Below are 288,358 nucleotides of genomic sequence, written 5' to 3'. Positions count from 1 at the left end.
CCATTGGTACGTCTTCTTTGGAAAAATGTCTCTTCATGTCTGGATCATTTATTTTTGGGGTGTTGATTTTGATGAGTTCTTTGTAGATGCTGGATACTAGCCCTTTATCTGATATGTCATTTGCAAGTATAAGAAGAAAAATCTTAATTATAGAGAACAAATTAATGATTATTAGAGGGGAGGGGTATGAGGGGATGGGTGAAATAGGTGATGGGGATTAAAGAGTGCACTTGTCGTGATGAGTACCGGGTGATGTACGAAATTGGTGAATCATTCACACATGTGAAACTAATATTACACTGTATGTTAACTAACTGGAATTAAAATAAAAACTTTTTAAAAAAAGAAACAGAACAAAGGGAAAGAAGAGACAAAGCAAAAACAAATTCTTAAGTGTAGAGAACAAACAGATGGTTACCAGAGGGGAGTTGGGTGGGAGGAGGGGTGAAGTAGGTGAAGGGGATTAAGAGTACACTTACCATGATAATCACTGAGTAATATATGGAATTGTTGAATCACTATATTGTACACCTGAAACTAATATAACACTGTATGTTAACTATGCTGGAATTAAAATAAAATAAAAAATAATAATACAAAAGTAAACTATTGGAACTATGTAAAAATAAAGAGCTTTTGTACAGCAAAGGAAACCATCAACAAAACAAAAAGTCAGCCTACTGATTGGGAGAAGATATTTGTAAATGATATATCCAATAAAGGATTAATATCCAAAGTAAAGAAAGAACTTACAGAACTCAACACCAGAAATAATCTGATTAATAAACGGGCAGAGGACCTGAATTGACATTTTTCTAAAGAAGACATGCAGATGGCCAACAGCTATATGAAAAGATGTTCAACATCACTACTCATCAGGGAAATGCAGATCAAAACCACAAGGAGATATCACATTTCACCTGTAAGAATGGTTAAATCAAAAAGATGAGAAATAAGCAGTGTTGGCAATGATGTACAGAAAAAGGAACTTTCACGTGCTATTGGTAGAAATGCAAGCTGGTATAGCCACTATGGAAAACAGTATGGAGATTCCTCCAAAAATTAAATAGAACAGCCATATGATCCAATAATTCTACTACTGGGTATTTACCCAAAGGAAACAAAAACGCTAATTCAAAAAGATACATGCATCCTTACGTTTATTGCAGCATTATTTATAATATGCAGACATGGAAGCAACCTAAGTGTCCACTGATAAATGAATAGATAAGGAATACATGGTGTATATATGTATATACAATGGGATAGTATGCAGCCATTAATAAGGTTGAGATCTTGACATTTGTGACAACTTGAATGGACCTAGAGGGTATTATGCTAAGTAAGGTAAGTCAGACTGAGAAAGACAAACACCATATGATTTCACTCATATGTGAAATCTAAAAAAAAATCAAATGAATAAACAAAAAGCAGAATCAGACCTATAAATAGAGAACAAACTGATGGTTGCCAGAAGGAAGGGGGTGGGGGAGTTAGGCAAATTGGGTGAAGGGGAGTGGGAGATACAAGCTTCCAATTATGGAATCAATAAGTCACAAGGATGACAGATACAGCATAGGGAATATTTGCAATGAAATTATAATAGCATTGTGTGGTGACTGATGATAGCTACACTTGTGAGCATAACATAACATATGGACAAGTTGAATCACTGTTTTGAACACCTGAAACTAATGTAAAATTGTGTGTCAACTATATTCAAAATTTTTTAAAGAAAAAATGTAGTGGGTTTCCAGAGTTGAATCAGTGAATGGCTTCTACACCTGACCTGTTTTCAGCAGCAAGCATGTGTAAGAATTTCTCTTCTCTAGGTTTTCCCAGAACTGGTGGACCTAGCATTTATGTTATTATGACTGAATTAAAATGAAGGTCTCTATTGTCTCTGTGGAGAAATTAAGAAAGTGCCAGAAATGAACAAAATGTCAGCACAAAAAGACTATAAAGGAAGGGGAAGTTACATGAAGATAAGAGAAAAATATTGAAACAGCAATTTGTTTTTTTTTAATTGAAGTATGGTTACACACGGTATTAGTTTTGTGTGTACAATGTAGTGACTCAACAGTTCTATACATTACTCAATGCTCACCATGGTAAGTGTAGTTACCATCTGTCACCATACATAGTTATTACAATAATATTGACTATATTCCCTATGCTGTAGTTACTCATGAAACTACTGTTCACTTTTACGTGTGCACACACACACACGACTCTTCTATTAAAATTTCTGCATGTAACCTGAACATATTGGCCTAGAATGATGGTAATATGGCTGTGTGACTTTTAGCAAGTTGCTTAAACTCTCTGAGATTTCATTTTCTCATTTATAAAATAGCACTGTTAATTCCTACCTACTTTACACAGCTTTTTAAAGGGTTTAAACACAAATCAATATAAAGCTTCTAGTGTATAGTAAGTGATGTATAAATGTTAATACCCTTATCATTAGACATCATGAGGTGATAGGTTAGCTTAGTGTTGGAACTTACTTACATTCATCTGATGGTAGCAAAAGTTTTCCCCAGCTTGCTGTTTAAGTAGTTGCTAACGTTCAGAATTTAACCCAGTTGCATCAGCAGCTGCTTAAATAGCAGTCTGGCTTTCAGTTCATATATCTGCCTACAATTCAATTAAGGTTATGTTGGAGGAATGGTCAGCAGCTAGTAAATCCAATATATAGCTTGTTCCAGGGAAATACTTTATTTTTACCCTTAAAAATTGATTTATTTATTGTAATACAAGGTAATCCTACTCTCTAGGAATAAAGTGAGCCCATGTCTAGGGATGATGTGATCCAGTTTAATTGGTTCGAAATCTACATCCCTGTATTTCTTCATGAACCTTGACTATGTTGTGACTTCACTTGGCAGACCTCAGAAAAGAATGAAAGATTTCATATGAGAGGTGTTGACAGTGAGAGCTGTTTATTGCCATTCACCTGCGAGAGCTGTCTATGCCACCTGTTCATGCATATCAGACACATGAACACTCTCCTTTTATTTGCAGTACATGGAGCAATGATGGCATGCTCATATTTTGAGAGAAATTCCCCTTCTGGTCGGATGAGTTTCCTTCTCTGTTCAACAGGGCCAGGATTTTATCTAAGGGAGTACAAAGGCCACCAGGCCTTTTCAAGGTAAAGTACTCTACACATCTTGCCCCCTTGCCCTTGGTCACTTTTATGGTTAAATAAATAAATGTGATTTTCAGTATAAATAAATCGTACAGAAAATACCAAAGAAATCACTTAGCTGAAATTAAGTGTTTAGAAATCATTAGCTCTAGAGTACCACCTAATTCTCCTTAGTAATTTAAGTAGATAATACAATGCTGAGCCTACTGTGGCCACTTGATCAAGATGGAATCAAATCACAATATTGCCGTAAGACGCTCCAAAGCATCTGGGTGACAACTGGGTGATGGTAGAAATTTTAAATAGTGCCAGCAGCTAGAGCGGCAACCCTGAGGTGACAGGATTTAATACAACCCTAGTGTGTTCAAGTTGGAGGCAGAGGTAAGAAATAGCAACAGATTTTGTCATGTTAATGCACCTGAAAATTTTTCAAGTTTCCATATTCACTGATTGGAAAACTCCAGTTCCTTACTCACAGTTCTTCATACCAAGAATTCAAGAATGCTTCTTTGGCAGAGCAAACTCAGTAATGAGCAAGGCATTAGCAAAATGACAGGCTCTAAACTGATTCTATGATATGTTTGCAAATGGCAACTTTTATTAGGTAGTCTCAGTAGGGGCTCTGAATTGTTAATTACTTGATTACATTTTGGACCCTGTCTTTATAATGGGGCTTTCACCTTTTCAACTCCAGGCATCCTGGCAAAAACAAAACTAAAACACCAATTCAGACAAGCTGTAGAGTAGGGCAGAGGTGGGAATACCCTATCCGAATATGGTACAATTATTTCAGAACTGTTGTAAATATGTTGGAACATTTTGTGAGCAAAAGAGGTGGATGATAGTGCAAAACTGGTTGAGACAAGAAAATTGGAAAAATAGGTGGAGCAAAAATGGAAAGGCAGGAAGAAGGGAATATAAAACATGGGTTAAGGTAACAATCTCCTTTTTCTCCCAAAAAACTTTGTCGTAGGTGTCAAGATGATCCTGCTTGCCCACAGTCCATAGGAAGACTAATAGTTAACTCATTTGATCTAAGTATATACTAATATTTTTATCAAAGTATATATTGATAGCTAATTAAATTATCTCTGGTACAGTGAAAATATCAAAATGTGAGCATGCAGATTTTCTTTTTCTTCATCCCTCAACCTCATGATGACAGATGATAGGAGGCATTTTGTTGTACCTCTCTCTCCTGTGAATCATAAGCTCGTTGTTCCTGCTTTCTTGCTTGTATCTTGGCCTTTAAATGAGGCTGCTTCCTTAGGACCCTAGTAGTCCTTAGAGGTCAGAGGAAACTTGGGTTGAGTAAAGAGGTAGCCAGATAAGGGAAGAGTCAGCAATTCTATCACATCCATCTTATTTTTAACTAGTTCAAGAAAAGTACCTAAAGTACCCAAAAACTATGGAGCATATTTTCAGGTGAGTTATTGTCTTATTTCTTCACTAAAAATGTTTTAGGCTGGCACAACAATGTACTTATGTACCATAAGTGACAACAGAATAGACGATCCTGAGAATATTTATTACACGACAAAACAACAAGCATTGGTGAGGATGTGGAGAAAGGGGAACCCTCTCAGACTGTTGGTGGAATGCAAACTGGTACAGCCACTCTGGAAAACAGTATGGAGGTTCCTCAAAAAGTTAAAAATAGAGCTGCCCTATGACCCAGCAATTGCACTATTAGGTATTTACTCCAAAGATACAGATGTAGTGAAAAGAAGAGGCACATGCACCCCAATGTTCATAGCAGCATTGTCTACAGTAGCCGAACTGTGGAAGGAGCTGAGAGGACCTTCAACAGATGAATGGATAAAGAAGATGTGGTCCATATATACAGTGGAATATTACTCAGCCATCAGACAGGATGAATACCTACCATTTGCATCGACATGGATGGAACTGGAGGGGATTATGCTAAGTGAAAAAAGTGAAGCAGAGAAAGACAATTATCGTATGGTTTCACTCATATGTGGAACATAAGGAATAACACAGAGGACCACAGGGGAAGGGATGGAAAACTGAATGGGAAGAAATCAGAGAAGGAGACAAACCATGAGAGACTCTGGACTCCGGGAAACAAACTGAGGGTTACAGAAGGGAGGGGGGTGAGGGGATGGGGTAACCAGTGATGCGTATTAGGGAGGGCATGTGTGGTGATGAGCACTGGGTGTTATACGCAACTAATGAATTGTTGAACACTACATCAAAAACTGATGTACTGCATGTTGGCTAACTGAACATAAAAATAAAAAAAAAATTTTAAAGATTAAAAAAAAACTAACTTTAACTCCTCTAGTCACCAAGGGTCTAATTTATTTCAAGGTATCTAATGACCTATTAAACACTCATATATCCATTATTTCTCTCATTTGAGTCCCCAGCATCTCTGTTAAGTAGAAATGACAGGGATATTCATCTTTATTTTACAGGATCACACATTAATAAAGGTGATAAAGCCATAACTCGAACCCAGAACCTACTGATTCCTAGCCTAGCATTACTCTAGTCTGCAGTTCTGACTCTCATGATTCATTGTGAGTCGACTAGTATTAAGGTATTACTTTGATCATGTTACCCCCTACTTAAAAATGTATTAAAGAAAGGATGCCATTCATGACTTCAGGACCCACCCAGCCCCATCTCAACAACTTTATATTATTACTTCCCTAGTCCTAAATTTTCTTATCCATAATTAGAGATGATGACACTTATTTTCTTGACTTGCAGTGTGGTAATTTTCAGGTGTCAGGATAGGTGTTATAATTTTACAAAATCATAAAAGCTCTCTGTAGTCCCCTACTCATTTAATCCCTTAACTTTATTTTTTTTAATGATTTTTTATTATATTATGTTAGTCACCATACAGTACATCCCCGGTTTCTGATGTAAGGCTCAATGATTCATTAGTTGTGTATAACACCCAGTGCACCATGCAATACGTGCCCTCCTTACTACCCATCACCGGTCTATCCCATTCCCCCACCCCCCTCCCCTCTGAGGTCCTCAGTTTGTTTCTCATAGTCCATAGTCTCTCATGTTTCATTCCCCCTTCTGATTACCCCCCCTTTCTTTATCCCTTTCTTCCCCTACTGATCATTCTAGTTCTTATGTTCCATAGATGAGAGAAATCATATGATAGTTGTCTTTCTCTGCTTGACTTATTTCACTAAGCATTATCTCCTCCAGTGCCGTCCATGTTGTAGCAAATGTTGAGAACTTGTTCTTTCTGATAGCTGAGTAATATTCCATTGTATATATGGACCACAACTTCTTAATCCAGTCATCTGTTGAAGGGCATCTCGGCTCCTTCCACGATTTAGCTATTGTGGACATTGCTGCTATGAACATTGGGGTGCATATGGCCCTTCTCTTCACTACATCTGTATCTTTGGGGTAAACACCCAGTAGTGCAATGGCTGGATCATAGGGTAGCTCAATTTTTAACTTTTTAAGGGACCTCTACACTGTTTTCCAGAGTGGCTGTACCAACTTGCACTCCCACCAACAATGTAGGAGGGATCCCCTTTCTCCACATCCTCTCCAACAATTGTTGTTTCTTGCCTTGTCTATTTTTGCCATTCTAACTGGCATAACGTGGTATCTCAGTGTGGTTTTGATTTGAATTTCCTTGATGGCTAATGATTTTGAACATTTTTTCATGTGTCTGTTAGCCATTTGTATGTCTTCATTGGAAAAGTGTCTGTTCATATCTTCTGCCCATTTTTTGATTTGTTTATTTGTTTCTCGTGTATTGAGTTTGAGAAGTTCTTTGTAGATCTTGGATACCAGTCCTTTATCTGTAGTGTCATTTGCAAATATATTCTCCCATTCCGTGGGCTGCCTCTTAGTTTTTCTGACTGTTTCCTTGGCTGTGCAGAAACTTTTAATCTTGATGAAGTCCCATAAATTCATTTTATCTTTTGTTTCTCTTGCCTTTGGGGATGTGTCATGAAAAAGGTTGCTTTGGCCGATGTCGTAGAGGTTGCTGCCTATGTTCTCCTCTAGAATTTTGATGGATTCCTGTCTCACATCGAGGTCTTTCATCCATTTGGAGTTTATTTTTGTGTATGGTGTGAGATAGTGGTCAAGTTTCATTCTTTTGCATGTAGCTGTCCAATTTTCCCAGCACCATTTATTGAAGAGACTGTCTTTTTCCCACCAGATGTTTTTTCCTGCTTTATCAAATATTAGTTGCCCAAAGAGCCGAGGGTCCATTTCTGGGCTCTCTATTCTGTTCCATTGGTCGATGTGTCTGTTTTTGTGCCAGTACCATGCTGTCTTTGTGATCACAGCTTTGTAGTACAGCTCGAAATCCGGCATTGTGATGCCCCCAGCTTTGTTTTTCCTTTTCAACAGTTCCTTGGAGATTCGGGGCCTTTTCTGTTTCCATACAAATTTAAGGACTATTTGTTCCAGTTCTTTGAAAAATGTCATTGGTATTTTGATCGGGATAGCATTGAAAGTGTAGATTGCTCTGGGTAGCATGGACATTTTAACTATGTTTATTCTTCTGATCCATGAGCATGGAATATCTTTCCATCTTTTTGTGTCTTCCTCAATGTCTTTCAAGAGTGATTTATAGTTTCTAGAATATAGGTGCTTAACGTCTCTGGTTAAGTTAATTCCAAGGTAACGTATGGTTTTTGGTGCTATTGTAAATGGGATGGATTCCCTAATTTCTCTTTCTTCGGTCTCGTTATTCATGTATAGAAATGCAACTGATTTCTGAATATTGATTTTGTATCCCGCCACCTTACTGAATTGCTCTATAACATCTAATAGTTTGGGAGTGGCTTCTTTTGGGTTTTCCATATAGAGTATCATGTCATCTGCGAAGAGAGACATTTTGACTTCTTCTTTGCCGATTTGAATACCTTTGATCCCTTCCAGTACTATGTTGAATAATAGTGGCGAGAGTGGGCATCCTTGTCGAGTTCCTGATCTTAAGGGAAAGGCTTCCAGCTTTTCCCCATTGAGAATAATATTTGCAGTAGGCTTTTCATAGATGGCTTTTATGAGATTGAGAAATGTACCTTCTATTCCTACACTCTGAAGGGTTTTAATCAGGAAAGGATGCTGTATTTTGTCAAATGCTTTTTCAGCATTGATTGAGAGGATCATATGGTTCCTGAGTCTTTTCTTGTTGATATGATGTATCACGCTGATTCATTTGCGAATATTGAACCATGCTTGCATCCCAGGTATGAATCCCACTTGATCGTGATGGATAATCCTTTTAATGTACTGTTGGATTCTATTAGCAAGTATCTTGTCGAGGGTTTTGGCGTCCATATTCATTAGGGAAATCGGTCTGTAATTCTCCTTTTTGAGGGGGTCTTTGCCTGGTTTGGGGATCAAGGTAATATTGGCCTCATAGAATGAGTTTGGTAGCTTTCCTTCTGTTTCTATTTTTTGAAATAGCTTTAGAAGAATAGGTATTATTTCTTCTTTGAATGTTTGGTAGAATTCCCCAGGAAAACTGTCCGGGCCTGGAGTTTTGTTTTTTGGAAGGTTGTTTATCACTGACTCCATTTCTTCATAATTAATTGGCCTGTTTAAGGAACCAATTTCTTCCGGTTTCAATCTTGGTAGTTTATAGGTTTCCAGGAAGGATTCCATCTCTTCCAGATTGCTTAGTTTATTGGCATATAGCTGTTGATAAAAATTTCTAATAATCCTTCCAATTTCAATGGTGTTCGTCATGACCTCTCCTTTTTCATTCATAATTTTAATAATCTGGGTCCTTTCTCTTTTCTTTTGGATAAGTCTTGCCAGTGGTCTGTCAATTTTATTGATTCTCTCAAAGAACCAGCTTCTAGTCCTGTTGATCTGCTCTACTGTACTTCTGGTTTCTGCTTGATTGATTTCAGCTCTAATTTTGGTCAACTGCTTCCTTGTGCGTGGATTAGGCCTGTCCCTCTGTTGCTGTTCCAGCTTTTTGAGGTGAGAATATAAAAACTGCATTTTAGATTTTTCTATTCTTTTGAGTGAGGCTTGGATGGCTATGTATTTCCCCCTTAGGACTGCCTTTGCAGTATCCCATAGGTTTTGGACTGTTGTATTTTCATTCTCATTGGTGTCCATAAATTGTTTAATTTGATTTTTGATTTCCTGGTTTGTCGAGTCATTCCTGAGCAGGATGGTTCTTAGTCTCCAAGTGTTTGAGTTTCTTCCAAATTTTTCCTTGTGGTTGAGTTCCAATTTCAGAGCATTGTGGTCTGAGAATATGCAGGGGATAATTTCAATCTTTTGGTATCGGTTGAGACCTGTTTTGTGTCCCAGAACATGGTCTATTCTTGAGAATGTTCCATGGGCATTAGAATAGAATGAGTAGTCTTTGGTTCTGGGGTGTAGTGTTCTATATATATCTATGAGGTCCAACTCGTCGAGTATGGCATTCAAAGCCTTTGATTCTTTGCTTAGTTTTTGCCAGGGTGTTCTGTCTATTTCTGATAGTGGAGTGTTGAGGTCCCCTACTATTAATGTATTTTTATTTATATGTCTCTTTATTCTGGTTAAGAGTTGGCTTGTGTATCTTGCTGCTCCCCTGTTGGGGGCATATATATTTATAATTGTCATATCCACTTGTTGAATACTTCCTTTAAGAATAATATAGTGCCCTTCTGCGTCTCTAACTATAGTCTGTAGTTTAAAATCCAGTTTATCTGATATGAGAATTGCTACCCCAGCTTTCTTTTGAGGTCCATTTGCGTGAAAGATGGTACTCCATCCCCTTACTCTCAGTCTGAATGCATCTTTGGGTTCGAAATGAGTCTCTTGTAGACAGCAAATGGATGGGTCATTTCTTTTTATCCAGTCTGCAGCCCTGTGGCGTTATGGGAGAATTTAAGCCATTAACATTAAGACTGAGTACTGAGAGATATGATTTTAATGATGCCATGTTGCCAGTAAAGTCTTTGTTTGTATTGGCTGTGACTTTCTGTTCTGTATCACTCTTGGGGCCTTTTTACTTTTATAGAACCCCCCGTAATATCTCCTGTAGGGCTGGTTTCATGGTTACGAAATTGGTTAGTGACTGGCGATTTTGAAATGTCTTTATTTCTCCATCAATTCCGAATGACAGCTTTGCTGGATAAAGGATCCTTGGCTGCATGTTTTTCTCTGAAAGATAATCCCTTAACTTTAATTAGAACTAGCGGTGGAAAAATAATATGCATGACATTCTTAGCAGTGCAAAAATTTATTCCTGGGTAAGACACTATTGTATTGGTTTTGTTTTGTTTTTTCAGTTTGACCTGATAGAAGTACCTCAAATGCTAACTCTTGATTTCAGATTGTCTTCAGATTGGCAGTGTACTGCAACCTCTTCTCTCCTTTCCGTCTTACTTTTCTTTCAAGGGATGTTTTATACGTAAAGAATTCAACTTAAATGTTTAGAGAAGCATGTTACACAATTGGAGCTGCCCTATCAGTTTTGGGGTAAGTCAGTCCACTTTAATGGTCCCACCGAAGACTGAAGACTGTGAGCTTTGGAATAACGCGGTGCTAGGTTTGAATCCTGATACCCCTCCAGCTAGTTAGGTGGGCCTGAAAGAGCTGCTTAACTTTTTCTGAGTCTCAGTTTCCTTGCCTGTTGATGAAGATAATAATACATATCTCATTACAACTGTTGTCTAAATTAAAGTAATAAATATACTTAAAGGACTTAGGATATCGTTCAATAAATGTTAGTCTCCTTCCCCTCCCATACTGTGGACATAAAGAGTAACCAGCTGAACTTGTGGATGGATCAGTAAAGAATCCCCCACTCCTAGAGAAAGTCCTTCTGAATATGTATCTTAGGAATGGGAAGGGTTACCAGTGTCATATCTGAATACTAACGACATCATTATTATAGGTATACATGCACAGCAAAGACATCATCTTTAACAGCTGTGTTTAGTTAAGTAACATATTTAGAGAGTATAGACTTTATGGTTTCTCCTGGGATTTCATCACCATTTGATTTATTTTTTTTCTGGCTAAAAAGTATAATTGTATTTTGGTTCCCTGTATCTTCCTGCAACCTTCCCCCAACACACACACACACACACACACACACACACACACATCCCAGCCATCCTCCCAAGAACTAGGTGCCTTCTTAAAATGTGAATAAGAATCTGGATAAGTATTTCAGGAACATGAGGACAGTGGATACCTGAGGAGATAAGGAGCTCAGGACTTCAGAATGAAAGCTAATGACTTTTTTTTCCCCCTAGAAGTTCCTATTTCCTTCATATCTGCAGGGAACAAATTATGCTAAAGATACTACATCAAAGCTTGATTCTTCCTTGTTATGTTGCTGAGTGAGGCAATAAGCAAGACAGAACTGCCATTGAGTAAAGGAGGCTAAGTGGAGCAGATAGTGGAAATAGAGAGTTTTCTCTTTCTCCCAGGAGGGGCTGGAGAGGAAAGACAGCAGAGTTTGTCAACTTCTTGGGTGCAGAAACCACTGGTTCCTCTCCCCTCTGTCCTTTATCTCCACCTAAAAACCCAGATGAATTCTGGATTCTACCCCTGCCTCTTTTAATATTTGACAAAATAAACCTGTCAAGATGTGGGGTAAAGGCAAGATACAGTCACCAGGATAGCCCCAGTGGGGAGGGGCTAGAAGGCAGGGGGAAAAAAGTATGATTATATTAGGGTCATGTAAAACCATCCAGTGTGCAGTGGTGGTGCAGTTCGGTTATGTGGCAAATGACAAAGTTTTTCGATTTAGCAGCCCCCTGCACTCAGCAATACTTTGAAGGCACCAAATAGACTGTAGAAACTTTACTACTCTCATTTCTTTTGGTACCACAAAATGTCTTAGAGGTCAAGAGGAAGGATAAGAGAAGGACCAGACTGCCCCATTCAGGTAGTTCTCCTCTATCAAGTTGTTGAGTTACTTTGAACACTGGTTTCTGTGCATCTTGACTTGAACCATTTCAAGATCCTGGAGATTCCACCTCCCAATTTAAAAGTATACTATCAAGAATTGTTTAAGTGGCATTCTGGGGTGGGGAAGGAGAAGAATATTAGAACTATCACTATTGATGACCCACTATGAACCAAGTGCTGTACTACTTTATATATATAAACCAGTTAACTCTCACAGTAACACTATGAGGTAACTTTACTTTTGACATGAGGAAACTGGAGCTCAGATGGTTTAAATGATGTCCCAGCATCACAGACTTAAGTGGCAGAGCTGGGACTAGAAGTCAGCTTACTTACTTCATTTAATACTAATTAATTTACTTTCCCCACTCCTACTTCTACCCATCCCTAAAGGAAGACAGCACTATTTAAGTATTAGTTATTACTGTCATTATCACTGTTATTATTATATCATGTACCGCTACCCTCTGGAACTGAAGTAGGTGTAGAGAGAAAAAGGCAGATAAAGAAATGAAACATATTTACTAAACTGTACTAGGGACTGAGGGGACATATAACAAACAGTAACACATAGCTATTTTTGAATTATAGCCCTAAGGTTGGTTTATGAAACCCAGGATTCCAAACCAACCAATTCTAATGCTAGTCACTACCACCATCATGCTGGAGCCATTCCCTAGACCATAAAGTGCCTCTTGTCTTGTCAACACATAGGTGAGAACTAAAGATTGTGGACAGTCATGATTTATTGGGTGGCTGGGGCAAAGTACATTTGTTGTCTTGGAAACCTAGAGCAGATGTATGCCACTAAATAAGATTTATGAAATCAACATTAGGATATATTTGTTATAAATGCGTTAAAACATAGACAGTTTGATAGAGTATGCAGATGAGGGAGATCATGGGATATTATATAACAGGACTGGGGCTGCATTGCTAGGCTAAGAGCAGGGTTTTTTTTTTTCTTTTTTTCTCTTTGCCTTTATTTCTTCATCGTTTCTGAGGAAGCTGTTAATGTCATAGCATTGGCATTTGATTTTCATTTTAATTTTCAGGGTATGTTTTCACTTAATTGGAACTACGGCAGGTTCACAGCATGTCGTTTTCCCTTTGCAAACCTTGATTATAACCGAGTGTGGGCTAAAAAAGGAAATAGAAGAGTACAGTAGGCAATAAAATTCAGCCAAGTGAAGTGTCATGTCACGGGGCTTTCAGTCTCTGGGCAGAGCCCTGGAGGAATGTGGCAGAGCCTTCCTGGAGAAATCACTTTTCTTTTTCAGTTTGGGAGGGGAGGTAGTGCCAAGATGTTAAAGGCAAGAACCCTCATTTACCTCGGCCAATTTACATAAGTCTTAGTGCCTTGAAAAACTGTCATGACTGTGGCTGAGAAAACACAAACTGAGGGCTTCAGAGGGGAGGGGGGTGGGGGACTGGGATAGGCCGGTGATGGGTATTAAGGAGGGCACATATTGCATGGTGCACTGGGTGTTATACGCAAATAATGAATCATGGAACATTGCATCAAAAACTGGGGATGTATTGTATGGTGACTAATATAACAAAATAAAAATTATTTTAAAATTTTTAAAAATTATATATAAGATATTTAAGCTTTTTTTAACTGCAGCATTCCTTCAGTGGCCAAATCTCCTTGCTCCTGAGATCATCTCCCTGTCCTTTAAAAAAACGTGCCTCAACATGGTTTGAGTTCATGGGCAGGCCATGCTCCTTGTTGCTATGGCACTTGGTGTCATGGTGTGGGAATGTCTTCTGTTATTCTCTTTCTCATACACATGACTGGGTAGCTTGAGCAGGACTTAATTTTATTAGCTTTGCTGAATGTTCTTTTACATATCTCTAAAAGCTCCTTGAATTTGTTTCGTTTTTGTACAACTGATTTTCTTGTTACATTGAATCATCAAGTATCAGGATTTGAGTTGTTTAGTCCACCTTCTCCATCCAGTGCTTAAATTTGTTCTTTATCGTTACCTGTTGCCCAGCCTTTGCTTGAATATTGCTAGTGGTAGGGAGATTGCTTTTTTCCCCTTATGCCCTCCCCCATGATCCATTTCATCTTTGGGCATCTCTGTGTATTCATATGTTGAGCTATAGTCTCCCTATCTCAGGTAACCTCCCGTTGTGGTCTAACTAAATAAGTTTAGTTTCACTTTTGTAATAGCTCTTCAAGTATCTGAAGACAGGAAACACATTTCTTGAATTTTCTTCCCTGAGTTTAACATCAGTTTTGGGTCCCCTTCTGGACATTTTTCTCTAAATGAGCTCCAATTTGTCTATATACTCTATTAAAGTTGATTAGAACATACATTTGTTCTCTTTCTTCTGCCTTAAAGACATCAAGTGTCCCCTGTTCAATTTTTTCTTTGTATGTCTGTGGATTAATATATTTTTTTAACGTTAGATCATTAGCACTGACACATGATTTTAACTAAAACACTTACTCTCAACGTCTCCTTCTGACCAACCCTCCTCTCTCTCCAGGAGACAAACATTATAATTTGGCATGACATTATCTGGCCTAACAGTACCTAGTATATGAAGTGCCTTAAAGGTCATCTTCTGTTGTTTCAGCTTTCTGGAGTAGTTGAATTAAGTTCAAACGCAGGATGTTTTTGAAATCTTAAATCTCTCTGGGAATGTTTTTCATAACATCTTCAAAATGGATAACACTGTAATAAATGAAGTATGCTGCACTGGATTAAAAGGTTATTTCCCTTGTGGGTCAAGCCAAAGAGAATGTGAAACCTCCCATTAGGTCCTGGATGTCTCTGGCTGTCAGTGCAGCAATCCTGTGTCCATTTAGGTTCCTAAACTTCCACTACTCAGTGAAAATTTTAGCCAGAAAACTACCCATCAAACTGAATCTTGAGTGGCACCAAGGCAAATAAAAGGAGCTACAGGAAGAATCAGAAATAAACAGAAGAAATACGGGACTTTATAAAGTAATAACCTGAATCCAGGTAATCAGAGCCAAAGACCAATGGAAAACCATGATTTGAAATTAAAAATAAGGATGAAACCTCATGTAAGACCAGAGCCAAACAAAAAATGGGCAATGATCAATAACAGGCAGAGTGATACCAGTAAGTTAGAATATTGAAGGATAGCACAAGGATGTATATTCTAGGGGGTTAAGATAACCTCAGTTAAAAGTGAGGTCACATGCTACGATTACAAGTACTTTTGGTTTTTTTTTTTCTTTGAAGATTTTTTATAAAGCAAGAAATTTCTGCTAAGAGTTCTATAAAGTGCTAATACAGGCATCCTGGGTGTCTATAGTAATGAAAACAAATAGATAAAATGTGGTGTGTACATGCCACAGAGAATTATGCACCAGATAGAAGCAACAAATTAGATATATGCATAGACGTATAAATGGGTCTTTAAAAACATGATTTATAGTAAAAATTAAAAGAATGAGATCTGTAGCATGATACCATTTACATAAATTTAAAAAATATACACATAAAACAATACACCTTTTAAAAGAATACATACAAAAAAGATACACATTCACTACATTAGAATAGTTGTGTATGAAAGAATGTAGGAATAAATGGGAATAAGTGAATAATGGCAAGAAAGGAGATTTGCTTGAATTACTGATGAATTGAGGAATATGATAACATCAATCCTGTGTGCCTGAGACCAATAAGATAAATAAGATGTTAGGCCATCCTATACAAATAAAGACAGTGACTAGATCATTCGGAAGTAAGAATAATAGTACTATCTAGTAGAATTTTCTTCGATAATGAAAATGTTCTGTGTCTGTGCTATCCAATATGATAACCACTAGCCACATGTGATTAGCACTTGAAATATGACTAATGTGATGGACAAGCTGAAATTTTAATTTATTTATATTTAAATTTAAACAGCTATGTGTTACTAGTGGCTACTGTATTGGACAGTGCAGGTTAGAGGTTGCAAGTGAACCCAGATATTGGCACAGAAAAGGTAAATAGATGCTGTAGTTGCAGACAGCATTCCTTCTAAGAAACCCTCAACCCTACCAATAAATGAGAAGATAGCAAAGGAATCTGAGAAAACCAAGATCATTAGGAAAGAACAGCACTCATTCTTGCCTTCTGCAGGACTTGTTTTTCCCATCAGTAGTTGAAACTCCAGAAACCTGGGAAGTCTTCCCTACTTGGCTGCTGGAATTGGGAAGAGTCCTGCTGCTGTTTAGCAAATGTGGACTTTGGAATTGCACATGCAATCCACATCTATTTAGGTGTTTCCTAAATAGGCTTTAATGAGCACAGGGCCCCAGAAAGCCATCTGCATGGCTTTGGGCATCAGTCAGGTTGGCATGAGCTGGGTGTTACAGAATATACCCCAGGGGGCTATTTCAGAGACTCTGGTACTATGAAAGGTTTTTTTTTTTTTTTTTCTGAATTGGCTGTAATAGATTGCCAGGGGTCAGAGGAGAGAGATAATAGTGATAGATGATTCCTGTTATTGGAGAACTCTAACTAGAATGACACCTTACCTATTCTTAGGCCCAAACTCTCTTCTTTTCTGATGTTTCCCCACCTTGTACCCCTATCCTTTCCCTTGCGTTTGGATAGTCATTCCCGGTCCCAAATTAAAGGAGTATAAGGAAAATTTTTCTGATGGGAAGGGGTGCATGACCTTGTAAATATATGGCATTAGGTTCCTGAGTGATTTTGTGGGGTTATTGGATTTTCCTTTCCTGTGTTGAATAAGACTTCTATAGCAGTCAAAACTATGTATTTTTATAAACAGTCAAACTCATCTTAAAGTATCTCTCTTTACATATAAGTAGCTACACAAAGAGATATCTTAGTGGAGTCCACTTACTTGTGGAGAATGTCTAGGTCCTCTGACCTTTGGTAATGACAAATCTTCTGGTTGTGAAAAGGTCCAAACATCTACCAGCTTATCAGTTTGACGGTAACTGCCAAACTCTGCTACAAACATGTCTGCAAAAGGAGTGTGATGAAGGTGAGGTGAGATCTGAAACAGTAGTGTTACCACTTGTTAGGGGTTTCTTAGCAGCTATGCATTTAATAGGAACAAACCCAGACTTGAGTGAGAAGTTGCACGTGTCTTCATGGCGTGATCAAAGATGGATTCATTTTTACTAAGCCTTGGGCATATGGATTAGAGGGATTTTTTTCTTTGATAAAAGAAATCCCAGTCTCACCAATATCTGGAAGACCTATCCTGGAGGTTGACAAAGCTAGGAGAATAATTTGAAAATAAAATCAAAATACAGAAATAAATATTTGAACCAATCTAAGACTTATGACACTGACAGATATCTGCTATGCCAAGTATATACTCTTGCCTCTCCTAAACTCTAAGTGCCTTGGCTGTAGAGCTTGTGTTTCTCATTTTGGTTTTCCTCATGGCATAGTCTAACATATAAAACAGGTATTTAATAATTGCAGAAGTAGTTAACATACGTTCACACTCACTCTTGTAACAGTTCCAGCCTTCCAACCAGCTGTTTATACTGATCTCCATATAGCCAGGAGGGGTAAGGAAGTAGGGTATTCAACTAAGCCCCAGATCCTCAGATTTTCATCAATGTTGAACTTTGCTGTTCTTCATTGCTTAGAATAGAGGACAGGTGCCCCTCTTCAAGTACACATGTTGAGAAGCCTTGGAACTATCTCTGAAAGTAGAAAAGAAGGCCAGAGATTTTATGAATGATGAAACTGAGGCCCCCTATTATCTGTAACAGCTAGCTCAGCATCCCATGGGAAGATTCTAGTATGACCAAAACTGATTCAAAATTCCTGGGCCAGGCTAACAGTATCACTTTTGCTCATGGGATGGTTTATAATTGTTTATGTGTTGTTTTCAATTTACTTTATAGATGATTCTTGTCTACTTACTTAAAAATAGCTGATATGAAAATGAGTAAATATGCCTATAATTCTGAAAGGGTTCAAAATAAATATATTAATTATTTTGATATTTATTTCTTTATATTCTTATTTTCCACTTTGGGGGGGTAATATGAAGTAAGAGATAAGTACAAGACTATAGAAGAAAATTACTATGATCACTTGGGACTTTTTCAAAATGTTTTTACTGGTCATGGTACCCCTGGTCCCTCAACCTCCCATTCAAAATTTCAAGTGGTATTTTAACTAGGCACTATTAAATAGTTGAGTTTATTTAGTATTTCCAGATCAAATGAAATCCCAGCTCCTCTTGTCTTCTAGCTGGTCCAGTACGCAACATCCTGCTTCCACAATAGAAGAAGGCACTATGATTTTTGAGTGTACATGAACATTATGTAAGTGTGTGATTGGGAGAAAGATGGTGTTTGGACTAGTACACCTCAGAGGGACAACACAGAGCTCTAGAATCCAGAGGCTAGAAGAGCAGTGCCTCCTTCCCAGGTGGATTTGGAGTTTGGCCTTTCTCCAACCCCCTTTTACTCCCCCTTTGGGATAAGCAAGGGCATTTCTCTTATCTGTGACAACATTTCCTCCAATAAAGACAAACAAAAAGTTAATAGTGCTCTACTTAGTGGTTATTTTTATTTATAAATTATATTTCTCTTGATATGTAACATGGTGCCATGAGGGATATTACCAAGGGTGTGTATGTGTTACTAACTCAACTGCGTGAAATTGGGCAAGTAGCTTCCCCTTTCTGGGACTTGGAGTTTGGGATTAGACTATCTTCTAAGATCTTTCTAACCCTGTGATTCAGTAATTATATTTCTTTTTTTTAATAATAATTTTTATTATATTTATTTTTTTAAATTATGTTCAGTTAGCCAACATATAGTACATTCATTTTTGATGTAGTGTTCAACAATTCATTAGTTGCGTATAACACCCAGTGCTCATCACCACATGTGCCCTCCTGAATGCCCATCACCCTGTTACCCCATCCCCCCAACCCCTCCCTTCTGTTTGTTTCCCAGAGTCCAGAGTCTCTCATGGTTTGTCTCCCTCTCTGATTTCTTCCCATTCAGTTTTCCTTCCCTTCCCCTGCGGTCCTCTGTGCTATTTCTTATGCTCCACATATGAGTGAAACCATATGATAATTGTCCTTCTCTGTTTGACTTATTTCACTTAGCATAATCCCCTCCAGTCCCATCCATGTGGATACAAATGGTGGGTACTCATCCTTTCTGATGGCTGAGTAATATTCCATTGTATATATGAAACTCGGTGATTATATTTCTGAAAAGAATTTAATAGCATTTTTAAAATTCAATTAACAGGATAGATTAGTAGTAAGAAAATAGATTAGAAACCATATGGAGAAAGTCAAAGGATAACTCAGCCTACAGTTATTGTGCTCAAGAATTAAATTTAACTCAGTGCTGCCTGTCAGTGAAGGCACTCGGTGATTAGGACACAGTCCTTGTATAAACCCATTCTAACAAAGTGCCAGGCTACAGTGGCATGCTCCTTCTAAGGACTCAGCAACTTGTACACACCAGTGGGTGTCCCAGGTTGGTGTCTCTGTGCTTACTATGCCATTATAATGCCCATTTGGGTCTGGCAACAAGAAGAAAGACACTCTTTTTGAGGATACCCATTCTTTACCTGACAAACAGTGATTGGACTTATCTACCACTTGTTCTTTGGACTTAAGAGAGAAAGTAAGCAAGAGAAGGCCTAAAAATAAAATTAATTTACAAAGGCAAAGGGACTCAGATGTGCCCATAAAGTGGAGTTACCTTTGGTCTAAAAGTTTATAAGTTAAGAATAGTAGGGAGGTTTGGCTATTCCTGACTTGAGTGCATGATTACCCTGTTGTTTCTTTCTAGCCCTACTTCAAGTCTTATTGAATATTAGGTTTTATGGCATTGGCATAGAGCTTTAACATAGACAATGCATTGTCACATACTTTCTCAATCTCTTTAGAGTGATGTCACAAAGGATGGTGCAAATAAGAACAGTAGGTGAAGGGAGAAAAGAAAAGTGGGGGAAGGGACACTCAAATGTTGAGCCTCTGATCTAGGACAAAAATGCATTCACTGTAGCTGCTGCCCAGGAACCTGACAGCAAAGAAACCCTCCCCCCAGACTGGTGGCTGCCAAAAATGAAGGCATGTGGAATATACAGAGCCCTGTCACCAACAGCAGCACCCTATTTGCTACCTCTGATTGGGGTAGGAATGTACAAAAATCAGAGGAATAAAGGAAGGGACATGAGATGGAAGACAGTAAAGAGTTGCCTCAAGTATACATCATAGGCTCATCTCAGAATCATACAAAACTTAAATCAGAACTCTTCCTATATGTGAATTTTTTCTTGCACATGTAATTTCAATCTTAAAAAATAAAATTAAATAAATTACAATTTTTAAAAAAGCTAGACAAGCCCTTAGATATAATCTAATTCAATTCCTTTATTGTGTAGCTAATAATACCTAGGACCAGAAAGGGGAAGGAGCTTGTCTGAGGACACCCAACTAGTAAGTGGTTGTACTCCATCCATTAGATGATATCACCTCTTCTATAAGAATTTTTTATGCATATCTTTTGAGTTTTGGAATCTTTATAATGAGAGATGAAATAGATTTATACCGTACTTTTGAGATATATAGAATTCTTTAGTTTAACTGTGATCATCCCTTTTTCATACCTCTCTCACCCTTAATATTTTTAAACTTACATGGCTCCTCATTTAATTATGTTTTCTGTACTTAAAAGCATCATACCTCCATATTTCTAACCTAGTATTTTGAAATCCTGGCAAGTTTAGAAAATGGAATTAGCTAAGCAGCCTTATGGATAAAAAATGTGCTCTCTGAACTATTGCTGATTATTTCATCCATCATAACTAAAGTTGACTAAAGTTGACTGGAAAGTTGAACTGGGAAGAGTCAGACTAGACAGAGCTTGGCTAGGCTAGCCTGGAAACTTTCTCTGGACCTGTTCCCTACAGCAATCCCATCTCCTTGTTCCATTTCAGTCCCTAACTAAACTTGTAGATTCCCCATCTATAACAATATAACAATTTGCTGGTCAGTTGCCTCCCTTCCAGTATGACAACTAAGACCCTTGCTAGCTTCATTATCTATGTTGGACCTGATGATTGGACTTATTACTTACCTTGTTTTATTCTCATGAAGATCTTGGCACCTGTATTTCTGAGGCTTCTCTGACCTAGAATCCAACAATCTCTAATGCTCCTTTCATAACCATCTATTAACTCCTTGACCTCTTCCTTCTCTGTATATGCTGACTCCTGCCCCCCTCACCTGCCACATTTAAATTATTCTCCAAGCACACCTCTACAGCTCTACTCAAATCTAGCACCTTTCCATTCTTATTTCCTCCTCCCTAATTCTAATCTTCTTGATTTCTTATACCTGAACATTATCTCCTAACCTATTTCCTTACCCTTCTGATTCTCCCACCCTCACTGGTCTTAATGTCCTACTCAAAACCATTCAGTGTCTTCCTGAATTAAAATTTAGGTGACCTCCACAGTATAGCTCTTTTCAGTCATATCTTCTTGTGTATACCTAATATTTTAGCCGAATGCTTACTGTTCGAATTCTCCCCCATCTTTTCCTATGATTCAACATAATTGTCTAATCAGCTTTTACGAGTACATACCATGTGCTAAGCACTATGTGTGAGCTACGTCCTACAGAGGTGAAGGGAGCTTAGTCTATTGAAGAAATCAGATATAAAGAGGTCATGTTTATATAGGGTGATCAGGACAAAGATCAATGTTCTTTGGGAATTCAAAGAAGATACTAAGTTTGTTTGGGTGGGGAGAATCAAGGAAGGTGTCAAGAAAAAATTGAGTAGGGAATAGAAGAGGGAGGTGAAAGGGAAGCTGGAAGGGGAAGGAATGGAAGGAGTAGGGGAAGGGAAGAGGGTGGGGGAGGCATTCCAGGTAGAGAGAATATCAAGTACAAGATACCTGGAAGCAAAAAAAAAAAATGATCTAGCATATTAAGGGGGACAGAGATGGCTAGAATATTTGGAAGTATAGGGAGAGGTAAACAGAATGAAAGGAGAACATAACTTGAGAAGTTGAGAATTGATTGAGAGGGGTGTTATATGCAAGTCAAAACAGAAATATTTAAGGCAAGTTGTCAGACCTATTAATTCTACAGCAGTTGTTTAGAGGATAGACTAGAGTGGGGACAGACTCATGGCATCTCATGAAGTTCCTTTAGTTGGGGATGTCTTTCCTCTATACTTCCTCATCTTCACCTCCTGAAAGACCATCCATGAAGGTCCATCTGAAATACTGCTGCTACTGGTAAAGCTTTCCCTGATCTCCCTCCTCTCTAGAAGTTGAATAGTTCTTTCCACTTGGAGCTCCCATAAAAAAGCTTTGCCTTTCATTGTATTATACATTTATTAGAATTTGTTTATGGCTTGTTTCTCCCAATATACTCTGAGAGCCTTGAGAACATGGATCTAGTTTCATTTTCATCTTTTCCACTGCAGTGCCTGGTACGCTACCATTACCACAGGTGGTACCTAGTCAATTTGTTGAACTGATTTAAACTGGTATCCTCGGGGCTCCTGGGTGGCACAGTGGTTGGGCGTCTGCCTTCGGCTCAGGGCGTGATCCTGGCGTTATGGGATCGAGCCCCACATCAGGCTCCTCTGCTATGAGCCTGCTTCTTCCTCTCCCACTCCCCCTGCTTGTGTTCCCTCTCTCGCTGGCTGTCTCTATCTCTGTCAAATAAATAAATTAAATCTTTAAATAAATAAATAAATAAATAAATAAATAAACTGGTATCCTTGAAGATCAGCACTATTCAAACCCCAAAGGTTATGTTGTCTCAGGTCCATAGGCAGGAACGTGATTTACTTTCTTGCCTTGCTTTTTTTTCTTAAGTTGGAAAAGGTCAAGGACAGCACAAATGCTAGGGTAAGTCACTTAGACTCTGAGACCTGAGGCTTAAAGACCTTTGGGGAAGAACATAGCAGCCTACTGGGATAAGATATGTGAGTTCCCTTTCAGGCCCAACTGAGGGGAAGGGCAGGTAGGCAGGTTTGCTTTTCCAGTTTATTTGAACATTTCCTTGCTTCAAAATATCTGTCTCCATGCTAATGTTAATTCAATGCCATTACACTGCATGATTTACCATGATCAGCAAAGCAATTTGTTGTACATAATTCTAAAAACACTAATCAATTTTAGCTCACAATAGATTTTTAAAACCCCATGAAATTTGTTGTCCCAAAATGCTGATCAGTGGAGAAAGGCTAAAGCAAGCCAAAACCTGTTTCTATTACAACTATGTAAAATTATAATCCCTCTCCCACATCATTTTCATAAGCAGCCAAGATATAAATAAATAAAGATATAGGAAAATATATGACTTTAGGTTGTCTCACAGCTGAGCTTTGAAAAGATATAGGAAAGGACCATGGGATTATCTTTTCAGGGTTTAGCCTTCTAATTCTGTAGAACAAAGGCCCAAATAATTGATAATCATAAGTTTAATATCTATAATACTTAGTTTTCCCTTTTGACGAAAATGTGAACCTAATAGAACTAATCTTACAAGATAATTATAAGTACAAAATGAGATAACATCTGTAACCATATCCAGCCTAGCACCTGGTCGGTATTCATTCATTCTCTTACTCTCCTCTTTCCAACTCATTAAGCTCCCATACCCTTCTCCACCTTTTATTTCTTGCCAAAGTGCATTTCTTCTTTTCTCAACCCTTTACAATTCCCTTTAACTTAGAACCATAAATCCTGGGTACTTGATCAGATTTTCTATTAGAGGAAAATGATGTCTTAGAAAAATAATATCCCAGAATACAGTTACAATGGCACTAATATGTCCCCTGACATACTGTTCTTGTCCTGTGTGACAACACTGGATAATTCTTGATAGTTAAGTATATTGCTCCTGCATATATTTTATGGTACATGAATTTTTACTAATAATTAATACTTGTCTGAAGCAGCTGTTCTTTATTTTATTACCTGAAAGTGGGTGAAAGTATAAATCAATAACATGTGGAAACTTATATTTCTCCATCTTTGTTTTGGCCAGGGGTTGGAAGTGGTAAGAATTATAGAGAAAGCATTTTGTGTTTTAAGAAAAAAACACTTGGTCTCTTGATCAGGAGACTTGAATTTCTTTTATAGATTGCTATTATGTTATTTTGTGACCTTATTTTATTTTTTGTTTTTCTGTGCCTTGGTCTTCCTGGTGATAAAAATGGACTTCCTTGTAATTAGCCTTTGGCATAAGGGACGAAAAAGCACTAAATTGATGAAATCTACAAATAATTTGACCTTTGTCAAGTCCCTGCCAAGATGAAATTAGTGAAGGGGGTTGTTAAAGAAGAGTAAAATGATACCTGAAGTTCAATTGAGTTTCTTTTTGTTTTGTTTTGTTTTGTTTTGTTTTGTTTTGTTTTAGAGAGAGACAGAGCACACATGAGCAGGGTGGCACAGAGGGAGAGGGAGAGAATCATAAGCAGGTCCCACGCCAAGCATGGAACTGGACATGGGGCTTGATCTCATGACCCTGAGATCATGACCTGAGCTGAAATCAAGAGTTAGACACTTAACTGACTGAGACACCCAGGCACTCTCCAACTGAGTTTCTTAAAAAGAAAGTTGCACAGAGAAATCCGTGACTGTAGTATGATTCCATCTGACCCATATGATTATATCTGAAGCAAAGGACCAACCATCTGATCTGTTTATTCAGTTCCACCACAGATGAGCCCTTCTTGCCAAGGGATGGGGCTTTGAAATTGCTAGCCACTCCTTTCCATTTTTTAGAATGTTCCAGCCCTTCTTTTTGTGTAAATACAACAAGTAAGCATATCTTTCTCTTTTCCCTAGTACCTGTGGTTTATTGGCTACTCTCAAATGAGTCTTGTATAAAATGAGAAGAAAGTTCGGCAATTCTGATATATAAATGTTTGGGGAAACTCAGGACCATCTGACATTTTTAAAACTGGGTGGTTACCTAATTTACCTAACTTCTTATTTTACAGATAAAGAAATAGGTAAAATATCATAGAGACTGAATCATGTAAAATTCTGCTTACTGCTTCTTGTTCCATCAATGCTGTACCTACCTTTTATGGTTTATTCATGTAGTAGGATAAGTGAATATATATTTGAGATTTTTGTAATATCTGCTTGGCCATCAGCAGTCTGTGCTTTTTTTTTTGCACACTAACTTACATAAATCTCTATTTTTCTACTTAATGCTATTTTTATTTTATTTTTTAAATTTTTTTATTACATTATGTTAGTCACCATACAGTACTAATTAATGCTATTTTTAAAGATTTATTTATTTATTTGAGGGAGAGAGAGAATCCTCAAGCAAATTCCCTGCTGAGCACAGAGGCCAACGTAGGGCTTGATCCCAGGACTCTGAGATTACGACCTGAGCCAAAATCAAGAGTTGAACACTTAACCAACTGAGCCACCCAAGCACCCTGAAGTCTGTGTTTTTTAATAAAGGGGTGGATACTTGGCTGAGAAGAAGGTTTTGGAAAGGGAGAGGTTGTAATAAATAAGGATTTATAGATGTTTTGATGGCATGTGGTAGACAACTGCATCTCAGGTGTCCTTGTTTCCTATTACTTTGCATATACCTACCACCCAGGTAGGTGGGCAGGAGATAAGGGGCCATAGACATGTATTACAATCCCTAAAAATACCAGATGATGTAGGGACATTTTCAGAAATTTCAGTTTTTCTTTGTAGCAACATTTTAAAATCCTGTTGGGCTGGGAGGAATATTTGTCAATAACAGGGTTAAGATCGTGAAAGTTGAGAAGCCAAGAAAGGAATTCTCTGCCTGTTTTCATCCTTAGCAGTCAAATTTTAAGGCACAGAGAGAGAAAAGCAGAGTGTGATGTATATGTGTGTGTATGTATGAATTGACTTGTTTTTGAAGAGCTTTAGATCATCTGAAGTGGAAATGAGGCAAAGAGAAATAAAGCCAATCACTACATGCAGACCTTCCTTATCTCAGGAATCACTTTGGACTTCACTTTGCATCCTTTCTAACTGGATGCCATGATTAAGTTAAATATATTCCTATCTGGAAGAAAGTGTAAGTTTGCCTGCTTCTTCAGATTTCCATTATGAATAGTATGGTAGCGTAGAGGGGATAGAAGTATCTAGGATGTATGAATGAAGTATAAGTTTAAAATTGAAATAAGATAAAAACAGAGAGGGAGGCAAACCATAAGAGACTGTATAGTTAAGAGAACAAACAGGGTTAATGGAGGGATGTGGGTGGGGGATGGGCTAGATGGGTGATGGGTATTAAGGAGGGCACTTGTTGGAATGAGCACTGGGTGTTATATGTAAGTGATGAAACACTAAATTCTACTCCTGAAACCAATACTACACTATATGTTAACCAACTTGAATTTAAATAAAATTTTAAAAACTGATTTATATAGTGGGTATAAACTATGAAACAAACAAAAAAAAAAGTAACAAAGAAGCCAGTCTGGGAAATGTAAATTCCAGGGAGCCTGGAGGTCTTAAAGACCTCTCCAACTGAAATAACCTTAAAACAGAAAAAAATACATTTAATGACTAACATTATATATTTGAAATGTGCAGGTTGAGCAGCATTTGGACTTGGAATGAAACAATAAGAGGTTACATTCATGGATAACCAACAAGATAAGGCTGTTGTTGCCTCAGCCAATGGAGAAAACACTCTGATTAATGGGGTCAAAGAAAATGGTAAGAGAATTTAATTATAGTATTTACTATCTCTGCTAGTAGTCCTTTGTTATTACTATAGATTTTTAGTGTCCACAAAATGGAAACTTGGAGCAGGTTAAGTCTAGGGTGCCTCTGAGATTGATATTAATCCTAAATTTTATTCCACCAAATTTCTAACTGGGCTAGAAGGGTCTCTAAGAGCTATCTAATCCAAACACTTTGTTCTTGCAAATCATCTCTGTCCGATGAATACTTAAGTTCCTCAAAATTCATAGCGAATTAGAAATATGCTCTGATGTGTGGTTTGAAAAGTCTAGAAGCAGAGGAGTTTCCAGAACAGAGGTCTGAATGATAGGACTAAGCTTTATAGCTTAAAACCATAACTATCCCACCTGAGCATTTTCCCACCCTGAAAGCCTTGACTTTCCAATTGATCAAGCAGTCCAAATATTTCCTTATTTCTGAGGAGAGCTCTGTCTGTGTCTAAAGAAAAAGCTAAATCTAAAGAAATACTATTTTTCACTTGCGTGAATGCTCAATATAAAGTCAGGGTTTGTTCTTTAACTTTGTAGTTTCTAGTTCTAAAGCCAGAGAAGTGGAGCCTTAGCTTATATAAGATCAAGTACCAGAAACTGATCAAGGGAAAGAGAGTTAATGAGTGTGGTCTAAGACCTTTAACTTTATTTCTGTCATTTCTTTCCCTTTTCTCCAGATTCAGAGAACCAGGATGTGGCAATAAAGTCATTGGCAGCTCTAGAAGCTGCTGCACCAATCCAGCCTATACCGGTGGTTCAAAAAGAGACCCTGATGTATCCCAGGGGTCTCCTGCCTCTGCCTTCTAAGAAACCTTGTATGCAGAGCCCCCCATCTCCTTTGGGGCTAATTGAAGCACCTGAGCATGCTGCTAATAGTGCTTCTGTGAATGCCATCTCCCTTACATCTGGTGTTGCAAAAAGCCTGCATACATGGTCACTGCCCAATGAGTGTGAGAAAGCTCCATTCGCCATAATGGAGCCTGCAGGCATGTCAGCTCTGAATGGGGACTGCCTCATGCAGCCAAGCCGGACTTGTCTGGGCTGTTTCATGGAATCCAAGGATGCAGTAGATCCTGAGCCAGGGATCAGTCTGAAAGTTGGTGATCTAAATAAGGATTATGAAACCTGTGCAGTTTCTGATATAGGGATCCAGTGTATTAATGCTGGAGAAAACATGAAATACGGAGAGCAGCTGCTCTCAGACCAGCTGCTAGGTTTTCCTCTGCACAAATCAAGGGCAGGAGAAAAACGGGAAGCTGAGAAATCTGACATCGACTTGGAGGATCCAGCTCAGAAAAGTTATTATGAGGCATTACTGTTAGACAAGTGTAATACAGAAGAGGCTTTGCTGGCAAATTCCAATCAGGATTGGGGTTACTTTGAGACTTTTATTAGTGAGAGTAAGATTGAACTACTTGACCTCTGTTCCAAAAATGAGCTGTCTGTCAACTTATTCTCTGAAGAAGATGTGGATAACTACATGTTCGATGATGATGAGTCAACACTGGGCAGTGATGTCTGTTCCTTGAAAATTCGATATGAGTCCTTCCAAGACAATGTTCGAGACAAGACCACCCTTCTAATGCAGGAGGATGCCCAATTCAACTTTTTCCCCAGTGTCTTTACTACCTGCCCCAAGCGGGAGTCTAAGAGTGGGGTCCTGAAGCAGAACAGTGATCTTTCCCAATTCAAGGTTCCTGATGTGAATATCATCTGGGGAGAGGAGGATAAAAACTTGGACAAGAAAAAAGGCAAAGAAGAGGGACAGGAAGACAAGGGTGTAGAGAAAAAGGATGAAAAGGATAATGGAGAAAAATCTGCCTTAAATAAACCGTGCAATGGGACTGAAGTAGGGCAATTTAAGAATCCAAAGCAGGACCATCTTGCCAATTCCTTGGAGGCATCAGGGAATTTCAGTGATGACAGTTCCTTCATTGAGGTCTCTTATGATGCCATGGGGGAGATCAAGGACTGTAGCCGCTATATGGCTCGGGACACTAATTCTGGCAGCTCCTCCTCCCAGCAGAACTATGGGCTGCGAGCCAAGAGAAAAGTCAGGTACAGTGAAGATTATCTATATGATGTTGACTCATTAGAGGGTGAAAAAGTAAATGAGAGGAAGGAATGGCTGCCAGGTGGTTCCAAAGAGGAAGATGATGATGAATGGTGTCCCAAAAAGAGAAGAAAAGTAACCCGTAAGGAGCCTCCTGTTATTATCAAATATATCATCATCAATCGCTTTAAAGGTGAGAAGAACATGCTGGTGAAGTTGGGTAGGGTAGATTCTAGTGAGACAACAGTGAATTTAAGTGAGAATCAGCTCAACAAATATGCAAAGCTGGCCCCCTTGAAGGGCTTTTGGCAGAAGAAGAAAAAACAGAGAAACAGCAACACTGATTCCAACAAGATACCCTTATGCCAAAAACCAAACTTTGAACCAGGTAGCTTTGAGGTGTCATTCCTGCCACCTGCTCGCAAACGAAAATCTAAACTAGGCAATAGGCACAGGATTCAAAGAATCCCATCTGTGGAAACTTCAACAAGTGGCAAGCAGATTTCATTCTGCAGTGATCAGAGGCAAGGTAGTACTCGTAAAGAAGATGGAGGCCAGAAAGGTACACTGAAGTCAGCCCCTCTGGCTGTCCCTGGCTGTGCAAATGCATCACATTTAAATGACGTTACAGGCCCTGACTCAGTGAAAGTCAAAGCCCAAGAGGCAGGATTTAAGGGGCCAGAGAGGAAAGTGCTCAACAAAATTAAATTTAAAAGTGAAGCCAGGTTAAAATCCAAGAAAATCAAAGCTGGGCAAGAAAACAAGCCAATTGTTCAAATGAGCCCTCTTTTGGAAGATCAATCCTCTACAGCTAATTTAAAGAATGAAGCTGTTCCTGGGACCTCAAACAGTTCTCATCTATCTGAATTTCATGAGGCAAAGGTTGCTAAGAATTCTACTTTCTTACCAACCACCTGCTCTTCTGAAATGCCTCTATCATCTGCTAATGTTGCCACCAATATACCTGTTATCCCTGGAGGGTATCTGCAGACATTGTTAGATGCTTCTGATTTGTCAAATAATACTGGTATATCATACTTCACTCACCATTCTCCAGAGCAAAATGAAGGCAGCCTCACTCAAACAGAAAAATCTTTTGTGCCTCTCCAGCCTACCCAGGACTGTGTGCTTTCCTCACCCTCTGAGTCTGAGCTGCAGCAGTCATCCCAAAACTTCAAAATAGAATCAAGCAACTATGGAAATGTGTGGCCCAACAAGCCTACTTCTGGCCCCCAGGAATTCATAGCTGAAGTCTCAAGGGAGATAGCTCCAACCCAATCTAATGAATTTGGAGTCTCCCAAGTAGTCTCCATGGAAAATAACCTCACAGCTACAACATACAATCGAATCTGCCTCAATAGTGAAGGCAGTAATTGCAACAAGGTCCTATATGCCTCTGTGCAAGACACCCAACTCCCAGCTGATGACTCTTATCAATTATGTCACTTTAATAATGGAGAGATATGCTTTCCTTTCCAGCAGGGCCCAGCCAATATGGATGATGATCGGCTCTTTAGCTTTGAGTCAATGGCCCCACTCTCCGTCAACTCAAGCAATTATTGCTCCTTAAGCTTGAAATCCTGTGAAAAAGATGGTGATGATGACATTACTGATGACTTCCTGGCTCATTGCAGTCCCAAGCTGGTGATCCAGCAGAGCATTGATGAGATAACACCATTAAAGGAGTCCACTGACCTCCTGGATATCTCCAACTTCACTCCTGACAAATTCCGCCACTCATCTCTCTCAGAGATGTCCCCACCTGACACCCCTAGTCTTTCCCCTCAAATTACCAGCTGTGAGAGTATCAAGACACTAGGAACACTAAAGGGGTTCCAAGAGGGTGTTCCAGGACCATTGGGCAATATGGAGAAAATCAAGTGGGACTGCAGTACCCATTCAAGGCAGGTCCAAGTGGATGATGGATTTACTTTAAATAACCATCAGTTTCAGTTCCACATGTTCAATGATGAGGATTCTGTCAGCCTGCTCCAAAAAACTCCTTGCCTATCAGCATTCAATGATCCATCTGGTCAAATGAGTACTAACAACAAAGTGTCAAAATCAAGAAAGAAAACTTCACCCAGCAAGAGTGGGGCTATGAACCAAAGCTCTTCTCAGAAAAACACCAGGAAAAAATCTCTCAAACCCAACAGCAAAGGAATTGAAAAGCCACCTGGCAAAACCTCCCGCCAGGCCCCTAAGTCAACAAAGAAAGGGAAATATATGGCTGCAATCAATGGAGAGAAGATGCAAATTGGCATTGGCCGTGGGGGAGGCCAAATCAACAGCATATCTTCCACAGGGAAGACATTGGCTGAATGTATCCAACATGGTAGCCAGGTGACCTCCATGAAGATGCCGAGTCAAAAGGGACTTTCTGGAGACTGGACTTTGGGGAAGGAGAGTAACCCAGCCTGGAGCGACCTGAGCATGGGCACCAACACGAATAACCTCCTTGATGATGACCAACGGGAATTTCAGGAGCCTTCCTATATCTTATCCAACATTGCCTCTGGTATGGCAGATGTGCAGAGATTCATGATGGCCTCCATAGAGCCCCTTTGGGAACCCATGGAGCACCATGGGGACCCCAACATATTCTACTCCCCAGAGTCTAATAGCCTAAAATTAAAAACCCTCAAAATATTGGCTGGGACACCACAGGAATCTAAGAAAAAGGTCAACAGTGGGTCCCCAGGAGCTACTAAGAATCACAGGTCCATCAAGGGTGTGAGTAAAACCAATGGGAAAGCAGCGATAGGTGATCCTGGTCATGCAAACATGCATGGTTATGAGGACTCTCGCTCCGCCTTCTTTGATAAAAAGTATAATAACCTGAGCACTTTAGGCAATAATGGACCAACACACAAAAAGTTATATCGTCACAAATCCAGCTCCAAGGCCCTGAGAGATGAGAAGTGTAAGGGAAAGTGCGTGGAGCGAGAACAGGTCCACAAGGATGAGGCTGGGACAGCTTCTTTTGAAAAACTGAGGTAATACTGCACCAAAATGGCTGAGATGATGTACCCTTAGCTTTCCTACTACCTGCTAAGCCCACAGTCCCTCATTTTTTCCTTCTTGAAAGCAAAAGTTTGCATGAAAGAAACTGTCCCATTCCCTTCTTTTTCAAATTAAAAAGAAAAAAGTGCATGACAATTCCTATGCCTTTAAGCCACCCAAAAGATTGGGCAATTTTGTTGTGGCTTAGCTGGGGATAAACTCTAACAAGGCTACTTTTTCTGCTATTCAGCATTAGTTTCTACTAATTGAGAAAATAGAACTAAAATATGCTCTTGAATGATTTTGGGAAGGGAAGGGCTTTGCAGTAAAAAACATTCTGAACAACAGAATCAAAAAGTTATATAGACTAAAGGGCAAGATCATTTAAGCGAAAAGAGCATAATTTGGAAAACAAAATCTCATCGTGTGGCAATTAGGAGTGCTTTCTAGTGCCCCCTGTATCTGTAGCTCTTTCTGCATCATACAGCATTCAGTATGATGTAAATAAATTTAGATTGTATGATCCCTTTGTGGGACATACACTAAAGCTAACTAAAGTGGCATAAATTGTTTGGTTTTTCTGCAGGGATTCCAACTACAATCTCCTAAAAGCAGAAACAGCATTTTGGGTTTTACCTGTGTTTGAAGAAGAAACTCACATTTTCCAGAAAGACATTTGATGTTTGTATTTTATTTCTTTCAAAATATGCCTTGTGGTATGTATGTTGACATATAAGTGCTTAAAGAAAAGAATTTTGAAGTGTGGGAATAAGTCTTTGGAAGCAAACTTTAATCTGATGTTCTATGTAAAAGACTTCAAAAGTCATACAGTTGCACAAGTAGTTTATGCACTATTTACCCAAGGAAAAAAGGAAAATATTGTGCCAAACTACAAACAAGTGACTGTATTGTATATATTTTTACTTCTATATCAACATTTGGTTGTGAGTATTTGGGGAGCTTGTCCCTGTTGATTTACTAGAAACATTCCAGTGATTCTTGCTATTAACCACCCCCACTTATGTGGATAGCACCTATAGATCACAGTGGGAAAATATGTTGTGTTACACAATTTACCAAAACTTAAAGGATACTGTTTGAAATGTGCCAGATTTCCTTACCTCATCTCACAGATTCACCCCACAGTTTAAAGCTCATTAATAAATTTTTAAATATATATATATGCATACATACATTATTTTGAAATTTTAAACTCTGCTGTCCTGTGTGGAAACATAAACAATTAAATAAGGCACAATAAAGTTTTGTTTGTTCCATTGTCTAACAGTTCAGTTGTGGAAAAAGTCTGGAAGTCACAACAGCTAAGTCCATCAGGGACTTAATATATGCATTTACAGAACCTTTTACAAGGAAACAAAACAGCTGCTTTAAAGTTTGTTTTCTAAAAGCAGAATCCGTAGCTGAAAATTATTTAAAGTGCAAAGTTATATTGCTGATACTTTATATCTCAGTTTTATATATTTTATAATAGTCTGGGATAAATTATAAAATAGCTATAAAATCAACACTAATGATAAATGAAGTACATAGATTGCTTTTATTTAAGTAGTTTCACAAATGTTTTGTCAAAAGTGCACTCACATCATGGCTTTAGTGTTCTTTAAGTGTTTAATCTTGCAATGCCAATGTCATTTAAAGAAAATGTTAAGGCATCTCAGTTCAACTCCTGTGAGTTACGTACATATATTAGATAAGCTGAACAGTTTGTGGTAACAACTAATCGGGGCCGTATATACTTAGTCTGAGGATGACTAGTATTTGATGCCAAACACTAAACTTAAATTTCAATTTTTATATACATTTTTAAAATCACATTTTTATTCTGCCCTTCCCCTTTTGTCTTTAAAGTTCACAGCTTCAACACTACTAGTGTGGCTTTTTCTTCCCCTTTATTTACCACTTGACTTCTAACATTTGATCTATTTTCCTTGCACAGTTGAAGACCTGTGTGTCTGACGACTGATGCATTATGGCACAGATGAGATAATGGATGTAAAAGCGCTTTGTAGATCGTAAAGTGCTATACAGATATAGGGGATTAATATTATTAATGTTGTTGGTTGTTGTCGTTGTTACTCTTACTATTCTTACTAATACTGTTACTAACCTATTAACTTGTGAATATATAGGCTGTGGGTGGGAGGGTGGAGAATAAGTGGGTGGGGGAAAGGGAGATTAAAAAAAAAGATGTTTCAAAAGGACAAATTTAAGCAAAATATAAACCTACCTAGTCATTGCCACCTAAATATATTCACAACCAGAGATGAAACATTTGAAAGTAGAGAGAAATGGAAGGAAGCCTGTCCCATATATAAGTACATACACTTCCCAGTCCATGATTCTTTTCACCAGCCTGCTCTACTACTTATAACTAGGTAGTAAAATGAACAAGCCTGTGTTCTTGATGGTGTGATTGTGTGTGTCTCTGGGAATGAGTGCGTGAGGAGCATTTTGTGAGGCTGCTTCAGGCCTGTTACTAGGCTTTGATGCTCTGTGTGTGGTGAGTCTTAGACAATTACTTAATGGAAAGGCACCAGATGAAACATGTCTCCTACTCTACAGCTGCCATCCAGAAGGGAAAATAATCAAACTGGAACACTTTCTTCTATTTCTCCACTCTGACAGCTAACTGTTTATGCTTAATGCTATGGCTGGTTCTTAAGAACTAGATTTTGTTCTGTTTTTGTTTTTGTTTGTTCTGTTTTGCAGCTAAATTCTAGTTTGCAATCACCAACTCTACCTGTATTATGATCCCCAAGACTCCAGATCTCAAAGTCACTTACGAGAATGGAGTGCTCTCTATGTAATCAAAAGGTGGCAATTAAAGAAGAAATAAAGAAAATGTTCCATGGGTACAGTGTGTTTTATAAAAAAAAAACAACATGGGAGGAGTTGTCCCAGTTTTTCTCAGTTCAGCTTTGAAAAATGGGGTGGGGGTGGGGTAGGACAGCCTGAAACTTTCAGAAACAGTTTCCTTGTCAGAACTTGCTATCACAAGTCCTTTGGAATGGATACTCTTTCAGTTGCTCCTATGGAGCCCATTAGGGGCCAATTCTAGGGCATGGTTCATCCCTTTCTCCAAAGAGAATTGACATTTTAAAGTACCGTTTTTAATGGCCTACAGTGCATTATATGTTTTTTAACATATGTATCAGTGACTTGTAATCAATCGTTTTGTACTGAAACATAACAAGAACCTAATTTTGGTTAATGAGCAATAGGACAAGGCAGAAGATGCTTATTCTCTTAATTTCACTTAATATCCTCTCAGTACATTATGTTCTGAGCTCTTCAGTTTTTATGGCTTTTTTGGTCCTGCCACTGCTCACAATTTTTTTTCTTCCTGTCACAACATAGTAGGCCTGACTTTTTGGAGACCCTTATTCAACCATCTGCCTTAGTGGAGTGAGGGCCCACAGATATAAAAATAGTGTTTTGCCCTATCACTGATGTTTCAAGTCAGATATATGGAATTTTCCTTGGTCTGAAATTCCTGATTGCCACTCCCTTCTAACATCTCTTTGAGACGCTGCTTCCTATTAATGCCTTCTCAACAGAATCCCATTTAATCTTTGTTTTCCTGGAAATGGTATTCTCCATTATTCTTCTTATTTAATTTCAGTCCTTGGTCTTGGAATTTTTCTTCTTTTATAATCTTATATTCCACCTCCTCGAAGTGTCAGGGTTTAAGAACCTTAGCCAGGCTACTTCTGGAATTTCAGAGGACAACCTTCACACTCTTAATTACCTTTAATTGTCTTGGCCATTTTCACATCTAATTTTAAATACACACACACACACACACACACACACACACAGAATTATATCTCATGGCTAAAGAAAGTTGGAAACTCCTTTTCCTTGAAGGTCTGTAAAAACATCTCATCCCCTTCCTGCCCTAGTTAGGTGCTAGACTATGTGGAGAGGGCACTGAAATAGTAGCCTTGACCAAGGTTCTTCAAGACTTTGGGGGTTATGTTTGGGCTGTGATAACTGGCTTAAACCAGTGGCTTCTCCAGCATCTCATAGGCCAGCTTCCTCACATATGCTGCTTCCTCTCAGCTTTGTCTTCTGACTTCTTGTTATTCTGTGCAGTTATGTGTTAAGGCCTTACCTTCTAAATCTTTTCAAACCTCCTGCACTACCTTGACCATCACTTCTTTAGCTGTCACCCTGAAGTCTTTGGTGCTAGGTGGGCTTCGGTGATAACTTTCACCTTCTCTGACCTTTTTCCTTGCTGAGAAGCATCTGTATGTGTGCAGGGCGGGGGGGGGGGTGTACAGGAAGGGGGTTAAGCATGTATGTAAGAGAGAAGCATAAAGGATGCTTCAAAAGCTGTAAACAACTCTGGCTAGCATCCTATGTCCTGTTATGTGAGGTTCTGCAGTTCTAGTGAATTTCTGTTTTAGTGCGTCCTAATGAGCATTTACTGCCTAAAGGAGAAAAACCATATCCAAGGACCTCTTAACCAAGCTTGCTCTTACCAAGCTGAACCAGTCTGACATAGATCTGCCACATCTTCAATTTACAGATGCTCTCAGAACAGTTCCAAGAATTGAAGAGAGCTGAGTTCCTGCCCTGAAGAGGAGAATGGAGCACTAGCTAGTCCTAACTAGTGCTAGAACTATAAGTGTTTGTTTTCTCCTGGATTATTAAGAAATTATCTAATTTCTGGAGTTTTATTTTTATTTAGGATTTTTTAAATGATAGCTTATTATAGGGATATGTCCTTTTATGAAAAAAATTAATATGGGATTTATTTTCTAATCATAAAATTCACTAAGCCCACCATTATGTTTAGAAGATTTCATACCAAAACCAAACACTTTAGTAACTAGGGATAAATAGGAATCTTGTCAACACAATATAGGCCAGGGATTTTTGTAAAGGCTTCTCAAGGACCCGAATAAGGGGGGAAAAATTAGCTGTGCTGTTTAACTTGGGAAACACTGTCATCAGCTTGAAGATCCTTAGCCAGCATGGGATTATTTTGATGGCAGTACACAGGCTACCCTTTAAGGCACATTTTTTACTCAGAGCATTAAACAGTAGCTACAGTCATGAAGCAGAGCTCCCGTTGCAGCTACATGATACTTGAGATATACTCTTCATTTCAGAATCATAACTAAGAGATGAAACATTGGAGAAGGACAATGCAAAGGAAAGAGGCTTAGTACAAAGTGAAAGGTATGAATGAGGCTTTAAAAATCAGTATCTGGGTAAGTAGAAAAGAAACACTTGACATGAAATAGAAAGGATGTCTGTCCATCTATCAGGCTCAGTGGTTTCTGAGTCTTAGACATCCCCTTCAGAAAGAAGAAAGAAGATGTTTAACTCACTCTGCTTCTTTCAGAGATCCCTGGTTTTACAGCACAAAAGAAAAGGCTTAGAATGAAAACTAGAAGAGGCCTTTTGTTTTTGACTCCCAGTGAGGAGAGTAGAAAGTTTAAAATGCTCTACTGGGATACCTGTACCACTGACTAGAGTTTGCTGCCTACAGTTTTGAATGTACTAGTCCTTAATTTAATTTCCATAAAACTGAATGCACCTCTTTAGTAAAGTACTGATTTATGGTGCTAAAGAAACTATTATCTCCATTGTTCTCCTCTCCCAAGCCCTTTAAACATTTAAGAAAATTTAAAACAAACATGTTAGAGGCCCTTTTTATGAATGTAACCTAAGTTTCTGTTTGACATATGACACTGCAACTTTAAAATGTTAGGAAATTGTTTGCCTTTTTTCTTTCAGAGTTAAGCTTTATAAATAATCTGTAGAGTCAATTGAAGTATAAAGCTTAAGGATCACTCTTAAGACGCCTACAAAATCTTGTATATTTTTAAGTGTGCCAATTTGTAACATATTTTGTAAGTGTATATTTTTCTTAGAAAAGTGCTGTGAAGTGTCTGTATGTGAGAGTTTTCCTTTTTCTGCACCACTGGGTGCTAATAAAAGGATATTTACTTCAAAGTTTCTGGTTTTAGAAACCATAATACAAAGAAAAAATACACTTTTGTTGGGAATTTTGTAACACAAAACATGTTGTGAAAGAGTGTAGTGATCTTGTGCAAATGAAAATGAACATTTGTGAGCTTCTTGCTGTTTTATAGATTTTCTTGTAAATTATTCTTGTAACACCTCTGGTTTTGTTGTTCTTGTTGCAAAGGTTTTAAATATTTGTGACTGAGTGTATGGTGAAACTGTCATAATGTACCTAGCTGAGTTTTGTTATTGTTTATGGAATAAATAAAAAGAAAAGTTTAAAAATATTGCTTTGGAATCATATGTAACAATTCAAACCATTTCTAAATAAATTCTATGTCCCATATAAAAAGTTCTTCATTGTCTAGAAATTGATGGAGCTAGACAGTATTACACTATGTGAAGTCAGTCAAAGACAAATACCATATGATATCACTTGTATGTGGAATTTAAGAAATAAGGCAAATGAGCAAATGGGGAAGAAAAGAGAGAGAGAGGCAAACTAAGAAACAGACTCTTAACTATAGAGAACAAACTGATGTTTACCAGAGGTTAGGTGGGGGGGAATGGGTTAAATAGGTGATGGGGATTAAGGAAGGCACTTGTTGTGATGAGCACTGGGTGATGTATGGAAGTGTTGAATCACTATATTGTACACCTGAAACTAATATTACACTGTATGTTAACTAACTGGAATTTAAATAAAAACTTTAAAAAACGTTCTTTGTTGTCTAGAGCAGTGTTTCTCAAACTATGTAGTGAGGGACCGATTTTTTTCCTCTGCCCATCACAAACTGATACTATTATAAAACAAAATAGGAATAAATTTCTTTAAAATTGAAATGGAAAAAGAGATATACAAAATAAAAGCCCTAATGTATTTGATTCAACATGTAAAATTACATTTCAAAACAAATGTAACAGGGAATAAGGAAAGAATTGCAAAGACTTGGTACACTATTTGAGACAATTCCACCAATCAATGTTAAATTGCCACAGAAAGTTCTAGCCGTGCTTTCAGTAACGCTTTGAGTAGGAGCAACAGCATTATTATCATCCGGAAACTCATTAGGAATGCTGTATGCCCGGCCCTACACCAATTCTACTGGATCAGAATCTGAATTTTAACAAGTCCTAGATGATTTGTGTGCGTGCTAAAGTTTGAGAAACACTGGGCTAGAGTTTTTTGCAGGGGATTCTTCTGCCCTTCAAATTGGGGAATCATTTTCTAGTGTGTCCCATCTTCAAAGATCTTAGAAAAAATGGTGTCCTTGTTTTGTGGTCCAAACAGATTTTGCAGAGATGCAGTCCTCTCAAAGTGTTGACTTTGTTTATTGAAATTAATAAATGCTAATTTGCTTGGTACCCCAAAAATGTCAGATTTTCCATAATTCCCTACAATTCCTACATCATTTTACTTACCACCCACCCAAAGACCCTGTCTCCTTTAATCAGGACTTCCCCAAGCTCTATCCCCACTGTGCTCAGTATTTTAAAATTGGGTATGTATAGAAAAGCTGGGCTTTGCTCCTAAGTGCCCAGATCATGTGAGACACCCATCAGAGCCTGGAGCCCTGGTCATTGTGGCATACACAAGCCAACAGCCACTTCTTTGGTTTTAAATACCATTACTCAAAGAAATAGAAAAATGTGTGTGAGAGAGTAGCCCTCTATTCTCACTGAATTATCTCATTCACTTCCACCACTTCAACTACCACCGAGTTTTTTGCAAATCTCTCCTTAGTCCCTAGCCTATATTTCCAGTTATAGGCTGGCTATCTCCCCTTGGACATTCTGCAAGTTCCTCAGACTTACCTATACAAGATCATTTCACAATCTTTTACCCTCTGAGTGTGCTTTAACTCAGTGAATGATGCTGCCATTCATCCAACCAGTGACCCAAGCCAGAGAGCAAGGTTCACCAGCAACTCCCTTCTCTCCCAACTTCTCATTCAATTGGTGCCTCTCAGTTCTCCTGCCTTCCTACCCCCATTGGCACTGCGTTAATTTAATGGTTCATGGTATTTCACCTGGACTATTGCAACATTGTCCTAATTCAGCAATTTCCAGACTTGGCTTTCATACCCTGGAAATTTTCAATAAGGAGAAAGAAATGAAGAGGGCAGTCTTTATAGAATTGTCAACTTTTTATTTTGTTCAATAAAGTCATTTTTAAAAAACTATGAAAAAACTATTTATTATTAATTCACAGATCATTTTAACACCAAAATACAATGAGACAGTGCTTTATTAAATATGCACTATGTTGTCTTTTTTAAAGATTTTTAAAATTTATTCATTTGATATAGAGAGGGAGCATGAGCAGGGGGAGAAGCAGAGGGAGAGGGAGAGGGAGAGGGAGAAGCAGACTCCCCACTGAGTCAGGAGCCCAACGTGGGGCTCCACAAGGGGCTGGATCCCAGGACCCAGAGATCATGACCTGAGCCAAAGGCAGATGCTTAACCATCTGAGCCACCCAGGTGCCCCTGTCCTATGTTGTCTTTTTCTCTTCATCATGGACCATAAGAGACTGAAACCAAGCTTCCAAACCCTTACTTTAAACAGTAAAAGGATTGGACCCCTCTGATGTTCTGAAGCTTTCTCCCACTTTCCATGTGTTCCCTATGTGATAGAGATTACAAATGTATATTCTTCACTCTGTGCATGATTCAGAAGTGTATTTTGGTGAAGATGGCTCTAGAAAAAGATTTTTCTTGAACTAAAGTAATGGCAGGGTTGGAGTAGATGAGAGGTTCCATTCTTTTCCCAGTGGTCTTACATCTCTTTTTTTCTTTCTTGGCCAAAGTTGAGAAAGTACCAGGGTTTAGGGGGAAGATGGCAAGTCCTTTGTCTAAAGACATTTGATCTGTCTTGGAGCTGAACTTTTGATCGGCTTAGTTTAGGGGAGGAGTGATTATGACACTGTTTTAATATGGTATTCTATGCAAAGTAATTAAAGTTGTGGTTATTAAACCTTTCAGTCTATATACCACTTTGATAATATAATGAAATCAATGGACCTTTGCTCCAGGAAAATGAACATACTCAAATTTTTTCATAGAATTTCAGGAGATTCACAGATTAGGAATTTCTATATGAAGAGAATCAATTTCCCAAAACATCTTTCCCACATCATAATGGAGTTTCTGTAGTCTATCTCCTCTTCTCCATTGACCCAAGATAATGCTATCATTTTATTTATTGTCTGCTATGTGCAAGGCACATTACATGAATTATCATTTCTCACAACAATCTGCAAGGGAACTATCTACTCCATTTTACATTGAAGTAAATTGGGACACAGATAAAATAAACTTCTTAAGAGCACACAACTAATAGTTTTCAAAGACTTTCGCCAGAGCTGAACTTCATGCTTGCCCCATCAAAAGCCCATGTCTCAAATGCAAGACATTTATTTCTAACATAAACCATATTGTCTATACCACTTTGAAAATAGGATGATAAATATTAATACTGACATTAACCATTATTTAATAAATATTTGATTCTGTATCAGGTATTGTACTAGATGCTAAGAAAATAAAAAATAAATAAAGCACATAACTTGCCCTTTAGGAGCCCAGAGATAAAACATAGAGGTACAATTTAATAACTGAAATAGAAAAACACTCACTGATCAATTTAAGTTGAATAATCACATGTAAAGCAACTAAAGATTTGCTATTCTTAAACACTTGAGAAGAAAAAAAAACTTCCATCCATTGTTATGGAGGAACTAATGTCACAAAATACCACTCCCAATAACCAATATCCCACCTTCTACCCTTCCCCTATTTTGGAATCCGAGTTGAGTGTGAGCCTCACTCCACCTTACTACCTACATGATTTGGGACAAATTAATATATCTATATCCCAGAGTTTCTGCCCACAAAACCCTAATATAACAAGACTATTGCTCCCATAGTCTTATTTTGAAGATTACACGTGTGAATTCAGCACCGAGGGGGGCAGATGAGTAATACTTAGCACTTGCTACTGTTTAACAGATGTGAACAGCATTTTCCTAATAGCTCTTATTTTGATTCCTTAGAAATCATTCCAGCTCCCTACCCTCAAGTATTTGGTTTTTTCATTAGGCTACAAATTAAGAAAATGAGTAAACTTATAGCTCAAAGAGTCTTTGATCTTTATTTGGAGAAAGATGTCATTTTAAAGATAAAATTAAGGGTGTCTGGGTGGCTCAGTCTGTTAAGCATCTGCCTTCGGCTCAGGTCATGATCCCAGGGTCCTGGGATCAAGCCCCACATCAGTATCCCTGCTTCTCTCTCTCCCTCGGCCTGCAGCTCCCCCTGCTTGTGCTCTCTCTCTCTCTTAATAAAATCTTAAAAGAAATAAATATAAAATTAAGAGTCATCATATTTAACATAGTAATATGTTTAATAGTGCATATAATACATATAATGATATGCATAATAGTTTCATTAATAGGCTTAATTTATTATCAGTGGCATAGTGAGGTTGTTGAAGGTTACAAATTATTTCTCAAGATACCTGGGTTCTCTTCCTGGCTTTGCCACTAAATTGATTATAAAAACTTGGACATGTTATTTCCTTCTGGGCCTCAATTTCCCCATCTGGAAAATAGCTTAACATTTAAGAGCATGGAGTGTGAAGTAGACTGCCTTGGATTAAATCCAAGCTTCTCTCCTCCTGCTAACAATAAGACCTACCTCAATTTCTCCATCAATAAAATGAGAATAATTATGGTACCATTCTCATAGGACTTAAAGAAGAATTAAAAGAGATAATGCATATAAAACATTTAAAATAGTGGTTGATAGGTATATAATTATATATATTATTTATTATATATATTATTTATTATTATTATATATTATTATATTGGAAGGCTGTGCCTTTTAATTTAAAACCCATGATTCAATGTATCATCTGAGTTGCTGTGGCAAGAGTAGAAAGTACTGAATTAACTATGGACATTTGTTCATAAATCAATTAATTAATTCAACAAACTATTGTTCAGCACATACTATGTGCTAGGAATTGTGCTAGGTACTGAGAATCTCATAGTGAGCAAAATGGGTCTTTGACTCTCTCCTCATGAAGCATAGTACTCAACAAAACACTTTGACTATGAACATATATTTTAAAACTGAAATAAGAACTCCAAAGTAAAGGAATGTACTTTTTTGTGAGAATCACCAACAAAGAAACTTTACTCAATACTGGGACTGGCACCCTAAGGATGAGTAGGATTTACCTAGTTAAAAAGGAAGATGGAGGTGAGAGGAAAACATTCCAGAAGTTCCTTTGGCAGGAAGAAGCATGGAACTAGAAGACTGCCAGTGTGGCTAAAAAAAGTACAGAGATGAGGTCAGAAGGCAATGCTCCATGTGCTCCAATTTGGCCACATTTTGTAGAAATTCCAACAAGGCAAACTTCACATTGTACAATACAAAAACTTGAGAGTTTTTGACTATGTGCAACTCTTTAAATCAAATAAAAAATTCATTAAACCATAAGTTAATTTCAAAATAGACAGGTTTTGAAGAATAAGCTGTTATGTTATTGCCACATTTCAAAACCATTTTGGTCATTAAATGGAAATGCCTTCCATCTTTATCAGTATTATACCAACTTTGAATTATGGTAAGCTCCTCATAAACACACTCACATAAAATGCAGACAGACCTCACTTGTCTTTGGCTTTGAGTTAACCTCACTGGGTCTAATTTACATCCTCTCAAAGTTGGCCCTCCAAGTGCCCACCTAGTTCAGGCATTGTTTCTAACTTTAAAATGCATAAAGGTTTATATACAATAACATATCAGTCTAACTTAGTATATCGAACTATCCTGAACCTTATAATATTTAAAATATGATTTTGTTTCTGTATATTTTCTCAGAGACTTATGACCAAAAAAATGAAACTATCACTTTGCATTTTACAAGAGAGTTACTCAACTAACAACTTAATGTCCATTTGTCTTTTGATATCCATTTGAATGATAAATGTTTCTCCATCCCCTCACTTTCAATCTGTAGGTGTCTCTAGATCTAAAATGAGTCTCTTGTAGGCAACATATAGATGGATCTTGTTTTTTTTATCCATTCTGACACTCTATGTTTTTGATTGTAGCACTTAGTCCAGTTACATTCAGAGTAACTATTGATAGATATGTATTTAGTGCCATATTATGACTTGTTTGGTCATCGTTTCTGGAGATTTTCTCTGTTCCTTTCTAGTCTTTGTCACTTTTAGTCTTTCCTTCCCACTCAAGAAGTCCCCTTTAATAATTCTTGCAGGGCTAGTTTAGTGTTCACAGACTCCTTTAGTTTTTGTTTGTCTGGGCAACTCTATCTTTCATTCTATTCTCCCTTGCCGGATAGAGTATTGTTGGCTGTAGATTTTTCCCATTCAGCCTATTGCATATACCATGCCACTCTCTTCTGGCTTCTCAAGTTTCTGTTGAGAGATCTGCAGCTAGTCTTATGGGTCTTTCCTTGTAAGAAGACTTCATTTTGTCTTGCTGCTGTTAAGATATTTTCTTTGTCACTATATTTTGCAAATTTAATTATAATATGTCTTTGTGTGAGTCTGCTTTTGTTGATATTTTTATAATAATTTTTATTATGTTAGTCACCATACAGTATATCCTTAGTTTTTGATGTAATGTTCCATGATCCATTATTTGTGTATAACACCCAGGGCACCATGCAATATGTGCCCTCATTAATACCCATCAAAGGCCTATCCCAATCCCCACACGCCCCTCCCCTCTGAAGCCCTCAGTTTGTTTCCCAGAGTCCACAGTCTTTCATGGTTCATTCCCCCTTCCGTTTACTCCCCCTTCATTCTTCCCTTCCTTCTCCTACCAATCTTCCTGATATTTCTTATGCTCCATAAATGAGTGAAACCATATGATAATTTTCTTTCTCTGCTTGACTTATTTCGCTTAGCATAATCTTCTCCAGTGCCGTCCATGTTGCAGCAAATGTTGGGTAATCGTTCCTTCTGATGGCTGAGTCATATTCCATTGTATATATGGACCACATCTTCTTAATCCAGTCATCTGTTGAAGGGCATCTCAGCTCCTTCCACAATGCTGCTATGAACATTGGGGTGCATATGGCCCCTCTCTTCACTACATCTGTATCTTTGGGATAAATACCCAGTAGTGCAATTGCTGGATCATAGGGTAGCTCAATTTTTAACTTTTTAAGGGACCTCCACACTGTTTCCCAAAGTGGCTGTACCAACATTCATTCCCACCAACAGTGTAAAAGGGATCCCCTTTCTCCACACCCTCTCCAACATTTGTTGTTTCTTGTCTTGTCCATTTTTGCCATTCTAACTGGCGTAAGGTGGTATCTCAAGGTGGTTTTGATTTGAATTTCCCTGATGGCTAATGATTTTGAACATTTTTTCATGTGTCTGTTAGCCATTTGTATGTCTTCACTGGAAAAGTGTCTGTTCATATCTTTTGCCCATTTTTTGATTTGTTTATTTGTTTCCTGTGTATTGAGTTTGAGAAGTTCTTTGTAGATCTTGGATACCAGTCTTTTATCTGTAGTGTCATTTGCAAATATCTTCTCCCATTCCTTGGGCTGCCTCTTAGTTTTTTCTACTCTTTCCTTGGCTGTGCAGAAGCTTTTGATCTTGATGAAGTCCCACAGGTTCATTTTTTCTTTTGTTTCTCTTGCCTTTGGAGATGTGTCATTAAAAAAAATTGCTGTGGCTGATGTCAAAGAGGTTGCAGCCTATGTTCTCCTCTAGGATTTTAATGGATTCCTGTCGCACATCGAGGTCTCTCATCCATTTGGAGTTTATTTGTGTATGGTGTGAGAGAGTGGTCAAGTTTCATTCTTTTGCATATAGCTGTCCAATTTTTCCAGCACCATTTATTGAAGAGACTGTCTTTTTTCCACTGGATGTTTTTTCCTGCTTTATCAAAGATTAGTTGCCCAAAGAGCCAAGGGTCCATTTCTGGGTTCTCTATTCTGTTCCATTGGTCTATGTGTCTGTTTTTGTGCCAGTACCATGCTGTCTTCGTGATGACAGCTTTGTAGTATAGCTTGAAATCAGGCAAAGTGATGCCCCCAGCTTTGTTTTTCCTTTTCAACACTTCCTTGGTGATTGGGGCCTTTTTCTGGTTCCACACAAATTTAAGGGCTGTTTGTTCCAGTTCTTTGAAAAATGTCATTGGTATTTTGATCGGGATGGCATTGAAAGTGTAGATTGCTCTGGGTAGCATAGACATTTTAACTATGTTTATTCTTCCGATCCATGAGCATGGAATATTTTTCCGTCTTTTTGTGTCTTTTTCAATGTCTTTCAAGAGTGATCTGTAGTTTCTAGAATACAGATCCTTTACGTCTCTGTTTAAGTTAATTCCAAAATAATGTATGATTTTTGGTGCTATTGTAAATGGAATGGATTCCCTAATTTCTCTTTCTTCAGTCTCATTGTTCATGTATAGAAATGCAACTGATTTCTGAGCATTGATTTTGTATCCCGCCACATTACTGAATTGCTCTACAACTTCTGGTAGTTTGGGGGTGGATTCTTTTGGGTTTTCCATATAGAGTATCATGTCATCTGTGAAGAGAGACAGTTTGACTTCTTTGACGGTTTGGATACCTTTTATCCTGCAGCAGTGGCAGCGACGGCATTCCCCAAAAAAGGGTTTTAGTGTAGTAGAAAACTGCAAAGAAAATCTAAAAGAACAAATCCATGTGCTTCTGTCTCTGGTGAGGAGGACTTTTTAGATTCTGGAGATTTTCTGAAGAAGGGAAACATTGCTGCTGTCTGAGGCTCACACGCCATAGTCCCTCACCGCTACCACACAGGAGCCCAGCACCCTGCTTCCGGGATCAAGCCCTGCTTTTGTTGATTTTGATGGGAGTTCTCTGTGCCTCCTGAACGTGGATGCCTGTGTCCTTCCCCAGATTAGGGAAGTTTCCAGCTATTATTTTCTCAAATAGACCTTCTGCCCCCTTTTCTCTCTCTTCTTCTTCTGGGATTCCAATGATATGAATTTTATTATATTTGATGGAGTCACTGAGTTTCTTAAGTCTGTTCTTGTGATCCATAAATCTTCTTTCTCTCTTTTGTTCTGCTTCATTACTTTCCATTATTCTATCTTCTATATCACTTATTCATTCCTCTGCATCTTCCATCTTTGTGGTCATGATATCCAGTCTGTTTTGAACCTAAATTATTGCATTTGTCTTTTCTGATTGTGTTTTAACACTTTTACCTCTGTGGTAAGGGGCTCCCTTGTGTCTTTTATACTTTTCTCAAGTCTAGCAATTACCCTTATGATTGTTGCTGTAAGTTGTCCATCAGGGACATTACTTATATCTGATTCAATAAGATCTCTGGCTGTGACCTTTTCTTGTTCTTGCTTTTGGGGTGAATTCTTCTGTCTTGGCATTTGGTCTAAGTCTCTGTCTTCTTCTTTGTGTTAGAAAATCCTTTCATGTTTCCTTTTCCTAGAGTAATGGCTTTATGAAGAAGAGGTCATGTAGTGTCCAGGGCCTGGCACTTCAGGAAGTGTCTCTGTGGTGTATGCTGCAAGCAGTCTGCTGCTGTGTTTCAGTTGCTCTATACTTCAGGCCAGTGGTCTACAGAGGCTCTCCTTACCTGCAGGGGCAGTGTATTTACCTTAGCTAGAGTGTGATGAGTTTTAACTTTGCGTGGTCTGATGTGCTTGTTAAATGAGACCTGATGCTACTTCCACTAGAACTGAAGCCTTGCAGAACCTTCTGTCTGTAAACATGGTGTGTGAGGGGGTTTCTGCTGGTCTTCTGGGGAAGGGGCCCACTGTGCTGGGATTGAAGCACACATACCCTACAAAAGTAGTACCACCAGAGCACAGCAGGGGAGGGCAGGAGAAGGGCTTGGTGTAAGCAGGTTAAGGAGACAGTGTAGGTGCTGTGCTATTTACTGCAGGTGGTTTTGTGCTTATGCTGAGAGGTGGGGGGAGGGAAATGGCACCAGCCAACTCCTTTGTCCCTGGAGAGGGGGTCACTGTGCTTGCTGCTCTCAGGGAAGCACTCCCAGAAGAGCAAATAATTTCCCCTGTACATCCCAGGCATTTCTCAGATTGCTGTTTTCATGCTGTCTGTCTCTGGGTTGCTTGCCTGCCTGGAGCAGTGCATTGTACTTTGGGTTCTACCCCAACCAAACCTTCCGACTTTTAAAACTCTAAATTTTAGGGATGTACTCTGGTGGGGACATGCACTGGTTTTATGGGGTACAGTCTAACCATGCTAGGACAAATGCAGCTTTGACTGAGAAGAGCAGTCGCACCAGAGCTCAGGGGCATGTGATTTGGAGCAAAGCAGACTAAACAGCCAGTGCCCAGGTTACCCACCCTCCGAAGGTGTCAGCACCTATGCTGAGGGGTGGGGGAGAAAAATGGTGCCTGACAGCCCTTTTGTCCCCAGAGAGGCATCTCTATGAACACCACCTCTTACAGATGCACCTCAAGAAGAGTGAACAATCTCTCCCCATGCACATTAGGTGACCATCAGATCACACCATTTGCCCTGGGATTGTTTACCTGCCTTCTCTCCAGGAGTAGGACAGTGCCCTCAAGGCTCTATCTCAGCGAAGCCTTCCCCTTCAAAACTCCAGTCTTTGAGCCCTGCTGGTTATAAAATTCAAGAATGTCAGCCCCTCTCATTTTCCCAGCCAATGGCTTTGGGGAAGTGTTCTCCTTGTGCATATACCTGTGTGCTCCACTCTCTCTCATTTTTCTCCATGACCATGGTTCCCTCCCCTCCACAGCACCTGCAATCTGTTTCTCCTCCAAACCACAACTCCAAACTTCCTACGTTACTCAGTGTGGTCTCTTCTCTCCCTTTAGTTTTGCAATTTATTCTGCCAGTTCTCAGGTCAATTTCTTGGGTATACTGAGTGATTTAATAGTTATCTAGTTGTGTTCAAGGGATGAAATGAGCCTAGAGTCCTCCTGCTACACTGCCATCTTAGTTCCCCTCTCAGAATATACATTCTTTTCAAGTGCACATGGAACATTCCCCAGCATAGTTCACATGCTAGGTCACATAACAAGTCTCAACAAATACAAAAAGATTGACTCCTCACCATGCACCTATGCTGACCACAATGCAATGAAACTAGAAGTCAACTACAAGAAAAAATGTGGAAATGCCACAAATATATGGAGGCTAAACGACATGCTACTAAATAATGAATGGGTCAACTGGGAAATCAAAGAATTTTTTTAAAACATGGAAACAAATGAAAATGAAAACACAATGGTCAAAAACCTTTGGGATGCAGCAAAAATGGTCATAAGAGGGAAGTATATAGCAATACAGGCCCACCTCGAGAACCAAGAAAAATCTCCAATAAAAAACCTAACCTTATACCTAAAGGAACTAGAAAAAGAATAATAAACAAAGCCTACAGACAGCAGAAGGAGAATAATAAATATTAGAACAGAAATAATTGAGATACCACCTTACGCCAGTTAGAACAGCAAAAATTGACAAGGTAAGAAACAACAAATGTTGGAGAGGATGTGGAGAAAGGGGATCCCTCTTACACTGTTGGTGGAAATGCAAGTTTGTACAGCCACTTTGGAAAACAGTGTGGAGGTCCCACGAAAAGTTAAAAATAGAGCTACCCTATGATCCAGCAATTGCACTACTGGGTATTTACCCCAAAGATACAGACGTAGTGAAGAGAAGGGGCATATGCACCCCAATGTTCATAGCAGCATTGTCCACAATAGCTAAATTGTGGAAGGAGCCGAGATGCCCTTCAACAGATGACTGGATTAAGAAGATGTAGTCCATATATACAATGGAATATAACTCAGCCATCAGGAAAAAACAATTACCCAACATTTGCACCAACATGGATGGGACTGGAGGAGATTATGCTAAGTGAAATAAGTCAAGCAGAGAAAGACAATCATTCGCTCATTTATGGAACATAAGAAATAGCAGGGAGATAAGTAGGAGAAGAAAGGGAAGAAGGAAGGGGGGTAAACAGAAGGGGGAATGAACCATGAGAGACTATGAACTCTGGGAAACAAACTAAGGGCTTCAGAGGGGAGGGAAGTGTGGGACTGGGATAGCCCTGTGATGGGTATTAAGGAGGGCACATATTGCATGGAGCACTGGGTGTTATACACAAATAATGAGTCATGGAACACTACATCAAAAACTAATGATGTACTATATGGTGACTGACATAACATAAAAAAATTAAAAATAAATAAATAAATGAACTAATCTCTGCAAAACCAAAAAAAAAAAAAAAAGAAGGAAAGAAATGATAAAGAAACTAAAAAAAAAAAGTAGGACAGATCAATGATATCAGGAGCTGGTTCCTTAAAAACATTAATAAAATCGATAACCCCCTAGCCAGACTTATCAAAAAGAAAAGAAAAAGGACACAAATAAACAAAATCACAAGTGAGGTAGGAGAAATAACAACCAACACCACAGAAATACAAACAATTGTATGAGAATATTATGAAAAACTAGATGCCAACAAATTGGACAACCTGAAAGAAATGGAAAAATTCCTTGAAATATGTAAACTACTAGCACTGAAAAAGGAAGAAATAAAAAACTTGAACAAACCAATAACCAGCAAAGAAATTGAATCAATACTCAAGAATCTCCCAACAAACAAAAGTCCAGGACCACATGGATTCACAGGTGAATTCTACCAAATATTTAAAGAAGAGTTAGTACCTATCTTTTCAAACTATTCCACAACATAAAAATGGAAGGAAAACTTCCAAATTTATTCTATAAGGCCAGCTTACCCTGATTCCAAAACCAGACAATGACTCCACTGAAAGAGTACTATAAGACAATATCCCTGATAAACATGAATGCAAGATTCTCAACAAAATACTAACAAATTGAATCCAACAACATTAAGAGAATCTCTCACCATGGTCAACTGGGTTTTATTCCTGGGCTGCAAGGGTGATTCAATATTTGCAAATAAATCAACATGATACACCACATTAATAGAAGAAAGGGTAAGAACCATCTGAAAGGGGGTGCCTGGGTGGCTCAGTCATTAAGCGTCTGCCTTTGGCTCAGGGCTTGATCCCGGCATTCTGGGATCGAGCCCCACATCAGGCTCCTCCACTGGGAGCCTACTTCTTCTGCTCCCACTCCCCCTGCCTGTGTTCCCTCTCTCGCTGGCTGTCTCTCTCTCTGTCCAATAAATAAATAAAATCTTTAAAAAAAAAGAACCATCTGAAAGATCCTTTCAATAGATGCAGAAAAAGCAATTGAAAAAGTAAAACATATATTCATGATAAAAAAAAACCTCATCAAAGTAGAGACAGAGTGAACATACATCAACATAATAAAGGCCACATATGAAAAACCCACAGCTAATGTTATTGTCAATGGGGAAAATCTAAGAGCCTTTCCTCTACGATCCTCTATGAGAGGGATGTGCACTCTCACCACTGTTATTTAACAAAGTACTGGAAGTCCTAATCTCAGCAATCAGAGAAGAAAAAGAAACCAAAGGCATCCAAGTAATCAACAAGGAAGAAGTCAAACTCTCACTATTTACAGATGACATGATACTCTATATAGAAAACCCAAAGATTACACCAAAAAACTGCTAGAACTGATACACGAATTCAGTAAAGTTGCAGGATACAAAAATCAATGTACAGAAAGCTGTTGCATTTCTATAACCAATAATGAAACAACAGAAAGAGAAATCAAGGAATCAGCCCCATTTACAATTGCACCAAAAAACAGAAGATATCTAAGATAAACCTAACCAAATAGTTTAAAAACCTGTATTCTGCAAACTATAAAACACTGATGAAACAAATTGAAGATGACATAAAGAAATGGAAAAACATTGCATGCACATGGATTGGAAGAACAAATACTGTTAAAATGTCTATACTACCCAAAGCAATCTACACATTTAATGCAATCCTTATCAAAATACCACCAGCATTTTTCACAGAGCTGGAACAAGCAATCCTAAAATTTGTGTGGAAACACAAGAGACCACAAATAGCCAAAGCAATTCTGAAAAAGAAAACCAAAGCTGGAGCCATCACAATTCCAGACTTCAAATTATATTACAAAGCTGTAGTGATCAAAACAGTATGATACTGGCACAGAACCAGACACATAGATCAATGGAACAGAATAGAGAACCCATAAATGGACCCAGAACGATATGGTCAACTAATCTTTGACAAAGCAGGAAAGAATATCCAATGGAAAAAAATCTCTTCAACAAATGGTGTTGGGAAAACTGGACAGTAACATGCAAAAGAATGAAATTGGGCCACTCTCTGACACCATGCACAAGAATAAATCCAAAATGGATGAAAGACCTAAAAGTGAGACAGGAAAGCAGCAACCTCTTTGACCTTGGCCATAGCAACTTCTTGCTAGATATGTCTCAGGAGGCATGGGAAGTAAAAGCAAAAATGAACTATTGAGGATTCATCAAAACAAAAAGCTTCTGCACAGCAAAGGAAACATTCAACAAAACTAAAAGGCAGCCTTCAGAATGGGAGAAGATAGTTGCAAATGACATATGTGATAAAGGGTTGGTATCTAAAATCTATAAAGAACTTATCAAACTCCACAGCCAGGAAAGAGTTAATACAGTTATGAAACGGGTAGAAGACATGAATAGACATATTTCCAAAGAAGACATACAGATTGCTAACAGACACATGAAAAAGTGCTCAACATCACTCATCATCAGGGACTCATCATCAGGGGAATGCAAATCATAACTATAATGAGATTTACCTCACACCTTTCAGAATGGCTAAAATTAAGAACACAGTAAACAACAGGTGTTGGCAAGGATGAAGAGAAAGGGAAACACCCGTACCCTGTTGGTGAGAATGCAAACTGGTTCAGCCACTCTGGGACACAGTATGGAGGTTCCTCAAAAAGTTAAAAATAGAACTACCCTATGAGCCAGAAATTGTACTACAAGGTATTTACACTAAGGATACAAAAATACTGACTTGAAGGGATACATGCACCCTGATGTCTATAGCAACATTAACAACAATAGCCAAATTATGAAAAGAGCTCAAATGTCCATTGACTGATGAATGGATAAAAAGAAGTTGTGGTGTATTTATACAATGGAATATTGCTCAGCCTTAAAAAAAAAGAATGAAATTTTGCCATTTGCAATGATGTGGGTGGAGCTAAAGGGCATTACACTAAGCAAAATAAGTTAGTCAGAGAAAGACAAAGACAATATTATTTCACTCATAAGTGGGATTTAAGAAACAAAACAGATGAACATTTGGGGGGAGGGGGATAGAGGCAAATCAGGAAACAGACTCTTACCCATGGAGAACAAAGTGAGCATTACCAGAGGGGAGGTGAATGGGTGGATGGGTTAAATATGTGATGGGTATCAAGGAAGACACTTGTGATGAGCACTGGGTGTTGTTTGTAAGTGATGAATGAGTAAATTCTACACCTGAAACTAATATCACACTGTTAATAACTGGAATTTAAATAAGAAGTTTTAAAAAGTAAAAATAATTTTAAAAAATCAACTTGCTGAACAATCCAAATTTATCTGTGTTTATTTTGACAACAGCTAATAAAGTTTTTTGAAAATTTTAAAAAATAAAGTATTAAAATTACTAAAAGGAAAAAAATACAATGGATCAAAGTAATCATTAAGCAATACCTGTTCTGCAAATCTGTAACTTTACTTACCAACTCTTTCCAGGTGTGTCCTATTGACCAGTTAAAGACCTGACCATCTTAGCCTTTTCTATTGATAGTTTAAAAAATAATAAATTTCAAATGGTTTCTTCTTCTTAAAATGAAATATTTTCCATTGATTATTTGGAAAGAATTATATGAGAGGTGAGTGATTTTCCTTTGATTCTACAATGGGTAACATAAAAACTTTTGGGAATCAGTAGTTCTTAATCTCATAGCCATGCCTTATTTGTCCTGTTGACTGGGTGGTTGAAAAATGCAGATCTGAATGATACATTCTTTAAAACATATATTGAAATTAATTTACATACCATAAACTTTACCAAGTGAGTCTAAAATTTAATGATTTTAGTAAATTTACTAAATTAGTCAACTCTCACTAGGATCCAGTTTTAGAACATTTTCATGATCCTAGTAAGATATCTTATTTATGTTTATATTGATTCTCTATTCCCACCTCCATCCCGAGGCAACCACTAATGCTTCTTCTGTCTCTATAGATTTGCCTTTACTGGACATGTCATATAAATTAGATCATACAATATGTGGTCATTATATCTGGCTTCTTTAATTAGCACCTTGTTTTTGAAGTTTATCCATGTTATAGCAAGTGTTAGTACTTTATTCCTTTTTATGGCTGAATAATATTCCGTTTTATAGATATATCACTTTTTGGTTATCCAATCATTAATTTATGGATATTTGGGTTATTTCTACCTTTTGGCTATTGTGAATAGGGCTGCTATGAATGTTTGCATTCAAGTTTTTGTTTAAACACTAACTTTCAATTACTTGGAGTATACTCTAGGAGTGAAATTATAGGGTTGTATTGTAGTTCTATGTTTAATTTTTGAGAAACCACTATTATATAGAAATTCAATCGAATTTTGTATTTTGATGTTGTTTCCTGCAACCCTGCTGAACGTATTTATTGTTCTAAAAGATTTTCTGTGGATTCCTTGGGATTTTCAATAAATGACATCAGGTCATCTGTAAATGGAGAAAATTGTACTTTTTCCTTTGTGACCAGATGCTATTTCTTTCTTTTTCTTGCTTTATTTCCTTGGCTAGAATCTCCAGTAAAATGTTGAAATGGAGGTGATGAGAACATAAATATTTGCCTTGTTCCTGATCTTAAGGCAAAATCATTCAGTCTTGCATCACCAAGTATAATGTCAGCTGTAGGCTTTACATAAATGCCTTGCCAGGTTGACAGGTTGAGGAAGCACACTTCCACTTGCAGTTTGTTCATTCTTTCTATCATAAATGGATATTGGATTTTTCAAATGCTTTTTCTTTATCTATTTAGATGATCATGATTTTTTATCCTTTATTCTATTAACATGATACATTAAATTAATTGATTTTCAGATGTTAAGCCAACCTTGAACTCCTGGAATAAATCCCACTTACTTATTTTGTTTGATTCTGTTTACATGCTGTTGCATTGGGTTTGCTAATAAGGATTTCTGTACCTATATTCATGAAGTATATTGGTCTGTAGTTTTTTCTCTTGTGATGTCTTGTCAGGCTTTAGTATCAAGCTAATGCTGCCTTCATAGAATGAGATGGGAAGTGTTCTTTCTCATTTTTTTTTGGTCAAGGGGGAGGGAGTTTGTGGTTTATTGATATTATTTCTTCTTTAAATGTTTGATTAAATTTTCCAGGGAAGCCATTTAAGTCTGGGCTTTTCATTTTGGGAAAATTTTAATTACAAATACAATTTCCTTAGTCATTATAAATCTATTCAGATGTTCCATTTCTTCTTGGGTGGGTTTGGTAATTTGCATCTTTCTAAGAATTTGTCCATTTCATCTGAATTTCTAATTTGTTGGAATAAATTGATTTATAATATTCTTTATAATCTTCCTAATTTATATGTTCATTACCAAAAAGAATTTTGGTAATGTTTTTCTTCTCTCTGCCTTGGTCAGTATAGCTAAAAGCTTGTCATTTTCATTGATCTTTTCAAAGAGCCAACTTTTGTTTTTGTTTTTGTCAACTGTTTCTCTGTTTAACATTTTACTTATGTCTGCTCTAATCTTCATTGTTTTTTCCTTCTTTCTTTGAGTTCAGTTCACACTTCTTTTTCTAGGTTCTGAAGGTAAAATCTTAGATTACTGATTTGAGAACTTCTTTTGTAATGTATGTTGCTCTAAGTACTACTTCAGCTACATCCCATAAATTTGTATACATTGTGTTTTCATTTTTAGCCCATTCAAAATACTTTCTAATCTCCTGTGTGATTTCTTCTTTCATCTATGGACTATCTTGACTTACGTTGTTTAGTTTCCAAGTATTTTTGTTTTTTCCCATGTCCTTCTGCTGTTGATTTCTAATTTAATTTCACTGTGATCAGAAACCATACTTTCCATAATGTCAGTTTTTTGAAATTGTAGAGATTTGTTTTATTGCCTTGCATATGGTCTATCTTGAAGAATAGTCATGTGCAGTCAAAAAGGATGCAAATTGTACTGTGGTTGGGGGGAATATTCTGTAGATATCAGATCATCAAGGTGATTGATAGTGTTTTTCAAGTTTTTAAAAATCTGCTAATTAACTGTAGCTATTCTATCAATTAATTGGAATATTGCCATTTCTAGTTTTTATTGTTGAATTTTCTATTTCACCCATTCCGTCAGTTTTGTTTTATGTATTTTAGGGCTCTGTTGTTAGGTACAAAAATGATTATTATAATAATTATGTCTTCCTGATGAATTGACAATGTTATCATTATAAAATATTCCTCTTTATTTGTAGTAACCATTTTTGTCTTAAGGTCTATTTTGTTTGATATTAGTATAGCCATTTCAACTCTCTGGTGGTTACTGTCTGCATGGTGTATCTTTTCCCACCCTTTTACTTTCAATATCTTTATGTCTTTGAATTTAAAGTATGTCTCTTGCTTTAAATATATACAATTTTGTCAAGTATACCTCGAAAAGCTGGAAAAAATAAAGTGTATCTCTTGTACACAGCATATAGTTGGATCTTGTGTTTATTCTATCCAGTGTGACAATCTCTGCTGTTTGATTGGGTTTAATTTATTTACTGCAATATTTATGTAGTCAGATTAATGTGTGCTATCTTGGTATTTTTTTCATATGTGTCTCATGTCTTCTTTGGCCCTCCATTCCTCCTTCACTGCTGGCTTTTGTGTTAATTAGATGTTTTTCTGTACCATTTCTATTACTTTGTAATATATATATATGATTTTATTCATTTATTTGTTGGGGGGAGAGAAAGAGAGAGAGCACAAGCAGGGGGAGAAGCAGGCAGAGGGAGAAGCAGGCTCCCCACTGAGCAAGGAGCCTGATGCAGGACTCGATCCCAGGACCAATCATGACCTGAGCAGAAGGCAGATGCTTAAGCGACTGAGCCACCCAGGCGTCCCAAATATATTTTTAAAAGTTTTCTTAGTGATTGTTCTGAGGATTACAATTTGCATCCTAACTTAAAATATTCTACTTTGAATTGATACTAATTTAATTGCAATAATACATAGAAACGTTGTTCCACTATAGTTCCTTTCCATCTCCTGTCCTTCATATTATGATTTTCTTACAAATTGCATCTTTATATGTTATAAGCCCAAAATACAGTTGTAAAATTACTGCCTTAAGCAGGGTTTTAGAAATAAGTTAAGAGAAAATAGGAATAAAAAATATATTTATTCTCTCTAGTAAATTTACCTTTGTAATTACCTTACCTATACGTTTTGTACATGTTTCATACAGATTTAAGTTACCATCTGATATCATGACTTTCAGCCTGAGGACTTCTTTTATAATTTCTTGTAAGGCAAATCTACTAGCAATTAATTCTTTCAGTTTTTGAGTAGAAATGCCTTTTTTTTAATTTTTGAAAGATAGAATTCTTGGTTGACAGGTTTTTTTTTCTTTTTGGAACTTTAAATATGTCATCTCACTGACTTCTGGCTTCCACTGTTTCTGATGAGAGGTCAACTGCTATTCTTATTGAGGTTCCTTTGTGAGCCATTTTCTCTTGTTGCTTTCCAGATTTTCTCTTTCTCTTTGTCTTTCAACTGTTTTTTTTTTTTTTTTATGGTATGGCTAGGTCTGGGTCTCTTTGGGTTTATCCTGGTTAAAGTTTGTTCAGCTTCTTGAAAGTGTAGATTAGTGGGTTTTTTTTTCATATTTGGGTAGTTTTCAGCCATTATTTCCTTGACTATTTTTTCTGTCCCTTTCTCTATTCCTCTGTTACTCCTATGATGCATGTTAGTGTGTTTAATGGTGTGCCACACTTCTTTGAGTCACTGTTCATTTTTCTTTATTCCTTTCTGTGTTCTTAAAATTGCGTACCTCTACTGATCTCTCTTTCAGTTCACTGATTCTTTCTTCTTTCAGACTAAATTTGCTGCTGTGCCAGTCTAGTGAATTTCTTCATTCAGTTATAGTACTTTTCAACTATAGAATTTCCATTTGGTTTTTTAAATTTTTATTTTTATTTTCGTATTTATTTATTTTTATTTTTTTAATAATAATTTTTTATTATGTTATGTTAGTCACCAGACAGTACATCCCTAGTTTTTGATATAAAGTTCCATGATTCATTACTTGTGTATAACACCCAGTGCACCATGCAATACGTGCCCTCCTTACTACCCATCACTTGCCTATCCCAATTCCCCACCCCCCCCCTCTGATGCCCTCAGTTTGTTTCCCAGAGTCCATAGTCTCTCATGGTTCATTCCCCCTTCTGTTTACCCCCCCTTTCTTTATCCCTTTCTTCCCCTACTGATCATCCTAGTTCTTATGATCCATAGATGAGAGAAATCATATGATAGTTGTCTTTCTCTGCTTGACTTATTTCACTTAGCATTATCTCCTCCAGTGCCATCCATGTTGCAGCAAATGTTGAGAAATCGTTCTTTTTGATAACTGAGTAATATTCCATTGTATATATGGAACACATCTTCTTTTTTTAAAAAAATAATTTCCTTCCATCTCTTTATTCATATTCTCTATTTGGTGAATGAGTGTTGCCATACTTTCCCTTATTTTAAATGTGGCTTCCTCTACTTCTCTGAATGTATTTGTTGTAGAAGCTTCCTAAGAGTCATCCCTGGGTCAACAGTGCTTATTGGTCAACCAATGTTTAGTCACAACCTTTGCTTAAAGAACTTGATCCTTGGGGTGCCTGGGTGGCTCAGTCATTAAGCATCTGCCTTTGGCTCAGGGCATGATCCTGGAGTTCTGGGATCGAGCCCCATGTCGGGCTCTTTTGCTGGTAGCCTGCTTCTTCCTCTCCCACTCCCCTGCTTGTGTTCCCTCTCTCACTGGCTGTCTCTCTCTCTGTCAAATAAATAAAATCTTTTTTAAAAAAGAACTTGATCCTTGAACCTGGCAAAGTTTTTTTTTAATTTTTTAAAGATTTTATTTATTTATTTGACAGAGAGAGACAGCCAGTGAGAGAGGGAACACAAGCAGAGGGAGTGGGAGAGGAAGAAGCAGGCTCCTAGCAGAGGATTCTGATGTGGAGCTCGATCCCAGAATGCTGGGATCACACCCTGAGCCAAAGGCAGATGCTTAATGACTGCACCACTCAGGCACCCCGAGCTCTTTTTTTTTAAATAATAATTTTTTATTATGGTATGTTAGTCACCATACAGTACATCCCTAGTTTTTGATGTAAAGTTCCATGATTCATTATTTGCGTATAACACCCAGTGCACCATGCAATACGTGCCCTCCTTAATACCCATCACCAGCCTATCCCAATCCCCCACCCCCCTCCCCTCTGAAGCCCTCAGCTTGTTTCCCAGAGTCCACAGTCTCTCATGGTTCATTCCCCCTTCTGTTTACCCCCCCTCATTCTTCCCTTCCTTCTCCTACCGATCTTCCTATTTCTTATGTTCCATAAATGAGAACAATTGCTTCTACACTTTGCTGAGGTGATTTTCGGGTTAAGCCATGCATTCAAAGTTCTGACAGTTAATTATTGTGCTTTAGCTTTGAATTTCTGTTTATGCAGAGCCTCACCATCAGCTGGAAATAAATGGATAATTGGGGTCCTTTCTGGTCTTGATCTTAGTATGCTCTTCGTTCTATCCATGTACATCAACTTCCAGATCCCCAAGAATATGTCAGTCTTTTCAAAACCTTCTACAGCTGTCTTATTCCCCTGATCTTTGTTTTAAAATTTTAGCTAGTCTCTTGCTTGTTCAACGAGTATTGAAGCCTCAGGCAGCTATAATATTAGCCTTTGATTTTTCGACACTGCTCACTATTTTTTTCAACGTCATATGGGCATGTGGGTTTCAACAGAGCTCTAAATCAGCAGCAACCAGCAACTAAGCTGATGGTCTTTGGAGGACCACCATAATCACAGAGTTAGGCATATTGTGGAAGAGGGCATGAGAGCAGCCTGAAGTTAAAAGATAATACCGTTTTATTGATGTTCAGTAGTTTTTCTTGAATATATGCTTTTCAGTTTGTTATGTGCTTCTGGTTTATGTCAGAGTTCTGAAATTGTTGTTTAAAACACTTTACCCACTTATTTTAGGAGAATAAGCTTTGCCAACATTCTTACTGTGCCTGAATTATAGTGGTTTTTAAAAGAATCCTTTATGCCGTGAGTAGTTCCCTAAACTTATTTAATATTTCTCACATTGCCTGGTACAGTGCTGAACAGATCAGACATGCTTGAAAGGCTTTTGATTCTTTGAAAACCATCATATATTACTCTGTTCAGTGAGGAACTGATACATGTCACTGCCCAAATAACTGCACAAGAGTGGAAAAATAGTGTTTGAGTACTTTTGCTGCATATTATTCTCAACACTTTACATTATACATTTGAAAAAGGCTTACAGACCATTTGATCCACAGCCTTTTCATTGCACAGGTTTATATGTTATGTTATGTCCTACTTTAGAGTTGCCAAAACACTTTCTTATCCATGGTCCCACTGATCCTTAACTCAGATATTCAGGCATATGTGGTTGTTTTATACTTGAGGAAATTTTAGACAGTTCAGTCACACAAAGTTAGTGCTGGAATCAGGAATTGAAATCAGATTTTCTGTCTTCTTGACCCTACACAGTGCAATCTCACATGTTCCAATGTAAATATGAAAATGATAAGAATAAGAACAAATAGTAATAATTTAACAGAATGCAAAATGTTAGTCTTTCTATCTTCTTGAATTTCACAAAGAGGGCATAAGACCTAGGAAAATAAATGTCAAATATATTCCTGTCAGACTGGACTAGGTTCTGCTGTAAAAACAACCAAACCCAAAATATGTGTGGTTTGACACACAAAAGTATATTTCTCATTCACACAAGATGTCTAGTGCATATCATCAAGGGAGCTTTGCTCATCCTGGTCATATAAGGTTTTAGCTTGATGGAGGCTCAATCTCAACACTAACTTTTGTGACTACTGCAGTAGTGGCTCTTTAAACTACTATCTGGAAGTTTTCTGCTCAATTTATTGGGCAAAGCAAGTCACATGGCCCTATCTTGCCTCATGGCAGTCAGAGATGTGCATTCGTATTATGTGTCAAAAGGGAGGAAAGCTGTAAATATTTGATGAACAACACAAATGACTATCACTATCACAACCAATATCCTTAAGTGAGGTGCCAGACCACCCACAAATACATGGTAAGGTACTGAAACAGAATTATGTCATAAATCCAACTCTCATCTACATAGAAGGGGTTGAGGTCAGAGAGTCTCAGTGGGAAGATTTCATTGGACAACTAGTGTTCTGAGTGTTTCCTTCTTCTGATTCACATGGGTAATGAAACTGGATATTTTTCTTCACCTCAAGCCAAGTGAGAGAAAGCTCAAGGTGGGGCCTTTTGCAAGACAAGTGTTCCCCTGGAGTTTGAGAAACACAAGGACTAGTATTTAATTCGCAGTTGGGAAGACTAGAGGTACAGAGCCATGGTTGTACTGCCTGTTCCACAGCAGAGTCAAAAGGGGCTTCACAGAGAGAAAACAGCACCTCCTCCAGACAGTAAGCCAACAGTGTGTACTTTTCTGGGGAAGAGATGTTTTTCAAGAGTTAGGGAGCTTAGAAAGTGGGAAGCCTGAGAAGTGTCATTGCCATGTGGGAGTTACAGTCGAAGATCCTCGGTAGGAGTCTTTTCAAGGAATGCACAAAAGTGGCCCATGAGAGAGAAAAATGACCACTGAGCTGATTGACAATTCTGATTTTTTTAAAGATTTTATTTATTTATTCAGTCAACAGAGATAGAGACAGCCAGCGAGAGAGGGAACACAAGCAGGCGGAGTGGGAGAGGAAGAAGCAGGCACACAGTGGAAGAGCCTGATGTGGGGCTCGATCCCATAACGCCGGGATCACACCCTGAGCTGAAGGCAGACGCTTAACTGCTGTGCCACCCAGGCGCCCTGACAATTCTGATTCTTCCTAAATTTTTTACATACATTACTTAATTTGTCACAGTATCTTATAAGGCCAGTTTTGTTATTACCCTCATTTTACAGATCTTGAAAGCTGAGCCACAAAGAGGTTAAGTAACTTGCCCAGAGTCACAGATAGTAAGTGATAGAGCCAGAATTTGAACCAAAACTATCCAATTCCATAGTACAATATTTAACTCTCTAGCTGTCCTGCCTGCCTTCTGTAATGATGGCCCATGTGTGTCACTAGTGGAAAATTAAGAGCTTTGTATAGACTCATTTTAAATAGGTGATCTGATTTTTTAACTAAAATTTTTAAAATTTGGACTAAAAATTAAATTTTGTGAGGCAAAAGCAAAAGTCCAGTCTAAGTAATCAAGAAACACACAGTTTTTGAGGCTCTGGTGTCTTTTTATAGTATGATATTTTTTTAAAAATATTTTTATTATCTTTCTTACTTGGAGAATTGAATAAAATGGCTTTGCAAGAAACAGTACAAATCTTTATAGATTATGGTTGACTTTAATTGAAATGAGTTATTTAAAAAGAAAATAATATAGATAAATACTAAAGTATTTAGTTATATATGAGCCTGAACAGTTACACACATGTGAATATGTGTAACACCATACATGGCAAAATGAATAAGATATACTGTAGGGTTTTTCATTAAATTCATGACCATGAATATAAAATGCATAGTCAGTACTTCTTTTATCCATTCCTAGAAATCCAAACTAGCGCCCTAATAATTCTTTCTCCCATTCTTCAAAATAATCATTTCACTTCATTTTCTCTTCTCAGACTTTCCTCTCCCTTCCCTTTACCACTCTTATTACATAACAGAATCTCAGATACCTGTAAGACAATAATAAAATATCCAAAATGCATGTCATCAGAGCCCCAGAAGAGAGGAGGGAAAAAAAGAGTGGGACTGGAAAGTATTTGAATGGCTGAAATTCCCAAATCTGGAGAAACAAACTTACAGATTCAAGAATCTAAATGAATCACAAATAGGATAAACCTGAAGAAAGCCATGTCAAACTTCTGAAAACTGAAGACAAAGGAAAAATCTTTAAAGAAGCTGAAGGGAAATGACACACAAAGAAGCTGAAGAGAAATGACACATCCCCTATATGAGGAAAACAATTGAATGACAGCCAATTCTCATCAGAAATAATGGAATCCAGAGGAAAGTGGCACAAAATTTTTAATTTCTCAAAGTAAAGAACTGTCAGCCTGAAATTTGGTATTTGCAGCAAAATTACCCTTCAGGAATGAAAGGGAACCAAAAACATTCTCAGATGAAAGAAAACTAAAAGAATTTGTTTCTGGCACACCCCCATTACAGAATGTCTAAAGGATGTTCTTCAAATAGAAAGTAAATTATAAAAGAAAAAAAATGTTGGAGAATCAGGGAGTAAGAAAGGTCAAAGGAAAGGGCAAAAATATGGGTAATACAATAGACTATGCTTCTTTTTGTGAGTTTTCTAAATCATATGCTTTATTAGTTTCCTAGGGTTCTGTAACAAAGTACCATGAACTTGGTGGCTTAAAACAACAGGAATTTATTCCCTCACAGTTCTGGAGGCTAGAAGTCTGAAATCAAGATGTTGACAGGGTCATGCTCCTTCCAAAGCCTGCAAGGTTGTTGGTTGCCTCAAGCTTTCCTATGGGAGCATAACTCCATGTTCTACCTCTGTCATCACATGGCATTATCCGTGTGTGTGTGTGTGCGTGTGTGTGTGTGTGTGTGTGTGTACATGTGTGTGTCTTTGTCTGTGCTTTCTTTGTTTCTCTCTGCTTCTCTTCTCTTCTTACAGGGAAACCATCCATATTGGATTAGACCCCACCTCAATCCAGTATGAACTCATCTTAATTTATCTAATTATATCTGCAACAACTTTATTTCCGAATAAGGTCATATTCTGAAGTACTGAAGGTTAGGACTTAAACATATCCTTTCAGAGGAACACAAATCAACCCATAAAACTTATGCCTTCTGGACGCCAAAGTTCATGTCCTTCTCACATCCAAAGTACATTAACCTTATCACAACATCCCCCAAAGTCTTAACTAGCATCAACTCTAAAATTAAAATCTCATATCTAAATGCCATCTAAATCATGTGTAGGTGAGATTCTTAAGTATAGTATATTCTAGGGTAAAATTTTAAGTGTCTAACTCAAGAAACTAGAAAAAGCAAAGCAAAATAAAACAAAAGTAAGCAGAAGGAAAGAAATAATGAAGATAAGGGTATAAATCAACAAAATTGCAGCATCTAGGTTAGTATTTTAATTAAATAACTGCATAACGTAGCCTAGCCAAGTTGACAATTAAAATTAACTATCACAACACTGTTTTTTCTCTTTCTCTATTATTTTTCTCTGACTTAGTTGCATATAATATACTCTGTATTTTATTTAGGCATTTTAGATTTTGTCTGTTTCCTCCAACTTCAACATAATCTCCAGAAGGCAGGAAATTTTGTCTATTTTGTTCCCTGTTGTATACAACTCCTAGAATGGTGTCTAGTACATATTATGGAGTAAGTAAATATTTGTGAACTAAATGAATTACTATTCAGAAACTAACTCAACAATGTCCCATATATTTCGGGATATGTACAAGGATATAGTTTAGAACACCAAAAAATTGGAAATCAATCAAATGTCCATTAATAGTGGAATGAAATTCAAAAATTATATTCATACAACCAAATTCTCTTGTTCATTTAAAATTAATTTAATAAAATTGCACATAGAAATATAGATAAATCCCAAAAACAAAATGTTAAACAGAAAAAATCAAGTTGCAAAATGACATATACACTCTGATAACTACAAAATTTAACAATGCACAAAACAATTTTAAATAATGTTTATGGATATACATGAATGTAGAGACAGATACTCACCTATATCAGGTTACCTGTAGGGAGGAAAGGAAATCAATGAGATGGGTGGGGGACTTTAATTTTATACATAATTTTCAGTGTTAAAAAACAACAATCTTTTCAACAATTCCTTGGCAATTCAGGGCCTTTCTGGTTCCACACAAATTTAAGAGCTGTTTGTTCCACTTCGTTGAAAAATGTCATTGGTATTTTGATTGGGATGGCATTGAAAGTGTAGATTGCTCTGGGTAGCAGAGACATTTTAACTGTGTTTATTCTTCTGATCCATGAGCATGGAATATTTTTCCATCTTTTTGTGTCTTCTTCAATGTCTTTCAAGAGTGATTTGTAGTTTCTAGAATATAGATCCTTTATGTCTCTGGTTAAATTAATTCCAAGATAACATATGATTTTTGGTGCTATTTAAAATAGAATGAATTCCCTAATTTCTCTTTCCTCAGTCTCATTGTTCATGTATAGAAATGCAACTGATTACTGAGCATTGATTTTGTATCCCGCCACATTACTGAATTGCTCTATAACTTCTAGTAGTTTGGGGGCGGATTCTTTTGGGTTTTCCATATAGAGTATCATGTCACCTGCGAAGAGAGACAGAATGACTTCTTCTTTGCCGATTTGGATACCTTTTATCCCTTTTTGTTGTCTGATTGCTGTTGCAAGGACTTCTAGTACTATGTTGAATAACAATGGAACACAATAAAGAACCCAGAAATGGACCCTCGGCTCTTTGGGCAACTAATCTTTGACAAAGAAGGAAAAAACAACCAGTGGAAAAAAACAGTCTCTTCAATAAATGGTGCTGGGAAAATTGGACAGCTACATGCAAAAGAATGAAACTTGACCACTCTCTCACACCATACACAAAGATAAACTCCAAATGGATGAAAGACCTCGATGTGAGACAGGAATCAATCAAAATCATAGAGGAGAACATAGGCAGCAACCTCTACGACATTGGCCACAGCAACTTTTCTCATGACACATCTCCAAAGGCAAGAGAAACAAAAGAAAAAATGAACCTGTGGGACTTCATCAAGATCAAAAGCTTCTGCACAGCCAAGGAAACAGTCAAAAAAACTAAGAGGCAGCCCATGGAATGGGATAAGATATTTGCAAATGACACTACAGATAAAAGACTGGTATCTAATATCTACAAAGAAATTCTCAAACTCAATATACAAGAAAAAAATAATCAAATCAAAAAATGGGCAGAAGATATGAACAGACACTTATCCAATGAAGACACAAAAATGGCTAACAGACACATGAAAAATGTTCAAAATCATTAGTCATCAGGGAAATTCAAATCAAAACCACCTTGAGATACCACCTTAAGTCAGTTAGAATGGCAAAAATTGACAAGGCAGGAAACAACAAATGTTGGAGAGGATGTGGAGAAAGGAGATCCCTCCTACATTGTTGGTGGGAATGAATGTTGGTACAGCCACTTTGGGAAACAGTGTGGAGGTCCCTTAAAAAGTTAAAAATTGAGCTGCCCTATGATCCAGCCATTGCACTACTGGGTATTTACCCCAAAGATACAGACATAGTGAAGAGAAGGGCCATATGCACCCCAATGTTCATAGCAGCATTGTCCACAATAGCTAAATTGTGGAAGGAGCTGAGATGCCCTTCAACAGATGACTGGATTAAGAAGATGTGGTCCATATATACAATGGATTATGACTCAGCCATCAGAAAGAACGATTACCAACCTTTGCAGCAACATGGAAGGGACTGGAGGGGATTGTGCTAAGTGAAATAAGTCAAGCAGAGAAAGACAATTATCATATGGTTTCACTCATTTATGGAACATAAGAAATAGGAGGAAGATCGGTAGGAGAAGGAAGGGAAGAATGAAGGGGGTAAACAGAAGTGGTAATGAACTATGAGAGACTGTGGACTCTGGGTAACAAATTGAGGGATTCAGAGGGGAGGGGGTGGGAGATTGGGATAGGCCAGTGATGGGTAGTAAGGAGGGCACATATTGCTTGGTGCACTGGGTGTTATATGCAAGTAATGAATCATGGAACATTGCATCAAGAACTGGGGATGTACTGTATGGTGACTAATATAACAAAATAAATATTTTAAAAAAAGAAAAATTATAATAATTAAGGTAATTTTTATTGGCACACACATAGACAAAGTAACCAGTGGAACATAATAAAGACAATCTGAAACACCGCCCCCCCAAAAAAAAGAAAAAAGAAAAAAAACCAGAAATGCCAGTGATTTCTGAGCATTGATTTTGTATTCCGCCACATTACTGATTTGTCTATAACTTCAGTAGTTTGGGATGGATTCTTTTGGATTTTCCATATAGAGTATCATGTCATCTGTGAAGAGAGACAGTTTGACCTCTTCTTTGCCGATTTGGATACCTTTTATCCCTTTTTGTGGTCTGATTGCTGTTGCAAGGACTTCTAGTCCTATGTTGAATAATAGTGGCGAGAGTGGGCATCCTTGTCCAGTTCCTGATCTTAAGGGAAAGGCTTCCAGCTTTTCCCCATTGAGAATGATACTTGCTGTAAGCTTTTCATGGATGGTTTTTTTGAGATTGAGGAATGTACCCTCTATCCCTACACTCTGAAGGGTTTTAATCAGGAAAGGATGCTGTACTTTGTCAAATGCTTTTTCTGCATCTATTGAGAGGATCATATGATTCTTGGCTTTTTTCTTGTTGATATAATCTATCACACTGATAGATTTGTGAATGTTGAACCACCCTTGCATCCCAGGGATGAATCCCACTTGGTCATGATGGATAATCCTTTTAATGTACTGTTGGATCCTATTAGCTAGGATCTTGTTGAGAATTTTGGCGTCCATATTCATCAGGGTTATCGGTCTGTAATTCTCCTTTTTGATGGGGGTCTTTGCCTGGTTTGGGGATCAAGGTAATATTGGCCTCATAGAATGAGTTTGGTAGTTTTCCTTCTGTTTCTATTTTTTTGAAATAGCTTTAGAAGAATAAGTATTATTTCTTCTTTGAATGTTTGGTAGAATTCCCGGGGAAATCCATCAGGCCCTGGCGTTTTGTTTTTTGGAAGGTTTTTGATCACTGCTTCAATCTCTTCATAATTAATTGTTCTGTTTAAATAATCAATTTCTTCCTGTTTCAGTCTTGGTAGTTTATAGGTTTCCAGGAAGGCATCCATTTCCTCCAGCTTGTTTAATTTATTGGCATAAAGCTGTTGATAAAAGGTTCTATGATCTTTCCTATTTCATTGGTGTTGGTTGTGACCTCTCCCTTTTCATTCCTAATTTTATTAATTTGGGTCCTTTCTCTATTCTTTTGGATAAGTCTTGCGAGTGGCTTATCTATTTTATTTATTCTTTCAAAGAACCAGCTTCTAGTCTGTTGATCTGCTCTACTGTGCTCCTGGTTACTAATTCGTTGATCTCTGCTCTAATCATGATCAACTGCTTTCTTGTGCATGGATTAAGCCTGTTCTTCTGTTACTGTTCCAGCTTCTTGAGGTGAGAATATAAAAACTGCATTTTAGATTTTTCTATTCTTTTCAGTGAGGCTTGGATGGCTATGTATTTTCCCTTTAGGACTGCCTTTGCAGTGTCCCATAGGTTTTGGACCGTTGTGTTTTCATTCTCGTTGGTCTCCATAAATTGTTTAAGTTGAATTTTGATTTCCTGGTTTATCAAATCATTCTTGAGCAGGATGGTTCTTAGTCTCCAATTGTTGGAGTTTCTTCCAAATTTTTCCTTGTGGTTGAGTTCCAATTTCAAAGCATTGTGGTCTGAGAATATGCAGGGAATAATTTCAGCCTTTGGTATCGGTTGAGTCCTGTTTTGTGACCCAGAGCATGGTCTATTCTGGAATGTTCCATGGGCATTAGAATAGAATGAGTATTCTTTTGTTCTGGGGTGTAGTGTTCTATATATATCTATGAGGTCCAACTCGTCTAGTATGGTATTCAAAGCTCTTGTTTCTTTGTTGATTTTCTGCTTGGATGATCTATCTATTGCTGATAGTGCAGTGTTGAGGTCCCCTACTACTAATGTATTTTTATCTATATGTCTCTTTATTCCGGTTAAGATTTGGCTTGTGTATCTAGATGCTCCCCTGTTGGGGGCATATATATTTATAATTGTCATATCCACTTGTTGGATACATCCTTTAAGAATAATATAGTGCCCTTCTGTATCTCTAACTATAGTCTTCAGTTTAAAATCCAATCTATCTGATATAAGAATTGCTACCCCAGCTTTCTTTTGAGGTCCATTGGCATGAAAGATGGTATTCCATCCCTTTACTTTCAGTCTGGATGTATCTTTAGGTTCAAAATGAGTCTCTTGTAGACAGCAAATGGATGGGTCATGTCTTTTTATCCAATCTGCAACCCTGTGGCTTTTATGGGAGCATTTAGGCTATTTACATTGAGACTGATTATTGAGAGATATGATTTTAATAATGCCATGCTGCCTGTAAAGTCTTTGTTTCTATAGATTGTGACTTTCAGTTCTGTATCACTCTTGGGGCCTTTTTACTTTTATAGAACCCCCCTTAACATCCCCTGTAGGGCTGGTTTCGTGGATAGGAAATTGGTCATTGACTGGCAGTTCTGGAAGGTCTTTATTTCTCCATGAATTCTGAATGACAACCTTGCTGGATAAAGGATCCTTGGCTGCATCTTTTTCTCTGAAAGAGCTTTAAAAATGCCCCCCCAACCCTTTCTCTCATTCCAGGTCTGTGTAGACAGGTCTGTCGTAATTCTGATGCCTTTGCCTTGGTACGTGGGAAATTTCTTTGCCATGGCCGCTTTCAATACTCTATCCTTGGATCTAATATTTGTGTATTGCACTATGACGTGACGTGGTGTAGGTTTGTCATGGTTGAGCTTGGGAGGGGTCCTCTCTGCCTCTTGGACACGAATGCTTGTTTCCTTTGCTAGATTAGGAAAGTTTTCAGCTACAATTTGTCAAATATCTCTTCTAGACCTCTCTCTTTCTCCACCCCCTCGGGGATGCCGATGATTCTGACATTGGGACGTTTCATTGAGTCAGTAATCTCCCGTAACCTACATTCTTGAGATTGGATTTTTTTTGGAGCCAAGTTTCTGTTTTAGCTTTCTCTTCTACTAACCCATCCTCCAATTCACTGATTTATTCTTCTGCTTCATTTACCCTGGCTGTCAGAGCATCTAGTTTTGACTGCATTTGATTCATAGCATTTTTAATTTCTGCCAGATTCACTCTCATTTCTGCCGTTAGAGATTCTATATTCTCCTTAATATTTTTGTTAATATTTTTTTAAGTCTACACATCATGTTGACCATTGTTACTCTGAATTCCATTTCTGATAATTTGGTTATATCCATATCCATGAGTTCTGTGGCAGAGGCCACAGACTCATTGTCTTTTCTTTGTTGGGGGGGATTTCTCCTTCTCGTCATTCTGATGAAGAGAGGTTGCAGGGTTGTCCAGAGCCCAAATTATTGACCGGGACCCATGCAGTGTGCACTTGTTTTATAGGGACCTTAGGGATGTAGATTTCTTGATTTTTCAGCCTGCCTTCTGGGGGAGGGGCCTGCCACGCTGATACTCAGGCAACCCTGTTTGCGTAGAGTCTCCATGTCCCCTGCAAGGGGGGATGGGGATGGGTACACTGAGAGCTGGTATTTCCAGGCTTTTGTTCTCTGGTGGCTTTCCCTGGCAGTTTGCTCTGCCTCTTCTGAGAGTCAGAGTAGCAGTGGCCAAATCCCAGCCTCTGTCTCAGAACAGAGGGATCGCAGTCTGCTCTCCACTTAGCTCTTCTGGCCTCTTTAACTCTGTTTCTGTTGGTGTTGCTAAACCCTACAGCATCCCGGGATGTGCACCCCACAGCCGGTATCCCAGCCCTCAATTCCAGGGCCGGCACGTCTCTGTCCTTTGTGTTTCTAACACCACCAGCTGCCAGCCACCCCTGCGCACTCCAGAGCTCCATTTCAGTGTGGTATGCGTGCACTCTGGAGCTCTGGTTTTCAGACTGGTCCCGCGCGTTCCCGGTTCACAGTCTCAGTCTGCTCTCTTGAGGGTGCCATCAGCGAGTCAGCCCGCTCCCCAGTGCAGGTGGCTACCGCTTCCCGGTGCCCCAATGCAGTGGCTCCCTCCCCCTTCCGTTTATCTTCCGATATCTGCGTGGCTCCCCGCTTCGTACCTCAATACTCAGTGCTGGAGATGTTCATTTGTAGAGATCCAGATGTATCTTTCTGTGTCTCAGGCTGATTCCGTGGGTGTTCAGGATTGTCTGGTAGTATCCAGCTCGACTCAGGGGACCAGCTGAAAAAGGGGACCCCTACTCCTCCGCCATCTTAACTCCTCCAAGCTGAAGGACAGAGTCTTAAATAAATGTCCTTCTATTGGATGGGACAAGTCATAATATAAAAATGTCATTTATTTTGTTATATTAATTTATAAGTTTAATTTGATCCTATAGTGACAGTAAGATTTTTGAACCCGAACAAACTGATTCTAAATGTCATATGAAAAAAATATTCATATCAAGAAAAGCCAGAAAAACTATAAAAAAGAAGAGCTATGAGGAGGGATTTGTCTTATGAGATAAAAAAGTGTATTATAAAAATACATAAATTAAAATAATTGTGTGGTACTGGTATATAAATTGTGTCCAAACCGTACTTTATTTCTGACCACTTCTCTCTATTCTGCTGTGCCTTCCTAATCTAAGTCACAGTTGTCTCTCTTCAATTACTACAACATTCTTGTAAATGGTCTCCCTATATGCATTCTGTCCACTTCCTCACCACACAGTACATTCTCCACATAAAAGATCCACAGAGGGATCTTTTAAAAACTTAGACCATGTCATTCCCCTGCTAGAAATTATAAATAGATAGGCACACCAATAGAACAAAGCAGAGTTCAAAAATAGCTCCAAATACACAAAAAAGATTGGTATGTGATGATGGCATAATTTCATACCAATGAAGAAAACATAAATTATTTTAAAATGGTGTTGGTACAACTAGCTAGTCATTGGAAAAAATAATTGGATCCTGGACTCATTCTTTACCCCAAAATGGATTTTTTATATTATATAAAAAGAATAAAGCCTTTCAAAACTAATTTAATTCCTTGTGTGGAAAGGAACAGATAGCGACCACATGGGAGCATCAACAGGTTTTCAGGCTATTGGTCATGTTCTATTTATTGACCTGGGTGCTGGTTACATGGAAGTGTAGAGTTTATGAAAATTCATTGAACCACACTTACAATATATGTGAAAATGTGCACTTTTCTTTACATCATATGTCAATTAAAATTTAAATAATCAAAATAATGAAGCTACAAAAGGAAAGAGAAAACATTGATGAATTTCACTATATAAAAATCATGATTTTTCTGCATGGGAAATATACTGTAAATAAAATCAAATGCAAACTGGGGAAAAGTTTGTAAAACATATAGCAAAGAACAAATTTCCTTAATAAATAGTTTGTAAGGGAAATGACCAAAATAACTTAATAAAAATTGGCAAAATACACAAGTTAACACTCACAGCAAAGTACATACAAATGGTTTTCATACAGATGAAAAAAAATACATGGTCTTGTAATAAAACAAATGCAATTAGAAATTCCTAAAAGAAAGATTTTCTGTCCTTCAGATTTGGAAAAATGTTTTAAAATAACATACTGTATTGTAAAAGTATAAAGAAACTGTCAGTCCTGTGCATTGCTATCAAAAGCATAATCTTTGTAGTGTTCATTTGTTAATATCTAACAAAATTTTAAATGACATAATCAGGAACCCTGCAATACTTATATGTTAACTCCAATGTATTTACAAGATATGTATCATCATTTAAAATCGTAAAAGTTTTGAAACAATCTACATTTCCATTTATTAAAAATCTAGTTATATAGAGAGGGAGCTGGCAATGGAGGAGGAGGATATTAGGCTCCCCTCATCCTAATAAACACAACTAGATAACTATCAAATAATCCTAAAAACCCCAGAAATAGACCTGAAGACTGACAGAACAAACTCCACAACTAAAGGGAGAAAAGAGGCCACACTGAAGAAGGTAGCAAGTGCAGACACATGGTTTACGGTAGAAGAAGATCCCGGGTGCTGCAAAGTGGAGGACGCTGTGGTTGCAGAGAAGGGTGAGAGAGAGGGGAGCACATAGAGGAACACACAGGGAGAACCTGTCCCCAAAAGAGGGCTGAGAAGAGCTGAATTTTGTGAGTTCTTGCAACCGCCGGGGCTTAAAGCCTGGAGTTTTAAAGGTCATTGGGCTTTACTGGGATAGATCTTAGAGGGCATTTGAATTTGGATGTTTTCCTTCCTTTTCTATTTTCTCAGCCTGGGGCCTGCTGTTTCAGGTAGTGTCTCTGGTGTGTGCTATGTGTGCTCTGCTATTGTGTTTTGGCTGCTCTATCCTTCAGGCCAGTTTTCTGCAGAGGCTCAACATGCTTGTGGGCAGTGTTTGATCCCTGGTGTGAATGTGATGAGATTAAACTAAATGTGCTCTGGTCTGCTTGTGAGAGACCTGACCTCACCTCCACCAGAAGTGAGGCCCTGCAGAACTCTGTGGTCTGGAGATGAGGTGTGGGCTGGGATTTGTGTTGCTCTTCTGGGGGAAGGGCCCACCATGCTGGGACTGAGGCAAGCTTGACTGAGAAGGGCAGTCCCACCAGACTGCAGGGAGGTAGCACTTGGTGTAAGCAAATTAGGCAGCCAGTGTCAATCAGAAAATCAAAGAAGAAATTTAAAAATATGTGAAAACATGAAAATGAAACTGAAAACACAACAGTCCAAAACCTTTAGGATGCACTAAAAGCAATGATAAGAGGGAAGTATATACCAATACAGGCCTACCTCAAGAAAAATCTCATATAAACAACCTAACTTTACACCTAAAGGAGCTAGAAAAAGAAAAACAAATGAAACCTTAAAACAACAGAGAGAAGGAAATAATAAGGATTAGAGTAGAAATCAATGATGTAGAAACTAAAAAAACAATTGAACAAATCAATGAAACTAGGGCTGGTTCTTTGAAAAAAATTAATAAAATTGATAAGCCTCTAGCCAGACTTGTCAAAAAGGAAAGAAAAAGGACCCAAATAAATAAAATCACAAATGAGAGAGAAGAAATAATAACAAACAGCACAGAAATACAAACAATCATAAGAGAATATTATGAAAAACTGTATGTTAATAAATTGGACAACCTGGAAGAAATGAATAAATTCCTAGAAACATATAAACTACCAAAGTAGTTGACTACCAAAGTAGTCTTCCCTGAGAGAGGAAGAAATAAAAAACTTGAACAAACTGGGGCGCCTGGGTAGCGCAGTCGTTAAGCGTCTGCCTTTGGCTCAGGGCGTGATCCCGGCATTCTGGGATAGAGTCCCACATCAGGCTCCTCGGCTGGGAGCCTGCTTCTTCCTCTCCCACTCCCCCTGCTTGTGTTCCCTCTCTTGCTGGCTGTCTCTCTGTCACATAAATAAAATAAAATCTTAAAAAAAAAAAAAACTTGAACAGACTGATAGCCAGAGAAGAAATTGAATCAGTTATCAAAAAACTGTCAACTCCCAACAAAGTCCAGAAGCAGATGACTTCACAGGTAAATTTTACTAAACATCTAAAAAGAGTCAATACATATTCATTTTATGAGACCAGCATTACCCTGATACCATAACCACATGGAGACACCACTAAAAAAAGAGAACTACAGGCCAATATCCCTGATGAACATCCGTATGAATAAATTCTCAAGGAAATACCAGCAAACTTATCCAACAATACATTCTAAAAAATTCACTATGATCAAGTTGGATTTATTCCTGGGCTTCATCAGCGATTCAATACTCGCAAATCAATCAATGTAATACACACATTAATAAAAGAAAGGATAAGAACCACATGATTGTTTCAATAGATTCAGAAAATGCATTTGACAAAGTACAACATCCATTCATGATAAAAGCCCTCAACAAAGTAGGTTTAGAGGGAACATACTTCAGCATAATAAAGGCCATCTAGGAAAAATATCATCCAACTAATATCATCCTTAATGTAGAAAAACTAAAAGCTTTTACTCTAGAGTCAGGAACAAGGCAGGGATGTCCACTCTCGCCACTGTCATTTAACATAGTACTGGAAGTCCTAGCCACAGCAATCAGATGATGAAAAGAAAAAAAAGACATCTAAATTAGTAAGGAAGAAGTCAAATTTTCACTAGTTACAGAACTGCTAAGACAGATACACGAATTCAGTCAAGGCACAGGATACAAAATCAATATATAGAAATCTGTTGCATTTCTTTCTCTTTTTTAAGATTTTATTTATGTATTTGACAGAAAGAGAGACAGCCAGCGAGAGAGGGAACACAAGCAGGGGGAGTGGGAGGGGAAGAAGCAGGCTCCCAGCAGAGCAGAGTGCCCGAGGTGGGGCTCAATCCCAGAACTCTGGGATCATGCCCCGAGCCAAAGGCAGATGCTTAACGACTGAGCCACCCAGGCACCGCTCTGCTGCATTTCTATACACAAATAATGAAGCAGCAGAAATAGAAACTAAGGAATCAATGCCATTTACAATTGCACCAAAACTCATAAGATGCTGAGGAATAAACCTAACCAAAGAGGTGAAAGACCTGTACCCTGAAAACTATGAAATACTGGTGAAAGAAATGGAAAAGGGCACAAAGAAATGGAAAGACATACCATTCTTATGGATTGGAAGATCAACTACTGTTAAAATGTCTATACTACCTAAAGCAATCTACACATTTAATGCAATCCCTAACAAAATATCAATGACATTTTTCACAGAGCTAGAACAAACAATCCTAAAATTTGTATGGAACCACAAAAGACCCCAAATAGCCAAAGGAACCTTGAAAAAGAAAAGCAAAGCTAGAGGCATCACAGTTCCAGAGTTCAAGTTATATTACAAAGCTGTAGTGATCCAAACAGTATGGTACTGGCACAAAAATAGACACATAGATCAATGGAACAGAATAGAAAACCCAGGAAAAAAAAGGAAAACCCAGAAATGAATCCACAACTATATGGTCAATTAATCTTCAACACAACAGGAAGGACTATGCAATGGGAAGAAGATAATCCCTTCAGCCAATGGTCTTGAGAAAACTGGACAGTAACATGCAAAAGAAGGAAATTAGACCACTTTTTTACACCAAACACAAAAATAAATTCAAAATGGATGAAAGACCTAAATGTGAGAGTTGAAATCATAAAAATCCTAGAGGAGAACACAGGCAGTAACCTCTCTGACATTGACCATAGCAACTTCTTTCTAGATATGTCTCTGGAGGCAAGGGAAATAAAAGCAAAAATAAACCATAGGGACTTCAACAAAATAAAAAGCTTCTGCACAATGAAGGAAACAATCAACAAAACTAAAAGACAACCAACAGAATGGGAGTAGATATTTGCAAATGACATATCTGATAAAGAGTTAGTCTTCGAAATATATAAAGAACTTATAAAACTCAACATCCCAAAAATGAATAATCCAATTTAAAAACTGGCAGAAGACATGAAGAGACATTTTTCCAAAGAAGACATCCAGATGACTAACAGACACATGAAAAGATGTCCAGCATCACTCATCGTCAGGAAAATACAAATGAAAACTATAATGAAATATCACCTCACACATATCAGAATGGCTAAAATCAACAACACAAGAAGCAACAGGCATTGGTGAGGATGCGGAAAAAGGGGAACATTCCTGCACCATTGGTGGAAATGCAAACTGGTGCAGCCACTCTGGAAAACAGTGTGGAGGTTCCTCAAAAAGTTAAAAATAGAACTACCCTATGATCCAGGAATTGCACTACTAGATATTAATCCAAAGAATACAAAAATACTAATTCAAATGGATACATGCACCCCAATGTTTATACTAGCATTATATACAATAGCCAAATTATGGAACTAGCCAGTGTCCATCAACAGATGAATGCATAAAGAAGAGGTGGTATATATGTACAATGGAATATTACACAGCCATAAAAGGAATAAAATCTTGCCGTTTGCTGCAACATGGATGGAGCTAGAATATTATGCTAAGCAAAATAAGCCTGTCAGAGACAAAAAAATACCATATGATTTCATTCATATGTGGAATTTAAGAAACAAAACAAATTAGCAAAGGGACCAAAAAAAGAGGGAGAGAAGCAAACCAAGAAACAGAGTCTCAACTATGGAGAACAAATTGTTGGTTACCAAAGGGGAGGTGGGTGGGGGGATAGGTTGAATAGGTGATGGGGATTAAAGAGTGCACTTGTGATGAGTAATCAGTGTTGTATCAAAGTGTTGAATCGCTATATTGTACACCTTGAAATTAATATTACACTGTATGTTAACTGACTGGAATTCAAATAAAAATTTTAAAAACAACAGAAACAAAAAGAATCTAATAAAATAAATTTTTGTATGCTCATAATATAGAATACTACATAGTAATTAAAAATAACCAAAAAGTTCTGCTGTCAGTACCTATGTGAAAGGATATTTATAGAAACAAGATTTACTTTTAAATGATTTAATATACTGTGAATAGTATGGTGCTAATATTACATTAGCCCCCATTATCCACAGGAGATACCTTCCAAGACCCCCACTGGATGCATGAAACCTTGAATAGTACCAAAACTTACACACATTGTTTTTCCCTATAGTAAAGTTTAGTTTATAAATTAGCACAATAAGATATTAACAACAATAATGATAAAAGAAAACAATTATAACAATGTACTGCAATAAAAGTTATGTGAGTGTAGTTTTTCTCTCTCTCAAAATATCTCATTGTACTGTATCCTTCTTGTGATGACATGAGATGATAAAATGCCTATGCCTACATGATGCGATGAAGTGAGGTGAATGACAGGCATTGTGACATAGCACAGTCTACAACTGACCTTTTCGCTATATGTCAGGAGTATCATTGGCTTTCAGATTGTGGTTGACCTCAGGGTAACTGAAACTATGGAAAGCAAAACTGCAGATAAAGGGACTACTGTATACTTCCTTAGTCCTTGATAGTGATACCATTAAAATACTCCATTAAGAAAGAATTGGGGGGGGAGGGGCAGAGGGAGAAGGAGAGAGAGAATCCCAAGCAGGCTCCATGCTGGGATTTGATCTCATGCCAGGGCTCGATCTCACCACCCTGAGATCATGACCTGAGCCAAAATCAAATATTCAACTGACTGAGTCACCCAAGAACCCCAAGAAATTTTATAAAGGAAATTTTTTCTTTTATTGAAAAATATTTGATATAAAATATTTTAGTGTTTTCAGATGTACATAGTGACTTGATATTTATAAGCATTATTATATGGTCACCAAATTGAGTCTGGTTACTATCTGTCAGAATTCAGTTTGTGCAATATTATTGACTATCTTCCCTATGCTGTACATTAAATCCCCCTGTCTTAATTATTTTATAACTGGAAAAATGTACTTGTTAATTCCTCTCACCTATATCATCTTCCTCCTACCACGCCCTCCCCTCTGGCAACCATCACTCTGTTCTTGGTGTTTGTGAGTCTGTTTCTGTTTGGTTTGTTTGTTCATTTGTTTTGATTTTTAGATTCCGCATATAAGTGAAACCATATGGTATTTGTCTTTCTCTAACTTATTTCACTTTTTGTACCCTCTAGGTCCATTCATATTGCAAATGGCAAAATTTTAGTCTTTTTTATGACAATAAAACTCCATTCTATGTATATGTGTGTGTGTGTATATATATATGATATGTATATATATATGGTATGTATATATGTGTATATTTATATAAATGATATGTATATATACGATATATATATCGTATATATACACACATATATATATATGATATATATATATATCATATCTTCCTTATTCATTCATTTATCAATGAACACTTGGGTTGCTTACATATATATTGGATATTGCAAATTATGCTGCATATGCATATATCTTTTTGAATTAGTGTTTTTGTTTTCTTCAGGTAAATACCCAGTATTCAAATTATTGGATAACCTAGTATTTCCATTTTTAATTTTTTGAGGAACCTCCATGCTGTTTTCCACAATGGATGTGCCAGTTGACATTCCCACTAACAATGCATGGTTCCTTTTTCTCCACAACTACTCCTCAACCACTTACTATTTCTGTTTTTTTTTTTTTTTAATTTTAGCCATTCTAACAAGTGTAAGGTGATATCTCATTGTGGCTTTGATTTTCATTTCAATGTGATTTTAAAATTTCTTTTTCTGAAAGATCATTATTAGTGTATAGAAACATGACTGATTTCTTCATATTGATTTTGTATCTGGAAACTTATTAGCATTTCCCTTACGGCTTTCATTTCCTTTCTGAATTTGCTTATCAGGTTTTTTTTAAGATTTTATTTATTTATTTTGACAGAGGGAGATAGCCAGCGAGAGAGGGAACACAAGCAGGGGGAGTGGGAGAGGAAGAAGCAGGCTCCCAGCGGAGGAGCCGGATGTGGGACTCGATCCTAAAACGCCAGGATCACGCCCTGAGCCGAAGGCAGCCGCCTAACGACTGCGCTACCCAGGCGCCCCTGCTTATCAGTTCTAATAGCTTTTATGGAGGAGGCTTTAGGGTATTCTACATAGAGTATCATGTCATATACAAATAATAAGTTTTACTTCTTCCTTTTTAGTTTAGATGCCTTTTGGTTATTTTTGTTGCTTAATCGCTGTTGTTAAAACTTTCCATACTATGTGGAGTAAAAGTGGCAAAAGTGGGCAAACTTGTCTTATTCCCAATCTTGGAAGAAAGACCTCAGATCTTCATTATTGAGTTAAGTTATCTGTGTGGGTTTGTCATATATAGCCTTTATCATGTTGAGGTATGTTCCCTCTGTACATACTTATAGAGAGATTTTTTAAAAATTATCAATGGATGTTGAATTTTGTCAAATGCTCTTTTTGTATTTATTGAGATGATCACATGATTTTTACCCTTTGCTTTGTTAATGTGGTGTATCACATTGATTGAGTTGTGGATATTGAACCATCTTTGCAAACCTGAAATAAATTTCACTTGATCGTGTTGTATGGTTCTTTCAACATATTGTTGAATTCAGCCTGCTGATATTTTGTTGAGGGGTTTTATATCTATGTTCACTAGGGATATTAGTGTGTAATTTTCTTTATTTTTTAGGGTTTTTGTTTAAGTATCAGAGTAACACTAGCCTTGTGGAATGTGTTCGGAAGCATTCCCTTCTCTTCCTTTTTTTTGGAATAGTTTAAGTAGTAACCCTTCTTTAAAGGTTTGGTAGGATTTGGGGTGCCTGAGTGGTACAGTTCATTGAGCATTGGACTCTTGGTTTCGGCCCAGGTCATGATCTCAGGGTCCTGGAGTCATGTCTGGCTCCATGCTCAGGGCAGAGTCTGCTTAGGATTCTCTCTCCCTCATCTTCTGCCCCTCTCCCCTCAAATAAATAAGTAAACCTTTAAGAAAAATAGATATTTGGTAGAATTCTCCAGTGAAGCTGTCTAATTCTGGGCCTTTGTTTGATGGTGTTTTTATTAATGATTTAATTACATTATTAAGTAATTTGTCTATTCAGATTTTCTATTACTTACTGATTTAGTCTTGGAAGTTTATGTTTCTAGGAATTTACCCATGTCTTCTAGGTTGACCAGTTTGTTGGTGTGTCATTGTTCTAGGGTTGTCTTATGATCCTTTGTATTTCTGTGATATTGGTTGTAACTTCCCCACTTTCATTTCTGATTTCATTTATTTAGGTACTCTCTTTTTTTAAAAAAAAAAAGATATTAATTAATTATTTATTTATTTGAGAGAGAGAAAACAAGAGAACACAAGCAGGGTGAGGAACCATATGATCCTCTCAATGGATAAGAAAAAGCATTTGACAAAATACAACATCCTTCCTGGATTAAAACTCTCCACAGTGTAGGGATAGAGGGAACATACCTCAACATCATAAAAGCCATCTAAGAAAAGCCCACAGCAAATACTATTCTCAATGGGGAAAAACTGAGAGCTTTTCCTGTAAGGTCAGGAACACGACAGGGATGCCCACTATCACCACTTTTGTTCAACATAGTACTAGAAGTCCTAGCCTCAGCCATCAGACAACAAAAAGAAATAAAGGCATTCAAATTGTCAAAGAAGTCAAATTCTCTTCACAGATGACATAATACTTTATGTGGGAAACCCAAAAGACTCCATCCCCAAATTACTAGAACTCGTACAGCAATTCAGCTGTATGTGGCAGGATACAAAATCAATGCACAGAAATCAGTTGCATTTCTATACACTAACAATGTGACAGAAGAAAGAGAAATTAAGGAATTGATCCTATTTACAATTGCACCAAAAAACATAAGATATCTAACAATAATCCTAACCAAAGAGGTGAAGGATCTATACTCTAGAAACTACAGAACACTTATGAAAGAAATTGAGAAAGACACAAAGAGATGGAAAAACATTCCATGTTCATGGACTGGAAGAATAAATATTGTTAAAATGTCCATGCTGCCCAGAGCAATCTACACATTCAATGCAATCCTTATCAAAATAACATCGACATTTTTCACAGAGCTGGAACAAGCAATCCTAAAAGTTGTACGGAACCAGAAAAGACTCTGAATAGCCAGAGGAATGTTGACAAAGAAAACCAAAGCTGGGGACATCACAATGCCTGATTTCAAGCTATTCCTTATGTTCCACAAATGAGTGAACCCATATGATAATTGTCTTTCTCTGCTTGACTGATTCCATTTAGCATAATCCCCTCCAGTTCCACCCATGTCAATGCAAATGGGGTGGGTATTCATCCTTTCTGATAGCTGAGTAATATTCCATTGTATATATGAACCACTCCTTTATCCATTCATTTGTTGAAGGGCATCTCAGCTCCTTCCACAGTTTGGCTATTGTGGACATTGCTGCTATGAGCTTTCGTGTGCAGGTGCCCATTCTTTTTCACTAAATCTCTATCTTTGGTGTAAATAGCCAGCAGTGCAATTGCTGGGTCATAGGGTAATTCCATTTTTAATGTCCCAAGGAACCTCCATACTGTTTTCCAGAGTGGCTGCACCAGCTTGCATTCCCACCAACAGTGGAACAGAGTTCCCCTTTCTCCACAATCTCACCAACATTTGTGGTTCCCTGTCTTGTTAATTTTAGCCATTCTGACTGGTGTAAGGTGGTATCTCATTGTGGTTTTGACTTATATTTCACTGATGGCTAGTCATGTTGAACATTTTTTCATGTGTCTGTAAGCCATTTGTATGCCTTCTTTGGAGAAGTGTCTGTTCATGTCTTCTGCCCATTTCTTGACTGGATTATTTGTTTTTAGGGTGTCAAGTTTGAGAAGTTCTTTATAGATCTTGGATACCAGCCCTTTATCTGTAATGTCATTTGCACATATCTTCTCCCATTCCATGGGTTGCCTTTTAGTTTTGTTGACTGTTTCCTTTGCTGTGCTTTCTATCTTGATGAAGTCCCAATAGTTCATTTTTACTTTTGTTTCCTTTCTTTTTAGAGACTTGAAAGAAGTCACTGTGGCCAATGTCAAAGAGGTTACTGCCTATTTTTTGCCCTAGAATTTTGATGGATTCCTATCTCACATTTAGGTCTTTCATCCGTTTTGAGTTTATCATTGTGTATGGTGTAAGAGAATGGTCCAGTTTCATTCTTTGCATGTGGCTGTCCAATTTTCCCAGCACCATCTATTGAAGAGACTATCTTTTTCAATTGGATATTCTTTACTGCTTTGTCAAAGATTAGTTGACCACAGTGTTGAGGGTCCATTTTTTGTGCTCTCTATTCTGTTCCATTGATCTATGTGTCTGTTTTTGTGTCAATACCGTGCTGTCTTGATGATCATAGCTTTGTAATATAGCTCAAAGTCAGGCATTGTGATGTCCCCAGCTTTGGTTTTCTTTGTCAACATTTCCCTGGCTATTCAGAGTCTTTTCTGGTTCCATACAAATTTTGGAATTGCTTGTTTCAGCTCTGTAGAAAAATGTCGATGGTATTTTGATAAGAATGCTTTGAACGTGTAGATTGCTCTGGGCAGCATGGACATTTTAACAATGTTTATTCTTCCAGTCCATGAACATGGAATGTTTTTCCATCTCTTTGTGTCTTTCTCAATTTCTTTCATAAGTGTTCTGTAGTTTGTTGGTCTACAGATCTTTTACCTCTTTAGTTAGGTTTATTCCTGGGTATCTTATGGGTTTCGGTACAATTGTAAATAGGATCGATTCCTTAACTTTTCTTTCTTCTGTCTTGTTGTTAGCATATAGAAATACAACTGATTTTTGTGCATTGATTTTGTATCCTGTCATGTTGCTGAGTTTCTGTCCCCTACAACAAGGTCTTGAATTTGTTCTGGTAATCCCTTAGATCCTAATCCTGGTTGTAGATTTCAGAGACCCGAAGTGTGATAGACTTTACTGGAAACCATATCAAAAAGTGTGACAGCTATAAACATGGAGACTATGGCCGCTTGTAGGTTTGGGGTAGCAGAAAAAAAATAATGAAATAAATTACCACAAAACCAAAAGAAAAATATATAACAAAAATCCAGTGTACTAAAAAAGGAATGTGGCAATAATGCTTTGGCCTTGAGAATCCACTTGGCACAGCAACAGCTTAAGGACCTTGGCAACAGGCAAAGCAAGTATAGCATGTTTTAAATGAACAGGGAACCATAGCCCAGGAGACTAGTTTAGCTTTAGAAACTTCAGAAGGCAAACCAAAGGATTATCAAGAAATAAAGGGAAAGAACTCTTAATATCTTAGAGCTCAAATTTAGCTTACATTAGAAGGAAAAGAAGGATGTACTCCTAAAGATGTCCTTAGGCCTGGAGAATTTTGATTTGAGACTAGGAAAGGGGAGAGTATATTTTCTGTTGTTAAGTCAAGGAAGATAACTCAAATCTAAGAGATTTCACAGAAAAGGAAAAATATGAGAGGAAACTGGAATGACCTCCCTTACCGCACCCCTCTTGCAAGGAAACCCACATCCAGAAAACTATTTAGGTGCCTTCACAAAACTGCAGAGTCATTAATAAGAGCAAGCTATAATCCTTTTGATGACTGATTATAAAATATTCAGAAAAAAATCAAGAGTGAAAGATTATGATGAATAGTGTAGGATACTTCAAGCATTATTTAGTGAGTTTCACAGTGCTTGTCATTAGAGAATCAGGTGTAGCCTGGACCAGGAGGGAACATGCTCATGCACTTAAGGAGTTAGGGCTCCAAGGGAAGGGGAGAAATGATTAAATCACTAAAGTTGGATTTCAATATATATAGGTCTGGTCTGCATTAGATAATTGAATGATGCAAAGATACCTCCTGGAAGAAACGTCCCTATTCTTTACAGGGATGTAAAGGTGGGTAGGGAGGTTTTATTTGACCAGCAGATGTTATCTGAAGACCTGGAAAATTTTTTTCTTTACAACTTTCACTATGGGAGGGATTCCATAAGGTTAAACCTGAAGAAAGATGTTTGGAAAACAAATGTCAAGATCACAAAACAAAGAGAAAGGAAAAGAGACAAAAGACACTGATACAGCAAATAGTGTGATCCTATATATGGTAGAGAAGACACAGGACCTTAAGAAATAAATAAGGGGAAAACAGAAGGAAGTAGAAGAATTGGAGACATATGCCAGTGCTGCTAGGGGAAAAAAGAAAGACAGCCGAAAGAATGTTGTACTACACGTTACACAAGACCTACAAAATTAAAAACCCTAGAGAAAGCAAGGTTTCAGGAAAGAAGACATAACTGAAAACATACTGGTTCTTACTGAGTGGCACAACTTTTGGAAGCATCAATAACATCAGCTTAAGTTCAGGGATTTGTTGAAGGTGATTTACTTGTTATTTGTGAGGACAAGAGGTGAACCTTTCTTAAAAGCAGGTTTTGTAGTCCTAAGGAATGTGGAGCAGACAGCAACAACAGCAGCCACTGTAGCACAGAACTAAACCCTTGAGTGTGGTTGTTAAGCAAAGAGAGAGTGAAAAGGAAAGGATTACAACTTCCTCACCTCCACTCCCTCCCTCAAGGAGGACCTAGTAATATGATTGGCTCAGATCCCTTGAGCCACATTTGCTACTGTGTTTGGGTTGGTCACTATGGGTTAAAAGGTTATATACCGCCCAATGTCTTTCTCTTTAGCGCTTTTCTGTCATTTAGAGAAATTAAAACACTAAGCCAGAGTCTCCTGCATGCCCAGCCATTTTGATTTCTTGCCTCCTTAACTTGGAATTTCAGGTACTTAATAGTTCTAATCAATTCAGTGGTCAATTGCTAATAAGATTGGGACTTGGTAGGAAAAAATGAAGCCATTTTTGGACCTTCAGCCTAAGGTATGTACTAAAATCCAGCTTTCCAGATAGCCCTGTACCACAGTACTGGGCACTAATTCCAGTAATCACAAAGTAGTGTTTTAATTCTTATCTATCCTTGTCTCTTGTGTGTATAGACCCTTTATGGCTCTAATTACAAGAGACATAATGAGGTTAAGTCAAAACATGAGTATTCCTGAATCCCTGTCTGTAACACCAAATTACTATGGTCAAAAACCTTATCCTAGCCTTTAGCAGTGAGGACTTTTGGCATCAGGGCTTACAGGGCCGGCCACATCCATTAGGATATGAACAAGAAACGGACTAGAAATTAGGCAAAAATTGGCCAGTCCCTGGAACCACTGTCACTAATAAATTACTTTCTGATCTCTAGCTAAAACTTGCTGTAGAAACCTTATCATCCCTAGTGCATTCCTTTTATGACCATTTAGTATCTCCCTCTAAAAGCCCCACATCAATGAAATCCCTCTGGAAATGAAGTTAGCTTCTTATTGCTAAGCTGATCAATCAATATGGGGTGGAGGAACAAAAAGTTGATTTCTCAGTAACTGGAAATAGCTTTTCATTGCCATTCTACTGTTTCATGTGGCTTCTTGCTGGGGAAATAATGGATGATTTGTTTCTTTATATAGGCTTTCTGTACTTCCCAAATTTTCTATAATGTATATTCACCACCTTGATAATCAGGAAACTAAAAAAAAAAATCAGGTAAATTGAAGGGATTGAATTAGGAGAGAAAGAGAGAGATCTTTGCTCATAATTGCAGTCTGATCTTGGAAATCAAAGCCATAGTCCTCAACGGAGAACTGTCAATATTGAAATTCTGTTATGAGGAATGATGTGTATCATAACAAATGATAAATAATATACTATTTGCATGTTTCACATTTGTAGGCCAACATATTACTAAATTTTTTCCCAAAACAATTAACTGCTATCTCAAAGGGTAAACATTCTCTGAAAGACAAAACTGATTTTTAGATTTTATCTTAGTATCCCTCAGTCTTAATTGTCCTTTCTACAGGGGATGGGGTTATAAAATGGTTATTTTCAATTATCCTGTATGTTCTTAGGGAAAAACATGGTACTTAAAATGTTGGTGAGATCCCAGATACTGGTATGGTACAAGGCCCTGGTAACCTTAGGATGTAAAACAGGAATAATAACATCTTCCCGTAATAGAGGAAGAATGAGTCATATTCCATAAAGAGTTTTTGACATCCGGGAGTGAAAAGTTGAGTTTGTTCTTAGGAACATGGAACAGACTACATCTTTAGCTGTTATCAGAAAGAACAATGCCCAATCTAAGTTTGGAAGTCCTTGTTAGTGTCGATAAAGAATCGATTAGGCTACATTGCATTCCTAGAAGACAGAGTCTCTGGCGTGGCCTCAGAATTCTTCAACTTGTCTTTCACCAAGTAAAGATGAAACAGCCCTCATTCTCACCATTGAAGGTAAGATGGGCTCTCTGGTTTTTATGAGGGCCTGTGATATGGTCTTCCTTGACTGTTTTTTAAATCAGCTTACCAATTTTTTATGTCTATGGTTCAATGAACATTGAGAAATATATACACCATGTAACTGCCACATCAATCAAGAGATAGAATATTACTATCACTCCAAAATATTGCTTCATGCTCCTTATCCAACTCCCAGCCTCAGGAAGCCACTGATCTGTTTTTGGTCATAATTGGTTAGTTTTATCTTTTCTAGAATTCTGGTAGGTGAAGTCATGCAGTATATACTATCTTATGTCTGGCTTTTTAAACTCAGCATACTTTTTTGAAATTCATCCATATTATTTTTTTTCATCCATATTGTTATATGTACCAGTATTCATGCTTTGTAAAAACAGGTTTGTTGGAATATTATTTATGTACCATGAAATAGATAAACTGTGATACATTCATTTGATGGAATACAGTACAGCAACAAAAAGGATTTGCCAAGTTCCTCACTCCACCATTTTGAAAGTCTAACTCCTTTCATTTCATTACTTTATATTGTTGTATATTTCATTTATGTATGTGTATGGTGTGAAGTAGTGGTCATGGTTTGCTTTTTTCCCCATACAAATATCCAGCTATTCCCGTACTATTTATTAAAAACACTGTCAGTTCTCTGTTGAATTTCCTTTGTACTTTTTTAAAAAAAGATTTAATTATTTATTTATTTATTTATTTATTTATTTATTTATTTGAGAGAGTGAGCGAGCACAAGTGGGAGGGGCAGAAAGAGAGAGACTCTCAAGTACACTACATGCTGAGGGTGGGGCCGAACACAGGGCTTGATCTCACATCCCTGAGATCACAACCTGAGCTGAAACCAAAAGTCAGGGGTTTAACTAACTATGCCAACCCAGGTGCCCCTCCTTTGTACTTTTGTCAAAGATCAAGTGAAATAAAATATTTGCAAATCACATATTCAACAAAGAATATATAGATAACTTTCTAAACTCAACAGTGAGAAAACAAAGAACCCTATTTTTTAATGGACAAGAGACTTGAACAGATGTTTCACCAAAGAAGATATCCAATTGGCAAACAAACACAAGAAAAGATGTTCAACATTAATAGCCATTAGTAAAATCTAAACTAAGAACACAGATGGGGGTGCCTGGGTGGCTCAGTCAGTTAAGCATCTGACTTTGGCTCAGGTCGTGATCTCAGGGTCCTGGGTTCAAGTCCCATTTCTGATTTCACACTCAGTAGGGAGCCTGCTTCCCCCCTCCCTCTGCCTCTTTCCCTCCCTCCCCCCACTTATGCTCTCTCTCTCTCTCTTTCTTTCTCTCTCTCAAACAAATAAATAAAATATTTAAAAAACAAGAACAAAAAAGAGCAAGAAAATGTACAGATGACTAAAGAGTACATGCAAACATTCATCACGTATCAGAGAAGTGCAAATAAAGACCATTACATATCTGTCAGCTGGCTAAAATAAAAAATATTTATAATGTCAAATGCTGGTGAGAATGCAGAGAAAATTGATAAATGTTAAATGCTGGTGAGGATGCATCAACTTAAGGACTCCTTTATATTGATGATCGGATTGTAAAATGGTACAGCCACTCTAGAAAATATTGTGAAAGTTTTATAAAACATTAAACAGAGGATTTCTTCCAGAATGGAGACATGAAATGCTCCATGAACCCTCTTCCCACCAAACCAACTATAACTGGTGAAGATTATTTTTAAAAAACAACCATTTAAAATCTCTGGAAATGTTCCTAAGGGTATAGAGCAAATGAAGAGATATTTACTGAAGAAAATGTACTAAATCTTGGTAAAAGCAGTGAGAATCTAAACTCAGTGACATAAGCTCCACAGTGGGCAAGTAAATCAAAGATGATGGGGTTTCTTTCCAGAAGGGGTAGGCAACCAGCATTTCTCATTTTGCCCAGGTTCATGTTGCAGCTCTATTCCAACCAAGCATGATTGAGAGGATGGGGCTTCTTTCTCCCAACCAGACTTAACTAATAGTATGGAAGTCTAACCTAGGCATGGCAGGCCAAAAAGACTTGTCCCCTATCACCCTCACCCCAGCTGACTTATAGGATATTTTCCACATCAAGAAATGCAAGATGCACTACTTATAAAGCAGGTGACCTCTGATACAGGTCACTGTTCCCAACTCCAGCTGGGGAGCAGTGACACAGAGATTTTGTTCCAGGGCAGCCATAAGAATAGAGAACTCTGAAACTCTCCCGAAGGGAACTGACTTTATTTGGAGCACAGTGTGGGGAAGTTCAAGCCAAAGGATGCTCTTGAAACACTGGAGATTTTTGTGGTCAGTAACCAAGAGGCTAGTAGCTTCATGAGAACACACTAAACTAACTATAGGCCAATTTACTAGAGAGACTGAGGGGAAAAGACAACTAAGAAAAGCCCTCCTGGAGTCAGAGCAAAACTCAAAGGCTGGCCTCAAAAACTACCTCTGCAAAGGGGTCCAAGTTTAATTGGATCAGGCTGAGGAGCAGTGTATGCCACAGGGCATTGTTTGAAAACAGTAGAGCAATTAGCCGGCAATTAGTGGTGCCTAACAGCTCTCTGTATTACCAACAAAGGCAGACAGCTTAACAGAGAGATCAGAGAAAGAGACAACAAGGAGCTCTGCAAAACCACTGTCATTTCAGAGTGACTGCATGCATGCCTAAAACTGTGCCTTCTGAGGAATGACATTAGGGTTTGTACATGATAGAAGAAATGGGCTACACTATAAAATAGTACATCCATGTCACAAAGCAAAAACAAAAGCAAGCAAATAATGATAACAATAAACCCTGAGAAAGGGAGGGTCAGTATAGAGTTGCTACAATATATTATCTAAAATATCCAGTTTAAAACAAAAATATATATTGGAAATGAAAAAAACAGGAAAGTGTAACTTGTACACAAGAAAGGAGGCAGAAACTGAAACTGCCAGTGAGAGGGCCTTGATGTTAGATTTGGGAAACAAAGATTGCAGATTTGCTATTTTAATAAATATGCTCAAAGGACTAGAGGGAATTAGTATCCAAAATCTATAAAGAACTTACAAAACTCAACACCCAAAAAAATGAATAATCCAATTTAAAAATGGACAGAAGAGATAAATAGATATTTTTCCAAAGAAGACATGGAGGTGGCCAACTGATGTATGAAAAGATGCTCAACCTCACTCAAGAAATGTATCGAGAAAATACAAATCAAAACTATAATGAGATACCACCTCACACATCAGAATGGCTAAAATCAACAACACAAGAAACAACAGGTGTTGATGAAGATGCAGAGAAAGGGGAACCTTCCTGCACCATTCGTGGAAATGTAAACTGATGCAGCCACTTCAGAAAGCAGTATGAAGGGTCCTCAAAAAGTTAAAAATAGAACTACCCTATGACCCAGAAATTTCACTACTAGGTATTTACCCAAAGGATACAAAAATACTGATTCAAAGGAGTACATGAACCCTGATGTTTATAGCAGCATTATCAACAATAGCCAAATTATAGGAAGAGCCCAAATGTCCATTGACTGATGAATGGATAAAAAAAGATGTGGTATATATATCCACAACGGAATTTACTCAGCCATTAAAAAGAATGAAGTCCTGCCATTTGCAATGACATGGAAGGAACTAGAAAGCATTATGCCAAGTGAGATAAGTCAGTCAGTGAAAAACAAATACCATACAATTTCACTCATATATGGAATTTAAGAAACAAAACAGATAAACATGTGGGGGGGGGGGAAGAGAGGCAAACCAGGAAACAGACTCTTAACCATAGATAACAAACTGAGGGTTACTGGAGGGAAGGTGTGGGGGGGAATGGGTAAAATAGGTGATGGGGATTAAGGAGTGCATTTGTGATGAGCACCAAGTATTGAATCACCATATTATACACCTGAAACTAATATTACACTGTTAACTAACTGGAATTTAAACAAAAACTAAAAAAAGAACAAAAGGAAACCTTGCTTTATGAAATAAAGGGAAGTATGAAGAAAATGTCTCAATACAAAGATAAATTATTTTTAAAAATAAAAGTTCTGGAGTTTAAAAGTACAATAACAAAAGTGAAAAATTCACTAGAGAGGCTCTAGTAGATTTGAAAGACTTTAAACTAGTAGAAGGAAGAATTAGTGAACTTGAAGACAGATTAATAGAGATTATGTAACCTTAAGAATAAAGAGAAAAAAGAATACAGAAATGTGAATACGGCCTCAGAGATGTGTACAACATTAAGTGCACCAACATATAAGGAAGAGAGAAAAGGAGCGCAAAAAATATTCAAATAAATAATGGAGAGCAGAATGATGATATATTCAAAATGTTGAAAGGGAAAAAAATCCTGTAAATCAATAATTGTATACCCAACAAAGCTATCTTATAAGAATGAAGGCAAAATGAAGACATTACCAAATAAGCAAAAACTGAAAGAATTGATTGCTAGCAGGTCTGCTGTACGAGAAATATTAAAGGAAGATCCTCAGGTTGGCAGGAAGTGACCCCAGGCAAAATTAACTGGTCTAAATATCTCCTGTGAATATAGATACAGAAATCCTCAACAACAACAACAACAACAACAACAACAACAACAACAACAACAAAACTAGCAACCTGAATCCAGCAATATATAGAAAGGTTTACATACCACAACCAAATAGGATTTAGCCCAAGAATGCAAGTTTGTTTTAAATATAAAAATTAGTCCTCATCATGATAAACATACTCCTAATCCCCTTCACCTATTTCACTCGTCTACCCACCCACCTCCCCTCTGGTAACCACCAGTTCTATTTTATTTTTTTATTTTTTATTTTTTTTAAGGCCAGGTAGATTTACTTTATTTTATTTTATATTTTATTTTATTTTATTCTATTCTTTTTTATAATCATATTTTTTATTATATTATGTTAGTCACCATACAGTACATCCCTGGTTTTTGGTGTAAAGTTTGATGATTCATTAGTTGCATATAACACCCAGTGCACCATGCAATACGTGCCCTCCTTACTACCCATTACATTGTATACCTGAAACTAATATGACTGTAGTTAATTATACTTGAATTAAAAAAGTTATTTGCAAAAAAATTTTTTTAAATTACCTATCAAGAGAAAAACAGGGGCGCCTGGGTGGCTCAGGTGGTTGAGCACCCAATTCTTGATTTCAGCTCAGGTCACAACTTCAGGGTCATGAGATCGAGCCCCGCCATCATGCTCTGAGTTCAGCGTGGAGTCTGCTTAAGACTCTCCCTCCCTCTCCCTCTGCCTCTCCCCACCATGCTCTCTCTAAATCAATCAATCTTAAAAAAAAAAAAAAACAGGAAAACAACATCTTTAGCACATTTATGTAACATGTACTTTACTCAAAATTTCATTCATAATTGGTACATACACATACCTTTGATGAAAAATGTCACATTCTCTTGTGTACATGAGGTACCTTTAAAGTTACATCTCAGCAACTTTTGGGCAGCGGTTTTTGAACTTGGAGCTTATGATAAAGCTAACCATACAAAAAGGGGTCTTTAGCGCTATGTAGCCATCTTATGTTCCCACAGTCCATTGTCTTTCCTAAACTCCCAGATGACCATTCAACAAATAGTCATTCAACAAGTATTTACAGAGCACATACTGTGCTCCAGGCAGTGTTCTAAGTGTCACAGATATATCAGGGAACAAAAGAGGCAACAATGCCTACTCTCCTTACACACTAGTGAGAAGAGGCAAACAAATAAATTATACATCAAGGAAGGAGACACAGGGTAGTCGGGGAAAACCTCATTGAGAAAGTGGCATAAGTACAGGTACAGGACATGAGGGAGTGAGTCAAGCAGATATCCAAGGAAAGATCCTTGCTATAGAGGGAACAGCTAGTGCAAAGCCCTAGAGCAAGGTATGCATATGGGATCCACGTACAAGAGGGTACAGAGGAGCTGTGTGATAACTCTATGCTGGCCAAGCATGGGCTGACCCCACCTATAGGACAACTTCTACCCAAAGAGTGGGCTAATGGTGGCCCTGAATTCTCATTTCCAAGTTCCGTGCATATGTATTTACAGTAACACATAATTTTCTACTTCTTTCTCTCACTGCTTTATGCAAATATCAAGTCAAACTACAGCTTTGAAAAATATATATAGTATATACTTTATCCCAAACGTACTCTGATAACATCATCTTTCATTTTCACAATTTTTTTAAAGATCTTCTATTATAATTGTGGCATAATTTCTTCTTTGACCTAATTATTATTGAGAAGAGTATTTAAGAGGCTGGAAACTGGTGTTTTATTTATTTTATTGCTTCCAAGTATCATTATACTTTGGCCTGAGAATTTGTCCTTTAAAACTGGTGTTGGGGCGCCTGGGTGGCACAGCGGTTGGGCGTCTGCCTTCGGCTCAGGGCGTGATCCTGGCATTATGGGATCGAGCCCCACGTCAGGCTCCTCCACTATGGGCCTGCTTCTTCCTCTCCCAGTCCCCCTTCTTGTGTTCCCTCTCTCGCTGGCTGTCTCTATCTCTGTTGAATAAATAAATAAAATCTTTAAAAAAAAAACTGGTGTTTTCTTTGTATTAGTTGATTTGCTTTGTGATTTAATATATGGTCAATTTTTAAAAAATAAATAAATAAATAAGTCAATGTAATACACCATATTAACAGAGTGAGGGACAAAAACTACATGATCCATTCAAGAGATGTTGAAAAGCATTTGACAAAATCCAATACCCTTTCATGATAAAAACACTCAACTCATTAGAAATGTAAGGGAGATTTCTCAGTATGACAGAGAGTTTCTACAAAAAACCCCACAGGTATCATCATATGCAATAGTGAAAAAATGAAAGTTGTCCTCCGAATGTCAAGAACAAGACAAAGATATCCCTCTCATCACTTCTATACAGCACTGTGCTGGAAGTTCTAGCCAGGGCAATTAGGCAAGAAAATGAAGTAAAAGACATGTAGATTTAAAAAGAAGTAAACTAAATCTGTTTGCAGATGACACCATCTTGTACATAATAAATGCTAAAGAATTTCCAAAAAACTACTAGAGCTAATAAGTGAATCTATCAATGTACCAAAACAATTGCACTTCTCTACACATAAAACAAACAATCTGAAAATGAAATTAAGAAAATTCCTATTATAATAGCATCAAAACGAATAAAATAGGAATAAATTTAACAAGGAAGTTCAAGATTTGTATAATGAAAACTACAAAATGTTTTGGAAAGAAATCAAAGAAGACCAAAATATAGAAAGATATCCAATGTTCTTGGATGAAAAGACTTAAATATTAAGATGTCCATGCTCCCCAAGTTGAGCTACATATTCAACACAATCTCCATCAAAATCCCAGCTTGCTTCTTTGCAGAAATTGACAGATTCATCCTAAAATGCATGTAGATAGTCTAGAGATTCAGAATAGCCAAATTAATCTTGAAAAAAGAACAAAATTGAAAGACTCACACTTCCTAATTTCAAAACTTGCTACAAAGCTACAGTAATCAAGATAGTGTGGTCCTAGCATACAGGTAAACATACATCAATGGCGTAGAATTGAATGTTCACATATTAACCTTCAAATTTATTGTCAGTTGATTTTTGATAAGAGGAAGAGGACAATTCCATGGGGAAAAATATGTCTTTTCAACAAATACACTGGGACCATTAGAAGTCCACATGCAAAAGAATAAAGTGGGATCCTTTGCTCAGATCATACATAAAATAAACTCAAAATGTATAAAGTACCTAGACATAAGAACTAAAATCATAAAGCCTTCAGAAGAAAATATAGGAGTAAAACTTTGTGACCTTGAGTTCAACAAAAGTTTCTTAGTTATAAACCAAAAGCACAAACAACAAAAGACAAAATAGGTAAGTTGGACCCCAAAATTAAAAACTTTTGTGCTTCAAAGGACGCCATTTAGAACATGAAAAAACAACCCAAATGACGGGATAAAATATTTGCTAATCATATATCTGATAAGAAACTGTACCCAGAATATATAAAGGAACTCACAACTCAACAATAACAAGATAAATAACTCAGTTAAACAACAGGCAAATAATCTGAATAGGTATTTCTCCAAAGAAGATAAACAGCCAAGAAGCACATGACAAGATGTTCAACATCTTAGTTTTCAGGGAACCACTAATGAAAACTACAATGACAAACCACTTCCCTCCTACTAGGATGGCTTTAATAATAAAAAAAAAAAGGACAATTAAAAATATTGGTGAGAATGTATAGATATGTGAATCTTCATAATATTGCTGGTGGGAATGTAAAATGAGGCCACTTGGGAAAACAATTTGGCAGTTCCTCAAAAAGTAAAACATAGAAGTACCATATGACCCAGCAATTCCAAGAGAAACTAAAACATATGCCCACACAAAAATTTGTAGACAATGTACCTGGCAGCATTATTCATAATTGTGAAAAAAGTTAAAACAAGTAAATTGTCCATCAATTGATGAATGGATATACAATATGTGGTATATCCATACAATAGAATATTGTTCAGCCATAAAAATGCATAAATTGCTGATACACGCTACAAATGGATGGACCTCCAAAACATTATGCTAAGTGAAAGAATCCAGTCACAAAAGACCACATTTGATTCCATTTATATTAAATGAATAAGCAAATACATGAAGACAGAAAGCAGATTAATGGTTGCCTATGGCTGGAAAAAGGGAATGGGGAAACAAGTAGGAGAGACCACGCTAACTAGTATGAGGTTTCTTATTGGGGTGAGGAAATGTACTAAAATTAGTGGCGATGGCTACACGACATTGTGGATATACTAAAAACTACTGAACATTTTAAAAGGTTGAATTTTGTGGTATGTGAGTTATATCTTAAGCTGTTAAAAACACCCATATACAGAGTGGGCGCCTGGGTGGCTCAGTTGGTGAAGCGTCTGCCTTCAGCTCAGGTCACGATCCCAGGTTCCTGGGAGTGAGCCCCATATTGGGCTCCTTGCTCAGCAGGGAGCCTACTTCTCCCTCTCCCTGACACTCCCCCTGCTTCTGCTTGCTCTCTTTCTCTCTGTCAAATAAATAAATAAAATCTTTTTTTAAAAAGGCACATACGATGAGGTATCAATAATCATTAGTTAAATAATGCTTCCTCTCCCCCAAGATGCCTACATCCTAAACCTTGAAACCTGAGAATATGTTACATTATAACATTGTAAAATGCTTTTCAGATGTGATCAAGTTAAGGACCTTGAGCTCAGGAGATTATCCTGGATTATTGGTATGGGCCCAACATAATCATCAGGGTCCTTGAAGGAGAGATGCTGATGCATCAGATTTGAAAGAAAGAGATGTGACAACAGAAGCCAAAGTTGAAGTGATGTGCTTTGGATGGAGGAAGAGACCATGGATGACCCAAGGAATGTATGTGACCTCTAGAAGATGGAAAAGACAAGGGAATGGAGTTTCCTTGCAGACTCCAGAAGGAATAGTTTTGCTTACACCTTGATTTTAGTCCCATAAGGCTCATTTGACTCTTTCTGACTTCCATAACTGTAAGATAATAAATTTGTGTTGTTTTAATCTGTTAAATTCATGGTTAATTTATACAGCAGCAGTGGAAAACTAACACACCATTTCATATCCAATAGATAAGTAAATGGCTAAACAAAACTTGTTAACCATACTAAATGTTGATGAGAATGTGGAACAACTAGAGATTTCATGTTTCTGATGGGGATATTAACTGGCATAATCACTTTGGAAAAGAGCAGTTATTTCTTATAAAGGTAAAACACATCTATCACGTGACCCGACCATTTCACTTCTAGTATTTACCTGACAGAACTGAAAACATAAGTCCATACAAAGATATATACATGAATATTCATAGCAGTGTTATTGATAACTGCCAAAAAGTAAAGATAACCCAAATGTCCATTAACAGTTATGCAGATAAACAAAATGTGCTATATCTATATAATGGAATACTATTTAGGAATGAAAAGGAACAAACTATCTATAAACACTACAACATGAATAAATCTCAAAATGATTCTGCTGAGTGAAAAAAGCCAGGAAAAAAATAGCACTTTGTGGTTTGATTCCACAAAACTCTCAGAGAAAGAGAAATGCCACATGATTTCACTCATATGTGGAATTCAAGAAATAAAACAAATGAATAAAGAAAAAAAGACAAAAAAACAGACTCTTAAACACAGAGAACCAACTGGTGGTTTCCAGAGGGGAGTAGTGGTTGGAGGGGTAAAATAAAGGGGATCAAGAGTACACTTATCTTGAAGAGTACTGGATAATGTATAGAATTGTTAAATCATTATACTGTACACCTGAATTTAATAGAACACTGTATGTTAATTATACTTCAATATAAAAAGTACTCTAAAGAAAGTCTCAAAAATACAAAATAATATAAAATTGTGACAGTGGTTGCCTTAGACAGGGAATGGGAGTAGGGGTTGGAAAGTGATGAGGGTTGGGAGGGAGGAAATAAAATGTGGAATGAGGAAACTTTTTTCTTTTTCAAATTTTTATTTAAATTCTAGTTAGAAAAAAATTTTAAAAAATAAATTCTAGTTAGCTAACATATAGTGTAATATTGGTTTCAAGAGTAGAATTTAGTAATTCATCACTTACGTACAACACCCAATGCTCATCTTAACAAGTGCCCTCCTTAATGCCCATCACCCATTTAGCCCATCCCATCCCCCACCCACCTCCCTCCATCAACCCCCAGTTTGTTCTCTATCATTAAGAGTCTCTTATGGTTTGCTTCCCTCTCTCTCCTTTTTTTTTTTTTTTTTTTTTACTGGAATGAGGACATTTTGAGGGGATGGATATATTCATGATCTTGATTTTGGGCTTCATGGTGATACACATATGTCAAAACTTACAAAAATTTCTATAGGTGTACTAATTATTATGTTAATCATTTCTCAACAAAGCATTTTTTCAAAAAACTACGTAAATTAAAATGACAAATATAGCTCTATCTCTTAACCGTTCTGGGGATAGTGAGAATAAACTGATTGCTTTTTATCCTGTGCCCAATGAGCAGTTAGATATATCAAGGTAAATGCCTTTGTGTGCATTACCTCTTCCTCCTCCTCCTAATCTTTAGTTCTATTTTAAGTTCAGCCCTATGTTTCTAATGTTGGACTCCAGGTTCGCTATGAAGAATTATTCGTTTTTCTGAATTTAGTGTGGAAATAAGTCTTGTGAAAAGCTTCTCAGTAATCTTCTATTGACTTAGTAAGTCATTCTTTTAATGCCCCCCTTTAAATTTACTTCTTTGTTTTAAACTTTTAATTGTGGCAAAATACACATAGCATAAAATTTGCCATCCTAACCATTTTAAAATGTACAGGTCAATGACATTAACTACATTTACATTGTTGTGCAACCATCACCACCATCCATCTCCAGAACTTCTTCAACTTGCAAAACTAAAACACTATACCCATTGAACAGCAACCCCCCATTTTCCTTCCCCATAGCCCATTCTACCTTAGATATATCATATAAGTGGAATTATACAGGATTTGTCTTTTTGTGAATGGCTTATTTCACTTAGCAGAATGTTCTCAAAGTTCTTCTATGTTGTGATGAATGTCAGAATGTCCTCCTTTTTTAAGGCTGAATAACATTCCATTGTACGTATATACCATGGTTTGTAATGGCACTTTTAAAATTCTAATCATTGCAAATAGTAGAGCTATGAATTTTTGGATCTCTTGACCCTGGACTCCAATACAATGTCAAAAAATAAAGTAGTTCTGGGGTGCCTGGGTGGCTCAGTCAGTGAAGCGTCTGCCTTTGGCTCGGGTGGTGATCCCAGGGTCCTGGGATCGTGCCCAGTATAGGGCTCCCTGTTCAGTGGGGCGCCTGCTTCTCCCTCTGCCTGCAGCTCCCCCTGCTTGTGTGCTCTCTCTCTCTGTCAAATAAATAAATAAAATCTTAAAAAAATAAAATAAAATAGAGTAGTTATATCTCACTTACAGATGGTTGAATTTGAGCCCTGAGTTAGAGAAGATGACCAAAACATTGTCCTATATTTCCAAGTAGAGAAGGAGAAGATGGGGTTTCCAAATTGTTCTAGGAGTCTTCCATTTTTCTAAAAATTGGTGGAGAATACTATTGGATGAAACTAACTTGCTACTTGAACAGAAAGTACACAGTTAATCAGGCTTCTTGGTTAGGAATGATATCAATAGCTGACTGGAAAGTATGTCCTCCTTGACAGTGCACACAACTCAAGAAGGGATGCACAAGGATGAAATACCTACTAAGTCAGCTAGATCAGCCAACTCCATCCTGGTGACAAATGGAGTGACTGATCATGGAGCAAGATCATCCTCAAAGCTTTTTGGGTTTCAGTCATAGTTGCACCTGTACCATTCCAAAGCTCATGTCCATTGCCACTGGCATCTTTAACTCCAGGTCTATTTAGCAGTTTCAGCCAGGAAACCATGGTAGGAGCCACAGTGGTAGAGTTTAGAGTATGTAGAGAACATGGGTGCTAGAATTGAATGCAAGAGAAGCTGTGGTCTTTTTTGTTCACACAGAGTCTTGCCTCTTCTACTTCTGCTTAGAAAAATTACTTTTAGGAGAAGCTTAGAATTTTGAATTCCATTAGTACCTAGGTTGACAGGGTCTAGTCCTGTCATAACTTAGGATTCACTGAACAAATGTTTTCCCTTTTTCATTTTCTCATAATTGTCATTGTCCCCAGGACATGCGTTTCATGTGTATACAGCCCCTTAATGAATGCTTCTAAAATTGTTTTGCATCATGAGAATAAAAGTAAAACTAATTCCCTAAATAACATTATATAAAAAGCTGGACAACAGATGAATTAGGGAACTAAAAGTAAAAAGTAGCACTATAATTTTAAGAGAAGAAAATATTTTAAAAATACATTTGTGTCCTGGAGATAGAGGATGGATTGGGGAAAAACCTATTATTTATTTATTTATTTATTTATTTATTTATTTATTTATTTATAAGTAGGCTCCATGCCCAGCATGGAGCCCAGTGCAGGCCAGGCACAGCTCCTGAACTCACAACTGTGATATCAAGACCTGAACTGAAATCAAGAGTTAGACACTTAACTGACTGAGCCACCCAGGCACCCCAGGGAAAGAACTTTTTTTTAAAGGTTTTACTTATTTATTTGACACGTTGCAGGGAATGGGGAGCAAGCACAAGCAGGGGGAGCATCAGGCAGGGAAGAAGCAGGTTCCCTGCCTAGCAAGGAGCCCAATGTGGGGCTCCATCCCAGGACCCTGAGATCATGACCTGAGCTGAAGGCAGACACTTCATGGACTGAACCACCCAGGTGCCGCTGGAAAGAGCTTTTTTAAAAAATATCTATTTATTTATTTGAGAGAGTGGGGAGAAAGGGGGAGAGGGAGAGGGAGAGAGAGAATCTCAAGTAGACTCCCCACTGAGCACGGAGCCCAACGCGAGGTCTGATCTCACAACCTCGAGATCATGACCTTAGCCAAAATCAAAAGTCAAGCACTTAAGCAACTAAGTCACCCAGGTGCCCCAGAAAGAATTTTTTAAACAAAATTCTAGAAGTCAGATCATAAAGCAAATCTTTGATAAATTCAAGTATGTTAGGATTACATATTTGTAAGGATTACATATGCATATGTAATTACAAATTACATGTTTGTTAGGATTACATATTTCTATTTGACATAAAACACCATGGATAAAACTAACAGGAAGAGGATAAAATTAGAGAAAATACTTTCAATGTCTAAAACCAACAAAGAATACCTAAAGTATATGAGAACTCTGGCAAGTAAACAACAAAAAAATCAGCAAGTCCAGTAGAAAAATGAGCAAATGATATTCACAAGCAATGTACATACAAGCAAACCCAAAAGGTTAATAAGCATATGTAGAGATGCTCAAACTGATCCATAATCAGAAAAATATAAACTTAAAAGAACAATGAGATGTCACTTTGCACCTATTAAACTGATAAAAATTAGAAAGCAGGGCCATGCCAAGTGCTGGTAGAACATCAATTTGTGCATGCAGGTAGAATGTAGATTTGTGCCATCATTCTGAAGAACTGGAAGCAATTAATTAAATTTAATGCATGTCTCATACCCCAGCAATTTTGTTCCTGAGTCAGTATCCCCCAAAAAATTCTTACATGGATTCAGGCAGTGCTATTCATTGCAGCACAGTTTGTGGTGGTGGGGAATTGGAGATGTTAGTTGAGTAATGCAGCGGGAAAAAAAGCAATGGGCTAGATCTGCACATAGCAACATGGTTGGAGTTTTAAATACAGTGCTAGGGGAGAAATGAGTATACAACATAATTCCATTTACATACAAGTGAAAACATAAGATAATAGGCGTTTTGCAAGAATACTTATAATTTTTGTCTTTTGAGTGGGCTCCACACCCAGCATGGAGCCCAATGAGGGACTGGAACTCACGACTGTGTGATCAAGACCTGAGCCGAGATCAAGAATCAGACACTTAACTGACTGAGCCACCCAGGCGCCCCAAGAATACCTATAAATTAAAAGATACTCACTAAACACGTTAGAATAGTTACATGTAGAGAATGGAGAAGTGAAATGGGAGTCCTATACAGGAATGAAAAAAAATAAAACAAGAAATGGGCATTGCCCAGGCCAATGATATTGTGAAAACAAAACACCAGAATATAAAATTATTCAGTCAGAGGGCAGTAAAAGGAGCCAGTGTGCACATTTCAAGAACTATAGAGGCCATATTTCTGACTCTTCAAAAATCTGTAGGTTAAGGAACAACAACAACAACAACAACAAAAAAAAAAAACAAAAAGGGGAAATGAGTGGCTCAGCCTAGAGGAATTCTAAAGTGGTAGACCAAACCCAACTACACTAAATGTAAATTCACTAAATATGTCAAATTTTTAAAAATATCTAGAACTGATGCTTTGTGGTCACTTTTAGACAACCTTTCTTTTTCAAGGGTCCACTCTCCAGAGTTCACCACATATTTTAAGATGGACTATATTTCGAAAGCTTACTTATACTCAATTTAACACTAGCAGGCACTGAACAATACCATCTCCCTAGATTCATTTATTCATTTATCTACCAGATACGTATTTAATGCCTAGCATACAAGGGTGAGACTGAGAGTACAGTCACTAGTTTAGAGGTTGTGAGTATATTCTATTAGGTATGGATTTTGCTGGTGGTATGGAAGTCTCACAGTAAAAGGGTGTAAGTGGAGCCATAGGCTTTTCTGGACAAGGCAAATTATTTTTGTAAATGTATTGCTCAGAAACCCTGTAATTCTCATGGACTCCAGTGTCACTTTTTTACATTTTCTTTATCACAGGGGTACCCCCTGCATCTCCCACAAAATGCAAAGTATAAGATTTTTAGCAGATATCACTCCCAGTGTAAATAAAATCTGATGTGGTTGACAGGACCCAAACTGGATTAGAGTTTTTAATTATTTACTAGTAACACTTCCCAGTTAATTTGAAAAAGGAGTAAAGCTGGGTCACATGAGACCTTACCAGTGCTTTCTTCTATTAAATCTTTGCTGAGAGTAGGGATCCTGCCGTCAGGATTTTGGCATGGGAAACTTACAGGGCTTGCTGATGAGCAGAGGAAATAGTAACCCAAAGTCTGCTACATAGTACTTTGGATTTTAATAGTGACATTTTATACCTTGACAGCCCAATAAATATGTAAGAAGATAGTAGCATTAGTGTGTCCCCCAGATGCAGCCTCTAATGGCTTAGCATAATGAAGCAGTATAAATTCACGATTGGTCAATCTGCCTAGATTTCTGAACTCCCACTTCTTTAGTTCCTACCTCATTGTGTAAAAGCATCCTACAGGAGATTTTAGAATCAGTAATTCTCTATCAGAGGCTTTGAGGAAGCAGGAGCCCTACCCAATTATCTGAGATGTCTCTGAGGGAAAACCTGAGTCACGATTAAGCCCTAACCCATGTTCTCAGCTCAACTAAAGCTATAATTAAGTATAAACCATGATCTGCCTTTAAAACATCCTCCACTTTCCATGCCTTCCTTGCACAGCCATAACTATTGTTAAAAAATCAAATCAGCAAGTGCTCAAATTGGGTCTTTATCCTGTCTTCCCATTTCTGATATCAAATGTATAAATTCTTAAGCTCTGCTGTCTGATTCTGAAGAGCTTGTTAGAAGCTTTTTAAATAATTTAGCGGTTTGAGAGATTTTAAAACTCGTTCCCTCTTGGGCACCTGCTGATATCCTGAAGTACAAACTTTATACTCTTATCTCAGTTTTGATGTGGAGTATGGAGTTTTGGAGATGAGAAATAAAATGTGACTGAAGACCTGCAAACCTGTCCTGCTTGCCAGCTTCCCGACAGAACGAGGGCCACTTCAGCTGATTTAACAGGGGCTTGTAAGAAGGAACTGATATTGGGTACACTTAGCCCATTTACCGGTTGCAGTGGTATGTGGCTTTTTATTTTACTTATTTGTTTATTTTTAAAGATTTTATTTATTTATTTGACAGAGAGAGAAAGAAAGGGCACATAAGCAGGGGGAGCAGCAGAGGGAGAGGGAGAAGCAGGCTCCCCACTGAGCAGGGAGCCCAATGCAGGGCTCAAGGCGGGGCTCAATCCCAGGACCCTGGGATCATGACCTGAGCTGAAAGCAGACGCTTAACCGACTGAGCCACCTAGGTGCCCTGGTATGTGGCTTTTTAGTTAAAATTTTCCAGTAAAGTGCCCAGACAGGCTAATTAGTAGAACCACAGAAGATTTGGCTGAGACTCAAGATTACCCAGACAAGGACAGTATAAGAAAACAAATGCTTGGGCTAAGGTTGACAAACTTGACTGGTATGATCCACACATCTTTACTGGTCACTCTGTACTCTTAGCCTTGACAAGTACTTTCCTCTCCAGTATGTGATAAAAGTCCTATAGACCTATAGCACTTTTCAAAAAAACTCCCTTTCATTTTTTTCTCATTACTGATGAGAAAGAGGTTGGCATATTTAAATATGCATGCCCACATAGATACATAGGCTTATATGTATGCACATGCACAAATTCAGTTAGTCAACATTTACTGAATGCAGAATGCTATGTGGCAGGGAGTACCAGGGGAAATTTGTTTAAAAACCTAATCTCTGCCCACATGATAGTTACAGTCTAATGGACAATTTGCAATGCACAAGAAGATGAGTAAAAACTGATTACTCTAGAGATAAAAATCTCCTTTTCTTCTATAACATTTATTTTTCTTCTGAGGACAAAAGTTATGCATGTTTCTTGCAAACACTTTGGGAAATAATTGCCTGTAATGACAGTACCCAGAAATATATATTAACATTTAAATATATATCCTTCCAGATTCATCTTTCCTATACTTATAAAACATGTCTTTAAAACAAAATTAGAATCATGCTATGCATATGTGATAAACTGATTTTTCTCATTTGACAATATGTCACAAATATTTTCCATGTCATTAAGCTAAAATAAACCATTTAATGGCACTATAATGCTCCATCATAAGGTGTGCCATAATTTATTAACAAACACCCTAGTTCACTACCAAACTATACACTTAAAAATGGTTAAGACGGTTTAAAAAATACTTTAAAAAAACACCCTAATTATTGAAAAGAGGACATTTTAATATTTTGCAATTATAAACAATTTAATAATGAACAATCTTTGAGTGTTATTTTTGTGCACGTGTGTATATCTGATTCTTTCTTTAGGAAAAATTCTTAGAATTAGAAATGCTAAGCTAAAGGGTATGAACAAAAATAGAAACATCTTTGTTGCTTTTCATTATTTTAAAAATAATTCATGCTTATAAATTTTTTTAGAAAATGTGCAGAGATACAAACAAGAAAATAAGAGTTACCTTTAAGCCCACCATCCACTAGATAAACACTGTTAATATTTTAGTTACTATCCTGACTTTTTTTCTTTGTATATATTAGTATCTATATTTTAAAAGGAGGACACTATATTTGGTAACCTGAATTTTCATATTATAACATATAAATATATTTTGATACCAATAAATACAGGCAGACATAATCATATTTCATTCCTGAAATACATTTCACTGTACAAGTATACCATACATTATGTAACAAATACTGTATTTCTGAATATTTTGACTATTTCTAGCTTTGCATTATTATTAACAGCATTTTTTAAAGATTTTTATTTATTTATTTATTTATTTGAGAGAGAGAGAGAGAGAGTGTGTGTGTATGTGTGTAAGCATGGGGAGGAGCAGATGGGGAGGGAGAGAATCACAAGTAGACCTCACGCTGAGCATGGGGCTCAATGGGGCTCAGCTGGGCTCCATGTCGGGCTTGATGTGGGGCTTTGACATGGGGCTCCATGTGGAGCTGGATCTCACACCCCTGAGATTATGACCAGAGCTGAAACCAAGAGTTGGATGCTTAACAAACTAAGCCATCCAGGTGCCCCAACAGCAATATTTTGATGAGCAGTCTTATATATACAGCTTTTTTGTGCACTTATGTGATTATTTCCTCAAGATAAAGTCCTAAATGCAGAATTGCTAAGGAAAAGGGCATGCATGTTTTTAAGGCTTTTGGTGTATAATGCCAAATTTTACTTCAAAAAGAGTGGACCAATATACACTTTTACAAATTGCAGGAGTTTCATTTTTTATATATATAAAGTGGTTTTATTCACATGGATGTTATTATTTGTACTTCTGTATTAGTTTCAGAGGTAGAATTTAGTGATTCATCAGTTGCATATAATACCCAGTGCTCATTACATCAAGTGCCCTCCTTAATGCCCATCATCCAATTATCCCTTCTCCCTGCCACCTACTTCCCCTCCAGCAACCCTCAGTTTGTTTCCTAGAGTTCAGCATCTCTTATGGTTTGCCTTCCTCTCAATTTTCATCTTATTTTATTTTTCCTTGCCTTCTCTTATGTTCATCTGTTTTGTTTCTTAAATTCCACAAATGAGTGAAATCATATAATATTTGTCTTTCTCTGACTGACTTATTTTGCTTAGCATAATACCCTCTAGTTCCATCCAACTTGTTGCAAATGGCAAGATTTCATTCTTTTTGATGGCTGAATAATATTCCATTCGACCCAGCAATTGCAGTACTAGGTATTTATCCCAAGGATATAAACATAGTGATTCGAAGGGGCACATGCACCCCAATGTTTATAGCAGCAATGTCCACAATAGTCAAAATATGGAAAGAGCCCAGATGTCCATCAACAGATGAATAGGTAAAGAAGATATGCTATATTTTTTGTACCTTTTTGTTTGAAGTTAGTGAATTGTCTCAACATCACTGATTAAAAAGTAATCTATCATTCAGTTGATTTGAAATGCCATCTTTATCAGATATTTATTTGGAATATTTGCATATGATTTGAGCTTTCTTCCCCCCACCCCCACACATGTAAGCTAAACTTGCATCTGGCTCAACTTCTTTGAAATTTTCTTAAAATAATAATACACCTTATTTACTCCCAATTAAATTCTTCTTTAGGTAATCAAGTCTACAGACTTAACCTTGCTGGTAGTAACTGACTACAGTGTGATTTGACAAGTGTCAACAAGCAATCTCACCTGAAAATATGTTCCCCACCAATTTGCTATGGCTCCCCCAAAAAACCTCCCTTTTGGTTATATTAAAGTTCCCAAACAGGTTCCACATTCGAATTACTTGGGGAGGTTTATTTGTTTGCTTGTTTTAATTTTTTAATTTCTTTTTATTTTAATTCCAGTATATTTAGCATACAGTGTTATACTAGTTTCAGGTGTACAATATAGTGATTAACAATTCCATACATCACCCAGTGCTCAACATGACAAGTGCATGCCTTAAACACAGATATCTGGACCCCACCTCAGTCTTACTGAATCATAGTTGCCAGGGTGAGCTCTGGTACCCGTGATTAGGAGGTTTGGAGGTCATTCCTCTAAGGTTTCAAGAAAAAAAGGCAACAATTACTGCAAGGAGGCAAAAGTTAAAACCCATATTTATTATCTGGAAAGAATCTCTTCCAATCTTTTTTCCTAAGCTGGAAACTGGTTATTCAATTTGAGCTAATTATCACTTTGGAATAGGCCACCATGCAGGCTTGAGCCCTAAGAGAAAAACTATAGAACTGGCTTAATTGGGAGGAGAAGGAAGGAATATAATGCAATACTCTGGACAGTGTTGGGTTTCAGGCCAGGAAGACCAATCCACAAACAAGATTTCCTTTGTTAATGTTAATCAGCATGTTAAATGTAATCAGCTTGATCTTAAGTGATACTCAAATGAACATCCTGTATTTTACTAATTATGTATTGATTTTTCTGGCTATCTTCCATTTATGGCAAATGATACTGGTTTTCCATTTATAATATTGATGCAGAATATCCTATTAAGTAAATGATTTACATTTTAAAAGATGAGTCAATTTAAAGGAAAAAATACTGACAGCAAGCAATATAGTAAAACTTTTGAATACAGTTAGAAATAACTAAAGTTGGCTAAGCACTGACAACTAGATGTTTGGAAGTCTAGTTGGGGGAGCAATGCTGAAGGGACAACCAAAATAAGCTTTGTCTACCTGGCAGTTTTGCTCAGGATCAGAGATAATACCAACTATTATTGTGGCTTTTAGGTTCCTCACCTCATCTTGTGTTAGCTTTTACTGCATTTATTCAACTGGCAGCATGAGTCAAACTGTACAATTTCGACTTTACACTAATGGAAAGTGACCAGTCCAGCTATGCTGTTATCAAAGTCTGATGTTCTATTTGTGATTTTAGGTTTCTTGTTGAATCAAGTTTTCAGCCAAAAAAGAGAGTAGGAAATCTAGTTATGTGTCTTAGTATGATGATATTTGTGTTACTGTATAGGTAGAAATCTTTTGAAAAATAGAATCTTTTATAAAAGATTTTCTTTAAAAATGGAACCATAACTTAAGACCCTGGCATCCAGGATCAGAGAAATGAAGATTCCTTACTCTTTGCTCTTTAAGGAACAGGCTCACTGGGGCGCCTGGGTGGCACAGTCGTTAGGCATCTGCCTTCGGCTCAGGGCGTGATCCCGGCGTTATGGGATCGAGCCCCACATCAGGCTCCTCTCCTATGAGCCTGCTTCTTCCTCTCCCACTCCCCCTGCTTGTGTTCCCTCTCTCGCTGGCTGTCTCTCTGTCAAATAAATAAATTTTAAAAATCTAAAAAAAAAAAAAAACCACAAAAGAAACAGGCTCACCTCTGTCAAGAAGGAGAGATTATAGGCTTTCATAATCAGGCAGATTTAAGCAATAATCCTTCCTTTGAAAGTGAATGTGTGCTTTCCAATGTGGGAATAACTGAGAGACCACTATGGAGAAGATAGTACACTGAGCGAAAAGAAACAGGCAGTATTTCCTCTTCTCTGCTCAGTGCTCAAACCAGTGCAAATCAGCTACCACTCAACATGAAGTGGCTGTGAGGGGGATGGGCACTTCACATGTGAGAAATGGATGCATCTGCTGGCCCTGTGTTCATGCAGAAAACAAAAGCAACCAAAATAAAAATACTCCCTTAGACTCCTTATTCAGGATCATGTGAATGTGTCTTTAATAACTCACTTGCAGTTCTTTTTCTGTCTAAAGGTGTTGTTTTTCTGAAAGGTTGGTTCGTGGAGGTTTGATAGAGGGATTAAGCACCTGACCAAGACTTTAAAGTCATGCAGACTTGGTTTGTATCCCTGGCTCCTCCACTTACTAGCTGTACTGCTTGATAGAGTTACTTTAATTTTCCCAGCTTTAATGTGGGTACAATACATATATCACAGGTTTATTGTGAACATTAAATAAGAGGACTGCTTAGCGTTCGTATAGAGCCTGACACATTTTAAGGGCATAATAAATACTTTATTATTTATTATATATGTAGGTAGTAAGGCATATTTTTAAACATCATTCTTTTTCTCCTTGAAATACAGAGTTATGGAAGATTGATAACAATTTTCTCACAGCTGGATTATCTTAAGTGTTTAGAAGCAGATGAACACTGACCAGGCTTTCCTGAAGTCAGAGTTTTCATCCTTTTTCTAGGTATTTCCAAGTGCTTTTTGTCCTGCCAAAAAGAAAAAAAAAAGGAATTAACCTAACCAAAGAAATAAGTGACTTTAGCAGATTTCTACAATATATATATATATAGAGAAGGAGGTGGGTAAAAAGGGAGAAGGAGAGAACTTTTATTTGGAAAAAAATGCTCATTCAAGATCTTAGTATTATAAGATACATAGAACTTTTAAGAATAACATGTCTAGCAGAGCAGGGTTTTCTATCTTTTCAATCACCTTTAAGGAAGTATTTTTTAAAATGTATTATTCACTTGAGCCCTGGTTTAGGAGATAGGAGATCTGGGTTGTTAGAAGCAGCATGCACTTAGAGTACAAACTTATCTCCATTATTTGCAGTTGTATGATCTTATGCAAATTTTGTTTTTGCTGCTTTGAGCGTCATTTTCCTCAACTATAAAATGCTCATTACATCTTTCAGGGGCATTTTGTGTGTGAAAGAGTTAAATGAGATAATGTGCATAATGTTCTTGGCACATAGTAGGGAAACCCTGGAAGATAACTAATATTGTTTTAACTAAGTCCATCTTTTTCAAAAATTTTTTCTGTTATGTTCAATTAGCCAACATATAGTACATCATTAGTTTTTGATGTAGTGTTCAATGATTCAGTAGTTGCGTGTAACACCCAGTGCTCATCACAACACGTGCCCTCCTTAATACCCATCACCCCCCTCCCTTCTGTAACCCTCAGTTTGTTTCCCAGAGTCCAGAGTCTTGGACTAAGTCCATCTTCTTTTTTTTTTATAATGATTTTTTATTATATTATGTTAGTCACCATACAGTACATCCCCGGTTTTCGATGTAAGGCTCGATGATTCATTACTTGTGTATAACACCCAGTGCACCATGCAATATGTGCCCTCCTTACTACCCATCACCGGCCTATCCCATTCCCCCACCCCCCTCCCCTCTGTGGCCCTCAGTTTGTTTCTCATAGTCCATAGTCTCTCATGTTTCATTCCCCCTTCTGATTACCACCCCTTTCTTTATCCCTTTCTTCCCCTACTGATCATCCTAGTTCTTATGTTCCACCAATGTTCATAGCAGCAATGTCCACAATAGCTAAATCGTGGAAGGAGCCGAGATGCCCTTCAACAGATGACTGGATTAAGAAGTTGTGGTCCATATATACAATGGAATATTACTCAGCTATCAGAAAGAACAAGTTCTCAACATTTGCTACAACATGGACGGCACTGGAGGAGATAATGCTAAGTGAAATAAGTCAAGCAGAGAAAGACAACTATCATATGATTTCTCTCATCTATGGAACTAAGTCCATCTTCTAAGTACTTCTCTGAAGATAACCTGCATCTGAATCTTTTAGAGAGTTTATTTGAAATGAAGATTCCTGAATTGTACCCTAAAACGTCTGAATCAGAATCCTAGGGTGAGGCCTAGGAATCTGTATTTTAATTAAGTGTCCCTTCCACCTTTCCTTCTGGGTTTGAGATATGAAGATTTTTCTAGAAAAAAACAGTCTGCACTTGGGTTTTTTTCTCAGTGAATCTTGGGGGAGGGGAGGTCTTTTGGAAGCTGGCACTTCTCAGACAAAGTGCTGAGAAGGATAGACCTTTCAATGGAGAGACGAAGAATGCAGGCGTATGTGCTAATTTTGACTGCATGGTTTCAGAGGGCTCAGTGGGAAGTGTTGGGAGGATGCAAAATGGTGGAGATGGAGATGGAAGTGGACCTATAGCTGACCTCTATGGAGATGAAAGTTTAGGTGGGTGCTGGACCAGATGGGCTTGAGGCTTTTATGGTGACGGAGGAGGATAGAAATATGAAACAGGGACAGAATCATCTTGTCTCCACAGAGAAGTTGTTTGATGCCAAAGACAGTGCATAGTCAACCTAGTCTACTTTAAACATTTATGCTTCAGTTTAATTAAATGACAATGTATTTATTAAAATAGATTACTAATTGGAGATAAAATGGGTATTTCTTCTCTAATCCAGGTCTTCTGTCTTCTCCCTGCTATATTGCACTTAATTTGTTACAGAAAAATTACATTCTGGTTGTTTTGGCATGATTTAGAAAACTGCTTTGTGCTTTCTGTACCAGAGCATCTAAAACCTTCATGTTTGATACATAAGGTGCTTGATATTGCTTCCTTAGACAGGTTGTTTTTATATTCCCGGAAAGCATAAAATGTAAAGAAAGACCTTTCATTGCTGCTCTAGTAGCCAGAAAAAAAGGCACTACACTAAATCTACTCAGTTCCCCTACTACTGATGTAATTAACCAGGCACTCCGTACATATTTTATTTCTACTGGTTTGAATATGTGCAATAGTACTTCCTATTTCTAGAGTATATTTTGCTGGAGGAGACCAACCCCAGTTAATTAATTACATGACATTCGTAGGAGAAACAATATCCATCACTACATACCTTTTTCGAAGAGATAAACTGAGTTATAGAGCAACTAGGTTTTCAATAGCAATACTGGTATAAACATGGCATTGTGCTACTAGGAATGAAAACAATTGTGATCTTAGTAGCCTAAGGTGAATATGCAAGATTGCCATTCTTAAGTCTTTTAGGTTAAAAATACTTCCTACAGATGATAAGGAATAAAAGGGCTTTTATGCTTTGTGTGCTTCACTCCCTAATCTTTCATTTATTTTTAAATCCTCTAACATCCTATAAATACAAATCTGTGGATGACTTTCTCAAAAGTGTTGCCTGGGCCCCTACAGTGAAACCAACACATCAGCTTCAGCTTCCACATATTTTTACAAATTGACTATAGATGAAACTACATTCTGCCTCTTTTCTTCTGGATGTGAATTTTTTCAGGACAGTGATTATATCTTTTATATCTATAGCCCCAAGGCCTAGCACAATGCCATGGCATACAATAAATATTTTTGAATGAATGACTTAATGGAATGAATGAATGAATTACTGATTACCTTGCACTTATCCCTTCCCATCTTGCTATTCTTTTCCTCAGCGCAAACTGAAGAAAATATTTAGAATTCATTTATATCTTCAATATTATTGTGAACCCCTAAAGGAGCAAACTGAGGCAAAATGGAATTGCTAAGATGCAGACATTGGTTTTCTGGTTAAATTGATTTTGGCCAGTAGTTCTTATGCAAAATATTTTTTTTAAAAAAAGCTTCTTAGACACTACAGGCAGTATCTAAACTAAATAAGTAGATATTTTGTGGGTGTCAATTTTTTTTAAAAAACAAGACCAGTCGATCTTCCTAAAGATAAAGGATTTTTGAATCTTAAAATAGTAAGTATACTCAGCGTCCCTGGGTGGCACAGTCCATTGAATAGCCGACTCTTAATCTCAGCTCAGGTCTTGATCTCATTCATGGCTGTGAGTTCCAGCCCCATGTCAAACCCCATGCTGGGCGTGAAGCCTACTTAAAAAAAATAGTAAGTATAACTACTATAAAGAAAATGCAATCTTGAGCATATGGCACTCATAAATATCTTTTTTTTAAAAAAAACCTTTATCAGATAATTTTTAAGTGATCTTTTAAAAACTTTTCAACATCTTCCCATTGCCCTTAATATCCAAAATGTCTAATATGAGGTACAAGCTAATTCTTTGATTCATTCAAGAAATATTGTCTACTATGTATTTTAGGCTCAGAAAATACAGCGGTGAAGTAGTGGGACAAAGCTTCAGTTCCCATGGAATTTAACACCAGGGACAGGACAGTAGGAAGACTGACAGGCTAGAAGCATAGACATACAAACAGTAATAGACAAGATAGATAAATTCTGGTGTGGTGAATACTAAGAAGAAAATTACATAGAGTGATTTTCTAAAGAAAATGAGATATTCTTTCGGTTCCCCATTTTCTCACCCCAGGAAATTTGTATAGATCATTCCCTCTTCCAGGGCTCCTCAATCTTTTTTCTCCTCTCTAATTGTCATTCTTACTTCAGCTCAGGTCTCAGCTATAAGTGGTATCATTTCTAGGTTAAATGTTCCTTTTATACACCCCTCCCATTGTATCCACATGTCTCCTTTGTAGTGTTCATTACATTTATAAGTATTCGTTCAATGTCTGTCTTGCCACAAGGGTAGGGTCTTCCTGTCTGTGGTCTACTAATCTATTCCCAGTGACCAGCATATAGCAGATGATTAATACATTTTGTTGAATAAATGAACACAAGAAAGACTGGGAAAATCTTTTATTTTTTTCCTCCTAAAGGACATCTCACCAGGAAGGGTTAAAACTCATTTGAACATCACACATATGTAAAGAAGTGCATGGGAAAGAAATGCAATTAGACTGAATGGAAGCTGAATGAAAATTACTCAGTGGTTGTTTCCTGAGAAGTCACTTCCAAGATATTGGAAGTAAGCAGTTCCTTGCTTATAAAACAGAATGGAATAATACATGGAAGAGAGGAAGAGAAAAAGAAAACAGAAGAAAGAAAGAGAGAAAGGGTATAATTAAATGATGAATAGAAAAAATAGATGGATTAAAGATACTCGTTTTTTCTTTTTTCTTTTTCAGATTCAGACAGACGTTTCTTTCAAAGTGAAAATGGCCCCTTCCCCCAGTATCAGGTAATACATGCACATTGCAAAATATTCAAGACAATGCAAAAAGAGGAAAGAAGAAAGGTTACTAATAATCATCCCTTCATATTTTATTTGCATGTATACACATCTAGATTTTTTCTATGCATATTTACACATAGCTTTTTAATATAAAAATAGAATCACACATGCTATTTTGTAAATTGCTTTTTTTCATTAAAAACATAACCTGAACATATTTCCAGATCTAGCTACTAATTTTTAATGGCTATGTAGGAGTCCATCATGTAGATGTAAAGTATTTCACTAATTATTGTTGAATAGTTTCCTGATTTTTCAGTATTTCAATATTATAAGCCTCTCTATGATTAAAATCTTTGTACATTTGTTACATGCATCTTTGCAAATGTGTTCACTTCTTTTCCTTAAAATAAATTTCTGTGTGTGGACTTGGTCAAACAGAACATTGAGGTATTTGATATGCATTGCCAAGTTTCCTAAAACATGTTATATCAATTTGTACCAGTACGTACAGGTGTGCCTATTTCATAGCATCTTCATCAATACTTAATATTATCAAATTTTTAATATTTGACATTCTAAGAGGAGAAAAAGAAATTACTGTTCTTATTTTCACTTCTTGTTACTGTGAGGTCGAACCTACTTACATATGGTCATCAGGCAAATGTTTTCTCCTTTTTTGAATTGCTTATTTATGTTCTTAGCATAAGAAGTGTTTGTCTTTTTTAAAAAATCAATTTTAATAGGCTTTATAGACTTGTGATATTTGTCATATATGTTTATCATATATGTAATATTTTTACCAATGTGTCATTTGTCTTTTAATTTTATTATAGACTAGTATTACCCCTTAGCTCTCACATGTCATGTTGAAATTATCTTTTTTCAGTTTGTTATTTCTCTTTTAACTTCACTAACCTTGTGTTTTTACATCCAGAAACTTTTATTTATGAAGTCTTATTTAACAGTAATTCCTTTTAAAAATTTTGTGTCATGTTTAGAAAGTCCTTCCACATCCCCAAGGATACAGACATATTCACTTACATTTTCTCCTACTTCTTTTATGATTGTAAATTTCACATTAAACCATGTTTGCCTCAAGAATATGTCAAGGAGTGGCTAATGTTATTACCAGAAGCTCAATATCGGGTTTAATAGGCCTTGCAGGCCACCGAAGAATTATTCATTTTACGCATTCTAGGTAAAAGTTCTGGTACATGACTACATCATATAAGACAAAAAACTGAGTAGAGCCACAGCACCTAAATTATGTATACATGCTGTTAAAAATGACAACATCAAGCCTGGTGGGAAGATGAGCAGGAAATATGAGAATATTATTGTAACTGCTTGGAGTGAAATACTTATATTCTAGGCTGATGCAATGGCCATCATGCTGAGGGGGTGCGTTCTCTCAAAAAACATTTGATAGTTTACTACGAGCTCGCTGGCGTTATAACAATAAACAAAACAATGAGGTTTACTGCTCTTAAGGGGTGGGGTAAACAAATAAATAATACACTTTCAGATTAAGTACTTTAAAGAAAATTAAGCAAGTAAGGAGATGGGGAAGTTGCTATTTTGGATAGCGTGGTTAGGGAAGATGCCTCTGGGGAGATGACAATTGAGAAGAGGCTTGGTTGATGAGAGCAAAGATAAGAACGGAAAATATTCTAGCCCATATAAAGTTGTAGAGGTGGGAACAAGTTTAGTTTGTTGGAAGAATAGTGAGAAAGCGTGTAGCTGGAGTTAACGTTACCTGGAAACAGAGAAAACAGAAAAATGGAAGGGAAAAAAACCCACAGAAACACCCTAAAAACTTGGGTAAGGTTGTTTTTCAAAATTAACTATGAAAACCGAGTTGGACGCTGTGTGGCTGGTTCCCTAACTTCCTTCAGGCATTACCATCTAAGAAAGGCCTTCTGTAACTTTCCTTTTACAAATTCCAACGTTATCAGATTTTCCCACCCTTTTACAATCATGGCCCCTTTTCAAGTGTCTCAGAAAATTACCATCTCAGAGAGGCCATCTCTGACCACTCTTTAAAATCACAATTCCCGTCTGCTCCCACCTGACACTCTCCCACCCCACCCCCTTTCCTTTGCTTTTTCTCCCTAGTATTTATCACCAAATAGATACATATAGATATACGGTAATTATTATCCCTCCCCCCAGTATGAGGAACCAGGAGAAAATAGAATATAAAGAACTATGAGAACTGGGATTTTGGTCTGTTTTAATTTCCTCTGTATTCCCAACATCTACAACAATGCTTGACATACAGTTGGCACTCAATAAATGTACGTTGAATAAAAGGGAAGATGCTGTACAAACTAGTCTGGACTAATTGTATGAGTCGACGTCAGGTGGGACTAACATCGCATTTCGAGCTCTCTGAAAAAGGCTCCAAGCAGTCAGACGGTGACATTCTTCAGTTTTCAAAACTGGGAGAGCTCAGGTTCCCACAGTTCTCAGAATGCGAATTTCTCGCCACAATTCAAAATGGCGGAGGAGGGTGGGGCCTGTCACATGGTGGGCGTCACAGCAGCTCTCCTTTTCCAGACCGCGGCCCGCCTTGCCGCGTCGTCGGCTGCCCTCTTCTTCCTCCCGCCGAGCCTTTTCGAGGAATCGCCTGGGATTGGCTAATAGGCTGGGAGTGGGGCTGCGGGGCCGGGACGCGGCATCATCACTTCCTGTTGTGGGCAGTCGTTTCCTGTCGCTGCTTGGTAACAATGGGGAAGATAATGGCTGCCTGAGCAACGTCTCCGAGCAGGCGCTGGGCTAGAGGCGGGTCTCAACCAGCGACTCATCGGAGGCGGGCTTGGGAGCAGCGGCAGGGGAGGCGCGCAGGAGCCTCGGCGGCGGCGGCGGCAGCGGCCGAACCGACAGAGTCGGACCCGACACTAAAACCGAGTAAGTGAAGCCTTGGGAAATCCTCTTGAGAAATGGATGGAGAGCGAGGGAAAGACGGCAGAGCTGCGGCTGCCGCGTTCCCTCAAAATGGCCTGAGTGTCGCGTTGTGGCGGACGCTCAGCACCGCCTCCGGACCCCAGGCGCTGATTGCTGCGGGGGGCTCCGTGGCGTAGTCGCCGCTGCCATTTTAGTTGGGTGTATAGTCACAGTCTCTTGAAGAAGGGGAAGGAGGTGGGTAGTACTTCCTTTCCGTGGCGGTGCGAGCTAAAGCCGGGGCCCTCCACAGCCTTAAGAATTTGGGGGAGGCGATTTTTGAGTGTTGGCCTGAGGCGTGAGAATCTTTGATCGGCTCGGGTTTTTCTCTTTGGTTCTCTGGAGGCTTCCCTCGCTTCCCCACCCCCCTATTATATGGCGGGCTTGGGTTTGGGAAAAGGGAGAAAAATCAGGCTGCTCTAAGTCAGATGCTGGGAACTCTTGGGCCTTTAGATTTCCCAGGATTTGCAAAACCCCATTTTGAGCCCTTCTGCTGGGCACTATCAATTAGGCGCCCCCTGGGGCCACGATGACATCTTCCCTGAGGATCTGGGGCAACTGTGGTTTACTCCCTTACTCGAATAACCTGGCATATCCTTTGCCAGATATCACTGCAAGGATCCCCCGAAAAGGCAGGGAAAAGCGGTTGCGTGTTTGTTGTTTTTCCCTGGGCAAGGGTGGGAATTGGGCCAAATGATTTTCAACTTAATTTCCGTTCAATCCGGCAACAACCCAACCCCTCCCCCCTCAAAAAGAAAAGCCTAAGGGTCTCGGCTTCTGCGGGCGGTACCTGCCACGTACGCCATAGCTTTAGTAACTAGTATTAACCGGTTGGGCTTCTGCTTCCTGAATACTCAGTCCCTTTTTCCCTTATGCTGATTAATTTCAAGATGGAGGAGACAGCCACGTTCCTTCCCTAGACAGTTTCCCCATACTTATTCCACAGGTTAGTCCGGGAATCTGAGGCCTAGCAATCTTGTTATTTAGGTCATTCTTTTCGTTTGGGGGCAAGAGGAAGCATTTATATCAGGTTGTCATCCACCATTTGCAAGGTCCCACAATAATTTTTTGGTGCAAATAGAGAGCCCGCATTTCCTGAATCAGAATTAACCGCAGTAGCTTTGGATGATTGAAGGGAGGAAGAAATAAGCGTACTACTAGTCGTTTCTACTACTAGAATCATTTATTTGATTCTTCGTGATTAAAGACAAAATTACTCATACCATCCTATCAGGTACATTATGTCCATCCTGGATGACTTGAGACCAGGCAGGCACAATTATAGCCCCCAAAAAATCAGTTTTCTAGATTATAAAAATAAAGTACCCAGAAAGACCAATCCAAATACTTTTTAAACTATGATTTTAGGAGACTGTTAACACTGAAAAATGTTTTGTTCTTTAGCCTAAATGTCCTGATGATCTTTAATACTTTAGTTCCTGCCATAGGCTATTATAACGTGCCAAATAAGTCCTTGAAAGTAACTATCAGAATCTGAAAATATTACTGGTCTGATAAGGAAAGGCCTATTTTAAGCAAGCTTATATTAAAAGGTAGATTGGCTCTCAGCCTTTAAAGGAAATATTATATCTAACACAAGATTACTGGTTTCCTCTGACCTCCATCTGCCCAAATATCCTAATAGTAATATTAAATTAGGTTGGGTTATGGGGTGTGTAACTTAAAATATATAGGATGGTTGTTTTTTTTTTTTTTAGGATGTGTCTATTTCATAGAAAATGTGTATCTTATGAAAGAGGAAGAATAATGGATTCTTTTTTTTTCTAGAGCAGAGAGTGAAGAAAACTAAAATCCAGTTTATTGTATTACAATACTATGTCATAACAGTCAGGTAATTTATTTTTTGTTGCGTCTCCTGATGATTTTTTTTGTAGAATGCATGTTTAAAAATATTTATTCTGTTTTGCAGGCCCTGTAATTGGATGGGCTTATTTGATATGTGTTTGTTGGTGTTGGGCATTCTTCATGATGAGAATGGGTATTTTTTATTGGGAATTCAAAGGGCAGTGTGTCTGAATAGCTGGAACTCCACTAGTGTTTTATCTGTGAATTTTCCTCTTTTGAAATGTCTGAAGTTTACCAGTACCCGTATAGAACAGAAAGAACAAAATAGAAATTTGCTGCCTTAAATCATTATTGGGGTGGGATGGGTCTAAATAAATAGCGTTTAAATGTTCATTGCATAACTAAATGAAATATCAGTAGAATATCTTACAGGAATATAATCTTACATTATTTTGTGTGGTGTTCATTTTTTTCCTTCAAGATCCAGAAAGTCATAATTGATATATGATACTCTGATACTAACTGCTTTCATATCATCATTGTTAAGGTAACCACGTAATTTCTTGCCTTAGCCAGGATGCTTTTAAGAGCAAAAGGGACATTAACAATTATGCCTGGACAACAGGTGCAAACCTGGACTGCCCCAGGCAAACTGGGATGGAGTAAGTTAGCCTAAATTCATAACTAACTTGTATTGAATGCTTATGTGCTGTGTCCTGTGCTTCACTTGCATGACTTTGTAATCCTCACAGCAAAGCCTCATGAGGATATTAACTATCTTACAGAGTTAACTGAGACTCAAAAGAGGTTAAGCAATTTGTCCTCAATTAAATAGCTAATAAGTGGTAGAGCCCCCATTTTAACCCAGGTCTCTCTGATGCTGAAGTCACTAAACTTCTATGCCTCTAGACTTAATTGCTCTCTAATTAGATTGGAAATGGAAAGAAAATAAAGGTCGTAATGAAAAAAATCTATCAGGTATGTCATATCAAAAACTTTTGTTCCCACTTAAAGAGAATCTGGTTTATGACGCAGGTGAAACTTTTTTAGCAATTGCCCTCTTCCTTTTTTATGTTATGGCTTCTGTTTCAGCTATGACTGCTTGGGATATAATTTGATACACTTAATTTAAAATCAGAAATGGTTTTAAAAAATAGCTTAATGAAGTGATATCTAGAAATGTTAGGCTGATTGGATATATTCTTCCGCGTTAGTGAGCATGTTGTAAGGACTTAAATGATACGGTAGGTCAAATGGGACATCTGTATCTATGGAATTATAATGTGTATATTACTTTATACATAGCCCTAGTAGATTGCAAAATAAGCAGATCACTCACCAGCCTCCCGTGTGTTGATTTACTATAGAGCGGGTAACAAATTAGAAAGTGGAAAGTCCTCTCTCAAATCCAGACCAGCGAGGTGCTAGAATTTTGGGCCACTGCCTAGGACTTGTTTTTCTTTTGTAAGTCTACTTCCTTATCATCTCTATATAACAAAAAGATTTCCAAAACCTTATGGCCCATCGATTTCAAGTATCAGTTTACATAATCCCTTGACATTTTGATAACCAGTGTAAGAAAGTAATATTACTTCCGTGTCTATTTTTTCCTTCATTATTTTTCCCCACCCTTGAATATGGAAATTTCCCAGATAATCAAACCGTTCATTTTTTCCTGTCATCAATTGAGATTTTTTTAAAATATGAAAATCTTGGCAGTTTTGAATAATTCGGGAATATGTTTATGAACTTGTGATTTTGTTTCTGAAATACATAGTTGATCTTTTTGTTGTAGATTTTCTGACCCAAGACTTTAATTTTATTAGTCATAATAGTACCTACATATGTGTGAGACAAATATCTATAGACAGTTGTGGTGTGTATGTAGATTTGTGGACCTTGTGCAATAATTTCATGACTACACATTGGGCTGCTGTTAGAACATTTGCATGGTGATGAACATGATACTTTGTGTGAGGGGAGGAGCTATTTGTGTTCAATGTTTTAAACTTTCTTTAGAATGAAAAATGGTCTCTTCCTCTTACTCTCCACTTAACTGTAGGGAAAAAGAAGTTAACTCTTAATTACAATTTTCATTTTTTTATCGACCAAAGTTCCCGTCAGTGTCAATTACACCTAAGGTGACCATATTAATTTATCCAAGCTGGAACGCTTTTGAAAGTGAAAGAGGGCCATATTAATAATTATTGTGGGGCAACAGGTGTGGATTGCTACTCTTCTGGACAAACTGGGGACATATGGTCACTTTTGTCATCATTTGTATGTGGGAACACTGGTTCGGGAAGCACAGTTGTCAGCGTGTTTGGTTCTGTAACACAAAATTGTTTTCCTCAAATAACAAGTCATTTGTGTAGATGGTATTTTCTTTTTTGGTCAAGGGATTTTAATTTTAAAATTTTTCTTCACTTATTAAAAAGTTAATTTTTGATGGAAAGCTCATGTTCTTAAATTAAGATAGTACCTTACCAATTAACACCAAAATTTCTGGTGATCAGTGATTTTACATTAATAACTTTTTTTATAAACACATGAACACTGGGTTTTTGAGTCATTTTTTGACTTCTTGGGAATAATGAGAAAGCACAATTGAGTTTGTGTGGATAAGACCAAATTCTAATTTAGTAACATAGTTCAATAATAAAAAGAACATGAAATGGGTAATCGAAGATTAAATTTACTGTCTAAAGTACTTGAGTGAATAGAAATGTCATCATCATGGTTTCCTTTTTTAACTAGTTCCCTGAACTGGCAGCGTTTGGTTTGATCTCTGTCCTCTGATTTGTTGACGTTCTTACTAATAGTCTTTCGATTTAACTGTGTTAGAGGATTGTAATAGAACTGTTCGTGAGCTGGGAGTCGGTAGACTTCCTGCCAAGAGATTAGACACATGAGGGACATGTCTGAATCCTTTTTTTTCCTGCTCTCCTTTTCAAGTGGTAATGATAGAAGAATATAAACGGGCCTACAGTAACACTGCCATGCAGATAATATTTTATAATTTTGCAGTGCTATCATAGTATCAACAGTGGTGGAGGTCTTGGTAGCATCCTCTGACAGGCCTATATTGGAAATAATCAGCAAATTGTGTGGGTGGTGACAGGTATCATGCAATAGGTAAAGCGGTGAAACATCAACCCTGTCCTGTTTTTTAGAGAGGGATGCTTTATATTTGTTTTGAAAAAGGTAAGGTATCACAAAAGGGAGATAGAAGTGCATAAGTGAAATGGTGGTGAGAAAAGCACAGCTTTTTAAGCTTACATCCTAGTTATTCATGTTGTTTCTTTAGCTTTATTTTTGACTTACTACCGTAATGTGACCTGGGTTGTATTTTATTCATAGTCACAGATTCATAGAACTGGAAGGTACCTTATGGATGGTTTTAATCCAGTGCTCTTAATATTGATGAAGATCCTGAGGCACAAGAGGTTAAGTAAATTGACCAAATTTACATAGTTGGTTAATGTTACAGCCAAGACTAGAACCCAGTATCTCCTATTTTTTCCTTTTCACAGAACTAAATTCCACCCTTTTACTGATAGGATTAAAAAAAGCTATTTGGTTGTTAATCATCTTTTATTTGTCTGTTAAAAATGCTGTAAAATTTTAATTAAACATTTTGTACAGGAAGCATTCTCAACACTTTTGGTGACTACATACACAATGGTACTTTATATCCTGACCTCAAATTCAGTGGTTCTTTGTGATTTGACTTTTTTAAAACTGCATGAGGTATTTTTCATTTTGGCAGTGGTAATATTGAACTATTTTCTTTATTAACAAGGATTGTATATCATCAGTTTTCATTTATTCTCTGAGGTTCTTCATAAAGCTCTGTTGCAAACAGAATGGTGGTGGTTCTTTTTCAGTATGACACATTTTCATGTTGATACTATGATTTTTTTTTAATTGGCATGTTCTACTTTAGAACACTATTGAGTTTGGAGCTTATATGAACACAAAAGATGAAAATGCTCAAGATACTTTGGTAGTTAGTTGATACTCGGTTACCTTGATTCCTCCCTCCCACTATACCTTTTTGTTTTTAAGAAGAGATTATTTATTCCAGACGTAATAGACGTGGCTTATTTTTAAATTGATATTCACACAGACTTTTGAATTTCAGAATTTAGTTTTGTAAAGTCTTTTGTTTAACAGTGTATTTTGGTGCCTTAAGTTTCCTTCATGGGGTAGTCTGAAGCAGTATGTCTGTTGAATATAATATGTGTGTACTTAGCACCAGGTCTCCTGACCCATTAGTGCTGAACGGTATGTGTTTTTTTTTTAATATTTTATTTATTGATTTGTCAGAGAGCACAAGCAGGGGAAGCAGCAGGCAGAGGGAGAAGCAGACTCCCCGCTGAGCATGAGCCTAGTGAGGGACTGGATCCCAGGACCCTGGGATCATAACCTGAGCTGAAGGCAGACGCTTAACCGGCTGAGCCACCCAGGCATCCCCTGAATGATATGTTTTAAGTGACTTTTCACCCTAATACAACAAAATTACATTTTTTAAAGTTTGGAGTAATGGATGAAGAGAATTAATGAAATACTTTTAACAGTGGTCAGAAACATAGTAAGCTGCATAATTTATATATGATAACGACTGTAGAAGAAATGGAGATCACTAATAATGCTTTACAATTTTCAAGGTGAATAATGTCTGTTTTAAATTCCCTGATTACAGACAGAATAAGCCTCAGATTTGGTTTTCTTGCTGGCTTGTCCTCCCGGAGTTGAATTTACCTGACACAGTCACACATTCGTTGCCCCAAAAGAGTAGTTTTTGGTTTTTGTTTTCTTTTTTAAAAGATTTTATTTATTTATTCGACAGAGATAGAGACAGCCAGCGAGAGAGGGAACACAAGCAGGGGGAGTGGGAGAGGAAGAAGCAGGCTCATAGTGGAGGAGCCTGATGTGGGGCTCGATCCCATAACGCCGGGATCACGCCCTGAGCTGAAGGCAGATGCCCAGCCGCTGTGCCACCCAGGCGCCCCCCAAACGAGTAGTTTTTGAAATGACTGGGCAAAATTTCTAATTTGGCTGCTCGTTTCCAGGAATGGATTTGGATATATTGGCACACAGTACTCTGAAAGAAATAAGGTTAATAAAATATGCTATTTTTTGTTTTTAAAGCAAAAATACTAAAACCTGACTTATTTAAAAATAAGTCCTGCTTGGTTCATACTGCTTACAAAAGGTGTTTTGTTGTTTTGGAAGTTTTCATACCCAGAGTGAACATGGTATAAAAAGCTCATAGTGAGGTTGAATACTTTAGACATGCCTATTGGGATTGAAGGAATGTGTTTTAAAGTATATAGTTTTGGGATATTATTGGGAGGCAGTTGTTCATTTGTGAAAAGTTGACCGGAGGAATTAGGAGACCTGGATTTAATTACTGGCTCTTTCCACTTTCTAGCCACATGGCCTTTGGTAAATCACTTTCTCTTTCTATACTTCTGTTAGGTGTAAAATAGAGGTGATTATTCCTACTTCACAGGATTGTTGTGAGGATTAAATGAAATATAAGTGGAAGGGCTGTGTAAATATATGGTGGTGGTTATTGTTTATAACTAGGGAGAGACTTATGTGATTTGACAATTACATTTGTTCTCTTAAACTGTTTCATTGGTAAGCTTTTCATAGAAATGTTTAAGTTTAAAAGTGTCTGATGCTGATCATATACTTAATCCAAAATTTCTGACTTAAGCACATGAGTATTATGACTAAGATAACTAAGTAGATTTAAGATTCTCTCTTTTATGATGATAGAAGGAGCCCAGGAATGTGGGAGGATTCTTCTTTCCTTTTACTAGTTAAACTGGAAATGTATTGCAATGTCCACCACTGAGTATAATCTAGAGACCCATTTTGGTAACATAATTCTTTATTAAAATTTGACACCAGAATGGAGAGAGCTCTGTATTTGATCATTTGAATTATGGTGTCCCGGCATCTTTGGCATGCTTTAGCCATTAAAATGTTCATTTTCACTCAGCAGTGGTGATATTACATCGACCAGGGGCTGAACTTGTGATTTAGATTTACTATATTTTTTCATTTTGTGCCACTTAGATAATAAGACCAAGTTCCCGGGGGGGGGGTGCAGGAGGTTGTCTGTGTATAAGATTATTTTCCAAGGCGTTTGAGGGCATTGCTTACATTCAGGATTTCCTTTTTTCCCCAAAATGTAATTACTTCTAGTCCAGGGGGGCTCTGCAGGTGTTACAGCCATAACTCACCCCTTAAATGTCCCCAACGGGTAGAGGTGTCTTGTCAGTGCTGAAATCTTTTGACCCCCGTTCCCAGCCTAGGCGAAATGCAGAGTAAGGCAGAAAGGAGGCAAGTGTAGGGGAGCAAATCGGATTTTTCTCTCCCTGTCCCCTAATAACTATAAAAAACAAACTGCTTTTTTGATGGAAACCTATACCTTAGCAAAAACATTGTGTGTTCTGTTTAATGAAGGCTTGCTGGTCTGGTTGCAGTTTTGAAATAAAATATAAGTGTGTTGCAGAGATGTCGTGTAGGGAAATTATTTTCCTTGATTTTCTCTGGTATATGTATGAGAGGGGGAAAGGAGAGCAAGATGTGATTATGGAAGTAATAGTAACTGGGCAATCATGTGTTGCTTTGTGAGTGTGTCTCGTTGTTAAAATGTTGAATTTAAAGATAAAATTAGGGGCACCTGGGTGGCACAGCGGTTAAGCGTCTGCCTTCGGCTCAGGGCGTGATCCTGGCGTTATGGGATCGGGCCCCACATCAGGCTCCTCCGCTATGAGCCTGCTTCTTCCTCTCCCACTCCCCCTGCTTGTGTTCCCTCTCTCGCTGGCTGTCTCTATCTCTGTCAAATAAATAAATAAAATCTTTAAAAAAAAAAAAAAAAGATAAAATTAAACCAAGATAAAAATTCTTCTTGCATGGAATCAACTAACCTCTAAGCTCACCAGTCAAGAGCTATTTAGGATTCAACAGTCCCTAAAATCACAGCATCATTAGGGTTTTGAATAGAGGTATAGTGTTTTATCTCTACTTAACATGTAGGAAATGATAGAAATTCTAAAAGGTCAGGAATGAATCTTGAAGATTGGTGAGCATAGGAAAGAATCATCTACTCCATGTGTATTTGTAGAGTATCCAACATTTATTTTATTTTTGAAGAACATAAAGAGGATGTAGAAGTCGTGGGTTTATAGAGTGTGAGCAATATATTGGGAACACCTTGAAATTCTTCTCATATGTGCGATTTCTCTACCTTACAATTTTTTTCAAATTGCACTGTCCAGTGGGGTAGCCACTAAGCACCTCTGGCTACCTGACACTTGAAATGTCACTGGTGTAACTGTGGAATTGAACTTTTAATTTTCTTTAATTTTGACTAAGTTAAATAAAAACTGATGTAGTGTATATTTTCTCACTAAACACAACTTTGTTGTTTTGATAGGGCTACATTTTACTTTAACCATTGAAAATTTAATATCCAACTTGAGATGTGCCATGAATATAAAATGCCATATTTCAGACTTGGTGTATTTAAACAAAAAAGAATGTAAAACAGCTCTCTAATTTTTTATATTGCTAACAAGATGAAATGATACCTCGGTTATATTGGGTAAATAAGATTAATATTATTTCAAAAATATAAAAGACCCCATAAGGCACAGAGTGCCACTCTTGGTGGCACAAACACTGTGTGAAGAGATGGGTGAAAAAATCGCTAGCTGAGCTAGTAGTAGCTTCTTAGGAGGTAAGAGTTCATTGAACCTTAAAGGGTGAGTGAAATGGGGAGAGACTTAAGACGGGGCTGAGGGAACAGGGTTGGTAGAAGTGTGAAGGTAGTAAAGTACAAGGTGTGTTGGAGGGCAGGGATGGAACAACTTATGTGGATTGGTCTTGTCAAAGTGTTACAACAAAATTGTGTGGCTGGAATATGTAGCTTAGTAGGACCCTAGGCCTAGAATAGAAAACCAAGAGACTTCCCCACCCTTACTGACATTTTAGTCCAAACGGTCTTTTGAAGTCAGTCTGTTCAAACTCCTACCTAATAAGGAATCTCCTCTTAATATCCAGCCTGTGCTTGAATATTTCCAGAGAATGGGTAGTCTGCTTGCTTCAAGAGGCTGGTGGCATCTCCACTTTTGGACAGTTTAATTGTTACACCATTAGATTAAATGAATTATCCGCTTCCATATTTCTTCAGCTAGTGGCCCTAATTTGATACCGTGGTTCTGCTGTCTTTCATGCTATAACTCTAAATATTTGACATTGGTAATCATGCCCATTTTTAGTCTTGTCTTCATGCTAGACATCCCCAGGTAGTTCAGCATTTCCTTTATGGTGTTCCCTGGCTTATCATCTTGGTCACTCTAGATCTGAACAACAGGTTGCAGCGGGTCTGTTAACTACTTTTATTTGAACACTGTGGTCTCTGAAAGCAATATGGGACTCTGTTAGGTTCCTTAGCCAGGTCAAACAGGCTTTTTATTGAGCTTTTGTTAACAAAAACCTTTATGAGTCTTCATGTGAACTGCTTTTGTCACATGAGTAGGTTTTCCCACTACTCTGTACTCTTAATGTGGGTTATTTTAGCTTGCTAATCCTTCATAAAGTGTTCAGGATAGCACATTTACCATCGTTTCTGTTGATTTTAGCTCATCCTCACAATCCACTGAGAATTCAGAATATTATTCATCATATGCATACATCTTCATTACTAATTCCCAGCTTTGAATTGCTTAGATTTGGCTAGCATGTCTTTGACATGGTTCTTTTTCGAATGCTAAAGACAGGACTCTCTGCAGGTTAACACTGCTCTATAACCTTTGAGGGTGGTATTTGACAGCTGTGAATCTGGTAAACTGTATTATCTTCCAGCTCTTGGCTACTCAAACTGTGATTCTAGGATCAGCAGCCCTTGGAGGCTTATTTAAAATTCACGTTCTCAGGCCCCATCCCAGATCTATGGAATCAGAATCTGCATTTTAACAAGATTTCCAGTTGATTTGTTTGTGTGCTGAAGTTAGAGAAGCGCTGATCTAGCCTCCATTTCTCTGTGACGCCCAGGATGTAAAATCTCCTCACGCTGTACAGAAATCAAGCCAGACTAGTCAGCAGTGTTAGCCTCACGTGTCCCTATCAAAGAGGTTCTCAGCCCTAACTGCACAATAGAATTACCCGTGGAATTTTTAAAAAATATTGCTGTCTGGCCAACCCCAGAGAAGGTTTTCCAGGTGATTCTAATGTGCAAGCCAAGGTTGAGAACAATCCCTTTGTCAACCAAATGAGGTTCATTTGGCAGTGAACCCCACTTCTGGTGAATACATTTTCTTCTACATGTTTGCAATGTATCTGATAGTCTATTGTAGAATTTCCCCCTAGGTTTATTGTCAGATTTTGCTGTGCTACAATTTATAGACTTCGCTTTATTTGAAGATGCAGTTTCTAAAATCTAGTATTTTTAGCATCTCTCCTGTTCTCTGTGATTTCTCAGAGATTATCATTAGAGCATTTGCAGTTTGGGGTCTTGATTCTCTCTTTGAGAAGTTTGTTTTTCCAACTGTTTCCAGTTGGAAGGTGATTCTCCTCGTTGAATAAAATAGAAACAAAACAGAAGTTGAGTGCCTCCACTTTTCATCTTCTGTTAAGATACCAGGTCCCCCAACCACTAAGTACAAGACCCCTTTCTTGTTTCAGATTATGTTTTCTTTATTTCCCTCTTTTTATTATTTTATGTTTTTCAAAGTCATTTTTAAAGTCTCCCATATTTTTGCAAGTTTCTGTTCCATGTGGGCTTTAACTTCCCTGACTCTGTTCTTAAGACTTTGTGCCATTCTTGAAACAGTACTTGGTTTGTGAGTTTTCTGTTATCTTTGGTTCACATCCTTCAAATGTCAGAACTTATCAGACATTTTTGTCTTCTTTGAAGGTTTATGTTTTGAAAGCCTTTCAACCCTACGGAGTTGTACTTTTTTATAAATTATTTTTGGGGCACCTGGGTGGCTCAGTTGGTTAAGGACCGCGACATGATTTCGGCTCAGGTCATGATCTCAGGGTAGTGAGATTGAGCCCTGCATCAGGCTCTCTGCATGGAGCCTGCTTAAGATTCTTTCTCTCCCTCTCCCCTCCACATGCTCGCTCGCTCTCTAAAAAAATTATAAATTATTTTTATTATTATTTTTTAAAGATTTTATTTATTTATTTGACAGAGATAGAGACAGCCAGAGAGGGAGGGAACACAAGCAGGGGGAGTGGGAGAGGAAGAAGCAGGCTCCCAGCGGAGGAGCCTGATGTGGGGCTCGATCCCATAACACCGGGATCACGCCCTGAGCCGAAGGCAGATGCTTAACCGCTGTGCCACCCAGGCGCCCCTATAAATTATTTTTAGAACTATTTACTGATCCTTCACAAGTGGACTTTGTCCTAACTTTCATGTTGTTAACTTTGAAAGTATTAAGAACACTAGTGAATGTTACTGGTGGTTTTATTTGGTTTGAAGAATTATGGCTGAAGTTTCTTTCTCCTTTGTGTTTTCCTGTATTGTCTTAAGTTAGCTGCTTACTGTTCACAGTACCAAATTGTATTCCTTAGCTACATGTGGAAAAATTTGGCTTCCTTCTGTTTTTTTTTTTTTTTCATTGCCTGGCCTATATAACTTTAAGCTGTTGATTTCCAATCTTCTTAAAGTTTCAAGTTATAAAAACCAGACAGGTAGAGAAGCATCTTTGTTTTTTTTTTTTCCTTCACTGTCTGAAAGAGGGTTTGTTTTTATTTTTCCCTTTAGTATTGAATTGTGAACATCCAGATACTTTATGTGTTGTGTGTGGGATTAAATCTTATTACCAGTATAGATTACCTCTTCCACAAATCAAATTTTCATATTTTTGTGGACTTAACTTTTTTTTTTTTTTCAGTGTGGACTTAAGATCAGTCTGGGGTTGGAAGGAAAAGAACTAGAGGATGAAAGTTTTTGTTTGGAGTCTTATTTTAGATTGCTTACTACTTGTTTATCATTGGAGTGGTTAATTGAGAGTAATAGAAAAGCCAGGTAGTGATTTGTTCTTTTGCTTTGCTGATCAAAAAGCAAAATTGAGCATATTTCATAGTTATTTAGATATAAAAAGAAGCCCAAATTTCTGCAAAGTTTTTCTTGATAAAACTCAAAATGTGATAATAATAATGGATTAGTGTTTTTGTAATATAGTTGTAATAATGAGAAGAATGGCTTTCTTTTACTTCTTTTTTGGAGGGATAACGTTTTGCTTAATCGGGGCTAAACATATTCCTCATCAATATTATTTGCAGATGTTCATCTAGTATTACTGACTTGAAATGAGATTTTCCATATTTCATTTTTGATAATGTCTTTTCACACACACAGGTACAAGAAAACCTTGGAGGTATTGCAGGTTCAATTCCAGACTAACATAAAAAGCAAATATTGCAGCAAAACAAGTCAAATGAATTTTTTGGTTTCCCAGTGCATATAAAAGTCATGTTTACACTATACTTATAGTAGTCCATTAAGTGTGCAATAGCATTATGCCTAAAAAACAACGCGTAGCTTAATTTAAAAATGCTTTATTGCTAAAAAGTGCTAACTGTCATCTGAACTTTCAGTGAGTCGTAATCTTTGTTGGTAGAGATTCTTTCCTCGATGTTGGCTGCAGCTTCTGTGGCTTCACCTTGCACTTTTATGTTGTGGAGATGACTTCTTTCCTTAAACCTCATGAACCAACCTTCAGACTTTTCTTGTGCAGCCTCCTTACCTCTCTCAGCCTTCATAGAATTGAAGAGAGTTATGGTGTTGCTCTGGATGAGGCTTTGGCGTAAGGGAATGTTGGAGCTGGCTTGATTGTCTATCCAGACGACTAAAACTTTCTCCATATCAGCAATAAGGCTGTTGAACTTATCATTCCTGTATTCACTGGCGTGAATTTTAATTTCGATTTCCTTCAAGAACTTTTCCTTTGCATCCACAATTTGGCTGTTTGGCACAAGAGGCCTAGCTTTTGGCTTTTGACGTGGCTTCCTCACTAAGCTTAATCATTTCTAGCTTTTGTTAAAGTGAGAGATGTGTGACTTTTCCTTCCATTTGTGCACTTAGAGGCCATTGTAAGTTTATTAATTGGCCTAATTTCAATATTGCGTCTCAGGGAATAGGGAAGTGCAAGAAAAGGGGGAGAGAGGGGGGAAACAGGTGGTCAGGGGGGCAGTTGAAACACACACATTTATCTTAAAGTTTGCCGTCCTGGATTGGTCTGGTTCATGGCACCCCAGAACAATTCTGACATCAAAGATCACTGATCACTGTAACAAATATACTAATGATGAAAAGTTTGAAATACTGCAAGAATTACCAAACTGTGAAGCAGAAATAGGAAGTGAGCTAATGCTGCTAGAAAAATAGCACCAGTAGACGTGCTCCACGCAGCGTTGTCACAAACCTTTCAGTTTATTAAAAAGCACAGTAGCTGCGAAGTGCAACAAAGCACGGTATGCCTGTATTGCTGTCTAATCAGTCCACAAGCATAAATTAATGAAGCGTATTTATCCCTTAGAGAAGGCATTTATAGAATTCGTTTGATATTTACCTTTTAGCAGATCATTACACGGCAGAGTTATCACCTTGAGTTGAAGGTCAGGTGGAAGCTCCTCATATGGACAGTTCGATGGATTTTGAAGTCAGGACATTGTCTTTGTACTTGCAGTGAGGTCCAAAAAATGCTTATGGAACGGTAACTTGTGCTTAGAAAATAAATCTGCTACAAATGTGTGTGGGAGCAGAGCTCTCGTTTCTTTGATAGCGTTAAGTGCACGAAGCAGCTTGCTTGACGTTGTGATTCCAGTGTTGATGCTGAAATGGTTTTACTGCAGTGTAAGTTTTGCATGTAGGCGCTGTTCACAAGTCGTAGGGCAAGTTAGGATGTTCAGCTTCTTTTTCTGACAAAAATTCCGAGAACTGGTGATGTTTAAGTCCACAGTAATGAAGTTCGCCGTTAACACTCTCGGGTCACAATATGATAGATTCAGATAGTTTCTGCAGACTACCTGCTGCTGAATGACATAAGGAATACCCATAGACTTGAAACACTTGACATTTTCACAGGCTTCAGAAATGTGTCCAACTTGTCTTTTGCTGCCCTACACATGTATATACCACCATTTCAGTTGTCACACATCTTAGCAGATTCCACTTCAAACTGTGCTTAGTGTTTTCTCAACTTGCTGGAAATACCACCTGTAGCTGCTCCATGCAGACTGTTCATAGAGGCTACTTCTGTAGTTACTTCAAACTTCTCGAGTCATCAACACTTGACTCTTTGAATAAACAACTGAATAGTATCAATTACATTTGTCGACTCATCAAGGCCCAAGAAAAACCACTCAAAATCATTTGCTGTCCCGTTTTTCAATTGATTATGACCTGTCCCAATAGCCTTGAATTTTTGAGCAACTGTTCTCACCATAAAGCTAATAATCTTAAACAACTTTCTCTGGACACATTTCTTTAGCTTCTGCAGTCAAGCACAGTTGAATTAACTCACCATCAATAATACAGCTTTGCTTGCTTAGCTGACAAGCCACTTGGAAACTTACTGTGGTTGAAGCCTTGTTTTTTATTCTTATGAGGAAATATTTTGTGATGAGATTTTTTTTTCAAGTTTTCCAGTTTTAGGGACTATAGCTTTATCTGTGAATTGGGAATATGGTGATGAATGCTTGCTCTGACAGAATGAATGTGTATTTTCTTTTTAGCACAGTTAAGTAGTGCCATTGCATAATAAACTCAGTCTTTTCCATCTCGCAACAAAATAATCCATACTCTACTATGCCTTTGAGGGTGACATTCAAAGTGCACTTTTACTTCATTTGACAGGAGAACGCTCTGGTAATTTCTTAAAATGTCATGGTATGGTGATATGCATGGCACTTGAAATGCTGTCACGTTGCGTCACTGCAGTTTATAAGGCACAGATCATCACCAGTGCAAAGCGGCGAGAGGGCCACATTTGGGCTCTCACGTCTACTTGGTCTGCCGTTGGAGCACAACAGCAGCCACAGACAATATGTAAGTGAAGGTGTATGACTGTATTCCAATAAAACTTGGTGAACACTGAGATTTGAATTTCATGTACTTCTCATACATCACAAAACATTATCTCCCTTTTGTAAAAACAGTCTTAGAAGTGTAAAAATCATTCTTCGATCTCACGGAAAAAAAATAGGCACCAGGGCTGATTCTGGCCCATGGGCCATAGTTTGCTAATTCCTGACCTACTTTTTTCCTAATATAACAGGGCTTTTTCAGGAATTTTTCTTTTACAAAATGTTATTCCTGTGAGGTCTTAAAATTCACATCTTGACCTGCATTCTGGATTTTCACGTGATTAAAAGTGTTCTACAGAACACATGCTAACTTTTGTTTTCAAGATTGATCTCCTTTCTCCTTTTAGATAATTTTCCACTTGTTCATCAAGATGGAAAGCTCAGATTCTAACGATAAAGGCAGTGGTGATCAGTCTGCAGCACAGCGCAGAAGTCAGATGGACCGATTGGATCGGGAAGAAGCTTTCTATCAATTTGTAAATAACCTGAGTGAAGAAGATTATAGACTTATGAGGGATAACAATTTGCTAGGCACCCCAGGTATGCGATGTATAAAGATTTATATATGTAAATTGCTGGTCTTTTTTTTTTAACTGGTTTTAAAAATCTGTGTCTTCAGCTGTTATGAAGTGCGATTTTAATACAAGGGATACAGAATGACATTTATTGCTGTACTTATTGCCTGGTTCTGTTCACTCCTATTTGGAATTATCCTATATCATATCTTTTAGTTATGATTTATATTGTGAATTTATAGCAAGCTGAATTGAAAAAGTGGAACTGAACAATATTTTTGTTTTTAGTTAGTTTTATTTACTAGAGATAAATCTAAGTGGGGAAGAGCTAATGAGAATAGTAGTTCCTAGGACAGACTTCTTTTTTTTCTTCTTCTTCTTCTTCTTTCTTTTTTTTTTTTTTTTGTCATCTCTGATTCCCAGATTATGTTCCAGTCGTAGTCCTCCAAAGCTGTCCTTGGGTAAAATTGTCACTTCAGAACGTTACACTTTGTTATTCTCTTTTGCCCAGTTACGTCCCATTTGATCCTAATTAAAATTCATTATCTCTGGTGCTCCTCATTTCTATTTAATTCTAACCTTTGTGTTATTGTTTGAATTTTAAAAGTTAAGGTGTTAGTTAGCATGACTCCTAGGAGAGGAAGTACATTTTGAGCCAACAGTACCAGACTTGAATCAGAATGCCTCAGTTGGTAATCTGGCGCTGCCGTTTATTAATACAGCAGTCTCTCACTTAGTCTCAGTTTCCTTGTTTTAAAATGCAGATGATAGGGCGCCTGGGTAGCACAGTCGTTAAGCATCTGCCTTCGGCTCAGGGCGTGATCCCGGCGTTCTGGGATCGAGTCCCACATTGGGCTCCTCCGCTGGGAACCTGCTCTGTCACATAAATAAATAAAATCTTTAAAAAAATAAAATGCAGATTATAGGGGCGCCTGGGTGGCACAGCGGTTAAGCGTCTGCCTTCGGCTCAGGGCTTGATCCCGGCGTTATGGGATCGAGCCCCACATCAGGCTCCTCCGCTATGAGCCTGCTTCTTCCTCTCCCACTCCCCTTGCTTGTGTTCCCTCTCTCGCTGCCTGTCTCTATCTCTGTCAAATAAATAAGTAAAATCTTTAAAAAAAAATAAAATGCAGATAATATCTACCTCCCAGAGTTACAGTTCGAAAGAATGAGAAATCGAATGCAAAAGCATTTAGTAAATGGAAAGAAACTTGCATAAATTGTACTGTCATGCCCCCAAAGAAGTAAATTTTATCCAGGTTCCTACTCCTTGGTTTTCATCTCTGTTTTTATTTGTAATTTGGCATGCATTTCTAAACTATTTTCAGGTGAAAGTACTGAGGAAGAATTGCTGAGAAGACTACAACAAATTAAAGAGGGCCCACCACCACAAAACTCAGATGAAAACAGAGGTATATTTTGCTTTGGGGGGTGGGTAGAGGATGATACAGATACGGAACTCCAGGAAAGGTCAGCCAGAGATTATCCAGAAACAGCACGGATTAATTTAGTGCTAAGGATCTGTTAACAAAAAGAGAACTGGCATTTTCTTGGTATTTGGTGAGAATGTCAACGTGTTTTTTTTTTCTGCTTCACCTTCGGGTTTGTAATAATTGAGACATAGTGAGAAATGGCCTATTTAAATGTGCTGGGTGTTTTTTTTTTTTTCTTGATTGTGCACCTCTGTTGAAATTTCCTTCCACCTGCTGAATTATTTCTTCCTTATAAACATGTGCATTCTCCACCAGCAGAAAGAAATGCTGTATTCCCTAACCTGGTGGCTCTCAATGGGTTATATCCCAACCCTACCCCCACCCAGGGGACATTGGCAATGTCTGGAGACATTTTTGGTTGTTGTCACAGCTGGGGGTTTGCTACTAGGATCTAGTGGGTGGAGGCCAGGGATGCTGCCAAATATCCTGACATCCTAAAATTCCTAACAGCGCAGCCCCCGCAAAACAAAGAATTATGTGGCTCAAAATGGCAGTAGTGCCCCTGTTGAGAAACCCTGCTTTTAGTTTTAAGTAGGACTGTAGGGAATTTGACTGTCTAACAGAAGAGGCTATGACAACAGTTTGGTTCTTGAGCATGCCGTTATATGTACTGTGCAAGGTTCAGACTATGCATTTTGGGTCTGGTCTCCAATTTCATGTTAATGTAAAAATCTTGGTAATATGAAGAAGTGTTGAAATACTTTTGAACCAGTAAACCCTGTTTATATTTTTGCAATTTTAAAAGTCCTATATTATCAAAGGCACTTAAGTCAAGATCCTAGAGGAAATGTAGACTAATGAAAATGTGACACAAATGCAACTTGAACAAAAATACTAGCCCTGTGCCCTAACTGGCATTTACCTTGTTGGATTCATTTTTTTTTTTTTGACAGTGGACTGAAAAAATGTCTCCTGACAGTCCACAGTGGTATCCTAGGCTCTGTATATGATGAAGTTCTGAAAATAGACTTCCTCCAGATTCCCTTGAAAAAATCTCTAAATTTCTCTAGGGTCAGCTTGCTCTTTCAAAACGAAATTGAAACATTTCTGCCTTTACTTGCAAATCTATGCAGTATAGTTCACGAAAATCTGTAAATGTGAAATCTGTTCAGAATCTTTGTTTTTTTTTTCCTAACACAGTTTCAGAGCACTATTTATTACATGATTGTCCTAATTTTAGTAGTTCCTTTTTCTCCTCTTCCCTCCCTTTTTTAAAACAGGTGGAGACTCTTCAGATGATGTGTCTAATGGTGACTCTATAATAGACTGGCTTAACTCTGTCAGACAAACTGGAAATACAACAAGAAGTGGGCAAAGAGGAAACCAATCTTGGAGAGCAGTGAGCCGGACTAATCCAAACAGTGGTGATTTCAGATTCAGTTTAGAGATCAATGTTAACCGTAATAATGGGAGCCAAAATCCAGAGAATGAAAATGAGCCATCTGCAAGGCGTTCCGGTGGAGAAAATACAGACCACAACAGCCAAAGGCAAGTGGAAAATCCACGATCTGAATCAACATCTGCAAGGCCATCCAGATCAGAACGAAATTCAACTGAAGCATCAACGGGAGAAGTCGCACCTACCAGAGGTCAAAGAAGGGCAAGAAGCAGGAGCCCAGACCATCGGAGAACCCGAGCGAGAGCTGAAAGAAGTAGGTCACCTCTGCATCCAATGAGTGAAATTCCACGAAGATCTCATCATAGTATCTCATCTCAGACTTTTGAGCATCCTTTGGTAAATGAGACTGAGGGAAGTTCTAGAACCCGGCACCACGTGACATTGAGACAGCAAATAAGTGGACCTGATCTGCTAAGTAGAGGTCTTTTTGCAGCTTCTGGAACGAGAAATGCCTCACAAGGAGCAGGTTCTTCAGACACAACCAGCAGTGGTGAATCTACAGGATCAGGACAGAGACCTCCAACCATAGTCCTTGATCTTCAAGTAAGAAGAGTTCGTCCTGGAGAATACCGGCAGAGAGATAGCATAGCTAGTAGAACTCGCTCAAGGTCTCAGACGCCAAACAATACTGTCACTTATGAAAGTGAACGAGGAGGTTTTAGGCGTACGTTTTCACGTTCCGAACGGGCAGGTGTGAGAACCTATGTCAGTACCATCAGAATTCCGATTCGTAGAATCTTAAATACTGGTTTAAGTGAGACTACATCTGTTGCGATTCAGACCATGTTGAGGCAGATAATGACAGGTTTTGGTGAGTTAAGCTACTTTATGTACAGTGATAGCGATTCCGAGCCTAGTGGCTCAGTCTCAAGCCGAAATGTGGAAAGGGCAGAGTCACGGAATGGAAGAGGGGGTTCTGGTGGTAGTAGCAGTTCTGGTTCCAGTTCGAGTTCCAGTTCGAGTTCCAGTTCGAGCTCCAGTTCTAGTTCCAGCTCCAGTCCTAGTTCCAGTTCCAGTGGTGAAAGTTCAGAGACTAGCTCAGAGGTGTTTGAAGGCAGTAATGAAGGAAGCTCATCATCAGGCTCATCAGGTGCCAGGCGAGAGGGTCGACACAGGGCCCCAGTAACATTTGATGAAAGTGGCTCTTTGCCCTTCCTTAGTCTGGCTCAGTTTTTCCTCTTAAATGAGGATGATGATGACCAACCTAGAGGACTCACCAAAGAACAGATTGACAACTTGGCAATGAGAAGTTTTGGTGAAAACGATGCATTAAAAACCTGTAGTGTTTGCATTACAGAATATACAGAAGGCAACAAACTTCGTAAACTACCTTGTTCCCATGAGTACCATGTCCACTGCATCGATCGCTGGTTATCTGAGAATTCTACTTGTCCTATTTGTCGCAGAGCAGTCTTAGCTTCTGGTAACAGAGAAAGCGTTGTGTAATTAAGTTCTGAACTCTCAGCTATGTAGCTGGTATAGTGATGGGCAAACAGGAATCACTTGCTTTATGCCCACTTTTTGAGTGGTGCTTAAATGTAAAGTAGCAACCTGAATTGAGTCATTGCTTTCTGAGTGAATCATTGTCCTTTTTCCAATTTCTGTTCCAGAATAAAAGGAAATATTTAAAAAGCAATGTTTTAGGACATAAAAATCTGATTTCAGTACCAGTAATTGGTATTACTGATGATTTGTCATATACACTTATCAGTTTCGCCTTTGTTATCTTAAGAGATCTGCCTTAGCAATGGCTCTTTATCCGTTTCCCGTTGATCTTTAACGTTTCCCACGCCATAGGAGAGAGGGGCAAAGGAAATTCCCAGTTTAGACTAAGTTACAGTACATGTTTCCTAAGTGATTGCTTAAAGCTATACCATTCCCAGTTATTAGTTGGCACAAATTCAGCTACATGCTGAATATCATTTGTTCACCTTTCAGATGAGGTGATATTGGACGTCAGTGTAAATAACACTAAGGTTAGGATCTTCTAAGTGTAAAACTGTCTCCTAAGCCCATCACTGTGGCACACTGTAGAGTGAGCTTATAGTTTAATTGAGATATTTATCTTGTGGAAATATTAAAAAAAAAAAAGCCTATGCTTGTGTAAGTGAAAAAATCACATTCATTTGTTTAAAAATGTAAAGCTATTTTGTAGAGGCTCAGTACTTTTCCAATGCACTGTTGTATTAATGCATTAAAAATTGTAAAGTACCATGCTTAGAAATGAAAAAAACTGCTTTTTGTGAGCCAACGTAGTAAAAAAAAAACACAAAAAACAAAAAACACACCAAACAAAGTACAAAGCTGCTTTTGTAAGTGTGTAGATGTCAAGAGCAGAACATATCTAGTATTTAATGTATGTGAACAGCTACTGTGACATGCAAAGGAAAGGACAGAGTGCAGAATTGAACTACATTGAAGATACCAATGGAAACTTGGTATTTTAACTTGGATTTAGGCAGGAGATGAAAGACGGGAGGAGTAAAGAAAACTGCTCTGAAGAATTTAAACTTTTTATGAAGACAGTAATCATACAGACGTGAACTGGTTTCATATGGTGAGGTCCTTGACACAGTATTCTGCTTGAGCTGATGAAGTAGATTAACAGATTTGGTAGAGATTTGGTTAAAAAACAAAAACAAACCACTACCACCTAGCATAAGTTACATTGATGTTTTCCCAAGTCTGCTCCTCAGAAAAGGAAAAAAAGAAGGTGGAGGAAAGAGACTATAAACCACTTTTAGCATAAGAATTGAAGTTGGTACAGATGTGTGTACTAATAGGAAGGTCTCCAGTTTGCATTGTGTTCGAGATTTGTCGTGTAAGGTACCAGTGCACACTTGTTAATATTTCCTTACTGTCTAACACAGACCTGACCTCTCACATTTAAAGGCCAATTGAGGAATTAAGGAATGTTTATCCTTTGTTGAAAGTGAATCATGTTGGGTCGTTTGAGATTCGAATTTTAATTGTGCTGCCCATGTGTGAAGATGAGGCTGCTGACTCACAGTCTATGGGACATGCATTTTGTGTTGTTTCCTTAGTAATGAGATTAGGTTTGTGAAGAACCCCAGTACTCTTGCTGAATTTCGCTTTTGAGGCCAGTTGGGGTTAGGATTAGTCTGACTGTGGAGGACTTGTTTATCTGGGAGAAGCTAGTGGGCCCAGAGAGGAATTGAACACATCCTTGGTCTTTAAAGTGAAAACTACCCGTGCCTAGTCAGATACTCTCCAAAATAAACAGGTCTGCTTCAGGAATTATCTGGCTACCTTAACTGTTATCAGCTTAGCTGTAAAGGTTATTTCAAAGCTCATTCTTTCCTATTTTCCTCTGGCTTTCACTCCTACCTAAGTATCAAGGAAATTAACTTGTAAATATGGTAGTTGTTTACTAAGGATATGTACTGCTCTTGCAAGGAAATAATGTCCAAACAAAGCTTCACTTATTTTTTTTAATATAAGCAGATTTCACTGTTTATGGCGCTTATGTAATACATTTTATCTTTTTAAAAAATTGTCCATGTAAAAGTCAGGATTCCTTTATATTCGTGAGCCTCCTTGTCTCCTTTCCTAAGGTTGTAATCTGCGATTTTCAGATCTGCGGGGTAGTCCTGAGTGGCTAAAAACCCATTTTCCTCTTGGTATAAAACGTCCCATTGTAAGGGTGTTCATTTTAAATAGTTTAAAAACAACTGCAGCACATTCTAAGCATAAAAGGAAGTTATGGACAACAGGTACCTCCCTAACCTCCCAAGATGTATTACTCATTTGTGAAGTATTAAAGTAAGAGGTAACTCATGCAGAATGCTGGTTATGAATGTAGATATTGAAGCTATTCATAAACACTGGAAATAGAATTTTAAGTTTTTAGCCTTCAATAGGGTGCACATATTGGACATGTGCATGTGGACACCTTTTTCAATAGCACTCATTGATTTCCATTGGATTGTGTAGAATGGTTACAAATATTTTAGTGGAATTTGCTACTTAATTTTTTTTTTGCAAGGTCCATGACTATACTTATTAGTGTTGTGGACATCGAAGACAAGGTCATTCGTAGGTGTCAGATGTACAATGGAGAGCAAGAGTCTTTTTTCCCACCAGCATCCAAAACACCTATTCTCTTGAGGGAGCATTTTCTTGCAAAAGACTTTACATTTCATTTTGTATCTTTGCACTTTTACTTTATTACAGAAAGGTTCTGTCTTGAAGACCTAGTTTGAACTTCATGCAGTTATAGGAACAAGAAAAAACAATGTTGGGAAATTACATTGTTCACAGCATAGGGAAAAATACTAAAAACTGAGTTTCCTTGAGTATTTCAGATATTTTTAAAAATTCACTTACTGGTATGAAGCATTTGAGGTGTTATGTTGTTTAACTCCGAGCAGCTGACAAGGTTGAGATTTATTAATATTAAAAATAAAATTGAGCAAGTTAGGTTTCAAGTGTGCAGACTTTATCCATAACAACACTAGAAGATGAGCCATGTTGTTAATTCGGAATATTTGCTCTAAAAAAGAACACGTTAGTTATACCTCAGTGGTGTTAATGGTTAATGGAGGTGGTGATTGAGAGAAGTGTTCGCATTAGTGTTGGGAGTGTAGGAAATTATCATTTGTACAGTTAACAAAGTTTAGTACCAGGATTTTATATGTGTGGTGTGTGTGTGTCTGTGTGCGTGCGTGCACGCGTGCACACACACACGCGCGCATGCACACACACAGACACACACATAATCTCTAAAAACATGATCGTTGACTTTATCCAAACTTTAAGATTAGGAAACTGCTTAGCTATAAGTGTTACCTCAAGTAATTTTTTCCCCCTTGGGAAAACATGTCTTTTCTGTGCCAAGTGTTCTCTCCTAGTGTCAGTGTCTCAGATTGTATTTATGAAGGGTTTTCACTTAATATACTTTTTTTTATTTAGCCACCTGCTTCCCAAATGTCCATGACTTGAAATGGGTCAAGCGTCAGTCATGACTTTCAGTCAGTTCCTAAAATACCCATGTGATAGGGAGGTAAATGCCTCTTAAAAGGCCATTTTTACAGCTTGCTAGAATACAGTGGCACCTTGTGGTGGTTGTTGATACTTTTCTTTGAAAAATGGAGGATAGTCCCCTCCGCCCCCTTTTATTCTCCTTTGTTCTTTCGTGAACACAAAATATTGGTGATCTGCCTTGAGTTTTTAAGTTTTACCTTACTGGCTTCCCTATCAAATGTATTATCAATATTAAGTATGTAGAAGCCACGTTTGCAGGGCACTTTTATTCTTTTCTTCTTATAAGACTGTGCTGATTGCTACTTTCTAAAGTATTCTGTACCTTAGTGATGCAAGAGATTGATAAGGCACATGAAAGTGTCAGGCATTTTTTTTCCCTTAAGTATAGTATAATTTTTCAGTATGTTTAATATTCAGTAACAGTGTTGTAATTCATGGAGTTAACTAGTAAATTATGTGCTTTTGGAAAACATTTGAAAATGTAAATCAACAAAAATAATATGCTTCATTTGGAAAGTTAAAAGTGCAAGGTCCGAGGAACGAGTATTTCACTTTTTTTGAAATTGGATTTTTAGTAAGCAACTAAGAAACAGCTATGAGTTAAGTACTTGCCCTGTAAAAGTTTTAACATTTCGAAATTGAGTTCTTAACTGGAACATTTCTAAAATACTATAATATTCCCAAAAGGTGAGTGATCTCACTTGATTTAATAACTCCACTTTGTATTTAAACTACAGCACAGAATAGAGCTGTTATTGAAGTGTTGGAACTCTCAAGGGGAAACAGCAGTTTGTATCAGTTTTATGATTATTTTCATGTCTCTATAGGTGTTTTCATTCAAATTTGAAGGAAATGAATGCTCTCCAACACTCTCAAATACAATTACAGTGAGATACTTGGTTTTGATTAGGATTTGTTTACTAAAGACCCACAAGCTGCTTTATAGTCACCTGGATTGAATGATAACCTTAAATACATGCAACGAAAGTGAACCCCACCATACCACTGTGCCTCGTTATTTCAGGGTTCCTCTCAGTTCCTCATCTTGCAGATTTATTCCAGTACCAAGGTATGGTTGAACCAGCTGCCCAGCCTTAACTCTATTTAGTGCCCCTCTGCTAACATTTCTTTTAACTGATTGATTTGTATGTGTTTTAACTGTCCGATGTTTGGATTTTACCTCTTGTTAGCTCCATTTGTCCCTGGTGCTGCTTTTAAAGATATAGGGCCATGTGATCAGGTAACAAGTTGAGTAGGTACGCAGTTGGCCTGGTTATGTATCTGTGCCTGTTTTATCTTCTCCCAGGAAGAGCTGCTTTGGTATAGATGTTTACTTGGATTCATATATAAAGAACTGGGCAGCAATCTTAGAAAGCTTTCTGAAGCCAAAAGAACCTGAAGGGATTTGGAGGGGGGATAGTAACAAAAGCTGCCTTTATGTCTTTGAACATGAAGCACATAAATGTATGTTCTGTAAAGACTAAAGTGATTGTTATACCAGGGCTTCCTGACGTCTGGGAGAGACTTTCAAAAAAGCAGAAAGGAGCACAAAGTGAAGTGAATTTGGTCGGCTTGCTTTATCTGGTTTCTCATTTTCTTTCAATTTAAATCTGAACATAACACCCTTCTCCAATATCTATCCAGAAGACTCCTGGTTGGGAAGCCCTGTATTAAATTTTGAGAATGTACCCAGTTTCCTTTTTTTTTTTTTGTACAGTGCTTTATACCTGCTAAAAATTAACTTGTTTAATGCAGAACAAGACCTTGAAAGGTCAGTCATATTAAAGCTGGTTTGATTATTAATAGTTATCTTTTAGGAAGAAGCTTTTTCCCTATGTAAGATGTCATACTGCAGATTTAAAATATAGACTATCAATAAAATGCATGAAGTGATCATTTGTGCTTGATCATCTCTCGGGTTTTTCTTTAAAAGGGAATCTGATCTGATAAAGGTTCTGTTGCCTCCAACCGATGTCAAATAGACTTGATTTTTAGAATCAAGTGGAATTCTAGTGCAACCTTCATTTTGATTTCCTCACAGCTGTGAGTTTGAGCAGACCCTGGTTTATGGGATATAACCTCCATCTTATGTGGTGTAGTTTAATGGCTTAGTCTTTGAGTGGTAAAATAAAAGATTAAGGTATATTCCAATGCAAGAATCCTAGAAAGACTTCTGTAAATGACATTTTAAGTAGGTGCATCTTTGCTGTTACTTGTATTCTCACCACCGCCCTGCCTACTCTCTTGCTTGACCTTTATAAATACAAAAACTTGTCCAGGTGTGCACGTGTGCTCATGTAGCTTTTGTTTTCCATCCCTATCTCCAACCTTTTACACGTGTTGCTTAAGCCATTAAGATGTCCTTGTTTCTTAAGTAGGTTGTCACATTCTGATACCTGGGTGAGACTTCCCCCTGGTACTGGTATTCGTTTAGCCAATGGTGAATTTTATTAGTTTCATTTCCTCTGGTGCCCACTGAGCCTTATTACTGGCATAGGAACTCAGTTCCTTGGGATTACTTTGGTGTGGTCAGCTCTTTGCCTTATGACCGTCCCAGGGATTATAAGTGTTGTTCATGATTCTATTCTTTGAAGCTCAAGACCACCACTGAAAAGTTGACATTCTTGACAAAGTAAAGCCAGTGCACAAGCATCTTGAGACACATTCGGTGGAAGGGACCATCTGGTTACTCAGAGTGGAGTGGCGTATAAACTATACTTACAATGATCATTTTTAAAAAGTAGGAAATCTGAGGTCCAGTTTCTTTGAGGTCTTTGAATTCAGGCAAGATTTAAAAGTAAGATATTCCAAATGGATTACTAATAGATACATTAAAAAGAGCTAAATTTTTCTGATTGCTGTTAGACATTGTATCTGGCACTCTGTAAATTATTTGTAAATTAGTGGCTCTGAGTTGTGTTATTACCACCCTGTTTTACAGGTGATGAGGATGAGATACAGGCGTTTGGTAATTTTCCCAGGGTCTCATAGTCAGTGGCCGAGTATTCCCAGTCATCTCTGATTCCAGAGCTTATTTTCATTGTACTTTTTGCCCTGCTCCTATATGGCTCCTAATTGATTTTTAAGTATTTATCCGAAGCCCTAGACTAGCTTGCTTATAAAGTATGATTTCTTAGAATAAACCTGGGTTTTAGCTAGTTTGCCAAGGAAACCTCGAAGGGCAAATCTGAGGAGTAAAGGTTATATATTGTAAATTCAGTAAATCATTGTGGCCATTACCAAATATATATATCTCAAGGTGTTTCATTTCCAAGATTTTAGGAGGAGGATGGAACACATTTTGGGAATCTTTAATGTTAAAGGTCATCTCAGCCCCTTATTACATGTGCTCTTGACCCATTTTTACTCAATTTGAAATATGAAATGACTGGAAAAGATGGCAGCTTTTTCAAAGTATGCCAGCTAGCTCACTGGCATCCAAGTAAACACCCTTCAAAGTTGTCTTCGGCAACCATGGGCATTCTAAGAATGTCATCATTGCTCAGAAGATACTTGGAGCTTATTTAAAATTACTTTCAGAAGCCATTTTATAAACTGAGAGAAGCAGCCCTATTCAGTTTTTTCACATTATTTGCCATATTGAGACCAATCTTGACTATTTCCAAGAATTATCTTTTTCTCAATGGAGATTTGCCACCTTTGAGCATATTCAGAAGAATCTATGTGCTCTAAAAGCAATCACAGGCATTTCAAATAATAGATGCAGTAAGTAGTATTTAGAATAAGTAAATGGCTGCTGAGGTGAGTACTTTGAAATGATTATCACTCCTCATTCAACACATAAAGCACAGGAGAAAGATCTAATCCCTACTCAGAAGGAACAGGCATTTCAGTGGGGAGACGTGTAAATAGTTAATAAAGTAATACAAAAACCTTAAAAGACATGCTATAAATATTCCATCCCCATTCAAATGATATTTGAGAGGAGCAGTGAAGAGTAATGGGGTGAAATGGGCTCATCTGAATTTCGAGTTTCGTCAGCTAATAGGTAATGTGTGTTGTGCTCCCGTTAAATTCTAAGCACTGTGCTGGTCTGAGATTTGGTTTTCGCAGGATGGGGACCTGAAGCCTCTGAAATACTGCTGAGTTTATCAATGGACAGTGTTGGTGACTGTGATGTACCTCCTTTTTAAGTAAATTCACACTTGTCCCCTGTCTGCACCAAGTATTCTAGAATAGCACTGTTCAGTAGGAGGATAACACAAGTGATAAGTAATTTTAACTTTTCTAGCAGCCACAATACAAAAGGTAAAAAGATACAGGTGAAACTAATAATTTTATTTAACTCATTAAGGTCAAAATATTTTAACATGTTGAATTCATATAAAAATAATTGAGATTTACATTTTTTTCCAAACCGAGTCTTCAAAATCTGGTGTATTACACTTAGAGTATGTCTCATTTTGAATAAGGCACATTTCTAAACGCTCAATAGAAATAAGTGGCTAGCAGCTTCCATATTGGACAGTGTAGTTCTAGAATATGGGAGAGAGTGGTTACAGTAAGGATGCAACTAGTGTTTTAAAAGGTCACCTGTAGATATGCATATCTTATCTGCTCACCTACACCACCCCAAAACTAAATGGGCACCATTTTTTAAATTGTGTATCAAAACTGTAGCTTAAGAGTATCTTGAGGCACCTGGGTGGCTCAGTTGGTTAAGCATACGACTCTTGGTTTCAGCTTAGGTTATGATCTCGAGTTGTGAGGTGGAGCCCCTGCACTGGGCTCCACACTCGGCGGGGAGTCTGCCTGAAGATTCTCCCTCTGCCCCTCCCCCCACTTGCTTGCATGCACGCTCTTTTTTTTTAAAGAGTGTGTACCCAAGCTTACAAAACTACCATCATTCTCCCCTTTTTGGGGTTAATGTACTCCCTACCAAAGCTTGAAATCTAACCAGTAAGCATTGGCAAAAGACCTTAGCCAGTTGAGGGCCCAATGATTAAAAATTCAGGAAGTCCATCACAACTTCAGTATTATGTAGCAGCCAATAAGTAGCGGTTGTCACATTTATTTATTGCAGGAACAAGCACCTGAAGTTTTATGTGGATTCTCTTAGTTCAGTTACGTGAAAACAATACAAATAATTTCCAAGCAGTTGCCCTATCATCTGAAATCACTGCATTTGAATATTCTTGGCATTTGTTAGAAACGGCTAACCTGGATTTATGTTTCTACTTTAGTTAGAAAGTAAGTGATGTATTACGTTTAAATGACTTCGAGTGGAAAGGGGAAAGCTGACATGAGAACAGAGACTACCAAATCAAACTTCAGCCCAAGTGAAAGCAAGTATTTCCTAACACCAAGTCTTTTCTGATGCCATTGCTGAAAGTTTGTTTTGCTTTGTTCGACAACATGAAGTGAAATATTAACTCCTGTGAAAGAAGAGCCTTCAGAGTTGAGGTTTGGGGAAAAGCTGATTGATTTGCATTGGCTTTACTTGTATTTTCTGTGTGAATATAGTGTAACATTTTCTGTGGCCTTTTTATTTAGGAATCTGAAAATCCATTTGGTAGTAGAAGATGGATATTGGGTTTCTGTCGTGTGTGACTCAAATCTGTCTCCAGCATGTGAATCTGACTGCTTGCTTGGATGAGGCCAGAGGAGCACATCACCTAGCTTTTTTTCAGTATTTTGGGTGTAGGCCTTCGAGACTAAAGGTGAAAATTCAGGAAGAGTTATTCTGTTTTGTCTCGGCTCTACCCTTTCCTGGATAAGGGAAGGAATGGAACAGTGTCTGAAACTCTGTTAGCACAAAGGTACAGGACTGTTTCTAAGAAGGAGACCGACTCAGCAACTAAGCCCAGATTCTTCGTATTGTTCTAATGAAAAGGAAACTCCCCAAATAATTAATGCTGTCTTCTCCAGCATCTGAGTTAATCCCTTTTCTCCGTATTTGGGGACCAGTAGCATCTACATTTTTAAACAGGAAAATCATTCAGTCTAATTTGCTAAATAAAAATACATTCCAAACTTCATTTTAGTGTAGATATTATCTAACAGCACTTGTACAGACATGGGCACTGACTGGGCCCTTTCTCTGTTACTATTTAAAAGTCTGAGGTCAAAATCACCTGGGGGGAAAAAAGCTGGAAAAGCCCTCATTCTTTCTTTCCATCCTACCCCAATGTGTTTCCTTCAGTCCACACTACTGGTATATTTGGTTTTGAGTGCCTTACAAGTTACCTGTCCAGAATATATTAACTAGGCCTGGCTTAGGCCTTATTTCTTGTTTAAAATGGCAGCTTATAAACCTGAGCCTAGAAACTTGAGTGGGCTATATTCTTGACCCTTGACATTTTTGTGGGTGACAATATCTATCCATAACTGCTCCAAAGAGGTACTGTGGGACCCACTCAAAAGCATATTGTGATTTCCAGCATCCACCCTCCAGTCACCAACACTGTATACACACATTGGTTCTACTGAAAGGTTAATGTGAATTGCCGGCATGGCCCTGAAAGGGAAGAGGAGCTGGAGAGAGGGTTACGGATTGATTAACAGACAATAGATGTGTCGTACCTGTTCATCAGCAACAGGCTAGGCCTTTCCACTTTTGTCCTCTTATTTGATACTCATTACAGCTGGTGGGCAATCAGACATTTGCACTTTATAACTGAAATAGAATCAGAGGCTGTGACATCCTGTGGGTCCCACTGCTAGTATTAAACATCCAAAATAAAATTTTTATAATAATTTTTTATTAGTCACCATACAGTGCATCCCTAGTTTTTTATGTAAAGTTCCATGATTCATTACTTGCGTATAACACCCAGTGCACCATGCAATACGTGCCCTCCTTCCTACCCATCACCGGCCTATCCCACATCCAAAATTTATTGGAATCTACATCCCAACATTCCAGGCGTAGGGGATATTGTGAATAAGACAGGTCCTTGCATTCATGGAGCTTACATTCTAGTAGGGAGAGGCAGATGATACCTTTGTAAATACAAATTAAAACTGGTTAAATGCTGGGGAGAAAATAAAATGGTCTGATGTGATTGTGACTCAGATGGAGTAGGGTGGTTGAAGAAGATCTTTATGAGGAGGTGACACAAGCTGAGCCTTGAATAGGAAGCAGAACATTCCAGCCCCAGGAAAAGAGCTCCGGTCATTATTTAGAAGGAGGAAAAGGAGCAATGTTGAAGAGGGGGGAGAAGAAATGAGTCAGGGGCCGGTCTGTGAGGGCTTTATAGTCTAGGGAAGGAATATTCTGAGATGAGAAGCTGTTGGAATCTCAATCATGGAAGTGAAGTGTTCTGACTTAAATATCTACTAAGTGGCAGAATCAGCTACAAAACAGATCTGACTCTAGGGCTGCTGCCTGTTCCATGACACCACAGAAGACTCTCCCTTCCCTGCCCCTTTCCTTCCACAAGTGGAAGTGCAAGGAAGCTGGGTCCACAGTACCCAGTGGAGATAGCTCTGCAGTGCTCTAAGCTTTTGACTTCTCTTTCTAGGTTTCCTTGTTTTCCTAAGAAATTTGGTTTGTGAGATTCATATAAACAGCAAGGCAGCTCTTCATGTTATTTCATTGTAATCCAATTTGAATGATTTTTCTCCCATCACTGAGAAATCCTCCATTAACGGGGACCCAGTGCAACAAATAAAATGGAACTAGCTTCTCACTGATAACTGGGCCAGCATTGCTGTTTTTCTTGGCTAATAACTGTAGGGGGTGGGGTTGACCATATAATGAATGAAACGGACAACTGTTCTTAATTTTTTAAAGAGCTGGTTACTAAAATTTTTTTCATTGGATGCCTCTTGGTGACTTCTTGTCAGTGATTTTGCTGATGGGTAGACTAAATTCAACAAACTCAGATGAATCTGGTAAGTTTAACATACATTTGTCGATTAGCTAATATGCCCTGGCATTTTATGAGTGACAGTCACCCAGTTCAGTTGCCTGCATCGATGCAGGTCTGCATGCAAACCATCCTGAGAAAGAATTGGTGGTTGAAAAAATGGAAACTCCAGACTGAATGCTTCTAGTTGTTAGAGGATTTGAGGCCCTAACCTAACCATGCAGTAGGGGTCCCAACCTTGGTGTCAAAGTTCATTTGGATTTCAGATAGAAGAGCAAAGTCCAAATAAAATAGGGCCAAGGGAAAGGCAGTTAGGGACTACAGCATAGGAACCAGGACCAACTACATGGAAACTTGCTCCTCTTCAGCTTGCTATGGTGGCAAATATTGCTCCCCTAGTTCAGTAGGTAGGTCCGTGTTGCAGTCCTCCCTCATCCCTCTGCCATGCCACCACCAACTGTTGGGATGGATCTCATGGTGATTTCATAGCCACATAGCCTCTGGATCCCCAGCCCTGAGATTTTCAGGGCTGCAGGTGAGTGCACATGGAGCAGACTCATTTGCAGATCCTCTCAGGCTAAGCGACAATTTTTGGGAAGAAGCCCTATTTCAGTGGGTATGGAAAGTAAGTTACTGTGTTACTAAGTTATTAGGACAAAGGCCTCTGCAAATAGCATATTTGATATGGATCCTACTCCTGTGTAAGACACTTGCCTGGGAAAGTTAACTCTTGGCTTTTTCCCCCTGCATCTTCCCTCTATCTTTGCTCCTTCAAAAGAATCTATTCATCTGGAAATCCACCTGAATTATTAGAATTGTGTCTTGATAAGGACACATGGCCCCAGGAACTTTGTTTAAGAGGCAATACAAGGTCCAGGACTTTACCAATAATGAGTAACAATGATTCTATTGAGCAAATGTCCCATTAGAGGTTTTTGGAGACCTAAAGATGCAGTGAAAAGAACTAGGTTAAGAGCATGTCAGACTTAGATTCATAATGCCTCTTTCAAGCGGTGTGGTTTTAAATGACACTTCTCGGAGTCACAGTTTTCCTTTTTGCAAAGCAGGGAAAATGATGCCTACTTTATTGAGAAGCTTAGAGATCACATAGGTAAATTCTCTAGCACTTTAAGAGACATTCTATTTAAGATATTCATAAGATAGGAAAGCAGTACTGCCCAGTGTGGAAGAGGTGTCTGAACCAGCCTCCAATGGCTGTGAAGTCTGTACATCTGATTTTGAGACATTTAAAGAACACTGAGCATGTAATCTGGGAAACCAGCTTCAATAAATATGAATGCATCTGAACACTGTTCTTTGGATGTCCAAGAAAGCCTACTAGGTGTATGTGAAGGAGATGGGGGGGGGGACAGACACAGTTTTTCTAGAACAACATGGGATCTGTCCATTGTGAGACAGTAAAAAAAAAAAGCCAATGTAACAGATTTCTGCTTTACCAGGTAAACTAGGATTACACGTAATTGCCTGTGAAACAAATCAAATCAATGGCTGAAGATTTGTTGCTATGGCAACCTTATTTTTTTCCCTTTTGCTTAGCATATAGCCACTGTTTAGAGACTACAACCACAGCTAGATAGGCAAGTAATTAGATATACCAGGTGCAAAAAACAAAAGCAAAAACAACTAAACGCACAAAAAATCGGTTAAATAGGAAAAATGCCAAAAGAAACATCTTAAAATGGTTCTTTTAAAACTTGCATGTGGCTCAACAAAGATTCCACACATGCTGAGTGTTGCTAAAAAAAAAAAATATCTTCGATAGAGTTGGAAAACTCTGAGAAGGAAAAGAAATGTGGAAAATGTGGATCTTAGGCCCAGGGAAAGCTTTTGTCAGAAACCAGTGACTCCCAGAATCTTACCTAGAATTTTTTGTTTCCCTTTCTCTTATAATTTGGGGTCCTCTTCTCTAGGAACAGCAGCCTTCAGGTATTCCTTAGCAACATTTTAGACACTTTATCCAGCAGCCTTCTGTTTGTAATCCAATCCCCAGTTCTGAGTTGAACTGAGATTTTCCTTTGTTCTTCTGAAAGGGGTGAACAGCCTGCAAAAAGACCCCTGAGACAATTCATCTAGAGGGAATCCCTCCTTGCATTAATTACTCCATCCACCACACAAAGCCCTGATGCTTTCCTCAACATGCTCAGGACAGTTCAAGGCTTCAACCACCTGAGATAATTGCTCAGAGAAAAAAAACTATTGGACCCTTCATTCTTCTTTAGTTAACACTGATTTTATCCACCCCTATGGTATTGTTCATTTATGGAAGAATTCTTTATCTTCCTATTATAGAAGAAATTTCCCCATGGTTCTAACTATTCTCCATACCCCAACAACTCAAAAATCTATATCTCTAGGCCTGACCTCTCCCTGCAACTTTAGTTCCCCAGTTTTTTGCTGGACATCTCAACCTATTTTATTCCTTCCCCTATTTCAGTAGGTGGCACCATGTAGTGATGCCAGTGGACTTGAACTGCTAGGCCTAGCTAATGAATGGGCCATTTCTCAACAGAAAGGATCATGAAGTAGGCAAGAAGCTTCTAAGAAATCTTGAGCATGATTGAGCCAGATCCTAACAGTTAGTGTAAAGAGTTAGGAGTAAAGATTAGAAAGTCTACCTTGGCAGTGTATGGCTGCCAAAAAAAAAAAAAAAAAAAAAAAAAAGGTTAAGCCATCTAGAGGGGAAATTCCAGTAGGCAGGAAGACTCTTAAGGGAAATCTGACCAGCAAGAACTAGAAGAACTTTGGTATAAGAGAATGTGATGGAAGTGCGGACAAGTTGATGCTGGAAAATACACTGGTGAAAATTAATGAGTTTTGAAAGGTTAGGTTTCAGGACGGTAATAAAAGTTGCAAACTCTCAGTGCTGCACTGACAGTTGTGAAATATTGGGCCAGTTACCTGTCCTTTTGACATCTCAGTTTCCTTATTTGTAAAATAAGGGATTTGGACTATTTTTTTCGCAGCTAATTAAATTTTTAAACTTTATTTTGAAATTATAAATGGACAGGAAATTGGAAAGATAATAAAGACAGATACTATATGCCCTTCACCCAGTTTCCCCCATTGACTACATCTTAGGTAACTATAGTACAGTATCAAAACAAAGAAATTTGTATTGGTACAATGTGCATGTGTAGTTCTATGCCTTTTTATCACTTGTAGATTCATATAACCACCACAACTATAAAGATAGAGAATTATTCCATCACCTCAAAGATCTCCCTCATGCTACCAATTTATATTCACAACTGCTCCCCCCACACCACCACCACCTCTAATGCCTGGCAATCACTGATCTCTTCTTCATCTCTATAATTTTGTCATGCAGAGAATGTTATATAAACGGAATCACACAGTATGGGACCTTTTAAAATTGGCTTTTTGTCATTCAGCATAATACCCTTGAGATCCACCCAGGTTGTTGCATGTATCAGTTTGTTCCTTTTTACTGTTGAGCAGTATTTCATTGTCTGAATGTACCACAGTTTAACCATTCATCTATATTTTAGGACATTTTGGTTGCTTTCAGATTTGGGTTATTACAAATAATGCTGTGAACAATTGTGTAGAGATTTTGTGTGCACATATTTTCATTTCTCAGGGATAAAGGCCCAGGAGTGTAATTGTTGGGTCTCATGGTAAATGTATGATGAGCTTTTAAGGAAACTGCTAACTTATTTTCTAGAGTGGCTGTAACATGCTACATTCCCATAGCAATGTATGAGAGATTTATTTTCTCCACATCCTTCCAGCTTTTGACATTGTCACCATTTATTATTTTAGCTGTTCTGTTAAATATATAATGATATCTCATTGTGATCATAGTTTGCATTTCCCTAATGCTAGTAATGTTGAACATCTTCTCATGTGATTATTTGCCATACATATATCCTCTTTGGTGAAATGTTTCTTCATATATTTTGCCTGTTTTCTAATTGGATTGTTTGGGGTTTTTTTTCTGTTGAGTTTAATTTATATATTCTGGATATCATTCCTGTTAGATATGTGGTTTGTGTGGTTTGTAAATATTTTCTCCCAGTGTGTGGCTTGTCATTTCATCCTATTAACAGAATCTTTTGCAGAGCAAAAGTTTTAAGTTTTGATGACATCCAATTTATTGATTGAGTTTTCCCCCTATGGACTGTGCTTTTGGTGTCATGTGTAAGAAACTCCTCTCTAAGCCCTGAGTCCTAAAGATTTTCTCCTATGTTCTCTTCTAAAAGTGTTACAGTTTTACATTTTACATTTAAGTCTATGATCCATTTTCAGGTTTTTTTCTTTTTTGCTTATAAATATCCAATCACTCCAACACTGTTAAAAAGATTATAATTTCTCCTTTAAATTGCTTTTGTACCTTTGTAAAAAATCAGTTGATGATACTTGCGTGGAACTATGTCAGGGGTCTCCATTCAGTTCCATTGTTCTATACACCTATCTCTCTACCAGTACCGTAGTCTTGATTACTATAGCTATACAATAAGTCTTGAAATTAGACAGAGTGATTCCTCTCACTTTATTCTTCTTGTTAAAAAGTGTTTCACTTATTCTAATTCTTTTACCTTTCCATATAATTTTTAGAATAATCTTGTCCATATTTACAAAAAAATCTTGTTAGGATTTTGATAGAAATTGAATTAAAACTCTGTACCAGTTTGGGGAAAATAGACATCATTACCATGTTGAGTCTTCCAGTCCAGGAACACAGCATGTCTTTCCACTTACTTAGATCTTTCTTGGTTTCTTGCACCAGCACTTTGACATGTTTAGCATACGGATCTAGTACATGATTTTTTGGGTGTATACCTAAGTATTTCATTTTCTTTGTAATGATTGTAAATGTTACTGTGTTTTCAACTTCAGTTTCTTCATGTTCATTGATAGTATACAGAAGTGTGTTTGATTTTTGTGTGTTGATCTTGCATAATACAATGTTGCTAAACTCACTTATTAGTTTTATAAAGTTTTTGTAGATTCCTTGGGATTTTCTATGTAGACGATTCTGGCATCTGTGAATAGAGACAGTTTTATTTCTTCCTTTCCAATCTGTATACATATTCTTTTCTTTAGCTTATTACAGTAGCTACAGTTTCTGTTGGAATTTTAAATAAGAGTGGTGAGAATGGGCATCTTTGCCTTGTTCCTGATCTTAGCAGGAAAACATAGTATTTCCCCATAAAGTATGATATTAGATGTAGATTCTTTAGATGTTCTTTATGACGTTGAAGTAGTTCCCCTCTATTACTAACTTGATGAGAGTTTTTAATCATAAATGAGTATTCGATTTTGTCAAATGCTTTTTCTGTACCAATTGATAGTATCATATGATTTTTCATCTTTAATTTGCTGATATAGTACATTACATTGATGGAATTTTGAATATTGAAACAGCCTCACATGCCTGGAATAAATCTCACTTTGGCATGGTGCATAATTCTTTATACATTAATGGATTTGGTTTGCTAATATTTTCGGAGGAATTTTGCATCTATATTCATAAGGGATATTGGTCTATAATTTTCTTTTTCTTTTACTCTTGTATTGTCTTTGGTTTTAATATCAGGGTAATGCTGGCCTTATAAAATCAGTTGGGAAGTGTTTCTTCATCTTCAGTTTCCTGGAAGAGACTGTATAAAATTGCTGTTAATTCTTCTTTGGAAAAATGTTTCGTAAAATTTTCCAGTGAGTCCATATAGCTTTTCTTTTGGGGAAGTTTTAAATTATAAATTCAATTTTTTTAGTGGTTATAGGACTATTCATGTACTGTGTTTCCTCTTGGTTGAGTTCTTGTAGTTTGTGGATTTTGATGAATTTGTCCAATATTTCCCTCTAGTTATTAAAGTTATGAATGTAAAGTTGTTTATAGTGTTCTCTTATTATCTTTTTAATGGCTGCAGAATCTGTAATGTTATCTCCTGTTTCATACCAGATATTGGTGGCTTGGATCTTCTCTCTTTTTATTCAGTATTATTAGAGGTTCATAAATGTTACTGGTTGTTTTAAAAGAACTTATTGTTTCATTGATTTTTCTCTATTGTTTTCCTATATTCGATTTCGTTGATTTCTACCTTTTATTATTTCCTTCCTTCTGCTTGCTTTGAGTTTATTTTTGCTCTTCTTTTTCTAGTTTCTTCAGGTAGCAACTTAGATTATTGATTTGTAATCATTTCTAATCTGTAATATAAGCATTTAGTGCTATAAACTTCTTTCTCAGTACTGCTTTAGCTCTGTCCCACATATTTTGGTATGTTGCATTTTGGTTTTCATTCAGTTGCCTGTATTTTTTTAAATTGTAAGTTTATTATCAAAGATTATCTTTTTTAAATATTTTATTCATTCATTCATTCATTCATTTTAGAGAGAGAGCATGAGGGGGGAGAGGAGCAGAGGGAGAGGGAAAGAATCTCAAGCAGACTCTGCACTGAGCCTGGAGCCCGACGCAGGGCTCGATCTCAGGAACCTGAGATCATGACCTGAGCCAAAACCAAGAGTCTGAGACTTAACTGACTGAGCCACCCAGCACCCTGTTGCCTGTATTTTTTAAATTTCTTTTGAGACTTCCTCTTTGATCTGTGCATTGTTAAGAAGTGTGTTGTTTAATTGCCATTTGTTTAGAGACTTTGCTATTGTCTTTCTGGTTTTAATTTCTCATTTGATTCCATTAAACTGAGAAAACACATAATGTATGGTTTCAATTATTTTAAATTTGTTAAAGTTGGTTTTATGGCTCAGGATATGGTCTATCTTGGTGTATGTTCCACAGGTGCTTGAAAAGAATGTGTATTCTGCTGTTGTGAGGTAGAGTGCTCCTTAAATGTTGATTAGATCTTCCTGGTTGATGGTGTTTTTAGTTCTATGTCCTTACTTATGTTTTTCTGTCTAGTTTTGCCATCAGTTTTTGAGATGCAGTATTGAAGTCTCCAACTATATTGTGGAATTGTCTATTTCCCCTTTGTTTTCTGTTTTTGCTTCACCTATTTTGAAGCACTGTTTAGGATTGCTGTATCATCCTGGGAGCCTAAACATTTTATCATTATGTTTTTGTCCTTTTCTCTTTCTGGTAGCTTTCTTCGCTCTGAAGTCTACTGTATCAAAAATTAATACAGCCACTCTCATCTCTTTTTATTAATGTATATATGACATATCTTTTCCCAACCTTTTACTTTCAGCCTACCTATCATTATATATTTGAGGTAAATTTCCTGTAGACAACATACACTGTGTCATTTTTAACTTACTCTGCTAGTCTTTGTAATTAATATATTTACATCATTTATATTTAATACAATTATTGATATGTTAGGGCCTAAGTCTGACATTTTATTATTTGTTCTCTGTTTGTGTCCTCTGTTCTTCATTTCTGGCTTTATTCCTGCCTTCCTGTAGGTTTTATTTTTAACTTTTTTAGAATTCTGTTTTATTTATCTATAGTGTTTTTGAGGGTATCTTTTTACATAGCTTCTTTAGTGGTTTGATATGTACATAACTTACTGTAGTCTACTGGTGTTAATATTTTACCAGCCTCAGTGAAGTATAGAAACCTTACCTCCTTTATTGTCTCTTCACTGTCCCCTATTTATAATATTGCCTTAAATGACTCCTCTACATACATCGAGAGCCACATACATCGAGAGCCACATGTTATAATGTTTGCTTCAATTGTTAAACATACTTTAGAAAACTCAAGAGGATAAGGAAAATCTGTTGTATTTACTCATTTCTACTATTTTCATTGTACCTTCTTCTTTCCTGATGCTCCAAGATTCCTTCTTTTGTCATTTCTTTACTATTTGTAGAACTTATTTTTTTTTTAAGATTTTATTTATTTATGTGACAGAGAGACAGCCAGCGAGAGAGGGAACACAAGCAGGGGGAGTGGGAGAGGAAGAAGCAGGCTCACAGCGGAGGAGCCTGATGTGGGACTCGATGGCGGCACGCCGGGATCACGCCCTGAGCCGAAGGCAGACGCTTTAATGACTGCGCTACCCAGGCGCCCCTATAGAACTTCTTTTAGACGTTCTTTTAGGGTAGATCTGCTGGCACCAAATTCTCTTAGTTTTCCATTATTTGTTCCTCAAGGATATTTTCGCTGAATATACAATTCTGAGATAACAGTTCATTTCTTTCAGTACTTAAAAAAATGTGTGACTTCTTCCTTCTCCCCTCCATGGTGTCTGATGAGAAATCCATTATCATTCTAATTGTTTTCTCTCTATAATTAAGGTGTCATTTCTCTCTCACTGCTTTCCAGATCTTTTTTGCCATTATTTCTTTGAATACTTTCTCAGCCACACCTTCTTTCATTTCTCCTTCTGGGACTCTGATCACATGAATATTATTTTTTTTTCTGTTGTAGTCCCACAGTTCTCTAAAGTTCTGTTAATTTTTTTCAGTTTATTTCCTTTCTCTTGTTTATTTTATTTTTTTAAGTAGGCTCCACATCCAACATGGGGCTTGAACTCACAACCCTGAGATCAGGAGTTGCATGCTCTACCTACTGAACCAGCCAGGCATCCCCCTTTCTCTTATTTAGGCAAGATCATTTCTATTGGCCTTTTCCCCCCAAGTTCTCTGATTCTTTCCTCTTTCTTCTTCATTCTGTTGTGGAACTTATCCATTGAGTTTTTTTTTTTTTAATCTCAGTTATTCTATTTTTAGTTCCAGAGCTTCCATTTGGTATCCCTTTATATATTCTATTTATTTCCTGAGACTTTCTAATTCTTGAATTATTTCAAGCATCCTCATAAATACTCATTGAAACATTTTTATGATGACTGCTTTAAGTTCCTTGTCAGATAGTGCTAACATCTGTGCCATCTCATTATTGCCTTTTTTTTTTTACTCAAATTGATATTTTCTTGGGTGGTATGATGTCCTTGTGTCATGAATGATTTTTGATTGAAACCTGGGCATTTTTAGTAGTATGTAATGAAACTGTGGGATTTTTAAAAATCTTAGCAGGCTTCCTCTGACAGCATGCCAGTGGAAGAAGGGTATACTACCTCATTACTGTCAAGTTAAGGTTCCCCACTAGGCCACTACTGATACCACAGTGTTGAGGGGCTTCTCATGTGGGGGGGTGGGAGTTCAGGTACCCCACTAGATTTCCTCTGATACCACCAGAAATGCAAGGGACAGGGATATCATGTGTTTGTGCCTGGCTGGAATAAAACTCTGAGCTCCATATTTGGCCTGCTGTGACACCACCATGGTGATGAATGGGGTAGAGGTTATTTGCTACAGCATGATGAAAGTGGAAATCCAGGCTTTCCACTTTGCCTTTGCTGGCTGGGGTGGGGCTGGGACCACAGTTTTTTCCATGGTGTTTGACAGAAGTAGAATGGTTATTGTGTAGAAGTTTTCTATCTTTCTAGGCTGACCCTTTCATGATTCTTTGGCTAGAGAGGGAAAGGTTTTCATTGTCTTTTTATGTCAGTGCCCATTGGCATTTTTGGATTTCTGGCTTCTCCAGCACCAAGTCTAGGATATATGAGGTAAAAAACAAACCTAGAACACTCACTTCGAGTGAGTCACCCCTCCGGTTCTGAGGCTCCTAGCTGGTCTGACTTCTTATCTCCACCTTTCAGAGTCTTCTTAAATTTGTTTTATATATAATATTCAGCATTTTTACCTGTTTTCATAGGCGGAATAGGGAAAAATCAGTCCCAGAAATTTCAGTGGACTTTTAGGTAACTCTGTGAACCTCCTAAAAGAGTCACAGAATACAATGTGAAAATTACTGGATCTGAAGCTCTCCACTGTTTTAATCCTGACCTTTGGATCTTTGATTTCCTTCTGGTATGACAGCCCTTAATTGTATTGACCAATGATTGTGTATAAAGAACTCAGTTGGCTAGAAAAAGGGAATTAAGGAAAGTTTGTTTGTAGCCCCTGTACTCTGTCAATATATTTAGAGTGCTCCTGGAGTTCACTGGTTACAACTATTTACAGAGCTACTGAACTAGAAGTAGCTTTGCCTAGAACTTGACTTTCCCTGAAACCTGGCTGTCCTTGCTTTCCAGGCCCAGCCTGGTTGGCAGGTGAGTCCTAACATTGGAAGGACCTAGCTTGGATGCTTGAAGCTGTTCAGCCTGAAGGAAAGGCTTAGGCTAGGACTTACTGGGATCAGGGAATTTAGAGCCTACCAAACAATGTGGTACCAAGCCATGGGGGCTGCTAGATGACCAAGCAAACCAGACAAAGGGTCCTTTGGGGTCTGTGGGAATTAAACAAGGCCCTGGAATTAACCCTCAGCGGCGATAATTCTACTGAATAATAAGAGGACTGAGGGGATAAAGCACAGGAGAGTTCATTTTGGAGTTTCACCTCCATTTTGGGACACAGGAACCCAGAAGACAATGTTGTGTATTCCCAGGGAAAGGCAGATTAGAGATTCCTAATTGCTCTTCCATACTTCCCTCCTCGTCCCTCTCCCTCCTCATAGGAGAGGCTAGCGTGGGTGGGTGGGTTAGGGGTGCACAAGGACTCTGGCTCAACTTCTGCAGCCTTTATGCCTCCATCTTGGGGCTTTGGTGCCACTCACTGTCCAGACTTTTCCTTGGCGGGGGGGCAGAGTGGGCCTGGGGGCAGTAGGTACTCTCTCCAGGAGCAGGAAGCCGACTTTCTGAGAGGTCAAGGGAACAGAAAGATTCACTTCCTTCCCTACATTCTGTAAGGAAGGGTGGAAAGAGCCTTAGAGAAGGGGTTTGAAAACTGGCATTTAGTTCCCTTCTGGGCCTCATTTTCCCCATCTGTAAAACAGGTATAAGAGCAGCTGCCTCTCAGGGTTTGGGGGGGCGGTGGATCAAATGAGATGAGGGATATGGGAGCATCTGTAAACTGTAAGTTGCCCACCCAAAGGTGAGGGCACCCTGTTACCGTTGTAGAGAGCCTCTGTGTCCAGATACGCTAGAGGGAAGGCCCTTGTGTTCATGGAGCTGAAGGATGACGAGGTGTGTCCCTGTCCAGTGGGGAGGGGGCAGGGTGAATGAGGAGGCAAGTAGCTGAAAGATCTGCCCCTGACAGGAAGAAACTCTGGCCCTTGCAAGGCTTTGAGGCAGATGGAACTGCAGGGCTGAGCCTCCCAGAACATTCCACCCTAGAGGAGGAAGAGTGTATGTTTGTGTGGGGGGGAGGGGAGTGGAGGTGCTTATCCTGGCCCTCTCCTTCACTCCTACTTAGGCAGGTGGCTGAAGGAAGCAAGTGGGTGAAGGAGTGTGGGATGGGGATCAAATTGAGGAGGGGTGTCTTAGGGTCGACCTGGTCCATTCCTGGTTCTCGGTTCAGGTTTGGGGGAGGTTTCTCAAGCCTAGGAAATCCCGCTGGCTAGTTAACCTGTGTGAACCTAGGGCAGCTGGTGGGGGCTCACCTTCACCCTGCATGGTACCTAGTGACTGTGTGGTGAGGGAGTCTGTCTGAGCTGGGAACTCCCACCAGCGTGGTTGGCCACCCGTCTCCAGGAGTTCTGGGACAACTATTACGGGGAATTGGTGGGATTGATGGTTGGGCCAATTCTTTGGAAGAAGCAGCCCCATTGTGCTGACCAGCATGGGGAAGGCGGCTCCACAGTCCCGACCCAAGGTTGGAGGTTGGAGAGGAGGGCAGAGGACTGGCTGCTTTGGATCAAGGTGGAGGCGATCCCCACCCCCCAACCCCCTCATCTCCGAGAGCCCCTTGCCTAGAATCACTTAGATCCTTCGCCAGCTACAGGCCGACTCCGTCCTTGGGGCCTTGGGGCCAGATCAAGTAGGGGGAAGAGAGAAGAGAGCCGCTGGTAGGAAAGGGTTATCGCCCGTGCAGCCTGGATCACCTCCAGGGCTCTGGATCAAGCGCTCGGTGGGTGGGGGGGCGGCGACGCTGCAGTCCCTGGTGGTGGCAGCGGCACAGGCAGGGCAGTGGGGGCGGGGGATCTAGGAGCACCTGAGCCCAGGACACATGGCAGCTACAGTCTATTCATCTGGCTCCCCGGACAGTTGGTAGGGCCTGAGGTTAGGTTCTCCAGGCTTCCTTCCCGTCCCCTTCCCCTGGGCGGTCCTGATTCCCATCTGAGTAGCAGGGTCAGATATATCTCTGTGGCGCGTCTCCCAGGTTCTTACCCTTCCCAGATGCAGAAGGGGATGGAGGGCCATGGAGGGGCAGGAGTCCTGCCCTTCCTCACCCAAGGTGACCAGAGGCCTGTGGCAGAACCAAGAAATGCCGCAGCCAGGGCCCCAGGGCCCCCAGCCCCATCTCCATCCCCAGGCATTCCCCGAGTGGAAGTGTGGGGTGGGCATGGAGACCTGGTGGGAAGTGGTACCAGTTAGCACCCCCATCCCCGGATCCCAGGGCCCAGTCATTGCAAGGGCAGTGTAGGGTGGGTGTGCAGTGGAAAAAGGGTAGTGGTCGCCTGTCTGTAGCCTCCCATCCCTCGTGTAGGTAGGCTGGGGCAACAAGGAGGCTATGGGCTGGGGGCCCTCGACAGGTGCTGTCAGTCCAGGCGTCCTACTGGCCAGTCAGGAGCGCTGCTGGGCTCAGCTCTGGCACTTGTTAGAAGTGAGCAATGGGCTAATTTTATCCGGCTGGGCTCTGGCTCAGCAGGAAAACAATGCTGAGGAGTGCATAATTCTTCCAAGGGGCTTTGGCCAGGAGGAGGCCAGTCTCCGGGCAGTGAGAAGATGGAAATGCTGGGGCCTCGGTCCTGAAAGGGCCCTGGCGGTTCCTGTCCTGTCCCAAAGGCTCTGAAGTCAGTAAGCTCTGGGCTGCTGGGATCCAGAAGAGAAAAAGGTATCTCAGAAAAAAGATAGTACAAATTCCTTCTCCTGTGTGTGTTTTTTTTCTCTTAGTTTTCCCCACCTCTTCTTCTTTCGTTCTGAAATCCCTGAGTTCTAGCAGAGTGCCTGACACATAGCAGGTCCCTAGAAAATATTTCTTTAGGACTTGAAAATCAGTCATGGAACTCTGCTTGGTGACCACTAGAGAGAGCTGGAAGGCAGGAATTGATGGCCTTCTAAAGCAAAACGTCCTCAGTCCCTGCAGGAGTTGGGTATCTAATCCCTTTCTTTGTGCCTCTGGAGTCTCCTGTACATTTCAGCTCATTAAAATTTCAGAACTAAGGTTTCTGGTTCAAACCAGCACCCACCCTATCTAGGCACCAGCTGTCAGACATCAGGGATTTCCTGGGGGCACCCATAATTCCTTTCAGCTGGCCTGCTCTGTTGCTGTGGAGAAGTGGCAGGGAGCTTGCTGGCTACCTCTTCAGACATGAAAAGGCCCTGGAGGAGAGCGTGTGCTCATAAAAATTATGGGATTCCAAGGCTTTGAAATCTAATGATCTGAGTGATCAAACGCAGACTGGGGCCTTGGGGCTACTGGAGGAGGGACTGATGGGGCAGCAGAACTTGGGTGGGAGAGCCTAGGGCTAGGCAGCAGAACAGAGTAATTAGTCTCATTGGGAGGAGATGAAGAGGCTGGCAGCCTGAGGATGTCTGCACTGAGTCAGGGGAGAAACAACAATCACCAAGAGCTGAGTGGTAAACTACCCTGTCTCAGAGGAAACCAGTCCCCTCTCGTTACCCTTCCCCTGTTCAGTGTATGGCCACAGAGAGATGGACTTTATTTGTACCTCTTGGTTTCCCGGGGTTAGAAGAGCAGTAGGTGGGACCAGCTTGCCAAGGCCAAGGCTGCATGAAAATCTGGAGTGCTTTGGAAGAGAGAACACCAGAAGTATGTGTTGGTTGGGAATGAGGGTAATCGTGAAAAAAATGGGATATGCTAAAATCAAACTTTGCTCAGATTTCATTTTTGCTTGGAGCTGGTCCTTTTGACACCCTTGTGGAAATGGGCTCACTACATAGTTGTTAAATGAAGGAGACAAGTCATTTTTCCCTTCTTGGTTTCCTCATCTGTAAAATAAGGGATTTGGACTGGAAGTCATTTACCTGAGTTCAAGTCTCAGCATGCTCTGCCACTGATGAACTCCTGCTCAGCCTCTTGCTATATCTAGGCCTCAGTTTCTCCACTTAAATCAGTGGACGGACAAAGGATGGACAAAAATTAGAGGATGGACAAAGTTACTCCCAGCTTTGTCATTGTTGTAGGTCTCTCTTCTGCATCACCAACTCCAGGGTCTGCTGCTGTCTGGCTGTGTAACCCAGCTATACCAGTCCCTTTAGGTTCTCCCATCAATAATGAGGGAGCAGATTAAAATGGATTGTTCCTAAGGTCTTTGCCCATTTTCAACATGGCATGTATGTAGCAAGGTGGTGGCATTGGTGAGGTCTCTACTTGGCTTATCTGCTAACTGTGTTCTCATTTTGTAGAGTGAATACTATTCCACTTCAGAGCTCCCTAAAAATCTAATCCTGAATAGTCCACCCAACTCCAGAACCCCTATAGAGATCCTTTTCCAATTTCTGCTCTTACAGAGAGTATAGACCCTGGCAGAAATTTTGTTTGAAATGAGATTTCAGTTTTGAAGCCAAACTTCCTGCTGTTAACTAGGTTAAGACTATTTCACCCTGTAGACAACACACATACCAAATCTAGATTTTTAGATATGTTTATTTTGTTCCAATCCTTTTGAGGATTTAAATGTCCCAGATCTCAAGCTCCCAAATTTTGTTCGTTCTCCTAGATTTAACTGTGGTGCATTAGAGGCTGCATCCTACCCTAAATATTAATACTGAGCTGCTTTCACCAACCAACATTCTCTCCAAAAGCACACAAGCTCACACATGTACATGCACATATGTGGAAGAAGTAAACTGACACCCCACTATGTTATTTGACAACTGATAGGGCAGATTTGGGACCCGTGAATGTCTTTCTTTGATCTGGAGAGAAGTGGTTGGCAGCCTGATTTTTAAGAGCTTTCTTTACCTTGAACAACAAAGGAGGCCCTGCAGAACTGCCCTCCAATGACTTGGTGGGGGTGGGACAGGAAGAATGGGCACAGGGGCTTTGTTGCTCCAACATTTTCAATGGTCTCTCCTTGGAGTTACAAGGCTCCTGGGGCTCAGCTTCTCCTGTCCCACTGCTCTTTGAGCCAGGAGGATAGTAATTAGGCCCCTTTCTACCCACAGGGCTAAGAGCCAGTGAGTTTTCCTTTGGGAAGTTGATAAAAGCTGGACTAGGACCAATGGAGGGGGCGTAGGACTTTGGCCTTGAATGCAGCCATCATAGGCCAACCATGCCCAAGCTGCCTGTTTGTAACGGAAAATGTCATGGTTAGGGACCACTGTCTTCTTTGGAGCCCCTCACAGGCAACCTCATCCTCCTGGCCCTGGATGGCCCTGGCTAAGGGTGGCAAGTCACTGTTAGCTCCAATAACAGCCAAGGATGTCTGACAAGAAGGTGATGAAATATTAGGGTAACAGGAGCACAACAGACAAAGGCCCAGAATACAGAGAAAGAGACACAAAGAGGCCAAGTAAGGAGAGAGGCTGAACTCCTAAGGAGGTGAGTTGTGCTGGCTTGGACACAGCCTGGCTGGGAATGCTCTTCAGCAAGAATGGTGCTCAGAATCTGAGCATGGGGAAGCGTCTGGCCCCTATTTCAGAAGGATTAAGATGGCCCAGAGCCTACCTTTCCTGGCACCTTTAATGCCCACTAAGCAGAGTGGCTCAGGATGCCCAGCATGGGAGACATATTGCGTTGTAAAGGTTAAGATGGTTTCCTCTTCCTAAAAGAAATTGTTAAATCCTACATGTAGCTGCTGCCTCTACCTTTTGGGGATCCAGGTTGGGATGGGATCTTCCCTAAAACAGCCCCTTTCCCGCCCTGACCCAGGTGGAAATATTAACCTATCATGGCAAATGAGAAATGGAGGAGTTGGTCCTTTGCCAGGTCAGTAACTATTGCCCCTCCCCCAACCATGCCCTCCCCCATCATCAGCCCTCCTCTGCCTGCTGAGATGAAAGGAATTTCTTCACATTTTGACAGGTGAATACACAGATGGGGAGCTGGAAGTGCCTGCAGGTTAATGCACTGGCCTGGGAAATCTGTAAAAATCAGTGAGTGGAACTTTATGGTGTTTAAGGTCCCTTCCCTATGTGATATTGAATCTTCCAGTTTATAATTATAGCAGCTTGAGCCAAAAAATGAGATGTAGCTCAGCCTGAGATGAGTGGAATTGATGATCATGTTAGGGGTGGGCTGGGCCAAGGTGAGGCTGATTGGCCCAAGCTCTAGGTCCCTTCTGTCTTCAAGCACCCATGCATCTATGACAGTCATAAAAAGAAGTAGAGGGGGAAGAGAAGGGAGAAGAAGGAGTAAAGGGGAAAAAATGAAGAAAGGAAGAAGGAAGAAGACTGTTAACCAACTATATGGTGGGGAGACTTATTTGTACACTTGTAAAGTGATGTCACCCACAGCTCTTGGGAAACCACAGGCCTCAGAGACTCTGAGACTAAGCAAGTCTCCTTGTCTGATTTTACCTCTCTGCCGTTTCTCTGCCCTCTTACCAATGACTCCCAAGGACAGATGGCAAGGAACTCCTGAGCACACAGAGGCTTGGGTCTTCCCACCAGGCTCCTAGGGACACAGTAGCACCTTTGGAAGTTGCTTTTAGTGGGTAACTAGCAAGCTGGGGCCAGGAGGTAACATCTCCAGGTATTTAGAAAGTATATGGAGATGTTCCAAAGACCAGGGGGATCCCAAGGTTTCCTAGATCCTGAGAGAAGGACCCTGGCAAGTTTAAAGGCATTCACAGGGAGAATTTGGTTAATGAGTTTAACAGGAGCTTTGGCTCCAAGGGGCTGGTCAGGTGGCTGAACTGCTGTGTGTGCATGTTTGAGAACAAGTGTGCTGATGGCAAAAATGTAAATGCTGAGCAGGGTGGGGTGAAGGGAAAGGGCTGGGGAGGAGCACACAATGGCAAGTAAAATGCATTAGATTGGTTCCTCAGGGATGGGGGAACCTGGCAGCAGCTCCCCGTTTGGGTCTGCATCAGGGGCCAACATCTTATCCTTGCTGGAATCCCTTTGCTCTTTCTTGAACATCCTTTGATGCATCAGAGGTACGAAGAATAGGATTATAGCCCCAATGATGGGGGGCACACCAGCAAAGTAGAAGGCCACATGGTAGTCCCCAAAACAGTTGCGGAGGAGTCCTGAAACAGTCAAGAAAGACAAGTCAAGTTCAGCTTTGCCCTCCTGCCCAAAGGTGTTCTCTGACTTTTTCAGGGGCCATAAAAATGCCTATCCAGAGAACCTTGGCCTGCACTACCTTGACCAAAATCCCCCCACAATTTAAACATTCATAATGAAAAAATAATAATAAAACCTTTGTTACAAATCAGGTGGCTCCTCCCTGAGGTGATGGGGCTGCAGGCCCTTGAGGTTAATGCTTATTATGAAAGGGGCTAATGAAGCTTCTCTTAAAGTTCTCCATTTTTACTTTCATGAAGCTACAGCTTAACTTCTGGTCACTCCTAGATATGGATTTAGGAGGGAACCTAGTTTAAAAGAGTTCCACAAAAGATGGCAAAGCCTTGTCTTGACTCATAGTGATACACCCTCCAACCTCCAACTTAGACTAGAGTGTTCTTGTGGAACTGTTCAGCTAAGTTCCTATTTTCTCTTTCCTGGAAATGCCCTTTCTCTGAAGTTCCCATTCACACTGAGAAGGATATATATATATTCTTCATCCCAATTACACATATGATTGGCCCCTCTGGGTTCCTACAGGTTGCCAATACCATGAATATAGTTGGCATAGTATGCAAGGAATCCCTGCAGAAGATAACGTGGGATACCTCATAGGAAAGATGAGCCCAAAAATACTACTGAGGAAAGGCAAGTCAACCCTTGAGCTGCTTAGATGGTAAGCAAAATAGAAAGAGACGTGGATTCTGGGATCCACCTCTGGGATCAGAGGCTGCGTAGAGGCTCCCCTCTCCCAGTGAGCAGTGTGGCTGTTGCACAGGGCCTGGGTGGAAGCTCTTGTCACTGTCACACAGCATGACATGCCCTTATAGTGCCTTACGCAGAATTGGTGTTCAAGGGGTATTTTTTAAAATAATTTTTATTTTGTTTTATTAGTCACCATACAATACATCCCCAGTTTTTGATGCAATGTTCCATGATTCATTATTTATGTATAACACCCAGTGCACCATGCAATATGTGCCCTCCTTAATACCCATCACTGGCCTATCCCATTCCCCTACCCCCCTCCCCTCTGAGGACCTCAGTTTGTTTCTCAGAGTCCACAGTCTCTCATGGTTCATTTCCCCTTCTGTTTACCCCCCCTTCATTCTTCCCTTTCTTCTCCTACCAATCTTCCTATTTCTTATGTTTTTGTTGAGTTAGCCCAGTTGGCCAGCCTAGAGAACCTAGCCCATGAATCAGCATTTGCAATAAATCCTAAAGAAAAGAAATGGAGTCCTCTTTTCATTGGTTTTCCCTTGTTTCCTATATTCCCTGGGGTATCAACAATGCTGTTCTTGGAGAGTAGAGAAGGAAACTGGGAGTACTGAAAGACTGCAAGCCAACAGTTTGCCTGCTACCTGCTGGAAGTAAGCCTTACTGGCTCAGTCCTGAGATTTGGCTTTAATCAAATCTCTTCTACAGGCTCAGTTCAGAAGAAGGAGAGGGGTGTCTCTAAGCCTTAATAAAGCCAGGGTCCACTTTCTCTTCTCTTCCTTCCCAACTACCTTGCAAATAATTACTTTCCTATAAAGAGAGAGAGAGAGAGAGAAGATACTGGACCAATAGAATGATCAAGAAGGCCAAACCCATTTCTCTCTCTACCCTCTCGGTAGCAGCCAGGCTGTCTAAAATAAAACCCCACTGAAACAGATAGAGAGCCATGAAAAGCCCATTCCCAAAAAAATGAATCCATGCACATATCCTATACTTAGCCTCTTCCACCAATAGTGGTAAGGGGTTTCATGCACTGTAACAAGGCTGCTTAAATAGAGAATAAGAGTAAAAGGGATTTCAAGCAGAAGTGCTCAGGATTGCTAGGGCCCAGGGAAGACAGGACTCCCCCACTCATGCCCTCCCTGTAATATCAGCCTCACCTGCAATGGGGGGCCCAGCAATCATCGGCAGGGCCATCATGCCAAGGAGGTAGCCAATTGCTTGTGAGGCCTGCATTGGGCCTACCAGCTCAAATGCGATGGGGGCCATGATGGTGATGAAGAAGCCATCACACAGGCCCAGGAAGAGGCAGACAACGATGAGGCCCCCGAAGCCCCGGCACAGGGGAATCATCATGGACATCAGGCCCAGGAGCAGGAAGGAGATGACCTAGAGGAGCAAGGGCCTTAGGTCATGTTGTGCTTGTCAGTCAAGACCACATAGTAAATCATATCTCCTTTCTCAGGGTTTCATTTCTACCATCTAAAATTGGAACAGGGGCTGTCAACAGAGAGAGCAGTTAGGCTAAATAGTTACTTAGGCCCCTTCTAAGTCCTGCACTGAAGGATTCAAGGTTTTTAAGAGAGCTCCTGTTTAACTGTGATTCCATCAGGATTTTTTAAAAAGTTAGGGGGCATGTCCCCTGTCCTTAAGAAGTTGTCTTTCTGGGTGTCTGGGTGGCTCAGTTGGTTAAGTGACTGCCTTTGGCTCAGGTCATGATGCTGGAGTCCCAGGATTGAGTCCCTCATCAGGCTCCGTGCTCAGCGGGGAGTCTGCTTCTCCCTCTGACCATCCCCCCTCTCATGCTCCCTCTCTCAAATAAATAAATAAAATCTTGAAAAAAAAAGGAAACTGTCTTTTCACTGAACTGTAAGCTAAATGAAATTGCTGTTGTTTTGATCTTGTGTTTGGCTGGCCCAGGCATTAGGGTCTGGAATCAGACCATGCTAGGGTGTTCTCAGATCCAAGTAAGATACGGGAAGAGGAAGGGAAGGAAGTGAGGATAACTCTAATGATGATTAGATGGGGGTATGAATGGGTCACAGCTTCCTGAAATGAGGAAGGACCCAGTGCCCACTTATGTGGGTGACTGCTTTTAGAAAACACCTTGTCATGAAGGAAACCATTGGGAGGTTCACCCAGGTTCCTTATGATACAGGATATGGGACACACCACCATCTCAGATAGCATGGCTGTGGGGTCCTCTGGACTTGGCTGGGCACCATGCAAAGGGCAACAAGGGGAACTTTAAGGAGAACTAAGATACTAGGAGGGGTTCTTGGGCGACTGAATCCAACTTAGGGGCATTGACTAGCCACTGGGCTTTCTTTGGGCTGAGCAAATTGACTCAAAAACAAAGAAACTGCCTTTCCAGAAGATAGTTTTTCCCACTCAACAGAGAGAAGAGCAATTGGAAACACAGCTGGCCTTTTGATTAAGGTCATCTGCAACCTGTGTCAGTGAGTCCGACTGAAGACCTGGGCTGTAGACAGAGAAATAAACCCCCTCCTCCCACCCACTCTAGCCAGCAGAGCCAGGTCATCCCAGGGTCAGGGCTAAGACCTGATCTGTTTACTAAGTCCTTGACAGGATCCACGATTTTCTAATCCTTCACACAGGCAGGCAGACTTACCCAGGAAGGGTAAATCACCACATCACCACATGAATGGGGTAGGAGGGTCAAGGCTGTTTCAAGCCCTGAAGATTTTCCGTGTTGTACTGGCAGTGGGTTTGCTAGGTTGATCAGTTGGTTCTTAGAGAGGATAAGAAATGTCCTGGCTGTGCCATCTGAGGAAATCTCTTTGTCGGAAGATTTTTGAACTTTGCCTAGGCTGTTTTGGGATACCTAGGTGGAATCTAGGAATAAGAACCCTGATATCCCAGCTTCTCCTTTAGGAGATTCATGCACAACTATAAGATAAAACCAGACCCACCTACCAACCAAGCCATAATGGCAATTAAGTATGGCAATTAAGACTTAATACCATTATACAATCCAAAGGACCCCATTAACTGATTTCAGTCATCTCTAATTACTACCTATTGTATCTAGCTGCCCGTTAACATCCTCCATGAGGCCTTGCCAAGTTTAGATTAAAATCTCTGTTTGAAGTGAGAATCAGACCTTTAGAACTGGCCCAAAGTGAGGTTGTCCTGCAGGTTGTCACCATTTCTTTTTAACAGACTGTCCAGGGGCTTGACACCAGATACATGTGTCTATCTTTGCTAACAGTGGGAACCACAGGGTCTAGTGGATATTTCTTCAGAATCTGAAGTTGTGTATACTCCTTTCTTCTCCCAGGCCTATACTCCTGCATCTGACCCAGGGAGAATGTGAGGCAAATTCCTGTGATGGAGTATCTTGAGTAGTTCAAGAGAAAGAAGTTTATCCATGTCTTGTGCTCTCTGCCTGAGACATTGGCCACCAAGAAGAGTTTGGACAAATCACTTTCCCTTTCTAGGCCTCAGTTCCTCAATTTGTAAAATGAGGGAATTGGACTACAATTGACAAAGACATATTTTAGCTATAACATTCTAAGATAATTTTATATTATTCTAAGTGGTAAAACTGGGTCAAGTAAGACCGGAACAGAGGAGAGAGAGTGTTGGGTGTGTAGGGGAAGTACGGAGCCCTAAGTCTAGCTCTCCTTCTGACTTGTCAATGCCTCTACCTCCCTTGGAAATCCCTCTGCACATAAGAAAGCAAAAGCTGCTTGGGCCCTATTTCTCTCCTAGGGACTGTGGTGAGAAATGAGCTATTATGGCTAGGCAGGGGCTGCTGCTTTTCCTTAAGATAAAGTCCTGGCCAAATACTAGCTTACCCTGATTTCCAGTACCATTAGCATCTTGGAGCAGCTGGTAATGACAGGGAAGAGTTACAGGGGTGGCATATGGAAGAGGATGAAAAATCCACACATTCTCCTATGCAAAAAGCTACCCAGATAAGGTACTTGCTGATATTTGCACAGGAATTCAGAATTTCATAACTGGTTTATCTCAATCATAGTCTTTTGAGTTGACTTCAGTCGAGTCACTTATCTCTGGGACATAGTTCTGCCATCCATCACTTAGCATAAAGTGGAATATGATGAAAGTGCTTTTGCAAATTTAACACAGAGTTAAATACAATAGAAAACTTTAATCATATTCTCGTCTAAGACGTAGAGTATTTAGGAAAACACTTGGGGCTGTCAGAAGACAAAGAAATCCCTACTATATCAGGGCCCCTGTCAGGGTTCCTTGGAAGTGCTATTAGGGCTTTACCAGGAGAGTCAGAACTCAACTACCTTTTTAATGGATTATTTGTGACAACATATTTTGAGGGGCTGCTGTTGCCCCTTCACAGGGTTCCACATTCATGTACCTTCTGGTAAACCCAGCTGCAGGAGCAAAAAGCATGAACGAGGTCAGAAAGGCAATACTGCTGCCAGGTAAAGACAGACAGCTTGAACAGTAGTCTGAAGCCAGACCAGAGCCCAGGCCACACAGGAAGTGGCCTTTCTAGCATCCAGGTGGCTACTGCCCACAATATGAGGCACTGTATTACTGTCCAAAAGATTAAAATGTTGCATGGTTATAACATTTTTACTTCCCAAACTCAGGTCACACCTATCAAAAGAAATTTTGATCCTCACCTGTGAGGTGAGATAGGAAAGGTGAGAATTATTCTTATTGCACAAATGAGGAAAGTGAGGCCCATAGAGGGGAAGTAAGGTTGTGTTTTCTGGCACTTTTTTTGTGTGTCCATCAGGAAGATAGCATTTGAGAGCCAATGCCTGGTACAAGTAACTGTGGAAGTATAAGAAGTGAATGACTTGAACCTGGACTTAAAGGACAGAAACAATGGGCGATGGAATACTATAGATGCCCAAGGTCTTCCAAGAGAGTATGGGGGAGCAAGGAGATCAGTCCTCAATGGGGACAACATCTAGCTCCTGGCCTCAGTTTCCCTATTTCAGATGTAAGAGCCATTATTAATAAATGCTTTCTTTGAAAGTGTTCTTAGAGTTTCCATTTACACACTGCTCTCACTGGACCCTCACTCCATCTTAATGAAGGAAGCAGAACAAAGATGACTGTCTTCAGTTGAAAGCAAGGGAAACTGAGGCTCAGAGAATTTGATCAACTTTCCCATGTTAAACAACAAGCTCATGTCAAAGCTGGAGCCCAGGGCACAGTAATGAAACAGCCTACCATTCTATCCCAAAGGCTGGGGGTTACCTACCATCTGTGGCAGGTTGTTCCTCCCCACACCACTGTGGTCAGGGCTGGGTGGTCACACTCACCTGCAAGTAGATCTTCTTAAGTCCAGGAATGGAGTCACTGACACGGCCTGACACAAGGCGCCCAAGGCCTGAGGTAGCCCCAATACACACCAAGAGCACCCAGGTCTGCTTGATTTCCAAGAACTCTTCCTCCACATACTTCATCTGAAAAGCATAGCACCAGGACCCCCAGGGACAGGAGGAAGAAAAAGAGCTGACTGGTTAACTGTTTACATATCAAAAATCCTCTACTGCTTACATTCCTGGATCATGGCAAGAACTTCCTCCCCTACAACCCACTCCTTTGTAGCCCTAGCTCCAGAACTAGCTTTCTTTGTTTAAAAGGCTTCATATGCCTTGGCTCTTTGGATTCTGGGCTTCTGAGCAATAGCTGAGGGGAGTGGGTATCTCCAAGCCCTTTCCAAGCCCTGGCAGGACAGAATACAGACAGCCTTAACAACTAAGAAAATCCAAAGGCTCCCCCCAGATCTCCCCATTCCCTGACTCAGAACTGATAGCCTAGGGCAACAGCAGGTCACTAGGGGAGGAGATCCACCAACTTCCACGTAATGCTTCCAGAAGTGTGTTTTAAGAAACACAAGGTCTATGGAAGATAATAACTGGACTACAACTGACAGTTCTGTGGCAGTAGAATTTAGGTGGACAACAGTTAAACAAAGCGAAATGGGTTTCTTTTACTATGGATTTTTGGTACCTTTAAAAGATTGCAACAACATGAAGCTAGAAAGATTGATTATATGTTGTTTCCTGAACAAATAATTTGACCACAAAGACCAGCATTCCATAGAACACACTCTTAGGAAACCCTATCCTTTGGTCATCGGGGCCAGTCCTCCATCCCAATGATGCTTATCTTCTCCTGAAAACCTATCTAGATGGGGGAAACCCCACTGATAAAGCATGGGCTTTCCCCTAAGGAGCTCTACCTTTTCCCATTGAGGTCTTCCCTCAGTCTGTTCTTTCCCACTCTGGATTTCTTCAAACATTGTTTGGTCTCTTTTCCCAAAGGTCCCAGCTCTGCCCTTTCACTGTCCTCTACCCCTACCCTCCGAACTTTGGGCAGGCTGAGGGCAGCTTCTTGGAGGTAAGGTGGGTCCACCCTAATATTCCTTACCAGGTGTACATAGGGAACGAAGTAGCCAAGGGCAGCAGCAGCAATCCCGAAGGCCCAGATGCGGTAGGTACGTTGGCGGAATACTCGCATGTTGAAGTACTTTCTAAGCTGAGACAGAATGCGTTGGCACAGGGTGCGGACACCTCTCTTGTTTGGGGTGTCCTGGGAACTGGGTAGGAGTGGCCGGTAGGTGAGCGAAAGCAGCGTAAGAATGAACATGAAGGTACTCAGCACCTGGAAGGTTTGGGCGAGCTTGATCTTAGCCCCCAGTGTTTTGATGAGAAGAGGAAAGGATATGGAGAAGATGCTACTCCCAGCAGACACCACACCATTGGCCAGACCCAGACGGCGTTGGAAGTAGTGGCCCAGGATGACGAGAGATGGCTGAAAGGCGAAGGAACAGCCACAACCAAAGAGAATCCCATAGGTGAAATAACGCAGGCTTAGTGAGCTGTGGGAGAAACACCAAGAGCTGTTCTCAGCAGCCTGACCAGCAATCCACCTGCCCTCTCCCGTCACCCTCCTGAGACCTGAATACCCCCCACCATTAACCCACAACCCCACTTACCACTGACCCTCAGAACAGACAAAGAACAGGACTTTCTTATCCCTATTTTGCAGATGAGGAAACAGAGGCTCATAGAAGTAATTTACCCAATGTAGCATAACTGGGGATCAGCAAAGCTTGGACTTGACTCTAGTCTGTATGACTCTAGTTTGAATCATAGTACCCTATCAAAGAGAATTGTTCAAAAGAATGCCAGAACTGACCTATGCAATGGCTGGAGAAGAGGCTACCAGAAGGAAGTCAGGGCCTTAGAACAGTTTCACCCACTGCTCACCTAGACACCATGGGTAGACTTATAGCCAAAGCTTTATCCCAAGTAACAACAAAGGTCTGCAAGGAGCCAAGATCCTGGAAAGTCAAGATCCTCCATGGGACTCTACTTTCTCTATGCTCAGGGCCGTTCATATTTCAGAAAATGGCTGGTAGTTTCCTGAGAAACCTCATCCCCAACCCTACCCAAGGTCTAGATAACCCAAGACCCTGTACTCCAGACCCTAGATGATCTCCCTGGGGATCTTGAAGTAAGGAGTCCCTTTAACTTCCAGAGCCCGGCTCCTGTTGTTGGACAGGGTATGGATTAGCCTCCCAGAGTAGCCTGGCTGCTTAATGGGAAGTGGAGCCTCAAATAGGTAGTGGGCCTGGCCAAGTAAGGCAGGTTCTGGCTTAAAACTCTTAGGTTCTGCTGTGGCCATAAACCTCTGTAACAGAAAGCAAAGTGCCAAAAGAGAAAAGGCCATGGGAAGGTCAGCTTGGCCAGCTATCTGCCCTTAGACAATATTGGCACAACCTAGGGAAGAATTTTGTTTTCTTTTTGAAGCCTCCACAAGTTTTGCAATAGTTCTTATCTGACCATTTAATTAACTAATACTCTCCATGGTTAGGCAGTTCCTCTCCATAGATGGACCCAGTCCTCATACAGCAAAGGATTAGGCTTCTGCTATAGAGATGATGTGGTATTAGCACTCATGATTCTAAGACGACTATAACACCATTGCTTTTCTTTATTTTTATTTTTATTTTTATTTAAGTGTTTATTTAAATTCCAGTTAGTTAACATACAGTGTAATATTAGTTACAGGTGTACAATATAGTGATTCAACACTTCCATACAACAACACCCAGTGCTCATCCCAACAAACGTGCTCCTTAATCCCCATCACCCATTTAACCAATCCCCTAATCCACTTCTCTGGTAACCATCAGTTTGTTCTCCTTAGTTAAGAGTTTTTTTTATGATTTGCCTCTCTCTTTTTCCCCCTATGTTCATCTGTTTTGTTTCTTGAATTTGACATATGACTGAAATCATATGGCATTTGTCTTTCTCTGACTGACTTATTTTGCTTAGCATAATACTCTCTAGCTCCATCCACATTGTTGCAAATAGCAAGACTGCTTTTCATTTGCTTACATTCAGTGGATATGAGCAAAAGCTTTAGTTTTAAAAGGGTTGCCTCCACTTGGACACATAGCTAAGCCAACTGCTCCTTTTCTGCCAGATTTTTTTTGGGATTGGCCTGGTCTGGAGGCCTTGTCTAAGGGAGAGGAATTAGGAAGGTCTAAGGGAGACCTTCAAGGAGAGGTCTAGTGGGGGCAAAGCATGCCACTTAGTTTAGAGTGCTGTCTGGTAGATCTATTTCTAGCAGGGCCTCAAGACAGGAAGCCCCTGCATAGGCTTGCCAAGGCCTCCCCAGCTCTGCCTACACTCTGTCCCATCTCATGCCATCTGAAGGAACTCAGAACCCTGATTCAGACAACAGGAAGGATGACTTAGAGCCCTAGCCACAAGCAGAACTATTTTTCCACTGGACATGAAGACATCCAGAAAGTTTTTTTGGCTCTAAAGATGTTCTTACAGAAAGGCAAAGGGGGTGGGGAAGGGTTTAGGGGCTAGAGAATAGAACGCCTACTCCATTGTGCCTAAAGAAGAGTACCAGAAAAAAAATGTATCTGAGCTCCCTCCCCTCCTGTAACTGAGCCGATGTGTACTGGAAGAGAAATGGGATCCGTATGTTGCTAATTTGTTTACACATTACTCTGCTCAGAATTAAAAAACAGGGCTCTCCTGTGTAGTGCTGAGACTGGAGCCACTTCTGAGGCCCAGCTCCTTCGCTCAAGGGGCCAGGCACCAGCTTGCTGAGGGTAAATGAGGCCAACCACCAGAAGAATCCTGAAAGGGTTTGGGAGGGGGGGCTGCCATAGGAGGGCTGAGCACATTCCAAGCAGGACATGGTTTTCCCCTCCTCTGTCCCAGTTGGATGGGACCAAGCCAAGAAATCATTATAGGCCATATCCAAGCCAGAAATGCTCAAGTCATAAAGAAAACTGGCTCCCTCTCACAGGGCCCAGTTGTGGCAGAACCCAGTTATCTTTCTCCACTGTGAGTGGAAACTTAGGCCTAGAGAGTATAACCATAGTCCTTCTCTGGTGAGCCAAGATCAGAAAGTAAGTCTCTGACAAGTTAGCCATGTCTCCAGGCCAGCATTCTCATACACTAGCCCAGGCAGATTGGAAGTAGGAGGTATAATAACTTCCAAAGTGTCTTTGGCAAAAAGTCAACAGACTTCTTTAGGAGTCCCATATTCCTCAGGCCATGGTGGAGGGTTTTTATTTCTCCCCTCCCCTGCAGACATGCTTCTGCAGGGTTGGCAGAAAGAAACCAGAAAATGAACTTACAGCCTGCTTCTTGCCTGATACTACCAAGTTTTGACAGTAGAACCAACTGGACCAGAGTTTGAGGTAAGCCTGGGCCTGGCTGGGTAGCTGGGTGCTAGGTCTAGACCCCCAGTGGGGGATGCTCCTAAACATCCCTTCTCATGCCCAAGACATGTTTTTTTTTTTCTTTCCCAAATTATCCATACATTGGCAGCCAGAAATACCTGGAAAGGAGTCAGAAATGCTAAGCAGCCTTGCGTTGAGCTGACTTCTTTTTCAATATAAGATTCCCTCAGGAATCCTATATGGTGGGTGTTTCACATGGATTCACTCCAGAAGCTCATTCCCAGGAAGGCAAGTGAGGTCATGAGTTGTGTGGCATATTGAAGGGGAATAGAAAGGCAGAGCTGGAAGAGACCTGAAAAGACCATCTGGTCTAATCCCCTCATGTACAGGTATAGAAATTGAGGCCCAGATAGGGGAATGGTACTCATCAATTGTTCCATAACCGTTTAGTGGCCAAAACTGGACTTAGACCCAGCTTTATGAACTCCCAAGCTTAGGCTCCTCCCACCACTTTGGAACTCTTGGGTCCTCTTTGGGGATATGGCATACCAATGTGTCCTGGAGACCGTACCTAGATGAATCCCATTGGACAATGATTCTTTGAGGACCCTACATGGAAAGGGCCACAGCGGATTCTGCAATGAGAAGTGTCCCCAGTTGAAGCCCAGAAAGAAGCCAATCGTCAGCCTTGGGCAAATGGCCAGCAACTCCTAGCCTTACCTGGTAAAGGAGCTGGTATGGAGGCCTATGAAAGCAACAGCAGCCCCTGCAGTTGCTGTGATTCGGCAGCCCAAACGATCAGTGAATATACTCACAATGGGAGAACAGAAGAAGATCATGCCCATTGAGAGGGCTCCTACCCATGCTGCAGAGAAAAGAAGCACAAAGACAACTTAGCTTAACGTGGTACCCAGTGATGCCGCTGGTATCTCAGTTCTTCTTCTCTGGCCTTTCACAGGGGATATTGTATTGGCCTCACTGCCATCCTGCTGGTCCCTAATGGTCAGAGAGGTTAGGTGGCTTTCATAGCACTTGTAGCAGGGCAATGTGTTAACCATGAGTTTAGTTAATAAACACACCTAGAACTTCAGAGCTGGGGTAGGGGGCCTTTAAAGATCAAGTCTATGATGGGATATTCTAGCTAGTCACCACATGGCTGTACTACATTTCTCAGCTACTTTGGCTGTTTGGTATGACCATATGACTGAATTCTGACCAATAGGTTGTGGGTGAAAGTAGTACACACTACTTCCAGGCCAGGACCATGAAAAACTCCCATGAGATTTCTGCTTTCCTGTGAGCTGTAACTACAAAGTGACCTTGTAAGCCATGTATTAAGACGGGCAGAACTGCCATCAGTTCTGTCTGGGCCCCTAGGTAACTACATGGAGCAAAGTTCCCTCTCCGGTCTGGAACCCTTTCCCTGAACATTGCATAAGAAATAACAAAACTTCTTTTTTTAAATTTAAATTCAATTAATTAACATATAATGTATTATTAGTTTCAGAGGTAGAGTTTAGTGATTCCTCAGTTGCATATAACACCCAGTGCTCATTACATCAAGTGCCCTCCTTAATGCCCATCACCCAGTTACCCCATGCCCACACCCACCTCCTCTCCAGCAACCCTCAGTTTGTTTCCAATAATTAGGAGTCTTTCAAACTTCTGTCCTTTAATCCACTGAATTTTTGAGGGCCATTCTTTACAGCAGTGAAACCAACATGAACTAAAACAAAAAGATTCCTCCACTACCATTTTACTGTTAAAGAAACAGGTCCAGAAATGCGAAGGGACTTAACAAAGATCACACAGCAAGTTAGTGGCAGAGCTGGGACTCAAACCCAACTCCTCTTATTCCTAGTCCAAAGTTCATTGTATTATTTCTTCTATGGGGATGAATGAAGCTTTCCATAATTGGAGGTGTGCAAGCAGATGCATATAAAACAGGGGATTCAAGAATTGGGGTCAGATTTGGACTAGCCAACATTTTAGGCCCTTCCAGGCATGCTAAGCCAGATTTATAGCCTTAAGCATATTCTACCGGGCTTCAGGGCCAAGGAGCATGGGAGTTAATTAAGCCTTCAGGAGCCAAGGTAAAGCTTGTGTTGGCCATTGGAACAGTCCTGTGAAGATATTAAGACTAAAGAGCGGGGAAGTCCACAGACAAAGGCCTCCTGGAATTGTATGAGGACACAAGGCAGATTTAGGAGCCACCCAGGGATTTCTAAGGACACTGTGCAAGAAGTCATGTAACCCTCATGCTGAAATCCTTCATTTGAGCCTATGTTCAGCAAATCCCTGACTCCAAACTCAAGAAGAGTTTATTCTGTTTATAAAGGTTCTTAAGTGTCCATAACAATCCTCACCAGGGAGGAAGAAATTTATCCTTTTACTTAGATTCTCTAACCCCTCAGAAAGAAAGCTCATTTTTTTTCTTTGAAAGCTGTTATCAAGTTTCTTCTTAGGCCTCTTTTCTAGGCAAAATAATATTAGTTGCCTTAACTTTTTTTCTTAGCTTTAATTTCTAACTCAGTAATTACTTTCAGAGCTCTCCTCTGAACATGTTCCAAGTCTTCATATCATCATCAAAAAGCATTCACTGAGTATCACCAGGGCAAGGTAACAGGCCAGCTTCTGGCTCTCTTCAACTGTGGAACCCCAAGTCAGTCAGAGAAGTGCAATCTGAGTTGGGTCAAGGCTAGTCCACCATCTGCGTCTCTTATCTCGGTGCCTAATAGGTTGCTCAGATCCCCCTGGGAATCTTTGCTTTGCTGGGGCACCAGCTTGAGCCCTAGCTGTCTGGCTTCAAAAGTACTGGCCTGGGACAGCAGGCAACCTGAACTTTCTCATCACAATTTTACCTCTTACCTTGCAATTTCACCTCTTATCAGCCGTGGGACCTTGAGCAAGTCACACATCACTTCTCTAATCCTATTTTCTTATCTGTAAAATGGGGATTAAAATTCCTGATGTGCCTTCCTTCAAGTTTTCTTTTAAATAATAATCAGATGTAATCATATTTAAGAGAGCTTTATAAATACCAATAGTCACACCATATACAAAAATTAATGCAAATGGATCATAGGCTTAAATGTAAAACTTAAAACTATAAAATCTTACAGAACAAAGTATAGGAGAAAATCTTTCTGACCTTTAGGTAGGCAAAGATTTCACAGAAATTAACAAAAAGTATGATCCATATAAGAAAAACATTGATGCATTAGACTTTATCAAAAGTTAAAATTTCTGCCTTTCATAACATACTGTTATCAGAGTGAAAAAGCAAGCCACAGGCTGGGAAAAATATTTACAAGACACACATCTGATAAAAAGACTGGTATCCAGAACACAAGTGTTAGTTGACTCTCATAACTCAATAAGAATAAAGTAAGCAATCCAGTTTAAAATGTGGGCACAAAATTTGAACAGACATCTCACACGTACACACACTATGAATGAAAATTAAGCACATGAAAATATGCTCAATATCATTAATCATTCAAAAAATGCATATTAAAGCCACAGTGAGATACCCCTACATACCCACTAAAAAGGTTTTTAAGAAATGGCAATGCCTACTACTGGAGAGGATGTAGAGGAGCTGGAAATCCCGCACACTGCTGGTGGGAATGCAAAATGGTATACCAACTTCAGAAAACAGTTTGGCAGATTCTTGTAAAGGTCAACATACAATTACCACATGACTTTGAAATCCCACTCCTAGGTATTTACCCAAGATAAATGAAAACTTACGTTTACACAAAAACCTATACCTAGATGTTCATAGCAGCTTTTTTTTTGTTTTGCTTTTGTTCTTTTTTTAAAATTTTATTTAAATTTTAGGTAGTTAACATACAGTGCAATATTGGTTTCTGGAGTAGAATTCATAATTCATCATCACATACAACACCCAGTGCTCATCATAACACGTGCCCTCCTTAATACCCATCACCCATCTAGCCCATCCCCAACCCACCTACCCCTGTCAACCCTCAGTTTGTTCTCTCTCATTAAAAAAAAAAAAAGACATCCAGATGGCTAACAGACACATGAAAAACTGCTCAACATTACTCATCACGGAAATACAAATCAAAACCATGATAAGACACCATCTCACACCTGTCAGGATGGCTAAAATTAGCAAGACAAGAAACAACAGGTGTTGGCAAGGATGTGGAGAAAAGGGAACCCACTTGCACTGTTGGTAGGAATACAAACTGGTACAGCCACTCTGGAGAACAGTATGGAGGTTCCTCAAAAAGTTAAAAATATACCTACCCTAAGATCCAGCAATTGCACTATTAGGTATTTACCCAAAGGATACAAGAATACAAATTTGAAGGGACATGTGCACCCTGATGTTTATAGCAGCATTATCTACAATAGCCGAAAAATGGAGAGAGCCCAAATATCCACCAACTGATGAATGGATAAAGAAGATATGGCATATATATACAACGCAATATTACTCAGCAGCTTTTTTTTTTTGTTACTGCCAAAACTTGGCAATAACTCAAAATGTACTTCAACCAGTAAATAGGGGAGTGGGTATACATTAACATAATAGATTACAACTCTGCAATAAACAGGAATGAACCACTGCTACCAGCAAAAACTTCAACAATTCTCAAAGTCATTACACTAAGTGAAATAAGCCAGACACAAATGATTTTATTTATATAAAATTCTGGAAAAGGCAAAACTATGGGGACAGAAAAACAGATCAGTGAGCATCAGGAGGAAAGATGTGGGTGGGGAGAGGATTCATTACAGGGGAGCATGAGGGAACTTTCTGAAGTGATGAAATGTTATATATTTTAACTCTAGTATGGTATTCTTTTGTCAAAATTCATAGGACTGAGCATATAAAAAAGGTGAATATTACCATATGTAAATTATACCTCAATAAATCTGACGTTATAAAAAAAGAGAGAGGGGAGAAAAGAAGAAAGTGCCAGTGGGAGATCTCATTTATGATGTATGTATTTTTATTCTGGAAGGATTTTCCAAAAAAATAGTCCTAGTGTATTGTCAAAGAGGAAAATACTACACTCATTAAATCACTTTGCTGACATTTCATCAACTAGAACTCATGATTATTTGGCCCTTCTGAATATCTACAATACAATGAAAACTGATGACTGGGCTTGAAGGTAACTTTCGTACAGTCAAAGAAAGTTTAAATTATATTTGATAGAGCATTTTTTTGGTTAATTACATGTATCCATCATTATGGTATCATACAGAATATTTTCACTGCCCTAAAAATCCTGTGCTCTACCTATTCATCCTGCCTAACCCTTCCAACATCTGACAATCACTGATCTTTTTATTGTCTTCATAGTTTTGCCTTTCCCAGAAGGTTATATAGTTGGAGTCATACATTGTGTAGTCTTTTCAGATTGGCTTCCTTCACTTAGTAATATGCATTTAAGGTTTCTCCATGCCTTTTCATGGCTTAATAGCTCATTTCTCTTTAGCAGTGAATAATATTTCATCGTCTGGATGTACCACAGTTTATCTATCAACTCACCTACTGAACTGAAGGACATCTTGGTTGCTTCCACATTTTGGCAATTATGAATAAAGCTGCTATAAACATTTGTGTGCAAATTTTTGTGTGGACATACATCTTTGACATATTTGGTTAAATACTAAGGAGCTCAATTGCTAGAGCATATGTTTAATTTTGTAAGAAACTGCCAAACTGTCTTCCAAAGTGGCTGTAACATTTTACATTCCCACTGGCAATAAGAGTTCTTGTTGCTCTACATCCTTCTGGCATTTGGTGTTGTCAACGTTCCAGACTTTGGCCATTCTGATAGGTATGTAGTGGTATGTTATTGTTCTCTATTTTAAATTTTTTTAATTTAAATTCAATTTAATTAACATATACTGTATTACTAGTTTCAGAGGTAAAATTCAGTGATTCATCAGTTGCATACAACACCCAGTGCCCATTACATCAAGTGCCCTCCTTAATGCCCATCACCCAGTTACCCCATCCCCCACCCCTCCCCTCTAGCAACCCTCAGTTTGTTCCCTATAGTTAAGAGTCTTTTACGGAGATAATGCTAAGTGAAATAAGTCAAGCAAAGAAAGACAATTATCATATGATTTCTCTCATCTATGGGACATAAGAACTAGGAAGATTGGTAGGGGAAGAAAGGGATAAAGAAAGGGGGGGTAATCAGAAGGGGGAATGAAGCATGAGAGACTATGGACTCTGAGAAATAAACTGAGGTCTTCAGAGGGGAGGGGGGTGGGGGAATGGGATAGACTGGTGATGGGTAGTAAGGAGGGCACGTATTGCATGGTGCACTGGGTGTTATATGCAACTAATGAATCATCAAACTTTACATCAGAAACCAGGGATGTACTGTACGGTGACTAACATAATATAATAAAAAAACATTTTAAAAAAAAAGAGTCTCTTATGGTTTGCCTCCCTCTCTGTTTTCATCTTATTTTATTTTTCCTTCCCTTCCTCTATGTTCATCAGTTTTCTTTCTTTCTTTCTTTCTCTTTCTTTCTTTCTTTCTTTCTTTCTTTCTTTCTTTCTTTCTTTCTTTTAAAGATTTTATTTATTTATTTGACAGAGAGAGAGACAACCGGCGAGAGAGGGGACACAAGCAGGCGGAGTGGGAGAGGAAGAAGCAGGCTTCTAGCAGAGAAGCCTGATGCGGGGCTCGATCCCAGGACCCTGGGATCACACCCTGAGCTGAAGGCAGACGCTTAACGACTGAGCCACCCAGGCACCCCCATCAGTTTTGTTTCTTAAATTCCACATACAAGTGAAATCATATGGTATTTGTCTTTCTCTGACTGACTTAATTTGCTTAGCATAATACCCTCTAGTTCCATCCACACATCATTGCAAATGGCAAGATTTCATTCTTTTTGATGGCTGAGTAATATTCCATTATATATACATTTATATATACTAAATTATGGAAAGGCCCAGATGTCCATTGACAGATAAATGGATAAAGAAGATGTGGTATATATACATACATACATACATCTGGGCTCTTACCATAATTTGGTCATTGTTCTTTTCATTTGCATTTCCTTGATGACATATGAAGTTGAGTGCCTCTTTGCATGGTTATTTCTCATCTGTATATTTTCTCTTTTTTTAAGTTTTTATTTGAATTCCAGTTAGTTAACATATAGTGTAATATTAGTTTCAGGCACACAATACACTGATTCAACAAATCCCTACAACACCAAATGCTCATCACAAGTTCACTCCTTAATACCCAATACCTATTTAACCCATTCCCCCACCCACATCTTCTTTTTCTTTTTTTTAAGATTTTATTTATTTGACACAGAGAGAGAGAGCACAAGCAGGGGGAGCAGGAGAGGGAGAAGCAGGCTCCCTGCTGAGCAAGGAGCCCAACACAGGGCTCCATCCCAGGACCCTGAGATCATGACCTGAGCCAAAGGCAGATGCTTAACCAACTAAGGCACCCAGGTGCCCCTACGTCCTCTGGTAACAATCAGTTTGTTCTCTATAGTTAAGAGTCTGTTTCTTGGTTTGCTTCTCTCTCTCACATATAGGTCTTTTTTTTAAAGGGAGGAGCAGCAGAAGGAAAAGGAGAGAGAGAGAATCTTAAGCAGGCTCCATGCCCAGCATGGAGCTGGATGCAGGGCTTGAGATCATGACCTGAGCCAAAATCAAGAGTGGATACTTAGCTAACTAAGCCACCCAGACGCTGCTCACATTTGGGTCTTTAATCCACTTTGAATTTATTTTTTGGTATGGTGTAACAAAGTGGTCCAGTTTCACTCTTTTGCATGTTACTGTCCATTTTCCCAACACCATCATTGTCTTTTTCCCATTGGATATTCCTGTTTTGTTGAAGGTTAATTGACCATAGAGTTGAGGATTCATTTCTGGGTTTTCTATTCCATTCCATTCATTTATGTGTCTATCTTTGTGCCAGTACCATACTGTTTTGATCACTACAGCTTTGTGATATAACTTGAAGTCCAACATTGTGATACCCCAGCTTCACTTTTCTTTTTCAAGGTTGCTTTGGCTATTCAGGGTCTTTTGTAGTTCCATACAAATTTTAGGATTATTTGTTCTAGCTCTGTGAAAAATGCTGGTGGTATTTTGATGGGAACTGCATTAAATGTGTAGATTGCTTTGGGTAGGATAGATATTTTAACAGTATTCTTCCAATCCATGAGCATGGAATGTCTTTCCACTTCTTGGTGTCCTTTTCAATTTCTTTCTTCAGTGTTTTATAGTTTACAGAGTACAGGTCTTTTACCTCTTTGGTTTGGTTTATTCCCATGTATCTTATTGTTTCTGGTACAATTGTAAATGACATTGATTTTTTAAAGGTTTTATTTATTTGTCAGAGAGAGATAGAGAGTGAGCAGGAGCAGGTGGAGCAGCAGGCAGAGGGACAGGGAGAAGCAGACTCCCCACTGATCAAGGAGACCAATGCAGGACCCAACCCCAGGACCCTGAGATCATGACCTGAGCTGAAGGCAGATGTTTAACTGACTGAGCCACCGAGGCATCCCAGCATAGATTTCTTTACATTGACTTTGTATCCCGTGGCTTTATTGAATTCATTTATCAGTTTTAGCAAGTTTTTTAATAGTCTTTTGTGTTTTCTATATATGGGTTCATGTCATGTGGAAATAGTGAGAGTTTTACTTCCTCCTTGCCAAGTTGGATGCCTTTTATTTCTTTTTGTTGTCTGATTGCTGTGGCTAGGATTTCTAGTACTATGTTAAATAAGAGTGGTGGGAGTGGACATCCCTCTCTTCTTTCTGACCATAGAGGAAAATCTTTCAGGTTTTCCCCATTGAGTATTATGTTACCTTTGGGCTTTTCATATATGGCCTTTATTATGCTGAGATATAGTCCTTCTAAAGCTACTTTGTTGAGGATTTTTATCAAGAATGGATGCTGTACTTTATCAAATGCCTTTTCTGCATCTATTGAAATATCACAGGGTTCTTATCCTTTCTTTTATTAATGTGGTGTATCATGTTGATTCATTTGTGAATATTGAACCACCCTTGTAACCCAAGAATAAATCCCACTTTATCATGGTAATGAATGATTTTTTAAATGTATTGTAGCATTCAGTTTGCTAGTATTTTATTGAGAATTTTGGCATCCATGTTCATCAGGGATGTTGATCTGTAGTTCTCTCTCTTTTTTTTTTTAAGTGGGGTCTTTGGTTTTTGAATCAAGGTAATACTGACCTCATAGAATGAATTTGGAAGTTTTCTCTCCTTTTCTACTTTTTGGAGTAGTTTGAGAAGAATAGTTTTTAACTCTTCTTTAAGTGTTTGGTAGAATTCACACATGAGCCATCTGGTCCTGGACGTCCATATGTTGGGAATCTTTGATGACTGATTGAATTTCTTTACAGGCTATCAGTCTGTTCAGGTTTTATATTTCTTCCTCTTTCAGTTTTGGTAGTTTATATGTTTCTAGGAATTTATCCATTTCTTCCAGGTTGTTCAATTTGTTGGCATATAGTTTTTCATAATATTCTCTTACAATTGTTTGGATTTCTGTGGTGTTGGTTATTCTTTCTCCTCTCTCTTTTGTGATTTTATTAATTTGGGTCCTTTCTCCTTTCTTTTTGATGAGTCTGGCTAGAGGCTTATCAATTTTATTATTTTTTTCAAAGAACCAGCTCCTGGTTTCATTGATCTGTTCTATTGTTTTCTTAGTTTCTATATCATTTATTTCTGCTCTAATTGTTATTATTTCCTTCCTTCTGCTGCCTTTAGGCATCACCTGTTCTCTTACTAGCTCTTTTAGGTGTCAGGTTAGGCTGTTTAGTTGTGATTTTTCTTGCTTCTTGTGGTAGGCCTGTATTACTATTTACTTCCCTCTTATGACTGCTTTTGCTTCATCCCAAAGGTTTTGGACCATTGTGTTTTCATTCTCATATGTTTCCATGTATTTTTAAAATTTCTTCTTTGATTTCATGGTTGACCCATATTGTGCAGTAGCATGTCGTTTAACCTCCCTGTGTTTGTGGTCTTTCCAAATTTTTTCTTGAGGTTTTCTTCTAGTTTCATAGCGTTTTGGTCAGAAAAGGTGCATGGTACAACTTCAATCTGTTTGTATTTGTTGAGGCCTTTTTTGTGACCTAACATGTGCTCTATTCTGGAGAATGTCCCATGTACACTTGAAAAGAATGTGTGTTCTGCTGTTTTAGGATGGAATGTTCTATACATATCTGTTAAGTCCTTCTGGTCCAGTGTGTCATTCAAAGCCATTGTTTCCTTGTTGATACTCTGTTTAGATGATCTGTCCATTGATGTAAGTGGGACGTTAATGTCCCCTACTATCATTATATTATTATCAATTAGTTCCTTTGCGTTTGTCCTTAATTGTTTCATTGATTTGGGTGCTCCCATGTTGTGTGCATAAATATTTACAGTTGTTAAATCTTCTTTTTGGATTGCCCCCTTTATGATTACACAGTAACCTACTTTGTCTCTTGTCAAAGTCTTTATTTTAAAGTCTAGTTTGTCTGTTAAACGTGGTGCTACTCCAGGTTTCTTTTGATACCCATTTGTACGATAAATGTTTCTCCAATCCCTCACTTTCAATCTGCAGGTATTTTTAGCTCTAAAATGAGTCTATTGTAGGCAACATACAGATGGGTTTTTGTAAGATTATTATTCAGTCTGACATCTTGTCTTTTGACTGGAGTTTTTAGTCCATTTATATTCACAGTAATTATTGATAGATACGTATTTATTGCCATTTTATTACTTGTTTTGTCATTTTTTCCTGAGATTTTTCTCTGATCCTTTCTTGCTTTTATAACTTTTGGTCTCTCCTTTGTGCTCAAAGCCTCCATTTTAATATTTCTTGTAGGGCTGGTTTAGTGGTCATGAACTCCTTTAGTTTTTGTTTTTCTGGGAAACTACTTCTCCTTCTAGTTTAAATGATAGCCTTGCTGGATAGAGTATTGGCTGCACATTTTTTCCCATTCAGCACTTAGAACATATCATGCCACTTTATTCTGTCTTGCCAGGTTTCTGTTGAGAAATCCCAGCTAGCCTCAGGGGTTTCCCCTTGTAAGTTAAGGCCTTTTATCTTGATGGTTTTAAGATTTTTTTCTTTATCAATATATTTTGCCCATTTAATTACAATGTCTTGGTGTTGGCCTGCTTTTGTTGATGTTGATCAGAGTTCTCCCTGCCTCCTGGATCTGGATATCTGTTCCCTTTCCCAGATTAGGGAATTTTTCAGCTATTACTTCTTCAAATAAATTTTCTTCCCTTTTTCTCTCTCTTTTTCTTCTGAGACTCCTACATTAACAAATGTTATTACATTTGAGGGAGTCATTGAATTGCCTAAGTCTATCCTTGTATTGCATAATTCTTCTTTCTCTCTTTTGTTCAGCTTCATTACTTTTCATTACTTTGTTTTCCAGGTCACTAATTAATTCTTCTGCTTCTTCCAGCCTGCGGTTCATTGTATCTAGCCTGTTTCCAATCTCACTTATTGTACTCTTCATCTATGATTGGTTCTTTTTTAAACTCTTTTATCTAGTGGTAAAGGTTTCCCTGATGTCTTCTTTCTTTTCTCAAGCCCAGTGAGTATCCTTATGATTGTTGCTTTAAATTCTCCATCAGGCATGTTACTTAAATCTGTTTCAGTTAGATCTCTGGCTGTAGCCTTATCTTCTTTCATTTGAAATAAATTCCTCTGTCTTTGCATTTTGTCTAAATCTCTGCCTTCTTCTTTGTGTTAGAAAAGGCAGTTATATCTCCTGCTCCAGAAAGTAATGGTTTTATGAGGAAGGGGTCATTAATCCCAGGGCCTGGTGCTTCAGGAAGTGTCTCTGGTATGCACAGCACTTGCTCTGCTATTATGTTTTGGCTGCTCTGTCCTCAGGCCAGTCCTCTGCAGAGGTTCTCCTTGCCTGCTGTGGGCAGTGTTTGGTCCCTGGCCTGAATGTGACAAGTTTTACCCAGTGTCCTCTGGTCTGCTTGTGAAATGAGACTGGACACCTTCTCCACCAGAACTGAAGCCCTGCAGAACTCTCTTGTCAGGAAATGTCATGTGGGCAGGGGTTTGTGCTGGTCTGGGGAAGGGGCCTGTTAGACTGGGATTGAGGAGAGCATGATTGAGAAGGGTAATCCCACCAGAGCACAGGGGTGGTGGGACTTGTATGCAAGTTTGGCAGCCAGTGCCAGCACTATGCTGTTTCCTACAGGTGGCTCTGTGTTTAATCTGAGGAGTGGGGGAGGGAAATGTCACCCACTAGCTCCTTTGTTTCCAGAAAGGTATCTCCACGAATGCTGCCTCTCAGGGATAGCTCTGAGAACAGCAAATAATCTCCCTACTGTGTACTCTAGGTACTCTTCAGATTGCTGTTTCCACACTGTCTGCCCCTGGTTGTTTGCCTGCTTTCTCTCCAGGAGCAGCACAGTGCCCTCAGGGCTCGATTCCAGCCAAGTTTGCTGACTTTGTAACTCCAGGCTTTAAGCCCCACTGGTTGCAAACACTCATGAAATTCAGCCCCCTTCATTTTCTATGCTAATGGCTTTGGGGAAATGTTCTCCTTGTGCATTCACCTGTGTGCTCCTCTCTCTCTTGCCCTTCTCTACAACCAGTGCTCCCACCTCCGCAGCACCCGTGATCTGTTTCTCCTCTTAACCACATCTCCACACTTCTACCTTCTTCAATGTGGCCTCTTCTCTTCTTTTAGTTGTGGAGCTTTTTCTTTTGGTTTTCAGGTTAATTTCTGGGGTATTTAGGATAATTTGATAGTCATTTAGTTGTGTTCATGGGACAAGGTGAGCCTAGGGTCTTCTATTCTGCTACCATCTTCCTCTAAGATCTGTGTATTTTCTTTGATAAGGTTTCTGTTAAACTTTGGCACATTTTTTTAACTTGGCTGTTCATTTTCTTATCGTTGAGTTTTAAGAGTACTTTTTATATTTTGAGAGTACTTTTTATATTTTGGATAACAGTCCTTTATCAGATATATATTTTGCAAATATTTTTTCCCAGTCTGTGGCTTACTTTCTCATTCTCTTGACATTGTCTTTTGCAGAAGTTAATTTTAATGAAATCTACCTTATTAATTATTTTCTTCATGGATGGTAACTTGGTGTTGTCTGGGAAACAAACTGGGGACTTCAGAGGGGAGGGGGGTGGGGGACTGGGATAGGCCGGTGATGGGTATTAAGGAGGGCACATATTACATGGTGCACTGGGTGTTATATGCAAATAATGAATCATGGAACATTACATCAAAAACTAAGGATATAATGTATGGTGACTAACATAACATAATAAAAAATTATTAAAAAATAAATAAAGGGAAAAGATACAATACGGCTGAAAAAAAAAAAGTCATTGCCCTACCCAAGGTCATCTAGGTTTTCTCCTATGCTATTTTCTAGGAGTTTTATAGTCTTGTGTTTTATATTTAGGTCTGTGATCCACTCTGAGTTAATTTTTGAGAAGATTGTAATGTCTGTGTCTAGATTCATTTTTTGTACATGGATATCCAGTTGTTCCAGCACCATTTGTTGAAAAAACTCTTCATTCTATAGTATTGCTTTTGCTTCTTTGTCTAAGTTTAGTTAGCTATATTTATGTGGATCTATTTCTGAGCTTTCTATTCTGTTCCATTGATCTCTTTGTATATTCTTTCACCAATATCACACTGTCTTGAATATTTTGCCTTACAGTAAGTCTTGAAGTTGGGTAGTGACATCCTCCAACTTTGTTCATCTCCTCTAATATCGTGTTGGCTATTTGGAATCTTTTGCCTCTCCATGTAAAGTTTAGATTCAGTGTGTTGATATCCACAAAATAACTTGAATTTTTATTGGGATCACATTGAATCTATATATAAATTTGGGAAGAATTGACATCCTGACAATATTGTGTCTTCCTATGCATGAACCTGGAAAATCTCTCCATTTACTTAGTTCTTTTTAAATTTCATTCATCACAGCTTTGTAGTTTTCATCATATACAATTCGTGTGTGTGTGTGTGTGTGTGTGTGTGTGTGTATAGTTAGATTTATACCTAAGTATTTCATTTTGGGGGCTTTAATACAAATGGTATTCATTTTTAAAAGTTCAAAATCTACTTGTTCCTTACTGGTATATAGGAAATCAATTGACTTTTGTATATTAATTTTGTATCCTGCAAACTTGCTATAATTACTCATTAGTTCAGGAGTTTTTTGTTGATTCTTTCAGATTTTCTGCATAGATGATCATGTCATCTGTGAATAAAGACAGTTTTATATCTTCTTTTTTAATCTGTATACCTATTATTCCCTTTCCTTGTATTAACTTCCAGAATGATTTTGAAAAAGAATGATAAGAGGGAATAACTTTGTCTTACCTGATCTTAGTGGAAAAGCTTCAAGTTTATCATCATTAATTATGACATTAGCTATAGGTTTTTTATATAGATTTTTATTTTATTTTAATTTTAATATTTTATTTTTTTATAATAATTTTTTATTATGTTATGTTAGTCACCATACAGTATATCCTTAGTTTTTGATGTAATGTTCCATGAACCATGAGAGACTGTGGACTCTGGGAAACAAACTGAGGGCTTCAGAGGGGAGGGGGTGGGGAATGGGATAGGCTGGTGATGGGTATTAAGGAGGGCACGTATTGCATGGTGCACTGGGTGTTACATGCAAATATATAGATTTTTTTAAAAATCAATCTGTTTGGGTTTCTTTTAAACTTTTAAATTCTGAAATAATTGTAGATTCACAGGAAAGAGCCAAAATAATCCAGACAGGTTCCATGAACCCTTTACCCAGTTTTCCCCAATGGTTATCTTATGTAACTATACTAAAATATCAAAACCAAGAAATTTACATTGGTTCAATATATGTGTATAGTTCTATATCATTTTATCACGTGTGTAGATTCTTATAACCACCATTGCAATCAAGATACAGAATTATTCCATCACCACAAATATCTCCTTTGTGCTACTCCTTCACAGTCATACCCAGTCCACTTCCTTACCATTCCTAGGCAACAACTAGTTTCTCATCTCTATGGTATTATTTTAAGATAGTTATGTAAGTGGACTCATAAAGTATAGACCTCTGAAGTTTGGCTTTTTTCACCTAGCATAATTCCGTGGAGATACATATTTGCAGTGAGTTTCCTGTAGACAGCGTATAGTTGGGATATGTTTTTTTTTCTATCTACTCTGCCAAGCTCTTTTAATTGATGTATTTTGACCATTTACAGTGGACATAATCATTGATATGGTGGGATCATTTAATTTGGTTTTCTGTTTTTCCTTCCTCTATTTCCCTTTTCCCTGCCTGCCTGTAGGTCCCTTTGACAGTTTTTAGAATTCCATTTTGATGTATTTATAGTGCTTTTGAGTGTCTCCTTTTGTATACCTTTTTTAGTGGTTGCTCTAACTGTTATATTATATGTATGTAACTTACCAAAGTTTACTGATGTTGACATTTCACAGGTTTGAGTGGAATGTAAGAACCTAACTTTCCGTATGTCTCTTCACTCTCCCTCATTTATAATATAATTTTCTTAAATATTTGCTTTATATACATTGATAACCACTTTAGGAATCAATATAATTTTGGCTTCAACTGTTAAACGTAATATACATAACACAAAGTGAGAAGGAAAGTCTGTTGTAATCATCCATAATTTTACCTTTCATTATTCTTTCTCCCTTCTTCATGTTTCAAGGTTCCTTCTTTTATTGATTCCTTTCTGTTTAAAGAACATCGTTTGGCCATTCATTTAGGGTAGGTCTGCTGGTGACAAAGTGTCTTAGTTTTCCTTCATCTGAGAATATCTTGACTTTGCCTCCATTCCTAAAGTATATTTTCATTGTATATGCAATTCTGGACTGACAGTTTTTTCTTTCAGCAGTTGAAAAATGTGCCACTTCTTCCTTCTGCCCTTCATGATTTCTGATGAGAACTCCACTGTCATTTGAATGTTTCCCCTTTAGTTAAGGTGTAATTTCTCTCTCACTGTTTTCAAGATGTGTGTGTGTGTGTGTGTGTGTGTGTGTGTGTGTGTGTTTAGATTTTAGAAGTTTTATTATGATGTATTTTGGCATAAATTTCTTTGAGTTCATCCTCTTGGGATTCACTCAGCTTCTTGATAATGTAGGTTTGTCTTCGCCTAATTTGGGAATTTTTCAGTCATTATTTCATTATACTTTTTCAGCTGTATCTCCTTTCTCCTCTCCATCCAGGACTCCGCTGATGACAGGAATGTTACATCTTTTGTTATAGCCCCACAGTTCCTTGAGGAACTGTTCATTTTTTTTCCAATTTATTTTTTCTCTGTTGTTCAAATTTGATGATTTCTATTGTCCTATCTTCAAGTTCACTGATTCTTTCCTTTGTCCTCTTTATTCTTTCATGGAGCGTATCCAGAGAGTTTCTTATGATCATTATTTCAGTTGTTGTATGTTTTAGTTATAAAATGTCCATTTGTTTCTTCTTTGTATCTTCTATTTATTTGCTGTGACAGTATTTTTTTCATTTGTTTCAAGTATGATTGTAATTTCTCATTGAAGCATTTTTATGATGGCTGCTTTAAAATCCTTGTCAAATAATTCCAATATCTGTGTTGTGTTGGTGTTGGTGTTAGTTGATTATCTTTTCTCATTGTAGTTGAGATTTTTCTAGTCTTTGCTATGACAAGTGATTTTCTATTCTGGACATCTGGGATATTATAAGACTCTGGATCTTATCTAAATCTTGTGTTTTAACAAGTCTGCTATGACACTGTGCCAGTAAGGCACCACCTCATTATTGCTAGATGGGGTGTAAGAGATGGGGGTGGAAGTCCAGGTTCCCTGCTTAGCTTCCATTGACACCCTGGGAAGGATGGGTGCCTTGTTACTACTGAGCAGGGATTGGTGTTCAAAATCCCCATTGGGCTTCATCTGATATTTTCCTGGCTAGGAAGGGCAGGGATTGCTTATTACTATTTCCCACATTGCTTTAACTGTTTCTATATTGAATGATGTTAAAAGTCCCACTTTCCTACTTGACCTTCAGTGACACCACCTTGGCACCTCTCTAGGAATGGGAGGGGAGTCAAAGGTTAAAATCTGGGAAGGTGTAAGTCCAGGCTCCCTCCACTGACATTATGGGGGAAGAGTAGGCCTTCTTACCACCAAAAAAGAATTAAATTCTTAGCTCTCCACTTAGTTTTCGTTGACACTACCTCAGCATGGTGGGGTAGTTTGGGGCACCTTGTTACAACTAGGTGAGTGTAGAAGTCTAGGTTTCCCACTAAACCTTTGCTGATAAAAGTCAGATGGGATGAATTTTTTTCCCCATGGTGTTTGGCTGGAACAGAGTGGTTATCATCTAAAAGTTTTCTGTCTTGCTGTGCTACCTCTTTCCTGGTCTTTTAGCTAGAAGAATGAGGATTTTCTAGGGTCTTGTTTATCCATTGGTATTTCTGAGTTGCTAACTTTTTCAGCTCCATGTCTAAGATATATGAGGCCAAAATAAAAATCAAGTAATTTACTGCTATGTTGCTCCTCAGGTCCTGAGGTCCCTAGCCCATCAGCCTCCTTCTCCCTACCTTTCAGTCTTTATATTTTCTTCATACACAGTGTTTTTAGCCATGCTTCATGGGAGGAATATCGAAAAGTACCTTGATATAGTTTTTAATACTAAATGCATATTATAAAAATGAAGCCACCTATATATGATATTCATTTATTCAACAGTCATTTAACATCCTCTCTGGCCAGAGACATGGCTATCCTATAGGCCCTGAGGCTGCTAAATGAGTGACACATGATCCTTGCCTTCAAGGATCTCACAGTAGGATAAGGAACTTTTCTAAAAAAAAAAAAAATAAGGCAATACAATTTATAAATCCCATGGTTGAAGACTAGAGTAAAATTTTCTATTTATAGATTTCAGACAAGTCAGACATTTCAAGTGATAGAAAAATCGTTATATTAAGGGAAAGAAAGGTAATCTAATAGCTAGATTAATAACTGAAAAAGAGTAGCATGATGTTAAGGGAAAGTATTTTAAATGATTGTTAGAAGTAAAGATTATTAGAGGAAATTTAGTAAGAGAAAAATAATCAAGGGATGACTATATCTAAAAAAGAAGAACCACGATGCTTGAGTGGCTCAGTCAGTTAAGTGGCTCAATGACTAGCTCCCATATTGGGCTCCTTGCTCAGGGGAGACCCTGCTTCTCCCTCTGCCTGCCACTCCCCCTGCTTGTGGTCTCTCTCTCTCTCTTTCTCTGATAAATAAATAAATAAATAAATAAATAAATAAATAAATAAATAAAATCTTTAAAAAATAATTGATTAATTTAAAAAATAAAAAAGAAGAACCAATAATCATAATAATGATGATGATGATTAAAGCTAGGGAGTTTTTGTTGTTCCCTTTATTACTCTTGCTCTCATATGAGGAAGACAAAGAGATTTCAGTGAAGCAGCTAAGATCTGGGAGACTTGTGAAACATGAAAAGTATAGGAATACCTTATTTCTTTGTGTTTCACTTTATTATGCTTCACAGACATTGAGTTTTGGTGTGTGTGTGTGTGTGTGTGTGTGTGTGTTTTCCAAATTGGAGGTTTGTGGCAACCCTTCGTTGAGCAAGTCTACTGGCACCATTTTTCCAACAGCATATGCTTACTTCATGTCTGTGTGTCACATTTTGGTAATTCTTGCAATATTTCAATTTTTAATTATTATTATACATGTTATGGTGATTTGTGATCAGTGATCTTTGGTGTTACTATTGTAATTGTTTTGGGGTACCATGAACTGTGTCCATATAAGATGGCAAACTTAACAGATAAATGTGTGTGTTCTTTTTTTTAAAGACTTTATTTATTTATTTGTCAGAGAGAGAGAACACAAACGGGGGAATGGCAAACAGAGGGAGAAGCAGGCTCCCTGCTGAGCAAGGAGCCCAATGCCAGGCCCCCAGGATCATGACCTGAACTGAAGGCAGACGCTTAACCAACTAAACGACCCAGGTGCCCCTGTGGTGTGTGTTCTGACTTCTCCACCAACCAACCATTTCCCATCTCTCTCCCTCTCCTCAGGCCTCTTTATTCCCTGAGACACAACAATATTGAAATTAAGCCAATTAATAATCCTCCAATGGCTTCTAAGTATTCAAGTGAAATGAAGAGTCACATGGCTCTCATCTTAAGTCAAACGCTAGAAAGTATTATGCTTAGTGAGGAAGGCAAGTCAAAAGCTGAGAGGCTGAAAGCTAAGCTTCTTGTGCCAGCCAAGTTGTGAATGCAAAGGAAAAGTTACTGAAGGAAATTAAAAGTGCTACGCCAGTGAACATGTGAATGATAAGAAAAGGAAACAACTTTACTGCTGATACGGAGAAAGTTTCAGTGGTCTGGTTAGAAGATCAAACCAGCCCCAACATTCCCTTAAGCCAAAGCCTAATCTATACAAAGGCCCTAACTCTCTTTAATTCTATGAAGGCTAAGAAAGGTGAGGAAGGTATAGAAGAAAAGTTTGAAGCTGGGGGAAGTTGGTTCATAAAATTGAGGAAAATAAGCCATCTGCATAACACGAAATTGCAAGGTGAAGCACCAATGTTGATGTGGAAGCTGCAACAAGTTATCCAGAGAATCCATCAGAGGTGGATTGATTGAAGGTGGCTACACTAAACAACAGATTCTCAATGTAGAAGATACAGCCTTCTATTGGAAGAAAATGCCTAACATAATATAATAAAAAATATTATTATAAAAAAAAGAAAGTAAAATGTGCAAAATGTTAACAATTGTTGAATCTAGGTAGGAAAGGATAAAACATTGTTCAGTGTATTATTCTTGCTAAGTTTCTGCATGTTTAAAACTTTTTCAAAAGATAAAGTTGAAAAAAGTTAAAGTAAAAAAAAGAAAAAAGAAAAATGCCATCTAGGACTTTCAAAGCTAGATTAAAGAAGTCAATACTTGGCTTCAAAGGACAGGCTGACTCTCTTGTTAGAAGCTAATGTAGTTGATGACTTTCGGTTGAAGCCAATGCTCATTTACCATTTTGAAAATCCTAGGTCCCCTAAGAATTATGCAAAACCTACTCTGCTTATGCTCTATAGGTAGAGCAACAAGCCTGGATGATAGCCCATTCGTTTACAACATGGTTTACTGAATATTTTAAGCTGACTGTTGAGACCTACTGCCCAGAAGAAAAAAAAATTCCTTTCAAAATATTACTGCTCATTGACAATTCATCTGGTCATTCAAGAGCTTCAGTGGAGATGTGCAACAAAATCAATGTTTTATTTTAATGCCTGCTAACACAATATCCATTCTGCAGCCCAGGGATAAATGAGTAATTTTGACTTTCAAGTCTTATTCTTTAAGAAATTCATTTCATAAGGCTATAGCTCCCATCTACAAAGATTAAGCTGATGATTCTGGACAAAGTAAAATGAAAACCTTCTGAAATTATATAATGTTCTAGTTGGCATTAAGAACACTTGTGATTCATGGGAAGAAGTCAAAATATCAACATTAACAGGAGTTTGGAAGAAGTTGATTCCAAACCTCATGGATGACTTTGAGGGATTAAAGATTGAAAGTGGAGGAACTAACTGCAGATACAGTGGAAAAAGAAAGAGAAAGAGAATTAGAAGTGAAGCCTAAAGATGCAACTGAATTTTTTGCATTCTCATGATGAAACTTGAATGGATAAAGTGCTAGGAATGAGCAAAGAAAGTGGTTTCTTGACATGACATCTACTCCTGGTGAAAATGCTGTGAAGAACATTGAAATGACAACAAAGGGCTTAGAATATTACAAAAACTTAGTTGATAAAGCAGCTGCAGGATTTGAGAGGATTGACCCCAATTCTGAAAGAAATTCTACTGTGGGTAAAATGCTGTCAAACAGCATTGCATGCTGCAGAGAAATCGTTTGTGAAAGGAAGTCGATCAAAGCAGCAAATTTTATTGCTGTCCTGTTTTAAGAAATTTCCATAGTTACCCAATGATCGGCAACCACCACCCTGATCATTCAGCAGCCATCATGAAAAGTTTAAACATAGCAGAGGTTAGTTAATAATGTTTAGGGAAAGACACCATCTCCATAACATAGAAGTGGAAGGTGAAGCAGCAAGCACTGGTGCAGAAGTTGCAGCAAGTTATCCAAAAGATCTAACTGATATAGTTAATGCAGGTGGCTACACTAAACAACAGACTTTCAATGTAGGCAAAATAGCCTTCTATTGGAGGTAGATACCATCTAGGATTTGTATAGCTAGGGAAAAGTTAATGCCTGTCTTTGGAGCTTCAAAGGACAGGCTGAATGTCTTGTTAAGTGCTAATGCAGCTGGTGACTTTAAGTTGAAGCCAAAGCTCATTTGCCATTTCAAAATCCTAGGGTCCTTAACAGTTATGCTAAATCTGCTCTGCCTGTGCTCTATAAATTCAACAACAAAGCCTAGGTAATATCACATCTGTTGACAACAGGGTTTATTGAATATTTGAAGCTCACTGTTGAGACCTGCTCAAAAAAAGAGAGATTCCTTTCAGAATATTACTGCTCATTGACAATGCACCTGGTCCCCCCAAGACTTCTGTACATTAGAGATGTACAATGAAATTAACATTATAGTCATGTCCCCTAAAACAACATCCATTCTGCAGCCCATGGATCAAGGAGCAATTTTGACTTTAAGTCTTATTTAAGAAGTACATTTCATAAACATGAGAGACTATGGACTATGAGCAACAAACTGAGGGCCTCAGAGGGGAGGGGGGTGGGGGAATGGGATAGGCCGGTGATGGGTAGTAAGGAGGGCACGTATTGCATGGTGCACTGGGTGTTATACACAACTAATGAATCATCGAGCCTTACATCGGAAACCGGGGATGTACTGTATGGTGACTAACATAATAAAATAAAAAATCATTATTAAAAAAAAAAGAAGTACATTTCATAAGGCTATATAGCTGCCACAGACAGTGATTCCTCTGATGGATCTGGGCAAAGTTACTTGAAAACCTCTGGAAAGGATTCATCATTCTAGATGACATTAAGAACATTTGTGATTAATGGGAGGAAGTCAAAATACCAACACTGACAGGAGTTTAGAAGTTGATTTCAACCCTCATGAATGACTTTGAGGGGCTTAAGACTTCAGTGAAGGAAGTAACTGCAGATGTAGCAGAAAAAGCAAGAGAACTAGAGTTAAAAGTGGAGCCTGAAGATATGACTGAATTGCTGCACTCTCATGACCAAACTTGAATGGATGAGGAGTCCTTTTGGATGATCAAAGAAAGTGGTTTCTTAAGATGGAATCTACTCCTGGTGAAGATGCTGTGTAGATTGTTGAAATGACGACAAAGAATTTAGACTATTACATAAATTACATGATAAAGCAGCAGCAGCATTTGAGAGGATTGACTCCAGTTTTGAAAGACGTTCTACTGTGGGTAAAATGCTCTCAAACAGCATCTCACACTACATAGAAATTGTGAAAGGAAGAGCCAATCAATGTGGCAAACTTCACTGTTGTCTTATTTTAAGAAATTGCCCCAGCCACTCCAACCTTCAGCAACCACCGTCCTGATCAGTCAGCAGCCACCAAAATCAAGGCAAGACCCTTCACCAGTAAAAGAACACAACTCACTAAAAACTCAGATGATGGTTAGCATTTTTTAGCAATTAAGTATTTTTAAGTTAAGGTATATACATTTTTTTTAGACATAATGCTATTGCACCCTTTAAAGACTACAGTAGAGTGTAAACATAACTTTTTATATGTACTGAGAAACCAAAAAAATCACATTATTGTGATATTTGTTTTATTGTGTGGTCTGAAACCAAACCTGCTGTATCTCTGAGGCATTCTTGTAGATTTTAACAGATAACGTAGAGGCCACCTTTCTAAACAGACATGGCAAAATAAAAGGCGGCACCCCACAAATTTCCATCAGGCACAGAGCATTATTTTCAACCTGCTGTAAGTGCTGTAAGTGCCTAATTTCTGACTAATACACTTTCCGTCCAGTACAGCTCTAAGACCCTGAGGATGGACTATGTATAAATCCACCATCCACAGCTCTCATCCGTTGGTTCCCAAAATTCTCTTCAGCCTCAATCACTATTCTCAGGTGAGTTAAATACTTCCATAGAGTTGGCCTCAAAAGGTCTGTACCTGAAGTAAACATAATGTCTGTATTCTGCAGGCACCGGCCCCCTTCCTCCCCTAGGCATCCACAGCCAGCTGGACTTCTGTTGGACCTCAGCAGGGCAAGAACAGAACCCTGGTCTTTCCAGCTCCATCCTGGGCCTATTGGTCCTCAAGATTCCTTATGCTCAAAGTCTTTTCACTCAAGTGCCCAATTAGTGCCCTGGATCCTTACCCAGGCCCACAGGCCAATGCCTTTGATGTACTGGGAGACTTCTCAGAAAAGAACTCAAATGCAAGACCAGATTCCTTATTCCTTGGCTGCCAAAAGCCAACCTTTCTGATCTCTCTCTCTCTCTGAGTTGCAAAAGGAGGAAAGTGTACTCTAAGAGCCAAACTCTCCAAATAAATTATAGGCTTTTACAAATTCCTCTTGTTGTGGGGAACTAATGAAAGCTCAAATGAGGGAATGATGGAACAAAGCCAAAGAAGGGGTAAAGCTGGGGAAAGGGGCAGATCAGTGAGGTGAAGGGGGCTGACATGGGGACGAGATGGCTCTATTCAAGAGCCCCCACTTCCTGACAAGGTGCACAGTATGATGAACAGATAGCAAATATGATTAGAAGGTCAAGTTTTGAGGCTTAGCTATCCAACTATTGTACCTAATGCTAAGTGGGGAAAAGTAGCACCATGAATTAGTATCTCTGTTACCAGAAGTATTCCCCTGTTTCTGCTTCATCTCTGTCCCTCTCCAGAGTTGCCAGAACATGGTAAAGAGACTAAACATACTTGGGGCAAGTAAGGGTGGTCTTAATGCCATTGGTAGGGCATGGGTACTATGTGTGATAGGTTGCACGCAGCTCAGGATAGTGCTGATGGTATACTGGTAGATCGGGCCAGGTGGTCAGCAAATACTAGTCAGATGACTAAAAGCATTGTGGAACACAGTTAAGAGAAGTGAAGGCACTTTAAGGTTCAGCTGGGGAGCTCTAGAGGGGGAGAAATGAAAAACCCTTGTCTTCCTTGGTACTGAGATAGCAGAGCCCTGACCTCCTTTCTGTGCCTGACTGGAGAGTGACCTCCACCCAAGCTTCATTTATTAACTATTTATTTAACCTTGTGCAGGACCCAAAGTTAAGTGCTAAGTAGTTATTTTCCCAGTTAATAGATGAAAATCTCTTGTTCAGGGAAGCTAATGCCAAACCTTTTTCCATTTTCTGACAAACACTTATGTTGAGAAGCTCTTTCTTCCAGCTTTCAGCTTCTCTAAGCCCATTTACTTTGGTAGCTACTCACCATCCATTCACTGTGTCTAGAATTCTACAGATTTGTAGCAAGCTTTTATTTTAAAATTCCAAAAGTGTTTTTATATTTGTCCTGGCATTTGATCCTGCCAGTATTTAATTTTTTTCTTCATTAGAATGTGGTGGTGTTTTTCTGGGTTGGCACAGCAATACTGGAAAATATTCCTTTGTAAACATTCAATATCAAAACAAATACCATTTTTAACTTTCCATTCCACACTTTGCCTCAAAACATGTCAACCTTAATGGTCTATCTACTTTTGAGTATCAAAACTTAAAAAGTCAAATAATCACTGAAAACATAAGTTGTCTTATTACCCCCCCCTTATTAGGTCATTTGGCCTCCTTCTCTCTGATGCTATTGTTTATTTACTTCCATTTTTGGGATCAGAAGATCTAGAGATCCAGTTTCTAATTTTATAGGTAGTCAGACTCAAGCCCAGAGAGACTAACACTTAGAAGTACCCACATAAAATCTGAAAATGCAGTCCTTCTAACTCTTGCTCTAGTCTTTCATGGGTGACTGGGCTCTACTTAATGGCCTATGGCCCACTGATTTGGCAACAACTGGTTTAGGACAATAGTTATCTACACTAGCAGCTAAAGTATATTATAGGTAGTTTTTTTTTTTTTAGTTCTTTTTTTTTCTTATTTATTTATTTATTTATTTATTTTATAATGATTTTTTATTATATTATGTTAGTCACCATACAGTACATCCCTGGTTTCTGATGTAAGGCTCGATGATTCATTAGCTGTGTATAACACCCAGTGCACCATGCAATATGTGTCCTCCTTACTACCCATCACCGGCCTATCCCATTCCCCCACCCCCTCCCCTCTGTAGCCCTCAGTTTGTTTCTCATAGTCCATAGTCTCTCATGTTTCATTCCCCCTTCTGATTACCCCCCCTTTCTTTGATCAGTAGGGGAAGAAAGGGATAAAGAAAGGGGGGGTAATTATAGGTAGTTCTTGAGCCAGAATCATCAGTGCTTGGAGGAACAATGAATTGAAACAATTTCCTCAGCTTTCTCTGAAGAGGGTTGCCAGCACCTACAGACTCAGACTATCATTCACCTGTAGAAGGTATGAGAAAGAGAGAGGAGACAAAGACAGACAGATAAGAAGTAAGGAGACAAGGAGAGACACACATCTAAAACAGAAAAAAAAAAGGCCTTATTAGAATTGCAGAATGCTAAAAATGTTAAAAATGAAGGGGTCCTCAAGAACCATAGAGGGCGTGGGGCACCTGGCTGGCTCAGTCAGCAGAGTATGCAACTCTTGATCATGAATTCAAGCCCCACATTGGGTATGGAGCCTACTTTCAAAAAATCATTGAAGGGGCAACCAAGATGGTTTCACTGGTAAATTTCAGACATTCGAGGAAACAATACCAATTCTACACAAACCCTTACAAAAAATAGAAGACAGAACACTTTCCAATTCATTATAGGAGTCCAGTATTACCTAATACCAAAACCAGATAAAGACATCACAAGAAAACTACAGATGAATGTCCCTCATAAGCACAGTGGCAGAACCCTTAACAACATTTTAGTAAATTGAATCTGACAACATGTAGAAAGGATAAAACATGGTCAAGTCATATCTATCCCCAAAATACAAGATTAGTTCAACATCCAAAATCAATCAGTGCAGTATACAATTATAACAAGACTACAAATTTTAGGGGCACCTGGGTGGCTCAGTCGATTAAGTGTCTGCCTTCAGCTCAGGTCATGATCTCAGGGCCCTGGGATTGAGCCCTGCATTGGGCTCCCTGTTCAGTGGGGAGTTTGCTTCTCCTTCTGCCTCACTCCCCCCACTTGTGCTCATTCTCTCTCTCTCCCTCTCTCTCAAATAAATAAATAAATAAATAAATAAATAAATAAATAAAAATTTTTAAAAAGGACTACAGGGGCGCCTGGGTGGCACAGCGGTTAAGCGCCTGCCTTCGGCTCAGGGCGTGATCCCGGCGTTATGGAATCGAGCCCCACATCAGGCTCCTCCGCCAGGAGCCTGCTTCTTCCTCTCCCACTCCCTCTGCTTGTGTTCCCTCTCTCGCTGGCTGTCTCTATCTCTGTCAAATAAATAAATAAAATCTTTAATATCATCAGAAATTTTAAATACTTATAAATTTTATTTTATTTATATTCAAATAGCCAACATATAGCACGTCCATAGTTTTTGGTGTAGTGTTCAATGATTCATTTGGTGTGTATAGCACTAAGTGCTTATCACACCACATGCCCTCCTTAATGCCCATCATCCAGTTACCCCATCCCCCCACCCACCTCCCTTTCCACAACCCTCAGTTTGTTTCCCAGAGTCAAGAGTCTCTCGTGGTTTGGCTTATTCTCTGATTTCTTTCCATTCAGTTTTCCCTCCCTTCCCCTATGATCCTGTACACTATTTCTTATATTCCACATATGAATGAAACCATATGATAATTGTCTTTCTCTGATTGACTTATTTCACTTAGCATAATACCCTCCAGTTCTATCCATATTGATGTAAATGACAGCTATTCATCTTTTCTGATGGCTGAGTAATATTGTATTGTATATATGAACCACATCTTCTTAATCCAGTCGTCTGTTGAAGGACATCTCGGCTCCTTCCACAGTTTGGCTATATAAATTTGATTTTAAAATATGTGCCAGACCCCTATACTGAAAATTACAAAATGTGGATGAGAGAAATTAAGAAAGACCTAAATAAATAGAAGAATATATCTTGTAATGGGTCAGAAGACTCATTATTGTTAAGCTATTCTCTCCAAATTATTCCATAGATACAATGCAATCCCAATCAAAATCCCAACAAGGTTTTTGTTTTGTTTTGTAAAATGTGGCAAGCTGATTCTCAAATTTATGTGTAAATGAAAAGGATACAGAATCATGGAAATAATTTTGACAATGAAGAACAAAGTTGGTGGACTTAAAGTGACCTGAATTCAAGATTTACTATAAAGCTACAGCAATCTAGACATTATGGTATTGCCAAAAGATGGATGTATAGATCAGTTGAAAAAATAATGAGTTTAGAAATGGGACCACACATATATGACTAGTTGATTTTCAACAAAAGTGTCACAACAATTCAATAGAGAAAGAATAATATTTTTCAACAAATGGCTGTGTCACATGGATATACATGTGGAAAAGAGTGAAGTTGAACTGCGACCTCATATCATACTCTAAAATTAACTCAAAATGGATTATAGACCTAACTGTAAGACCTAAAAGTATAAAACTTCAAGAAAACAGGAGAAAAGCACAGTGATCTTCATTGAGGCGTAGATTTCTTAAGTAGAACACAAAGAGCAAAAGCATTAAAAATACATAAAATTGACTTCATCAAAATTTAAAAATTTACTCTTCGAATACACTTTTAAGAGAATTAAAACACAAGCTACATACTGAAAGAAAATATCTGCTAATTGTATGTCTGATAAAGGAAAACTTATATCCTCTGTGTGTGTGTGTGTGTGTGTATGCTCAAAACTCAAAAATAAGAAAATAAAGAACCCAATTGAAAACAGGTAAAACATTTGAACTGACACTTCACCAAAGAAGATATTTGGATAGTAAACAAATAATGAAAAGATGCTTAACATCATTAGTCATAAGGGAAATACAAATTAAAGCCCAATGTGATACCACTACACAACTATTAAAATATTAAAAAATTTAAAAACTGACCATGGCAGCTGTTGGTAAGGATTTGGAAAAACTGGAACTCTAGCTCTAGTTGCACAGCAGCTGGGAATGTAAAATAGTGCAATCACCCTGGAAGTTCTTCAAAGAGTTAAACATGGAGTTACAATGACCCAGCAACCCAAAAGAAATGAATGTAATAGTAAGTAGTAAAAAACTAGAAACAACCCAGGTGTCCATCAATATGTAAATGGATAAACACATCCATACCAAAAAATGGCACTCAGCAATAAAAAGGATTTAACTACTGATATATGAAACAACTTGGATGAATCTCAAAACTATTGTGATATGTGAAAGAAGCCAGACTAAAAAAAGATTAATTTTTTATTCCATTTATATAAAATTCTAGAAAATGAAAACTAATCTGTAGTGACAGGAAGAAGAGCAATGGTTGCCTGTAGATAGGGACAGGACTTTTGAGGATGATAAGTTTACTCATTATCTTGAATATGGTGATGACTTTATAATGTATATATAAAAATATATTAAAACTTATCAGAGTGTGTATTATATAATGGGCATTTATGGTATGCCAATTTTACCTCAAGAAAGCTGTTTAAAAATATAGTAACATTTTCCTATTTTTTAAAAGAGCTATATATTTTCACAGTTGAAAAATTAGAAAACAGAAACATAAGGCAAAAAATATCTCCACAATTCCAATCACTTGGAGACAAATATTTTTACCTTGGTATCTATTCCTCCAGATTTATATATATATAAATAAATATATAAATTGTATATTTAATTTAAATATATTTAAATTTATAAAAATATATGTGAATATATTTATATATGATTTATATATGTGTATTTATACATATAGTATATATACATACATATACATTATATATAGTTATAGTTTTGTCAAGGACAATATATATAGTACATACCACTTACAATATGTTTTTTAAAATTTATTCATGTCTCAGAGACCTTTCCACGTTAATAAAATTCAATACTACCTCCCCAATTGATAAAATGGAAAAAAGAGAGGAAGGAAGGCAGAGAAGCAGGGAGGGAGGGAGAGTGAACAAAATTGATACATGCAACAAGACGGACGAATCTCTAATTATATGACTCCAGCTATGTAAAACTCTGGAAAAATACAAACTAATCTATAGTGACAGAACATATATTAGTGGTTGCCTGGGGGGAGAGGGGCAGGGAATGAGGTGGGAGGAAGGAATTAGGAAGACATTAGGAAACTTTTAAGGGTGATAGATATGTCCATTACTTTGACTGCAGTGATGGTTTCATGAGTGTGTACACATTAAAACTCATTAACTCATCATTGTACACTTGAAATGTGTGTGGTTTATTGTATGTCAATTGTACCTCAATAAAGTTTTTAAAAATTCATAGATGGGGAAAATGGAGTCTCAGAGAGGACACAAACTACTACTCAAGGAAACACAGCAGGTAGATTGCTAAGCCAGGACTAAAATCCCCTTCTTTGGACTACTAATCTAGTACTCCTTCCACTGTACCACAATGTATGACAGGTCTCCAATGATCTGTCTAACCACGAGGGAAGAGCAGAAATCAGATGGCTAATTTTCTACACTCTGCTTTCAGGAAGCATCAGGGCCTTTGGAGAGCCAGAACAAGAAAACAAATGTCGAAAAGATGAGCCCCTTCCTGTCCTGAGCCTGAAACTAGATAGGGCCCTGCCCTCAACTTTGAGGGCACTTCTGAGCTAAGAAGGTGGCTAGTTTGGGTAACTACTTGTAGTGGGCAACCCAAGGAGACAGGTGGTCACTCTGTCTCTAGAAGTGGCTCTCCCCACACTTGCGGTCCAGCATTAGGAAGAAAACTTTGGGTGGCTGGCCTGAGACAAATGACAATCAATTCAGGGAAGACTGGCTGCCAGGATCAATAAGGTTTTGATCCTCAGAGCTGAAAGAAACACTAATGTTGATTCCACAGTTAGGGGCCTCGTGCTATGGCTTCACAAAGAGGAAATCTCAGTCTTGAGATTAGGCCATGTTCTTGCCTCTAAACAGGAATCTTCTTATAAACCCTAGCACACCTGCACTCCTTGTCAGAGCAGAGGGATGGAGGTAGAGGAAAAAAAGCCAGAGTGAGCGACTGGGAAAACATGGACTGACCTCACTTTTCACTCTAAAATGCTTTTTCCAGGGATACTGACCCTTTCTGTTGTTTTCTGTGACAGATGGGGACAATGAAGGAAAGAGCAGAGGAAGGAAATCAAAAGTTCTTGCAGGCCAGAGGATATTGCAGTGGTTGGCAATTGCAGAGAGAAATTTCCTTAAGCCTCAGCTTGACCATTCTTGAAGCAGATTGGGACCTATACCACCACAGGAAGGTTCTCGGATGGATTACTCTTTCTACAATGTGTAGGTTAAAAGTATAAGCTCTGCAGTCAGAAAAGACATGGGTTTAAGAACAAGATCTTCTACTTAACTTGCTGTTTGACCTAGAGCAACTTACTTCACATCTCTAAGCCTCAGTTTCCTTATCTGGAAAATGGATATTATAAAAATACCAACTAAATATTTGTTTTGTGAAGATTAAATGAGGTCATATAAGAGACTGGCATGTAGAAATTAAATATTGTCCTGGGGAATGCAGATGAGGACAGTCACTCCTGTCAAGCTGTTATGGAAGGAAACCCTACAGCCACAGACATGCACCCCTCCTTTAGCTAGCCCAGCTTTGTTGAATGACTATTATGCAACAGTATGTCTTTGTGTGGAGAAGTTAATAATTGTTCAGAGCAGTGAGTTCTCATGGTACCCCATAGGCTCCAACACACCCCAGAACCTGAACTGCAGCAGTAGGAAGGCTGACCATTGGCAACTAAAGCCAGACCTTTAGTAGGGCAAATGTGAAGTGCGGTCTGGGTCTGGGCTGGGCACTGGTTACTTATCTGATAGGTGCCTCTAGAGTAGGGGTGGCAGAGGGATGGAGGCCAAGGTTTCAAATCCCCTCTTCTAATACAATCTGCCAGAAGGAGCAAATCATCATGAATGCAAGGATGGGTCAGTGGGAGAAGAAGGCAACAGACACTCATGCCAGCACTGAGAAAGCCGGAGCCCATAGACTCAAACCTCTTGGCAGCAAGGGGGAAGGTCCCAACACCTTTGTCTTTTATTTCAATCCCACCTCACCTTTTAAGAGTCCTTTTATTTTCCAAAGCCCTTTTCTAGCACTTATCTCTAGATTCTCACGGCAACTATGTAAAATAGTCAAATGTCCTTCCCCAGGTCTTCCTTTCCTTCATATTAGTAGTTGTAGTAATAACTTACACATACTACATTAAATTCTTTATATTATGTTATCTCATTCAATCCTCATAACAATCAAATAAAATAAATACAATTAGTGTCCCCATTTACATTCCCTCAAATAAGTAAACAAACCAAGAGGGATTTGGTGATTGCACTAGGTCAAAGCTAGTAAGTAGTAGAGCTGGGACTCCAACCCAGGTCTGTCTGACTTTAAAGCCCTTGCTCTTGGCCACTAGGCTATACATACACATTTTGCAAAGGAAGAAAATGAGGCCAGAGAGCTTGAGTGGCTTGCCTTAGGATGCAAAGCAAGCTAGTACCAGAAGGAGGCCTAACTTTGGGCCTTTGACCCTCAGTCTAGTGTTCTTTCCCTTATTTCCATCACTGGCATGACTTCCCACTCATTACTACTATACTCCAAGTGCCCTGTGGTCACCATGCACCTAGAATGCCAGAGATCAGATAAATATGCTATCTTCCAGCAAGGACAGAGTTTAATCTTTCATTATTTATGATACCTGCTCTATAGGTCAAGTAACCAAGGTGCAAAGAAGGCAAACAGCTTACCCCAGCTTCCCTGCTGTACCAGGAGCAAAGAAATTCCTCGAAGTTCTTAACTCTCAAGTCTAGACTTGTTTGTGCCCACAGGCAGCAAAGAAAAGCACTGTGGGTCAAAAGAAAATCAAACAAAAGAAACCCAGTATACTCCCTGTCTTAAAAATTGGGTCTGTGGAACCCTCAGGACAAGGACAATGGGAGCTGAGACAGAAGTGAGGTGTCTGAAAAGAAGGTCAGGGGCTTGTAAGGATAGGACAAGAGAGGTTTGAAAAACCATATATTTTGGGTTGAAGTAGAGAGAAAGTAATGTCAGGGACTTGAAGGCACAGTGTGTCTTTTTGTAGAAGCTATGTAGTGTCCCTGAAGGGAGTGAGGAGAGAGCAGGAATACAACCAGGGCTGTAAACACATTTCTACCCTGGTTGGTGTTCAGCCATGAAACCAACACTGACTAATAGCCTGCCAGGATTTTGGCCTGAAACCAGGGGCTGAGGTGGCTATGGAGCAATGCAAAGCCAAAGGTCTGGCCAGTCCAAGCAGGAGGCTAACACACATGTAAAGGGAGCCTGTCCAGTGATCCCAAACGTCAGCTTGGGAACCACCTAGGTAATTCAAGGGCACTGCCAAGTTTGGGGAGTTCTGGATTGGTTCAACTAGTATTGTACATTGTCGGGGTCCATTGTGGGATGTAGGGAAAGCAGGAGGAAGAGGTCAGAAGGACCATTAGGCTAGAGGTCTCATTCAGAAAATGTCTCCAATAAATACCTATTAATCTGGTAATTATCTTGTGAATGGTATATGTTGCATTTTATATGAGTGATGTGTGTTAAAATTTTTAGTTGTTAAAGGTAAGTATTTCAAAAGTACCACAATTTCTGATAGCATATTTTGACATTTTTTCATTTTAAAATATCCAAAAAGCCACACAAAACAGATGTGTCCTGAGCCTTTCTCCAACTTTGAGTGTAGAGAATTTTGAATGACAGAGTCAGGAAAAGGACCTGGATCTTAAGGTACTGGAGAGCCCACACATGGTTCAAGTAGAATGTTAGAAAGATAACTGTGGTTATTGTGCCCATAGGGTATGAAGGCAGGATTAGAAGCCACTACTGAGGAGGCTGGTGTCAAAGTTTTTTAGGGAGGGTAGGAGAGAGCCTGGACTGGGGACCTGCCAATGGGAGCAGACTTAAATTTGAACCACATATACAAGAGTTTGGAATGGCAACACTTAGTGTTCATCTAAACCAATATCCTCATTTTATGCATGGAGAGACTGAGGCCCAGAGAGATTAAAGTCACTAATCCACCCAAAGTCACTAATCTGTAAGTGCCAGAGCCTAAAGTAACACATTATATTTTTCTAGTACAGGAAGACTTGAGATTCTAAGAAGAGACAGGACTCTTCCTGGAAAGGGGGGGAGAGAGACCTGAGAAGGACTCCAAAACTTTAAGCATCTCAGATAGTACTTGGACACAGGACCTGAAGATGTTCCTTGGACACTCCCTCCCTGGAGGATGGACAAAATTTCAGGAAAACTTCAAAGAAAATGACTAAGGCTTTACCCTAAGGTCCAAGGCTGGGGTGTATAGAGGACTCCAAGGGCTCTTTCCATGCAGTGGGCAGGGGGCTGGTCCGAGCTCTGGCTGAGGATACCTGCTTGGTGGGTTTTGGTGGAACAGCAGGTATCAGTAAAAGCCAGGCTGTTCAGCTCCTATTGCAGCCTATTCCATTCTTCTATGTGGGTGGCATTTCCCAAGGGGCAGGGTTGGGGCAGGGTGAACAAGCTAGCAAACACCAAGGTGAAGAAGAGCAGGAGCTGTTTGTTGAGACGTGTGTTTTTTGGAGGAGGTAGCCCCCATGCCAAGACAAACTCCATCAGAAATAAATATTGTACACAAAAGACTAATTATGGGTTTGGAGTTTAAGGTTTAGTAGAAAAGAATTGACTCTGTCCGGGATAAACCTTTTGCAGTTTTCAGTGCCAGGCTGCAGAAGGGGAACATGAGAGGGCAGAGTGGGAAGTGGGTGTTTCCAGTACCCCTCAGTAGTCTCCTCTGGCTAGGAAGTGATATTTATCTAGGGGGAGACAGTTCTACAAAGTTGGTTTTCCTGGGAACTAGAACCAACGGGAGCTGAAGCAGAGATGGGGCCCACCAGAGATGATAGCAGCAGCATTGGGTTGTTGCCCCTTATCCTCTTTGCTCAAGGGGCTACAGCTGTATCCTTTCCAACCACCCTACTCAACTGGCTTGTGCTATTGTCATCAGCTGCCCCTAAAAGTGCTCTTCTCCACCAGGCCTGGGGATCATATCCCTCTGCCCCCTCCTGCACTGAGCTGCTTGCTCTCTGCCTTGTCTGCCCAGCTCAGGTTAATACACCTCCCAAAGGGCATAAGTTGAAGTCAAGCATCTGTTCTGTACATAGCCCCAGACCTCTCTTGTGATAATTTGGTCTGGAGACACTAAACAATAGTCTTCACAATTGAGTGCACAGCCCTAGCTTCATCAATTACCTTCTATATACATTCAGGCAAGTAACAAATCTCCTTCTAATTAATTTTCTTACACTGTAAAATGAAGATAGTAGTACTCGTATTATAAAGTTATTATAAAGATAATATAAATAATGCATACAAAGTAAAATGAATGGCATTTAAGTAGGGGGAGAACATAATTTATTATCCAAATCATGCCAATGTATACAGGGAATTTTATTTCCAATAATTAAAGTGGGACAATATTCATAAACTGGGACTTCCAGTTATTCAATTTATAAAGGTTACCTATTATTAAGAAACCCGACTTTCAGTTCTGCAATTGATTGCCATGGAGCTTTGAGCAAATGACTTCCCTTCTCTGAAATTCAGTTAGTCTATCTGAGAAATAGAGTACATAGGTACAAGGGGATAGGCTCAGAATTACAGTGAGGTTGAGAATTGTTTCTTAGAGATCCATCAGGATTGTGCATTCTATTCCAGAACATAACTCTGCAATAAGCACTGTATTAAATTACTGATAACTGAGTGAAATTGAGGTTTACAGCATTCTGATACCTGGGACAAGGGCAAGTGCTCTGTGTTCCCTAGGCCTCGGATCCCAGCTATTAGTAAAAAGTGGTTCGATACCACCACACCTTTGCTTCTCTATGATTCAAAGTCTGACATGGGTGGGACTCAGCACGGGGGAGAGAAGGAATGTGAAGCCCTGGGCCCCAAAGCAATGGAGGCTCACTGTTTCTCACGGGCACAGACCCCATATAAGGGACAGTGGCAAAGAGTACCTACACGTGGATGGAGAGTTGGTTAGGAGAGGCCCAAGGGACAAGAGGGCCCTTCCTTTTCTGTTCCAAGAAAACATACAGCACCTTAATAGCTCAGCACTTACAAAACAGCCTGGAAACAAAAAGACTCAGAAACCAAATAATAGGAATGACCAGGCAGTTAAAACAAGGCATTTCCTTACTTTTTCCCATGAAAGTTCACTTAAACCTCTCTACATGTCACTGAGCTTCATAAACAGAGAATCCACAGGACACTTTCCATAGCTTCCCTCTCCCCCCTTGTTTCCTGTGTCACTTCCCACCACACACATAGCAGAAGAGCAGCAAGGATGGAGAATAGGGGCAGCCTTGCTCAGTGCCCTTGCTCAGTGCCCTCTATATTAATTGTCAGGATCAATGGAAGATAAATCACAAGCACAGGTTTGAAGAAGGAGATGACTTGGCCCTCAGAATGAGTGGGGGCAATTTTTTTTCAGAATAATTTACCTTTTGACATTTTTTGAATCCCCACAACGTACACTTCACATCACCACAGCCAGCAAGAGAAAGGGGGCCAAGTTCATTTGCAACTTCTGCTCAGAAGAGCCACTGAAGACTCAAGAGTGAGTTTTGGGGTCCCAACCCATTACTTTGAGAAGCCCTGCCTAAAGAAAAGGAGCCTCACCTCTCCTCCAAGCTCCAGAAGTTGCCCAGTTCTTACTGAGATAACAAAAAGTTCCTGAGGGTCATCCACATCCTTGACCATGCCTGCCTGACCTGAAGAAGGGAAATCAATTGCTCCCCACAGCTACCCTCCCAACCGACCAGAACTGACTCCTCTAGAAATGGGCACAACCAGGACACTGCCTGTAGCTCCCGAGCCCCTGAGATGGGCTCTGCTGGGTTCCCACAGGCTCCGACTTCCTTTAGCTTGGGAGTAGCTCCCTGAGTTGGAATCTCCTCTTGAGCACTTGCCTGCCTAGCTATGTTGCAAACTCTGAGAGGGAGGGACCACGTCCCACTTGTTCACAGTTTGGTCCCCAGTAACTTAGTCACTATATGTTGAATAAATGGAATAGCTGGGAGATTCAGTAGCTCCTGGTGGGGCGGTCAAGTTAGAGCCCCAGTTCAGGTGCTTGGTAGCCAGACATGTTTGTGACCTCTTCTCCTGTGGTGTGTGTGTGTGTGTGTGTGTGTGTGTGTGTGCTCATTCCCCCAGGAGAACCCAGCAGCTCCCTGATGATGGGTTTCACAAACTGGTTTTAGTTAATGCCACAACTCTGGGGACTGGCTCTCCTCTTCACCATCCCCACCCCTCACTAGGAAAGATTCCCTCCTGAGGAGGTCCCCAACTCTTCCCCACTCCAAGCTCCTCTCTGTCCTAGCTCTTTGTGAGCTTGGACAAGTCCCTGTATCCTTGTCTAGAGAATGGGGAGGTAGGGCTACATGGAGGGCAAGGAGCTGATCAGTGTCACAATTGTTCATCTCCATGACATCTGAACACTGCTGCCTCCTGAACACCTCTGGGGTTGAGTGCAGGGGCTGCAGAGCTCCAGACCCCACTCTCCCACCATTGTGACTTGAGTTGTGCATTCTATTTCATGAAAGTGCCTGTTGCCCACCCAGATACTTCTGGGACAACGAACATGCCTATCTAGACCTGGGCCTTGTCCAGAGAAGCCAAGACTCAGAGACAGTAGGAAACGGGCAGGAAGACCCTTCTGACTGTAAAGATAATTAAGAACAGTAACCATTTACCAAGGAATGTTATGGGTCTCTGTTTCCTAGAGATCATAGAAATGTGGGGGCTAGTGGGCCCCTAGAGATCATCTGGCCCAACCCTTTCATTGTATAGATAAGGAAACAAAGACCCACAGGGAGGAAATTGCCTGCCCAGGGTCACAGAGCAGCAAAATGAAAGAGCAGAGACCCAGACCTGCCATCAGGGTTCCCCAGCTAGAGCACACTTCATTGCTCCAAGCTGAGAGGGCTCCTTCAACCACAAGACAGCCCAGCAGATTCTCTGGAGTGTCTTTGCTGCACAGATGAGGACTTCCTGATGCCTCCAGAGGGTAAATGGTCTGTAAGAGGGAGGGGTGAGGCCAAAGGCCCGTCATCAGGATGCCAAGGCCCAGGCTGTTCCCTGGACATTGCCTTGCCTCCTCTGAGGACAAGAGAGACCATTTTCACTCTGCAGTGTCTGAAGGCTACTCCTTCCTGGGGTCCAGGACCTCTCCTCCCAAAGACTCACCTGTATTTCCAGCACACCTACCTGCCAGAAGACCCCTGACTCAGGCAGTCAGTCAGTAGGCCCCCCTTCCTTTGGGGAGCACCTTCCAAATGCCTCTGGGTGAGTCTCAGCTGGAGCAGGTCACCAATATCCAAGAGCTAAGGTCCTTGTACTGAAGGAGCTTCTGAGTGAGTGGGACACCGAGGCACATGCACCCAAAGGCAGATACTTGGGAGGAAAGAAATGGGCCAGAGTGGTCAGAGGAGGTGGGATTGCATGGGTCTTTCGCAGATGCTGGGTAGGACCTGGACTAAGGTGGTCAGCGGAGGCCTTCCCCGACTCCTTCCTAAAGCCTTCTCTTACCTCTTTGGAGGCAGGACAGGTGGGGGTGGCAGAGCATGGTTGTTGGAACACATACAATTAGGAGTTTGGACTCCTGACATGAGTTACTGGCCTGGCCCAGTGCCTCATTAGCTGGGTGACTTTGAGCTCTTCATTTCACGACTTTGAATCTCAGTGTCCTCGTCTTAAGATTTGGGAACTAATAATGCCCCACACAGCTCAAGGCAGAGCTCATAGGAAGTCTAGGAAAAGCCCGGGCATCGATGGTTTCCAGGATAATATCGGTTCCTTGTTCTTTTTTTTTTTTTTTTTTTTTAAGATTTTATTTATTTATTCAACAGAGATAGAGACAGCCAGCGAGAGAGGGAACACAAGCAGGGGGAGTGGGAGAGGAAGAAGCAGGCTCATAGTGGAAGAGCCTGATGTGGGGCTCGATCCCAGAACGCCGGGATCACGCCCTGAGCCGAAGGCAGACGCTTAACCGCTGTGCCACCCAGGCGCCCCACGGTTCCTTGTTCTGTTGGAATATTGTGGGGACCCACTTGGAACCCTAGAGTTGGTATAAAGATTATTTTAAGCTGAAGAACCTTGAGATTCAACAGATAACAGGGGGAAAATCCTTCTTGGAGCTTCCCTTATCTGACTAAAAGCAGCAACTTCTGGGAAATGAGGCGGTCATAAATTCCTTCTTAGGCCATGTACTCCCAGAAGGTAGACTGTGAATAAAATCTACCCCAAATCTCTTCTCCAGGAGAGTTTTGTGGTCCTGAAGGAGACAGAAAGACCACTCACACCTCTAGAGACAAACGTTATCACAAACTTTCCTATCAACTGTTTGTTCTCCTGAAAACCCATTTATCTTTCCAAAAAGGCATTTGTTTTCCAGCAAGTGCCTTTCTCTCCTAGCCCTCACCTAGTAAGATGGCATATAAGCATCAAACTCCAATCACTCCTCTGAGTTATGATCACTCCGTTCTGCCATGTATACGGAGATTGGGCCTGTAAATAAACTCTGGTTTTCCCCTCCTGTTAGTCTGTGTTTTATCAGTTTAATTTACACACCTCAGTGCGTCAGTTACTGAGCTTAAGAGAGTAGAGGAACGTGGAACACTCCATCAAAAACTAATGATGTACTGTATGGTGACTAACAAAACATACTAGAGAGAGAGAGAGAGAGGGAGGGAGACAGTAGAGGAGAAGGTTTTCCTCTCCTACGGTGTTCAGAAAGTGGAATCTATAGATTAATGTGTAGATTTTATTTAGATCCCGACCCAAGTAAACTGTTAAAAAAACAGACCAACCCTTCATGATAGTGATGTGATATTTGAAGTTTGAACACTGACTGGGTATTTGATGATATTACGGGATTATTGTTAATTACTTTAAAATAACACTGTAGTTATGTTAAAAAGAGGATTCTAATGTTCCAGAGCTGCAAACGGAATACTTACAATGATGTGACAATCTGGCTAGGAGTTAATAATTGTTGATGCTGGGTGGTGTGCACAGGAGGGCTCATTATGCTACTCTACTTGTGTGTAGGCTTGAAATTTTCCATAACAAAAGGTTTTCAATATGAAATAGAAAAGGGTGGATCAAGGAGGTATTTATCCAAATGCGGGTTATCTGTCCGGCTTTGGGAAGGCTTTTCATTATAGAGCACAGAACTTGCAAATTTAAGAAAATGTGCAATTTGTGAGCACCAGCGGCAGTGCTGGCAGAGGCTTAGGACTGGAGACAGAGATTTTGCCCCTCATTTCAGCCCCCTCATTAGGCAGCATCTGTGCTGCTCTTCTCAGCCTGTGGCAGTCTGGTTGCCAGGCAATGGAAACCAGAAGCCCTTTTCTTGGGAGGGAGAAAGGGGGAAAGGGAGGGAGAGAAGCAAGAAGAGGGGGGAAGGTAGAAAGAAGTTGCCCAGGGGAAGGCTTGTCTCTGCCCAGGGGCCTGGCTCAGGGTGAGAGATGGGGATGGGGGTCCCTCGTTAGATGCCAGTTTCCCACAGCCCCCGCTTTCCGTGGCTTATTTCTAGGGGGCAGCCCTGTTGTCAGAGCTTGAAGCCCTAGGGAAGGGGTAGAGGAACGCATGCGTGTGCACCTCCCATGAAGTCCAGTGAGATCTGAGATTAAGATACCAGTTAGCCCCCACTCACAGAGTCAGAATTCTGATCAGCCTCCTCCTAGGGGACACTCCTGAACTCTTACTAAGTTAAAAAATTCTGGACAAGCAGCTCGTCAAATGGAAAAATCTGCACTGATGATCACCCTGAGCTGAGGCCATCCCCAAAAGCAGGAGGGCAGAAGGCTTCTTCTTCGTGGTGGAGAACCCTGTCCTCACTGTCTTTTGGGAGGGGCAGCAGAAGCCCTCTGTGCTACACAGTGGCCTGGCAGTCTCACGGATGCTGACTGTGTTGGGGAGCCTTGTGCTCTGGCATTGGTTCAGACCCAGCTGTCACTGAAAGGTTGTGTGGATCTGAGCCCATCTGACTCTGTTTTCTGACCCCTAGAAGTGGGGAGTTATCATGTATGGTCCCTTGCCTCCCTTCACACGCAGGTGGGCTGGGAGTACAATGCACAGCCCCTGACACCCAGAGCAGGGATTGCTCTCACCCAGAGTTTAAGGAGTGGCCACCAAGGAGTGGCCCACCCCCACTCCCACACACCAGGCCAGCCTGGAGGAACCCGCATAGCCAGTGAGCTCTGTCACTGGTCACTGGAAGTGACCTTCACTGGAAGGGGCACTTCCTAGAGCCACCCTACTGTGATCATGAGCTGTCTTCTGCCAGGGCTGGGAGGTGGGATTCAGAGAGGCTCCAGGCAGGAAGAATGGGTGGGGGGTGAGGTCAAGGCAGCTGCCCCAGAGATCAGCCTTTCAAGACCTGGCATCTGAGAAAGGAAGGATGTCTGTACTCAATGAGAAAAACATCAGGGAGGCCAGCAGTCAGGAGCTGAGCAAGAGCAGGGCTCAGACAACCCCCCTTTCTGCAGCATCTCTGTGGCTTCTGGTTGCCAGGAGCAGGCTTTTCTGTTGCTAAGCAACTGGAGCCTGGTGGATTAAAACCAATTTCCTGAGCTCGCTGCAGGGGGAGGGAGAGAAAGTGCAATGCAGATGCCCTGGAGAAGCTCATCCCTGCCTTCAGGCTTTGTTGGGGGATGTGGGTGGTGGGTAAAGGGAAGGTGCGGCACAACTTTGAGCTGATCTCTAGGGAGAAGGGGGGGGTAAGGAAGAATAGGGACTATGCCCCAGGTATTCACTGTAAAGGCTAAAAGAAGAGAGTGAGACTGGTGATTAAAATGCCAATTAGAGTACTAATGAATGCTAATGCTGCTCCTTTTTGAAAACTCAGGAAAGGGCTGTTAGTCCCTGGGGTGCTTCTGAGCCACCTGACCAGGCCAGACAGAACTGGGCAGGGTTTGTCTTCCAAAGATGGGAGGATCAGAGCATTTTAGGGTCCATGGGCCCCCAAAGGTCCTGGGGCCCAACCTCTTGATGAATCCCAGAGGCCCCTCCACACATGGCCCTCTGCTCTCTGCTTAGATAATGACCTCAGGATGACAGGGAGCTTACTTTTTCTGTACTTTGCCCTTAGAGAGTGCTTTGTCCCTTGTAGTCCAAGTCAGTCTTCACTGTGACTCTTTCCCTCAAGGGCCAAGGGAGCTAGTCCAATCTGCCTTGCTATAGGGATCTGTAGCGTCTCTCTTTCGTGAGCCCCACATCCCACCTCTTGCCACTTCTTGGGGGACAGACTTGGTGGAAGACTTGCCATGGTTGGTGCCCTCTGGTCCCCCAGCCCCAGCCTGATCTTTAGTCTCCTTAAGGGGTGGGCCACTGGGACAGACAAATTTACGAAGAGGTCCTGGATCCAATTCCTACACCAGAGTCCAGGCAGGCTTTTTTCATCGCCCTGCTCAGGTGGAGACCTCCTGGTCCAGGGAAGAGTCTTGGGTCAGAGGGATATAAGTCATGGCGGTGAGTGTTTATAAACCTAATAGAGAGGGTTCCAGTTTTGAAATGGTGGTATGTTGAACTCTGTAGTCCCATTTTTAAATGAATGAACCATAGCTGGTGAAATTTATTAAATGTTGTCCTTATGTCATACAGCAAATGAAGCAATATTTGTTTACAAACTAGTAAATCTAGGTAAAAACAGCAAAAGTCTATGGCATTTGAACCATGACTTGCTCCTATCCCTGCCCATCTCCAGTTCAGTGTGATTAAAACTCTCTTCTGGGTGGGTGTGGCCAATAACAAGGAGCTCCATCTTCTAGTACTGAGCTACAGTTTGATCCCTGGAAGGGTAAGATGCTAGAATCTCAACCCTACCCTGTAGTTCTGTGTTGTAGAAGCTTTGTTCTAGACTGCTGGGGCAATAGGACTCGAAAGCCTTTCTACCACCAAGTTTCTCCTAGTGTGGCAGGCCAAAAATACCGTGACTCTGTTTACCTCTGCCTCAGCTCACTCATAGGGTGGAGCTTCCATGCTAGGTTAAGACAAAATGAGAAAAGTAGTAGCTATCATTGTTTCTAGCACCTTGCTCACAAGCGGGGGTGTCACTCTGGGAGATGTGGGCTGCTATCCCCACCTCGAGCTGATCTGCAGTGAAGCAGAAATTCTGCCCAGAGGAAAGACAGGTTTTTAAGAATGGAGAGCACCTCAGTTCTCCCTAAATGAACTAGCATTATGTGCAAAAGTTCTTCCCTGAGGGTATTGTCAGAAACAATCAGCTCTTGGTGGTGAGTAATTAAGAGGGAACTGGAAATTCCATGATTCTAGTAGGAACTGTGGATTCGTAGACGAGCTAGAAATTTAATAACAACAACAACAATAACAACAACAAAGATCCAAGAAGTACTATTCTAGGGTCTAAGCAAGCCTCAAAGAATGATAACACCCTGCCCCTGCAATAGAGTACAATGATAATTGGATCAGATTGTGGAACAATTTATGCCCATGGGCATCATTAAAAACACAATAGTGGAATTAAGCAGCAATTAGTGTAGGCTAATAGCTGGGTGTGATACCACTAGAGACAGATTTGCCAAAAGCTAAGCAGGGATCTAAATGAAAGAACCGGAGGGCCCAGCTAAAACCACAGTGGTAGTGATGCTGTGTATATGACCAAGGCTGTAACTTCTGAGTAACAACATAGAGGCCGTATACTACAGGGAACAGACCACCAAACAAGTCCAGAAAAGTCAGTAACAGTATTCAGAGCTGCTGCAATATATTATCTGAAATTTCCAGTTTTCACCAAAAAATTACAAAACATGCAAAGAAACAGGAAAGTGTGACCCATAAACGGGGGAAAAAGCAAGCAATAGAAACTGTCCTGAGGAGGCCAGATGTTGGACTTAGAAGACAAATAATGTTACAAATATGTTCTAAGAACTAAAGGAAATCATGCTTAAAGAATTAAAAGAATATATAATAACAATGTCTCATCACATAGAGAATATCAGTAAAGAGGAAGAAATTTTAAAAAAAGAACTAAATGGAAATTCTGGAGTTGAAAAGCACAATAAGTGAAAAAGAAAATTCAAAAGAGAAGCTCAACATAGATTTGAGGTGGCAGAAGAAAAAAAATCAGCAAACTTGAAGGTAGATCAATACATATTATGCAAATTGAAAGAAGATTGAGAACATAAAATGAGGAAAATGAACAGAGCCTCAGGGAAATGTGGGACACCATTAAAAACACCAATATATACATGCAATGAGATTTCAGGAAGAAAAGTGAGAGAGGGACAGAAAAAAAATATTCACAAATAATGAAAGCTCCTCAAATTTGAAGAAAATATTAATCTACACATCTAAGAAGCTCTACAAATAACAAGTAGGATAAACACAAGGAGAGACATCCCAGACGCACCACAGTCAAGATGTAGAATGCCACAAACAAAGGGAAATCTTGAATGCAGCAAGAGAAAAAAAAAATGACTCATCATGAACAAGAAAAACCTCAGTACAATTAATGGCTGACTTCTAATAAAAGGAACAGAGGCTGGAAAGGAATGGGATGACATATTCAAAGAGGTGAAAGGAAAAAATTGTCAACCAAAAATCTTTTCTATTAAATGTCCAAAATACATAGCGACAGAAAGTAGATTACTGGTCAGCAGAGGCAGGGGGGTGGGGAGCTAGGGGAGAGACAGCTACTAAATACATTCTTTTGGGGGTAATAAAAATGTTCTGGAATTAGATAATGGTCATTGTTGGAAAACATTAAAAATATACAAAAAACACCAAATTGTACACTTTAAAGGGTGAATGTTATAGTAGGTGAATTTTATCTCAATAAAAAAATTTTAAGAATAAAGATCTCAGGGGCGCCTGGGTAGCGCAGTCGTTAAAGCGTCTGCCTTCGGCTCAGGGCGTGATCCTGGCGTACCGGGATCGAGTCCCACATCGGGCTCCTCCGCTATGAGCCTGCTTCTTCCTCTCCCACTCCCCCTGCTGTGTTCCCTCTCTCGCTGGCTGTCTCTCTGTTAAATAAATAAATAAAATCTTTAAAAAAAAAAAAGAATAAAGATCTCAAGTCACTAACCTAACTTTGCAGCTAAAGAAACTAGAAATATAAGAGCAAACTAAACCCAAATTAAGTAGAAGAATGGCAATCATTAAGACTAGAAAAGATATAAATAAAATAGACAATAAAAGACGATGGAGAAAACCAATAAAACCACAAATTGGTTCTTTGAAAATATCTATAAACCTGACAACCTTCAGCTAGATTGACAAAAAAAAAAAAAGATTCAAATTAGTGTAATTAAAAATAAAGCTGGGGTATCTACAACTTTACAGAAATAAAAGGAGCACAAGGGAGTACTATCGACAGCTATATGCCACTAACTTAGATAACTTAGATTAAATGGACAAATTTCTACAAAACCACAAACTACCAAAATTGATGCAAGAAGAAACAGAAAATCTGAATAGAGATACAGAACGAAATTAAATTAGTAATTAAGACACTCCTCCCCTAAAAAAAATCTCTTTACTGATGAATGAATTGTACCAAACATTTAAAAAATAATTAATACCAATCTTCACAAACTCTCCCAAAATAGAAGGGAGCACTTCCCAACTCAATCTATGAAGCCGGTATTACCCTGATACCAAAGCCAGCCAAAGACATTACAAGAAAATTAAACTACAGACCAATATCTTTTATAAATACTGATGCAAATCCTCAACAAAATATTAGCAAAAAGAATTCAACAATGTATAAAAAGATTTATATATCATGACCAAAAGGGATTTATTTCAGGTATGCAAAGCTGGCTCAACATTTGAAGATTAATTAATGTAATCAATTGCATCAACAGGCTGAAGAACTAAAATCAAGTGAGCATATCAAAAGATGCAAAAAAGCATTTGACAAATCCATCACCTATTATAGATTAAAAACTCTGAGCAAACCATGAATAGAGGGGAGCATCTTCAAATTGATAAAGAACATGTAAAAAAAACCTACAGCTAATGTTATACTTAATAATGAGATACTAGAAGCTTTCTCACTAAGATCAGGAACAAAGGGAGGATATCTCCTCTCATTACTCCTCCATATCATACCAGAAGTCCTAGCTAATGCAATAAAACAAGACAAGAAAAGGCATAGACATTGGAAAGGAAGAAATAAAACTCTCTTTGCTCTCAGATTACGTGATTGTCAATGTAGATAATCTGAAAGAATCAAAGAAAACAATTCCTGGAACTATGTCAAAAGAAAGCTGGAGTAGCCCTACTTATATCGGACAAACTAGACTTTAAAATAAAGACTTTGACAAGAGACAAAGTAGGTTACTGTGTAATCATAAAGGGGACAATCCAAAAAGAAGATTTAACAACTGTAAATATTTATGCACACAACATGGGAGCACCCAAATCAATGAAACAATTAAGGACAAACGCAAAGGAACTAATTGATAATAATATAATGATAGTAGGGGACATTAACGTCCCACTTACATCAATGGACAGATCATCTAAACAGAGTATCAACAAGGAAACAATGGCTTTGAATGACACACTGGACCAGAAGGACTTAACAGATATGTATAGAACATTCCATCCTAAAACAGCAGAACACACATTCTTTTCAAGTGTACATGGGACATTCTCCAGAATAGAGCACATGTTAGGTCACAAAAAAGGCCTCAACAAATACAAACAGATTGAAGTTGTACCATGCACCTTTTCTGACCAAAACGCTATGAAACTAGAAGAAAACCTCAAGAAAAAATTTGGAAAGACCACAAACACAGGGAGGTTAAACGACATGCTACTGCACAATATGGGTCAACCATGAAATCAAAGAAGAAATTTTAAAAATACATGGAAACATATGAGAATGAAAACACAATGGTCCAAAACCTTTGGGATGAAGCAAAAGCAGTCATAAGAGGGAAGTAAATAGTAATACAGGCCTACCACAAGAAGCAAGAAAAATCACAACTAAACAGCCTAACCTGACACCTAAAAGAGCTAGTAAGAGAACAGGTGATGCCTAAAGGCAGCAGAAGGAAGGAAATAATAACAATTAGAGCAGAAATAAATGATATAGAAACTAAGAAAACAATAGAACAGATCAATGAAACCAGGAGCTGGTTCTTTGAAAAAAATAATAAAATTGATAAGCCTCTAGCCAGACTCATCAAAAAGAAAGGAGAAAGGACCCAAATTAATAAAATCACAAAAGAGAGAGGAGAAAGAATAACCAACACCACAGAAATCCAAACAATTGTAAGAGAATATTATGAAAAACTATATGCCAACAAATTGAACAACCTGGAAGAAATGGATAAATTCCTAGAAACATATAAACTACCAAAACTGAAAGAGGAAGAAATATAAAACCTGAACAGACTGATAGCCTGTAAAGAAATTCAATCAGTCATCAAAGATTCCCAACATATGGACGTCCAGGACCAGATGGCTCATGTGTGAATTCTACCAAACACTTAAAGAAGAGTTAAAAACTATTCTTCTCAAACTACTCCAAAAAGTAGAAAAGGAGAGAAAACTTCCAAATTCATTCTATGAGGTCAGCATTACCTTGATTCAAAAACCAAAGACCGCACTTAAAAAAAAAAGAGAGAGAACCACAGATCAACATCCCTGATGAACATGGATGCCAAAATTCTCAATAAAATACTAGCAAACTGAATGCTACAATACATTTAAAAAACCATTCATTACCATGATAAAGTGGGATTTATTCTTGGGTTACAAGGGTGGTTCAATATTCACAAATGAATCAACATGATACACCATATTAATAAAAGAAAGGATAAGAACCATGAGATCATTTCAATAGATGCAAAAAAGCATTCGACAAAGTATAACATCCATTCATGATAAAAACCCTCAACAAAGCAGGGTTATAGGGAATATACCTCAACATAATAAAGGCTATCTAGAAAAACACACAACTAATATCCTCAATCGGGAAAAACTGAAAGCTTTTCCTCTATAATCAGGAACAAGACAAGGATGTCCACTCTCACCACCCTTATTTAACATAGTTCTGGAAGTCCTAACCACACAAATCAGACAACAAAAAGAAATAAAAGGCATCCAAATTGACAAGGAAGAAGTTAAACTGCTTGCAGATGACATGATCTCATATATAGAAAACCTGAAAGCCTCCACCAAAAAACTGCTAGAACTGATACATGAATTCGGTAAAGCCTCAGGACACAAAATCAATGTACAGAAATTTGTTCCACTTCTATACACCAATAACAAAACAGCAGAGAGAGAAATTAAGGAATCAATCCCATGTACAATTGCACCAAAACCAATAAGATACCTAGGAATAAATCTAACGAAAGAGGTGAAAGACCTGTACTCTGAAAACTATAAAACACTGATGAAAGAAATTGAAGATGACACAAAGAAATGGAAAGACATCCCATGCACATGAATTGGAAAAACAAGTATTATCAAAATGTCTATACTACCCAAAACAATCAACACATTTAAAGCAATCCTATGAAAATACCAAAAGCATTTTTCATGGAACTAGAACAAACAATCCCAAAATCTGTATGGAACCACAAAAGACCCTAAATAGCCAAAGCAATCTAGAGAAAAGGAAAGCAAAGCTGGAGACAACACAATTCCAGACTTCAAGATATATTGCAAAGATGTAGTGATCAAGACAGTATGGTATTGGCACAAAAATGGACACATAGATCAATGGAACATAACAGAAAACCCAGAACTGAACCCACAACTATATGGTCAATTAGTCTTCAACAAAGCAGGAAGGACTATCCAATGAGAAAAGACAGTCTCGTCAACAAATGATGTTGGGAAAACTGGACAGCAACATGCCAAAGAATGAAACTTTCTTGCATCATACACAAAAAGAAATTCAAAATGGATTAAAGACCTAAATGTGAGACAGGAAACCATAAAAATCCTAGAGGAGAACACAGGCAATAACTTTTTGACATTGGCCGTAGCAACTTCTTACTAGATATATCTCCTGAGGCAAAGCAAACAAAAGCAAAAATAAACTATTGGGATTTCATCAAGATAAAAAGCTTCTGCACAGTGAAGGAAACAATCAAAATCAACAAAACTAAAAGGCAACCTAAGTAATGGGAGAAGATAGTTGCAAATGACATATCTGATAAAGGGTTAGCATCCAAAATATATAAAGAACTTAGAAAACTAACACCCAAAAAAGTAATCCAGTTAAAAAATGGGCAGAAATCATGAATAGACATTTTTTCAAAGAAGACAGATGGCTAGCAGACACATGAAAAGATGCTCAACATCACTCATCATCAGGGAAATACAAATCAAAACCATGATGACATACTGCCTCACACCTGTCAGAATGGCTAAAATGAACAACACGGGAAACAGCAGGTGTTGGCAAGGATGCAGAGAAAAGGGAACCCTCTTACACTGTTGGTAGGAATACAAACTGGACTGGTGCGGCCACTCTGGAAAACAGCATGGAGGTTCCTCAAAAAGTTAAAAATAGAACTACCCTATGACCCAGCAATTTCACTCCTAGGTATTTACCCAAAGAATTCAAAAATTCTGATTTGAAGGAATACATGCACTCTGATATTTATAGCAGCATTATCAACAATAGCCAAATTATGGAAAAAGCCCAAATGTCCATTGACTGATGAATGGATAAAGAAGATCTAGTGGAATATTAGTCATAAAAAATGAAATCTTTCTTTTTGCAACAGCATGAATGGAGCTAGAGAGTATTATGCTAAGTGAAATAAGTCAGTCAGAGAAAGACAAATACCATATGATTTCACTCATAAGTGGAATTTAAGAAAAAAACATATGAACATAGGGGGGAAAAAGAGAGAGAGGTAAACCATAAAACAGGCTCTCAACTATAGAGAACAAATTGAGGGTTGTTGGATCTGAGGTGGGCAGGGGGATGGGTTAAATGGGTGATGGGTATTAAGGAAGGCACATGTTGTGATGAGCACTGGGTGTTATAAGTGATGAATCACTAAATTCTATACCTGAAACTAGTATTACACTGTATGTTAATTAACTGGAATTTTTTTTAAAGATTTTATTTATTTATTTGACAGAGATAGAGACAGCCAGCGAGAGAGGGAACACAAGCAGGGGGAGTGGGAGAGGAAGAAGCAGGCTCATAGCGGAGGAGCCTGATATGGGGCTCGATCCCACAACACTGGGATCACACCCTGAGCCGAAGGCAGACGCTTAACCGCTGTGCCACCCAGGCGCCCCAATTAACTGGAATTTAAATAAAAACTTGGAAAAAAAGGAAACCTAAAAATTTCCTGGAATTAATAAGCAATTATAGCAAGGTTGCAGGGCACAAGGTTAATAATCAAAAGTCAATTGCTTTCTTATATACCAAAATTAACAGGTGAAATTGAAATTAAAACACAATACCATTTACTTTATCACCCCTCAAAATGAAATACTTAGATATATATGTAAAAAAAAAATATACTAGAAGTATATGAGGAAAACTACAAACCTCTGATGAAAGAAATAAAAGAATTATATAAATGGAGAGATAGTCCATGTTCATGGATGGGAACACTCAATATTGTCAAGACATCAGTTCTTCCAACTTGATCAGTGCAAATTCAGTTAAAACCCCAGCAAGTTATTTTGTGGCTATTGACAAAATGACTCTGAAGTTTATATGGAGAGGTAAAAGATCACAGATAGCCAACATAATATGAAAGAGAATACCCCAACTACCAAGTAAAGTTTGGAAGAACTATATGTGACAAATGGTCCTGTTAATTCCTCTAACTTGAGGACTAGTTATTGTTTAGCTTGAGAACAAGTATATAATAGGTTGTATCTGCTTGGCTATATAAAAGAGCAAGATTCATTTTTGTCCTTTCAGTCTCTTAGTGGATTACCTATAGTGCAGGCATCATAATCTGGTTTAATGCTTAATCCATAATAAAATTATTTTTTCTTTTAAAAACAATATTGATGGAGATCAAAGTTGGAGGACTGACACTACCCAACTTCAAGGCTTACTTACTATAAAACCAGTGTAATCAAGACAGTGTGGCATTGGTGAAAGAACATACAAATAGATCAGTAGAGCCCAGAAATAGGCCCACATAAAAATAGTCAACTGATTTTTAGCAAAGAAGCAGAGAAAATACAATGGAGCAAAGATAGTCTTTTCGACTAATGGTGCTAGAACAACTGAACATCCATATGCAAAAAAAGAAAATGAATCTAGTCACAAACCTTACATTCTTCACAAAAATTAACTCAAGAATAATCATAGACCTGATAAAGAAAGGAGAAGAAAGGGAACTCATAGACCCAAATGCAAAATACAAAACTCTTAAACGTCTATAAAATAATGTAGAAGTTTGGTTGACCTCAGGTATGGTAATGACTTTTTAGATATGATCCATAAAAGAAAGAGTTGATAAAGTATACGTCATTAAAATTAAAAGGTTCTGGAGGAGATAATGCTAAGTGAAATAAGTCAAGCAGAGAAAGACAATTATTATATGGTTTCTCTCATCTATGGAACACAAGAACTAGGAAGATCGGTAGGAGAAGAAAGGGATAAAGAAAGGGGGGTAATCAGAAGGGGGAATGAAGCATGAGAGACTATGGACTCTGAGAAACAAACTGAGGGCTTCAGGGTGGGGGTGGGGGAATGGGATAGGCTGGTAATGGGTAGTAAGGAGGGCACGTATTGCATGGTGCACTGGGTGTTATACGCAACTAATGAATCATTGAACTTTACATCAAAAACCAGGGATGTACTGTATGGTGACTAACATAATATAATAAAAATATTATTATAATAAAAAAAATTAAAAGGTTCTACTCTGTGAAAGACACTGTCACAAGAATGAGAAAACAAGTCACAGACTGGAGAAAATATTTGCAAAAGACATATCTGATAAAGGACAGTTCCTAATCCACAATATACAAAAAACTCTTTTAAAACTCAACAATAAGAAAATAAACAAGCCAATTAAAAAATGGGTAAAAGGGGGCGCCTGGGTGGCTCAGTCTTTGGGCGTCTGCCTTGGGCTCAGGGCGTGATCCCGGCATTCTGGGATCAAGCCCTGCATCAGGCTCCTCCGCTGGGAGCCTGCTTCTTCTTCTCCCACTCCCCCTGCTTGTGTTCCCTCTCTCACTGGCTATCTCTCTCTCTGTCAAATAAATAAATAAAATCTTTAAAAAAATGGGTAGAAGAGCTTAACAGACACCTCACCAAAGAAGATATACAGATGGCAAATAAGCATATGAAATGATGTTCCACATCACGTGTCATTAGGGAATTGCAAATAAAAGCAACAATGAAATACCACTACACCCCTATTGAAATGGCCAAAATTCTTTGTAATTTTATTATTATTTTTTTAATGGGAGGGTGGCAGAGAACCAGGCAATTAAAAAATATGTTATGGCCTATTTTTGCAAAGTCTAGCCAATGTGCTGGGTAGTCATATTACAGAACTTTAAGTCTTGCAAAAATAATATATTATCAACCCTCTAATAACTAAGGAATCAGGCTACAAATAGTATAACAAACTTCAGTTGGAATACTGTAGTATGTTTTAAACTGTGTTATAAGATTCATGTTAGGAAAAATGGATTGGCACTAGAATTTATAAGACAGTATGTGTATTGTACAAGAATTCATCCAATGGAAAAGATTATTATCTTACAGGTCCAAGTTCTCCCCAGGGGGAAGAATAGCTTGAGAGTTCAATAAAAGTGTAACTTGCAAAAAAAAAAAATGGCCAAAATTCAAAACACTGACAACACCAAATGCTGGTGAGGAGGTGAAGCAACAAGAATTCTCATTTACTACTGATGGGAATGCAAAATGGTATGGCCACTCTGGAAGACAATTTAGCAGTTTCCTACAAAATTACATCATCTAACCATATGATCCCCCAATTATGTTCCTTGTATTTAGACAACTGAGTCCAAAAGCCTATGCCCACACAAAAATTTGCACATAATTGTTTATAGCAGCTTTATTCATAATTGCTTAAACTTAGAAGCAACCAAGATGTCCTTTAGTAGGTGAGTGGATAAATTGTGGGTACATTCAGATAACAGAATATTACTCAGCACTAAAAGGAAACCAGCTATCAAGACAGGAAAAGACATGGTACTAAGTGAAATGCATATTACTAAGTCAAAGAAGCTGGCCTGAAAAGGCTACATACCATAAAATTTCAACTATATGACATTGTGGAAAAGGCAAAACTATGGAGACAGTAAAATGATCAGGTTACCAGGGGTTCAGGGGAAGGGAGAGAGGAATAGGTACAGAGCACAGAGGATTTTTAGGGCTGTGAAACTATTCTGTGTAACAATATAAGGGAGAATATTATAATGGGGGAGTTTGACATTTGTCAGAGCTCATAGAATGTACAACGTGAAGAGTGAATTTAACGCAAAATATGGACTTTGGGTGATAATGTGTCAGTGTAGATTCATTGATTGTTCCTTGAAATATATCACTCTGGGATGTTCATAGTAGGAGAGGCTGTGCATATGGTGGAGTAGGAAAAATATGAGAAATTTCTGTATCTTCCACTCAATTTTGCCATGAACTTAAAAGAGGTTTTTTTAAAGTCAGACAAAATATTTGAATAAATATTTCTCCAAAGAAGATACACGAATGTCCAATCAGCATATGAAAAGATGCCCAATATCATCTGGGAACTGCAATTAAAATCAAAATGAGATGCCACTTCACACCCACTAGGATGGCTATAATAATAATAATTAAAAAGGAACCAAAAACTAAATTTTAAAAATAAAAAAAATTAATAAGGAAAATAACAAATATTCGGGAAGATGTGGAGAAATTGAAATCATCATGCATTGCTGGTGGGGATGTAAAATGGTTTAGTTGCTTTGGAAAACACTTTGGTAGTTCCTTAAAATATTAAACATAGAGTTACCATTTAATCCAATGATTGTACTCCTAGTTATATGCCCAAGACAAATGAAAACATATGTCTACAAAAAAATAAAAACAAAACCAACCAAACAAAAAACTTGAATACAAATGTTCATAGCCAAAAAGTACGTAAACCGATGAATGGATAAACAGAATGTGGTACATTCATACAATGGAATATTATTTTGTCATAAAAAGTAATAAATTATTAATATATGCTACAACATAGAAGAACCTTAAAAACATCTTGCTAGGTGAAATAAGCCAGTCAAAGAAAAAGACCACATATTCCATTTATATGAAGTGTCTAGAGCATGTAAAGACATGCAGACCAAAAGCAGGTAAAGTTGCCTAGAGCTGGAATGGGAGAATGAGAGAATTCAGGGGTTAGAGGTAAAGAGTATAGGTTTCTTTTTGGGAGATTACAGTGTTGTAAAATTGATTGTGGTGATGGTTGCATAAGTCTGTAAATATACTAAAAAACATTGAATTGTGTACTCTAAATGGGCTGATTGTATGGCACATGAATTTTTGTCTTAAGCTGTTTTTTTAATTTTTTTTAATTTTTATTTTGTTATATTAGTCACCACACAGTACATCCCCAGTTTTTGATGCAATGTTCCATGATTCATTATTTGCCTACAACACCCAGTGCACCATGCAATATGTGCCCTCCTTAATACCCATCACCGGCCTATCCCAATCCCCCAACCCCTCCCCTCTGAAGCCCTCAGCTTGTTTCCCAGAGTCCACAGTCTCTCATGGTTCATTCCCCCTTCTGTTTACCCCCCCTTCATTCTTCCCTTCCTTCTCCTACTGATCTTCCTGCTATTTCTTATGTTCCATGAACGAGTGAAACCATATGATAATTGTCTTTCTCTGCTTGACTTATTTCACTTAGCATAATCCCCTCCGGTCCCGTCCATGTTGCTGCAAAGGTTGGGTAATCGTTCTTTCTGATGGCTGAGTAATATTCCATTGTATGCATGGACCACATCTTCTTAATCCAGTCATCTGTTGAAGGGCATCTTGGCTCCTTCCACAATTTGGCTGTTGTGGACAATCCTGCTATGAACATTGGGGTGCATATGGCCCTTCTCTTCACTACGTCTGTATCTTTGGGGTAAATATCCACTAGTGCAATGGCTGGATCATAGGGTAGTTCAATTTTTAACTTTTTAAGGGACTTCCACATTGTTTTCCAAAGTGGCTGTACCAACTTGCATTCCCACCAACAATGTAAGAGGGATCCCCTTTCTCCACATCCTCTCCAACATTTGTTGTTTCCTGCCTTGTCAATTTTTGCCATTCTAACTGGTGTAAGGTGGCATCTCAAGGTGGTTTTGATTTGAATTTCCCTGATGGCTAATGATTTTGAACATTTTTTCATGTGTCTGTTAGCCATTTGTATGTCTTCATTGGAAAAGTGTCTGTTCATAACTTCTGCCCATTTTTTGATTTGATTATTTGTTTCCCATGTATTGAGTTTGAGAAGTTCTTTGTAGAGCTTGTATACCAGTCTTTTATCTGTAGTGTCATTTGCAAATATCTTCTCCCATTCCGTGGGCTGCCTCTTAGTTTTTTTGACTGTTTCCTTGGCTGTGCAGAAGTCAAGCTGTTATTTAAAAAAAAAATGCTACAAAACAAAAGGTAACCTTTGGGTTGAGCCATGAAGAATAACCAGATAATCACAAAGTAAAGAAAGGTATTGGGACACCTGGGCAGCTCAGACGGTTAAGCGGCTGCCTTCGGCTCAGGTCATGATCCTAAGGTCCTGGGATCGAGTCCCACATCGGGATCCTTGCTCAATGGGGAGCCTGCTTCTGCCTCTGCCTGCCACTCCCCCTGCTTGTGCTCACTCTCTCTATCTCTCTGATTTAAAAAAAATTAAGAAAGATATTTTAAGCTAATGGAAAAGCATGAACAAAATATGAATAATATGATGCAAAATATGAATGATATGGTGTGAATGAAGAAGGTATGTGTGGATGGTTTAGCTACATGTTGGGTACATGAGCCTAGGAAAGTAACCTGGGAACTTGAGTGGTATACTCAGGAGTTTGGATCTAATCTCACCAAGTTAAATGAGGATTCATGAGTGGTTTCTGTACTGGGGACTAACAAAATCAGATTTTCATTTTATGGAACATGCTTTGACAACAACCAGTCTGTAGAATATATGAAAGGAGGCAAGAATACCAGCTAGGTTTTTGCAAACTGTGTTGCCTGCAAAGGCTATCACTGGGGGCTTTCTCAATTTTCTTGTCTGAGCTGCCTCCCTGAGAGCTTGCTCTGAGCCTTGTTCCCACAGGGTCTTCCTTATACTAGGTTTTTATTTTTGGAAAATTAAATGTGCACAGTCTTCAAGCTCCAAAATAATTTCTCAGACATGGCATTTTTGTTTCTGAGAGATACCTTGGTCCCAGCGCCAGAAGCTTACCAGGTAAACTGCAAACCAACCCTGAGGTGGCCACAAAGTCCAGGTTATGGATCTTGACCTGCTTTCTGCATGCCCCCCCACATACATAACTTAGGCTATCCTCTTTGTTTTAGAAAGTTTCCCTCCACCCTTAGGTCTAGACTCCAGTTCCCAGCTCTGCTGCTAATCTGCTATGTGGCCTAAATCAAGTCCTTTACTCTTCTGCATCCTTGTTTCTCTGTCTATATCATGAGTTCTGAAAAGAATTTCTCTAAGGGTCTTTATCACTTTCCAGCTTAGCTCTCTTTAAATGGAATCAAGCCTGAGTGAGCAGAGAAGGGACAGAGATAAAAAAGTGCAGGAAGACAGGGAAAAGGGGTAATCCCTTAGAGGTCCTTAGACCTCTATCTCTGTTTGGGAGCTACCTGGGTATATGGTGACCTAGTTCAGCATGAGAACTGTCCCCAAATCAAACATGCTCCATGTTCCTTCAACCAAACATCTGCTGCTAGGAGTGTTCCACTTTCTTTTTTTTCCCCACTTTCAAATCTGAAATGTACTTTATATTTTCCAATGTTCTCTGTGTCTCCAAATCTCCAGAAAGCATATTGTTTTGGGTTAAGATAGGAACCCATAGGAAGCATACCCTTCATTGACAACCTGAATAGTCCACTGAACAATGGCAGACAGACCAAAAGGGCCTTGGAGTCAGGCATGGAAAAACTGTAGTGAGGATCCTTGCCATGGTCTCTTGTGCTTATCTTTAAGAGGTTTCTGGGTTCCTACCTATACTTTACAGAGGCCTTACAACTGAGGAGAAATAACCCAGAGAAGAAGGCCTACCAATCCACAAAGGAGCCATGGTTTAGAAGGCTGGTATAGCAGCATCACAGAAACTAGGAATCCAGGTTTAGAGGCAGTAAGTAGGGGTGGATCAAGCAAAGGGAGCTGGGATTGATTCCCTGGGGCACCCATAGGGTTGATGGGAGCTTAGTGAGCATCTATTCCAGAAGCTTCTAATTGAGAGTGGTAGAAGTAGTAAAAAGGGAGTGGAGGATGAGAAGTCTTTGAATAAATCCAAAGCCCTCAAAGAAAGTTTAAATTGATCCAGGATAAGGTGATTTGTAGCACATGCTCACTAGATTGCAGTAACAGTCATTATCTTTATTAGTAAGTTCTGATTAGCAGTAATGACATCGGCTAATAAGATAAGGAAATGAATATTCATGTAATCAATATATTTATTGGTAAACAAAATCTTGAGAAATATATGACCCAGGAGGGGAAATATTTTAAAGGGTGAAAAATTTGGGAACTGCGGACAGAATCCAAACATTTAATTTTACTCATGAAGAAACTGAGACCCAAGGAACAGTAGTAACTTGTCTGAAGTCATATAGTAAGTCTGGTTCTGTCAGATATGGAGCCAAGGTCTCTTAAGCACCAGCCAGAACTCTGTTTCCTCTACTCCATTCCACACCAGGACTGCTTATTCCCCACAATAAAGTAGGTACTCAGCAAAGATTTGTTGAATTGAATGAAACCCATCAGTTTTGCCAGGAAAAGGGTCTGGCTTGATTGTTTCCATGGACTGAAAGTGATCTGTGTTGGCAGAATTGGGGGAAAAAAAAGTAGAACCTAGGCCAAAAAGTCTAAAACGTCGCTAAGGCCATATCACTAAATATGGAACATTAGGACAAAACCATGGGCTTTTGGACCATGTTAAACCTATTGCAACTGTAACTTAGATTAGCACAACATCATGGTCTCAACCCAAACCACAAGTTCCAAAACTCCAAGACCCCCTTAACCAGGTGAGTATTTTACTGTACCCCTAATGTCACTGAACTGGCACTCATAGTGGCTGTGACTGAGGTGGAGCTTGGTAAAGTAATTCAGGGCAGGGCAACTTTGTTTTCACTGGGCACAATAGATTAATTTCTCTGTGGCAAAAAAAAAAAAAGGCACAAAGAATGAGAGTCCTAGAAGAAGCATGGTTCTGCAGCAGACCCCAGAAAAAATACATTCAGGTGAGAGGAACTGTACCTGTGGGGTTCAGTGGGGAGTCAGGGAAAGGGGTGGAGAATGCTGTCACTCACCTGAGCAGCTTTTTCATAGCTTTTGAGGAGCCAGGTCTAGAGAAAGCTCATAAAGAGAATGAAAGTAAAAAGTTCACACCAGCCCTAAACACTAGGGCTTCGAAGCATTGATGAGAGAGTATGGAGTTGACATCCACTGCCCATCCAGACTCCTGGAACCCTGGGGCCTTGGATGGAGCCTGTACCCTTCTTCCTAGTTTTCCCTCAGTGGCATTGCCTGCTGAGTTTGCAGTTCTCTTGGTTCCCTTCTCATCTCTCCTTGGAGGTGGTATTGACCAGCCTTCTCCCACCACATAAGGACATCATGTTCTTCCTGATCTAGGAGAGCAAAGCAGTCCACATTCCCTGGGGTCTGGGAGGGCCGGAGAGGGGAAGTTCTAATGTTTGTAAGCAGATCAATCAGTCGCCCGGGCAGCCCCAGAGCCTCCTGGTCCAGATATCCTTCACCACCTTCCCTTCAGTCCCCTCCTCATCTTTGTCCTGTCTCCTCACATGGTCTCTTGACTGCTTTGCTCATTGCCCAAACACTTGCTGCAAGCCAAGAACAATGCATCCCATCTCCCTGGAATTGTCACTCAAATATGGGGGTTGGCTGAGGAAGAAAACTGTAGTGTGCTCCTCACTAGACCTTTCTCCAGCCCTTTCCTGTCTGGCAGTGGGGACTGCCCTGGTGCTCAAAGGCTATCTCCAATCTACAGGATGGGCTGAGTGCCACCCCCCAGCCTTCCTGGCAGCCCAGCATAGTGAAATACTATTCAAGCTGATTTGAGTGGCCTCAAGGCCCAGAGGAAGAGTCTGAAGGGTGGCAAGGGCAGCAAGAACCTGTGGAGTTGCAGCAGCTGATGAGTCAATGCTTTCTGAAGGATTTTGCCCTTGTCTTGCAGTAATTCATTCTCAAGGACACATGAAGGGACTCCAGAATCCCTTAGGGATTTTATGCTTGGATTCCCCATTCTAGGCTACCCACACTGTGGCAAAATCTCCTTGTGCCACACTGTCTCCTGCTTGAGAGTCACTGTTGGTTTTCAGATAGTCCCATAGAGCCTTTTTAAATTTTATTAAGGAAATAGAAACCAAAATAACATAAGAATGAAATAAAACTATGGCCATTTCCTTGGGGAGGAATGGAAGGAAGACATGAGATAGATATCATATCCTGTCTTATTAACAGATACAAATCATGCAATTCATCTCCAAACCCCTTTCCTGAAACAACAGCTGTTTGCTGGCCATGGGCCAGCCCAGCCCGGAAGGCCAGTTTCCTCTGTGTTGCCATATTCTCTGGCTCAATGGCGGAGCAATAGGTCTGCAACTATTTTAGGATTCTGTCCCCTGTTCCATTCATGGATTTCTAGTCTCTCCTATCTGAGTGAAGACCCTAAACTTTGTGTAGGTCAGTGGGTTTAAAAAGAAATTAATACTGTTTTTATTTGGTACTATAGTTATTGGTTTGTTTTACTAAATGTAAAATATTTAAAAGGGCTTTGCCTCTCATTTCCCCCCAAGAAATCTTTTTATACAAAAGTCTTAAGTTTTTCAACTGAAATTCTTCCTACATGGGTTTTCAGAAACCCATTCCCCATGCTTGTGAAGTGCTACTGTAGGGTCAACAATACGTAATAACATCAAAAGGATATAAAACATCATCAATAACAAAAATGCCAAAAATAGCCTTGCGTACAAAAGAGAACACAAATGCAACATTTGCCAAGTCAGTTTCTGCTAAAAACATTCTGAAAATGCAAGTTATCGATTAAATTTAAAAGTACTTCTAAATGACTTATACATAAATGTTTATAACAGCTTTATTTATAAGTCTAAAACTGGAAACAACCAAAATATCAATGAAAGAATAAGCAAACTGTGTTATATCCATACAAAGGCGTACTACTTGGCAATAAAAAGTAACAAAATATCGACACACACTTTATTTTGAATCTCAAAATAATTATGCTGAGTGAAAGAATCTCTAAACAAGAAGAGTACTGTATGACTCCATCATTTATTTACTTTTAAATTTTTATTTGAAGTATAGTTGACATATTAAATTAGTTTCAGGTATATAATATAGTGATTCAACAATTATATATATTACAAAATGCTCACCACAATAAGTGTATTACAATACTATTGACTATATTCCCTATCCTATACTTTTCATTCCCATGACTTATTTATTTTATAACTGGAAGTTTATACTTATTAATCCCCTTCACCATTTTGCCCATCATTCCATCCCCTTTCCCTTTGGCAACTACCAGTATAATTCAATTTATATAAAATTCTAAAAAATGCCAACTAATCTATAGTAACTGAAAACATCAATGGTTGTCTGGGGATGGTGGTGGAAGGAGAAATGTACTGAATAAGGGCATGATGAAACTTTCGAGGATAATATGTTTATTAACTAGATTATTTCAATGACTTCATGGATATATACATGTATCAAAAATTTACCAAATTATACACTTTAAATATGTGCAGTTTATTGTACTTCAAACATACCTTCACAAGCGTAAAAAAGTAATTAGATTTAGAGCAAAAAAAAAAAAAACATAGCAAGTGCTGTTGGGCTAACTCAATACCCATTTCAATTCTCTATTTCTGTCACCATTACAGAAGCTACAAACACTGTGCTTACTTTTCTAGACTCACAGCTAGAAGTTTGAAAGTTTAAAATATTTCTAAATCTAAGGAACCCCTCTTCCTTTCCAATTGCAATCCTACACTGGAGCACATTATATAAATCATATGAAACAAGGGCTGCCGTGGTGTTATGGGGATGGTTGTCAGGATACTAGAACCTCCACTCATGTTTTTTCTTATTTACTTTCTCTTCATTTATCCTCTCCTTCCACTGTAGTCCCTGAGGGGTACTAAATAATCTCTGGAGTTGTACAAGATCTTCTCTTTCTCAGGCTACCTACTTTCTCACTATCTGTCCTAAAGGATGATAGAGTCCAATCCTTTCACTTGATAGGTGGAGAAATTGAGCCATGAAGAGGTGAAAGGACCTGCACCTGGTCTCACTGACAGAAGCAGAAGTCGGTGGTCCAAGTACTTGGGAAGTACTAAGACAGATCCCTGTGTTGTGCCTGTGTGTGATGTTTTTGAGGGCTGTTGTTTGATGGGATTTTCTCTTCAGTTTCTTTACAAGTGTCTTGTACTGTTAATGAAGTCCTGCTACACTAGTCCCAAGCACAACTACTTCTCTGTGTGCCCCGCTTAGTTCTGTTTCTATTTGGTCAGGGTCTTCCAGGCCCATTCTCAACATGTCTGCAGCAGGCTCACTCGGTGGTAAAGTTGTGACATGCTGGGATAAGAACACCAAATTAGAACCAAAGGTCTGGGTGAAACACTGGCAGTAAGGAGGAAACAAGGAAACAAGTACCTCAGTACAAGTACCACCTCAGATGACCAGAACTTCAAGCCCCCAAAGAGACTGGGAACCAGAAAGTGAAAACAATCTTGACTCCCAATCAATCTTTGGATGCCTACTGAGGGGCTCCATGCAAATTCAGAGCCTCTTCAAAGATACTGGGTCAACAGAGGTGTGGTTTCCTCCACTAGGGGTAAGAGGAAACAGGCAGAGGGAATTCAGGGGGAAAGGCAGCTAAAGGAGCTGATCTGGGCTGGGCTGAAGGGCTCAGGAAGAGACACTCCACCGAGGGTAGGAGAGAAGGAAGGCCACTGCAGGAAACAAGGTAAGATTTCGAGAAATAAAGAGCTTGGAACAAAGCATCCTGGCCTCTCCAGAAAAAGCTGGAAATGAGATTAAGGCTGAATCTCTCCTAGGAGGAGGTGGAAGTGATTAAGTTTAAAATTTCTGAGGTGGTTTTAGGCAATGTAAAGCTGAGAGCTAGAATGCCTTTCAATCTTGTAATTTCTTTAATTTGGTGATGATACCAGAGCCAAAGACCTTATGTTCCCTACATCTGTAGCTGCCATTTAGTGGCAGACCCATCCCAGGCCAAGCAGCAAGGTAAAGATTTTAACTCCAAAAGCAGTCTTCTTGCAAAAGTAGGTCACCATGTGTGTTGCCTAGCCCTACCTGCCAGGGAACTGCCAAGCAAAGCTGGAAACAAGCTGTAAGAAGGAGATGTCTTTCCCCCACCTCTGTCTCTGTCTCTGTCTCTGTCTCTGTCTCTGTCTCTCTCACACACACACACAAACACACACACACTCCTTTTCCAACACACTGTTGCCCTTAGAACTTGAACACCGTGATTTGGATAAGAAAAGACTGAGGAAACAGAAAAAAAAATGTGGAAGTCACAAAAAATAAAAACTGAGGCCCAGAAAGGGACAGTCATAGAGGTGTAAGGAGTTGTCCAAGGTAACATACTTTGTCAGTGGCAGACCTGGAGCTAGAATTCTCTGACTCCAAATAAAAAATGGAGATCAAGATGAAATGAGTGCCTCTTAGGCAATACTATAGCTATCCTAAAGAAAAATCTTCATACAAAATCTTGCCTTTTGTGACAAATGGATGGACCTTGAGGGTATTATGCTGAAGTGAAAAAAACTCAGACAGAAAAAGATAAATACCATATGATCTCACTTATATGTGGAATCTTTAAAAAATGAACAAAAAACCCCAACTCATAAATATAGCGAAGAGATTGGTGGTTGCCTGAGGTGGAGGTGGGCAAAATGGGTGAAAATGGGTCAAAAGGTACAATTTTTCAATTATAAAATGAATAATTTCCAAATGTAAAATGAATTATGGGAAGATAACATACAGCATGGTAGCTATAGTTAATAATACTGTCTTGCATATTTGAAAGTAGCTAAGAGAGTAGATCTTGAATTCTCATAATAAGAAGAAAATTATAACTATGTATGGTGATGGATGTTAACCGGACTTATGGTAACCATTTTGCAGTGTATTAGATCATTACAATGTACACCTGAAACTAATATAATGTTATGTCAATTATACCTCATAAGAAAAGAAAGATCCTCTTCCATACAAAGACATATAAGACACTGAGTTAGAACACTGAAAAAAAAAAAGAAAATGATCTGAAATATTGATTGGGAGTAAAGCAAGGCAATAAACTTGTATCACTCACAAAGTATCTCCAAACCCTAGGGATTTCTCCAGTTTAGAAACACGTTGTTTTCTAAGGATAGCCCATGGCTTTTCATTACACAGGACCCTGGGTATAGGTCCAGAATCCAGGCCAATGTATTTGATTTCACATTGCTCAGAACTTGAGTTAGTCTGGGGCCTCCAAGGATTAGACAATAAAATGGGATTAAATATGCAAAGGTTTATTAAGGAAAATGAAATTAAATGAGAAAGGAGTTTGGGAAGATTAGGAGAGCCATGAAACTGTAAGGTAAGTCTGCCCCTGAACAAAAGAAGGAGGATGGGAAGGTAGGGTCAAAGTGTCCTAGTCTGCCCTGCACTCTAAGGAAGGTTTGGCAAGGCCAACAGGGATTGATGAAGACAAGGTCAGTTGACAGTCAGAGGATTTCTGTGTCTCCCAGGAATAGGCTTACTTTAATATTTCTGCCTTGTAGCAGGTGCCTCAGTGCAAATGCTGGGATGGATTTCAGAGCAAGGCAGCCAAGGCCCTGGGTCAATTGTGCTCTTTGTAGTTGGAGGTCTGCAAGGCACACTGTCTTGGGTGCTACAGAGCACCACCTTTAACTTCTACTATAGCCCTTCTTTGCCCAGATGCAGGTGCTTTCCCATACCCATAAGCCACCTGGGGCCTTGAGTCTCTAGAGAGAGAGAATAGGAAATGACAGAGACCAGAGAGCCTCTGCCTGAAGCACTGATGTCAGACCTACCTTGAGCTGTGGCTCTTTCCTTCCATGGCCCTTCCTTGTGTCATGAGCTAACATGTTCATACCTTCCATGCTAGTTGTCAATCAAAACCACTCCATTTCACTCATATGTGGAATTTAAGAAACAAAACAGATGAACTTAGGGGAAGAGAAAGAAAAATAAAATAAGATGAAAACAGAGAGGGAAACAAAGCATAAGAGACTCTTAACTATAGGAAACAAACTGAGGGTTGCTGGAGGGGAGGGGTAGGGGGATGGAGCAGTGGCATGAGTGCCTCTCCATTTTTGATTTGGAGTCAGAGAATTCTAGCTCCAGGTCTGCCTCTGAAACTAATAGTACAGTATATGTGAATTAAATTGAATTTAAATAAAAAAATTAACAAACCACTCAATTCCAGTAGCCCTTCTAGGTACCCTGAATATACAGACCTTTTATTGCTTCAGATACCCCTTATCCTTACTTTCTCTAGACTCCTAATCACCCAAATCTAGAGAACACTGAGCAAAACAGAATGGCCAAGAAGGTGGGGTGAAAGTTGGAGAGTGTAACATGCAACTGTTTTCTTTTTTTTTCCCATTGTATCCACAGGTTTACAAATACAGTTTTTTTTTTAATTTCAGGAAAAAGGAATTAATAATTTTTTATAATTTTTATTTTGTTATATTAGTCACCATACAGTACATCCCCAGTTTTTGATGCAATGTTCCGTGATTCATTATTTGCGTATAACACCCAGTGCACCATGCAATATGTGCCCTCTTTAATACCCATCACCAGCCTATCCCAATCCATGCAACTGTTTTCTTTCAACAATGGGTGTGACTACTGGAACCAGGATAGGGAAAGATTAGGAACTAACATTTTGTTGACCTCCCCATGCCTGTATGCCTAACCCTACATACCAAGGTTCAGGAGTTTGTTGAGGGGCTCAATGGCTGGGAAGCCCACTTTGTTGGGAGTCTGTCCTTTAGATCTCACATATATGAGGCTTGGGGACACCCAGCTGGCTCAGTCAGCAAAGCAGGCAGCTCTTAATCTTGGGGTTGTAAATTCAAGCTCCACGTTGTGTGTAGAGATTACTTAAAAACATATGAAGCTTGTTTTCTCTAAAGTAGTGTTTGTTTTATTTTATCTTGACTGCACATTAGAATCACCTAGGGAGCTTTTTAAAATACTGCCCAACCCCCTCGAGATGCTGATTCAATTGGTCTGAGGTAGGGCCAGTACATCAGTATTTTTTAAGCTCCTCAGGGGATTTTGATGGGCTGCTGGGATTGCAAATCATTGCTCTGGAGGAAGCCCATAGTCTCAGTCAGATGCCAGCCTAGGTGACAGGAGTTAGTGGAGGTAGAGAGGAAACAGCAAAGGGTAGATGCTACGGAAAGCCACACTGGCCTATATGAACCAGGAGATGTATGTCAGGGCCCTGTTTCTGCCACTGCTTTACTCTGTGACCCTGGTCAAGTCTCCATCTCCCTCTGAGCCTCCCATCTCCCCCAATACAACAAAGGAGTTGGACTTCATGGTCTCTAATAATCTTTCTGACTTCTTCAACATTCTAGAAATTTACCAGGCAGGAGAAAAAAGTAGGTTTGGTGGGGGAGAGGGGTGGATATTTGTGCTGCTGCATGGTATGCTGGGGGTGCAAAAGAACACAGCTAACCCAATCCACTGAGAAGGGCCGTTTCCAGGGAACTGTTTATCCAGAGCCCAAACTGAAAGGCATGGAAACTGTCCTTAGATCCTACTCAAATGTGAACCCACTAGGCATGAACAGTGCCCAAATGCAGGATCCCACTGGTATCATTACACACATGTTTACTAATATTATTTATAGTAGTAGTAGTAGTAGTAGTAGTAGTAGTAGTAGTAATGATCTTAATTTGACATTCAGGTTTCCCATTTCATAATAATGACAGCTCAAATGTGTCCATAGCAGCATCTCAAGGAGCTGAAATTACTTCAACTGTACTCTCTTCTTCATTCCTATTTATCTCCCCATGAGAGATAAAGGCCCAGGGAGCTGAGGTAGAAGCATACATGGTAATTCATATTTCAAGTCACTGTTTTCTAAGTTCAATCCTAGCCAAGATGCGCAGCACACACACCGGACTCTAAGTATGGATGATTTCCCAGTTGGGAAGGACCTATAGCACATCAGAATCCCCTGGGGAGCTTTTAAAAATACTGACGTACTGGCCCTGCCCCAGAAAAATCAAAATTCTAACCTTTCTTTTCTGAACCTCCTTTCCCAACCAGTGCCCTCATCCCCCTTGGCCGTTTCTGCATCCATTTCGTACCTCTCTCCCATAGCCCTACTCATAAATTACAGAACACAATCAATTAAATAATTTCACCATGCAACAACTGGAAGTTCCTTGGAAAGATATTTGCTTCCTCTTTCTCCTTAGTCCCCTACAGCTTAACACAGAACTGAGCAGACACTGCACACCTTTCACAAGAGGCCAATTGGCTCATCTGATAAAGTTGCCAGAGCTGATCAATCACGGTTTGTAAGAACTCAATGAAGTAGCCAAATACTCATGGATTTTGAGAGTAGGTATTTTGGAATACAGGTCCAAAGCCTTGATGTGCCACTACAGAATCTCCTCCTCCCTCTCCCATACAGTATAACCCTTCCCATATCACAGAACTACTCTTGCCTGCACCTCACATGACTGTCATGCCCTGGTGTCTCCTCTTCAAGTTCATTCTGCTCCTGACCCAGGTCCTCCATGTCAAAAGTATAATGTAGAAGGAACAACACCCCATCTCCTCCACCATCTCTTTTTTTTAAAAGATTTTATTTATTTATTCGACAGAGATAGAGACAGCCAGCGAGAGAGGGAACACAAGCAGGGGGAGTGGGAGAGGAAGAAGCAGGCTCATAGCGGAGGAGCCTGATGTGGGGCTCGATCCCATAACGCCAGGATCACGCCCTGAGCAGAAGGCAGACGCTTAACCGCTGTGCCACCCAGGCACCCCTCCTCCACCATCTCTTACCCCACTTGGGCCCCCTCTGCCTGGAATAGCTCAATAGATTCTTATCAAGGCCAATCCTATCTTATTCCCATTCCTATTACTATTATTCCCTATCCTATTACTTATCACCAAGCTTTCCCTACTCCCCCAGCCAGAAGAACTTTTAAATTTCTGGGGGCCTTTAGCTCCCCTCTCTTATGGCCCTTAGCATTTTCTACTCTACTTCACAGTTAATCTCCCATAACTCTAAGACAGTTCACTTGTTGTATGACCTTTAACAACTCACTTAACCTCAAACTTTAGTTACTCATTTGTAAACTGGAGATGATGATCCCTGCTTTAACCTCCTGCCAGATCAAATGAGATAAAATATGTGAAAGCATATAGTATATATTAATAATGATAGTTAACATTTATTGAATATATCAATCAGACACCATTCTAAGTACTTCATATATAGCAATTCAATTAAACAAGCAAGCAACCCTATGTAGTGCACACAATTATTAACTTGATTTTGAGGAAACTGAGACACACAGAAAGATTAAGTAATTTGCACAAGGACACACAACTAGTAAATTGTAGAGCTGGATTTGAACCCAGGAAGTCTGGTTTTGGAGTTCCCATTTGTATATATCTGTGTGTGTATATGTATGTGTGTGTGTATATATATATATATATGTATATGTATATATATGTATAAGTGTATTATACATACACACATACATAATGTAAAATGTATATAACATGTAAAATGTATATAATGTAATAACATATTAGGTAGTTTTTATGTAATATAAGAATATAATATAAATATTCTTATATTGTGTGAAGCAATATATAGCAAATGTAATAAAAATGTAGACATTCGGAGGAGAGATAAACGTGATTTAAAGCTGTTGAATAAAGCATCATGGAAAATGTAGTGGCTTAAATTGGGTCATGAAAGAAGGATTAGAGCCAGGAGAGCATCATAATATGAGGGTTTGGTGTAGTCAAAAGCTCAGAGGCAGAAATATGTCTGGGGTGCAGGGAGATGAACAATGAGGATACTGGCTTGGATTGAGTAGGAGCATTGTGGTAGTCAGACAGAAAAAAAGGATAGAGGACTGGTAAAACGAATGGTCTGGAAAAAAATATAACATACTGAGCAAGAGCTATGTGAGGTTGAATTATAGCTCTCTCTGATCCAATTAAACCAAATTTATTTCATTGTTTTTTTAAGATTTTATTTTTAAGTAATCTCTACACCCAACATAGGGCTTGAAATCACAACCCTGAGATTGAGTCACATGCTCTACTGACTGAGCCAGCCAGACACCCCTAAATCAAATTTAAACATGCATGGGACAAGTTTAAATAAGTCATGGATGGGACATGTAAGTGGATTTAAAAAATATGAGTCAAGGTGAAAGGTAAACTGTAACAGAGATAAATAAATGACAGTTACTGTACTTGAACTAAAAAGCAGACTGTACAGAGGTGGTTCAAGATGAAGGGATAAGAATACTTGAATTCATCTCCTCCCACAGAGACAACAAATATACAGCTATATATATGGGAAATTATATATGGGATAACTAACTGAACACCTTATCCACAACAAAGAATAAAAGAGCCACACTGAGACATTGCAACTCCTTCAAGACAGGGAGAGATAGCTGTTTTACATAATACACAGAAATAAAGACAGGCAACCAAAATGAGGGAAAAGAGAAACATGTTCCAAATAAGAACAAGATAAAACTCCAGAAAAAAACCTTAATGAAATGAAGATAAGTAATTTACCTCATAAGGATTTCAAAGTAGCAGTTATGAAGATGCTCACTGAACTTGGAAGAAGAGTTGATGAATACATCGAGAACTTCCATGAAGAGACAGAAAATATTAGAAAGTACCAAATGGAACTCACAAAGCTGAAGAATACAATAATTGAGCTGAAAAATATACTAAGATAGTCAACAGCAGACTAGAAGATACAGAAGAACAGATCAGTGACATGCAAGACAGAGTAGTAGAAGTCACCCAAACAGAACAGTGAAAAGAAAAAAGATTTTTTTAAATGAGGATGGCTTAAGGGATCTGTGGGACAACAAGAAGTATACTAACATTAACATATAGGGGTCCCAGAAGAAGAGGGAGAGAGAAAGAGGCAGAACATTTATCTGAAGAAATAATGGCTGAAAAATTCCCTAACCTGGTGACGGAGCCAGACAACCAGGTCGGAGCACAGGGAGTCCCAAACAAGATGAACGCAAAGATATCCACACCAAAATATATTATAATTGACATTTCAAAAGTTAAAGATAAAGAGAGAACCTTAAAAACAATTAGAGAAAAACAACCAGTTACATACACAGGAAACACCATAAGACTATAAGCTAATTTTTCAGCAGAAACTTTGCAGGTCAGATGTGAGTAGGGTACTTTATCCAAAATGCTGAAAGGAAAAAATTTCCAATCAAGAATACTTTACGTGGCAAAGTTAACAATCAGAATTGAAGGAAAAATAAAGATTTTCTCAGACAAGCAAAATCTTAGAGAATTTATCACCACTAAACTGGCCTTACAATAATTGTTAAAGGGACTTCTTTAAGCTAAAAGTTCATAAATAGAAAAAAGAAAATACATGAAAAGAAAAATTTCATTGATAAAGGCAAATATATTGTAAAGGTAGTGAATAAACCACTTCTAAAGCTACTATGAAGATTAACAGACAAAAGTAGTATAATCAACTATAACTACAATAGTTAGGTAAGAGATACACAAAATTAAAAGATATAAAATATGACATCCAAAACATAAGATGCAGGGCGGGGGGGGGTAATGTTTTTAGAATACAGTTGAACTTAAGTGACTATCAAGTTAAAATAGACTGCTATATATAAAGGTTATTATAAGGGTGCCTGGGTGGCTCAGTCAGTTAAGCATCTGCCTTTGGTTCAGGTCATGATCCCAGGGTCCTGGGATCGAACCCTGTGTTAGGAGCCTTCTCATCAAGGAGTCTGCTTCTCCCTCTCCCTGTCTCTCCCCCAGCTTGTGCTCAATCTCTCTTGTTCACTTTCTCTCTCAAATAAATAAATATTTTATTTTAAGTTACAGGATATTATAGATGAACCTCATGATAACCACAAACTGAAAACCTATACTAGATAAACAAGACACAATTAGAAAAGAATCTAAACATAACACTAAGAAAGTCATCAAACCATAAGAGAAGAGAGCAAGAGAAGAAGAAAGGAAGAGAGAAAGACTATAAAAACAACCAGAAAACAATTAACAAAATGGTAATAAGTACATACCTACCAATAATTACCTTAAATGTAAATGGACTAAATTCTACAATCAAAAGACATAGGGCTGGATGGATTTTTAAAAAAGACCCATCCATATGATGCCTACAAGAGACTCACTTCAGATCTAAAGACACACACAAACTGAAAGTGAATGGATAGGAAAAGACATTCCAGGCAAATGGAAACAAACAGAAAGTTGGGGTAGAAATACTTATATCAGAGGAGATAAAGTTTAAAATGCAACAAGAGACAAAGAAAAGCATTATATAATGCTAAAGGGGTCAATTCAACAAGAGGATATAATGTTTGTAAATATTTATGCATCCAACATAGGGGCACATAAGTATATAAAGCAAACATCAACAGATGTATAAAGGGAGAAATTGACAAAAATGTAATAATAGTAGAGACTTTTAATACCTCACTTATATCAATGGATAGATCATCCAGACAGAAAACAAAAAGAAACACCATCCTTAAATGATATATTAGACCAGATGGACTTAATAGATATTTACAGAACATTCCATCATAAAAGAGCAAAATACACATTCTTTCCAACTGCACACAGAACATTTACCACTATAGATCACATACTGGCCACAAAGCAAGTTGCAGTAAACTTGAGAAAATTTAAATTATATCAAGAATCTTTTCCATGTAGAGGAATGGGCAAAATGGGAGAAGGGGAGTGGGAGATACAAGGGATGAAAGGTATATCATAGGAAATATAGTCAATGGAATTGTAATAGCATTGTATGGTGACAGCTGGTAGCTACACTTCTGATGAGTATAGCAAAATGTATAGACTTTTCAAATCACTTCATTGTACACTTGAAACTAATAGAATATTGTGTGTCAACTATAATTTAAAAAAGAAAAGATTACTAATATTCATAAAGCCCTTTATGTAACTTTTCCTTAAGAAAAAGAATTTTTTTCCAACCACAATGGTATGAAACTATAAATCAATTATAAGAAAATTGGGAAAAAAACCGCCACAAACACTTGGAAGTTAAACAATATGCTACTAAACAACAAATGGGTCAAAAGGGAAACCAAAAAAAATACCTTGAAACAAATGAAAATGGAAATACAGCATTCCTACAGCTATGGGATGAAGCAAAGGCAATTCTAAGAGGGAAGTTTGTAGGAATACAGGCCTACCTCAAAAAACAAGAGAGAAGGTGTAGGGGAAGATGGTGGAGTAGGAGGACCCTGAGCTCACCCCAACCCACGTTTACAACTAGATATCATCCACATCCAAGTCAATAAACCAGAGAGCAGTCTGAAGACAGAACAAACTCCACAACTAAATATAGAGAAGAAGCTGCATCTGAAAGCTTAGGTGGAGAAAAGGTGGAGAGAGGCTGCCTGCAGGAGGGAGGAAGCTGCACATGGAGAAGGCAGAGAAATGGGCCCTCACACTAAGGAGCTCACACAGGGAAGACTAATTCCCATAATATTTGGGTTTAAAGCCAGAGAAGCTGAATTCCATGAGTTTATAAAATCAGTGGGACTTGGAGCCTAGAACTTTAAAAGTCAGCTGATTCAGCACTGGGAAAGCTGGGAAGGCCAGTGAGATGTGGGTCACCACCACCCTTAATGAGACAGCAGCCTGCATGGAGATGCAATATAAAAACAGCAGTTTATATAATGCCAGGGTCAAACGGGAGACAGATCCTTTCATACTGATTTCAGAGTATGTTGGGAGACTTCTTTGAAAATGAGGGAGTTCGCAGGTGTCATTTTCCTCTCCCAACATTAGTATAAACATAGAACCACCTGTGGGAGGCAGGGCTGCACAGACAGTTGTAGCCTTGACCAAGGGCTCAAGGGAGATTTTGTTAAAGCTGCACGTGTGCCCCACCCAGCCACAGTGCATCCAGACACGCACACTCAGCCACCATTGCATGCCACACCCACATGCCGGGTGCAAGCTGCCACTGCATGCTGCACCCAGCCACCACGATGCATCCAGCCATGAGCCCCCAAGCAACCATCAGGGGCTGGGCTCAGCCATCATTGCACCACACAGGCCTTAAGTACTGCAGCACTTTGGGGGACTCAGCATAGGACTAGTGGCCCAGTGCATTCTTTGCTAAAACTTCTGCCTTGCTCCCAAGTTCCCCAGCAAGCAGATCCCTCAGAGCTGGCCTGCCTGGGTCCCAATAACACCACAGAGAGCAATAACAGGCCACAACAGGCAGAGAGTCAGTGCAGATGACTACAGTGAAAGAAAAAGTGATTCAGACACAATAGAGCATAAGCCACACACATAGGATAGATACTCTCCTGAAGTGCCAGTTTCTGGTGAACAGAGGACACTGCACTGCAGGGCAGTCCAGGACTCCTTTTCATAAATCCACTATTTTCAAGAGCAGAAGACATAACTGACTTTCTTAACAAAAAGAAACAGACACACAGAGGTGGACAAAATGAGGAGACAGAGAAATTTATCCCAAATGAAAGAACACAACAAGGCTACAGCCAGAGATCTAGGTGAAACAGAGATAAGTAACATGCCCGATAGTTAATTTAAAGCAATGATCATAAGGATACTCACTGGACTTGAGAAAACAGTGGAAGACGAGTGAGACCCTTAATACAGAGATAAGAAATAACAAAGTATAAATAAAGAGCTCAATAAAGGAAATCAGAAACATGCTTGATGGAATGAATAGTAGGCTGGAAGAAGCAGAGAAATGAATCAGTGTCATAGAAGTTGGAGCAATGAAAAGTAATCAAACTGAACAAAAGAGAGAACAAAAGAATTACACAAAACAAGAATAGATTTAGGGAGCTCAGTGATTCCATCAAACATGTTAACATTCGTGTTATAGGAGTCCCAGAAGAAGAGAGAGAAAAGGGAGCAAACAATTTATTTGAAGAAATAATAGATGAGAACTTCCTTAATCTGGGGAAGGAAATGAAAATCAGATTCAAGAGTCAGAGAACTACCATCAAAATCAACAAAAGCATACCTATATCAAGACATGTTGTAATTAAATTTGAAAAATATAGTGATAAAGAAAAAAATCTTTAAAGCAACAAGACAGAAGGAGTCTGTAACTTACAAGGGAATACCCAAAAGGCTAGCAGGAAATTTTTTCAACAGAAACTTGGCAAGACAGAAGACAGTGGCACGATATATTCAAAGTGCTAAATGGGTAAACTCTGCAGCCAAGAATACTCTAACCAGGAAAGCTATTATTCAGAATACAAGGAGAGATAAAGAGTTTCCCAGACAAGCAAAAACTAAAGGAGTTCATGACCACTAAAATGGCCCTGTAAGAAATATTAAAGGGGACTCTGAGTGGAAAGGAGAGATCAAAAGTGACAGTATAAAAATAGGAAACACAAAAGCAGTGGAAATGAACATTTCAGTAAAAATTCAGTCAAGGAACTCACAAAATAAAAGGATATAAAATATGGCAATATATGCCTAAAACGTGGGAAGGACAGGAGAAAAGAATGGGTTAAAACTTAAATGACCATCAACTTAATATAGACTGGTATATGCAGAAGAGGTTATACACAAACCTAATGGTAACCACATACCAAAAACAACTTAAACATGCAAAGAATAAAGAAAAAGGAGTCCAAATATATCAGTAAAGAAAATTAGCAAACCATAAAAGAGAGAAAGAAAACAAAGGATTGGGAGCTCCTGGGTGGCTCAGCTGGTTAAGCATCTGCCTTCAGCCCAGGTCTTGATCCTAGGGTCCTGGGATTGAGCCCCCGTCAGGCTCCCTGCTCAACAGGGAGCCTGCTTCTCCCTCTCCCTCTGCCTGCTGCTCTCTCTGCTTGTGCTCTCTCTCTCTGACATAAAATAATATCTTAAAAAAAGAAAAGAAAGAATCAGAGGAAAAACTTCAGAAATAACCACACAAGTAATAAAATGGAAATAAATACATACCTATACATAATTACTTTGAATGTAAGTGGACTAAATGCTCCAATCAAAAGACACAGGATGACAGAATGGATAAAAACAAACAAACAAAAACTAAGACCCATCTATCTGCTGCCTACAATAGAATCATTTTTAAATTTTATTTCAATTCAATTAACTAACATACAGTGTATTATTAGTTTCAGAGGTTGTGTTTAGTGATTCATCAGCTGCATATATCACCCAGTGCTCATTACATCAAGCGTCCTCCTTAATGCCCATCACCCAATCATTTTAGACTAAAAGACTGAAAATGAGGGGACAGAGAAACATCTATCATGCAAACTGATGTCCAAAGAAAGCCAGAGTAGCAATATTTATATTGAACAAAACAGACTTTAAAACAAAAACTGTAACAAGAGACAAAGAAGGACACTATATAATCATAAAGGGGACAATCCAAAAAGATCTAACAATTGTAAATATCTGCACCCAACAGGGGAGCACCCAAAACATAAAACAGCTAAACAACCAAAAAGGAACTCATAGATAATAATACAATAATAGTAGGGAAATTTAACACCACGCTTAGATCAATGGGCTGATCATCTAAACAGAAAACAAACAAGGAAACAATGGCTTTGAATGACACACTAGACCAGATGGATTTAACAGATATATTCAGAACATTTCATCCTAAAACTGAAGAACATACATTCTTTTTAAGTGCACATGCAAAATTCTCCAGAATAGACCACAGATCAGCCCACAAAACCAGCCTCAACAAATTCAAGAAGACTGAAGTCATACCATGTAGCTTTTCTGGCCACAACACCGTGAAGCCAGAATTCAACCACAAGAAAAAAAATCCAGAAAGACCACAAATACATGGAGGTTAAATAACATTCTACTAAACTGCGAATGGGTCAACCAGGAAATAAAAGAATAAATTTAAAAGGTACATGGACACAAATGATAATGAAAACACAACAGTCCAACACCTCTGGGATACAGCAAAATCTGTTTTAAGACAGAAGTATATAGCAAAACAGGCCTACCTCAAGAAACAAGAAAAATGTCAAATAAATATCCTAACCTTACACCTAAAGAAGCTAGAAAAATAACAACAAACAAAACCTAAAACCAGTAGAAAGAAGGAAATAATAAAGATTAGAGCAGAAATAAATGATATAGGTACTAAAAAAAAAACCAATAGCATAGATCAATGAAACAAGAAGCTGGTTCTTTGAAAAAAATTAATAAAATTGAGAAACCTCTAGCCAGACTTACCAAGAAAAAAAAGAGAAAGTACTCAAATTAATAAACAAAAAAGAAAGAGGAGAAATAAAAACTGACACCACAGAAATACAAACAGTTGTAAGAAAGTATTATGAAAAAATATATGCCAACAAATTGGACAACCTGGAAGAAATGGATAAATTCCTAGAAACATATAAGCTACCAAAACTGAAAGAGGAAGAAATATAAAATTTGCACCACCTGATAACCTACAAAGAAATTGAATCAATAATCAAAAAACTCCCAACAAACAAAAATCCAAGACCAGATAGCTTCAGGGGTGAATTCTACCAAACATTTAAAGAAGAGTTAGTACCTATTCTTCTCAAACCATTCCAAAAAAAAAAAAAAAAAAAAAAGAAAAGAAAGGAAAACTTGTTTTTTATTTAAATTCTAGCCAACATATAACTTCTAAATTCATTCTGAGTCCAGCATTACCCTGATACCATAACCAAATGGAGACACCACTAAAAAAGAGAACTACAGGCCAAAATCCCTGATGAACATGGATACAAAAATTGTCAATAAAATACTAACGAACCAAATCCAACAGCACATTAAAAGAATCATTCACCAGGATCAAGTGGGACTTATTCTTGTGCTGCAAGGGTAGTTCAATATTCACAAATCAATCAACATGATACCTCATATCAATAAAAGAAAGGATAAGAACCATATGATTATTTCAATAGATGCAGAAAAAAGCATTTGACAAAACACAACACCCATTCATTATAAAAATCCTTAACAAAGTAGGTTTAGAAGGGACATAACTCAACATAACAAAAGTCATCTATGAAAAACCCACAGCTAACATGATCCTCAAAGGGGCGAAACCTGAGAGCTTTTCCTCTAGGGTCAGGACGAAGACAAGGATGTCCACTCGCACCACTTCTAGTCAGCATAGTACTAGATGTCCTAGCCACAGCAACCAAACAACAAAAAGAAATAAAAGGCATCCAAATCAGCAAGGAAGAAGTAAAACTTGCCAGATTTGCAGATGACGATATTATATACAGAAAAGCCAAAAGACCACCCAAATGGTGCTAGAACTGATAAACAAATTCAGTAAAGTTTCAGGATACAAAATCATGTACAGAAATCTGTTGCATTTCTATACACCAATAATGAAGCAGCAGAAAGAGAAATTAAGAAAACAATCCCATGTGCAATTGCACCCAAAATAATAAGGTATCCAGGAATAAACCTAACCAAAGAGGTGAAAGACCTGTATTCTGAAAACTATAAAACATTGACGAAAGAAATTGAAGATGACACAAATAGAAAGGCATTCTATGCTCGTGGATTGGAATAACAGATATTTTTCAAATGTCTGTACTACCCAAAGCAATCTACACTTTTAAAGCAATCCTATCAAAATACCAACAGCATTTTTCACAGAACTAGAATAAACAATTCTAAAATTTGTATGGAACCACAAAAGACCCTGAATAGCCAAAGCAATCTTGAAAATATGTAAGCAAAGCTAGAGGCACCACAATTCTGGACTTCAAGATATATTACAAAGTTATAGTGATCAGAACAGTATGGTACTGGCACAGAAATAGACACATAGATCAATGAAACAGAATAGAGAGTCCAGAAATAAACCCACAACTATACGGTCAATTAATCTTTGTCAAAGCTGGAAAGAATATACAGTGGGAAAAAGACATTCTCTTCAACAAACAGTGTTGGGAAAACTGGACATCAACATGCAAAAGAATGAAACTGGGCCACTTTCTTACACCATACACAAAAATAAATTCAGAATGAGCGAAAGTCCTAAATGTCAGACCTGAAACCATAAAAATTTTAGAAGAGAACACAGGCAGTAACCTCTTTGATATCTGACATAGCAACTTTTTTCTAGATATGTCTCCTGAAGCAAGGGAAACAAGAGCAAAAGTAAACTATTGGGACTACATGAAAATAAAAAGCTTCTGCACAGCAAAGGAAACAATGAACAAAACTAAAAAGCACCCTATGGAATGAGAAAAGATATTTGCAAATGACATATCCCAGAAAGAGTTAATATCCAAAACATATAAAGAACTTATACAACTCAACATCCATAAAACAAATAACCCAATTAAAAAATGGGCAGAAGACATGAGCAGACACTTCTCCAAAGAAGACATCCAGATGGCCAACAGACACATGAAAAGATGTTCATAATCACTTACCATCAGGGAAATGCAAATCAAAACTACAATGAGATATCACCTTATACTTGTCAGAATGGCTAAAATCAACAATGCAACAAACAACAGATGTTGGTGAGGAATGTGGAGAAAAAGGAACACTTGTGCACTCTTGTTGGGAATATGAAATGGTATAGCCATTGGAGAAAACAGTATGGAGTTTCCTGAAAAAGTTAAAAATAGAACTATCCTATGATCCAGCAATCACACTACTGGATATTTACCCAAAGAATACAAGAACACTAATTCAAATGTATACATACACCCCTATGTTTCTAGCAGCATCATTTACAATTGCCAAGGTATGGAGGTAGCTCAAATATCTACCAATTGATAAATAGATAAATAAAATGTGGTGTGTATATATAGAATGGAATATTATGCAGCCATAAAAATGAATGAAATTTTGCCATTTGCATCAACATGGATGGAACTAGAGAGTATAATGCTAAGTGAAATAAGTCAAAGAAAGACAAATACCATATGATTTCACTCATATGTGGAATTTAAGAATCAAATGAGCAAAGGGAAGAAAAAGGGAGAAAGAGACAAACCAGAAAACAGACTCTTAATTATAGAGAACAAACTGACCATTATCTGATGGGAGGAGAGGGGAGTTGCATTAAATTGGTGATGGGCATTGAGGAGTGAACTAGCACTGGGTGACATATAGAATTGTTGGATCTCTATATTGTACACCTAAAACTAATATGACACTGTATGTTAACTAACTGGAAGTAAAATAAAAACTTAAAAAAAGAAAGGAGAATTGGTCATAGGAATCTGCAGTTTTAAGAGAAGAGAATATAAGTACAATGATAATCATCAAAAAAAAGTAACAAGAAAAATCTCAAATAAAGAATCCAATTTTACACTTAAAGGAAGTAGGAAAAGAAGAACAAATAAATCTCAATGTTAACAGAAGAAAGGAAATAATAAAGATCTGGGTGGAAATAAAATAGACTAAAAAATAGAAAAAATCAATGAAAGTAAGAGCTGGTTCTTTGAAAAGATAAATAAAATTGACAAACCTTTAGGTAGATTCATCAAGAAAAAGAGAGAGAGCCCAACTAAAATCAGAAATAAAACAGAAGTTACAACTGATACCACAAAAATGCAAAGGATTATAAGAGATTACCATGAAAAATTATATACTAACAAATTGGATAACTTAGAAGAAATGAATACATTCCTAGAAACACACAATCTTGCAAGACTGAATCATGAGGAAAATCTGACTAGACCCTTTACTAGTAATGAGACTGAATCAGTAATCAAACCTTCTGACAAAAGTCCATGACCAGATGACTTCACTAATGAATTTTACCCATCATTCAGAGATTTAATATCAATTCTTCTCAAACTATTCCAAACAATTCAAGAGGAAATAATCCTTCCAAATTCATTTTATGAGGCCAGCATTTCCTTGATACCAAAACCAGGCAAAGACACCACAAAAAAAGAAAAATACAGGCCAATATCACTAATAAACAAATGCAAAAGTCCTTAACATGATAATAGCAAACCAAATTCAACAATGCATTAAAAGGATCATTCATTATACTCAAATGGGATTTATTTCAGGTATGTAAGGATGGTTCAATATCCACAAATCAATCAACATAATACACTACATTAAAAGATGAAAGGTAGAAATCGTATGATTATCTCAATAAATGCACAAAAAGCATTGACAAAATTCAGCATCTTTTTATGATAAAAGCTCTCAGCAAAACAGGTATAAAGGAAAGGTACCTCAACCTAATAAAGGTCTTATATGAAAAATCCACAACTATGAAAAATCATACTTAGTGGTGAAAAGCTGAAAGCTTTTCCTCTACGATCAGGAAGAAGACAAGGAAGCTCACTCTTGACATTTTTATTCAACATTGTATTGGAAGTTCCGGCCATGGGAATTATGCAAGAAAAACATAAAAGGCATCCAAATTCAAAAGAAGGAAGTAAAAGTGTCACTATTTACAGATGACATAATACCATATATGGAAAATGCTGAAGACTCTACCAAAAAAACTTGGCATTAATAAATGAATTCAGTGAAGTTGAAGGATACAAAATTAACATACAGAAATCTGCTGCATTTCTATACACTAATAACAAACCATCAGAAAGAGAAATTAAGGAAACAATCCCATTCATAATTGCACAAAAGGAATAAAATACCAAGGAATAAATTTAACCAAGAAAGTAAAAAACCTGTACTCTGAAAACTGTAAGACACTGATGAAGGAAATTGAACAAGACACAAATACATGGAAATATATAGCATTCTTATGAACTGTAGAATTAATATTGTTAAGAGGTCCATACTACCCAAAGCAATCTACAGATTCAATGCAATCTTTATCAAAATACCAATGGCATTTTTCATAGAATTAGGACAATTAATCCTGAAACTTGTATGGAACACCAAAAGACCCCCAAAAGCCAAAGCAATCTTAAAAAAGAACAAAGCTGGAGGTATCACACTCCCAGATCTCACGTATACTGCAAAACTATAATAATCAAAATGGTATGGTACTGGCACCAAAATAGACACATAGATCAAAGGAACAGGGTAGAGAGCCCAGAAATATACCCACCCCTACAAGGCCAATTAATCTATGACAAAGAAGGCAATATATATAATGAGGAAAAGACACTCCCTTCAATAAATGACTGGGAAAACTGGACAGCTACATGCGAAAAAAAATGAAACTGGACCAATACACCATGTACAAAAATCAACTCAAAATGGATTAAAGACTTGAATGTAAGACCTGAGGCCATGAAACTCCTGGAAGAAAACATAGGAAGTAGGCTCCTTGACATCAGTCTTAATGATATTATTTTGGACCTGATTCCACTGACAAGGGCAACAACAAAAAAATAAACAAATGGAACTACATCAAACTAAAAAGCTTTTGCACAACAAAGGAAACTATTCACTAAATGAAAAGGCAATGTACTGAATGGGAGAAAATATTTGCAAATCATATATATGATAAGGGTGTAATAACCAAGATACATAAAGAATACATACAACTCAGTAGTTCAAAACAATCTAATTTAAACGCGGGTAGAAGATCTGAATAGATATTTCTCCGAAGAAGAAATACAAATAGCCAATAGGCATATGAAAAGATACTCGACATCACTCATCAACAGGAAAAAGCAAATCAAAACAAGAAGATATCACTTCACATCTGTCAGAACAGCTATCATCAAAAAACAAAAAATAACAAATGTTAGCAAAGATGTGGAGATAAGGGAACTCTCATATACTCTTGGTGGGAACATAAATTGGTGCAGCCATTATGGAAAGCAGTACAGAGGTTTTTCAAAAACTTAAAAATAGAACTACTATATGATCCAGCTTTTCCACCACTGGGTATTTACCCAAAGAAAATGAAAACACTAACTGAAAAAGGAATATGCACCCTTAAGTTCATTAAAGCATTATTTACAATAGCCAAGATATGGAGGCAACCCAAGCATCCATCAATACATGAATGGATAAAGAAGATAGATACATACAATGGAATATTACTTAGCCATAAAAATGAATGAAATATCAGCCATTTGCAACAACATGAATGGACATGAAGTGTACTGTGCTAAATGAAACAAGTCAGACAGAAAAAGACAAAAACCAAAACCAAAACAAATGAAAAAAGACAAAATCAGACTCATAGACGCAGAGAACAGACTGACATTTGCCAGAGAAGAAGGAGGCTGGGGAGGCGGGTAAAATGGTTGAAGGGGATCAAGAGATATAAACTTCCAGTTATAAAATAAATAAGGCATGGAAATATAATGTACAGCATGGGGAATATAGACAATAATATTGTATTAATTTTGTATAGTGACAGGTGGTAACTCACTATGGTGATCCTTTCATAGTGTATATAAATGTCAAATCACTATGTTGTACACTGAAAACTAATATAGCATCATATGTCAATTATACTTCAATAAAATAAAAAGTGATCTGCACAACTGTATAATAAAGGAGCTGTGACTTAGTAGAGACATGTATGAAAGATACCTAGGGGTTTCAGGCAACATTAAGTTCAATAGGTATCCAAGTGGTATTGTGCTGCCTTTTGGAAATCTTGAACTGAGTTGTACAAAATGTAAGAACAAAGGAAGAGACAGTTGTGCTTTCCTTTGCCCTGGGCAGAGGACCCACACTTTTTTAAAAATGTGGAACTTTAAAATTTAATTTTAACTCCAGTATATTTAACATACAGTGTTATATTAGTTTCAGGTGTACAATAGAGTGATTCAATAATTCCACACATTACCCAGTGCTCATCATGACAAGTGCACTCCGTAATCCCCACCACTTATTTCACCCATCCCCCTACCCACCTTCCTTCTGCTAACCATCAGCTTGTTCTCTATCCTTAAGAGTCTGTTTCTTGGTACAAGGGGGGCCCATAATTTCTCAAAAGAAAGGGCATAAAGAAAGCAACTTGTTGGAAAGAGGTGACTAGAGACTTGTCTCGATGCTTATTTGCATAGCATGCACATGAGTTTTGCTTAGATTATCGGTTTATTAGCAATGCCTTTGGGGGATGCTAAAGTTCCCCAAGCTAGCCTCTGTTGCTATCACTGGTAATAAAGGGCGGACATTCCTGATAGACCATAGTGCCCTGTTCCAAGACAAAATTCATCCCATTATCCCTAGGGGATTAGGGCAGGGGGTGGGGAGGAGGAGGGAGGGAGGAGAAGGGTTAGTCAGAGGAGAAATCTCCAGGGCAAAACTGCCAAATAGAAGAGTTCCTCACAACAGGATGAAGCAAGGCCTTTCCAGTCAGAGAAACCACAGGCTGCTGGCACTGAGCCAGTGCCAGCAGGTGACCTAGTTAGAGGAGTGTGTGGCTGAGGGAGTCAATGTGCTAAAAAGCCCCATAGATGTTGCAAGTAGGCAACAGAGAATGAAGAGGGGATCCTAAAAAGTAGAGTTTGTTATATCCTCAGGCACCCACATCCAGTAGGAAAAGCAGTTATTCTGAAATATCCAGAGTGCAGTGGAACCAGGCAGCTGTGAGATATGGCCCAGCTGAGGCCCACCGAAGCTAGCACAGTAGGGCATAAACATATGCAAATTGCTTTGGAGGTCATATCTTTTTTTTTTTAACCTGGGGTAATAACACATATTTTCCAAGAGTGAACTCAAGATTCGAGATGAATAGGTCACCATGAGGTCAGGGAGTGAACATCACCCATTAGGTGACCCCTCCCTGACCCTACAGATTTGCTCTTGAATTATTATCCTTCAATCAGAACTGAAAGGCTCTGAGTCCAACCTCCTCATTGTGCTGTCAGGGAAACTGAGACTTAGAGGAGTGAGGGCCTACTCCACAGTCACACAGTGAGTGGACACAGCAATGGTGAGGCTAAAACCCAGCCCTAATGACAGTCAGTGCTCCCTTCCACAGCTTGGCACTGACCCCTTCTCAATGCACAAAAATGCAAACTACAGGTCAGCCATGCCTTGCTTCCCTCCAGCCATCTTTCCATTCTACTTCCCACTTTGGCCCTGAAAAACAGCAAGCCAAAGTGGTGGGCAGCCCTGCAGACTTAGGCAGGGTGAAACACAGTGCTATGAGAATGATAAGCACAGCTTAAGATGTGGACATGAAGGAACAACTCCCAGAGGTTGTCTCAATGCTGGGTAATTGACGTTTTAAACATTTTTCAAAGCATGTTATTATCCTTGCACTTAAGGTTGCCGTTGGCAATAATGTGATGGGAATAAAGCCCAAATTCCCCAAGATAAACAGACACTCAGCCGCAGCCTGAGCTTCAGGTAACCTGCTGCCACTAGACATTCTGGCTCCCTTAGCACAAGAATTGGGTTCCTGGGTCCCACACAGCTCTGGACAGATCTCTGCCTGCACAAAAAATTGAAACATTATGGTCAATACTGCTTTTTGAAGGAAGGGGGAACTGTGTCTCCAGCCCCAACCTTCTATCTCTGGAAAAATGGAAGTACAGGGGATAAGAATGTGCACCTCCCCGGCAAGTCAGCAGCCTGGCTTCAAGGATTAAGCTCAAGGACATAAAGCCCTCAGAGACAGATCTGACATGGTTACACCATCAAAGTACTCATAGTTCTGGAGACATGGAAAGATAAGTAATGGCAGAATGAGGAAAAGTAATGTGGACATTCTATGTAAAGAGAGGATGGTGAGAACCGAAGCAAAAAGGCTCTGCCCTTATTTTCCTACCTATCCACTTTGCTGCAGGCCACTGCCCCTCTGAGTCTCAGTTCCTCACCTTAAAAACAACAACAACAACAACAAAAACAAAAACAAAAAAACAAAACAAAGGATTCAACTAAGCAGTTCTCAAAATGGGCCTATCAGCAGAATCATCTGATGAAAGTATTTAAAATATACATTTTGAAGCTCTACCTCAGAAACTCTGATTTAGAAAGTTATCATGGGCTGCAAAGAAGCTGTATTTTTTTAACATTTTATTTAAATTCCATTTACTTAACATACAGTGTAATATTAGTTTTAGGTATGCAATATAGTAATTCAACGCTTCCATGCAACACCCAGTGCTCATCATGGTAAGTGCCATCCTTAATCCCCATCACCTACTTAACCCATCCTCCTACCCAACTCCTCCGCAGTAACCATCAGTTCTCTGTAGTTAAGAGTCTGTTTCTTGGTTTACCTCTCTCTCTCTCTCTCTCTCTCTCTTTTTTTCCCCTCGGCTTGTTTGTTTTGTCTCTTAAATTCCATATAGTCTTTCTCTGACTGACTTATTTTGCTTCACATAATACTCTCTAGCTCCATCCACATCATTGCAATGGCAAGATTTCATTCTTTTTTATGGCTGAGTAGTATTCCATTACACACACACACACACACACACACACACACACACACACATCTATCTCACATAAAGAAGCTGTATTTTTAACATACTCTCTAGATGATTTTAATGGTCACCCTTCATTGGGAACCACTGGACTTGATGACCACTGAGGACCTTCTAGCTCTGACCTTCTATGAATCTAAGTCAAGTTTGGACCAAATGCTTTATCATAATTATCAATGTCACCATCCAGGGAGCCATTATCATGCAACTACCTTCACATGATTCAGGTTTAGGTGTTTCACACAGGGAGCTTGTGGGCCTCTCTGAAAACTCCCCAAGACTTAGATTGACCATGTGTTCAGAGCCAAAGGACATACCTATGGTCATTTGAACATTAGATCTTTTATTTGAATAAGTAAGTCAGTAAGTTAAAAACCTTATTAGGAAGAGAAGGGCAAAAGCCTGTTTGAGGGGTGGCAAAGGGAGAAGTATTGAATTACATGTTGGGGCAGGACCGGGTGGGGAGGAATGCATTCTCTGTTGCAGTTAGGTAACTCTGTCATTCTGTCATCCTCATCTTTACCCAGGCCCTAGGCCAAAATCTGAACTTCTGACAATAGGAAAAGAGACAGAGACCTTCATCATTCTGGCATGGCTGGAGGCAAGAGGCTGAATCCAAAGGCTTAGGGAGAACTATATCCGTAATGTCTTAGATTTCTCAAAGTTGAGAAGTTATTTGTTCTAGATTAATTTTCTTCTGCTGAAAATTTACTTCTACCAGTTCTCTGGTCTTTGTGTGAGAGGTAAGCAAGCTTAAATTACCAATCCCTGGATAATTATGTGTCAGAATCCACTCTAACTTGGGATGCAATCTGCTTGCTCCATCCAAAAGTATCACTGAGCTGGCAAGAGAGGAGCCAGTTTTCCCTGCCAGAATTTCTCATGAAGGGGGAAGAAGGCAGGGAATTGACTTAGGTTGAGTCTGGAAACTGGTGGGGGGGTGCAGGCTGCCCAGGGAAGAACAAGGCAGATGTCCAGGATATTTACCCTGTCCAGCTGCACGAACGCAGACAAGGCAGACTGTGCTTTGGGAATTCCAGACTCAGCAGAGAATGGGTGAGAGTGTGGCTCTACTCTGAAATCCAAAAACCTGTTTGGTCCCAGGAGAAAGACTGGATGGAATCTTGGTCCCCACAATTATAAAAATCAGAGTCCATAGATAGGGCAAGGAAATGGGAGAGTCACTTGTTAGGAGCAAATTGAAGCTTGAAGATTCCTATGGGATTTCTTAGGTGGAAGGAGCATGATCAGCAGTTAAAGGAAAAGCCTAAAACTCTAACATTGCTTGTTAAAAAGCGTGATTTGGAAAACAAATCCAAACACATCATACCTTTAAAAAAGTCTTGCAAATAAGGCGTAAGAAGTCAGCAGTGAATTCTGTCTTTGACTATTATGCCTAGAAACACTTGGGGCTTTTTGCCCATAATGCATTAACCTTTCCCCAAGCATGTCCACGTTCTCTGACCTTTGGCCCTCATTTCCTTCGGTACACATTTATTAAGCACTTACTATATATAGTGCACTGTGTTAGGTGCTGGGGTCAGTATATCTCTCCTTATAAATCACTGTGCTCAATTGTAAGTCTGTTCATAGAGACATAACACATGAGACTTAGTTTTTTGTCTCCCCTTGGCCCTTCAGTCATAGCACCTGTAACTGTGCCATATGTAGAGAAATAAAATAAGTCTTCTTGCAGGAATTCAAGCCAAATAAAGAAGGACATGAAAAGATAGTACACGGTTACTATCTTTTTGGTACAGTACCTAATTTTTATTAAGTTTGCTGCCTGGTTTTATTTAATTCCTGGATACTGATGATTATCTTAATGGCCAATCCAGAATTCTCACCTCTCATAGGCTTCCAGATGAGCTTCCTACCCACATTGACACACATATACACACAACTTAGAACCTGCCCTTCACTTCTTTGAACTTCAGTTTTCTCATCTGCAATAATGGACTAGTAATAACATCCTGAGATGAGCCTCGTCTTTCCAAATAGATCTTTCTTACTGGTTGCATTGACTTGAGATTGCCACTGCTTCCGTGGGTGAGATGAGAAAGACTTTCTGTGAAGAAAAGCCCAGCTAAGTTTGTCCCTGGGAGAAGAAAGAGGACCCTGTGAGAACCTTGTGATTTTCCACCACAGACACAGAGATTCTAGAAGCAGATGACTACCTAGTCTTCAGAGCAAACACTGGAGGTGAAACAGGACAGTAGCCAGGCTGGGCCAATTTGAATTATTACGTATATGAAAAGGCAGTCAGGGAACAGGGAGTATTAACAATAGCAACTCCTCCTGTATGAAGAGCACTTTAGGGCTCACCAAGTATTTCCAAATTATTTCTCTCATTCGAGCCTCAAAACAAGCAACAGAATTGTCCTAGATGTTTTTGCATAGTTTTATTTTTCATTTAAATCTTGAGTCAAACCTTAAAAACAGTCTGGTTTTTGCCTGTTTTACAAATGAGGGAACTGAAGTTCATCGCAGTAAAGTACCTTGACCGAAGTCACACAGGGAGATAGTGGTAAAATCTGCAGATAGTGGTAGAATCCAGGTTTTCTCATTCTTTGTGGAGTGCTCCTTCACCTGTACCAACTAACAAGGGTAGAGGAGTGGGAGGGGGCAGGATATGGTGCCAGGACAGCAAGGTTTGAAGAGGGAGGCAGTATAAAAAAAGAATTCAGAAAGCATCAAGATCAGGGAAGGTGAAGGAGAATGGAGAGTTATCTGAACCACAGCCCCTCCCCCGAAGTAATTTCCTGAGTGCTGCTTTGGGTTCTCCTAGGGAAACTCCCTTCTCCTGATATTGGTTACATAGGTAACTTGAATCACCTCAAACCCTAGCCACTGGGCACATCTGGGTAATCCTCTGAGGAGGTAGATCAATACCACCCCCACCAGGTATCAGACTTTGACTAATCACTTAGTGAGCCAACCAACCTTCTTCTGCTTGGGGTTCAGAAGGGGATATAAAATTCATCAGCAGCTTCCAAGAGGGAAAGATTTGATGGAGTAGGTAGGGAATGAAATATTCATCTCAGCCCAAGGAGGGCTTTGGACAGTGCAGAATCAAAGTTGACCTCTGTCTGCAATTCCTGGCCGTACATGCACCCAGAGAAGCACACACACAAACATAGGTACAATCACCTCAGGCATGGAAGCAGCTTCCCTGGGCCCTTTCTGTGGGATTTTCTCATTTGCCAATTTAAGGAGATATTTCCTGTTTTTTGTTTGTTTGTTTGTTTCATTTTGTCTTGTTTTGTTTTGTTTTGTTTTGTTCTGTTCTGTTTTACAGAGGGAAAGTTACAGGGCCCAGGCTTAGAGCTCAGAGCAGCTTCTGGAAGTTATTACAAAAAGCACCTCACCTGGTACCTGGGGCCAGGAGTAGGGAGCTGAGTCAGAGTCCCAGGCCAACTCAGACAGAGCCTATTGGGGAGGCACTTGCCTACTATTCCTCTGTACCACACACAGAGAGAGCCTAGTGGGAAGAGGACCATGATAGGTTCCACAGTCAAGTGACTCAAGGCTGCCTGAGTTAATGGGGAAGGGTTACCATAGAGTTGCTGACTTCTAGAATGTCAAAGCTGGAAGGGGCTTTAGGAATCATCTAGACAGGGTATCTGATATCCATGGAGGAGCAAAGGAGAGACACTGTAGGCTTGGGAATCAACAAGCTATACTAGTGCTATACTAGCATTTGACCTTGGATAAGTTACCTAACATACCTATTCAATATATTTATCTGTAAAAAAGGGATGAATATCCCCCCATAGGACTATTTTGAGGATTAAGTGAGATAATCCGTGGAAAAAATCTTAGCATAGTGTCTGGCATGTGGTGGGTTCTCAATAATTTATTTAAATGTAAATGGCTTTAGTACCATTAATCAAGCAGAGTTGTGGTTAAATTCTGATTCCCCCTTTTCTAGCTGTTTTACTTTGAGAGACCACTTTACCTCTTGGTGTATCTTAATGGGACTAATCTTACTACACAGGGCTGTTGGGAGGGTTCAGTGGGGTAATTAATACATGTAGAAGTGAGCATGGTGCTAGGCACACAGTAAAAGGCTCAATAAACATTGGCTGAATGTGAATGGGCATATCACTAGGACATGAAACTTGGATTATTTTCTCAGAGTTGTGCTTCAGCACCCCATATTCTTTTGCCTCATCCATGTGACTGGTCAGGCAAATGGATATAGCCTAAACAGAGCCTTGAGTGAACTGAATTTGTTCAGATGAGGACTGAACCACAGTATGGGACTTTGACTTCATTAGCACTGGGCTAATGCATGGCTTGCACTTGCTCACTTGCATGGCTAACTTCTCAGCCACAGATGTAACAGGCCAAGGCTCATGAGGAGTCTCCCATCCTGCTCCCAGAGGCACAAATTCCCATTCCAACACCCAACTATAACACTCCTGGGGACTCTTTTGCCATTTTCCTTGCCCAAAGCCCAAAGCAACGAGGGCAGAAACAGAAAGATCAAGGATTGGTGGAGAGAAGCTTTCCTCTTATTGCTCAGTCTGGAAATACTTGCAGCTTACATCTGGCCTGCATCCTGTAAAAGCCTTTAGTGGATCTTTACTATCCAGGATTGTCTACAAAGCAAACCTCAACTGTAAGTTGTGTATGTGTATGTATGTGGTGCTGGTGGTGGCAAGAGCAGGGCTGTTAAATGATGTTCAAAGCACAGAAATTTTCCATTACCTGACAGGATGCTTCGGGGGGGGCAGGCCTAGAAGAACTGTCCAGCTATCAAATCTTCCCCTTAAGCTCAAATCGAGACTTTACAGGAACATCAAGCTTACTCTTTTTTATCATTAAAGATTTTATTATTTATTTATTTATTTATTTATTTATTTATTTATTTATTTTTGAGAGGGGGAGAGAGAGAGAGCAGAGGGAGGAGCAGAGGGGGAGAAGGGGAATCTCAAGCAGACTCCGCGCTGAACATGAAGCCCATGGAGGGCTCTATCTCATGACCCAGAGATCATGACCTGAGCTAAAATCAAGAGTCGGACACTCAACCGACTAAGCCACACAGGCGCCCCTCAAGCTTAATCTTAAGCAGCTTCTTCCCACACTTGCCAAGCACTGGTTTTCAGAAACCCTAAAGAAATAGCTGGGCTTTTACTTCAGTGCATGGATCGACAGTTAACTCCCAATCAGGATTATTGTGACTATTCCTAGTCTATCCTCAACCACTGCCAAACAAATAGTAAAAGTAGATCTCATTACACATGCCTCAGTTTCCTCACATGCAAAATGAGGTGGTGGTTTATGTGATTGCTCTCTGGAAATTAAGGACTCCACAAAACAATGAACCAGGGAGTCAGGCTCTGCCCTACATATGCTCATGTGTGCGTGCATGCACATACACACACACACTCACACACACACCCTCGTTTATCCTCATGACATCCACATTCATACACTCGTGTGTCCATATACATGTATATGCCCACAGTTACACAGTTACATATACTCGCATTCCTATTCACATTCATACATACTTTCAAAACATTGACACAAACATATACATGCAATGCACTAAACTGCATACACACAAGCACACATACACACATAGTTTCTCCTCTTCTGAAGCTGATCAGGAAATAAACATACTTGGGAAGGAGTTCCATTATATATTCATGGACAACAACAAGAAAAGGATTTAGTATTCAGAGTAAACAATCCCCAGTCTCAAGACTGAATCTCCCTGCCCTGATCCCCACTACCCAACCCCCCACACACATTTTTTAAGTCATCTTGTGAAGAACCCTTACAGTTTGCCCCTTCCTGGTAAGCTGGAGCAATAAAGCCTAAACCTAAAACGAAAATACATCTTGGTTTGCCTGGGACAATCCTAATTTACGCCTATTGTCCTAGCATAATCTTAATAGTGTCTCCTTTCACTCTCAAATGTGTCCCAGTTTGGATAATAAATTATCTCATAGCCCTACTTAAAACTTTCCTCACCCTAGGTCATGACTGGGCCACCTGGGATAGACCAGTAGGCCTAGGCTTACTTGTCTTACTGGGAAAGCATTTTGTTCTTCAACCATGCTTAACTCTTCAATTCTATCACTAGAGATTCTTCTTAGTGTTCCAACCTTGCATTAAACAAAAGAGTTTACTAACCCAGGTCCCAGTGATTAAGGGGAGGCTGGGGCACTTTGCCATTCTAGTTGGCTTCACTGTGGGCATTAACCCTCCTCCTTTTGTTCTCACCCCATGTAATTCCCCAGCTAAGTTCTTTCTGCTTATAATCCTGGACACCCTAATGTTTTTTCTCCTTTTCCTCCTCTTCATCGTTGTAAAACATTAGGCTCTGATGACCCAGACTCTATCTGAACCAAATTACACTCCATACCGTCACCATCCACCCTACCTTAGACTCAGAGACCCTTGGAATAAAAAGGAATGGCAGAAGGAATGTGGAAGAGGGAAAGGGAGAGGGAAAGGAAAAGAGAGAAAGAGAGAAAGAAAGAGAGGTTCAATCTCATTTAGGCTCTGTGACTAATTTTCATTAAGCCTGCTACCTAATTTCTTTTAGCCTCGGGGCATGGGAGCTAGTGACTATTTTTGTGGCTGGATTAACTGTGTTTTGAAAAAATCTGAAAACGCTGTCAGCTCTTTGCAAACATGGCTATAAATATATTGTGCAGAATAGATTCGTAATGCTATTCACAGAGCAACTGGACAAGGATCCATGTTCTCCAGACATGTGGATACCACATACTGCAGCTTGAATTTTGGCAGCAGCTGTGTTAATCTGCAAACAAGAGGAAGCAGGGAAGAGGCCCCAATAAGAGCAAAAGGGACATTATCAGTATGAAGTGGGGAGATTTACACACAAGGCCTTTCTTAGACCCTGAGAAAACTGAATAGCCTGGGGAGAAGCTGGAGGGTATGATGTGCTCACTTGTACAGCTATGGAGTTGTACATATATGTACATATGCACATACATACATATATATACATCTGCCTGTGTGTGGGTATATGTGTGAGAGAAAGAAAAGGGGATATCCACGTAGATAAATGTGTATGTGTGTGCCTGTGGGTATGTGTGCTTTTAGTTGTCATGAGTTCAAGCTTAAGGTCAGATTATGTGTATAGTTTTATACACACAAGTGGTTGGTTATACATATGTGCATCACTGGTGATGCCTCAATCCAGCTGTAGATGCATGAGAACATGTGCAAATCTACGGATCAATTTATATACCTGGCAGCCATGATGATAATTTATATATAAGGCTCAAACCAGTTTTCAAAATATTGTTACATCCCCTTTCATTTGAACCTCATCACAAGACTGTCAGATAGAGATTATTATTTCCTCCCCCCATTTTGCAGATAAAGAAAGTGAGGCTGAGAAGGGCCAAGTGACTTGGCCAAGGTTGCAGATTAGGTAAACCACAAATCCAGGACTCTAACCCTGGTCTATCTGATGTCAGATCCTATGCCTGAGCCTATACCACACAGCACAGAAAGAAATGGGCAAAGGAGACTTGAACTCTGGGGTCTACTTTATGATCTCCCATTCCAAGGGCACCTTTTCTATTAGTGCTAAAACAAATTCCATGAAAAAAGGGGGGCCCCAGGGCAAGTGCTATTCTCTGTTGAGCCATGCTCTGGAGAGTAGTCTGCGGGTTGCTGGTCCTGCCTGGAGACCCTAGCCAAGTCCACTCATGAGACACAGATGAGCCATGGCCTTTTTGAGCAGATGTTCACTGGGCATACTCTGGAGCCCACTGGGGGTACTTTCTGGAGTAAGAGCTAGGACAGTAGGTTTGTTCCCTCTCTATTCTCTGCTTTGGCTGTCTGTCTTTCTCTTCCTAAAAGTCACAGGCTCCCAACATCTGGTCTGACCGGTTCTACCTGAGTCTTCCATGTTTGAGACATCCTGTGAGGAAGGCAGGTGGCACAGGTCTAGCTCGGCCTGAATGTGAGTGGTGCCATCCCAGGGCAAAGGAACAAATAAGTCCACCTGTCTTGCTAACCTCCCTTGCCCTGACCACTAGGTCACTCCAGCTTCTTAGCCAATAGATCTAAGGAAAATTTGCTTTTGGCTAGTTTTTCCATAAACAAAATCTAGGTCAAGGCAAAAAAAAAAAAACTCACGAAAAAACAAAAAACAAAAAAAAAAACAACCCACTGTGTCTCTTGGAACACACACTATCCTGTTGTTTACCATTTGGATGGTTAGAACCTGGTCAAGAGCAATGGAGATAATGATAATGATTCCAAGGTTTCAGGATCACTGATTTGAAGGCCTTGAAGACAGGGCTCAGGGGAGGAGGGATGGTCTCCTAGTCATTTCAAGGCAGGTGGTCTTCACCATTCCCCTGCTCTGCTATGACTGTGCTCAGTCATTCCAACTGGGCACCATAATTTTAACTTGCTAAAGTTTAGAGATTACTCTGGGGGCCCCTGTTGGGACTTCCAGGCATTTGTCCTCCCCTCCCCCTAACCCCAAAATATAAACCCTCCTTCCAAGTAACAGGATGGGAGGTCCCAACAGTCAAGGAGGTCATAGGGCTTGGCAGGATCTTGGCAAGTTGTTAGGAGGTGGGATACAGAGCACCCTGTTGTGGATGGGGTTATTCAGGTTTCAAAACTGTTATATGAGGATGTGTAGACCACTCACAGTCATTGGTTCCCTCCAGAACTCAGGGAGGAACTTACTGGTTGACTTGGCCAGTGCAGGATTACTCAACATGTGGGCAAAGTTATGATTTTAGGGCCCCAATGAAGCAGGGCCACCCCAAATGAGAAAAGCATAGATTTAATGAATTGTTTCAGAAGTTGGCACTTGAAAAAAATAGTGCTTAGGGCCTCTAAAGATCTTAATCTGGTCCTGAGCATGACCAACATCAGAGTGGCGCAGATGGTACCTGGATAAAGTAAGTTCACCCCCAGAATTCCTGACTGAGTAATGCTAAGCTCCCTTGGGCTCACCTGGGGTTACACTAGCCTACTAGTGAGATAATAAGAATAGCAAATGCTTATACAGCACTTACCATGTGCCAGACACTGTTCCAAACTATATATAACTCATTTAACAACCCTATATGGTAAGTTCTCTTATTATCCTCCTCTTACAAATGAGGACGCAGCACAGAGAGGTTAAGTGGCCTGCCTAGGGACACAGCTAAGTGGTGGAATCAGAACTTACTCAAGCAGTTTGGCTCCAGAGTTAGTGCTCACTCAAGAAGGTACCATAAAAGGAGAATTCTCAGTGGTACTTCACCCATAGGACACAAACCCCCTTTTAAAAAATAAAGACAAGATTTTAGGAAAGTGATCTTAAATTGGAGAATGTTCAGGAAAGATTTCCAGGCACATTGACTCAGTGTATCATAATCTGTCCCACCAAATCTCAGCTTTGCATTGAGGTACTTGCTCACGTGTGCACACATGTTCTCTCTTTGCCTCTTTTGGATGGAATTCTCCGAGGAGGCAGGATGGAGACCACAGGATAGCTACCCTTTCCAAAGCTCATCTCTTCTCAAATCTGGGAGGAAGTGTTTTCCATTTCCTTCAGAGAAGTTGTTCTCTTACTCACTACCTCACCATTCCCCATCACTCCTGACCCCTTGCCAGGAAGCACCCAAAACCTCTTTGGTTTATAGAAGCCACTGGTTATAAGCACTAAGTCTCTGGGAGGTCCAGTCTTCTCATGGAATTAGTGGAAAAATTGGGGCCGAAAAAAGGCAATGGACTTTTCAGTGTCACAAAGACAGTCACAGAGCTAGAAGCAGAACCCAGGTCTCCTGGTTGCCAATCCAGTACCTTTCTTGATTCCAGCCAACAAGACTTAGCAAGGCCTAGATCCTTCCTTCCATGACCCTCATTTCCATCTCCCTTAACTTTTTAACTCCTGATTGTTTGTTTATTTTTCATCATACCATACTTCTTCTTATCCATACACTTAAACTTCAAGCTGCTATTAAGTTTAGGGACAACACTATTCCACCTTTCAGGGAGCTCTTACATATCTGTCCCCATGCAACATGAAATGGGGACACCTGGGTTCTAGTCTCAGCTCTGCTAAACATTAAGTGTCTGACCTTAGGCCACTCACTGGCTCTCAGTCTTCTCTCCTTTTTCTGCAACTATAAAATAGGATATAAGTCTCTACAGAGCCCTTCGTTGTTGTGAACTTTTCTCTAACTAAATACAAACCACATTGACTTTCCATTTTCCAGAACCCTTCAACATAGCACTTGTTGTGATCAAAGATGTTGGCACATGATGAGATTCAACTGGGTATTTTATTTCATAACTGTCTCTGTTGCAAGGATAAACATCAACTAAGATGTAAACTACAATGTGCTACACACAGAGGAGATTGTTACCACTCAGTAGTTTTCCACTGTCCTGGGGCTCAAAGCATCTGGAGGTCTGTTTGGGACTCAGGGTAAGGGGCTGAGAGTTGTTGCCATTTCTGTTCTCATGCCCTTTATCCCTCCCCTCGGACCTCAGAAAGTGTGCCTGGGCTGCTGACATGGAAGAGCAGGTGGTGTAGGTTGGGCAGGCTATGCCACAAGCCATTTGCAAGCACCTCATTCCATGGCCCAATGCCCAGAGATCCTCCCACCCTGTGTCCTTCTCTCCAAATGTCCTCAGTATCTTCCTTTCCTCCTGCCTCTCCACTCCACCCTGCCTGCTGGGTCAGGGCCTAATGGGGAACAGTGACTCACTGGACTCTCAGAGGGCAAAGACCCAGACTCTGAGCAACAATCAAACTGTCCAATTCTCAACCTTCATCCTGCCACTGCCCAATTCATAGGCTCTTCTTCACATAGCTAAATCCCATTTTGAGTTACAACTCTCCTAGCAAACCTTCCTTGATTCCTATTGATTCCTCACACTCATCTCTCCTTTCCCACATCACTGCACAAAAATTGCATTCAATTATATATATGCACATATTTTTACTAGTTAGCAATAATCTGCAATTGTTTGGTATGTTATGTCTTTGCAAAAAAATTATAAACTTCTTGAGGGATTTTTCCTTCTCTGGCTCATCCAAGGTCTAGCCTTGCACACAATAAACACTTATTGACTTGAATCGAACCAACATTAATTGAATTGGGTAGAGGGTATGGGGAAGGCTTGTGAGCAGGGAGAAAACTAACATGTATCGGACATGTTATTATTATCCCTATTTTATGCATGAGAAAACTTAGACTTTAAGAAGTTAAAAACTTTGTCAAAGCCAGCCATGTGGTAACTAATTGAATCTAGCACCGTTTGATTCCAAAGCCCATATTCAAAGTTATGTAACAGCTTTAATGCCTATTAGCAAAGTGTTGATTAAATAAAATATGATATACCCATATAATAGAATACTGTGCAATTACAAAAAAAGAGTGAAGACTTTATGGATTTAATGTGTAATAATATCCAAGACATATTTTGAAGTATAAGAGGTGAGGTAGAGGATAATATGAAGTATGGGTTACCATTTGTATTTTAAAAATAGAGTGTACACACACACACACACACACACACACACACACACACAATTGCTTGTACGTATACAGAATATCTCTGGAAGGACACACCAAACAACACCGGTGGGCTCTAGGCTGGGGAACAGGGTAACTGGGAGACAGAAGTTAGAGAGAGACTTTATAGTATTGCACCTCTTGAATTGTGTTTCATATTAAATAAATAAAATCACATTTATTAAAACACAATACAATCTCTTTCCACAAAGTAGTGCCTGGGGATTGACTTTGGAAAAGTTCTGGGAGAGAAGGGGGCAGTATGCCAGTGGGTTGGATTGGGGACCTCCCAGGGTGCCAAAAGCCCCATCCTTTGCACCCATTTCCCAATCCCTCTTACAAACCAATCTCCACTATAATCATCTGACTGTAATGTTGATTGAGGTCACATCTTTCCAGATCTCAGTTCTCTACCTATAAAATTGGAACCAGATGGGGTAGAATAAGATGGTCTCCAAAATGCCTTCCAGCCCAGACATTTCAATAACCAAAAATCAAAAGGGTGAATCCTACTATGTATAAAATCTTAGTCTCAAAGAAGGGCTTTGAGATTTTGTTTTGTTGTTTGCAACAAAGAAGAGAAACATTCCCTTTGGATTTGCCTACTAGATGGTCTTAATGGAGGCTCCCTAAGTGGTCACTGAAATGCTTGTTCGAAAATGCTGTTGCAGTCTTCCTCCAAGCCTCTGGCCTTCTGTGGCCTCTGTTCTCCAGGGCTATCCTGTTTAGAACACAAGGAAATTGGCCCACTCCAAAACGGAATACAAAAGAGCAAGGGCCCTTCTATGCTTAATGTCCCCTGGCCCAGACCTTCTGACCCTAAATATCCCTTTCCTTCTTCCTCACTACCTGCAAGAGAACAGAGGCTCTGTGAGAGACCCTCGGGAGGAAGTGACGCCCTAACTTCACCCACCACTCACATCCCCCCCAATCCCTAGAAATTCCTACTAAAAACCTCAGTCCTTGACTTGTAGGGAGGTTTGTGAGCTCCTGCCAAGAGCTGTAAATATTTTAACATGCCTTGTTTCCTTGAATGTATATGACCCGCTACTGGCCCCTCCTTTCTCTGGGCTCTTAGAGAACTGAGGAACAAAGAAAATACAGCCAGTCCTTAGCTACAGGACACCCAGGTCAAATTGCAGAATAATACAGAGGGGATATGAGGAAGAGATTGAGTGGGAAGGTAGAATGTGGGGAGGAGGGTTGATTCCCCTTCCAGATATATTTAGAGAAAGGTATAGCAACTCAAATTCTAGGGGCTGGCAAATGTTACTGGAAATGAATAAGAATAACACCAACCCCTTCACAGTTTACAAAGATCTTTTGTATACATAATCTTATTGGATCCTTCATAGTCCTATAAAATATTGTTAATTCCATCGCGCAGATGAGAACACTGAAGACTTGGACGTTTGTATAACTTGTTCGAGGCTGAACAATTAAGAAGAGACCATTTCTATGTCTTTTTTGTACCCAGGGATCATGACTCTGGGTAGAGTGAGATGAGTAGTTAGAGGCGTATGTCATACATCACGAGACTGTCAGACTTCTGTCTACTAAACCCTTTCTTGGCCATCTTTTTATCCCTTAGTCATAAGGATGCCCTGAGGCTACAGGAATGGAAAACTTGGCAGCAGTCCCCTTGGTAGCTGCCTCTTCCCATCCTTACTATGTATTAGGTGATATATAAAAGCAGGAATTCTGGACTCAGATTCTGTGTTCAAATCCTGGCTCTGTCATTATTTCCTATATGAGCTTAAGCAAGTTACTTAACTTCTGTGCCTCTGACTTTTCATCCACAAAATGGAGAAAATAATGGTACCTATATCATAGTGTTGTTGAGAATTAAAATGAGTTGTTAGGTGTAAAGAATTTAATATGATGCTGCACAGACTTAATTGTGAAATGCTAAATAAATGTTAGTAATAATAATAATTAATAATAAGTAACAGGGAGGGCTTATAGGGAGTCATCTCCATACTTTCACACAGTCTCCTTGGGATTAGTGACAACCCCACATGAAAAGAAAGGGGTGCAACTGACCAGGACATTTGTTGAATACAATTGGGTACGACCTGCTACAATATTATTTCCTCGGCTAGGTTCCCAGGGTTATGAAAAGAGAGGGTGTGGAAATGACAAAAATAAGTTCATAGCAGTTATCTTACTGCAAAAATCCAGAGGTGATGACTTCCACACTCTTGAATGCTACATAGAAAGTTACCTTTCCCCCAGAAAGTGAAGAGTAAGAGAGGGAAGAAAGGGGAAAAAGGAAAAGATGCCTCTGTGGGATATGTAGAAATGGGCCAAGATCCAGGCTGGAGTTGGGCCTGTACAACATCTTAAACTCCAGTTGTTCCTTTAATTGAGCAAGAGAAAGAAAAAGAAGAGAGATAACAATACTGTGAGGAAAGGGGATGGCATATCTAGCAAAGGTGATACAAATGCGCTATGACAATGGGAGGAGCCATGAAAATATGGTTAGGACAGGGGCTTCTTCTGTTTCATCTTCTTCTCCTTTCAACCCCAGAAGCTGGAGTAAAGTAGAAGATAGAGTTAGGCAAGACTACCAGGGTGAAGAGGCATATACTTCCTCAAGCCACCAAACAGGCTACATTCAACACCCACAAATAGGTGCCAAGTGATTTCACGTTAGTAACTACAGCACCCACCTTCAAGGTAGGTAATTAAATGTCCTTAGGCTTAGTGCTCGGTCATTCCTAAGATGGGACTGGGCTGGAGTGTCCTAAACCTTCTTCCCAGTAACCTTTGAGTACCGACAGGAATGCAGGATAAGAAGAGTGTTGGGGAGTTACAAAGGGTCCAGGCCAAGATGTACAGACCAGGCTGGCTATATCCTCTACATCACCCTCACCTAACAAGTTTTTCATTCTGGGCCCTTTGTGCTAGTCTGCCATAACCCATAGAGAAGCCTCTATCATGTCAAACCTGATTCCATAAACAGATGGGGAAAGACTGCTTTCATAATCCATGGCTTCAGGTGAGGTGTCTGATGTGTGTGTGTGTGTGTGTGTGTGTGTGTGTGTGTGTGTGTGTCTGTGTGTGTGTGTTATGAATAAAGCCTTTTCTCTAAGGTTTGCTCATTGAATCCCAAGCGAGAAAGTTCCTTTAAAGGCGAGAAAGTTCACTCCATCTTTTATACAATCTGAAAAGGATAAATGATTAATCCTTTTCAAAAGGCAACAAAACGAAAAGATGCTGGTGTTAAAAGCAGTACACCGTCTTGGGAAACTGGTCTCTTCAAAAGGTCAGGATGGCATCCTTTACATATTTCTGCAAATGCTGATAGTTCAGCTGCTTGTTTACTCTTCGTGGCACTGGAGGAGATGTTTCCAATGACAAGCAAGTATAAATTTAGGGGAAAATGAGGGAGAGTTCTATGCCGGCTACTTCAGTAGCCACACTCTCAGCTAAGACCTGAGAGAAGCTAAAGTTGACCAGGGACTGTGGATACCCCACAGGGGCTCCTCTAGGATTAAAACAGCAGTCCTTCCACACCCAACCACAGTGGAACCCAGGCAGCAGCTCTAACCCAGCTATAAAGATGCCCTGTCTGAAGCCCCCTGAAGAAAACCACTATGTCCCATTTAGGATTCCTGGTTTACTCTTCTATCCTGAAGTAAGAGAAAACCAATGTCATAGTAACCATGTATTTCTGAGAAATAAGAATGAGCTGTGGGAAATTAAATTTCAGGAGAAGGGTCCAAACTGAGGCTTAAGGAAATGCTTATAGTTTAATGCTTTTTAGGAACAGGTTTGAATGCTGGGAAACAGTAGCATACAGACCCATTCTGCTAGCCTGCAGCCAGCCAAGTTGAGAGAATTTTCTTGGGGGCCCAGTTCCATACCGAGCAGGGCACTGTGGGACAAGCAGTTGTATGTCCAGAGTTGCCCTTACACACTGGGCAAAAAGGAGTGGATCTTTTCAACCATAATAGTATATATAAGCAGCTCTATAATCTCTAAATACATATGACATGGGAAAATAATATCTATATGGTTTTTTTCATTGTTTCCCCAGTCTCTTCCCAACCTGTCTACATCTTCATTCAGGGAGATTAACAAATTTCCATTTTGTCTGCATGAGTAAAAATGTATGCCAAGTGAATAGTAGAGACTAAAAATTTCACATAATTCTAGAAGGATAGAATGGCAGAGCTATAAAGTTCATCTAGTCAAACCCTCTCATTTTTCATATAGATAAACTGAAGTACAGAGAGGTAAAGTACCTGCTCAAAGTCACAGAGCAAGTCAGGGGCACAAGTTGTCTAACTCCTAGTCACTGTCTAGCTGATATCACTGAGATCACCAGCCCTTTGGGGTCCAGATTTATATTTAGAATGAGCATTTGAGGCCACTGGACAGTAAGCCAGGGATCCAGCCTCAACCAACTACCCCAGCTAAAACAAGCATCCCCCTGGTTGGCTTCCAAATACCCCAACCTCTCCTCCTCATCCCTTCCGATATGAGTCAAGGTCCTAGTTTGGGACTAGTTGGTTGGGAAGGAGGCAGAAGAGTTACTTGAAAGATGCCTGACCAATGGCCCTGTGGCCCAAAGCTCCACTGAAGGCTCTAAACCAACCTGATCAAGTTTATCTGGACAGTTGGCAAAAGCCTTCAGCCAAAGGTAAGACCCTGGCAGATTTGCTCAAAAAATACCTCGTTCCTAAACTCAGCAATTTAGTGGTCAGCCCAGTGAGACACTGAACCAAGCAACGAAAGGCCCTAAGATGGGGAAGAGAAATATAGCTTAACCTGCCTTTGACCCAACCCATCCTTGGGACTTTCTGTCTAAATACATAGTGTACCATTTTCCCCATGCCTAGAAAATTCTGTTTCCATTTGAGTGATCCATGAGTCTGAACTATCTTGTGCCCAGTAGTAAACTTTCCTGACCACTGTCCCTTTCCCTGAGTAGTGAGAGCCCTAGTCCCTATCCTCCCACCTAGGAGCCTACAAGGACCATGCTTACAAACTATCCAATAAAAGACACCTCCCATCATATATTATGTCTCAGTGTTAGACTGGCAGTCAAAGTGGAAAGTGCAGAGTAATGGGTTTATTTTGGAGCACACTTAAAAAGACCTAAGCTTGGAGCCAATGTTAACAACTCCAGCTTGGTCTACCTTGTCTCCTGGATCCCCAACCCTAAGCCTTCCCCAGCTCCAACCCACTTAGGGTTCCAGTAATGACCTGGGGCCCACAACCAATGCTACCTTGTTCCTCTTTACCCTCTTTCCTCCAAAAGTCAACTTTCCCCGGGGCCTATGCCTGGGAGGAATGGCAGGCAAAAGTTTCCTGAGATGGAGGCAACTGACCAAGGTCTGGTTTGGGGGGAAAGGAAAAGATCAGGAGAAAAATGAGCCTATACTTTTTGCAGAGCTTGTAGGAAAGCTCAACCAGGAAGCCATGCCATACTTTCCACCAGGTTGCCTGGCTGCCCTGTCCTGTCTGCTGCTTGGTCTGGGCAGGGGGACTCCCAAATTTCCTACAAGCTCTGCCAAAAGTATAGGCTCGTTGCTCTCCTGGTCTTTTCCTTTTCTCCCTAAACCAGACCTTGGTCACTTGCTTCCATCTCAGGAACCTTTTGTCTGCCATTCCTCCCAGGCATAGGACCCAAGGAAAACTGGCTTCCCTTCAAAAACAGGTAACGAGAAGGCACAAGATATACTGTTAGTGCCACTGCAGAACTGTAGGCATCACAGAATCTACAAAAACTGTACATTCCATGCTTAGAATGGCCTGAATTCCACTTCCCTTTTACTCTCTGTGGCTGTTTCCCATGCCCAGAGACCCCTCTGATGCAGCGTTAGCCCCCAAACACCAAAACTACCTTTCTCTGGGGCTCCCTCATAACAGTTCCAATTATCTGCAGAACCTTAGACTCATAAAGACAATCAGTGGCAGCTTTAGAACTGTAAAGATACTAGGCCTAGCCAAAGAGAATTTGGGTTGTGGATACCTCCAAACATTAAACTCATAGATTTTTTAGAGATGAAAGGCACGTCAGACATTAATAGAACCTTAATAGCACCAACCTCCTTGACTAGGGGGGTATATGTTCCATGTTCCCCAGAATGGCTATTAGGCAAATACTGGCTGATAAACATTTTAGCAAGCTTCTGCCAGATTTCTTCTAACCCTTTGAGACACCAGAGCTGTGGCACAGGTCCTGGGAAATTTTGAGTAAACTGCAGAAAGCATGTGGAGACAGAGCCACATTTGGAATCTCAGGATCTGAATGGTTGCTTGGGAAAGCTGAGGGGCCCAAGAAAGGTATTGCTAAGGATGAGATTTTCTAGGAGCTCAAGAATGTGGTGGGGTATTCTCGACCTTTTCAAAATAAAAACTGAGGTGTTCCTAAGAGCATCCAGTGTCAAAAATAACTTTCATGAATTCAAGATGCACCACAGAGAGGACCCAAGCCAAAGTATTCTGAGACCCTGGGAACATAACAAATTCTTTTCTGTCCCCTCCTGACTTAAACTCACCATAATTTAAACCGGTAAACCCAGCCCTTCAATGGACCTAGTCTGTGTCAGAGTACACACCAGCCACACCTCTGCACAGCCCACTGCCCCCCCTTTCCCAGCTGTACTGTGAGGTCTTGACCGGAAAGTCCCAGCCAGCCCTCCCCCTGAGTCCCCTATGATCACCTACTTTGAAGTTTGTTCCCCAGCAGTAAACCTCTTCCTGGTAAAGTAGTGGTTTTTCCAAGTTTTATTACATATTCCGAAGGGCCCAGCTCTAGGCCTGCTCACACCACATGAATGCCAGGGCCTAGCTTCAGCCCATCCCCCACTACCTCCCATGAAGTTTCGCCCAGACTTTGCCACTGACTCTGAAGGCCAACAGCCTGCCTTCAACCACAGGGCAATGCTCAGCAGGTGCCCTCCTAGGTAACGTAGGCAACAGCCAGAGGCCCTACCCTGGCTGCCTTCCCAAGAGCCCCTGAACTGCATCAACGCAAGGAAAAGGTAGTCCCAGGGGTAAGTATGGCAGTAACCTTACTCCCAGAAGTTGTTCCACACACTCCAGAGACCCCCTACACTTGGGCATCAGTGTGGCCTGGGCAGTCTACACCCTGGACAGCCGCGGAGGCACACTCTAATTTTCAAGTGGGAACCACACATTGCGGTGCCAATGGGTCACAGAGGTACCAAGTGGTACCCCAAATCCTCTTCTTTAAAGGTAATCCAGTAAAACTGCAAACTTTAAAAAGGGGGAGGGGGTCCTTGGTTCGGAGCAGTGGTAGGAGTGGCTGTTCAAGGGCCCAGGGAATCCACAGGTGGATGCCCTAGAATTCAAGGTTTCTATGTTCAATAAATAATCCCAAGGCCCCCACAGAGGGCAGCAGAAGTATGTGTTGGGATGAGGGAACCCCTCAGCCTTCAGCCCCAGGGCAACACTATGAAAAGCCACCTATTCCAAGCTGCGAACTTTCAGCCAGTGGCAGTGGAGCTGTCCTGCGGAGCCACAGAAGGAGCGAGCCTTCAGGGAGAAGGCATCCCAAGTCCCTCGCTCCCTCCCTAGACTCCTCATCAGAACTGTTGAGGGGCATCGCCCTTGCCTTTCTGAGAAAACAGGGTAGCTCCTCTGACTTCAGAGCCTATGGGCAGATTCAATGCGAAGAGAATGCAAGGTTGCAGTCTTGTGGCCACAAGCCTAAGAGAGCGAAGGCTATACCCTCCAGCCCTGCTTCTCTTAGGGAAGAAGACCAAGTCAGCCCCACGAGGTCAGCATTCTGGCTGAGGCCCAAGGAGGCATCCTGCAGATAGTGGAGAGGCTCAAGCCTGGGGGAGAGCAAGGCTCAGGTTGGGGGCGGCATGGAGTAAGTCTCAGGGCCCAGCCTTCCAGCTGCCTTACACTTCTCTGGCAGGAGACCCCGGAGACCGCCTTCCTGCTTGCTTTGGGGTTCAGCTCAGAGGGCACAGAGATCTGCTCGCTCCCTCAGAGTGGTAGAGGACGGCCTGGCCTGGCTGGGCCATAACCACCGCGAGCAAAGAGACACGCGCACACCCCACTCGCACTCCCTTCCTCCCCCTTTCTCTCTCCAGCAGACACACACGCCTGCCTTGTGTTTGTTCGCTCAGTCACCAGGATTCCAAAAGTGTTTTTGACAGAAAACACCTCCTCTCCCTGTACGGGAACAGGGGCTGCTGCGGAGATCCGCAGTACGGTATTTCTCTCAAAGCCCTCCCAGCCTCCCAACTCTCTCCTCTCTCCATGACTTCGCACCGCCTTCAAAAAAAATCTGCAAATATTTCCCCTCACTACACATGGTCAGCATACTTTAAAAAAAAGGGGGGGTGCGTCTGGATTTGTTCCAGGGCAAAAAAGTTCATTCCTTGCCTGTGATCAATGACTATCCCAGGTCCCACCCAAGGGACGTCTTGCGCCTAGTCTCCATAGGTAAGGGTGCCCAGAGCCCCGAAAGCCGCGCCTTAGCAGCGCCCTGGGCAAGGGATAAGGGGGAGGAGTCGAAGCAGAAAGCTGAAGGGGCGCCTCCGACCGAGAGATCAGGAGTCGGCGGCAGTGGGAGCGGAGGACACCCTTGCCCAGAATGCCAGGAGGGGCGCGTGGGGCCACTCACCTGCTTGGAACTCCACTTGGCGATTTTTCTCTCTTTCCTCCTGCAGCAGCATGGAGTAGAGGATCCCAAAAGAGTTCTGGATGCCAAAGATGGAGCCGTTGCACCAGGTGGCAGCGAAGACCACCATCCAGCCGAAGCCACCTTCGGGGGGCTGAAAGCCGCGCGCCGTGCCGCGGGTCTCTACAGTGGGCGTGGACTTGGAATCATGCACTGGGTCGGGCTCAAATTCCAACTCCGGCAGGGGTGCAGGGTCTGGTAGGGGCTGGGGCTCCGGCTGTGGCTCCGGCTGCGGCTCGGGTGGGGGCACTGGCACCGGCTCAGGCTCGGGCTCTGGTTCGGGGTTACCCACCCACTCCTGCTGTTCCTGGTCTGCCTCCCGCCAGGGCCCCTTGGCTTCCTTGCTCGCCAGGCTTTGCAGCGCCATCTCGGCAGGGGGACTGTGGCTGCTCCGGCGGGAGGAGCCGCTGTGTGGCTGGTACTTGTTTCTGCCGCTGCTGCTGCTGCTGAAGCTGCTGCTGCTGCGCTGCTGCTGCTACTCCGAGCGCTGCTGCTGCCGCTGCCTCCTCCTCCCGGCTCCGCGCCCCAGCTGGCCCGCCTGTCCCGCGACAGACGGTCCCTCGAGTCCTCTTCTCCTCCTCCCACGTCCAACCCCCCTTCTGCTCTCCCCATGTCATCTCTCTCCTCCCCCTCCTCCTCTCCCCCCCCACCTCTTCCTCCCTCAACAGGCAGCCGCTACAGCCTTGCTCTTCTCCCTAGCCCTTCCTGCTCCCCATACTCGCCTACCTACTCTAGCCACTGCTCTCTATCTCAACTTCCTTTCCAAACTACTGAATTCTGTCCTCCTTGTCCAGATACCCAGTAGAGGGAGAGTTTAAATGGTTTTTCCACGAACGGTCCTGTTCCCCCTGCCTTCTCTCCCCCCGCCCAGGCTCCAAACAGGCACTGATCAACCCAGAGTTTCCAAGGAAGACCCCACTGTCCTTTTCTCCCACTCCCTTCCTCCTCACAAGCAGGCTGGAACTGAGGTGGTCCCGAGGACCCCAGGACAGGAGCTGGACTGTGAGAGACTCCACCCTGCCCTCGGGAATCTCTTTGTCCCCCACTTGCGCTTGGGGAGAACGACCTGGAGGGGAAAGCCCAGACTTCGGACAGAGGGTGGGCACAATCTTCTAGAGCCAGGGGCTCAGTCTCCCAGGGTCCTGCGAACCCCCCCCCCCCCCGCAGGCTCTCCCCCTTCGCCCCCGCCCTTCCCGGCAAATCCCTGGCGGGGCGCAAAGGGGAGGAGACAGCCCGGCAGCGAGGCCCGCCCCTCAGGGCAGTCAATCAGGGTTTTGTTTGCGCCAACCTGGAGCCCAGAGGAGCGGTAGAGGGCCGGGTCTGGGCCGGGGGCTGGGCCAGGAAGGGAGGGAGGTGCAGTGACACCGGAGGGGGCCGGGCCCAGGAGGGGCGGGAGCCCAAGCTCAGCTTAGGCTCCTCCCGGCTCTCTGTCCCGCAGTGGGGAACTAGAAGCCGAGGCCAGGTCAACCCGCCAGTTAGGCAAGGGCCGATCTTCCGGCCCTCCGGACTCGGCAGAGCCGCTGTAGAGGATGTCTTTCCAGCACCCACGATCCCCTTCCGCCCACCTCAGGCTTAGAGACGTGAGAGTCTCGCTGAATGTCCCAGACTAAGGCCCCAGCCCCGCGAGGATAAGGGAGATTTTGCTCCCCAGAGAGCTCACGGGTCCCAGGAGGCAGGATGGGTGATCTGCCCTGTGGGCGGCCCGACTCCCTGCAGTAGTGCGCTGCTGTGACCAACCTCAGCCCCGCAGACCCGCCCGACGATCCCGGGAAGTTCTGCCTCCCCTGAGGGCCCACGCGTCTAATGCACTAATCATGAGGTCGCGGTGTGGTTACTAAGCTACTCCGCTCTCCACCAGCAGGCGGGAGAGCGCCAAGCTGCTTCTACCCGGCATCTTATTAACCTTCTTGCTGGGTGAAAAAGACTATGGCTGGTGAAAATGCAGCTCAGGGCTCTGCCAGATGCCCACGAACGCAGAGTTATTAAGCACGTAAGAGCGGGCTGAACTGGGCGGAAGAATAGATGGGTTTGGGGGAGCTTGCTTGCCATAAAGGAATCTGTCCAAATTCACAAATCACGGGGGCTATACCAGTCAGCAGAGCAGGCATTGCTTGAGCGAGTAAGAGCGCCTTTACTGCCACCTTTTTAGTCAAGGGTCTCACCTACTTTTTCCAAGCACAAAACCTGAGGTCAAAGCATTCTTTAGCCTGAGGTCATGGGGCAAGTCAAGTACAAGCTGGAATTCAAGGCAGGTCTCCATACACCAATGCCTCAGGGTTCTTAAGGTTCACCACAGGAGTCTAGGGCTTGGCCCTTCGGGAGAGGGACAAAGGAGGGAAGGCAGGATTCGGCTAAGCAATCATAGTAGGCTTCTGGAAGAGGTAGTGGCCTAGATGGGCCTTGAATGTTGAGAAGGATTTTAACAGTCTGGGGGTAGGGTGGGGTATCTCTGCCTAAAAGAGACAAAGCACAGAGGCAGAGAAGGCCCCTACTCATGGAAAGAGGTAAGTGAAAGTTAATCAGGCCAAAGAGTTAATATGTATGTTACCTCTTCCAGGAAACATTTACATTTTAATAAAAATCCATAATGCTGTAGCCATGAGTGACGAATCAGGCACATAATGAGCACTAGGGCTTAAGATTTGCGTTTAGTCAGAGGTCTCACCATAGACATGTCCAGCTATTGCCCCAGGGTACACTAGCCTTGGTTTCCATTGGCAGCGAACCTGAATAAAACCCTGAAAAAAGGTTATTTCCAATCCCACAACTAGGAATAGACCTGGAGTCTTACAGCTCATCTCATACCCTACTGTCTAAATTCTGTTTCCTCATTGTTTAAATGGGTTTTTAGATCACTGGAGTGGGGGGTGAGGGTGGGTAATAACACTCATTGAGAATCTTCTATGAACCTAGCGCTATGTTAGCCCTTTACATACATGCTCTCATACAATCATAACAACCCTATAAGATCAGGATGGATTTGTGCCTCTATTATAATTGAGGAAACAGACTCTAAGAGGTTAAGTCAGTTGTGTAAGTCTACGAAGCCAGTAAGAGGTAACACAGGAAACTTTGCTTATTTGTGTGAGCTTCCAAGTATATGCCTCTCCCAGAAGACAGGATCCTGTAACCACCATCCCACTATTCTAGGAACACAGGCAATACCTACAATTTCAACCTTCTTTAATGGCTACTTTAATGGCTACTACAACCTTCTTTAATGGTACTGATATGAGAAGACCTGGGTTCTAATCTTGATTCTACCATTGCAGACCTGTGTGGTTCTAAGCACATTGTTTTCCCTTTTTGAGGTTCAGTTTCTTTATTGCAGAATGGAGCTAATACCTACTTCATAGTTATTAAATTGTGTGCTGAGAAATATAGGCTTTATTTTGGATATACAAGGGAGCCACTGAAGATTTTTGAGTAGGAGACTAACATCAAATCTACGTTTTAGAAAGAATACTGTGGTGACCACGTAGAAAGATACTGTGGCTTGGAAAGATAAGAGGTAAGGAAACAAAGCAGGTTAAAAAAAATGTTGATAATATGAAAGAGGGCACTGACTGTGAGGATGAAGGAAAAAGGATGATTCTGTGAACCACTGTTATAATAAAGTTGACAGATTTGGGTGCTGAAGGAAAAAGAAGAAGCAAAGATGATGCTGACATTTCTTGCTTGAGTGAAGGAAACAGTGGTAACAGTGTTAACAGAGATCGAGAATTAGGAGCCAAATCAGGTCTGACATGCCAGTGACTTCTGTTCTCTTTCTAAATAATCCTGTCACTTACAGCTCTAAAATACAACCTTAATCGTGATATTTCTCAGCTCCAAAAACTTCCAATGATTCTCCATTTGGATCTTAAGTTTAAATTCCTCAGCCAGGCATAAAAGGTCTTTTATGGTTTGGGACCAGCCTTATTCACTTAGCAAATATTTACTAAGAGCCTCTGTCTGCCAGGCTCTGTACTAAATATCAAGGACACACAAAAAACCCTGGTGCCTATTTCTGAGGATCTTATATTCAACCTGTCTAGCACCATTCTCTGTCACTTTGTTCCCCTCTTTTCTTCCATTCATGCCAGGCTCCAAACACACTGGATTACCCACCATTCCATGACTTATGGGCACCTGATGATCTCTCAGCCCTCACCACCCATTCTTCTCATTGTTCTCCAGTTGAAATCCTATGCCTTTCCTGAATCTCCACAGTCAGTTTATCAAAGCAAACAGGAGGGTTGGTGCTGAATTGAGGAGGCATGTCTCTTGCCTTTCTTATGCCGTCCAGCCATTCATTTCACAAGTAGTTATTGAGCAACTATTGTGTGCCAGTCACTACGTCAGGTGCTGGAAACATACAGTGGTCCTTGTCCTGGTGGAGTTTACATTCTAGTGGGAAATATTAATATTTATAACTACTATTTATTGAGCTTGACTCCACTAGACTGGATAAAGACATTTTGAGATGAGGAAAAGGGGAAGTAAGGATGTAAAGATGAGACAAAGTTGAGAATGAGGTGGTAGAGGTAGGGCTGGTGTCTCGAGATGAATGAATTTTTCCCACAAATTTCTAAATCAGACTTAGTCAACAAACATCATCAATAGTGAAAAAACTTTAGAAAACACCTACTATGTATAGATCCATTCAGCTTGGCTCATGCTCATGACAAGTAAGTGAGGTGTGGCCCCTGTAAGCCCTTTAAATTATTTTACTTGTCTGACTGTGAACCTTAGGAAACTCTAGTGGAGGTCTCTGGTTTATACCGCAAGTGAGTGAATGTGCTTTCTTTCTGCCCCTACTAGAAGTAAGCACACAGTGGGATCATTCTGATTGCTTACGCCCTTGATTACTCATGCTAGTGAGTGAAGCAGAGCAGTGGTTCCCTGACTTGGTAGCACATCAGAATCACCTAGAGACTTTTCAACAGTACTGACTCCTGGTTCCCACTCCACACTTGTTGAATCAGAATGCCTGGGGGTGGGAGCCAGGAAGTCATGGTTTTAACAAGTCTCTCAGTAATATAGATGCACTGCTGGGTTTTGAAACCACTAGACTAAAACAATAACAACCCAAAATTTTGATCTCAAAGACTAGCATAATTTTTGTAAAATTTCTCCCAAAACTTTTGGGACAAACAGAAGGATGGCAATTTTTAATGTTGCCATGTGAGGACATGTGTCATTACTAGCATATCATTAATGAAATGATATTTTAACATTGAAATGATGAAAATTTAGAAAGGCCATAGTCTTTTACTAAGAAGTCTTTCTCAAGAAAGGTCAGTTGGCAACAATTTTTCTCATGTGTCGACAGGCTAATTAAAATGTCAGACTATCATGGATCTGCAGATTAGTGCTTGGGATTCACTGGACCATATAACCTTTGAAAGCCCTGCGATCCCTGACGTTCTCTATTTTAGGCCAAAGGTACTTCCTTGCTTTGAGCCTCTTCTATTCTCAAGTAGAATTTTTCTGGCTAGCGTAGAATTCAGTAGTTCATTCTCATTATCCCCCTGCTCTGTGCCTAACTCATCCTAACTACTTGAGAATGGATGATGTACTGAGAGCTTTCTCAAGAAGGTGAGTACATAATTTTTCCTCCTTTACTCACTTTCCTTTATTCATCTCTATGAGGGTAACTTAACAGTTCCGATGACACAGTACCACCCTTGAATCCAAGAGCTAAGCAGGGTTGATTGTGAAAAGGAGACAGGGTGTTCTAGTAGTGGGAAAAGAAGTCCGAAAGCAGAGAAGACTTAGGTTTTATAGTTTATAATCAGGAAAGAGTACTGATGGGAACCCATATTACTGAGAAATGAATTTGAATATTGACATATTCTGATGGCCAAAGTGGAAGTGTGGAAAGGAAAAGATATGGATATAGTCTGATTTCAGCTTAAGCCAACAGGCTATTCATAATAATAGGTACATTAAAAACAAATCAATAGGCCATATGCATGGATCCTGCTTCCTGAATGCCAAGGAAGCAGTTCTGCTCAATAATTGGTCTATTATTAGAGCAAGCTTAGAAGGGAAAAGATAACAAAAGCAACAGAGCATTATAGAAAAGAACGAGATAGGAAACACTTAACTCTCTGAGGGCCAACAGAGAACAGGAAACCTTGAAGTGAGAGAAAGGGTGAAATGGATTGCTTCCTTGATTATATCCAGGGGGAAAATGGAATGGGGCTTAAAAGGCTTGAACTTTTATTAATTTATTCATTTTTTTATTCAAAAGATATTTATTGAGAGCTTACTATATGCTAAACATTTTACTAAACTCTGATTGAAAATGTCCTGTCCTGACAAGTGGATCAGGTATATGGTTGCAATGCAGTGTAAAGAATGGGCCTTCTTTGGGGATGCCTGGGTGGCTCAGTCAGTTAAGCATCTGCCTTCGGCTCAGGTCATGATCCCAGATTACTGGGATCGAGTCCCACATCGGGCTCCCTGCTTGGTGGAGAGTCTGCTTCTCCCTCTCCCTCTACTGCTCTCTCTGTCAAATAAATTTAAAAATCTAAAAAAAAAAAAAAAGAAAAAGAATGGGCCTTGCCTGTGTTGCATCTCTGAACATAGGGCCAGAGTTCTTTATTTTTGTATCCTTAGTTAAATTTAACATGATGCCTGATACAAAGAAGGTGCAATCAATCAATCAATTTAGTTACTTCATCTAACAAAGCCCATACACAATAGGGATGAAGCTCATCTTCCCAGTTTGTTGTGAGAATTAGAAATAAAATATGGAAAGCACCTAGCATAGTACCTGGTATGTAGTAAGCATTCAATAAATGTTAGCATGTAGTACATGGTCAATTAATGTTAACAGGAAAATGTTTTGAAGATTCCCTTCACGGAGAAAAGAAGAAAACAATTGAGTATGCTCTTTGACATTGGTGTAGTTCCAAAATCTAGAAAAAACACAAAATGTCAGAGCTGGAAGGGACCTTCCACAAAGTCCAAACTCCTCATTTAACAGATGGGAAAAACTGAAGCCTAAAGAGGAAAAAAGGCTTTTTAAGGTGTCATCTAAATTATCTAAGCTTTTCCTTCTAGTTCCCCCAAACCTGGTAGAAGGCAATATAATGTACATATATACATATAAGGTAGGGGCATCATTTTACAATTGGCACAGAATAAGATTAAATCATTTGCCCAAGGACCTATGATTTACACTGTGGCTGTCTGGGTCCAGAGTCTAAGATTTTAACCACTACATTTTTCTATCATAGAACTTATAAAATTATATTGAAATTACCCATTTAATGTGTGTCCCCACTAGAACCTAAGCTCTCTGAGGGAAAAACACTGTCTGACTTCCACTGTGGATAGATATTAGCTCACTTAACAAATATTTACTGAGCAACTATTATACACTAGGACTTGCTAGGCCTAAAAAGCAGGCCATATCTTTAAGCCAGATTATCTAGTTGTGTGGTACTGTTGATGTTCATTTCCCTTTTGGTATATCCTTCCCTTTATTATTGTCTTATTGAACATTTTAGCTTAGTCACATCTGTTCTATGGAGCAAACAGTTCTGTGCCCATGCTTGAGCCAGGTTGTTAAAGGAGAATAATTAGTGAGAAACTTCAGGGGGAAAGTGCAATATTAGAGACATGATCAGAACTGGGCGTTCCCTACAACATGGAGAGGCTTCTTTCAGTAAAGGCTTTTCAGGAATTACATGTGGTAGGTGTTTTGTTTTGTTTTGTTTTGTTCAATTTAAGAAGTGTTCTGGTCTTAGCGATATCTTTTGCCTGCCTCCTCCCATTTGGCCTCTTAAGAATTCACAGTCTAGCTGGAGAGATAAGTCACATATATCTAGTATGATAACTCCAGCAAGCACCAAGTCAGTGGTAGAAACACTAACTACTGAAGAGACCATAGGACAGCAAGGTAAGGGAGAATTGGGGAGTGGGGCAGGGTGGGCTTCAGTGTAGCAGAGGGAAGCTAAGAGTGGACATTGTGTGTCTGCATTCTCAGATATTG

At 39.4% G+C, this 288,358-nt stretch overlaps 3 protein-coding genes across 4 annotated transcripts; 2 read left to right on the top strand and 1 right to left on the bottom strand.

The window, feature by feature from the left end:
• Positions 1–26,660: 26,660 nt before the first annotated feature.
• Positions 26,661–32,492, top strand: NEXMIF (neurite extension and migration factor). Its single transcript, XM_026487197.2, has 3 exons — positions 26,661–26,739; positions 27,434–31,805; positions 32,399–32,492. Exons 1-3 carry the CDS (start codon positions 26,661–26,663, stop codon positions 32,490–32,492), a joined length of 4,545 nt encoding a protein of 1,514 aa, XP_026342982.2.
• An 83,577-nt stretch (positions 32,493–116,069) lies between these two features.
• RLIM (ring finger protein, LIM domain interacting) lies at positions 116,070–142,551 on the top strand. Of its 2 annotated transcripts, XM_026487185.4 has the most exons (5): positions 116,070–116,284; positions 118,106–118,169; positions 132,592–132,784; positions 134,088–134,171; positions 135,473–142,551. In XM_026487185.4, exons 3-5 carry the CDS (start codon positions 132,616–132,618, stop codon positions 137,095–137,097), a joined length of 1,878 nt encoding a protein of 625 aa, XP_026342970.1. In that variant the 5' UTR covers positions 116,070–116,284; positions 118,106–118,169; positions 132,592–132,615; the 3' UTR covers positions 137,098–142,551. The 2 variants fall into 2 exon arrangements, with proteins under 2 accessions (XP_026342970.1, XP_026342969.1); XM_026487184.4 differs by lacking the exon at positions 118,106–118,169.
• A 20,474-nt stretch (positions 142,552–163,025) lies between these two features.
• On the bottom strand, positions 163,026–280,968 carry SLC16A2 (solute carrier family 16 member 2). The gene is made up of 6 exons (XM_026487178.4): positions 280,315–280,968; positions 176,751–176,895; positions 172,745–173,195; positions 171,631–171,774; positions 167,506–167,734; positions 163,026–165,591 (listed from the first exon to the last, which is right to left on the bottom strand). The coding sequence occupies exons 1-6, from the start codon at positions 280,736–280,738 to the stop codon at positions 165,371–165,373; spliced, it is 1,614 nt and encodes a 537-aa protein (XP_026342963.1). The 5' UTR covers positions 280,739–280,968; the 3' UTR covers positions 163,026–165,370.
• Positions 280,969–288,358: the final 7,390 nt, after the last annotated feature.

Source organism: Ursus arctos, chromosome X, assembly GCF_023065955.2.
Source record: "Ursus arctos isolate Adak ecotype North America chromosome X, UrsArc2.0, whole genome shotgun sequence".
NCBI classification, from domain to species: domain Eukaryota; kingdom Metazoa; phylum Chordata; class Mammalia; order Carnivora; family Ursidae; genus Ursus; species Ursus arctos.
The sequence above is the reverse complement of the archived record's forward strand: the minus strand, read 5'-3'. Positions and strand labels throughout refer to the sequence as shown.

Coding starts and splice junctions, on each gene's coding strand:
- NEXMIF (XM_026487197.2), top strand. CDS start 26,661: ATGGATAACCAACAAGATAAGGCTGTTGTTGCCTCAGCCAATGGAGAA. Junction 26,740..27,433: donor TAATGGGGTCAAAGAAAATG/GTAAGAGAATTT, acceptor CCTTTTCTCCAG/ATTCAGAGAACCAGGATGTG. Junction 31,806..32,398: donor GCTTCTTTTGAAAAACTGAG/GTAATACTGCAC, acceptor GTTTTTCTGCAG/GGATTCCAACTACAATCTCC.
- SLC16A2 (XM_026487178.4), bottom strand. CDS start 280,738: ATGGCGCTGCAAAGCCTGGCGAGCAAGGAAGCCAAGGGGCCCTGGCGG. Junction 167,735..171,630: donor TTAAGAAGATCTACTTGCAG/GTGAGTGTGACC, acceptor TTGCTCCTCTAG/GTCATCTCCTTCCTGCTCCT. Junction 165,592..167,505: donor TGCTGGGCCCCCCATTGCAG/GTGAGGCTGATA, acceptor TGACTGTTTCAG/GACTCCTCCGCAACTGTTTT.
- RLIM (XM_026487184.4), top strand. CDS start 132,616: ATGGAAAGCTCAGATTCTAACGATAAAGGCAGTGGTGATCAGTCTGCA. Junction 132,785..134,087: donor CAATTTGCTAGGCACCCCAG/GTATGCGATGTA, acceptor AACTATTTTCAG/GTGAAAGTACTGAGGAAGAA. Junction 134,172..135,472: donor AAACTCAGATGAAAACAGAG/GTATATTTTGCT, acceptor TTTTTAAAACAG/GTGGAGACTCTTCAGATGAT.